The sequence below is a fragment of the Aquarana catesbeiana genome, linkage group LG06 (genome assembly GCF_042186555.1).
Source record: "Aquarana catesbeiana isolate 2022-GZ linkage group LG06, ASM4218655v1, whole genome shotgun sequence".
Taxonomy (NCBI): Eukaryota; Metazoa; Chordata; class Amphibia; order Anura; family Ranidae; genus Aquarana; species Aquarana catesbeiana.
Window position 1 is genome coordinate 393,151,520 of NC_133329.1, and position 236,016 is coordinate 393,387,535.

Genomic DNA, 236,016 nt, shown 5'->3' on the forward strand with positions numbered 1-236,016 from the left:
CTGTAAATATCTCGTAAACCTGGCATCATCGGCGCACGCGCACTGAAGAAACGGCCTGAGCGTGCCTTTTCTTCGGGGCCTGTGCCGTGACTGGTGGCTCCCACGCGTATGCGTCATCGCGGCTCCGGCCAATCACAGCGAACCCGGAAATAACTCTGGGAGACATGTCGCCGGTCACAGTGGTGTACGGGGACCACTGCAACAGCTTTGATCTAAGGTAATTATTTCATAATGAGCTAGTGTGCGATGCATACTAGCTCATTATGTCTTTGTCTTACAGGTTTTTTTTTTTTTTTTAGGGTTTACAACCACTTTAAAGTGATTGTAAAGTCTGGAAAATGGGACGCACAAGGGCTCACTGTACAAACTTTATCATTCTCATGTTTTTTATCTCTTTTTGAACACTATGTTTATACGATGTACCTTTTTCAATAAATGTTATGAATATTATTTTTGTCACTTCTCCATTGTTTCCATGCCTAAAAATTCCGACTTTTGGTTACTCTAGTAGTACCCCTCCCTGTGATTGTAAAGTCTCATTTTTTTTTTAAACATAACAAACATGTTATACTTACCTGCTCTGTGCAGTTGGTTTTGCACAGAGCAGCCCTGATCCTCCTCTTCTTGGGTCCCTCTTTGCTACTCTTTGCCCCTCCCTCCTGTCTCTCTTTGCTACTCTTAGCCCCTCCCTCCCTCAAGCAGCTTGCTATGGGGGCACCCAAGCCGAGCTGCAGCTCCGTGTGTACATTCAGACATGGAGCTGTCGTTCGGCCCCATTCCATCTCTCCTCTGATTGGCAAACTGACTTTGATTGACAGCAGCGGGAGCCAATGGCTGCTGTTTTAGCCAATCAGGAGGAGAGTCCCGGACGGACTCGTGGACATCTCTGGACAGAGATGGGGCTCGGTAAGTATTGGAGGTGCTGGGGAGGCTGCTACACACAGAAGGTCTTTTATCTTAATGCATAGAATGCATTAAGATAAAAAAAAATTTTTTTGCCTTGATAAATCCTTTAACAAGCAGTAAAGATCTTTAAAACAATCTATCACTGACCTCTCTAGTTGAACATTCTGTGGAGTAATTGATCTTCAAAAATCACAACTGAGTTGGTTTCAGTGGATTTCCAACAGCTTACAGCACCCACTAATTGTTTACATTAGAAGTCTGGCAGGCTGGCAAGTTTCTGCTTGCATAGAAAATAAGGTGAGAGAAGCTGTGATTTCAGTTCAATAACGTTGAAGATGAAGTTTTCCACAGTGCCGTAGTTGTAGAGGTGAATAAGAGCTTTAATTGCTTGTTCAGAATATGTAACTACTTTAATAAGCATAGTTATAAGGACAAATCAATGATACTAAGTTCACAGTCCAAACCATCATAATATTTATCCCTGATGACGTCCTAACCATTGAAACGTGTTGGAAAGAGCCACATTCACTACATAATTTCTGGCTTTGGATACATATACCAAAAAAACGACCTTATATGGACTCTACTGGTACCAGAGAGGGATAACCACACCAAACTATAAAAAGTTACATTTTATTACAATTTTTATTACATTACATTTTATTACAAATCATTAAAAAACATCTAAAATATAGAAAACAATCCCTATTATGCGATGTATGCCAATATGGTTAGGCCTTTGCGATAACATCCAAGAAGTCAATGCATTTCACATCTACAAGCATCCTCAGGACCTTTTCATCTTGGCAGCAAAGAGAGAAATAACCTAACTAAAGAAAGACATAGAAAAATCAGTATATGACAACATCACTACATATGTATCAAAGAGTGTTGTCTGTGTCAACTCATACATTGCTTAAGGAGGCGTTCCTCAACCACCAGGCCACGAGTGTCTCTCTGCAGCCAGGCTACGAGTATAGAGGGCCGGCGGGCAGGCAGGCGAGTGAGCCCATTCCGTATCACCACAGGTCCGTCCTCACTGTGCACTGCAGCCATGGGCAGCAGAGAGATTACATTATCTCTCCCTGCCGGTCCTCACTCTGGGACCCAGCCTATGCACATGTGCTGAGAAGCTGGGGGAAGACTGCCAGAAGCCTCTTTTTCTGCTGTCACTGTTGCCTGCCACCAAATTGCCTTTACATTTAAAAAGTCACAAGCTGCATCTGGTATTTTTTGGTGGCAGGCAACAGTGGGAAGCTTCAGCTGGTGGCAGGATAGTGACAATCGGCATCTAGTGGCAGGCGATGTGGCAAGGGATAATCTGCATCTGGTGGCAGGCAACATGGCAACTGACAATCCGCATCTGGTGACAGGCGGCTTGGCAAGTGACAAGCTGCATCTGGTGGCAGGTGATATGGCAAGTGACAATCTGCATCTGGCGGCAAGTAAAAAGCTGCATCTGGTGGCAGGTCACATGACAAGTGACAAGCTGCATCTGAAGGCAGGTGACGTGGCAAGTGACAAGCTGCATCTTGAGGCAGGTGATGGTGACAAGTGACAAGCTGCATCTGGTGGCAGGCGACGTGGCAAGTGACAAGCTGCATCTGTTGGCAGGTGATGTAGCAAGTGACAAGCTGCATCTGAAGGCAGGTGACGTGGCAAGTGAAAAGCTGCATCTTGAGGCTGGTGATGGTGGCAAGTGACAAGCTACATCTGGTGGCAGGCGATATGGCAAATAAGCTGCATCTGGTGGCAGGTGACTAGGCAAGTGACACGTTCCCGGTTCCCACTGATTCTGCATTATGGTGACTTGAACTATTTCATTTTATATTAGACTGTAATAATAGAAAAAAAAAGGGGGATAAAAAAAACTGACACCATATCAACCATGGTGCCATGATGATGCGCCAACACCAGCCATTACCCCAACAAATTGCCAGTGAAAAACCGCATCCCCCCCCCCCCCGCCCCAAACCCCCGGGCCTTGGCATGATTTCCTTCCATGCAGCCGGTTCCCGGTGCCAAAAAGATTGGTGAGCACTGGCTTAAGGGATATAACCTGAGGATGGTGGAGAAATGTTTAGTACAACTTACGTAGCCACGCAGGTCAGTAGCAGGGAGTCTCCCTGCTACGCGTTGACCTCTTGGATACTACAGCAAAGTCCTAACCGTATTGGCATACATTGCATATTAGCACAATAATAGAATTGCTTTTCTATGTTTTTTAATGATTTGTAATAAAATGTAACTTTTTATAATTTGGTGTGGTTTTTTGGTATATAGTAGTTAACATGGACATGGGTGTGGTATCTCCCCAATAGCCAAGTATTTCTATTTTGGTTTTGGATACAGTAAGGCAGGAATATCAGCAGTGGGTTGCTTTTCAGAGAGGATTTGGCAGGCAGTGAGAAAGTGTTACGCTGTCTCCTCGCTGCCTGTTTTAACCCCTAAAAACCTGCACCACCACATCACAACCAGCTGCAGGGATATTGTGGTGTGGCCCCATGCAATTGAACCAGTCACGTTACAGGGGTCGGATAATTTTTGCCACATTGCAAAGCACTGCCACCACAGCATGCATATACTCATGACTCCTGCCTTTACAGCTTAAGAGGAAGTGGTTGGAGGGTAATAAAAACATGACTCAGCTGCTAATTTAACCCCCCCCCCCTCCCTTCGCAAGTATAAAAATAGTCAAGGAGTAATTTTCCACCCTTGCTAACTTGCTGACAATGGTTCTACAAGAGAGAAAATATGAACAAACACAACTCAACTCAAACAGAACCCCTGGGTACTTTCCTTCCAATACTACCTGCGAGGTAGGCCTGTTTGTTTTTGATCTGAGGGGCTGGGGTGTGGTTTAGTGTAGCAGCAGGGGACTGACATGTACTTTATCTTTCTGGCGCCTCCTCTGTTTCCTGAGGGTTCTGGAAAAGAGGCAGGGCAGAGGATGAGAGTGACATGTTGTGTATTTGGTGTATTTGGCAGCCCTGACCAATCCCCAACTAGGATTGGCAGGGGGCAGGCCTCCTATATATACTTGTAGCACCCTGGGTATTAGTCAGGGAGCTCCTTACAAATTGAATTGCCAGGAGTAGTTATCTTGGTCGATTGATAGAAATCTATTGATTTCTCCCTAAGTTTGGCATTGTTGCACTTTTCCCTTCTACCACTAGGTGGCTGGGTACTTGGTGGTATTAGATACGAGAGTGGCAGCCCAAGGTGAGGTTATGGGTATATGGGGTATCTCAGCCAATGGGCAGGGATTTTCTTGAATCCCTTGGCCTGCTAGGAGGACCTATATATTTGGGTGGAGTCAGGTGATCTAGGTTCGGTGCCGTCCGGGCAGCTGTCTGGGTGGACGTGTGTTGGCTGCTAGGCCAGAGATTGGGCTTATCCTGGGCACATCTGGCTGCTAGGCTGTCTGAGGGGCTATCCAGAAGCAAGAGAAGCAGCGCAGGATTGGGATTGCGGCTTGCAGTCCAACCAAAAGTGACAGTTCTGTCGGCCGGAGAACCTGTTAGTGGTCAGAGGTAGAAGGGAAGCTGTCGCCACAAAGGGATCAACCACCTTTACCAGGGACCACAGTGAGTAACTGAAGCAAGTACTGGAACCACATTCTCACCGATGGAGAATCGGGAAACTTCAGGCGGTGATCAAGTCAGGGAACCAACCAGCGGAGGTGACGCTTGCAGAGCAGCCTTGTGTGTCAGGCCAGGGACCGAGCCGATTAGCAGGGGTGAAGCTTGAGAAGTATCTGGAGTGACACGCTAGGGACCCAGCAGGAAAGCGTGGGTGATGTTTGAGGGGATACCACCGCAAACCTTGGAGGAGCCCAAGGGATTCAGAGTCAGTGGATCTAGTGAGAGACCGGGAGCTCAGTGTTGAAGAACTACAAGAGGCTGACCGAGCAATACTGTACTCTCTCCCAACGTTATTTTACAAAGGTTCTGATTAATAACTTTAAGATATACTCAGTTTTATAAGAATTGTACACCGGCGCTCTGCGCTGGGGTGGCACTAAGGATCCCAGTTGGGGTGCCACACCAGGGTAGGGGGCTACTAATGGTAATAACGTAAAAAATTTTCTTAGGATAATTGAAACTTGTTCATAAATTGTTACATATGTATACCGCGAACAAACTATTCACATCTTGTTAAAGCATGTTTACATCTTGTTAAAACACTTTGACGTAGTTGCACGACGTACAGTTCTAATTGTACAATGTATTTCCTTGCAAAAATCTAATAAAAATATGCAAATAAAAAAAAGAACTACAAGAGGCAGTTGTAGTGAAGCTGAAAGGCAGTGTTACGTTTGAGTTAGGAACTGTTAAAGACTGTTGCCATAAGAGACAGCATTCCTGCAAGTGCAGATGTGGCTTCTTGCTAGGGCCTTTCCCTGCACGGCTGTTCACTTATTGAAGTCTCAGAGTCTGTCAACTGAATTTGCAACTATCTAAGGGTGTCCTGGCCCTAACCCTCTTTCCCCCCAAAAAAGGACCATTAACCACTTCACTATCCGCCCATAGTCAAATGACGGCCTCAGGTGGGATCTCCCATCCTGGGTGGCCGTCATATGACGTCCTAGGCTTCCCGGCCGTCTAGGGGGCGCGCGCCCGCGGCATTGCTCGGGACCCGGTGCGTGTGCCCGGCGGCCGCGATTGCCCGTTAACCGAGCAGGACCGTGGATCTGTGTGTGCAAACACACAGATCAACGTCCTGTCAGTTGAGAGGAGACTGATCTGTGTTCCCAGTACAGAGGAACACTGATCGGTCTCATCCCCTCCCCCTACAGTTAGAATCACTCCCCTAGGAAACACATTTAACCCCTCGTCTCTCCCTAGGGGTTAACCCCTTCCCTGCCTCTCACATTTATACAGTAATCAATGCAATTTTATAGCATTGATCGCTGTATAAATGTGAATGGTCCCAAAAATGTGTCAAAAGTGCACGATGTGTCCGCCATTATGTCGCAGTCACGAAAAAAAAATCGCAGATCGCCGCTATTACTAGTAAAAAAAATAAATAAATTTTTTTTAAAAATGGCATAAATCTATCCCGTATTTTGTAGACGCTATAACTTTTGCGCAAACCAATCAATATACGCTTATTGCGATTTTTTTTACCAAAAATATGTAGAAGAATACGTATCGGCCTAAACTGAGAAAAAAATTAGTTTTTTTAAAAAAAAATTGGGATATTTATTATAGCAAAAAGTAAAAAATATTGTGTTTTTTTTCAAAATTGTCGCTCTTCTTTTGTTTATAGCGCAAAAGATAAAAACCGCAGAGGTGATCATATACCACCAAAAGAAAGCCCTATTTGTGGGGAAAAAAAAGGCATCAATTTTGTTTGGCACGACCACGCAATTTTCATTTAAAGTGCGACAGCGCTGAAAACTAAAAATTGGTCTGGGAAGGAAGGGGGTGAAAATGCCCTGTATTGAAGTGGTTAAAAGAAGTCCAAGAAGTGTCTGGCGCCAAATAACTTTGTCCACCTTGCACCCACTATGCCTCACAACCCACCACATACAGGGGGATGTCAGCTATCTTTGGCTTGGAAAGTTCTCATTAGACTGGACAAGGCCAGAGACCTTGCTACATACTCATGGTCAGCCTGCTGGGGGAGGAGTTGTTGGGTGGAAGAACTGAATGATGGAGTGTTAGACTGTCATGGCCCTTGAGGGAACCCCCCTTCGGGGGGGGGGTGAACTCGGGTCTGGAGCTCGGGAGCTGGGAGGGAGCCTCTCTCTACACGGTCATTGAGAGGTGTCCTGGAACAGGAGCAGGAGGGGGACAGTGGGGAGCACTGCCGGGCAATTCATTCCGGAGGGATCCATTCTGGGTTCGGTGAGTGACTGCCCATCATTTAAAAATCCGCCCCCAACATGTACAAATCCGCCTCTCACCGACATGAACACGCCTCGCCAGCGCCATGCACAATCGGACAGAAAAATTTCTTCTGTCGGCTATTGTGCGCAGGCGCCGTCTCGCCGCCACAACAGCTGATCGTAAAATCAGCTGTTGTGCTGTTCCGTACGCATGCGCAGTACATGCTGGGCACTTCTCGATAGCGGGCACTATCCGGTAAAATACCGGCTACACAAAACCCACACAGGCTGATGGCTGCTGCAGCCATCAGCTTATGATTAAAGGTTCACTCTTTGGACGTACATAGTACACCCAAAGAGCTACATTGGTTAATAGGGGCTCTAACACTTTAATTAATGTACTTATAAAGGACAAATCAATTATAAACAAACCAGAGTCCAAACAAATGCACCACTATATGGTTTCTGCATGAAACATTATCTGCACCCTTAAAGATCTCTCATTAGGTTCTGCTTTTCACTGTGGAATTTGGATGGGGCAAGGAGAGGAAAAAGGGGGGGGGGGGGGATAAGCATAGATGCCAGCTTTGTGAAACATCTGTATTCCCATAAAGGTTTGCGGTGCTCCTAGGGGAAACAATGGGGTGGCATTTCAAAAAGACAGATGCGGGCAAGCACCTGGTATTCTGAGACTCCCGGCTTGCATTGGCCACATGCAGCCCAAAAACAGCCACAAGAAATGTTTCTGAACTTGAGAGAGGAGGCATGATGACCATTTACACTACAGGAACAATGGTCATGATTTTTTTTTATGTACATACAGTTGTGTTCAAAATAATAGCAGTCCAATATCACTAACCAAGACCAATCACTGTTTTTGGTATAAATTATAATTCTACATGGCAAATAGTTTACAAGTAGGTGCAGTAGAGTAATAGAAAACCAACAGACCCAACCGATATGACATGCATGCTGCTGATTCTGTCTAATTGATTCATTAATTGAAAGGGGCGTGTTCCAAATAATAGCAGTGTGGAGTTCAATTGGTGATGTCAATCAGTCTGTGAATTTACAGGTGGCCCTTATTTAAAGTGATTGTAAAGGCAGAAGTTTTTTTTTTTATCTTAATGTATTCTATGAATTAAGATAAAAAGCCTTCTGTGTGCAGCAGCCCCCCTCGGCCCCCCTAATACTTACCTGAGCCCCCTCTCTACACATTGATGGCCATAGGAACTTATCACAAATCTCCCCAATGAGGAAACAGACAACAGTAAAAACCCAAAAGAAGAACTTCTAAATTTTCCCCTTTGAAATATATTTGAATTTTAATTGTTAATGAATCTATATTCCTCATTTCCCCTATGGCAGCCCAATTTGTAAAATACTTATCCTTCTGCCATCTTTATTGTGAGACTTTGCTTGGAAAATGTCCTCACCTGGTCCTCTTCCTATTGTGCACACCCCCCCAACCATTACACCCCCTACTGTGGTTTATGCTCTGTGGGAGGCCTCCATGAGTATGCAACACCAACCCCCTCCCCTCCTCTGCTGTGGTTTATACTCTGCTGGAAGGCGGGAGTCCCCCATGAGTATTAAACCCCCCCTCCCCCCCACTGTGGCTTATACTCTGCTGGAAGGTGGGAGGCCCCAATGAGTATTAAACACACCCCCCCCCCCCCCGTGGTTTATATTCTGCTGGAAGCCAGGAGGCCCCCATGAGTATTAAACCCCCCCTCCCCCCACTGTGGCTTATACTCTGCTGGAAGGCGGGAGGCCTCCATGAGTATTAAACCCCCCCGTGGTTTATACTCTGCTGGAAGCCAGGAGGCCCCCATGAGTATGCAACCCCCCTCCCACTGTGGTTTATACTCTGCTGGAAGGCAGGAGGCCCCCATGAGTATTCAAGCACCCCCCCCTCCCCACTGTGATTTATACTCTGCCGGAAGGCGGGTGGCCTCCATGAGTATGTTGAACGGGGGGGCGCAATTTGGCATCTTTGCCCTGAGTGCTGGATGACCTTGTCCCGGCACCGCCACCCCCCCACCTCTGGTTTATATTCTGCTGGAAGGCAGGAGGCCCCCATGAGTATTAAACCCCCCCCCATGGCTTATACTCTGCTGAAAGGCAGGAGGCCCCCATGAGTATGCAACACCCCCCCCTGTGGTTTATACTCTGCTGGAAGTGCAGAACAAAGGAGTGCAGAACAAAGTGCACTCCTGTGACCTACAAGAGAAGTAGGGCCAAAACAGCTTTGTCCCCAGTTCTCCTTTAACGGTCCAGATGTAGATTTCATGGATAACTGCCATCATCCTGAAATAAGATGCTTCTACTCATGTGAGAAAGATCCCATCACGATTGGTGGAGTGTTCTTGGTAATCTTTCCAGTATGGAGACTGAAAAGACACCCCTTCACCTAATCAACAGCCCATCAACCTACAGGAAGGACAACACTGGAAGAGGGGCTCCGGGATACAGTCGGTGATGGCGTGAAAATGTGAACCCTACAGGGCAGGCTACCCCTGTCAATAAATTGGAAAAACATTGAGGCCGGGTCCTGTGTGTCTTCTGGTTCGATTCCGGTGCAAGTTCAGGCAAAAATTTGCACCCGATGCGCACCTGAATCGGTGAACAGGGACACACCGGGCCCAATGCTGTGAGCCACGGACGTATATGTGTGAAGGGAGCCTGCGGGATTGATTAATACCTACAAGACCAGAGGTTAATGAAGCCTAGCAGCTTATGCCAAATTTTTACAGCATCCCTAGTTGCTAATGATAATTTTATTAATAATTTGTGGACAAACTACTCCAGCCTGCCTGTGATCACCACAACTTAGGCAGTCCATAGACAAGGAAAGACATTTTGCATGATTCCCCCATTAATACAGACAGTGCTGACAGGGGAATCCCTCCCCCCGAAACATTGTATTCTCCCTGATGGGGGGGGGGGGCGACAGTGATTATTGCTAGTGGCTATAGAAGCAAGTAAATCTGGCAGACTGGTTGTACCCAAGTTGATCGATTAACTTGGTACATTCAGCCTGACCATACAGTGCCTTGCAAAAGTATTCACCCCCTTGGCTTTTTACCTATTTTGTTACATTACAGCCTTTAGTTCAATGTATTTTTAATCTGAATTATATGTGATGGATCAGAACACAATAGTCTAAGTTGGTGAAGTAAAATTAGAAAAATATATACATAAAACTATTTTTTAGAAATAAAAAACTGATAATTGGCATGTGCGTATGTATTCACCTCCTTTGTTAGGAAGCCCATAAAAAGCTCTGGTGCAACCAATTACCTTCAGAAGTCACATAATTAGTGAAATGATGTCCACCTGTGTGCAAGCTAAGTGTCACATGATCTGTCATTACATATACACACCTTTTTGAAAGGCCCCAGAGGCTGCAACACCTAAGCAAGAGGCACCACTAACCAAACACTGCCATGAAGACCAAGGAACTCTCCAAACAAGTAAGGGACAATGTTGTTGAGAAGTACAAGTCAGGGTTAGGTTATAAAAAAAATATGCAAATCTTTGATGATCCCTAGGAGCACCATCAAATCTATCATAACCAAATGGAAAGAACATGGCACAACAGCAAACCTGCCAAGAGACGGCCGCACACCAAAACTACGGACCGGGCAAGGAGGGCATTAATCAGAGAGGCAGCACAGAGACCTAAGGTAACCCTGGAGGATCTGCAGAGTTCCACAGCAGAGACTGGAGTATCTGTACATAGGACCACAATAAGCCGTACGCTCCATAGAGTTGGGCTTTATGGCAGAGTGGCCAGAAGAAAGCCATTACTTTCAGCAAAAGACAAAATGACACGTTTTGAGTTTGCGAAAAGGCATGTGGGAGACTCCCAAAATGTATGGAGGAAGGTGCTCTGGTCTAATAAGACTAAAATTGAACTTTTTGGCCATCAAAGAAAACGTTATGTCTGGTGCAAACCCAACACATCACCCAAAGAACACCATCCCCACTGTGAAACATGGTGGTGGCAGCATCATGCTGTGGGGATGTTTTTCAGCAGTCAGGACTGGGAAACTGGTCAGAGTTGAGGGAAAGACGGATGGTGATAAATACAGGAATATTCTTGAGCAAAACCTGTAGCACTCTGTGTGTGATTTGAGGCTAGGACGGAGGTTCACCTTCCAGCAGGACAATGACCCCAAACACACTGCTAAAGCAACACTTGAGTGGTTTAAAGGGGTTGTAAAGGTAAAAGTTTTTTCACCTTAATGCATTCCATGCATTAAGTTGAAAAAACATCTGACAATACCGGCCCCCCCAGCCCCTCCGTTTTACTTACCTGACCCCTCGAAAGTCCCGCGATCACTCCCGACATCCTCTTCGCCGCTCAGCCCGGCCGTTGATTGGCTAGAGTGGATGGATTGAAAGCAGGGCAGCCATTGGCTCACGCTGCTGTCAATCACATCCAATGACGCGGCACGCCAGGGGGCGGGGCCGAGTGATACAGTGAGCGGCTATGGCCGCCAGCTGTATCATGGGAGTGCGCCCGCAAGCACTCAACACCATGCGAGGGAGCTCGCATGAAAGTATTGAGTCCTTACGGGGGGGGAACCGAGACAGCCGCTGAGGGACCCCAGAAGACCAGGTTCGGGGGGCACACTGTGCAAAACGAGCTGCACAGTGGAGGTAAGTATAACATGTTTGTTATTTAAAAAAATAAATATATAACTTTAGTGATCCTTTAAGGGGAAACATGTAAATGTGTTAGAAAGGCCTAGTCAAAGCCCAGACCTCAATCCAATAGAAAATCTGTGGTTAGACTTAAAGATTGCTGTTCACAAGCACAAACCATCCAACTTGAAGGAGCTGGAGCAGTTTTGCGAGGAGGAATGGGCAAAAATCCCAGTGGTGAGATGTGGCTCATAGAGACTTATCCAAAGCGACTTGGAGCTGTGATAGCCGCAAAAGGTGGCTCTACAAAGTATTGACTATGGGCGGTGAATAATGATGCACATTGACTTTTTCTGTTATTTTGTCCTATTTGTTGTTTGCTTCACAATTAAAAAAAAAAAAAACATCTTCAAAGTTGTGGGCATGTTCTGTAAATTAAATTATGCAAATCCTCAAACAACCCATGTTAATTCCAGATTGTGAAGCAACAAAATACGAAAAATGCCAAGGGGGGTGAATACTTTTGCAAGGCACTGTACATGGTTCAAATTAATGATAATGAAGCACACTGATGAATTCCTGATTGATAGTCCAAGACCAGCAGCTGTGAGTGACAGTGTGGCTTCAGAACTAGGGGCGCACATAGGTGTGCATGCTCCTAGTTTTGGCCTACCGTGTAGATTGCAGGCTGCCCCAAGAATTTTAATGTACAAATTGTAGTCATCCAGTATTTTGGCTAAAGTTGAAATAAACTGCTTTTTTTTTTTTTTGCGTGGGGAAGAAAGTGATGTCATAGTGGTGCAGTTATATTTCCTATTCTAACGCTGTTCATGACAATCTCTTCCTGCAGTGCAGAGGGCTGCCTGTGTTGTATACATACAGGGTTGTAAATCTATATCAGTCAATCAGAGATCAGTCTACCTGGTTACTGTATTAACACATTTTAGTCTTTGCCTTCCTGAATAAGCTTGATGGTGATCATTCTAAATATTAACTGTAACTGACACTACCTCAGCCTGGGACTAATTATTCTAGTAGACATTGAATGTAACAAATTATATTTTTACCTCATTTCCTCAAACCTGCAATAAAATATTTTCATTACAAACATGTCTTGTTTTAAGATCTTATTGCATACAGAAACTATAACAATGTTATGTGGAGTGGTGTAGAGACTTCCTAGTGAATCAATGTCATGGGTAAGACCAATGGTTGAAAAGCGATTGAATACCCTACTGAACTTGAGGGTGGGCATTAGACGGGAATATGCTCTGAATTCACCGGTTGACAAATGTTAGGAAGAAATCATCATGGATTTGTAAGATGTTAAAATCTGAAAATGGATATCTCAGACTGACACTGTAACTACGAAAATACTTGAATGTCGACTGTTGAATATATTGTAATGCTGATTTGTTAATAAATAAAAAACTTTTTCTGTTAAAAAAAGACCAATGGTTGAGAGTCCAAATATTTTTATTTCATCATAACATATCCTATGAAAACCGGCCTATACGTTTTGGAGATACTCTTCTCAAAAAAACTCATAGCAATCTTCTTCTTGTGTGTGTGCCGCCTATGGCGCATGTGCAGTGAAGTGTACACTCCTGGCTTATTCCCATCATAGGTCAGATGTCAAGAATGGGGCCGGATGCCAGGACAATGTAAATCTAGCACTCATGTGCAAAAGTTACATCATCAGTAGCCACCCAATGGCTGAACACAGAAGATGCCAGACCCTGAAGAAGCCCACAGTGATGGCAAACCTTGGCACCCCAGATGTTTTGGAACTACATTTCCCGTGATGCTCAACTACACTGCAGAGTGCATGAGCAGCATGGGAAATGTAGTTCCAAAACATGTGGGGTGCCAAGGTTTGCCATCCTGGAGCTAGGAGAAGATAGGAGTGGTGGGGGACAGAGTAGCAACAAGGATCATGGAGCTGTCCTCAATGGTGGAGGACAAACACAGAGAAAATTCTGCTGTCATGTGCACATATGCTGTGCATATTATGGCAAGCACTGCATTCCCTTGACCATGCTACAATTCAGCTTTTAGCCTCGGTTCAGACATTGCATTCCTGTGCAATTCACATGCGATTCAGTGTGGTGAGTTTTAAGCTTTTGATGGCTCAAATTGCACTGAATCCACATCAAAAAGGGCCAAGAAACATCCCTGGGAATTACAGACCAGTTAGCCTAACATCAATAGTATGCAAGCTCTTGGAGGGGATGATAAGGGACTGTATACAAGATTTTAGTAATGAGAACGATATCATTAGCAGTAATCAGCATAGATTCATGAAGAATTGTTCTTGCCAAACGAATCTATTAACCTTCTATGAGGAGGTGAGTTGCCATCTAGATAAAGGAAGGCCCGTAGACGTGGTGTATCTGGATTTTGAAAAAGCATTTGATACAGTTCCCCATTAACGTTTACTGTACAAAATAAGGTCCGTTGGCATGGACCATAGGGTGAGTACATGGATTGAAAACTGGCTACAAGGGCAAGTTCAGAGGGTGGTGATAAATGGGGAGTACTCGGAATGGTCAGGGGTGGGTAGTGGGGTTCCCCAGGGTTCTGTGCTGGGACCAATCCTATTTAATTTATTCATAAACGACCTGGAGGATGGGATAAACAGTTCAATCTCTGTATTTGCAGACGATACTAAGCTAAGCAGGGCAATAACTTCTCCGCAAGATATGGAAACTTTGCAAGAAGATCTGAACAAATTAAAGTGATTGTAAACCTTTGTTCATTTTTTGTTTTTGTTTTTTAAAAAACAAACATGTCATACTTACCTCCACTGTGCAGTTTTTGTAGAGTGTGGCCCCGAACCTCATCTTCTGGGGTCCCCTGGCGGCGCTCGTGGCTCCTCCTCACATTGCTAAACCCCCTGGGAGAAGCGCTCTCCCTGGGGGTTACCTTGTGGGCGCGCTCCCAAGTCTAGCATTTGCGTGCATTAACACAGAATGCCGGACTCGGCCCGCGACCTTGGATTTGATTGACAGCAGCGGGAGCCAATGGCTGAGCTGCTATCAATCTATCCAATCAAGAGCCGAGAACCCTGGGCAGAGAAGGTGGGCGTGTCTCCGCCGAGGAAATGAACGGGCTCAGGTGAGTAAAACGGGGGGGGGGGGGCGCAGTCAGTGTCAGAAGTTTTTTCACCAGTGGCAGGCCAAGCATTGTGGACACACAGGCGCCGCCCCCCCCGACACCTCCGCCACCCTCCCTATTCATGTGCCCGGCCCCTTTCAGGACATCGGACACATGAAATACTATGGCAGGGATAGGCGGAGGATGTGTATTTTGAAGCACGTGATTAGAGCCAGAGGCTCTAATAGGTTTCAAAATAGGTTGGGCTTGGGGCGCAGAGCAATGCGTCCCAATCCCATCCTGTTGTGGCATAGCAAATTAATTTTCGCTATTTTCACACTAACGTTCCTCCCTGCCAATCAGCAGGCAGATCAGTGAGACCTGTCTCCCGATTGGCCAAAGCATTAGGCGATCTGATTGGATGCCTAACGCTTTGGCAGAAGAGGAGACACGTTAGAGGAAGCCTGAGGAGCCGAGCGGACCGTTAGGTCCGCCCAAACTCGCTCATCCAGGTCCATAAAGACGTGGATGAGCAACTTTGGGGTGGAGGAACTTGACTGTCCTGCACAGAGTCCTGACCTCAACCCGATAGAAAACCTTTGGGATGAATTAGAGTGGAGACTGTGAGCCAGGCCTTCTCATCCAACATCAGTGCCTGACCTCACAAATGCGCTTCTGGAAGAATGGTCAAACATTCCCATAGACACACTCCTAGACCTTGTGGACGGCCTTCCCAGAAGAGTTGAAGCTGTTATAGCTGCAAAGGGTGGGCCAACTCAATATTGAACCCTACGGACTAAGACTGGGATGCCATTAAAGTTCATGTGCGTGTAAAGGCAGGTGTCCCAATACTTTTGACAATATAGTGTACATGCAAATTGGTTGCGTTTTGAACCTCATCCAATTCGCACGACATTTGAACCGGCTGCCTTCTCTATGGTGCCAGTTCATGTATCTACGGGCCAATCACGGTGTATTTTTAAAAAGAGCCCTGTTTGTTTTTTAGTCCCGTTCAGGTGCGATTTCAAGTAAAAATTTGCACCTGAACTGGTGAACAAAATCTCACCTGACTCCTTTGAAAAAAATGCAGGGAAACCGGCCCTGCACATACAATATGTGAACCGTCCCTTACTGAAGGTCACTGAAAATATTTACTCAATAGATACAGTCAATCCCTGAAATCTTCCCAAAAACAAGCACTTTAAGGAGCAGGCATAGGAAGGAAAAAAGGAAAAAATTACAGTGCGATTTTGTTTGCAATAGGTTTTTATTCAAAAGTTCAACAAAATACAGAAGTAAAATCATTATTTGAACAATGTCCATAGATGGATGTACCTAGGGTTGCCACCTGTCCGGAATTCACCTGGACAGTCCGAGTTTTGAATCATGTGTCCGGGTATCAGTCCGCCTGAAACCCGGACACATTATTAAGAAAGGAATGTTGCTCGGAGCAGGGCTTGACAGGAGGGTGAGGGGGGCACTATGCGCACCACATTACTATTCTCTTTGGAGTGCCCAAAGGTGTCCCAGGTCTGTAATCCTATAGTGTATACTAAAGCAAAAAAAAAAATGTTGCTGTGGCCCACTAAAATGTTGGGGTTTGGCTAGAAGAAAAAGTGGCAACCCTAGATGCACCCTCCAATACAATCAAGAGCCAATCAAGTATTGTAGGCAAAACCCCAATAAACAAGCCTAACAGGCGGGCCACCAAATGGAGCGACTGCTTGCCAAGGGCATAATCACGGTGAATGCAATCACTCCATTACAAAAACAGAATAAGGCTCCGTGCACACTAAAAGTTAAAAAAAAAAATGCCAGAGAAACGCTAAATGAAAAATGGTGATAATAGCATGTTTGTGCCAGATTCTAGTATCTTTTAGAAGCTTTTGGAGCATTAGCATTTTATTGGCGTTTTTGCAGTACATGAAGAAAAAAAAAAAAAAGAAAACGCAAAAAAAAAAAAAAAAAAAAGCGGTTATCATTTTAGTAATGTTTAGAAGCAGTTAGGAGCATTCAGCATATTTTTCTGCTGGAAAAACGCTCCAGGAAACTCTACAAAAACAATTTTTTTTTTTTTTTTTGCTCCTAGAAGCTGAAGCTCACAAAATGCTAATAGCCTAAAGTAGTGTGTATGGACACATAGGATAACGCTAGGAGCAGAAAAAAATGCTAATAACAGTTTCTAGGAGCTTAAAAGCATAGAGCCTTAAGGCATATCTATAGAAGAACATTACAAGGATGTTTAAGCAAATGGTAACACAATTACATCAACCACTTACTGCCCGCCCGCCATCAAATGACCGCTGGGGGGTGCGACTCTCGTTCTGTGTGGACGTCATATGACGGCCTCCCAGAACGACCGCTCTCGCGCGCCCCCCGCCGTGTTGCTAGGACGCGGCGCGACCCCGATCTGTGTAAAGAGCCGCAGCTCTTTAACCATGTGATCAGCTGTGTCCAATCACAGCCGGTCACATATAAACGCGGAGATGCCGGTAATCGGCGCTCCTCGCCTCACATTGACAGAGTGTGAGGAGAGGAGAGCCGATCAGCGGCATCTCCTCACAGAGGACATCTAAGGATGTAATCAGGGTTCTGATCATCAGTGCCCTGATTACAATGAAGTGCCCACCAGTGCCAGCAATGTATGCCCACCACTGCCAGCAACCAGTGCCCACAATTGCCACCAATCTGTGCCCACAAGTGCCAGCAATCAGTGGCCATTTGTGATGCCAGTCAGTGCTGGCTATCAGTGCCGCCTATCACTGCTGCCCATCAATGCTCATTACTGCTGCCCATCAATGCTGCCCATCAGTGCTGCCTATCTGTGCCCACCAGTGCCACTTATCTGTGCCCAGTGCCACCCATCAGTGCGGCATATTCGTGCCTCCTCATCAGTGCCACCTAATCAGTGCCCATCAGTGCAGCCTATCAGTGCCTATTAGTGCTGCCTCATAAGCGCCCATCAGTGAAGGAGAAAAATTACTTATTTACAAAAATTTACTGGCAGAAACTAAGAAAAAAATGTTTGTTTTTTTTCACATTTTTTGGTCTTTTTTTTTTTTAAGAAAAAAAAAAAAAAAAAAAAACTCAGGAGTGATTAAATACTACCAAAAGAAAGCTCTATTTGTGTGAAGAAAATGATAACAATTTCACATGGTTACAGTGTTGTATGACCTCGCAATAGTCATTCAAAGTGTAGAAATAGGGGGTTTTTGGATGGGATGTCCTAATAGATACGGCACCTCATCCCTGAACTAGATAGTTAGGGGAAAGCAGCAAAAATGGAATTATTGCGGTGCCAAGAACAGGTTTAGAACACATTCATTATAAAAATATATCCTTATTAATATACAATTTTAAAAATATATACATGAATTCATACAAATATATCAGGACCATTTAATTTAAACAAAGAATAGGCTTGAACCATATTAATCGATACCTAAGATGTTGAATGATGATTGATAAAACCGTTGATCCCTACTAGTTTCGCCAAAACATTGGCTTCATCAGGGGAATAACCAATTCATACAAAAAGAATAAAAACACGTGCCAAACTGCCGGAACATCAAGCGAGCACCACCAGGAAAAAGGGGATGTCAATCAAACCCAACCCTGTATTTGGCTACAGAGGACTCAAATGGGTGCCTAGGAAAGCATGGTTGGACAATTGAAGGGCGTTATAAAGGGCGCTGGGTCGATTGGAATAAATGCCTGATTGTATTTAGACCAGAGGCGCGCTAATAAAACCGAAGGAGCATAAAAAATGCAAACGCCTAAATTCGCAATGTGATGCACATATTTGGGGGTTCCGCCGTCAAAGAAACTAAGCACGGAATCAGAAGGAAGAGGGGCGAAGATGGATGCGGCCACCAGTGGGGATAGCGCGAGCTTCATTTGCAAGTAAGTGCCACATAATAGGCTAGTATGCGATGTATAGTAGCCCATTATACTTTTAATTTGCAGGGGAACAAAGAAAAAGTAAAACCCATCAGGGTTTATTCCCCTTTAAAAGAAATATGGGAGGAATTGTGCACAGAGGCTCTAATAGGCTTCAAAATAGGGTGGGCTCGGGGGAGCAGAGAATGCGCTCACAATATTCGCTATTGTAACACTGATCCTCCTCCCGGGCCAATCAGGAAGCGGGTTTTGAGACCCGTCACCCGATTGTCTGAAAGGACAGGCGATCCTATTGGAACGCCTAGGAGGAGGGGAGGAGCTGCACGCTGGAAGCCGCTGATGGAAAAGAGGACACGGGGCCGCTGCACGCTGCCCGCCACCCACCTAGATGGGTTAGGTGCCGGACCCACTGGCAAACAGCGGTGGGAAGGAGTGGTTGTTTGCCCCCCCCCCCAAAAAAAAACAAAAAAAAACAGCTGTCACTGGTTTTAATCCACTATTTAAAATAATCACGTTGCTGTATCAACTAGATAAAACTAAAAGTACCTACACAAGAAGAAAAGGAACAATCAGTTTTCTGCCAGGCAGTGTGTTGAAACTTTACAGTACAGTGGAAGCTTGGATTACGAGCATAATCCATTCCAGCAGAATGCTTGTAATCCAAAGCACTCACATATCAAAGCGAGTTTCCCCATAGAAAATGGAAACGAAGATAATGCGTTCCGCATTAACTTCTATTGCATGCAATACCACATGTGGCCAGAAGTGGGGGGGGCGCCGGAGAGCCTCGGAAATACTCGAGGACAGCTCGGCTGAACTCGGAAAGCCTCGGAAAGGCTCAGAAACACTCGGGAACGGAGTGTTCCAGAGTATTTCCGCGTGATTCCGAGTATTTCCGAACTACGCCGAACTGTTCCGAGGTCACCGGCGCCCCCCCGCACCTCTGGCCGAATGCGTTACTGCACCGCCCATTAGCTTGAATTCGGCTCGTTTTGGGAGACAACACTTGCAAACCGAGTCAGATTTTTAAAAAAGTTGCTCGTCTTTCAAAACGCTGTCAAAATACTCGTAAACCAAGGTTCCACTGTATATGTGAACCCTCACCTTGTAAAACAACCCATTCAGTTTAATTTAGAAATAAAAGGCAAAACATTTTTTTTTATCTATACACAAAAGGGAAAATAAAGTATCTATAATATTTTTTATAAGTGATCACATTCCCTCTGTTCTCAGCTGCATAAGGAGCTCAGAGACTTCCTTTAGTTACTTTTTTAGTTGAGCAGTTAAGTGTAGCCGAGGTTCACAAAAAAAAAAAACGTTCTTTCTTGTAGGTGTTTATGAGTTTCAGGCGTCCGCGTCCTATTTTGCCCAGTCCTTGACATGTTCACTTTCCACTTGGAAGTGCGATCGATGAAGCTTCCAGAAAAGCGCCCACCTGGGGCTGGGTTGTGATGCTGTTGATTTTAACCAAGAAATCTTCCATAATAGATAACAGGCTGTGAAAAGACATTCATGTAGGGAAACGAGAGTTAAAATATGAGATTTAAAGCATACTTTTACATAATGTGGTGAGAAACATTTACTTGCTTGGAGGGAGCCGATCGTCATGTATAATAGTGACATTACTACCGCTATTATGCATCACCGCTTCCTACTGTCGATGTTTGTTAGCAAAGTGATGTCACCAGCCCGTGGCACTTAGGCAGGCCATAGACCAAATTTCTTTCCTGTAACCACGGGATGCAGGAAAGAAATTTGCACGGTTTCCGCACCAAGACATTGTTGGCGGGAATCCCTCCGGCCGCGCAATTGTCTTCTCCTGGCGGGGGGAAGCTGCCCCCACCGGGAGAAGACAGTGATTATCGCTAGCGGCTATAGCAGCCGCTTGTGATCATTGCAAGCGAATCCAGCAGGCTGGATTGATCGATCAACTTGGTACATTCAGCCTGCCTGTTAATGGTTCGAATCTTACCTGATTCCTGCTGAACCGGCCGAGATTCGAACCGTCTATGGCCGGCCTTACATGAAAGGGAATCCCCCCCCACCACCATGTTGAAAGCATGTGCATACCTCCCAATATTTTGAGATGGGAATGAGGGACACCTACTGGAAAAACGTATGTAGGCATAGGACACGCCCCCTGCCACACCCCTTTAAAGGAGAATTAACAAAAAACAAAAGGTTATTTAAATCCATAAGGACTTTTTTTTTACCACTACTATTCCTTTATATTGGCTTTTAAAATTGACAAATGCAGCAATTTAGAATTTGGATGAAAGGTTTAGCGCTGGGAAACTCTTTTTGAAAGATAAAAAGTGCATTTAATATACAACTATATAGATCAGACCAAAAAGAGGGACAAATGAGGAAGAAAGAGGGACAGAGGGACATTGCTCCAAATCAGGGACAGTCCCTCGAAATCAGGGACAGTTGGGAGCTATGTATGTGGCCTGCAAGGCTGTGCGCTCAGATTAAGGGACTGGTATGGATTTGACGGGAACCCCCTTAAAATCTGTAGGAAATCCGATGGATCTGGTAATAATTTTAGGGGAGACCTCATGTTTATTTTTATTTTTTTATGCGCAGGGTTTCCCTCTTTAAAATCCATACCACAATCCGGAGGCTCTGGTATTGATTGTGCGAGGAAACAATGTTGTTTTTACTTGTACAGCAAAAGTGACATATAGAAAAATGTTGTTATTTCACTTTTACCCCTGCAAGCTTACTTTATTTATTTTTTTATCCAAAGAAAACTTTATTAAAGACAGTCCGGTACACCATAGCCAAGCAGTGCACTTCAATTATTGTACAAAATCAGTCAAAAGCCAGTAAAATCATGTACCACAGAACAAATGCCAGCAAAACCATAGCTGATACGTTCAAAGTTTAACCAATTAAGGACGGAGCCTCTTTTTGAGATTTGTTGTTTACAAGTTAAAAGTTTTTGTGCTAGAAAATTACTTAGAAACCCCAAACATTATACACCATATACACCCTAGAGAATAAAATAGCGGTCGTTCCAATACTTTCTGTCACACCGTATTTGCGCAGCGCTCTTACAAGCGCACTTTTTTTGGAAAAAATACACTTTTTTGATCTAAAAAATAAGACAACAGTAAAGTTAGCCCAATTTTTTATTTATATTATGAAAGATAATGTTACGCCAAGTAAATTGATACCCAACATGTCACGCTTCAAAATTGCGACCGCTCGTGGAATGGCGACAAACTTTTACCCTTAAAAATCTCCATAGGCGACGTTTAAAAAGTGCTAGAATTATTGTTCTCGCTCTAATGATCGTGGTGATACCTCACATGTGTGGTTTGAACATACGTTTTTATATGCGGGAGCTACTCACATATGCGTTCGCTTCTGCACGCGAGCTCGGCGGGACTGGTGCGTTTAAAAAAAAAAAAAAAAATTTCTTATTTATTTTACCTTTTATTTTTTTATTTTTACACTGTTCTTTTAAAAAAATAATTGCGTCACTTTTATTCCTATTACAAGGAATGTAAACATCCCTTGTAATAGAAAAAAAGACAGGACCTCTTAAATATGAGATCTGGAGTCAAAAAGACATCAGATCTCATATTTACACTAAAATGCAATAAAAAAAAAAAATTGTCATTTAAAAAAGAAATAAATAAATAAATGGCCCTTTAACAGCTATGGGCCCTGCAATGGTATGGAGATTGTTGGGGGCCATCTTCCTTTCACTCGGCCCCATGCCACTGACGTGAGAGGATCCGATCGCCTCCGCCACTGCCGGCGGCTCCGGTAAGCAGCGGAGGGCTCCGGAGCGCGGCGATAAAAGGGCCATCTCCCGCCGCCAATAAAAGTGGTCTCGCAGCGAATCCGCCGCAGAGACCACTATTATCGGAAACCAGACTGCTGGCTGAAAAAGAGGATACCAGGGTTATGGCAGCTAGCTGCTGCCATAACAACGATATTCCTCTTCAAAGTTAGGACGTATGTCAGCGCGTTGCGGTCCGGAAGTGGTTAACCTGAACAAAGGCATTTAACAGTGTTATCAATGTACCAAAATGAACCATCCAACAAACATAAAAGTATCATCCAACGAAGATAAAAAGCCTTCTGTGTGCAGAAGCCCCCCTCAGCACCCCCTAATACTTAGCTGATCCCCATCTAGATCCAGCGATGTTGCACGAGAGACTCGGCTGCCCGGGACTCTCCCTCCTCATTGGCTGAGACAGCAGCATGGCACCATTGGCTCCCGCTGCTGTTAATCAAAGGCAGTTAGCCAATGAGGAGAGAAAGAGGCGGGGCTGTGCCGTGGCTCTGTGTCTGAATGGACACAGGGAGCTGTGGCTTGGCTCGAGTGCCCCCCATAGCAAGCTGCTTGGCTCGGGTGAGTACTTGGCTGGATCCTGCGACAGGTGGGTGTGTGTTTATCAAAAGTCAGAAACGGCTACAGTTTTTGTAGCTGCTGACTTTTTAACCACTTTCCAACCGTGCTATAGCCGAATGACAGCTACAGTGTGGTCGGCTAGTTCTGGGAGGGCCCCATATGACGTCCTCCTGTGATCGCAGGCGGCGAGCTCTGTGATCGCCATGTCCTTCAGGCACAGCTGATCACAGATCGGGGTAAAGGGCAGGGGCGGACTGATAACTCATGGGGCCCCCGGGCAATAGGAGATTATGGGGCCCCCAGGCAATCAGAGATTATGGGGCCACACAGTATACAATCACACAGTATACACATACATGTACACACAGTATACACAGACAGATGTAAAAAAAACACAGATTTATACATACTGTCCCTGGTTTTACTGAGGCTGACAACACTGATGGGGCCCCCTAGTGGCCCAGGGCCCTCGGACAGTGCCCGAGTGGCTCAATGGTCAGTCCGCCCCTGGTAAAGGGTCAATCACAGCTGATCACGATGTAAACACAAGCTGTTTATATGCATTTCTTTCCTCACACTGACAGTGAGAGGAGAACCGGTAACCAGCTTGTGTGAGGGGGACATCTACACTGATAATCGGCCCTGATTATCAGTATCCTGATTATCAGTGCAGCCCCAACAGTGCTGCTAATCAGTGCCCATCAGTGATGCCAACCAGTGCCTCCTCATCAGTGCTACCTATCAGTGTCCATCAGTCTCCATTAGTGCCGCCTATTAGTGCCGCCTCATCAGTGCCACCTTATCAGCGCACATTAGTGAAGGAGAAAAATTACCTGTTTGCAAAATTTTATAACAAACTATGAAAAACGTGTTGTTTGTTTTTTCTAAATGTTTAGTCTTTTTTCGCTTATTTAGCAAAAAAAAAAAAAAAAAACAGTAGGTGATTAAATACCACCAAAAGAAAGCTCTATTTGTGTGAAAAAAATGATAAACATTTCATATGAGTACAGTGTAGCATGACTGCGCAATTGTCATTCAAAGTGTGACAGCATTGAAAGTTAGGCAGGAAAGGGGAAAAATGGCCAGTAGGCAAGTGGTTAATAAACACAAAAAACGACTTAAGCTCTTTAAGTACTGTATTTATCGGCATATAACACGCACTTTTTTCCCCTTAAAAGCAGGGGAAAATCGTGGGTGCGTGTTATACGCCGATCCCCGCCGATCTCCGCTGTCTGTGGAGCGCCGCCGACATTGACTGAGCCGAGCCGAGTGTACTGTGTACTCGGCTCCGCTCGCAGTCACGCCAGTCCCGCCTCCTAGCCTTTATGTCCCGCCATTGGACCGGTGTTGTGTCCATCATAAGAGCCGGGCCAAGGGGCGGGACGAGGGCGTTACTGCGAGCGGAGCCGAGTAGCCGAGTACACGAGTACACTCGGCTCATTCTATGTCTGCGGCGAGAGGAGCCGAAGATCTCAGCGGCGCTAAATTTAAAACCAAAACATGCTGCAGATGGACACTGGGGAAGGCTGCATTGATGGGCATTTAAAATGTTTTTTTCCTTAAACTTCCCTCCTAAAAGTTTTTTTCCTTAAACTTCCCTCCTAAACTTGGGTGCGTGTTATACGCCAATAAATGCGGTATTTCCCAATTGCAGCAGAGGAAGATCAGGTCTTACCCTGGCAGACAGGGTTGTGCTGTATGACAAAGTGTAAATATTAGGACTGCATGGGCAGAAATTTAAAAAAAACCAAAATACAGAGTACAAGCAGCCATGCCGACACACATTGCAAGGCATGTTTTACCATATCTCCCAACATTTTGAGATGGGAATGAGGGACACCTACTAACAAATGTATGTAGGCATAGGACACACCCCCTGCCACACCCCCTTAAAGGAAAATTAACCCAAAAAAAGGTTAATTAAATCCACAAGTGCTTTTTTTTACCACTACTATTCCTTTATATTGTCTTTTAAAATGTACAAATGCAGCAATTTAGAAATTGGATGAAAGGTTTAGCTCTGGGAAACACTTTTTGAAAGATAAAAAGTGCATTTTATTTACAACTATCCCTGGAAGACGTCATCTGTGACGAAACGGCGTAGGGAGGAGCGGCGTGCTGACGTCATCACATACTGCGCTGGACCCGGAAGTTACAGGCAGCTTACGAGAGCCGGCCGGCTCGTGTTTTTGATTCTATTTATCTATCGCTGAAAACCATCTGCATAACTGTAAGTACAATATTTTTTAATCTAATAAACTTTTTAAAACGTAATACACTATGGAAGCTTTATATCTTTTTACGGCATATGAACGATTGTTTGCCACACGAGATGACATCTCATCCTGAGACCGTGGGGAATCCTCTTAGTGCTGACAGCCACCACAATACCCGAGGCTGGGTTAGAAGCCTAAGGCACGTTAGATCTCCGTAAAAAGAGATCTAAGGAGCTGGTAAGCGGCAGCATTTCTCGTGGTGGAGGCACTTTTTATACTGCACCCCTACACTTATCACCTCCAGTGTTGGAATTGCCAACCACAGCGTGATGTGCTGTGAGAGCTATCATTGGTCAAAGGTAGGGTGCTTCTATGATCGCATGCCGATCATAGAAGAACATTAAGTCCCCCCCCGGAAGACTATCTATAATAGTGGACTTTTCATTTTGTCTATTTGAGTGGACTTTACCATTTACAATAATTTTCATTTCATTTATATAAACTTTTTTCTTTTAATTTTTGGTATATATTTTTCACTGTTTGTTTTTGGGCACTCATCACTGGTGTTAGTGAATGTCTATGTGATATTATATATATGCACAACTGTATATCCACATAACTTGCAAAAGTTTTGGTAGAGGATTTCAAATTAGTTTATAGCGCAGCTTAATATTCGGTATGTAAACTATATAGATCAGACCAAAATGAGGGACAAATGAGGTGGAATGAGGGACAGAGGGACATTGCTCCAAATCAGGGACAGTTGGGAGCTATGTGTTTTACTGTTGTCACCATTAGGTAACAAGCCCTGAGAAATGCGATGCAGCCATCGCTGGAGCACATGTAGGCAGGAAGTGGCTGCAAAGGTTGAAAAAAAGGTGAAAACAAGTATTTTATTTACAAAGAAACTCTAAGCACTCTTCATTTTCAGTGAGAGATCTGATGATCTATGGCTAGCCTAACTTAGAATAACATACAAAAATGACCATCTACATATGGACTCACCTTATCTCTTCAAGCAAGAACATCATCCCTAAGCAACTCAGTCTGTTGAAGTCACTCATTTCATTTAGGTTTCTGAAAGAGAAAATATCATAAATATAACACACCATGATGTCCACAAAAACAATGAATGTGGCAGCCTCCATTGTTGACTTTTGGACAGCCTCTTCTGTTTGACAGGTTGAAACGTAAGTGTCCCATATGAGTATAGCAGCACAGGATGTTAAAGCGGAGTTCCACTCAAAAGTAGAACTTCTGCTTATCCGTCTCCCCCCCCCCCCCCCTCCAGTGCCACATTTGGCACCTTTCAGGGGGGAGGGGGGAACAGGTACCTGTTTTTGACAAGTAAACGTTCCCCATTTCCTGGAGTTAGGGCCGCAGCGCCGTCTCTCAGAAGTTCGGTTCCCTCCTCCTCCTCCCCCGCCGGACCAATTAGAAAGCACAGCGCGCTTCGTGCATGCACAGTAGGGAACCGGCTGTGAAGCTGAAAGGCTTCACTCCCAGCTTCCTTTAACAGGAATGGTGGCGGCAGCACCCGACAGCCAATCCAAAGATCGGCTGGGGTGCCGACATGACAGGCTCCCTGGACAGGTAAGTGTGCATATATTATAAAAGTCAGCAGCTGCAGTATTTGTAGCTGCTGACTTTTAATTTTTCGTGGGGAGACTGGGCCGCCTCTTTAACCTCCTTATGCACCTCCTGGCCCTTTAAGAGGTTTGGGATGCCGGGAGGTGGGGCGGGGTTTAAGATCACGTGACTGCTGTGATTGGCAGTCACGTGATCCAAAAACTCCTGATTGCAAGCAGCGATCTGGAGCTTTCGGGTAGACGCCGGTAACTGTGCCGGGAGCATGCAGGGCGCACACTCTCGGCACAGCTGTATTGACCTCACTTCACATAAATATGCGGCCTTTCGGGGCCCAGGAGCTTAAAGGCCGCATATTTGCATGTGGCTAGTGTCAAGGGGTTAAACCTTCCTACCAGCCAGCTACACATTGAAGTCCACAATCCCATTTTGAAGAAGCGTCTTAGCAGACGTAAGGAGGATGGGGGACTAGGTCTGCCTGATATTTCTTTGTATTATAAGGCAATGGCGCTAGTCTGTATTCTTAAATGGATTGGCATTATAACCCGAGAGACAAGATCTGGGTCACCCTAGAGAAATCCATTGCAGGCCACAACCTAGCGGTAAGGTTGCCACTTTTTCTTCATTTCTTCAAACCACACCCGAACACTTTAGCGGCACACATTCGGGTGGCGTGATTGAAGATGGATGGACATCGCGGGACACTTTTTTTTTTTAATAAAGGAATTGTCAAAAACTGTCTGTTGTGGTTTTTACTTTTTGACACTTTTTTTGGTGAATGGGTAGGGGGGATCTGGGGGGCCCCCTTGCTAGAGGGGGCTTCCAGATTCTGATAAGCGCTCGCTGGTCCCCTCCCTTTCCTGCCTGCCAGGCTGCACGCTCAGATAAGGGTCTGGTAAGGATTTTTTTCCCCCTTAAAATCTATGTCAGACCCACAGGGCCTAGTATGGATTGGGGGGGGGGCACGCTGTTTTTTTTTTTCTATTTTGGCGTGGAGTTCCCCTTAAAATCTATACCAGACCCAAAGGGCCTGGATTTTGGGCGGGACCCCATGTCGTTTTTTTTTCTTAATTCTGTCATAGGGTTCCCCTTACCACTTCAGTACACTGTATTATATACTCTGCAATATATATATCCTGCACTGTATTATATATACTACACTGACTGCACTATATATTCTCCACTGAATTACATATACTACACGGACTGCACTATCTACTCTGAACTGTATTATATATACTGCACTGACTGCACTATATACTCTGTAATGTATTATATATACTACACGGACTGCACTATAGACTCTGCAATGTATTATTTATACTACACTGACTGCACTATATACTCTGGAATGTATTATATATACTACACGGACTACACTATATACTCTGCAATGTATTATATATACTACACGGACTACACTATATACTCTGCAATGTATTATATATACTACACAGACTGCACTATACACTCTGCAATGTATTATATATACTACATTGACTGCACTATATACTCTGTAATGTATTATATATACTACACGGACTGCACTATATACTCTGCAATGTATTATATATACTACACGGACTGCACTATATACTCTGAACTGTATTATATATACTACACTATATACTCTGGAATGTATTATATATACTACACTGACTGCACTATATACTCTGCAATGCATTATATATACTACACGGACTGCACTATATAGTCTTCAATGTATTATATATACTACACGGACTGCACTATATAGTCTTCAATGTATTATATATACTACACGGACTGCACTATATACTCTGTAATGTATTATATATACTACACTGACTGCACTATATACTCTGAACTGTATTATATATACTACACTGACTGATTGCACACTACACTACCTGCCTAATCTCCATTCATTCACTATATATGGCCGCCATGTAAGCAACGGCCTTATATTGTGTGGGGCATGGACTTAGCCCCTGAGCCATGATTGGCCAAAGGCATTTTACCTTTGGCCAATCATAGCTCTCACAGCATATCGCACTGTGGTTGGCCAAAGCATGCAGGTAAGGTGCATGCTTTGGCCAATCAGCATCCGTCAATGCACTGCAATCTCACAGTGCATTATGGGGCGCTCCGCGGAGGTCAAATTTGCCGCAAACGCCCCATATGTTCGTTTGTTCTATAAACAAACAAACAGGTGATGTTCAAGTCGAACTTACGTTCGTCTAGCCCCTGAGCCATTTACGTTCGACTAGCCCCTGAGCCATGATTGGCTGAAAGCACCCTACCTTTGACCAATGATAGCTCTCACAGCACATCACGCTGTGGTTGGCCAAAGCATGCAGGTCAGGTGCTTGCTTTGGCCAATCAGCAGCCGTCAATGCACTGCAATCTCACAGTGCATTATGGGGCGGTCGAATTTGCCACAAACGCCCCATATGTTCGTTTGTTCTATGAACAAATGAACAGGTGATGTTCAAGTCGAACTTACGTTCGACTTGAACATCTAGCCCATCCCTAGAGAAATATGGCATTTTTAAAAAAACAAACCTACGTGGGTGCAGCATCGATCCAATGCTGCTTCTGTCCCCCGTCGCCTCCTCAGTGAGAACTGAGCGATCAAACACCACTGATCACCCTTATATGTATTTCATCTATGTGTTTGGCTGATTACCTGAAGTTCAGCTTTAAAGTGGTTATAAAGGCATAAGTTTTTTTTACTTTAATAATTAATATTTTCTGTGTTTATATTTTTTACTTTAATGCATTCTCTGCAAGAAGGTAAAAAAACCTTCAATTATCGTCTCCCCTCCTAGTTACCCCTAAACACTTACCTGAGCCCAATCTCAATCCAGCACTGCTCTCTCCTCACAGGACTCAGAGGCAGCAGCAGGAGCTATTGGCTCCTGCTGCTGTCAATCAAATCCTTGGATGAGGGAGTGGGGGGGGGGTGGGGCTGAACTGTGCTGGGTGTTTCTATAGACGCACACAGTCCAGCTCAGGATTCAGCCTGCAGAAGTGCCCCCAAAGTAAGCAGCTTGCTATGGGGGCATTCGGTTAGGAGGAATAGCAGAGAATCGGAGGGGGACCTCAGAGGAGGAGAAAGGGGACCACTCTGTGCAATACCATTGCATAGAGCAGGTGAGTATAACATGTTTATTATTTTAGTAAAAAAAAGAAAAAGAAGAAACTTTACAATCACTTTAATGTTGAAATTCATGGAAAAAACAAAACAAAACAAATGTAAAATATCAGCACTCATCCTGACTTTTCATGAAAGAAAACCTGTTATAGATCTCTGCATTCACAAATAAACTCACTGCGGTACTTCGGGAAGATCCAGTGGCCCTCCAGTAGGGTGCAATATATCTCTCTTCTTCCTGGCAGTTCTGATAAAAAAAAACAACATATACATAACATCTTGAATAGGGTTGGTGCACTTATTTCAGGTAACGTCATTGTCATTTAGTGATGGGAGTCAAAAGCATACAGGTCTGCGGGTGACGGTTCATTGACGTGGATCACCTTGCCTGACCCTGTGATTGATGCTGGATTTTGAGGGAAATTCATAAACTTTATTTTCCTAATCATACATTACACAGGACACAGGAGCGCCTTATACCTCGTACACACGTTCCGATTATCACATTTTTTTGCATAGAACTAATATCGAATACAACAGTGCAAAATGTGTTCTACGAAAAGTAAGATTTTTGGCGTACAATTCTGGAAAAACCTTCCGCTGTGCGTAGCTACGTATTTGAAATGATGTCAAATACGTGTGACCCCCCCTGTGTCCTTCTTGTTTATTTTCGTGTTTCCGAACATGCTTGGTGTTCGTCTATCGATTTTTAGCGGACGCATACTGTACTGATTAAACGATTGTCGTGCGATGGGCTGTCGTCCGAGCAAAGTTTTCGTGTTTGCCCCTTCGGATTTTGTTGGACGGACTGTCGTGATCGGCTGTCGAAAGCTGTGTACTAACGGTCAGATTATCGAACGATCGATCCGAAAGCGATTTTTATCATCCGATAATCGGAGCATGTGTACAAGGCATCTTCTCTCCACACTCTGAAAGAAGCAGGACTACTTTTTTTCCTTTTCCTTTTCACAAAACTTCTAACAAGTTTTACAACTGCTACCGCTGCAGCCCCCTTTTTGCAACTTTCTGGAATGCTTAGGAGGACCTGTCATGCTTTTTTCTTTTACAAGGGATGTTTACATTCCTTGTAATAGGAATAAAAGTGATCCAAATTTTTTTTTTTTTTTAAACAGTGAAAAAATAAATAAAATAAAGTAAAATAAATAATAAAAAAAAAAAAAATGTTTTTAAAGCGCCCTGTCCCGACGAGCTCGCGCGCAGAAGCGAACGCATACGTTAGTAGCGCCCGCATATGAAAACGGTGGTCAAACCACACATGTGAGGTGTCGCCGCGACCGGTAGAGCGAGAACAATAATTCTAGCCCTAGACCTCCTCTGTAACGGAAAACATGCAACCTGTAGAATTTTTTTAAAAGTCGCCTATGGAGATTTTTAAGGGTAAAAGTTTGACGCCATTCAACGAGCGGACGCAATTTTGAAGCGTGACATGTTGGGTATCAATTTACTTGGCGTAACATTATATTTCACAATATAAAAAAAAAAATTGGGCTAACTTTACTGTTGTCATATTTTTTTATTCAAAAAAGTGAATTTTTTCCAAAAAAAGTGCGCTTATAAGACCGCTGCGCAAATACAGTGCAAAAAAAAGTATTGCAATGACCGCTATTTTATTCTCTAGGGTGTTAGAAAAAAAACAATATATAATGTTTGGGGGTTCTAAGTAATTTTCTAGCAAAAAAAACTGTTTTAAACATGTAAACACCTAGAATCCAAAACGAGGCTGGTCTTTAAAGCGGAGTTCCACACAAAAATGGAACTTCAGCTTTTCAGAACCCTCCCCCCCTCCGGTGTCACATTTGGCACCTTTCAGGAGGGAGGGGGGTGCAGATACCTGTCTAAGACAGGTATTTGCACCCACTTCCGGCATAGACTCCCATGGGAGTCTATGCCTCTTCCTGTCCCCACCGCGCTGTCTGCTGGGAACACACAGCTCCCAGGAGAGAGCAGGGACCACTTGGGACGCGCAGCGCGACTCGCACATGCGCAGTAGGGAACCGGGAAGTGAAGCCGCAACGCTTCACTTCCTGATTCCCTCACCTAGGATGGCGGCGGCAGCTGCCGAGAACCGAGCGGGTTCTCGGCGTCCCCTGCCGACATGGCTGGACCCAGGGACAGGTAAGTGGCCATGTATTAAAAGTCAGCAGCTGCAGTATTTGTAGCTGCTGGCTTTTAATATTTTTTTTTTTTTGGCGGTGTGGGTGAACCCCCGCTTTAAGTGGTTAGAGTTCGTTTTGGTGTGAATGTAAATTCGAATGAATTTTTGTTATTCAGAGATTCAGATGTATCCGAATCTCCAAATTAAATAGTAATGAATTTTGTTGAAATTTTTGGAACGATTCAAATTCGGATCGGTTGAAAAATTATCGACCGATTCAAATTCTTTTTTTTTTTTTTTTTTTTTTTTTTTATATTTTTTATTGAAAGTTTTTCATTTAACAATCCACAACATAACCAAAAAAAGTCAAAGGACAAAAAGAAAAACCCAAAAGGGGATTTACAGGGGACACAGACTATGCACTCTCATACATAACTGATATGATCTACCATTGCTAAATGATAAACACCATAGAAGCCAACAGGGAGAAAAGGCCTCCAGCCGATTCCAGAGATATATATACTGTAGGTCAAGGATAGCTCGACTCTGAGTATGCTTTGCTACTGTCAGCCTTCCCGTGAGTTGAGAAATACCCAATCTATCCCTCCAAATACATAAGGAAAATACACATACAAAAAAAACAAAAACAAAACCTACATCTATGAACCATCCTTCTACACATTATTTAGAACCTGCTACATTGCTTAACACATGTGTCATTGCTCCCATAATCCAAAACCTCACAGAACTGTGCATTAGCATTGAAGTAACCGAAGGGACTCTAACGCCATCGGAGCCAGACCAGGTGCCTGTAACCATGGTTCCCATAATTTCTCAAATTTTAATGGACTGCCCCGAGCCTTGAGTATATGTTTCTCTTTAAGGAGAGATGAGTTTACTTGTGTACGCCAGTCTTCAAATTTAGGGGGCAATCCATTTCAGCAAGACACACTTATGAGCCAGAAACAGTAATCTAGTTAGAGCCGTTCTAACCCCAGGCGTGAACAGTTCTTCATCTAGATAGCCTAAAATACACATCAAAGGGTCATTATTCAGATGCACTTGAAATGTCAGATTAATGGTGTTAATCATCTTACTCCAGTACCGTACTAGCTTTGGACGATTCCAGAACATATGTATATGGTCAGCTTCCAGATTTCCACATCTAGGACACTCCGAGCTGTTTCTACGAGACCATTTATGTAAAGTTTGAGGTGTGCCTTGAACTCTGTGGACAATGAAGAGTTGTGATAAGCATTGGGAGGGGAAGAGGACACCAGAGGAACCTGTTCCAGCAGCGGCTGCCAAATTTCCCCCTCTAAGTTCGGGATATCCCTAGACCAACCTCTCCTTCCTGGTAGCTGCATTTCCTTATAGACGGTACATTAATGACCCATATAGGGAAATTATAAGGCCTTTCTTATCCGGGGTAGTGGCCAATTTGTCTAAGAGGGGAGCATCTATCTGCCTGAATGATGTATTCCTAGCCTGTATTGTCAGGGCATGTCGAAGTTGAAGATATTGGTAGAATCTGGGGGACTGAATACTGAACTCAGAGCGTAGATTCTCAAAGGATTCCAAGTGTCCATCACTGTATAGTTGATGTAAATAGTGAATACCTTGGGTGTACCACTCTGAGAAACCCTGTAGTTTACCCAGTTCTGTGAGGTGACCTCACACCCATATGGGGTGGTACCTGGTGATACCAACATACCCCATGGAGGAGGACACAGGAGCAGAGAGGAGAGCAGATAGCAGGCTGCTGATGACGGAGGCACGTAAACTGACCACGGTCTCAGGGCTCAGCAGCCATGATACACCGTGGTCAGTTTACAGAGGGGTAGGGAGAAACTGGCAGGATCAGCCAAGTTTTTAGGTGTTACAGAGGGCCAAATGACACAGGACAAGCACTGTGCTGTATAACATGCTTTATTTTTTGGGTTAACAAACGCTTTAACCCTCTTGTATTTTATTGTATTGCAACTGTACTGTCTCCCTTTAGATTGTAAAGTGGTGTGTGAAAACTGTTGGCGCTATATATGTAAATCCTAAATAAAAATAATCGTCTTCACCTCCTCTACTTAGTAGGTGAGCATTGCTTGACAGGAAGAGATGGCATCAAGCACCCATGCTGTGACGGCAGTCGGCTGCTCCAGATCAGGGGGAAGACAGTTTACCATCTCCTCCATGTGGCTCCTTGTCTTGCTGCCTGAATTTGTTGGGCTTAGAGCCGGCATTTGGGACCTTCTAAGGTAGGGACATAATGGACAGGTGGGGGTGGTACCCCCAGGGGATGGCAGGCTAAGCAAAAAAGGGCACAAACACCCAGAGGATGGCAAAACCAGGATCGATTATGAGCAGAGCTTTGTTCACAATCGCCATACTCCATGACACCCCAGGCCACACATTCCCTGCCTTCATTTAATTTTCAAAAAAAACGTTCTCATGTTTTGCAAATATTGCTTCATTATCTGATGCACTGGAAAATAAATAGCTAAATCAAAGGGCCATAGTGAGAATGTAAAATTAGCTTTGGTCCAAAAGGGGTGTAGAGGCATGAGAGTTGAACTAAATTCCAGAAAGATATAATAACAGAAGATTGGTAAATAAACAAATTATCTCAATAGACACATACCTTAATTCTTGTGTCATGATTGAATTCTCACAGACAGTGTCTCGGGATGTCTCCCCACAGCAGGAATATGAGCCATCGGTGTAAGTCCCCCTATGATTCATGAGAATTGAAAGTGCTGTTTCAATGCCGTGAACTGAAACGGGGCATAGTTTATGCTGTTGAGATGTTTTCAATTTTCCTTCATTTTCCTTAATGGTGTGTCCGTAACCCAAAAAGTGGGAGACCTCATGGATGAGGGTCTCTGGTCGGGAATTGTTCTGTAGAAATTCACACTGCCCAAAAAATAATTGAGACAGATACACAGTTCTATCTCCATCAGTTGGGCGCACATAGGCAATTAATTTTATTTCTCCTTCTGGATCTTTGTTTCTCTTAAATGTCACTTTTTGGAGTTCACCGATCAAATCTTTCACCAGATCTGTGCTGATTAATGGAAACAAGCTGAACTTCTTTTCTTTACCAAATTCATCTGGATCATCTACCAGAAGGCTGTCCTTCTTCTTCAGAGCGTCATTGAGGATATTCAGGGCTCGTTGTTTAGCCTCATTTGCCAATTTACATTCTTCTTTACTTAACATAGAGGCTTTCTTACTATATAAAAGCCTTAATACTAAACTCATTTTGGATTTATTGCACACAGTATCCCTGGATGTCTCCCCACAACAGGAATAAGAGCCATTAGTGTAAGAACCTTCATGAACCATACAAACTGAAAATGCTAACTGAATGCTGTGTGCTGAAATAGGGCACAGCTTGTGTTGTTGGGACCCTTTTACCTTTTCTGTGTTCTTCTCAATGGTATATTTATACCCAAGTAACATTGAGGTTACATTGATGAGGATATCTGGGCGAGAGCCGAGTTGCAGGAATTCAGGTCGTTTCCAAAACTGTGGACACAAATATACAGTTCCATCATTTGTTGAATGTAGATAAGCAATTAGCTCTTGGGATCTCCCTCTACCGAATGTCACTTTCTGGAGTTGGCTGATCAGGTTTTTCACCAGCTCTGTGCTGATTAATGGGAAGTTACTGAGCTTCTCCTGATCACTGAACTCAGCTGGATTATCCACCAGGAGTGAGACCTTCTTTTTCAGAGCATCATTGAGGATATTCAGGGTTCGCTGTTTACATTCATTGGCCTTTTTCTTTTCCTCTTCACTCAGCGTAAAGAAAACCAAATTCAACAGCCAGTCTAGCATTGTTCCAAGATATCTTCTTCCAGCTCATATCAGTCCCGTCTACAGTGCAGCTTATTTATATGTCTTATAGAGCTTGTCATGGAAATTTCCATCATAATATTTTTCATGGTTAATGTTTAGCAAATAAAGTAAGACGCAACCTTTCACTTTCACTTTCCGAGAAAAATAGTGTTTGCTTCACACACCCTCCAGTAAAGGGTGAGTAAAGTAATCCCGGCTGCCATTGTCCACCCCTCTGCAAATGCTATCCGGCTGCATTTGGCTTCAATACTTTTAAAGTGTATGTCAGGCCAAACATTTTTTTTTCTAGTTTTGGATACAATAAGGCAGTAATAGAACTCCTGTTTTTTTCTGCATACATGCCTTAGCCCTCTGCAGAGCGAATTGCTTTGCAGAGGGCAATTGAAAAGCGCTAAGGAAACATTATGTTGCCTGTTTTAACCCCTAAAAACCTGCACCACTTTGTCGCAGAACCATTGCAGTGTGGCACCATGCATTTGAATAAGTCTTGTTATAGGAACGGCATCATTTTTGCCACGCCGTAGCATTGGTATACTCCCGTCTGCTGCCTTTTTAGCTTAAAAAGATGCTAAATAGAGAAGTGTTCATTGTCATAATCCATTCACATACAGTTGTGCTCATAAGTTTACATACCCTGGCAGAATTTATGATTTCTTGGCCATTTTTTCAGAGAATATGAATGATAACACAAAAACTTTTCTTTCACTCATAGTTAGTGTTTGACTGAAGCCATTTATTATCAATCAACTGTGTTTACTCTTTTTAAATCATAATAACAACAGAAACTACCCAAATGACCCTGATAAAAAAAAGTTTACATACCCTGGTGATTTTGGCCTGATAACATGCACACAAGTTAACACAAAGGGGTTTGAATGGCTATTAAAGGTAACCATCCTCACCTATTGCTTGTACATAGTGTGTGAGTATAAAAGGTCAATGAGTTTCTGGACTCCTGACAGACCCTTGCATCCTTCATTCAGTGCTGCACTGACGTTTCTGGATTCTGAGTCATGGGGAAAGGAAAAGAATTGTCAAAGGATCTGTGGGAAAAGGTAGTTGAACTGTATAAAACTGTGAAAAAGATATAAAAAGATATCCAAGGAATTGAGAATGCCAATCAGCAGTGTTCGAACACTCATCAAGAAGTGGAAAATGAGGGGTTCTGTTGAAACCAAACCACGGTCAGGTAGACCAACTAAAATTTCAGCCACAACTGCCAGGAAAATTGTTTGGGGTGCAAAGAAAAACCCACAAAGAACTTCAGTTGAAATACAGGACACTCTGAAAACATGTGGTGTGGCTGTTTCAAGATGCACAATAAGGAGACACTTGAAGAAAGAGGGGATGCATGGTTGAGTCGCCAGAAGAAAGCCATTACTACGCAAATGCCACAAAGTTTCCTGCTTACAATACGCCAAACAGCACAGAGACAAGCCTTAAAGCTTCTGGCACAAAGTCATTTGGAGTAATGAGAGCAAAATTTTGCTTTTTGGCCACAACCATAAACGCTACATTTTGAAATTAGTCAACAAGGCCTATGATGAAAGGTACACCATTCCTACTGTGAAACACGGAGGTGGATCGCTGATGTTTTGAGGATGTGTGTGCTACAAAGGCACAGGAAATTTGGTCAAAAAAGATGAATCATCAGCCAGGAAGCTACGCATGGGACGTACTTGGACATTCCAACATGACAATAATCCAAAACACAAGGCCAAGTTGACCTGTCATTGGCTACAGAAGAATAAAGTGAAGGTTCTGGAGTGGCCATTTCAGTCTCCTGACCTCAATATCATTGAGCCACTCTGGGGAGATCTCAAACGTGCAGTTCATGCAAGACAGCCCAAGAATTTACAGGAACTGGAGGCTTTTTGCCAAGAGGAATGGGCAGCTTTACCATCTGAGAAGATAAAGAGCCTCATCCACAAATACCACAAAAGACTTCAAGCTGTCATTGATGTTAAAGGGGGCAATACACGGTATTAAGAACTGGGGTATGTAAAATTTTGATCAGGATCATTTGGGTAGTTTCTGTTTCCATTATGATTTAAAAAGAGTAATCACAGTTGATTGATAATAAATGGCTTCAGCCAAACACTAACCATGAGTGAAAGAAAAGTTTTTGTGTTATCATTCATATTCTCTGAAAAATGGCCAAGAAATCATAATTTCTGCCAGGGTATGTAAACTTATGAGCACAACTGTAAATTATATATGAAGGCCAGTATGGTGGCCTGAATTTATGGGAGTAGTCTGGGGGGTATATAAGCAGCCCACTCACCTGCATTCCTTGTTGGTTTCGGTGCGCAATACGTCACGTCACTAGGCCAGCTCTTCCCAGCTTGCTTCGTTGTTTGTGAGTCTGTGTGTTCGATTACCAGTGTGTTGCGGCGTCTTCATTCGTGGTCTTCATCGGCGGTTCTCACTTGCTGTTCCAGTTATGATTCAAACCTTTTCGTATCATACGCAATGTTACGATTTGTTATGTTTCCTATCCGGCATCCCTTTCGTAGTTAGCTGCCCCCGAGCCTTGTCGGTCGTGTCATTGTCGGTCGCGTTCCGACATTATTCTGCTCAGGTGTAGTACCTTTGTAGGTTCCCTCTGCCTTGCTTATCATCCCATCTACAAACATACGATTCGTTCGTAGATCCAAGCCACTGTCGGTCATTTTCCGACATCGCGTTCACAGTCTATGGCGTTGCCGCCTTGTCCCTTTGAAGCTGAGCATATATTGATTACACAGGTTCCGTGGCTGATTGAGGTGGTAATTAAACTCACCCGGTGTCTTGTCTGCATTTGATTAGCCTCGGGGGCTGGGTGGTCGGTATGTGTTTTTGGTTTTGGAAGGGTGAGGCGGCAACCCTAACATTCTACCCCAGCCCGATTCTAAGCCCGATTACGAAGGCGACATATCGATTCGAATTCTCGGCACAACATAACACAATTTTATCTTTCACACGCACCACAGCTTCCTGCAGCTCGGTCTCCCCCTCGAGGCACCTGCCACAAACACCCAGGCGTTACTCATACCATTCATATGTTCATTTACAACTTATACGATACTCCAGGTTCTCAACAAGTCGGCACGATTCTTTTCATTGTCACGAACACACAATCATGACATATGTTTAAAACATGACCATGGTTTATCCCCACACACGCTCCAATTTCTCTGCTGCCCTTGTTTTCGCCTCCCTCATGGGGCTACTTTCTTGCAACACACTAGTGCAAGCACGTCTCCAGTGGCACGCAATCCGGCCACTCATCGTCTCTAGTGGCACATATCCCGGCCGCTCACGTTTTCTTGTCCGTCTTCTCTCCCTTAGGTCAGTTGAGTTCAGTTGGTTCCATCCTGCACAAGGTTGGATGTTTTTTCTACAGGTAAAAAAAAAAAAGGTAAACACAACAGGCCCGCACAAGTTCACCCAAAGGGGGGGATCAGTCACATTTAAGGGGCGGGACGGGGTTAGGGGTCAATTCACGCCAGGTAAAAAAACCTGGACACTCATGTCACCTTTTCCACAGGTTCCCAGTTGACTGAGTATTCTCGGCATCAACCAGGACTTTTGCAACCGGGGCAACAAGTCAGGTGTGTAGTACACGGGTTCCACCCTTACATCACCCTGCAGCACCCGTTTCACTCCGTTGACTTCACATGCACAATTTGAGCTGATCATCAGGTGTTGGCTACTGTCACATTTCCTTTTCTCAACTTACTATTTTCAAAGGACATCGCCTTCACATACGCAGACATGGTTGCAACCAGGGGCGGACTGACAACTCATGGGGCCCCCGGGCAATAGGAGATTATGGGGCCCCTGGGCAATAGGAGAAGATTACGGGGCCCCCGGGCAATAGGAGTATACACACACACATACAGTATACACACACAGACACACAATATACACACACAGTATACACACACACATACAGTATACACACACAGACACACAATATACACACACAGTATACACACACACATACAGTATACACACACAGACACACAATATACACACACAGTATACACACACACACACACTGAAAAGGTACTGGAGAAGCGGGGCAGCTATAATCTTGGGATTTTTAAAAAACACAGACTTTTACATACTGTCCCTGGTTTTATTGAGGCTGGCAACCCTAATGGGGCCCCTTAGTGGCATGGGGCCCTCCGGCAGTGCCCGAGTGCCCGAATGGTCAGTCCGCCCCTGGTTGCAACAGTGGATTTGTGCAAGCGTTAGTATTCCGAACATACTTTACGTACAGCAGAACGCAACATTTTTACTTAGCCCATACCAGACATCAGTTTCTTGCTCCAGTACGCCCTGGGGCTCTGGTTTCATAGGTTTGTGTTTGACACAGACCGGGCACCCTACTGGCTCATCTCGGTTGCCCCACATTCTTTGGAGTTTTCTAAATTTCCACTCAGCAGCGTTCGTCGCCCGGAACGCAATCAGCTTCTTCACTGCGTCTGTCGTTCTTTGTTCTGTCCTTCACATTTCCTTTCTTACCTGATCTTGTGTATGCAACTCTTCTCTTCCGTTCTAATCTTTACGACTCTTCTTAACACATACCCCCTTCCCACCCCCATCTTTGTTTTAGACTACTTTCATACTGAGTTTTTCAGGCGCTAAAGTGCTAAAAATAGCGCCTGTAAAGCGCCTAAAAAAAATGCCTCCCCTGCCACCCCAGTGAGAAAGTGCCCTTATCGTCACCATTTGACACCTGGAGAGTCAACCCCGTTGGGCTTGTCAAGGGAAAGTTCTCTAATAAATTCTGCTTGGTTTACGATTTGTCCACGCCTCATTCTTCCCACATCCCTAGTTTAAATTCCCTAATTCCGTCTGGAGAGTTCTCCCTCAAGTACGCGTTTGTCGACCTAGCCAAACAGGTCATCAGTAGCATAGGCTCAGGCACATGGCTGTCCAGGCCGGGCACTTTCAAACTGCTACCCATCGAACTGTCTCTGTGGCAGTGGCAGTGCATCAAATGGAAAGGCTCGTTCTACTGGGACATACTAAAACATTTAATGTGAAAATGGCTAAATGTAGCCTAATGTGTAATAAAGTGCCTAAACCTCAATCAATTGCCCTGAAACTTTGCACAGCCTAAGTTTTTAACTTTCCAAACCTATCCTAGCAGTTTCATGCATTTCGGTCTCCACAAGGCAAACTAGAGACATTAAGCTTATTTTTTGGGGAGCTTAATGTGACTTAACGTATAACAAAAAGCTTAGATGTTAACCAATTTCCCCCAAACGCCACACAATAGAAGACCCTTTCTATGTCAACGTATTCAGAAAATTTTAGATAATTTGGTAAATCACATCAAAAGTTATTAAGCTATATTTTACAATGCTAAAACATTTCATGTGAACAGCTTAATGTAAAAAGAGCTTAATGTACCATAATGTGCCTAAACCTCAACCAATTGTCTTAAAACTTTGCAAAGCCTAAGTTCTTAAGGCCTGGTTCACACCTATGTATTTTTTAGTGCGTTTTCAGTTTTGCAGAAACACACTACAGTCCATTTAACATGGTTTCCTATGGGTGTAGTTCACATCTGTGCATTTTATGGAAAGGGCCAGGGACTTTTTTCTGTTTTTTGGTTCCATAGACTTCAACGGTTCAAAAATGTGTATTGAAAAATGCAAAATGAACCTGGAATATGCAAACTGCAACCTGCACAGGTGTGAACCAGGCCTAACTTCACAAACCTATCCTAGAAGTTTCATGCATTTTGGTGTTCCACAAGGCAAACTAGGGAAATTAAGCTTGTTTTTTGAGAAGCTTAATATGGCTTAACGTACAAAAAAGACCTTAAGGCTCGATTCACACCTATGCATGTTGCTTTTGAGCGTTTTTGGAGGTTTTTTTTTCATGCTTGCCGCGTTTTTGAGCCGCGTTTTTGCCGCGTTTTAGCGGCGTTTTTGCCGCGTTTTTGCCGCGATTTGCGTTTTGCGTTTTTTTTTTTTTTTCATTTTTTTTTACAGTCTTACAAAAAAATTACAAAAAAAAAAAAAACGGCAAAAACGCACCAAAAACGCATCAAAAACGCTGCAAAAAAGGTGCACTTGCGTTTTTGATGCTTGTCTATTGAAAACCATTACATGCAAAACGCTGCATTTTGCATGAGAAAAAGTCCCCGACCCTTTCCAAAAACGCGGAGATACAAAAAAGCATTGATGTGAACATGTTCCATAGGAACCCATGTTAAAAAATTCCCGTGCATTTCTGCAAAATGCAAAATGCATCAAAAAACGCGCTAGTGTGAATGGGGCCTAAGTTTGGATTCACACCTATGCATTTTTAGTGCTTTTTGCATTCTGCAGATTTACACTACAGTCCATTTAACATGGTTTCCTATGAAACACGTTCTGTAGAGCAAATCTGCAAAATGCAAAAAGCACTAAAAATGCGTAGGTGTGAATCAGGCCTTAGGCTCGATTCACACCTATGCATGTTGCTTTTGAGCGTTTTTGGAGGTTTTTTTTTCATGCTTGCCGCGTTTTTGAGCCGCGTTTTTGCCGCGTTTTTGCCGCGATTTTGCCGCGATTTTGCCGCGATTTGCGTTTTGCGTTTTTTTTTTTTTTTTTTTTTTTTCATTTTTTTTTACAGTCTTACAAAAAAATTACAAAAAAAAAAAAAAAAAAAAAAAAAACGGCAAAAACGCACCAAAAACGCATCAAAAACGCATCAAAAACGCTGCAAAAAAGGTGCACTTGCGTTTTTGATGCTTGTCCATTGAAAACCATTACATGCAAAACGCTGCATTTTGCATGAGAAAAAGTCCCCGACCCTTTCCAAAAACGCGGAGATACAAAAAAGCATTGATGTGAACATGTTCCATAGGAACCCATGTTAAAAAATTCCCGTGCATTTCTGCAAAATGCAAAATGCATCAAAAAACGCGCTAGTGTGAATGGGGCCTAAATGTTAACCAATTTCCTGCAAACTTCACACAATAGAAGACTCTGTCTATGTCAACATATTCTGAAAATTTCAGATCATTTGATAAATTACACCAAAAGTTATTAACATTAAGCTATATTTTACAATGCTAAATAACATAAATCATGCATACCGTGAATACAGAAATATATCACCTTATATAAGTGGTATGTGTGCTCATCAAAAAAAGTGTAATAATAATTTCAAAAACACAATAGAACTTTTGCAGAAAAATCTTTGACAAGGACCCTATATTACAAGGAAAAAGATATCATATGTTCGGTGCATATAGGAATGTATCACCTTTCATAAGTGAGAAGTGTCACTTTTTCATAAAAAATGTGTGTGTGGGTTCACCAAACAAGTAATATATGAAAACAAAACAAACTCATAAAACTAACAAATAGTCCACAAGTGAAACAAATCAGTGACGGCAACACTATAAGGTAAATGGCAAAGAGGGAATCCAGTATGCGTTGCTACATCTGGTGTCTAATCCTCATGCATTCAGGTTTTTATATGGGAGTGGAGGGGTAGGTGCGCTTACCAGAAGGGGTGGACACTCTCACCGTACGGCGGGGTGTCATACGAGCTTACAGATCCAACTGATCCTAGGGGTGTTCACTGTAGACCTGCTGGAACATGCCAATAGAAGGTACCGGTAAGTGCGTCCAAAACGACCTCAGGAGCAGGATGGACCATGAAATATCGGATGGATGGATGGATGGATTCCCCTCTCACAGCATACAGATAGCCAAGGAGATGTAATTCTCACCACGTCATATGATATCCACATAAGGAAAAAAAGGGAATCTCCACATGGTGCATGAACCAATAAAATCAGGTTTTATTGCACCATGTGGAGATTCCCTTTTTTTTCCTTATGTGGATATCATATGACGTGGTGAGAACTACATCTCCTTGGCTATCTGTATGCTGTGAGAGGGGAATCCATCCATCCATCCATCCATCCGATATTTCATGGTCCATCCTGCTCCTGAGGTCGTTTTGGACGCACTTACCGGTACCTTCTATTGGCATGTTCCAGCAGGAAAGGTGATACATTCCTATATGCACCGAACATATGATATCTTTTTCCTTGTAATATAGGGTCCTTGTCAAAGATTTTTCTGCAAAAGTTCTATTGTGTTTTTGAAATTATTATTACACTTTTTTTGATGAGCACACATACCACTTATATAAGGTGATATATTTCTGTATTCACTGTATGCATGATTTATGTTATTTAACGCTGCATTTATATATTTCTCACATTCACTATACAGTTACTATACTGGTGATGCTGGCTGCTGATTCATCTTAATTAATAGAACATTTCCTAGTAGCACAACAATACTCCCCCCTTTTTTTCTGTTCTGTCTATATTTTACAATGCTAAAACATGTAATGTGAACAGCTTAATGTTAAAAGAGGTTACTGTACCACAATGTGCCTAAACCTCAGTCAATTGTCTTAAAACTTTGCACAGCCTACGTTTTTAACTTCTGAAACCTATCCTAGAAGTTTCATGCAGTTTGGTGTTCCACATGGCAAACTGGGGACATTAAGCTTGTTTTTTGGAGAGCTTAATGTGGCTTAACGTACTAAAAAGCCCTTAAATGTTAACCAATTTCCCCCAAACGTCACACAATAGAAGACTCTATCTGTGCCAACATATTCTGAAAATTTTAGCTTATTTGGTAAATCACACCAAAAAGTTATTCACATTAACTGCTTGCCGACCGCCTCACGCAGATATACTGCAGCAGAAGGGCTCGTACAGGCAAAACCACGTACCTGTACGTTGCCCTTTAAGAGGCGGCCAGCGGGCGCGCGCCCTCGGCAATCCGTGAGTTGGGTTGCGGGTCCTGCGGACTCGATCGCCGCGGGGATACCTGCGATCGCCTCACAGGGCGGAAGAACGGGGAGATGCTGTTTACATCTGCCTAGTGACAGTGTCACTCGATCTCTGCTCCCTGTCATCTGAGCAGAGATCATTGACGTCTAACATGTAGCCACTCCCCCCTGCCACCTAGTGGTTAACCCCTTCACTGCCAGTGTCATTTACACAGGAAACAGTGCAGTTTTATAGCACTGATTGCTGTATAAATGACAATGGTCCCAAAAATGTGTCAAAAATGTCCAAAGTGTCTGCCATAATGTTGCAGTCACGATAAAAATCGCTGATGGCCGCCATTTAAAAAAAAAAAATTATTAATAAAAATGTCATAAAACTATCCCCTATTTTGTAAACACTATAACTTTTGCGCAAACCGATCAATAATCGCTTATTGCGATTTTTTTTAACAAAAATATGTAGAAGAATACGTATCGGCCTAAACTGAGGAAAAAAATTGTTTTTTTTATATATTTTTGGGGGATATTTATTATAGCAAAAAATAAAAAATAATGCGTTTTCTTCAAAATTGTCGCTCTATTTTTGTTTATTGCGCAAAAAATAAAAACTGCAAAGCGATCAAATACCACCAAAAGAAAGCTCTATTTGTTTTCAACGACCGCGCAATTGTCAGTTAAAACGACGCAGTGCCGAATCGCAAAAAGTGCTCTGGTCAGGAAGGGGGTAAATTCTTCCGGGGTTGAAGTGGTTAAACTATTTTTTTACAATCCTAAAACATTTTTTTTTTTTTTTTTTTTTTAACAGAAAATTTTATTGAACAAATCAGCAGTACAATACAAGAGTATGATACAGACATTGTAGTGAGAATAAAAAAATAAAATAAAATAAGGAAAAAAAAACAGTAAAATTGTAAATTTGACTCTTAAACAATAGCCATTATTTATCAGAAACTCCAGGTGTGCAAACATCAGAGGTTTCACTCAACCAGACTTCTCAAAGCTCAAATCTTCATACATTTTTGATGGTATAAAATGAGTGGCCCAATATTCAACTAAACCTGGAAGGGACAGCGGGGGGGGGGACGAAGGGGGAGAAGGAGGGAAGGGGAGAGGAAGAGAGGGGGGGGAAGGAGGGAGGGGGAGAGGAAGAAAGGAAGAGAGGGGGGGGGGGGGACGAGAAGGAGTGGGATGAAAGAGGACAGGCATGAAGAAAAGAGACGTGAGGTATAGGATAGCTTCCATTACTTTTCCCGTCCTGCTCATGGGGTAGGGGGGTCAGGGTCTCTGGAGGCGTCAACCCAGGACGACCAGATTTTATAAAATTTCCCCGGGCACTGTCTACTTTCATACGTTAATTTATACAGAGGGAGTACCTTATTCACAGACCTTATCCACGAGGCCAGGGTAGGAGGCTCCACCGTTTTCCACCGCAGTAGAATTTCCCGCCTAGCATAGTACAATGCGAAGGTTAGACACAATTTGCTGTACCTATCACCCACAACATCCTCCAAATGACTGAGCAGTAGTATCTGGGGATCCGCCTGCAAGTCTGACCCTATGACACCGCTCAGTGTGGACGCCACCACTGACCAAAAGAGTCGGAGACTGGGACACGACCAGACCATATGCCAGAAAGTGCCCACTTCCTGTCTGCATCTCTGACAATTGGGGTCTCTCTGAGGGTTAATGCGCGCCAACCTCTGTGGAGTAAAATACGCCCTGTGTAGGAACTTGAATTGTATGAACCTATTATTATTATTATTATTATTCAGGATTTATATAGCGCCAACAGTTTACGCAGCGCTTTACAATATAAAAGGGAGACAATACAGTTATAATACAATACAATACAATAGGATTAAGAGGGCCCTGCTCAAAAGAGCTTACAATCTAATAGGGTGGGGCAGGTGGTACAAAAGGTTGTAACTGTGGGGAATGAGCTGGTGGAAGTGGTAGGAGATTAGTTGGAGACGTGATAGGCTTTCCTGAAGAGATGAGTTTTCAGGGATTGCCTGAAGGTAGCAAGAGTAGGGGATAGCCGGATAGATGGAGGTAGCGAGTTCCAGAGGATGGGAGAGGCTCTGGAGAAATCCTGGAGACGAGCATGGGAGGAGGAGATGAGAGAGCTTGAAAGCAGGAGGTCTTGAGAAGAGCGGAGAGGTTGATTTGGGTGATATTTGGAGACAAGATTAGTGATGTAGCTTGGGGCAGAGTTGTGAATGGCTTTGTATGTTGTGGTTAGAATTTTGAATTTAATTCGCTGGGTGATTGGGAGCCAGTGTAGGGATTGAAGTAGAGGGTTGGCAGACACTGAGCGGTTGGTAAGGTGGATAAGTCTGGCAGCAGCATTCATGATAGACTGAAGAGGGGAGGAGCCTATGGAGCGGTAGGCCAATGAGAAGGGAGTTGCAATAGTCAAGGCGAGAGATAACAAGGGAGTGAATGAGGAGCTTGGTGGTTTCATTTGTTAAAAAAAGGGCGAATTTTAGAGATGTTACGGAGGTGAATTCTATAAACTTTTGACAGCGATTGGATTTGAGTCTGAAATGACAAGTCAGAGTCTAGGATTACACCTAGTACCCTGGCGTGAGGGGAGGGACTGATGGTTGCATTGTTGATTTTGATGGAAAAGTCATGGAGGGGGGCACGGGCGGGGGGGAATATTAATAGCTCAGTTTTAGAGAGATTTAGTTTAAGGAAGTGGTGCGACATCCATGCTGATATGTCAGTTAGTAAGTTAGTAATGGGAGAGGAGACTGAAGGAGTTAGGAGAGGAGTAGACAGATAGATTTGGGTGTCATCAGCGTATAAGTGGTATTGGAAGCCGTGGGCAGTTATTAGGTGACCAAGGGAGGAGGTGTAGATAGAGAAGAGAAGGGGTCCAAGAACCGAGCCTTGGGGGACCCCCACAGAAAGGGGCAATGGAGAGGAGGAGACAGAGTTGTAGGTGACACTGAAGGAGCGCTGTGATAAATAGCCAGAGAACCAGGATAGAGCAGAATCTCGGAGGCCAAGGGAATGTAGTTTATTGAGAAGGAGCGGGTGGTCAACAGTATCAAAGGCCGCAGAGAGGTCAAGTAGTAGGAGTATGGAGTACTGGCTGTTGGTTTTAGCAGTTAGTAAATCGTTAGTGAGTTTTAGTAAGGTAGTTTCCGTGGAGTGCTGCGAGCGAAAGCCAGACTGTAAGGGGTCAGGAAGGTTATTTTCATTGAGGTAGGAGCTAAGACGGTTGTAGACTAAGCGTTCTAGAAGTTTAGAGATGAATGGGAGTAATGAGATGGTTCTTAAGTTGTTCAGGTCGGTAGGGTCCAGTGAGGGCTTTTTAAGAATGGGAGTGATCTGCGCATGTTTTAGAGGGGAGGGGAAAATGCCACTAGAAAGGGAGAGATTGAAGATGTGGGTGAGGGAGCATAGGATAGAAGAAGAGGGTGACCGTAGTAGTTGTGAGGGAACAGGATCCAAGGGACAATTGGTTAGGTGGGCATCCGAGAAAGTTTTTGTAACCTCTTCCGTAGTAGCCAATTCAAAAGAGGAGAGTGTTGAATGTGCTGCTGGGCAAGGTATGATGGGTGGGGAAGACGTACGCACAGTGGAGATGTCCTCACGAATTGCATCGATCTTGTCTTTGAAGTGATTGGCAATCTCTTGGGCAGTGAGTGAGTTAGTGGGTAGAGGGGGTGGTGGACGAAGCAGAGAGTTAAAACCTATCTTTTGCAGCGATCATGGAAGGAATGTAGGATATTAAACACTCCTTCCACTCCACCTCATCCAACGAGGGGATATCAGCCCTCCACTTTTCCCAGGTTTTAGTTAGTTTGGCATCATACTCCACTGTCAGGTATAGGTATAGTGTGGAGAGGGGCTTCCCCATCACGCTGGAAGTCAAGAGCCTTTCATTAGAGTCCGGTTCCAGAATGAGGGGGGTGGGGAACTGAGCCTCAAAGGCGTGCTTCAGCTGCCAGTATCTAAACTGGAAGGAGGCAGGAATAGCAAAGGATTGTCTAAGGGCTTGAAAAGTCATAAGCCTGCCATCTTTGACTATATGCTTTAGTGTAAGAATTCCCTTTTTTGCCCAGAGAGAGGGGTCCGGTAAAGTATAAAAATGGGGTAGCATAGGATTGCCCCACAGGGGCATGTGAGGTGAAATGCAATTTGGTTTCCCATATATTTTCCTAGCCTCCTGCCAAACCTTTACAGTGGTACGCATCGGGGTCGTCATGGACAAACTGGCCCTGAGACCCTGAAACGGGAGATTACTCAAGGCTGCAAAGGAACCAAGAATGGCTGCCTCCAGAGTGACCGCGGGATTTTGCGTGGGCTGGGAGAACCACCACCAAATCGTGACCAGAACTGCAGCCCAGTAGTAAATTTGGAAATTCGGTAGCGCCAATCCCCCTCCACAGAGAGGGAGATATAAGATCTGCTTGGCCACCCTGGGTGGCCTCCCAGCCCAGACAAAGTGTATTAACAGGCTCTCCAGCCTCCGGAAAAAGGTCCTAGGGATAAGTATGGGTGTATTGCGAAAGAAATATAGGTATTTGGGAAGATAAATCATTTTTAGCAAGTTGACTCTGCCAACAGGAGTCAATGGAAGGGAACGCCAAGCAGAGCATTTAGCCGTAAGCTGTGTCATGAGTGGACGCAAATTGTTGTCAATGTAATCTTGAACTTTACCGCTAATTTTTATCCCCAGATATTTGAAATCATCTACCCATTTAAGCTGTGGGTGTGGTACCCTTGGGGGTCGAGGGATGGAGCGGAAATAGAATCGACTTGTCCCAATTGATGCGAATCCCCGAATACCCGCCGAATCGATCAATCAGATTAAGTGCAGTCTGCAAAGAGGACGATGCATCCGCTAAATAAAGCAGAGCATCGTCCGCGTAAAGTGATAACTTCTCCTCAATGGGTCCTACCTGAAGACCCCTTACCCCTGGGTCGGCCCTCAACAATATAGCCAGGGGCTCCATTGCCAGAGCAAATAGACCCGGGGAAAGGGGACACCCCTGTCGCGTGCCTCGAGACAATTGGAACTTTCCTGTGAGGCATCCATTGGTACGTACTCTAGCTGAGGGGCCGTGGTATAGCATGCGGAGCCATTTCGTGAAACCCGGACCAAACCCGAATCGCGAGAGAACTTCCCATAAGTAGCCCCACTCGACGGAGTCAAAAGCCTTCTCCGCGTCGAGTGAGGCCACCGTCCCATTGGTCACCCCGTCCGCCCTGTCTATGTGAGTATGGAGGCGTCTGATATTAATGTCAGTTCCTCTGCCGGGCATGAAGCCAGTTTGATCTCTGTGGATTAAAGCAGTAATTACCAAGTTAAGCCTATTGGCCAATACTTTCGCCAGTACTTTTGCATCCACGTTCAGAAGAGATATAGGGCGGTACGAGGAGCACAACGTGGGGTCCTTCCCTGGCTTGGGGATCACTACAATGATTGCTTCACTCATCGTGTCTGGAAGTTTCCCAAGACGCGATGACTCAGAGAAGAGGACCTGTAATTTGTCAACTAATTCTGTGGCGTATTGTTTATAAAACTCTACAGGGTTGCCATCAGGTCCCGGAGTTTTCCCTGCCTGCATTGATTTAAGTGCCCTTAGTATCTCCAAGGACGTAATTGGGGCGTCAAGCTTGTCGCGATACGTTACTGTAAGGGTTGGGATATCTATGTCGTTTAAATATGCCCCCAGATCCTCCCCTTCATAGTATCCTAAAACATTTAATGTGAAGAGCTTAATGTAAAAAGCTTAATGTACCATAATGTGCCTAAACCTCAATTAATTGCCTTGAAACTTTGCACAACCTAAGTTCCCAACTTCCCAAACTCGTCCTAGAAGTTTCATGGATTTTTGTCCATGGATTTTTGCTTTTTTTTTTTAAATCGTCGCTCTATTTTTGTTTATAGCGCAAAAAATAAAAACCACAGAGGTGATCAAATACCACCAAAAGAAAGCTCTATTTGTGGGAAAAAAAGGACGTCAGTTTTGTTTGGGAGCCAAGTTGCACGACCGCGCAATTGTCAGTTAAAGCGACGCAGTGCTGAATCGAAAAAAGTGGCCTGGTCATTTGGCAGTCAAATGGTCCGGAGCTCAAGTGGTTAAGCTCTTTTTACATTAACCGCTTGCTGACCGACTCACGCCGATATGCGTCGGCAGAATGGCACGGCTGGGCAAAACAACGCATTGGGTACGTTGTACCCTTTAAGAGCCGCTGGAGGAGCGCGTGCGTGCAGCATGGCGGAGCACCCGATGCGCATGGCACGAGAGCCAGCACGGGGATTTATGTGTGTAAACACACAAATCCCTGTTCTGTCAGGGGAGAGTAGACATATCGTTTGTTCATACTAAGTAGGAACAATGATATGTCTCCTCCCCCAGTCAGTCCTCTCCCCATACAGTTAGAACTCACTGAGGGAACACACATTTAACCCCTTGATCACCCCCCTAGTGTTAACCCCTTCCCTACCAGTGACATTTACACAGTAATCAGTGCATTTTTATGGCTCTGATCGCTGTAAAAAATGTCAATAGTCCCAAAAAAGTGTCAAAAGTGTCTGATCTGTCCGCTACAATGGCACAGTACCACTAAAAATCGCAGATCACTGCCATTACTAGTAAACAAAATAAAAAAATAAAAATGCCATAAAAATGCCAAAAAAACGTTCCCATAGTTTGTAGACGCTATAACTTTTGTGCAAACCAATCAATATACGCTTATTGCGTTTTTCTTTTACCAAAAATATGTAGAAGAATATATATTGGCCTAAACTGATGAAGAAATTAAAAAAAAAAAATAAACATTTTTGGGGATATTTATTATAGCAAAAAGTAAAAAAATATTGTTTTTTTTTTTCAAAATTGTGGGTTTTTTGTTTATAGCGCAAAAAATAAAAAAGGTGATCAAATACCACCAAAAGAAAGCTCTTTTGGGAACATGTTACACCATAGGTACAGGTGTAACATGTTCCTAAAATTGAACCTATCCTTTAAGATTTGTTAAAGGAGTTGTAAAGTCAGAAGGTTTGCATGACCGCGCAATTGTTAGTTAAAGGGACGCAGTGCCAATTGTAAAAAGTGCTCTGGTCAGGAAGGAGATTAAAATCTTTCAGGGCTGAAGTGGTTAACCACTTACGGACCGCCTGCCATTGTTATACGTCGCTACTTTGAAGAGGGGTACCTTTGTTATGGTAGCAGCTAGCTACCATAACCCCGGTACCCTCTTCAAGAGCGGGCGGTCCACTTTCAGATAAAAGTGGTCTCTGCGGCAGATAAGATCACTTTTATTGGCAGCGGTAAAGGCCCCCCCCCCCCGCCACTCTCTGGTGCCCTCCCCTGCTTACCGGAGCCGTTGACAGCGACGGAGGTGATCAAATCCTCTCCCACTCCCTGCCTGGGTATGGAGACGAGTAAGGGGAAGATGGTCCCCACCCGTCTCCATATCATTGCAGGGCGGAAGTGACGTCAAAACGTCACTTCCGCCCAATGCTCTTAAAGGGACGTTTTTTTTTTATTATTGCATTTTAGTCTAAATTTGAGATGTGAGGTCTTTTTGACCCCAGATCTCATATTTAAGAGGACCTGTCATGCTTTTTTCTATTACAAGGGATGTTTACATTCCTTGTAATAGGAATAAAAGTGACCCAATTTTTTTTCTTTAAAAAACAGTGTCAAAACAAAAAAAATAAAGTAAAAGAAATAAGAAAAAAACATTTTTTTTAAAGCACCCCGTCCCGACGAGCTGGCGCGCAGAAGCAAACGCATACGTGAGTAGCACTCACATATGAAAACAGTGTTCAAACCACACATGTGAGGTATCGCCGCGATCATTAGAGCGAGAGCAATAATTCTAGCCCTAGACCTCCTCTGAAACTCAAAACATGCAACCTGTAGAATTTTTTAAACGTCGCCTATGGAGATTTTTAAGGGTAAAAGTTTGTCGCCATTCCACGAGCGAGCGCAACTTTGAAGCGTGACATGTTGGGTATCAGTTTACTCGGCGTAACAATATCTTTCACAATATAAAAAAAAAAGGGCTAACTTTACTGTTGTCTTATATTTTAATTCAAAAAAGTGATTTTTTTCCAAATAAAGTGCGCTTGTAAGACCGCTGCACAAATACGGTGTGATAAAAAGTATTGCAACAACCACCATTTTATTCTCTAGAGTGTTAGAAAAAAAAAAATGTCTGGGGGGGTTATAAGTAATTTTCTAGCAAAAAACATGTTTTTAACCACTTGAGGACCGAGCCTTTTTCTGAGATTTGGTGTTTACAAGTTAAAAAAATTTTTTTGAAAAGAATTAAAAAAAAATGTAAAATAAAAAAAAAAAATTCTTATTTATTTTACTTTATTTTATTTATTTTGACACAGTTTTTAAAAATAAATAAATTTTGGGTGACTTTTATTCCTATTACAAGAAATAGAATAAAAGCATGACAGGTCCTCTTAAATATGAGATCTGGGGTCAAAAAGACCTCAGATCTCATATTTGGACTAAAATGCAATAATAAAAAAAAAATTATGTCAATCAAAAAAATAAATAAATAAAAATGTCCCTTTAAGAGCATTGGGTGGAAGTGACGTTATGACGCCGCTTCCGCCCTGCAGTGTGGGGCCATCTTCCCCTCACTCGTCTCCATACACAGCAAGAAAGCAGACCCAATCTTCTCTGCCGCTGCCGACGGGTGGCAGAGGGCATCGGAGAGCAGCGGGAGGGGGCCCCTCTCCTGCCTCCAATAAAAGTGATCTTGCGGCGTATCCGCCACAGAGACCACTTTTATCTGAAAGAGGACCGCCCACTGAAGAAGAGAATAGTGTGTTTTGGTAGCTAGCTGTTACCATAACCCCGGTATTCCTCTTTAAACAGCTGATGTATTCCTGCGGCGGGCGGTCCATAAGTGGTTAACTTGTAAACACCAAATCTCAGAAAGAGGCTTGGTCCTTAAGTGGTTAAGCTGCTTATATTAAATGTTTTAGCATTGTAAAATATAGATCAATGTGAATAACTTTTGGTGTGATTTACCAAATGATCTGAATTTTTCAGAATATGTTAACATAAACAGAGTCTTCTAGTGTGTGAAGCTTGGGGGAAATTGGTTAACATCTAAGCTCTTTTTTGTACGTTAAGCTACATTAAGCTCCCCAAAAAACAAGCTTAATGTCCCTAGTTTGCCTTGTGGAAGACAGAAATGCATGAAACTTCTAGGATAGGTTTGGAAAATTAGGCTGTGCAAAATTTGAGGCCAGTTGATTGAGCTTTAGGCACTTTATTACACGTTAAGCTACATTAACTACTACTTTGCCACTAAACCGACCTTCGGTTCAAAGAGCAGTCCGTGGCTGTCCGACACTTTTGCTCAATCCCTTACCTGGATCCTGGCTCACCAAGCGCAGTGTCAGAAAGTCATCCCCTACCTTGATGACTTCCTGCTGATCGAGCGGCCCAATGAGCCCCCCTCCTCAGACTTGGAAAAGATAAGAGTGGTATTTGGCAATCTCAATGTACCCATAGCAGAGCATAAAGTGGAAGGCCCCAACGCAGTCCATCACCTTCCTATGAATCACTCTTGACACCTGCTCCATGCAGGCCAGCCTGCCTCCCGACAAACTGTCCCGGATCAGGTCAGTCATTCACTCCTTCACCCTTTCACGAGGGTGTACCAAGAGACAGCTACAATCCCTGTTAGGGATGCTGAATTTTGCCTTGAGGATTGTCTCTCAGGGGCGATCCTTCATTTCATGTTTCGCTGCAATTTTTGGCCCTCATTGGTTCACCGGTCCATGGCCACAAGAGATTCTCCTGATCCCGGGGTTTAGCTAATCGTCCTCCCTATTTGAACTCTACCCTATCGTGGCAGCAGCTCAGGTCTGGAGCCACACCTGGACAGGGAAAATCATGGTCTTCTCCACACACAACCTGGCCACGGCCGAAATTGTCAACAAAGGCAGGTCCAAGTCCGTAGCCTCCCTGACGGTTTTCCCGAGTGTGGCTCAGGGTTAAATTTTAGTCCCATTAGCGGTAACCCCGAGCCACACTCGGGATTACATTGCAGGATCCTGTTGCGGCTCTACTTACCTTGTCCCCAGGATCCTGCGATGTCCCCCGCTGTGTCTGGCTCTGTCTCTTCCGAAGCCTCTCTGTGCCAGGCTCCGTTCCCTACGAGCGTCGCGACGCACGGGGGCGGAGCCTGGCGGCAAATTCAAAAAAATTTAAAAACCATAACACATACAGTACTGTAATCTTACAGATTACAGTATTATATGAAATTTTTTCACATCCCTTTTGTCCCCAGTGCTTTGTCCAGTGCCCTGCATGCAGTTTTATGTTATATATACTGTTCTTTCTGCCTGGCAACTGGAGATTGTCCATAGCAACCAAAAAGTGTCCCTTTACGTCAAAAGTGGCTTTAGACCAGATAGAAAACAGCGATAGTAAATTAGAACACTTGCAGAATTGAGCAATAGTGAATCGTGGGGAAATTTATTACTGTATATTATTATTATATTATTATTTTTTTAATTATTTATATTTATTTATTATATTATAATTTATGGTTTTATGTTTCAAACTTCATCATACCCGGGATATCTACTAGATTCTTGTTTGGACAGACTTAAGTGTGTTATTGTTAAGAATTACAGGCCTACAATATAAAACGCCAAATTTCCATGCAAAATAATTGTACCACTTTCAGCACCTAAAATCCGAAATAATCATACCGCTAGGGAGGTTAACTGTCATGTCCTTTCTATACAGGCTGGTGCAGATATCCCTTCAGCATAAATTCAATGTGCACTGTACCTACATACTTGGCAAATGCAATATCGCAGAGGACGCACTGTCCTGCCCTAATGTCACATTGTATTTCCTGGCAGAAACCCGGAGCCGACCCGACCACTTCCCCTGTCCCACCTTGGTCGCAGCTGACGACAGGCCTAAGGAACACCTTAGCAACGCAATCCATCTTATAAACCAGTCATTGTCTCGCAACACACTGAAGGCATGTCACACCGCCTGGAACACCTACTGCGGGTTTCTAGCCTTGTTCCCCAGGTTGGGGACAGGAAACATCAAGCACGTCCTGGTCTTTGTGTCGTTTTGTTACACGCAGCTGACATTGTCTCATAACACCATCAGGATGTACTTGGCCGGCATCCAACATTTCCTGTCCTTACAGGACCCTGGAAAGCCTGCCTTGTTCGTGGTCCAGGCAGTCAAAGCCATCCTACGTGGCATCCAGAAGCATCAGCCAATAGCCAGTAGCAAGCGCTTACCCATCTCAAGTGCCACATTCCGGGACATGTCAGCCATCCTATCACAGTCCCCTTTCGGGTTGCTGCCCAGCCTGGTCATACAAGCGGCTATTTAGCCTTCTACGGTTTCCTACGCCAGGTGAGTTTGCCTAGGTCCTGCGCAGGTGTCACCCGTCTCCCAGACTACTTTGTACTACACCTAGCAGTGTCCAAGACCCAACAGTCCGGTCCTGGGGTCGACATCAAGCTCTCCCAAACCCACAAAGACTAGTGCCCAGTAGTGGTACCTCGACCAGTTGTTGACACACCTGCCTAGCCAGTCTGGCTCCAGCCCATTGTTGCCTTTTCCTACTAGCCCCCTGAGTGCCAGCCAGTTCACTAGACACATTCATATCCTGCTGGCTTACCTAGACCCCTGACCCCGGCTGGTTTTCTGGGCACACCTTTCGGATCGGAGTCGCTTAAGCCACATCTCAGCATGGGGGGCCAGACCATGTCATCAGGAGATTGGGCAGGTGGAAATCCGCTTGCTTTGCCCGGTAAATTCTGAACTCTTAGGTGGAAATGTCGCAAGCCTTCACTAAACTTGCTCGGTAAATGTCACAGGATCAATAAAATACTACTTCCCTATCCTGGTATTTTTGCCCCCTTTTTTGGCATACCGACCAGCTGACCAGGGCACACTTCAGGTCTGTGTTATGTTGTGAGTCTTGTGGCGTCTTTATGTGGTTCCATATCTGTCTCGGTTGAAGGACTCTGTCCATAAATATATATACAGTAGGGGTGGAAAGTATTCAGACCCCCTTAAATTTTTCACTCTTTGTTATATTGCAGCCATTTGCTGAAATGATTGAAGTTCATTTTTTTCCTCATTAATGTACACACAGCATCCCATATTGACAGAAAAACACAGAATTGTTGACATTTTTGCAGATTTATTAAAAAAGAAAAACTGAAATATCACATGGTCCTAAGTATTCAGACCCTTTGCTGTGACACTCATATATTTAACTCAGGTGCTGTCCATTTCTCCTGATTATCCTTGAGATGGTTCTACACCTTCATTTGAGTCCAGCTGTGTTTGATTATACTGATTGGACTTGATTAGGAAAGCCACACACCTGTCTGTATAAGACCTTACAGCTCGCAGTGCATGTCAGAGCAAATGAGAATCATGAGGTCAAAGGAACTGCCTGAAGAGCTCAGAGACAGAATTGTGGCAAGGCACAGATCTGGCCATGGTTACAAAAAAAATTCTGCTGCACTTAAGGTTCCTAAGAGCACAGTGGCCTCAAAAATCCTTAAATGGAAGACGTTTGGGACGACCAGAACCCTTCCTAGAGCTGACCGTCTGGCCAAACTGAGCTATCGGGGGAGAATAGCCTTGGTGAGAAAGGTAAAGAAGAACCCAAAGATCACTGTGGCTGAGCTCTAGAGATGCAGTTGGGAGATAGGAGAAAGTTGTAGAAAGTCAACCATCACTGCAGCCCTCCACCAGTCGGGGCTTTATAGCACAGTGGCCCAACGGAAGCCTCTCCTCAGTGCAAGACACATGAAAGCCCGCATGGAGTTTGCTAAAAAACACCTGAAGGACTCCAAGATGGTGAGAAATAAGATTCTTTGGTCTGATGAGACCAAGATAGAACTTTTTGGCCTTAATTCTAAGCGGTATATGTGGAGAAAACCAGGCACTGCCCATCAACTGTCCAATACAGTCCCAACAGTGAAGCATGGTGGTGGCAGCATCATGCTGTGGGGGTGTTTTTCAGCTGCAGGGACAGGACGACTGGTTGCAATCGAGGGAAAGATGAATGCGGCCAAGTACAGGGATATCCTGGACGAAAACCTTCTCCAGAGTGCTCAGGACCTCAGACTGGGCCGAAGGTTTACCTTCCAACAAGACAATGACCCTAAGCACACAGCTAAAATAACGAAGGAGTGGCTTCACAACAACTCAGTGACTGTTCTTAAATGGCCCAGCCAGAGCCGTGACTTAAACCCAATTGAGCATCTCTGGAGAGGCCTAAAAATGGCTGTCCACCAACGTTTACCATCCAACCTGACAGAACTAGAGAGGATCTGCAAGGAGAATGGCAGAGGATCCCCAAATCCAGGTGTGAAAAACTTGTTGCATCTTTCCCAAAAAGTCTCATGGCTGTATTTGATCAAAAGGGGCTTCTACTAAATACTGAGCAAAGGATCTGAATACTTAGGACCATGTGATATTTCAGTTTTTCTTTTTTAATAAATCTGCAAAAATTTTAACAATTCTGTGTTTTTCTGTCAATATGGGGTGCTGTGTGTACATTAATGAGGAAAAAAATGAACTTAAATGATTTTACCAAATGGCTGCAATATAACAAAGAGTGAAAAATTTAAGGGGGTCTCGGGAGCGCATGCGCGGAGGCTAGCAGGACTGACATGTCTGGCTAGAGCTCTGCTCCGTGAGGGGGAGAAAGCCGAGATAACGAACTAATCCGGCGGCACAAAAACGAATAAAGCATTATTCATCTGTTTCTGGAAGGTGAGAGGAGCATTTTGACACTAAAATGGTGTTGGGGGGTGCCAGAAACAAAACTAAACAGACCCCTAACAACGGCACACAAGCACAGAACACCACAAAAAAAGCACCAGTCTCCTCAGCTACATTTACCTCACAGAAAAGAAATAAGCCTAAGATGTTACAGCATATCTCCCCTGGGAACTCAGATTCAGAAAGTGAATTAACTTTACCACATACATCATTTCAAGAACATGTAGTTCCCTCAAATATATTAAAACAATTTGAAAAAATGCTTCATAAAGCGTTAAGGCAAACTTCAGAACAAATCACTAATAACCTGACTAAGGAAATTAGAGAATTGGGACAACGCACAGCCTCTCTGGAACTTAAAGTAGAGGATATTGAAAGCACAACCCAAGATTGTGTGTCTGAATTGGAAATATTAAAGGAAGAAAATATCACTTTGCAAAATAGGTTGGAAGATTATGAAAACCGAACCAGAAGGTCCAATATACGTTTAAGAGGAATTCCTGAAACTGTAATAGATTTGCAAGCAACTGTTACAGCACTGTGCCAAGAACTATTACCAGGCATACCACAGGAAAGGCTGGAAATGGATAGAGTGCATAGGGCTCTTAAGCCCAAGAAAGTGGATGGCCCCCCGAGAGACATTATAGCAAAATTTCACTTCTATAAAACAAAGGAACAGCTTTTAAACGCAGCCAGAGAAATGAACAATCTTGTATTTCAAGGTTATAACTATCAACTCTTTGCTGATATCTCTCAATTAACAATCTCAAAAAGGAGGTCCATGAAACCCCAATTGATAGTATTACAACAGCACAATATAAAATATCAATGGGGCTTCCCATTTTCTTTACGCTTCACCCACCAAGGTAATAGAATTTTCTGCAGAACAACTGAAGAATTGCAACAAACCCTCCAAGATCTCAATCTAGTAGAAGGGAACCTCACAACTACTGTATCAAGAAGAAGATCAGCTTCAACCTCTTCCCTCCAAAACGCACATCAACCTGAGGTAAAAAATGGAACTCAGCATCTGAATAAAAGAGGTCGATTTGCATCATCACCCCAAAGTCAAGAAGATTCCATGGACTGATGAAATTTTTCTTTAATATCCAATTTAATACATGTTACTAATACTGAATCCTTTGGGGATAAGAATAATATTTAGATATTGCTCTAATTGGTCCCCTTTTTTGTTTTTCTTTGCTTAAATTACCCCTTATTGCTCCCTGATTTACGGGTTATAATATGGGATGTAATTAAATACATATACTACATATTATACATTTATGTAATTTTACTAATTATTCCCAAGCTTCAAAGGAAAATTTATTATTTTATGTGATCCCCTTTTTTTTTTTTTTTTTTTTTTCTAATGTTCAGTATAAAATAATATTGAATTTTATATTATGAACATTTATTTTTTATAATCCTTTACTGGACTTTTTATTGTATTTTTTGAATTCATAGTAAATTATTTTTTTATTTATTTTTTCTCAGAAAGGGGGATCTATTATTATCAACAGCTAATAGGCTCAGATTAATTTACAGGTTAATGTTATTTAGCTAAAACGTAGTGAATTACTCTATAACAATGTATCCCTTTTTTTTTTTTTTTTTTTTTTTTAACTTTGAAACATATTAGCATAGTATGTGGGTAAATTGTATCCACTGTTATTAGTTCATTCTGGCTATTTCATTATAGAAGTTAGTTTTATTTATATAAGCCTAAACTCAATTTATTTTACTTATACAGATATTTTTTTTGAAATTTCTCATTCCATATTCACTTTCTTTATTTTGCCACATTAGACTCTAACATATGTATGACACCATAATACATATTTAGGGCTATTATCACCACATTTTTGTGCTGTACAATATTTATTTTTCATGCGGCTCCCCAGTGCACGGAAGCTTCATGCGCCTCCACCTGCTTTCCTCAGATCCCCACAGCGTTATGTGGAGATTCGACGAAGGCCCCTCGTCCCCTGATGGTGAACTCTACTCCCCATCACGGGTATTTTTTGAATACAGATATTTCTTTACTGTATTATTATGCTATATACTTCATTATTTTTCCTTTTTCGTTACTATGATTGACTGTGCTAAATTTTCTTTTCTTTTCTCCTTTCTTGTGTCCGCGAAGGTGAGTCTAAAAAATAATTGTGAGAAATATATTCTAAAGAAAATAGCAAGACTGTGGATTACTTTGACATGGCTCCTTTAAACATATTATCACTCAATGTACAGGGTTTTAATGTACCTCAGAAACGTACAAAAGCATTTAGGTCATTTCAAACTAAGAAGGCACACATTGTCTGCCTGCAAGAAACGCATTTTACGCAGACTAATACTCCCAAATTTTTTAGTAACTCCTACCCTCAAGTGAATACAGCATCAGCTAATGTTAAAAAACGTGGCACTCTTATAGCTTTCCATCGCTCCACACCATTTATATTACAATCTGAAATTAAAGATCCAGAAGGAAGATACCTATTACTAACAGGATTTGTGATGGATACAGCTATAACAGTGGTCTCTTATTATGCCCCTAATCGTCATCCATTACCATTCTTATCGCATCTCTTTCAAGTTATAAATACTCACAGAATTGGTTCAATCTTTGTGTGTGGTGACTCTAACCAGGTACTCCTACCATTTTTAGACAAAACACCTTATACCTCACCAAGATACAAATCCAAATGGTCTCTTTCTCAGCTCCTTTCCAGGCACAATTTGGTTGATGCCTGGAGAGAAGCGAATCCAACCAAAAGAAACTATACATATTTTTCAAACCCTCATCAAACATTTAGCCGTATAGATCACACATTCCTAACAATAGGTATGGTACCAGAAATAATTACGTCAATTATTATTCCTATTCCTTGGTCTGATCACAACGCAGTATATACCTCCGTTGCCTCTATTATACCTAAAGCGCACGACCCTACCTGGTACCTCCCTGACATAATAATCAAACATCCATCCCACCGTTTAATCATTGAGCAAGCATTAAAAGACTATTTGAAAAATAACACCAGTACTGACATCTCTTCACTCACATTGTGGGAAGCGCACAAGCCGGTCCTTAGAGGCATAATACAACAACAAACGGGTATTCTAAAACGTGAAAGTAGAACCCTAGCAAAACAATTAGAGACGGAATTTAATTCAGCATTTCAGTCATTCCAATCTAATCCTAATTCATCTGCAAAAACTCGTTTAGACAAGGCACGTATGGAATATGACCTTTTTCTCACCAAATCAGCAGATAAAGCAATACATAGAACTAAACATAACTTCTATGTAAAATCTAATAAACATGGTACATTATTGGCCAAAGCATTAAAATCCATTAATAAATCTTTTAAACCTATTAAACTTAAATTGGCCAATAATGTATATACCAGTAATCCCCAAAAAATAGTACAAAAATTTAAATCTCATTTAAAAGATCTATACACTGAAACAAATATATTTGATACTAAAGAAGCAGATTCCTTTTTCTCACAAATAAATATTCCACAAATGACTGAAGAACAAAAATCGCACCTAGAAAATCACATTACAGTAAATGATGTAGCAGAAGCTATTAAAGATTTAAAATTAAATAAGAGACCGGGTCCAGACGGTTATTCAACTTTGTATTATCGAACATATAGTGATATCATTTCTCCTATGCTCGCAGAAGCATTTAATGACATACTAAAAAACAGATCATTCAGACAAGAATCATTAATAGCCATTGTCTGCATGATCCCAAAATCACAATCAGATGATACGCTCAGCACAAATTATCGCCCAATATCCATGATAAACACAGATATCAAGATATTGGCGAAGATTTTGGCTGCCCGATTAAAATTGATCATTGGTACTCTTGTTCATTCGGATCAAGTCGGCTTTATGCCTTCAAGACAGGCAGGTGACAATGTGCGTAGAGCAGTACTGTTAGCACACATTGCTAAAACACGGAATATCCCTGCTTGTTTTCTCTCTCTTGATATCAAAAAAGCTTTTGATTCCATATCCAGGCAATACTTACATTATACATTACAGAAATGGGGATTTGGTCCAAATTTCACAAATTGGATCTTTGCACTATATAATAAACCAAAAGCGTATGTTAAGTATGCTGGATATAAGTCGGATTCTTTTAACATAGAAAGAGGCACTAGACAAGGATGTCCACTCTCCCCATTATTTTTTGCCCTTCTTATTGAGCCCCTTGCACAGAAAATTAGAAATGATCCTACCATAACTGGAATTGAAATAGGGGGATATCAACACAAGCTTTGTCTATTCGCAGACGACATCCTCCTATTTCTCTCATCACCACAAGTGACAGGCCCTAATCTCACTCCAATTCTTAATAATTTTGCTGCAATCTCAGGCCTATACATTAACCCTAAAAAATGCCTAGCACTAAATATATCTCTTTCAAATCTAGAATTATCATCTGCAAAAATTGGACTCCCTTTTCAATGGACTGACAAATCAATTCCATTTCTTGGGATACAATTTACATCCTCTTTATCAGAACTATTTACTGCCAATTACCCACAGATATTGAAAAATCTTTCCAATATGATGAATTCATGGTCTCACCTCCCAATCTCATGGCTCGGAAGAATAAATGCCATTAAAATGACATTATTGCCTAAACTTTTATATTTGTTCAGAGTATTACCAATTCCTATCCCAGCATACTACCTAAGAATTATACAAAGGAAAGTAATGTCATTTATATGGGGCTCTTCCAAACCAAGAATACAGCAAAATACTCTTTATCTTCCTAAAACAAATGGAGGTTTGGGTTGTCCTAATTTTGCGTTCTACTATAGAGCAGCCCATATAGCAAGCATAACTAAGTACCATGCACAACATGAAGTCCCACTTTGGGTATCTATTGAAGCGGCTGAATGTGACCCTATCTCAATTTCAAACTTACTTTGGATGTCCTCAAAGGACCGTAGAGGGTTACGTAACCCAATTACCAAGCACTACATCTCCCTATGGGATAGATTTAAAACTAAAAATAAATTGAAATCCTTACATAGCCCTCTACTCTCCTTCTACAAGAATCCTACATTTTATCCTGCATGGGTGTATCCTAAAACCTTCAAGGATTGGATATCTCGTGATGTATTATATATGTACAATTTTGTAGATTCTTCATCATTTATCCCTTTTCAGACTTTAAGTGAAAAGTATAATATACCTTCATCGGAGCTGTTTAGATACCTCCAGATTAAAAACTTTTTCGCACCATTATTAAAGACTACAACCCCACTAACCCAACTAACTCCTTTTGAAACATTATGTAGGAACAACCCACATTCTAGAGGCATAATCTCCATTTTATATTCACATTTATTGGTTCAAACCAATAACAATGAACCACAATATACCCAGAAATGGGAAAAAGATTTAAATCGAAAATTAGATAATTCTGAATGGAATCAAATATGGAATACTACAAAAGCAGCATCCTCTAATATATTAGCGATTGAGACGAGTTATAAGGTGTTAATGAGATGGTACCTTGTACCAGCAAGGATAGCAAAATATGTACCAAATTATTCTGCACAATGTTTTAGGGACTGCTCTGAACCGGGAACGTTGTTTCATATTTGGTGGTCGTGTCCAAAAGCACAAACATTTTGGAAGGAAATTTTTGAAATTGCCTCTAACCTATTTGATAGAATAATTCCCTTTGATCCTGCAATAGCGTTAATAAATTTAAAACCTGTAAATCTAACGTATGTACAGTTCAATTTGCTAGTGCAATTATTCACAGCAGCTAAACAAACACTAGCAAGAGCTTGGAAAACATCTAATTTGATCATAAGTGAAGTGCTAATTAAAATGAATAACACCATGTCCCACGCTAAAATGATAGCTATTGAAAAGGACACGATCCAAAAATTTGAAATAACGTGGCAACCCTGGATTGATTATACTATACCACAAACCTTTGACAATCAAGTACTATTACCGTGGTAGTTTGAATGTTGAATTGTACAATATATATTTCATCATAGTAGTAAAGGTATATGGCCTCACTTCGCGGACTTTTCCTTTCTTCCTCCTTTCTTCTCTCTTTCTCCTTTCCTGTATTTTTCTTATGATTTAAACTATGATTTCGAAGCTCTCAGTTTTTCTTACTCAATAGTTTTTATGTATAATCTACATTTTGATAACTCATGTTGCTGCTTGACATTGTTTTATTATTTTTTAAGGAAAAGCCATTAGATTCTATATAAAAAAACAATTGAGCTTCCTTTTTGACTGTATTACTATTGCAACATGTAATTTGTGCATTGTTACTACTCTACTGAATTATAAAATAAAATATTTTGACAAGGAAAAATTTAAGGGGGTCTCAATACTTTCCGTCCCCACTGTATACCTCATTATTTTAACCCCTTATCGCCGACCATACTCACATTTGCGTTCATGGCTTTAACAGGGTATACCGGGATGATGCCTGCAGCTGCATGCATCACCCCGATACCGTTTTGTTAGAGCGGGCGGTCGGCTCTTTAGTGATAACAACCGGGGATGAACTGGCCATCGGGACTACTGGGAGTTTCCCGGTGGGCCGATGGCTCAGTGGGCCGGTGTACGTGGTGATCTACCCGTCAATCGCCGGCAGCTGGCGCCTGACGGGTAGATCGACATTTAGCCAGCATGCAGAGTAGCGCAGGAAGCGTCTGTAGTAAGTTCTCTCTCGTGTCACGCTGCTCCCCAGCGGCCCCTCCTCTCTTCTCCTCTATCCCAGGTGATGTCACAAGCCAATGGGGATAGACGAGAAGAGAGGAGGGGCCGCCAAGGAGCACTACTACAGACAGACGCTTCCTGCGCTACTCTGCATGCTGGCCAGGCTAGTAAAGGATCCCATGATGTGTCATGTGCCCATAATGTGCCATGTGCCCTGATGATGTGCCGCCTGATGTGCCCTGATGTGCCCCATAATGTGCCCTATCATGTGCCCCATCATGTGCCCTGATGTGCCATGTGCCCTGATGTGCTCCGAGCCCCGATGTGCCATGTGCCCTGCTGTGCCCCGTGCCCCGATGTGCTATGTGCTCCATGCCCTGATGTGCCCCTAGCCCCGATGTGCCATGTGTCCTTATGTGCCCCAATGTGCCCCGTGCCCTGATGTGCCCTGTGCCCTGATGAGCCCTGTGCCCTGATGTGCCATGTGCCCCAAGCCCTGATGTGCCCCGTGCCCTGTGCTCTGATGTGCCCCGTGCCCTGATGTGCCATGTGGCCTGATGTGCCCTGATGTGCTATGTGCCCCATAATGTGCCCTGATGTGCCCCATAATGTGCCATGTGCGCCATCATGTGCCCTGATGTGCCATGTGCCATAATGTGCCCTGATGTGCCCCAAGCCCTGATGTGCCCTGTGCCCCATGTCCTGATGTGCCCCGATGTGCCCCATGCCCTGATGTGCCATGTGCCCTGATGTGCCATGTGGCCTGATGTGCCCCGTGCCCTGATGTGCCCCATGCCCTGATGTGCCCTGATGTGCTATGTGCCCTGATGTGCTATGTGCCCTGATGTGCTATGTTCTCTGATGTGCCCCGTGCCCTGATGTGCTCCGTGTCATGATGTGCTATGTGCCCTGATGTGCCCCGATGTGCCCCGATGTGCCCTGATGTGCTATGTGCCCCGATGTGCCCCGTGCCCTGATGTGCTATGTGCCCTGATGTGCTATGTGCCCTGATGTGCCCCGTGCCCTGATGTGCTATGTGCCCTGATGTGCCCCGTGCCCTGTGGTGCCCCCGTGCCCTGATGTGCCATGTGCTCTGATGTGTCCCGATGTGCCCTGATGTGCTATGTGCCCTGATGTACTACATGCCCTGATGTTCCCCGATGTGCCCTGATGTGCTATGTGCCCTGATGTGCCCCGTGCCCTGTTGTGCTATGTGCCCTGATGTGCTATATGCCCTGATGTGCCCTGATGTGCTATGTGCCCTGATGTGCTATGTGCCCTGATGTGCTCCGTGCCCTGATGTGCCCGTGCCCTGATGTGCTATGTGCCCTAATGTGCCCTGATGTGCTATGTGCCCTGATGTGCCCCGTGCCCTGATGTGCCCCGTACCCTGATGTGCTGCCCCGATGTTTTGTGTCTCGATGTCCTATGCCCTGATGTGCCCTGATGTGCCTTGTGCCCGATGTGCCCTGTGCCCTGATGTGCCTCGATGTGCTGTGCCCTGATGTCCTGTGCCATGATGTCCTGTGCCCCGGTGTGCTGTGCCTCAATGTTGTGTGCCCTGCCCCGATGTGCTGTGTCCCGATGTCCTATGCCCTGATGTGCCCTGATGTGCCTTGTGCCCTGTGCCCTGATGTGCCTCGATGTGCTGTGCCCTGATGTCCTGTGCCATGATGTCCTGTGCCCCGGTGTGCTGTGCCTCAATGTTGTGTGCCCTGATATGCTGTGCCCTGATGTACTGTGACCTGTGCCCTGATGTCCTGTACCCTGATGTGCTGTGTCCTGATGTGCTATACCCTGATGTGCTGTGGCCTGTACCCTGATGTGATGTGCTGTGTCCTGTACCCTGATGTACTGTGCCCTGACGTGCCCTGATATGCTGTGCCCTGTACCATTATGTGTTGTGCCCTGATGTGCCCTGTACGCTGATGTGCTGGGCTCTGTACCCTGATGTGCTGTGCCCTGATGTCCTGTACCCTGATGTGCTATACCCTGATGTCCTGTACCCTGATGCGCTGTGTCCTGATGTGCTTTACCCTGATGTGCTGTACCTTGTGCCCTGATGTGCCCTGTACGCTGATGTGCTGGGCTCTGTACCCTGATGTGCTGTGCTCTAAAGTGTTGTGCCCTGATGTGCCTTGTGCCCTGATGTGCTGAGCTCTGTGCCCTGATGTGCTGTGCCCTGTACCCTGATGTGGCCTGATGTGCTGTACCCTGATATGTTGTGCCCTGATGTGCCTTGTGCCCAGATGTGCTGGGCTCTGTGCCCTGATGTGGCCTGATGTGCTGTGCCCTTATGTGCCTTGTGCCCTGATGTGCTGTGCCCTGTACCCTGACGTGGCCTGATGTGCTGTGCCCTGATGTGCTGGGCTCTGTACCGTGCCCTGATGTGCACTGTACCCTGATGTGTTGTGCCCTGGGCCGGTCTGGATGAAGTCCAGGGCCACATTTTTGTCCCAGTCCAGCCCTGATAACAACCGATGTGGCTAAGAGCCGCCCAGCTGTCATTCTAAAGCAATGGAGGGGATGCCCCCCCCCTCCCCCCCGCCTTTCATGAGAGTGTATTTTTTTCCCAAAAAAATGTGTTTAAAATACCACTGCGCAAATACCATGTGACATAAAATATTGCAACGATTGCCATTTTATTCAATAGGGTCTCTGCTAAAAAATGATATGTAATGTTTGGGGGTTCTAAGTAATTTTCTGTATTTTCTAAAATACTGATTTTAACTTCAGAAATAGGCTTAGGCATGAAAGGGTTAAGCATTGAAAATGTAGTTGCCAAATCAAAGGCCCATAGTGGGAATATAAAAATGGGTTTGGTCCATAAGGGATGTAGAGGTGTGAGAGTTGAGCTGGTTAAATTACAGGAAGATACAACCATAGAAGATTGGTAAATAAACTAATTAGCTCAGTAGACACATACCTTAATTCTTGTGTCCCGGGATGTCTCCCTACAGCAGGAATATGAGCCATCGGTGTAAATCCCCCTATGATTCATAAGAATTGAAAGTGCTGTTTTCAATTTTTCTGCATTTTCCCTAATGATGTGTCCATAACCCAAAAAGTGTGAGACCTCATGGATGAGGGTCTCTGGTCGGGAATTGATCTGTAGGAATTCACACTGCCCAAAAAAGTTTTTAGACAGATAAACAGTTCTATCTCCAACAATTGTATTCGCATAGGCAACTGTTTTTGTTTCTCTTTCTCGATCTTTGTCCCTCTTAAATGTTACTTTTTGGAGTTCACCGATCAAATTTTTCACCAGATCTGTGCTGATTAATGGAAACAACCCCAACCTTTTCTTTACCAAACTCTTCTGGATCATCCACCAGAAGGCTGTCCACCTTCTTCAGAGTGTCATTGAGGATATTCAGGGCTCGTTGTTTAGCCACATTAGCCATTTTACCTTCATCTTTGCTTAAAAGAGAGACTTTGCTGATATATAAAATCCTTAATACAGAACTCATTATGAATTTCTCACACACTGTATCCCTAGATGTCTCCCCACAGCAGGAATAGAAGCCATAAGTGTAAGACCCCCTATGATTCATGAAAATTGAAAATGCTATCTGAATGAGAAGTGCTGAAATAGGGCACAGCTTGTGTTGTTGAGACTATTTAACTTTTTCTGTGATTTCCTAAATCTAATGTTCTGGAGTTGGCCGATCAGGTCTTTCACCAGCTCTGTGCTGATTATAGGGAGGCCATCAAGCTTTTCCTGATCACTGAAATTAGCTGGATTATCCAACAGGAGTGCGTCCTTCTTCTTTAGAGCAACATTGAAGATATTCAGTAGGGATGAGCCGAACACCCCCCCGATTCGGTTAACACCAGAACACGTGAACAGACAAAAAAATTTGTGCGAACACCGTTAATGTCTGTAGGACGTGAACGTGAAAAATCAAAAGTATTCATTTTAAAGGCTTATATGCAAGTTATTGCCATAAAAAGTGTTTTTTCAGGAGCAGTGATTTTAAGAATTCTTAAAGTGAAACAATAAAAATGAAATATTCCTCTAAATATCGGGCCTTGGGGGTCCCCTTAGTCTGCCTGTAAAGTCGCGCATTTTTCCCATGTTTATAACAGCACCGCAGAAAAAAATGACATTTCTTTTTTTTTTTTTTACAAATTCCGTTCTTTATTGAAAATATCATTCACATGTACAGGAAAATACATTCGTGGTACAGGTATCAGGGATACATCGTATTAATTGAATATCAAGTATACTGAGGCCTAACAATTTTTCTAAAACGTAATGTTGGATATACAATAGATATGCTTATACACAAAAAAGCACGTTTAAATCTTTTCAGTGAACTTATTTATTGCAGTCTACTAATATTTTTGGTTCTTTGTCCTCTTTTTATTATTGGTCTGGTGGTGTGGTATTCAGTTCGTCACAGGTGGAAGCTTCGTTTAACCAGGTGTCCCATATCTTATTATACTTTGTGGGACATCCTCTATGGGCATAGATTTCTTTTTTATATGGCAAGACGTTGTTAACTAATGCAACCCATTCCTGGATTTTGGGCGGTGTTGCTCTAAGCCATTTCCTTGCAATAAGCATTCTGGCAATAAACAGTGTTTCCTGTAGGAATATGTGATGGAATTTATCCGATTCCGGGTTCGGGAACACCCCCAATATACATTGTTTCGGGCATAGAGTTAATGGCGAGCCCATCTTGTCATGAATGAATTTAACTATTTGGGCCCAATAATCCTGTATCATTGGACATGTCCACAGGAGGTGAAAAAATGTCCCCTGGGGGCTTGCGCATCTAGGACAAAGTGGGCTATGTTCATCTCTAAATTTGGCCAGACGTATGGGGGTCAAATAAGATCTGTGTAGAATAAATAATTGTGTGAGACGGTCTGAGGGTTTATGGGATACCTTTTTACAGGCGTCTAGAACCTCTTCCCACTCCTCCTCCTCCATCTCACCCACGTCTCCGACCCAACGCTCTTTTAATTTATAGGCGATATTTACCGCCTTGGGGCGAAGTAAGCTTGAGTAGAATATAGCAATTAGCTTTTGGTGATCTGGACCATTTATCACAGCCAGAATATCCAATTGCTCTAGATTTGGTGGGGAATCTCCAAATTGGGTCTGGAGAGCGTGGCGAAGCTGGAGGTATCGGAAGTGCATAGAGTTGGGGAGACCATACTGGTCTTTCAGTTGTTGAAATGATTTGAGAATGTCTCCAATGTACATATCTGCTAGATAAACCACTCCATGATAAATCCACGGATCAGTACCTGGTAACTGTGATAATTCGGTGAGACCTGGGTTGTTCCATAAGGGTGTCTGGCTGTGTGTATGTGGGATTTGAAGTTTACGACCAACTATCTCCCATATCTTACAATAGTTGTATAGCAGGCCTTTGCCTTTGTGACCGTCCAAGTTAGCTCTTTCTTTATTATCCCTGAGGATAAGCTGGAAGGGGTGGGAGTGTATTCGTGCGGCTTGAGAGCTTACTAGTGCCATGAACCGTACCTTATCTTCTTTATCTATATGAAAAAAATGGGACAGCTGTGCTGCCAGGTAATATAAATTGTAGTCCGGCAGTGCTGTACCCCCTAAATCAGTGGGGTTTTTCAGCACCTGCCAGGATAACTTGTGCCGTGTTTTACCCCACAAAAAGGTGTTTAATATCGTTTCTATAACTTTAAAATATCTCAGGGGTATGTATGTAAACAGGTGCATGCCAGAAGACATATAGGAATTTGGGCAACAAAATCATTTTTGTCAAATTTACTAGACCCATCACTCCCAGTGGAAGTCTAGACCACAGTTGTGTTTTCGTTTTCAGTATTTGGAACAACGGCTCTAGGTTTAGTCTAATGTATTCATCTGGAGATCGTGTAATTTTTATACCTAAGTATTTGATTTCACTAACCCGTATTAAGGGGGATGAGGTCTGCACCTCTGATGGGGCTGCAAGATCCACAGGGAGTATCTGGGATTTCTCCCAGTTGATCTTTAAACCTGAGTAATTCCCAAATTGTTTAATAATTTCAAGGGCCTTTAGTAATGAGTGACCAGAGTCTTCTAGATATAAGAGCATATCGTCCGCATATAGGCTGATTTTCTCGGTCAGCTGGCCCCGGCTTAAACCCTTAACCTCTGGATGTTTTCTTAGTGATGACGCCAGGGGTTCTACTGCCAGAGCATATAGTAAAGGGGAAAGGGGACAGCCCTGACGTGTGCCCCTGGCTAGTGGGAATGCCTGTGACGTTTTGCCGTTGACCAAGATCCTGGCACTCGGAGTCCGGTACAAAAGCTGAATCCAGCGGATATATTTGGGTCCGAAACCGAACCTGGCCAGACACTCCCAAAGATAGTCCCATTCGACAGAATCGAAAGCTTTAGCAGCGTCAAGGGACATCACCACTCTGGAGCCCGTCTGGTCGTGTCTGGCCTGTAAGTTCATATACAGTCTTCGTAAATTGTACGCTGTATTTTTTGCTGGCATGAACCCGGTTTGATCGGGGTGTATAAGACTCAGAATAACCTTATTCAAGCGCAGTGCCAGGACCTTGGCCAATATTTTTATGTCTATCTGTAGTAGGGAAATGGGACGATATGATTCGGGGAGTGTGGGGTCTTTACCTGGCTTAAGGATGAGTACAATAAATGCCTCACTCATTGATTTGGGAAGGGAACCTGATTTAAATATGTAGGTAAATATTGCATGGAGCTTGGGGGTGAGAATCTCACTGTATGTGTCGTAAAATTCCATTGGGAGACCGTCAGACCCCGGAGCCTTGGAGGAGGTGAGATGTGACATGGCTTCAGCGACATCATCTTTGGTGATTGGCTCCTCCAGCATTTCTATTTGGGAGTGTGTTAGATGTGTGAAGGCAACATTGGATAGAAAATCGGCTATTTCTTGTCTAGATTTGTTAGTTGTGGACGAGTATAGAGAGGCATAGAAGGAGCGAAACATATCAGCCACTTTATCGGGGTCCTGTATCAGAGCTCCTGTATTATCTTGTAGGGCAACAACTGTGGGTGGTTTATGTTCCATATGGGCCAAATAGGCCAGCAATCGTCCCGCGCGCTCCCCACACTCGTACACTTTTTGTTTGATGTAAAATATTTTTCTTTCTGCTCTTTCAAAGTGAAGCCCATTCACTATACGCGTTTGTAGTTTTATCTGATTAGCTGTTTCAGTGGAGGGGTGTTCTGAGAAGGTTCTGTCTGCCTCTGCCATAGCTAATTCTGCTTGGTGGATAATGTCGTTAGAAGTGCGTTTATATCTGGCTATTCTTTGTGCTAGAATCATGCGGGCATGGTTTTTAAACATATCCCAGACTATATCAAAAGGGGCTGTGTCATTGTTTGTGCTGAAGAAAAACTCCCACTCCTCTCCCAGACCACCCAGATCCGGAACAACTGTGAGCCAGAAAGGGTTAAGTTTCCATGCATATGTAGAGGGGGAGAGGTCCACCTCAAGTTCTATCCAACAAGGGGCGTGGTCCGAGAGAATACGAGGAGATAGACCTGCCCCTTTGAGGTTCGGTGCCAGCGATTGGGATAGCAGGATCAAGTCAATTCTTGACATGGTGTTGTGTGTCGCAGAGAAACATGTAAATGCGTTTACCGTGGGGTGGCAAGCTCTCCAGGCATCTATCAGACCCATTTCACCCATTAGCTTCCCGAATCGTGTGGGGGAGGGCGTACTGTCACTCAGGGCCGTCAGAGAGGTTCTGTCTAAATGATTATCCATTACATTATTAAAATCTCCCATCCACATAGTTGGAGTTGTGGGAAATTGTGACATAAACTCCAGTCCTTCATTTATAACACTGAATTGAAATGGGGGGGGGGGTACATATATTGCCAGGAGAAGTATTTCTAGGCCATTCAGTCGGCAGTGTATAAATAGGAACTTGCCCTGGGGGTCAGATTTCAATGTAAGCATGACGAATTGTGTTGTTTTAGCTACTAAAATCGCCACACCTCTAGAGTATGCTGTGTATGGGGCCTGGTAAACCCACCCCAGCCATGTTTTTTTAAGCGATAGCATTAATTGACCAGTTAAGTGGGTTTACACCAAGACCATAACCTGTGCTTGTTATGCCTTAAGATATTTCAGAACTGCATTCCTCTTAGGTTTAGCTCTAAGGCCACGGACATTCCATGTTATACATTTTATGGACGACATATCATTATAGGTAATATATATGTAAGTATCCCAGTCTGTAACAACTTGTCTCGATATTGGAGCAAGTTTGAACTGCAAAGCTGGGAGAGTATATCATCATAATCCATTACCCAATGGGCATATTTGGCCCTCGTGTCAGTACATTCACTTGCGTAATTGATATACCACTTCAGAATTTCATACAGTGTGAATAAAATAATAAGAGCGATTAACTTAAAACTAAACAAAACATTACCATGAACAAACGCACTGGTCTGGCTGGGCACGTCACATCCCCCGCATACAATCCTCCAGGGAGCGTGCTCCCAGACAGGCCAGGGAAAGCTTGTGAAATAACAGTGCAATACTGTATTGAAGTAGCGGGGCCCATTAAGGCTCCCGCGGCTAAGGGGACGAACTTCCGCTGCAAAGCCAGTGATAGTGCAAGGGGAGCAACCTTTAGGAGCGGGCGTGGCGGATAATAACATAGGATATAAAAACATAAAAAATAGAATATGCATGCCCGATCATTAGACATCCTGGTAGGAAGTAACCCGAGGGTAACTTTAGTATTCGACAGTTACAATATTGTTTTGTAGGATAAAACAGTATCAGGGGAGGTGAAAACGGAGTGCACAGTGGGAGCAACAGAAAAATAAGAAAAAAAGGGGGGGGGGGGAGATGAGAGGCCATAGATCTTATATTGGAGACTGCCATCTTGATCTTGATCGGGAGACAAAGAAAAATAAAAAAAGGGGGGGGGGTCCTGCGTCTTCAGCACTGCCGTGTTAAGGGGGACAGAACAAACTGCTATTCTCCCAACGCTGAGCTGCAGGGGAGAGTGCGATGGTCTAGTCAGGCAAGTAACGGCTCCAGTGTAGCAGAGAATGTAATGTCATCGTCCCCTACCACCCGGGGCTTGAGGGGGAGTAACATAAAATGCTTAGGGGTGCCGTGAGCTGAAAAAGTACCTTATCCTGTAGTCCTTCGGGAAGATCAGATGCAGGGGAAATACTTATGGCTTCATCACGTCTATGGCTAGGGGGTCAAACTGCGGTATTAGTCTCCCGGAGGTGGACGATTAGGAGCAGCCCGGTTGTCCAACCATGCAAACACCGCCTCCGGTGTGTCGAAAAAGTGGGTTCGATCATCTCCCACCACGCTGGGAATAACATGGCGTATGTGTAATGTCGAATCCGGAGTTGGCGCTTCGCTTCCGTGAAGAGCGCTCGTTTCTTCTGGACCTCTGCTGAGAAATCCGGGAACTTTAATTTCCACATTTCTGAAGGGGATGTTGCCTTTCAGCCTTGTAAGACGAAGGATAGCGTCCCAGTCTCTGAAATTCAAGAATTTCGCTATGAATGTCCGGGGGGGTGCACCTTGCGGTGGGGGTTTTGCCGCCAAACGGTGCGCTCGTTCAACCACAAATGATGTTGAGAATTCCGGTCTTCCAAAAGTAGAAATGAGGAGGTTTTCCAAAAATGCCGGAGGATCAGTGCCCTCCGCACCCTCCGGCAATCCTACAAATCGGAGATTACAGCGCCTCAGGCGGTTCTCCATGTCGTCTTGTTTTGAAAGGATAGTGTGGAGTTGCTGTTGGATATGGTCAGTGGCATGCTGTAATGGCGGCATTTCGTAATGGCAGCATTTCGTCTTCCACTCTGCTGATACGGGTCTCCGTTTCGGTGACACGGTCCCTTAACTTTTGCAGGTCCTGTCTTATAAGGGACACATCGATCTTCACTTCCTCAATCTTACAGGTCAGAGAGCTTTTGCAGTCAGATATTGCCTCAAGCACACGGGCCGTATCATCTGCCGCTGATTCAGAGGAGGAAGGTGCATCGGCGCCATTTTCACCTGTAGTCCCCTTCTCTTTAAGCCGGTATTTGTTGAGCTTAGCAATTGAATCTGCCGTTTTTTTTGGAGGCGACATGGTGGCGATATGTGTGGAGGTGGATATCCAGTCTAGTAGGGTTAGAAAAGCCACCTAAATTTGTAGGATTTTGAAGTGACGGATCTTTCCTCGAGCGGAGCTCCCTTGTTGCACTCCTCACACCATGCCGGTCCAGGCCACGCCCCCAAAAAATGACATTTCTAAAGGAAAAAATGGCATTTACAATTGCTCGTGGCTGTAATGTATTGTCAGGTCCCGGCAATATACATAAAAAATCATTGAAAAAAAAAATTGAGAAAAACGGCGTGGGTTCCCCCCAAGTCCATTACATTACCAGGCCATACCGGGTCTGGTATGAATATTAAGGGGAACGCCACGCCAAAATTTTAAATCATGGTACTGTCAGCGTCGTGACTGACAATGGATTTACATCGTGGGACACTTTTTTTTTTTTTTTTTGCTGTCATTTTAACTTTTTGCCACTTTTTTGGTGAATGGGTAGGGGTACAATGTACCCCTACCCATTCACATAGGGGGGCGGGATCATAAAAGGGGGCTTCCAGATTCCAATAAGCCCCCCGCCCGCAGACCCCCACAACCCCTGGGCAAGGGTTGTGGGGATGAGGCCCTTGGGACCCCAAAGCACCCTCCCCATGTTGAGGGCTTGTGGCCTGGTACAGTTCAGGAGCGAGGGGGGCTCTTTCACCCCCCCCATTTTCTTGTGGCCTGCTAGGTTGTATGCTCGGATAAGGGTCTGGTATGGATTCCCACACCATTTTGTTTCTATAATTTGGCATGGGGTTCCCCTTAAAATCCATACCAGACCTGAAGGGCCTAGTATGGATTTTGGGGGGGACCCCCATGCCATTTTTTAAATTTTGGTGCAAGGGTTCCCCTTAAAATCAATACCAGACCCGTAGGCCTGAAGGGCCTGGCATGGATTTTGGGGGGACCCCCACGACATTTATTTTTTGGCGCAGGGTTCTCCTTAACCACTGCAATCCACTGTGTTATATAAACTACACTGTTTGCATTGACTGAATATAGAGTCTACACTGAATATCTAGTCTACACTAAATGCAGAATATATATACTAGGCTGCATATATACAGTATCTCACAAAAGTGAGTACACCCTCACATTTTTGTAAATATTTTATTATATCTTTTCATGTGACAACACTGAAGAAATTACACTTTGCTACAATGTAAAGTAGTAAGTGTACAGCTTGTATAACAAGGGGGTGAATACTTTTGCAAGGCACTGTATATATATCAAATACACTGCCACTAACTAACCTGCCTGCCTAATCTAGCTTAATCTATCTCCATCCAAACACTGTACATGGCTGCTATGTAAACAGCCTTATATTGTATGGGGCGTGGACTTTGTCCACCTGAGCTATGATTGGCCAAAGGCACCCTGCCTTTGGCCAATTATGGCGCTCTCAGCAGAGCACGCCGGTATTGGCCAAAGCATGCAGGTCAGGTGCATGCTTTGGCCAATCATCATACAGCAATGTACTGCGATCTCGCAGTACATTATAGGGCATTCCACGGCGCTCAAATTCCCTGCGAACGCCCCATAATATTCGCTGTTCGGCGAACGGGCAAACACCCGATGTTCGAGTCGAACTTACGTTCGATTCGAACATCAAGCTCATTCCTAATATTCAGGGTTCGCTGTTTGCATTCATTGGCCTTTTTTAATTTCCTCAATCACTCATTGGACCAGCAAAGAAATTCAACAGCCTGTTCAGCATTGTTCCAAGATATCTTCTTCCAGCTCATATCAGTCCCGTCTGCAGTGCAGCTTATTTATATGTCTAATAAAACTTATCTTGGAAATTCCCATCATATTTATCATGGGTAATGTTAGTGTAATAAACTTAAACGCAATCTTTCAGTTTCGCTTTCCGAGAAAAACAGTGTATGCTTCATACACGCTCAGTATAGGGCAGGTTCAAAGTAATACAGGCTGCCAAAATTCGAACCGTGTGTTTGGGCAGGCTGAATGTACCAATTTGATTGATCAATTAACTTGAGTACAACCACCCTGCCAGATTTACTAGCAATTATTATTAGTGGCTGCTAAAGTCGCTAGCAATAATAATTTTCTTCTCCCAGTGATTGGCCTCCACCGCCCCAGCACCCCCACCCCCCCACCCCGCCGTGCCGGGGAGAAAACAATGTCCCCTATGAGCACTGTTTGTACTGATGGGGGTAAACGTACAAATATGTGTTGATGTAGGAAATTCATGGTCTATGGCCTGCGTTACATACAGTATTTTGGCAATAAATATAAAATGTAAGAAAAAGTCTGCACCTTTTTTTGAGAGTTGGCATGTATATTATATAATTATGGGTAGCCCTGTTAGCCCCATTCAGATGTCCTATTCCCATTTTCTGCTAATTCAGATGCCTAAAGTCCCCCCTTTTCTGCCAATATGGCTGCTTAAAGTGCATCGGTGCACAGATTATGGATATTAAGGTTTTTACCTATTCTTAAAGTGGTTGTAAACCTAGTTACAACATTTTTACCTACAGGTAAGCCTATAATAAGGCTTACCTGTAGGTACTGTAAATATCTCCTAAACCTGCACGGCTTAGGAGATATTTACCATATACGCTTGCGCCGACATCACCGGCGCATGCGCACTGAAGAAACGGCACGAGCGGGAGTGATGGCATTGCGGCTCCGGCCAATCACAGCGAACCCAGAAATAATTCTGGGAGCCATGTCGCCAGTCACAGCGAGGACTGCTGCAACAGCTTCGATCTAAGGTAAGTATTTCATAATGAGCTAGTATAGTATCTAGTATCTATCACTGACCTCTCTAGTTGCACGTTCTGTGGAGTAATTGATCTTCAAAAGTCACAACTGAGTTGGTTTACAGCACCCGCTAATTATTTACATTAGAAGTCTGGCAGGCTGCCAAGTTTCTGTTGCCATTGAAAAAAAGGTGAGAGAAGCTGTGATTTCAGTTCAATAACGTTGAAGATGAAGTTTTCCACAGTGCCCGTAGTTGTAGAGGTGAATAAGGACTTTATTTGCTTGTTCAGAATATGTGAAAAATACTTTAATAAGCATAGTTATAAGGACAAATCAATGATACTAAGTCCAGAGTCCAAACCATCATAATATTTATCCCTGATGACGTCATAACCATTGAAACGCTTTGGACGGGGCCTCATTCACTACATAATTTCTGGCTTTGGATACATATACCAAAAAACTACCTTATATGGACTTTACTGGTACCAGAGAGGGACAACCACACCAAATTATAAAAAGTTACATTTTATTACAATTTTTATTACAAATCATTAAAAAAACATCTAAAACATCGAAAACAATCCCTATTATGCGATGTATGCCAATATGGTAAGGCCTTTGCTATAACATCGAAGAGGTCAATGCGTTTCACATCTACATGCATCCTCAGGACCTTTTTATCTTGGTAGCAAAGAGAGAAATAACCTAACTAAAGAAAGACATAGAAAAATCAGTATATGACAACATCACTACATATATAACAGAGAGTGTTATCTGTGTCAACTTACACATTGCTTAAGGAGGGGTTCCTCAACCACCGGGCCGCGAGTGCCTCTCTGCAGCTGGTCCCCAAAAGCGAAGGGCCGGTGAGCAAGCAGGCGAGTGAGCCTGGCCTGCATCACCGCAGGTCCGTCCTCACTGTGCATTGCAGCCGTGGGCAGCAGAAAGATTAGAAGAGCAAAAGGGTACACACTGCTCCAAGCTAATGGAAGGTCTTAGACGCTGCTTTAGAAGGTCGGGTGCCTGGGTCCGGGACCAAAGAATCCATACAATAAAGAGAAAAATGGTGGCACATTCGAGAAGAAAAATTGAAGTTTATTTAGAAGTCCATAAGTATACAAAGCATGACACACAAACCAACAGAGTACTCAGCAGATGCGTTTCACACTAAACATGCTTACTCATTGCTATTTGGCTCCAAGTGTGTATGTTCATTTATACCCAAAAAGCATATGGGTGGAACCAATCAACACTGGATAGGTGAAAAACACCTCCCATGAAAGGAACAAACCCACACGCACAGAGGGAACAATTGAGCCACAATGGAAGTAAAAACATAAACACACAAAAATATACATACATATGAAATCCAATAAATAAATAACAATACAAAAAAGTTTTACATATAGTTATATACTGTATGTACATAAGGAAAAAGATGATACATGATGATGAAGTAAAATATGACAAAAAACATACGCAACGTTAAACATCCCTTGTTTAATGAAAAAAGGGGAAACGAAAAATAAATAAATTCCCTGTCCTAATTCCTATTGTTGGACGCCACAAAAAATACCATTAACCTCACTGACCTATATTTTCCCAGTCAATCCCAAATAAATGAGATGAACGGAAACAAGAAAAATAGAAAAACAAAAAGAAAACACATATAAACAGAAATACGTATATATATACATATACAGTATCGCCCTGAGGCGTTTTAGTTCGCATATGTAGCGCTATACAAGTCAGTATCCTGTAACCATTATTAATAAAGATAACAGTCTGTAACAGACACTTCCACCTTTCCTGTTGTGTCCAGAATAAAGTTGAAAATACATGAGACTGGGCATGTTTTAAGACAGGAAAGGGGGGTGTCCAGGGCTTATAAAAAAGACCACAGTATTTTCTTCAGAAATGACGATGACTGCATGAACATGTAATGCAATTCATTCTTGCATATGCAATAAATATTATCTTGCTTCCCGAGGACGGTCTGAGACGGTGATTTATGTCCGTAACAGCTAGATGATTGCCTCAAACTTCCTTCGAGTTCAGTTTGTCGTGTGCTTCTACTTTCAGAATAGCCACTTGGGTGGGGAGAAGCTGAAAGCATATTTTGAGTCCGTATGAATGTTGGCTTTTTCTGCAGGGGTATTTATTTCACTCACGGTGGTGAGATGCGTGGTTTCCAGTCACATTCGTTCGAAGCAGTCATGGGGTGACAAGTCAGGACTCGACTCCTCCTCCTCTTACTCCTCCTCCTCTTATTCCCCCCTCGGGAAGTGGAAGAAGGGTGGAAGGGTTCAGTGTTTGACAACATAATAGCGTAATGCTGTCCGGTAGAAGGAGGGAACATAGGAGTCTCAAGTGTCTGGCAGTGGACAGATGTTTCGGCTGGATCGAGTATGGCAGCAAAGTCATGGGGAGCAAGCAGAACAAGGCAGTGTCTGAGGACCAAGTCCGAAGTTTTGTCAAGCAAGGCTTATGCAGCAAAGACAGCTCGCAGACACGATGGGCCTCCTCTTGCTACCGCATCCAGTTGACAGGAATAATATCCTATGGGGCGTAGGCGGATGCCGTGTGATTGGGTGAGTACACATGCAGCATTTCTCAGACGTTCGGATACAAAGAGCTTGAACGTTTTGTTGTAGTCTGGGAGCCCTAGCGCCGGGGATAGTGCACTTGAGGGCCTCAAAGTTGGATATTGCTTCAGGAGACATCTGGAAGGGGTCTGATTTCAGATTATCAGTAGAGAGGCTTCTGGAATCCATGCTCTGCAATAGGAATTTAGTCCAAGGAAAGCATGAAGGGGCTCCTGGCCTTGTGGCAGTGGGATGTCAGAGATTACTTTCACCCTTTCTTCAGTGAGGTGTATTGTCCTATGGGACAAACAGTGTCCAAGCAAAATGATAGATGTTGAGCACCACTGCAATTTGGGTTTTGAGGCTTTGCAACCCTAATTGGCAATATAGCACAACAGGCTTTCTGAGGCGACTTCAACAGGGGGTAAGTCATCTGCACAGGGGAGAAGGTCATCAACATATTGGAGAAGGATCACTTCCGGGTGATCCTCTTGTCGTGTGTCAAGGATGATAGCCATAGCTTTTGCAAACTGGCTTGAAGAGTTCTGTGCCCCTTGTGGCATAACTGTCTAGGTATGTTGCATGGAGATGTACAGGGTATCAGGGCTCCATTTGTACCGAGGGCCTTGACGTGCTTCGAAATAGCTGCAGATTGGGCTAACTTTAGAGGGTATTGTGGTTTCTGGGGCAATGATGCTCCCTCTTTGAGCTTGACTGAAACTGATGACACTTTTAGGTGACCAATGTCTTCCAGTCCTGTGGACCATAGGCACACCGGGATTCTGTCAAGTACTTCCTGTGGTATTGAACTTGGAGTTAACGGTTCATGAAGTGTCATCAGGAGAGGCAGAGAACACAAGGCAGATGAGTCTTCTAAGGATAGGGGAGTATGTAACTTCACCCCCCCCCCTTCAGGCGTGAAAATGATTGAAGCCTGTAGTCTGCACAACACATCAGCTCCTAGCAGATTCAAGGGACATGTAGAGGACACCACAAATCTGGCAAGCAAATCAGGAAATGTCCCCACTTGGAGTGGCTCAGTAAGTAGACTGGAGCGGGGCACCCCATCCACTCCCACGCAGGAAACGTGTGTGTGTGTGTGCCTTTTCATAGTGGGAGAAGCTCAGATCATCAAAGGCCTGTATGAGTCTAGCATGATACTTCTTCACAGACTCCCCTTTATCTTGGATTGTGGTATTCTGGTCCGCCAATTTCTCCTTTGCCCAGTCGTGGAGTTGGGCACAGAACTCCACGCCTGAGGTATAGGAAGTGGCACTTGTCAGGCAGGCATCATTGAAGGCCACTTGCATGACTGGCCAAAAGACATGTCCTGCTTTAATTTGGCATAGGCTGATCAAGTCTCTCCAGGCAGCTGAGTAAGTTTCTCGTATCTGCACTATACTGTGGTAGAAGGGCATTGGCTGTTTCTCTGGGTCAAGCAGACTTGTCACTAAGGCTGCTGCTTGCGATGGGGTAAAAGCGACATACATCACCGGTGCCCCTTCTGGTAACCGAGACCGGTGTTGGGGCGGGGGCTGGGAAGGGGCACTGTTCCTTACAGTTGCCAGCATACATTTGAGATCCTCTCAGAACTGTGAGTCCGGAGCCGGATTGGGGGTTAAATCAGCGGGTGGCCTTGCTGCCTGTTGTTGGTCTTCCCACTCGTACGCTTCTTCATCATTAACATATCCGGCCTGTGAAGGTAGGGCTTCCGTATTGGGGAAGACAGGTGTGTGGTGGGAACCATCCTGGTTTAGAACAGGGAGAACTGGGTATAGGCCATGGTTGGGCCTTCTGGGTGTACCAAGATGGCCGCCGGCAGGAAGTGCACTGGGCTGGGCAGGAAGTGAAGGCCTGGGTGCACTAAGATGGCTGCCACAGAAAGTTGTCACAGTGGGTTGTGCTTGGGCTGGAGTGGTGAGAAGGGAGTGGACGTTAGACGGAGGGCAGAGTTGCCCCTCCCCTCCTTTGTTCCAGATTCTTGCATAGGGCGGTGTTTCCAGCATATCATCAACTCTGTGATACACATACATAATACAATTGCCAGCTTTCTTAATTTCCTCTATGCAACCTTCTTTGTGCAATGCTTTTGCAACATCCAATAAGCCGTTATCACACAGACTTCCCCTTTGTTCTCTTATCAGTACACGCCATTCTTCTGCTTATAGTCTAGCAACACAGTCTTTCAAATCACAAACCTTCGCTATTTTGGACACCCTTTTAACTGCTTCACAATATCACATTCTTCACAGTATCACATTAGCATTCCTCTCTCTTCTGTTTCTCTGCAGCAATTTCAGCTGACGGCTTCAGAGGAGAATACGGACAACCAATGCGTTAATATTCCTCCTCCTTTCCAAGGGTGGGGGCTGGTCTATGTTTTATTTCTTCGAGGTTCCGCCAAAACCCCCATTCTACACAGGAATTCCAAAGGGAACCAAAACAATTAATTCACATACACATTTAGGACATGACATAAACCCCTGTCACCCTTTGCACCACAAAGTCTCAGTAGCTGAGATAAACTCTCAGGGGCCAACAGCTCACCTGAGTAACCCGTCCATAGACATTTATTACATTCCTCCACAATAGGTCAGTGCAGCAGGCAGAGGCAGAGGTCCATCCATCTCCCTGTGACAGTGACACAGGCTCGGCACCCAGCAGTGCACACAGAGGGATCACATAGAAATCTCTTAGGGGGGAGGGGCAAAAGGGGCACCTGCTATGCTAGCTAATATCAATGTGGCCTGACTCTACAGCAGCACCTTTCACCTCCAACTTTACTTTCCCTCTCTCTGTGCAATGCAAGTCTGTACACCTTCCCTATCACACTGATCCTCCCCCTCCTTCACTTGTCCTGTTTGCTCTTCCCTCACATATATCTTTATTGCTCACATCCTGCAGCCTCTAGTCTCAGATCTGACAATTCCAATCACCACCTGACACTTTCCACCCCAGATTGCTTTTTATCTCTTCCAAACTGTTCAGCAGCTCAGTACATTCTCTGCCCTCATTTAAGGTGGCCGTAGTAGGAATGAAATGAAAAAGGAATCATCTATTCTATGGCCACCTTAAATGAGGGCAGAGAATGTACTGAGCTGCTGAACAGTTTGGAAGAGATAAAAAATAATCTGGGATGGAAATAGGGTTGCCACCTCATCCCTTTAAACAAGAACACATCTTAATTACACAGGTTCTGAGGCTGATTAAGGTGGTAATTAAACTCACTTGTTGCCTTATCTGCATTAAATTAGCCTTTAGAACCTGTGTAATTCATATGTGTTCGGGTTTAAAGGGATGAGGTGGCAACTCTAGATGGAAAGAGTGTCAGGCAGACAGTCGGTGATTGGACCCTTAAAGAGGAATGCCCAGATCTGAGACCACACTTGTAAAGAAGAACTTGGCACAGGAATGGTGAGAACCCATCATAATGGGCACAGCAGGTGTGCAGACCCAGGAACTCAGCACAGGGATGGTGAGAACCCATCATAATGGGCACAGCAGGTGTGCAGACCTAGGAACTCAGCACAGGGATGGTGGGAACCCCTCATGATGGGCACAGAAGGTGAACAGACCCGGGAACTCAGCACAGGGATGGTGGGAAACTGCCATTCCGCTCCTTGACAGCGAGGTGTGAGGTTGCTGGTTCCTTTGCTCCTGTGCTTCCAGAGACCAGGGGCTAGAGTTGCTCCTCTGCCCCAGGAGTGATGCTGGATCCTGGGGAGGACCCTGGTGGAGGCCCCCTGGATAGGCCTCAGCCTGTGGACGACAATGGGCCTGGCCCAAGGAAAGATGAGTCCCTGTCTGCCTTTAGACGGAGGGTTGTTGAAACGCTGAAGCGGATTGAGAAGGAAGAGGAGAAGTTGGTAGCTTTGAAAAATGAATTTAGTAAGAAAAGACAAATTTGTGCCAAAGTGTTCAGCAAGAAAAGACTGGCTCTGAGGCCTGAGTTGAAAGACCTGGAACAAGCTCTGCGGAAACAGAAAGAACTGGTGAGTTCTCTGAAGGAGAATAGTGGAGCATTTAAAGAAAAATATAAGAATGAAGAAAGATTCAGCCAAATGAGAAGAGGAGCCGCTTCCTGCATTGAGGGTGAGGAGACCAGTGAGGAGATGCAGGTACAGACAGCAGAGAGTGAGAAAGTGGGCCCGGAGGATGAGCCCAGCTCTTCAACACCTCAGACATCTGCTGAACCCTCAATGGTGGAGGCCTCTGTCCCCTTCACTCCCCAGCAATGTGGAACATCTGAGCAGGGGGTTGAAGGTTCTTGCATGCTGGATTTTATCAATAAACTTGAATCCCCTCCAGGTGTGGCTTCCCAGGATGATGAGGAAAAGATGGACGCCGTTCCTAGCCCTCTAGAAGAAAGACCTGTGGAGAGACAAGGTGCAGGTACAGTGTGTGTGCAGGATGGTGTGAACTTTAATGACAATGTGCTTGCTGAGGCTTGTAGTGCTGCAGGCAGTCAGCCCAGACCCATAGACAATGTACAGCATGCAATAACATCTGCTAATAACTGTCAGCTTCAGTCTGCAGAGAGGTCCATGAACAATACAGAGACTTTGCCTGGACCAGGCACAGCGGCTGTTCCTGTGAATGGTGGAGGAGATGCTGGGTGCAGTAGTGCTACAACTCTCCAGGAGTCTGCAGCAGCCATGACTGTAATTGATCCCAGAAAAGAAACTGTGTGTTCAGAGGAAGGGGAGGGGGAGGGTCCTGCCTCTGCTAATCAGAAGACTGCTATCCCAGCTGATTCAGACTCTCTGCCAGCAGGTTTGAATGTGTCTAAGGACAAGACTGCAAATGCTGCTGGTGTAAGAAAAACTTATGCTGGTGTTGCTGCTACAGGATCTGGGAAGGGACAGCAAGCAGGGAGGGAGCATGAAAATGGTTTATCTTCCTCCCTGTTTAAAAGGAGGAATGTTGTGCAGTTAAAATGGGAAGGCGGTGAAATCCCCCCACATAGGAGGACAGTGGTGGAAAAAATCCTGCAGATGGGGTTTACACCCACAGATATATTCGCTCTGATCAGTCTGGCAGGTTCCTATGAGTATGATTTGTCCTTTATCCATCCGGAGTCTTTGGACATATTTTGGGAGAAGTATGAACACGTGTGTAGGGGCCTGCGGGACTGGAAAGGGCTCATCCCAAAGCTTATATCACGCCAGCTCCTCATTAAAATGGTCACAATTTTGGTCCGCAATGAGTCCATACTGGAAGGGGATTTATCTGTATGGTTGAGGAGGTATGGAGACTTCCTGAGCCCCCTAAAAAAGATTGTGGACGATCGGGGAATATGGACAGGGGGATGGTCTGTGCAGCTAAAAATAAAGGTTGTTGATAATGTCGTCCAGCATCTGCCATCCTCAGCTTTCCTGGGGTGGGACAGGCTGACCATCTTTTATCCAGGCCAGCCAAAGCTCTGCAATAGGTGTGGAGATAAAGGGCATCTTGCATCCTCCTGTCCAGTGATGAAGTGCTCTCTGTGTCAGGGTATAGGACATTTGGCGAAGGACTGTAATATCATCAGGTGCAATCTGTGCAATGCGGTGGGACATCCTTACAGTCAGTGCCCTGAGGCAATGCACAACAATCCTGAGCTCATGAGAGAGTTCTTCCGTCTGGACATGGAGGATGCTCAGAGCTCAGCAGCTGGGGTGCCTGTGAGTCCATATGAGTCTGTGCCAATACCTAATGTGTCTCCCCAGTCTGTGGTGCCCCAGTCTGTGCCAATACCTAATGTGTCTGTGTCTCCCCAGTCTGTGCATTTACCTAGTGTGCCCATGTCTTCTGTAGTTAAGGTATCAGTTGCCGAAAATGTGTCCAATCCTTCTGTGTCTGTGTCTTCTAAAATTGCAGAGGCAGCAAGAGGTGCTGAGGCAGGTGCATCAGGTGTGGTGCCAATCCCCCGACGCTGCAGGGTTTCTATTGAGGATCGTGGGGTGATGAGGAGTGGGGAAAATGGTGGAGAGGCTGGGCTTGTGGTAGATAATGGAAGGGGGAGTGGGGGGAGGGGAGTGAAGGGGAGGATAGGTGTGGGGAGGCTGTTGAGTCTGGTTTGTCTAAGGATGATATGGAGTGGTTGGAGGATAGGAGGAGGAGGGGCAAAAGAAGGAAAAAAAGGGGTTCAGTTACCTTAAATCCTAAAGTTTTGCCTTTGGAAAATAAGTTTAAGGTCCTGTCTGATGATGATGATGAGTGGGACTCGTTCAGTTTGGCATCCTCTATGGATGATGAGTGCCAGGGTGCAACGAAGCGCGCTGGTTCTCCAGTAAGAGGGAGTAGTCAGGCTAAGAAACGGCTGCCTCAACTACCCTAATGGCAGTTCCCACTCTGTTAAAAGTGGCAACCATTAATGTTGCCAGCTTAAGATCAGTAAGTGCTCGTCATATGGCCTTATTTTTGCTCAGCGAGTTTGATGCTGACATTTTGTTTTTGCAAGAAACCCATCTGAGTAGTCTGGCCGATATACATCTGGCAAAGAAGGAGTGGAGACGTGGTCCCTCATTTTGGTCTCTTGCGCCCGAGCCTTACAACGGAGTTGCAGTCCTTTTTTCTGGTATGGTAACGTGCCGGCGGGTAATTGAGGTAGAGATAGGGAGATGCATGGTCTTAGACGTCTCTGTGAAGGGGCAGGACTTGCGTCTGATTAACATCTATGGTCCCCAGACGAAGTGGGACAGGAAATGCCTCTTTACAAAGATTAAGCCTTTTCTTTTTACAGCCCAGCAGGTTATCTTTGGAGGTGATTTCAACACCATTACTAGGTCTAAAGACAGGAGAGGTTTCAGAGATAAGCTGGGCTATGACACCCTTTTTCTTAATGCGATAGTTAGGGAAGCAGGTCTGGTAGATGCGCACATTAAGCGCTGCCCAGACAGCACAGGGTTCACTTTTCAGCGAGGTAGTAGTCAGAGTAGGATAGATAGGTTTTTTTTTTTAAAGGGAGACTCCGCTTTTTCGGCACCTGTGTGTCGGGCAGTAGAGTTTTCTGATCACTGTATTCTATCTGTGACTCTGAATGCCCCAGACATGCCACCTAGGGGGAGGGGTATCTGGAGATTGAATTCGGCCCTCCTGGAAGAAGAGAGAGTAAGACAATCCTTTGAGGATTTTTTTCAAGCACAGGTAACGATCCTAGACTTTTGCAACAGAAAGTCAGAATGGTGGGAGCTTGTTAAACAGCGGACTATTGGGCTTTTCAAGGCCATAGGAAGAAAGAAGCAGCAAGATAAATATATCACCTACCAGCGTTTGCGGAGGAAACTTGACCGCCTTGTTTTGAATAGAGGAGATTCTGGGGCAATCTCTGAGGTGAAGCTCCTCCTTAGTAAACATCAATATGACCGGCACGCCTCTTTGGTTCAGGAGAGGGATTACGGGAAATACCATTCGCCTGACCCTTACCAGAACTGTAAACAGAGTGTAGCAGTTAAGACGGTCAATGGCCTGAGGGACAGTACGGGCTCTCTAACGAAGTCTAGCTCAGGGATCCTGGAGGTTGTCAGGTCATACTATGCCGATCTCCTGGGAGGAAGGAACCTTGATCGGACAAGGATGTTGGGTTTTTTGGACTCTACACCAGGACTGGAAAGTAATGTTCCTTTGATGAATTTGACAGATGAAATCACTGCAGATGAGGTAATCCAGGCTATTGATAAACTAGCCATCAAGAAAATGCCAGGGCCAGATGGTTTGACAGCCGAGTTCTATAAATGTTTTAAGATGATCCTGGCTCCCTACCTTGCGGAGGTTTTTAATGGCTGAATGAGGGTTCTCTCCCTCCCTCCATGAGGCAATCTGCAGTGATCCTTCTGTCAAAGGGTAAAGATCCTTCGATGATTGAGAATTGGCGCCCCATTAGCCTTCTTAATGTGGATAGAAAGATACTGGCAAAGATTTTCTTCTGGCGATTATCACCAGTTGCAGGCAGTTTGTTATCCTGCCACCAGCACTGTTCGGTCCAAGGTAGAAGCACTTTCTCAGCGGTGTTAGCTGAGGCCTTGGAACGTTGTAGGGCTGCTGGTTGGGGTAAATTTTTGCTGACATTGGATCAGGCTAAGGCCTTTGATCGGGTTAATCATGAGTACTTGTGGCTCCTTCTTGACAAATATGGCCTGGAGGGGGGTTTCATTGATTGGCTCAAGATTTTGTACAAAGGGGCTGAAAGCTTTCCTCTGGTTAATGGTTGGGTCGGGCAGCCCTTTGCGGTCGGCTCGGGTGTGCGTCAGGGGTGTCCATTGAGTCCTCTGCTATATGTGTTTGCAATCGACCCCTTCATTAGAAGGCTAGAGAGTGGACCTTTGTGTGGGGTACCTTTGGGTATCGCTGGTGAGCCTCCTTTGAAGGTTGTGGCCTATGCTGATGATGTTTCTGTTTTTGTCTCTGGGACTGGGGAGGCGCAGGAGGTGGTCTCAGTGATAGGGCAGTATGCAGAGGCATCAGGTTCAAAGGTGAACCAGGACAAGTGTGAAGCTTTCTGGATGGGTGTGGAAGGTGAGAGCTTTGTTCTCCCGGATGACTTCCCGGAGCACCAACAAAAAATTTGAGTTCTAGGCATTGAATTCGGCCCAGGTGACTATGGTCATGCAAATTGGGTGAACAGGCTGGAGAATGCCAATGCCAAGGTGGCAAGCTGGAAAGGTTGGCAGCTTTCCTTAAGGGAGAAGGTTGATCTGATCAAGACTTACCTGATTCCGATTTTTCTGTATGTCAGTTTTGTTTGCATTTTGCCAGTTTCTCTCTATACCAGGATCTATAGTTGTTTCTTCCAGCTGTTATGGGGGAACAGAATAAACCTTGTCAAAAGGAATGTGACTTACCTTCCTAGGCGGGAGGGTGGTCTAGGGATGATCAACCCTGTAGTCTTTTTCTCTCTGATGTTTGTGAAGTACAATCTTGGTAACATGTTGGCAGAGAGACCGCCTGGGTGGGTTGGTATTTTCCAGTCCTGGTTTAGGCCATTTCTGCGAGACTGGGAAAATGGTGGGCCAGTGAAAAGCCTGAGGGTCAAGCATGAACAGCTCCCGGCTTATGTTGCCCCATGTTTGAAAATGCTTCGGCAGTGGCAAGTAACAGCAGGAGAAGTCAGATCTCTTCCAAGGAAACTTCTTAAAGTCTATGGGACATGAACGTGAAAAATCAAAAGTGCTAATTTTAAGGGTTAATATGCAAGTTATTGTCATAAAAAGTGTTTGGGGACCCGGGTCCTGCCCCAGGGGGCATTTATCAATGCAAAAAAAAGTTTTAAAAACGGATGTTTTTTCGGGAGAAGTGATTTTAATAATGCTTAAAGTGAAACAATAAAAGTGAAACATTCCTTTAAATTTCGTGCCTGGGGGGTGTCTATAGTATGCCTGTACAGTGGCGCATGTTTCCCGTGTTTACAACAGTCCGAGAGCAAAACGACATTTCTAAAGGAAAAAAGTCATTTAAAAGCACTAGCGGTCGCGCCGGCAGCTATAATGAATTGTCGGGTCTCTGCAATACTCATGAAAGTCATTGAAAAAAATTGCCTGGGGCTCCCCCACAGTGCCTTACCAGGCCCTTTGGGTCTGGTATGAATATTAAGGGGAACCCCGAACCAAAGTTAAAAAAAAAAAAGCGTGGGGATCCCCCCAATTCCATACCAGGCCCTTCAGGTCTGGTTTGGATATTAAGCGGAACCCCGCGCCAAAATGTAAAAAAAAATGGAGTAGGGTCCCTCTCAAAATCCATACCAAACCCTTCAGGGAAACATGGGAAACATGTGCCACTTTAGAGGCATACTATAGACAACCCCCAGGTACGAAATTAGGGCGGCACAGTGGTCTAGTGGGTAGCACTCTAGCCTAGCAGTAAGAAGGGTCGCTGGTTCGAATCCCAACCACGGCACTACCTGCCTGGAGTTTGCATGTTCTCCCCTGTGCCTGCGTGGGTTTCCTCCAGGCACTCTGGTTTCCTCCCACACTCCAAAGACATGCTGGTAGGTTAATTGGATCCTGTCTAAATTGTCCCTAGTATGTATGAATGTGAGTTAGGGACCTTAGATTGTAAGCTCCTTGAGGGTAGGGACTGATGTGAATGTACAATGAATATGTAAAGCGCTGCGTAAATTGACAGAGCTATATAAGTACCTGAAATAAAATAAATAAATAAGGAAAATTTCACTATTATTGTTTCACTTTAAGCATTATTAAAATCACTGCTCCCGAAAAAACGGCCGTTTTTTAAAACTTTTTTTTTGCATTGATACATGTCCCCTGGGGCAGGACCCAGGTCCCCAAACACTTTTTATGACAATAACTTGCATATAAGCCTTTAAAATTAGCACTTTTAATTTTTTATGTTAATGTCCCAAAGACTTAAACAGTGTTCCGGGGGCTTTCGAATTTGCCCCGAACACCGCACATTGTTCGGTGTTCTGCAGAACATCCGAACAACCAAAGTTCGGCCCGAACTTATGCTCGGGCCGAACCGTTCACCCATCCCTATTTACAGCCCTGCATTACTAACAGTTAAAATTTTCAGTTTGTTTGTGCCCCCCAAAAATTTTGAGCACCAGCCACCACTGGGTTGGATGGTAGTAAAAACATGACTCATGACTCAGTTTAAACCCCCCGCCCCTTCGCAAGTATAAACCTAGTCAAGGAGTGATTTTCTTCCCCGACAATGGTTTTACAAGAGAGGAAATACCAGCAAACACAACTCAAAATCTGGGATCTTTCCTTCCAATACAGGGTTGAGAGGTGCGCTATGTACCGAGTGTAGGGTTGAGAGGTGCGCTACGTACTGAATGAAGTGTTGAGAGCTGCGCTACGTACCGAGTCCAGGGTTGAGGTGCGCTACATACAGAGAGCAGGGTTGAGAGGTGCACTACGTACAGAGTGGGGGGGGGGGGTGGGCGGCAAACCAACACCACACCCCTCCCTCGGCGGGAGACGAGGCTGCCTTACCTTAGGAAGCAGATGACCTGCCCGGGATGACTGATCTACCCTCCTCCTTCCTCCCCCGTCTGAGCTGGGGAGTGCTGGATTTTGGATGACTGAGCCGCTGTGGGTAAGCCATCCCTGGAGTCACAGTGGCGACTGATGGGTAGGTCGGTTGTGCTTCCCCTGCCCTGCGTTTCCTCCGGCTGTGAGTCTCCTCCCTCCTCCTCCTCCACGAGGTGAGATCTTTGAACTTCTTCCATTTTCTAATAATTAAACCAACAGATGTTGCCTTCTCATCAAGCTGCTTGCCTATTGTCCTGTAGCCCATCCCAGCCTTGCAGGTCTACAAATTTATCCCTGATGTCCTTACACAGCTCTCTGGTCTTGGCCATTGTGGAGAAGTTGGAGTCCTGTTTGATTGAGTGCGTGGACAGGTGGCTTTTATACAGGTAACAAGTTCAAACAGGTGCAGTTAATACAGGTAATGAGTGGAGAACAGGAGGGCTTCTTAACCCCTTCCCGACCGGTGCACGCCGATGTACGTCGGCAGAATGGCACGGCTGGGCAAATGGACTTACAGGTACGTCCATTTGAATTCCCTGCTGCGCCATTGCGTGCGCACGCCGGGAGCTCCGTGAGTCGGGTCGCGGGTCCCGCGGACTCGATCGCTGCAGGGATACCCACGATCGCCTCACGGAGAGGACGAACAGGGAGATGCTAATGTAAGCAGCATCTCCCCGTTCTGCCTAGTGACAAGTGTCACTGATCACTGCTCCCTGTCATCGGGAGCAGTGATCAGAGTAATAACATTGCTAGCCCATCCCCCTACAGTTAGTAATCACTCCCCAGGACATACTTAACCCCTCCCCGTCCCCTAGTGGTTAACCCCTTCACTGCCAGTGTCATTTACACAGTAATCAGTGCATTTTTTTAATCACACTGATCGCTGTATAAATGACAATGGTCTCAAAAATGTGTCAAAAATGTCCGACATGTCCGCCATAACGTCGCAGTCACAATAAAAATCGCTGATCGCCGCCATTACTAATAAAAAAAAAATTAATAAAAATGCCATAAAACTATCCCCTATTTTGTAAACGCTATAACTTTTGCGCAAACCAATCAATAAACGCTTATTGCGATTTTTTTTTTACCAAAAATATGTAGAAGAATACGATCGGCCTAAACTGAGGAAAAAAAATGTTTTTTTTATATATTTTTGGGGGATATTTATTATAGCAAAATGTAAATAATAATGCGTTTTTTTTTTTTCAAAATTGTCGTCCTTATTTTGTTTATAGCGCAAAAAATAAATAAAAAATTGCAGAGGCGATCAAATACCACCAAAAGGAAGCTCTATTTGTGGGGAAAAAAGGACGTCAATTTTGTTTGGGAGCCACGTCGCACGACTGCGCAATAGTCAGTTAACGCGACGCAGTGCCGAATCGCAAAAAAAAACCGCTCTGGTCAGGAAGGGGGTAAATCCTTCCGGGGCTGAAGCGGTTAAAGAAAAAACAACAGGTCTGTGAGAGCCGGAATTCTTACTGGTTGGTAGGTGATCAAATACTTATGTCATGCAATAAAATGCAAATTAATTATTTAAAAATCATACAATGTGACTTTCTGGATTTTGATCCATTGTTTTAGATTCCGTCTCTCGCAGTTAAAGAGTACCTATGAAAAAATTACAGACCTCTACATGCTTTGTAAGTAGGAAAATCTGCAAAATCGGCAGTGTATCAAATACTTGTTCTCCCCACTTAATAAGTTAAGTTAATAAAAAAGTTATGCCCACTTTTGAACGACTTTTGGTACAGTCCTGGTATAGAAATAGGACTGTACCAAATGTTTGTCCCCTAGTTACAAACATCTGACTTACAAATGGAGAGAGACAACAGGAAGTGAGAGGAAATCTACCCCTAGGAAGGGAAATTCCCTCATATGAGTTATTATGGGAAAAAGGTACCTCCACTGATGCTTTATCACCAATCCTTGTTTCCACAACAACCCAAAATTTTCAAAATACAATTGTTATTGGGACAGAAAGTGAGGTGAAATCTTCTGAAGAGGAGCACAGACAGCAAAACAAATGTTACAGGGGTGATAACCCTTCCCTAGGCTATCCAAAAAGCTTACATTTTTTTTTGGCTGGAGCTACACTTAAAGTGGTGTTCCGGCCAAAATTATACTTTTTAAATAAAATACACAAGCTTAATGTATTCTAGTAAAGTTAGTCTGTAAACTAAGGTCTGTTTTGTTCGTTTATAGCAGTAGTTTGTTATTTTATAAACTTACAGCAGGCCGTGGCCATCTGAAGCCAGACTGTATTTCTTCCTGGATCTCATCCTTGCAGATCTCGCACATGCTCAGTGCAGCACAAGCAGTGTAATAGGTTTCAGGTCAGGTTTCCATAGCAAGGGCAGTATCAGAGGAAGTTGCCACCCCTTCCCAGAAGGCATTGCAAACAGGAAATGATGCGATGAGCCACGACCAGGGAGGAGGAAGTGAAAAATGAATACAGTAGATATACAGTAGGTGCTGAGAAAAAAAATGTAAAAATATCCAATTCGTTTACAGTGCACAGTTTAGTGAGGGATGCTGAAGAGTTGTAAAAGTGGGTGGAACTCCACTTTAAAAAACATACCTGTTCCGACTTACAAACAGATTTAACTTAAGAACAAACCTACAGACCCTAACTTGTTTGCAACCCGGGGACCGCCTGTAATAGAATTACAAGTAGCCCTGTTAGTCCCCTACTCCAGTTTTCTGCCAATGCGGATGCCTAAAGGTCTCTGTTTCTGCCAATATGGCTGCTTGAAGTGCACCTGTGCCCAAATTATGGATATTATATGTAAAGTAATTGATCTTCAAAATTGATCTTCAAAAATCACAACTGCCAAGTCAAATCAGAAATGCCAAGTTTCTGCTGCCATAGAAAATAAGGTGCGAGGAGCTGCAATTTCAGTTCCTCTGTTGATAATTTTGAAGATGACATTTTCCACAGTGCCTGTAGTTGTAGAGTTTAACCAGTTTGGCTCCAAAGCAATTTATTTTATTTTCTGCATACATTTAAACATCTTAATTTTTGGCAAAAAAAATTAACCACTTGCCGACCGGCTCCTGTACATATACGTCAGCACTTTAAAGATGGATATCTCGGTAACGGCAGCAGCTGCTGCCACAACCGAGGTATCCATCTTTACAGGAGCCGTTCGTGTTTACAATAATGGTGGTCTCTGCAGTGGAATCTGCCGCGAGATCACCGTTATCGGAGGCGGGAGAGGTGCCACGTGAGTAGCGCCCGCATATAAAAACGGTGGTCAAACCACGTGAGGTATCGCTGCAAACGGTAAAGCTAGAGCAATAATTCTAGCCCTAGACCTCCTCTGTAACTCAAAACATGCAACTTGTAGATTTTTTAAACATCGCCTATGGAAATTTTTAAGGGTAAAAGTTTGACACCATTCCACGAGCAGGCGCAATTTTGAAGCGTGACATGTTGGGTATCAAATTACTTGGCGTAACATTATCGTTCACAATATAAAAAAAATTAGGCTAACTTTACTGTTGTCTTATTATTTTATTTAAAAAAGTTTTTTTCCAAAAAAAGTGCGCTTGTAAGACTGCTGCGCAAATACGGTGCAAAAAGAAGTATTGCAATGACCGCCATTTTATTCTCTAGGGTGTTAGAAAAAGACAATATATAATGTTTGGGGGTTCTAAGTAATTTTCTAGCAGAAAAACCTGTTTTAAACTTGTAAACACCAAAATCTCAAAACAGGGCTAGTCCTTAAGTGGTTAATTAAACTACCAGAACATTATATATTTTATGAAAGCACAGAAGCTCTGTAGAATAAAAAGGTGATAGTTGCAAATGTTTGCTTCACATGATATTTGTGCAACTGTTTAATAAACCAAATTTCCAGGAAAAAAAATATAATAAAATACATTTTAGTGCAAAACCACACCATATAATACCCATTTTTGGTTAAAATATAAAAGGTGAGGTTGCATCGAGTAAATAGATACCAAACATTCCATGCATAAAATTGCGTGCGCCCAGAATGATAAATGATGGTGCCCAAAAAATCCCCATAGGTGGCGCTTTTAAAGCTCATCAGTTTAAAGTTAATTAGTAGCTCTTGTGCTAGAATTATTGTTCTCACTCTGACGTTTGCGCCGATATGTCACACGTATGCTGCGACCGCAGTTTACATACGCGTGCACACCCTGGGCTTGCGTTTTATTATAATTTTTTTTTTTTTTACTTTTTTATTTTTATATTTATTTTTACTTGATTGCTATCACAAGGGGTTAATAACCCCCCCTATGTGATAGCATTGGGCAAGTGAGAGGTGCTCTTTATGGAGACAATAGACCCCAATGTCTCCCCTGCCCTTCACACCATCTAACCGAGCACAGATCGGCTTGGTCAGATGTGTCCCCTGGCTGTGCTGGCCAGGAAAGGGTGCATCTGAAACCGGAAGTGACATCACTTCCAGTTTCACGGTTTGCATGTGAGATCAAGGCATGGATTTGCCATCGGTCTCAGTGCAATCTATGTTCCGGGCACCGGTGAGCACAGGACAGCCCGGAATCAAATGGGGAGGGGGCCGCCGGCGTGAGGGGAGGCACCACGCTGCTGGCAGTGTGAGAGTGATCGTCAGCTATGGAGCTGCCGCATCACTTTCACTTTGAAGCCGAGAGCCGGTGTCTTGCTGAGAAAGTTCTCTCGGCGGGTAAGGACCCCCCCCTGTACTGCGCAGGCGCAGTGCCTGCGCAGTACCAAATACTATGAGCCGCCGGAGATAGCCGAAGCTCAAAATCTTCAATCAGCTGTACACGGCGCCTGCGCCCTAGGTCCAGGTTCCTTCCCCACCATCTAAGTGGACCTAGAGGGGGAATAAAAAAGAGCCGAGCGAAGCGAGGCCCTACCCGAAGCGTGGCGAGCGAAGCGAGGCCCTACCCGAAGCGTGGCGAGCAAAGCGAGCCCGCAAAGGGGCCCTCTTACAGGCGCGGTGTACAGCTGATTTTTACCTATTCATCTTCGGCTATTTCCGCTGGATCCTACTTCGCAGGCGCTGCGCCTGTGCAGTAGAGGGGGGGTCCTTATCCGCCGAGCGGAACTTTCTCGGCAGCACACCGGCTACACAAAACCCACACAGACTGATGGCTGCTGCAGCCATCAGCTTGTGATTAAAAGGTTCACTCTTTGGACGTACATAGTACGCACAAAGAGCTACATTGGTTAATAGGGGCTCTAACACTTTAATGAATGTACTTATAAGGACAAATTAATTATAAACAAATCAGAGTCCAAACAAATGGTTCAATGGTTCAGAGTCCAAACCACTATATGGTTTTTGCATGAAACATTATCTGCAGCCTTAAAGATCTCTCATTAGGTTCTGCTTTTCACTGAGGAATTTGAATGGGGCATGGAGATGGGAGGAAAAAGAGGGGGGGGGATAAGCATAGATGCCAGCTTTGTGAAACATCTGTATTCCCATAAAGGTTTGCGGTGCTCCTAGGGGAAACAGTGGCATTTCAAAAAGACAGATGCGGGCAAGCACCTGCTATTCTGAGACTCCCGGCTTGGATTGGCCACATGCAGCCCAAAAACAGCCACAAGAAATGTTTCTGAACTTGAGTCATAATTGTGGGTAACGTGACCCAAAATGATTTTCTCAGTTGAATCGAAGTGAATGTATTTTATTTTATTAACAACAATTTTTGAAAACCAATTGGAGAGATTTTCTTCTCTTGCTTCTAGAGAGGAGGTATGATGACCATTTACACTACGGGAACAATGGTCATGATTTTTTTTATGTACATACAGTTGTGTTCAAAATAATAGCAGTTCAACATCACTAACCAAGACCAATCACTGTTTTTGGTATAACTTATAATTCTACATGGCAAATCATTTACTAGTAGGTGCAGTAGAGTAATAGAAAACCAACAGATCCAGCAGTCATGACATGCATGCTGTTGATTCTGTCTAATTGAAAGGGGCGTGTTCACAATAATAGCAGTGTGGAGTTCAATTGGTGATGTCATTCAGTCTGTAAATTTACAGGTGGCCCTTATTTAAAGTGATTGTAAAGGCAGAAGGTTTTTTCATCTTAATGCATTCTATGAATTAAGATAAAAAGCCTTCTGTGTGCAGCAGCCCCCCTCGGCCACCCCAATACTTACCTGAGCCCCCTCTCTACACATCGATGGCCACGAGCGTCTAGGCCGTCCGGGACTCTCCCTCCTGATTGGCTGAGACACAGCAGTGGTGCCATTGGTCCCCTCTGCTGTCAAAGACAGTTAGCCAAACAGAAGAGAGAGGGGGCGAGGCCGAACCGCAGCTCCATGTTTGAATGGACACACAGAGCTGCAGCTCAGCTTGGGTGCCCCCCATCAACGGGAGGGACCAGGAGCACAGAAGAGGGACCCAAGAAGAGGAGGAGCCGGGCTGCTCTGTGCAAAACCACTGAACAGAGCAGGTAAATTTAACATGTTTGTTATTTTCATGGAAAAAAAAAAAACACACATAATGAGACAGTACAATCACTTTAACAACTTTGCCCCCTTAATGACCAGGCCATTTTTTGCGATACGGCACTGTGTCGCTTTAACTGACAATTGCGCGGTCGTGCAACGATGTACCCAAACAAAATTGACGTCCTTTTTTTTCCCCACAAACAGAGCTTTGTTTTGGTGGTATTTGATCACCTCTGCGTTTTTTTTTTGTGCGCTATAAACAAAGAGCAACAATTTTGAAAAAAATAAAACATTTCTTTTTTACTTTTTGCTATAATACATATCAAAAAAAAAAAAATAATAATAAAAAAAAATTATATATAATAAATAATATATATATATATAAAAAAATGTATTCATCAGTTTAGGCCGACATATTTTCTACATATTTTTGGTAAAAAAATATATCGCAATAGGCGTATATTGATTGGTTTGCGCAACAGTTATCGCGTCTACAAACTATGGGATAGATTAAGGGACTTTTATTTTTTTTTTTAATTGTTTTTAGTAATGGCGACAATCTGCGATTTTTAGCAGGGCTGCGACATTGCAGTGGACAAATTTGACCACAAATGACACTTTTTGGAGACCAGCGACATTATTACACTGATCAGTGCTATAAAAATGCACTGATCAATGTAAAAATTACACTGGCAGGGAAGGGGTTAACTGTGTTCCCTGGGTGTGTTCTAACTGTAGGGGGGATGGGCTGCCAGGGACATGACAGAGATCACTGTTCCCGATGACTGGGAACAGTAGATCTCTGTCATGTCCCCCGTCAGAATGGGGAATCGCCTTGTTTACATAGGCAGATCCCCGTTCTGCCTCTGTACTAGGCAATTGTGGGCCGCCGGCGGACATCTAGTCCGCCCTGCCCGCGGGCTCTCTCCTGCAGCGTGTGCACGCCGCCGGCGCCGCGCACCCAACCGTAACTAACAGGAAGCCAGATCACAGCAGCAAAATAAAAAGAGGGATTTAGAGAATGATGAGAGCAAAAGATGGTTCTTTGAGTTAAGAATACATACTTGAAGAACAGATTTTATCTTTTATTTTCCCCCCCATTTAAACCAGAGTTTAGCGTCACTTTAGGGTGAGAAGTTAGACACCCAGATTATGCTGCTGGTGGCAGACATGTTTCCTTTTATATACAGTAGCTCTGCTAGGTCCACTTTAAATTAATTAAATTCTGGATATAAGCTTTTAATCTTGTGCACCTTTTATACTTTTATTTATTAGCAATATATAAAATTGTATAATAATAAATCACACTTTGTTTATTGTATTTTATTCAGAAACATTTCTATTATGATACAAAATACCACCGCCCCCCCCCCCCCCCCCCCCCAAAAAAAAAAGGCAGACACAAAATGTTGGATAAAATGTACATTCATAATTTATTTGGTTGTTTATAAAATTAAAATAACACGAGAAGGTGTTCTGTGTGTCAGTGAAGCTTTCCTCCATCCACTGTCAATAGTCACAGTATGAAATGAGAGGGTCATCATTAAACGCCTGGCCAATCACACAGCCTGGCAAAAAAGAGCGTCATCAGGATTCCATCATGAAACTTCAAGGGAATTTTTTATTTTTTTTTTTGGAAATAGACCGGTCCTTCAAAACTACTCTTTAAAAAGCAGAATTATATATAATTTTCAGTTAAAACACCAAATATGTTTTATATATAACAATCATTTCTTACTTTACTTGAAGTTTCAGGGTAGACTCCCTGAATAAAAACTCTTGTATATATTATGTCGCCTGTACACAGCTTTTATCAGATATTGGAGACATCCCACTGGCATGGTGGGAAATTAGGATAAACCTCCACACATACACCATCATTATCAGATATATATATATATTTGAACAAAATAATTGTATATAGTTACATGGTCATTGAGTTTTGCAGCAGAAGAATCAAGTTAGTGAGCAAACTGGTTTTCTACAAGTAGTGTTAATGGAGACAGAGATCAGCTTATGTACTGTATATGAACAGAATAGAAAATTGATGCATGTGGTCTAAAGGAGACTTTGAAGAAGAAAGCGTACGGCTTAATAAATTATTTGGACCCAAGGAGAAACACACTGGGGTCATCAGCTTTCGCAGGAGACACGTCTTGGGATATTATTTCATCACTGAGCAGAATGAAGCCCATACAAGCTGAAATAATAGCACTACATGCCACAGTAAATAAATAAGTAGCCTGCAATACTATATTTTGTCAGCTGGTGGCAGTGCAGGAAAAGTCCTCTACGAACAGTGTTTACTAAATCCAAGGTTCTTAAAATGTATGTCTGGACCAAAAAAAACAAAAAACAAACAAACTAAAAAAAACATATACACAGCACATCTCTGCAAAACTTGCACATTTCACCCAAAAAAAAAAAAAAAAAAAAAATCACTAAAATTTGTTTTGGTTCCTCCACCCCAAACTCGCTCATCCATGTCTTTATGGACCTTGCTTTGTGGACTGGTCCAAATCATTTGATGGAGGGGGGATTATGATGTGGGGTTGTTTTTCAGGGGTTGGACTTGGCCCCTTAGTTCCAGTGAAGGGAACTCTTAAGGCGTCAGCATACCAAGACATATTAGACAATTTCATGCTCCCAACTTTGTGGGAACACTTTGGGGATGGCCCCTTCCTGTTCCAACATAACTGCACACCAGTGCACAAAGCAAGGTCCATAAAGACAAGAATGAGCAAGTTTGGGGTGGAGGAACTTGACTGGCCTGACCTCTACCCGATAGAACACCTTTGGGATGAATTAGAGCGCAGACTGTGAGCCAGGCCTTCTCATCCAACATCAGTGCCTGACCTCACAAATGCTCTTCTGGAAGAATGGTCAAACATTCCCATAGACACACTCCTAAACCTTGTGGACGGCCTTCCCAGAAGAGTTGAAGCTGTTATAGCTGCAAAGGGCGGGCCAACTCAATATTGAACCTTACGGCCTAAGACTGGGAATGCCATTAAAGTTCATGTGTGTGTAGAGGCAGGCGTCCCAATACTTTTGGTAATATAGTGTATATACATACGGTGGTCAGCAAGTTGTTAAAACCACCGCATTTCTACCAGAAATCCAGTGAGTGCCTAATTTCCTGCTGCTGTAATGAATTCCCAAACAGTGTTGTCAGCTCCACCTCAGGAGGATAGTTCTCCTCTCTTCAACCCCCTGACATAAGAATGGGAGGGTGGATTCTGTAGTCCAGCAGGGGAGAGCTCTGGCAGGGTCGTCAGCCAACAACAGGAAGTCAGGAGCCTGTTCAATTTTTCCCGGAATTAATGGGCATTACATCTGTACTTGCAGCATTGTTTAAAGGACAAAACACTGGAAAATGTGCATGTATTGCAGAAATATACTGGATATATTTTTCTCTATTATTCCCAAATGATTTTAAATCACTGAGCTAGGTGTGAAAACTGTGTGCTTCTCATAAGATCACTCATTAAAAGGCCTGAAGGGCGTTATAATTATTCCTTACTCTATCCAAATGGAAAGATTTGGCTTTAGTTCTACTTTAAGAGTAGGGCACTTATATTGGTTTACAATCCATAAATTATATATATATATATATATATATATATATATATATATATATATATATATATATAGTGTGTGTAATAAATATATATATATATATAATTTTCTGTTCTTCACTATATTTCCATATAGCTTTAGGAGAACTTATAATGTGAATAACAGTCTTTTAAAAAAAAAAAAAAAAAAGGAGAATCTTTTGTCATAGTTGGGCTGATATGGTGAAGAAATATAAAAAGGGCAAATTGAAGAGCCAACAAAAGCTTTCAGTTTAGTCGGGTCAGATCAGTGGAAATTAATTCTGATTGGCCACAATGGGTTACCGCACTTTCCATATTACTACAGCCCACCTCATCGAAAAAGCATACCTGGATATGCAGGCATAGACATTTTTTTTATTTTTGATTAATAAAAAAATTATTTGGAGCATAAATAAATCTGGTCAAAAATCTTGTTTTAGACGACGCATATAAAGATAATTTTTCCATTTAAATCTGAACTCCTGGCAGATATAAAAGAGAGAAATGAATGCAGATCTGTACAGCAGAGCTCACAGAAGTGAAGGTTTGCAACTCCTTTAGCAAGTCATCATCTGTGTGTATAGTCATGGAGCTGACATGGAGTCAGATTAAAGTGGTTGTAAAGGCTGAAGGTTTTTTTTACCTTCATGCATTCTATGCATAAAAGGTAAAAAACCTTCTGTGTGCTGCTGCTCCCCCCCACCACAGCCCCCCCCCCCCCTCAATACTCACCTGAGCCCCCTCTAGATCCAGCGACGTTCACGAGAGCCACAGCTGTCCCAGGACTCTGTCTCCTTATTGGCTAAGACACCATTGGCTCACACTGTTGTCAATCACAGCCAATGGGGAGGGGGGGGGGGCTGAGCTGTGGCTCTGTGTGTCTAATGGATGAATAGAGCAGGGCTCAGGAGAGAGCATGCACCAGTGCCCTCATAGCAGGCAGCTTGCTATTGAGGGTAACTGGTCAAGGGGGAGGAGCCAGGATCGCTGGGCGGGGGACCAGAGAAGAAGGGGACTGGTCTGTGCAAAACCATTACACAGAGCAGGCGAGTATAACAACATGTTTGTTTGTTTTTTTAAAGCTGAACCTTTAATACCACTTTAAGTGAAGCTGAACAAAGCAGAAGATTCAGAAGAAGCATCTACAATTATAATAATTGAAAGAGACACTGTCACTCTGATCATTCAGGGCCAAGTGACAGTGTCCTACTGATAGCTCACCCCACAGCAAGGTATACTCACCAATACACATTCCCTTGCCTGCTACAGAAGTCCTGGAAAATCCCAGTGACAGATCTTACCTGGCGGGATGACGTCATTGCCTCTCCCCATATGACAGCATTTGGAGCCAATTAGAATAGAGTGCTGTGACATGGGGAAGGTCACATGTTCCCCTCATACCTGGAATCCCAGCTCCATAGCAGAGACCGATCACAGAGGCAGCAAAGCAGTGTGAATTGGTGAGTATAACTTTAAAGTGTGTGTTACCACAACACTTCAAATTTCTGATATGTGCCTGCTGTACCATGTACTTCTATGAGAAAATCTCCTGTTCTCTTTGTATTGCTTCCTTTGTGTGACATCCCCGGTGTTCCTACCAGTCCCTCTGCTCTCCGATGAAAAACTGACCACACTAAAAAGGAGAACAAACCGTGGTCAGTTCTCAAGCAATGCCGAGAACTCAGAGAGCTCTCCGCCAATGATCAGACTTGTCCTGACACACCCCCCCTTGCACAGCCTTTCACAGGGAAGACCAGTGTACTGTTGCTTCGCCTCCCCCCAGCTCTTATGCAGCTGAGAACAGAGGGAATGTGATCACTTAAAAAAAAAAAAAAAAAAAAAAGGGAAGAAAATTTATTTATAGTGTTTTACAAAAATGTTTTGCCTTTCATTTCTATTTTAAACAGAATAAGCTGTTTTACAAGGGGATCGCTTACAATCACCAAGACTAAAATATAGTTTCTTGTAGTTATCCAGTCATAAATGATTCTCATTAAGCACAATTGGAAGTTATTTCTAATTTACTTCCGTTTTTATAAACCAGTCATACTGCGTGTTACATAACTTTCTAGCACCAAGTCAATTTCGTATAGCAGAAGCAGATAACTTTTGGCTTGCACGCTGCTGCTGAACTACAAATCCCAGCAGACTGGAGGCAGTGGTATAACAGCAGCAGACATACCAGAGTTTTATATATTTAGATACTTCTATAAAAAAAGGCTCTTATTATTTTTCAAGCAGCAGGAATGAAACATGAATGTTCATAGCATGTTTGCATGGCAGACAGGACTGAAAGGCTTTCTTACGGGTGATACCTGATAAAATATATACAGTTTCTTTGGAAATGTTTAAAATGATCATTAATAAAGAGCACCTGTTGCCTACACACTGTAAAGAAAGCCATTTTGTGGGATCAATCACTGTTAAAGAGAATGCGGCTTTAGATCTAAGATGGATAAAAGGAAGAACGGGGCCATAGACAAGGTAACAGCTCTGCTTTCTCTGCTCCAGCCCTTTGATTGACACTCTGAGGTTGGGTTCACACTGATGTGAATTGGATGTGGGTTTCCCTGCATCCAATTTGCATGACAGGAGAGTGTGACCGGCTCTCAATTGAGCCGGTTCACACATCTCTGGGGCGTCTTTGGCTCCGTTTCACGCGCAAATTCAGGCAAAAAATTTGGACCCGATTCATAGCTGAAATCGGTGTACAGGGGACGCATCGGACCCCATGCTGGGGCATGTGGCCGCATCAGTGTAAACCCAGCCTTAGAGACATTGGGGTTGATTTACTAAAACTGGAGAGTAAAAAATCTGGTGCAGCTCTGCATTGAAAACCAATCAGCTTGCAGGTTTGTTTGATAAAGCTTAAAGTGATTGTAGGGGTAATTTTTTTTGTTAAATAACATACATATCATACTTTTCTCCAGTGTACAGCTTGTTTTGCACAGAGTGGCCCCGAACCTCCTCTTCTGGGGTCCCCCGGCAGCTCTCGTGGCTCCTCCCCACATCAGATAACCCCCTAGGAGAAGCGCTCTCCTGGGGGGGATCACCTTGCGGGCACGCTCCCGAGTCCAGCATTTAGAGGACGAATGCAGGACTCGGCTCCGCCCCCCTGGCACGCCCATCATTGGATTTGATTGACAGCAGGGAGCCAATGCTGTGAAAAAACACGAACCTTTACAACCCCTTTAATTAAACAAGCTGAAGCTAGGAGCTGATTGGGTACTATGCACAGCCGCACCAGATTTTGCACTCTCCAGCTTTAGTAAATCAACCCCACTCTCACCTTGACCATACCCTCATCTTACCTGCACTTCCGCTCAGCTCTAACCTACACTGTAGCCTGCTTTGAAATCCAAGATGTCGGCTGGTGTCAGATGCTAAAGCAAGCATTGACATCACTCCTCTGGTCATGTGACAGTGCTTGTGCCTAGAATTTGGCTACTAGACCCCAAGCACTGTCAATTGGGATTAGGTCCCACACTCCCCTATATTCTAGAGTACTGGGAATTGTTGAGAGCTGTGATGGAGGCGGTAGCTGTGAAGAAGCGCTGGAAAGGTGATTAGAACTGGTGAAGGGTCTTTACAAAAGTAGTGATACTTTGTCTTGAATAGGTCAAATTAAAAAACAAAAAACACGCACCATCTTTTGCAGTGGGGGCTGTGCCCACAATGCAACGGTTACCTGCTTGTTTATATCTAGAAGAACAACAAAAGGAAATAAATGTTCCCGATCCTCCTTACAGCTAAACTGGTCTCTGCAGCTTTTGAACGCCTCCATCTATGGACCTGACGTCATCGAGAACAGAGCTGGGTCCATCATCCTGTTCTGGATGTGAGGACGCAGAGGGACAGTCCACTGTCCGCTGCCTCGGTGGAGGGACAGTCCACTGCCTCGGTGGAGGGACAGTCCACTGCCTCGGTGGAGGGACAGTCCACTGCCTCGGTGGAGGGACAGTCCACTGCCTCGGTGGAGGGACAGTCCACTGTTCGCTGCCTCGGTGGAGGGACAGTTCGCTGCCTCGGTGGAGGGACAGTCCACTGCCTCGGTGGAGGGACAGTCCACTGCCTCGGTGGAGGGACAGTCCACTGTTCGCTGCCTCGGTGGAGGGACAGTTCGCTGCCTCGGTGGAGGGACAGTCCGCTGCCTCGGTGGAGGGACAGTCCACTGCCTCGGTGGAGGGACAGTCCACTGCCTCGGTGGAGGGACAGTCCACTGCCTCGGTGGAGGGACAGTCCACTGCCTCGGTGGAGGGACAGTCCACTGCCTCGGTGGAGGGACAGTCCACTGCCTCGGTGGAGGGACAGTCCACTGTTCGCTGCCTCGGTGGAGGGACAGTCCACTGAGGCAGCATGAAGGAATGCCTTCTGCCAGGGGAGAGGCAAGTAAGTAAAATGTTTTTCCTCCCCTGGACAAAACAAGATCTTAACCCCTTGCAGGGTGGGCACAGCCCCACTGAAAGGGTTAATTTCTTTCTGCCCAGAGTTGAACTATAATGGACTGCAACAGAAGTCTACCTATTTGCATTGAAAACAAAAATCTCCTGCACACAAGTGTAATAGCCTGGTACAGGTAATGGTGCAAGCTCCACATCACAAGGAGGCCACTTCAAGCCTTGTTGCCCTCTTGGGTTGGGGGGGGGGGGTCCTGAAACCACAACAACAGACAAAAGAGGGTGCACCAGCCTAGTGCAAAGTCCCACAGCATTTATTAATTAAGAAAAAGCAGCATGAAATATACTCACAAACATGTGACTTAAAACCACTTATCGAGCTACTCATCTCTAGCCCAGTAATCCTAGACTGGGCAAGTTCCACAGTGTAGGGGGGGGGGGGCTCACCGGGATCCTGACTGGCTTAACTATTTCGAAGGATACACTTTGTTCATCAGAGCACTTCTGATGAAGGTGCATCCTTTGAAACGCGTCAGTCAGGATCCCGGTAGCTCAAATGAGTGGATGAGCGGGTTTAATTCACGTTTGTGAGCATATTTTTTACATTATCCCACAGCATTTTTTAATTTTTATTAACAAATGCTGTGGGATAATGCACCAGGCTGGTGCGCCCTCTCTTTTGTTAACCCATTTGTATATGGCCCCATCAATCACCAACTGCCTACAACTCCCTTTTAGAAGTGAAGGGCAGGTACACAGCTCAGAGCAGTGGTCTCCAAATTGCAGCCCAGGAGATAGATGCGGCCCTTTGCTTGCTTTTATCAGGCCCTTGGGGCATCCCAACCTCCCCCACTGTCAGCAACAGTGGGGCATAGTTCCTCCCACTGACAATGATGGGGCACTATTTCTTCCACTGACACCAAATGATGGGGCACTCTTCCTCCCACTGACATCAATGATGGGGCACTCTTCCTCCCACTGACATCAATGATGGGGCACTCTTCCTCCCACTGACATCAATGATGGGGCACTCTTCCTCCCACTGACATCAATGATGGGGCACTCTTCCTCCCACTGACATCAATGATGGGGCACTCTTCCTCCCACTGACATCAATGATGGGGCACTCTTCCTCCCACTGACATCAATGATGGGGCACTCTTCCTCCCACTGACATCAATGATGGGGCACTATTCCTCCCACTGACATCAATGATGGGGCACTTTCCTTCCACTGACACCAATGATGGGGCACTATTCCTCCCACTGACACCAATGATGGGGCACTATTCCTCCCACTGACATCAATGATGGGGCACTGTTTCTCCTACTGATGTCAATGATGAGGCATTGTTTACTCACACTGACACCGGGGCATCTTCTACTCCCACTGGCCATAGTTTAGCCCCCTGTAAAGTTTGAAGGACAATAAACTGGCCCTTTGTTTAGAAAGTTTGGAGCCCTCTGTCTTAGAGCAACTTCCCTATTCCCCTAATTTACTGCTGGAGCATGAAGGCTGTAGCAGGGCCCATTACACATCTATCAGGCCCTACACCCCCGTCTAGGTAACCCTGTGCATTAATTGGCTCTGCCCTGGATATATGACCAGGACTTGTTGACACGAGTGGCTGCATTCTCAAGATCTGACAAAATGGCTTCTGCAGTGTCAAAGTAACAACAGTTTATACCTTCCTTACTTCCAGCTAATGAGACCAGACAAGTGGCCTATACAGCCTACAGGAAAAGAAGCGATAGAAACTCAGGCATGCAAAACATCATCCAAATATTGTGTCCGTTCTGAAGAGTAAAAACCCAGAGTTGTGGCTGAAACTCAGAAACGTATTGCAGTTCCTGCTTCTGTGCTTGGAGATGGGTGCTGGTCCTGGTGACGTGCTAGCACATATTACACATGCTCTGTTTGGCATCACGACTCGGTCCCTAAACATAGACAATACAGCTATATTTAATGCATGTAAACAGCCATTATAATAAAACAGGAGAAAGGACAGTGTACACACAAGTGAATGAATGTTACATACAAGGTACGAGTAGGCCAAAAAATAAAAAATAAAAATTTGGAAATGTTTTTAACACTTACCTGTTGAATTAGGTGCAAAATCCTATGTGTATCGATCAGAGCACTGGAGGGAAAAATATTTAAAGATTTCTTTTTAAACTGGGGTTTTATTTGGAGTGGTTGGAGCTGGTCTATTGGTACCTTGTATATAGTCAAACCACAGGTTGAGCAACAATATTGGTATTACATTAGAAAAAAAATTTGAATAAAATGTAGAAGCAAAAAAAATTTAGAAAAACAACCAGAAGAGGGCGCCTCCATCTAAATATAGACCATGGATGCTCAACCTGTCGCCCCATCATGCCTCTGCCTTTGGGAGTGATGCTTGTAACGGTCAGCCTTGCAATGCCTCATGGGACTTGTTGTTCCGCAACAGCTGGAGGGCCACAGGTTGAGCACCCCTGATATAAGACTGTATAAAAAGTGACATTAGAAAATAAAAATCTCTCTCTCTTTCCATATATATATATCCTTGGCGAGTGCAGTCATCAGGAGAGCTGTAGCGATGGCAGAGCGGTACTAGGAAGTGGCTGGACGTTAGGTAGTCTGCAGCCGAATTGAAGAATGTGAAGGCCGCTGGGAGCTGGAACACAAGCTAGTCCGGCTTTGTGGCTGCTTTCGGATCCTTGCAGCCAGATTGGCATGGATCGGCAGGACTCGTTTTACCAAGAGGATGAGGTCAATCTGTAAAAGGGGGCGTGGTTACACATTTTGGGGGCTCTACCCTTTGGAAAACCAATAGGGAAAGGTTTTATAGAAAAGCTTCCCTATTGGTTTGACAAAGGGGTGGAGCCCAGAAACGAGTATGCCATGCTATCTTTTGCGTAGTGATCCGGAAGCCGTCACACAGCCGGACTAGTGTGCCTTCCAGCTCCCAGCACACAGAGGTCTTCACATTCATCAATTCAGGTACAGACTGCCCAATGTCCTGCCGCTTCCTTGCACCACTCTGCCTATAATCGCCGCTCTAGGTGCACATCTTTTGAATGTAGAATTAGAATGTCAGAGCGGAGGGGTAAGTAATGTTTTCAGGAATATGACTGCACATGTTGATTTTCATTTGTAGTAGGTGTAATTGAGCAGAGGTTTTTAAATATAAATGGTAAACTAACCTTTTAAAAAAACTAGCCCATCACCTAAACTAACCCATAGCCTAAAAAAAGGTGATGAGTGAGTATATCTTCTATGCCTTCACTATATTTTAACAATGATTCAAATATAACATGAATTGTACTGACCGCTTGTTGCCGTCTGTATTCTTCTTCACTAGCTGACAAAGCTCGGGCTAGAGCCAAGTCTTCTTCTTCCTGAGTGCTGAGAGATAAAAGCACATGTGAAAAGGATCAGAGAAACACACAAGAACATCATTTGCTTTAAGTACTCAATGAAAGCCCATTTATTCAAGGAAATATATTAGCGTCTCTAGTTAATGTCTCCTCTAAAACACTTCTCAGAATTTAACCCCTTCCCGCTCACGTTATAGCCGAAACATGGCTACAGAACGGGCTAACTTTGCCGGGAGGGCGTCCATGGATGTCCTCCTGTGCTCGGGCCAGGCACTCTGTAATCGCGGAGTCCTTTGGACTCGGCTGATCACAGATCGGGGTAAAGGGCCAATCAAAGCGCCTTTTTACCACGTCATTAGCTTTTAGTCAATGACAGCTGATCATGGAAGTAAACAGAAGCCGGTTATCTGCTTTTTTTTTTTTTCTCACACTGTGCGTGAGGAGAAAAGAACAAAGCTGTTAACCGGCTTCTGTTACAGGGACATAAGTCCCCACGTTACCAACCAGTGTTGCCAATCAGTGCCCATCATCAGTGTTGCCCATCAGTGCCCATCATCAGTGTTGCCCATCAGTGCCCATCATCAGTGTTGCCCATCAGTGCCCATCATCAGTGTTGCCCATCAGTGCCCATCATCAGTGTTGCCCATCAGTGCCCATCATCAGTGTTGCCAATCAGTGCCCATCATCAGTGTTGCCAATCAGTGCCCATCATCAGTGTTGCCAATCAGTGCCCATCATCAGTGTTGCCAATCAGTGCCCATCATCAGTGTTGCCAATCAGTGCCCATCAGTGTTGCCAATCAGTGCCCATCATCAGTGTTGCCAATCAGTGCCCATCATCAGTGTTGCCAATCAGTGCCCATCATCAGTGTTGCCAATCAGTGCCCATCATCAGTGTTGCCAATCAGTGCCCATCATCAGTGTTGCCAATCAGTGCCCATCATCAGTGTTGCCAATCAGTGCCCATCAGTGTTGCCAATCAGTGTCCATCAGTGTTGCCAATCAGTGTCCATCAGTGTTGCCAATCAGTGCCCATCAGTGTTGCCAATCAGTGCCCATCAGTGTTGCCAGTGTTGCCAATCAGTGCCCATCAGTGTTGCCAATCAGTGCCCATCAGTGTTGCCAGTGCCCATAAATGCCTCATTAGTGTCACTTATCAGTGCCCTTCAGTGCAGCCTCATCAGTACCTCCTGATCAGTGCCCACCAGTGCCACCTATCAGTGCCACCTATCAGTGCAGCCCCATCAGCGGAGATCAGTGAAGGAGAAAAACTACCTGTTTGCAAAATTTTTTAATAATTTTTTTTAATTTTTGTTTTTTCTTCAACATTTTCGGTCTCTTTTTTTGTTTAGCAAAAAAATTAAAACCCAATGGTGATTAAATACCACCAAAAGAAAGCTCTATTTGGGTGTTAGAAACTATAAAAATTTCAAATGGATACAGTGTTGCATGACCACACAATTGTCATTCAAAGTGTGACAGTGCTGAAAGCTGAAAATTGACCTGGGCAGGAAGGGGGTAAAAGTGCCCAGTAGACAAGTGGTTAGAAGAGGATGCACTCATACTCGGGCCAGTTGTAACGGAACCCCACCGGAGTTTGATCTTCCCCCCTCCCCTGCTGGTCTGCATTCACACTGGATTGTAAGAAAATGTTCCATACTCCCCTGCTAACCATACCAGTGATCACTACACAGTCCACTATAGAGAGAACTGTGCTCCGGCAGCACTTCAGCAAACAGTACCAGATTAGAAAAGAACAACACCCGGGGACCACCTTTTTCAAGTGGTCCTGGACATGGTACACTTAACCAGTCCCAGGCACAGTTGGAAGCACTCACACTACAGAAACGAATGGGCGCAAGGGGCTAAACTGCACCCAGTTCAAAGTGCTGGTGTGAGTGCATCCTTAAGCAGCCCATAGTTGGCGGAAGGAACAAAAATCACTTGATTCCCACATTAACACAGTCAGTATTGATTGGAAGAATCCCTCCCGCAGCACTATTGTGTTCTGCTGGTAGGGATTCTTCCCATCTTCCACAATCAGAACACTAAGGGCCTGTGTTAATGGGCTTCTGTTTGCGTCAATTGGGTTTTGTATTCCCATACAAGCCTATGGAAATGCAAAGCCCTTTCGAAGCAGGTCAGAAGGCGGTCAGCCACAGGTCAAATGCACCTGTAAATGAATTCCAGATGATCTCCAAAGCATGGGTCAATGGAACCTTTCCTTCCTCAGGTATTTAAAGTGGTTGTAAACCCCATTCATGATATTTGACTTAAGCACACATATATAAATATATATAGTGTTGTGTTTACTTATCTGACTCCAAAGCTCTAAGTGCCATTTCTCTCTGGTGCTCCATTCCTCTGTTATCAGCAGAGTCACTTTTGTCAAGTTCTCTGACACATGAGAGAACGGTAGCTGAAAATTTGTGGATCCTGTCTAAATTGGCCCTAGTATGGGTGTGTATGAATGTGAGTTCGGGACCTTAGACTGTAAGCTCCTTGAGGGCAGGGACTGAAGTGGATGTACAATGTATGAATGTATATGTATTGCATACTGTAGTGTAGTGCTGCGTAAATTGGCAGCGCTATACAAGTACCTGAAATAATACTTATGTAGGGAGATTTGTTTCATCCCTGAATATCATCTGAGGCTGTTCACTTCTGTGTATATGTGAGGGTTTACAACCACTTTACAGAATGACCTCACTTTTTCACCAGCACAACCTTTTACTATACCTGTGCTGCTGAGGCGTGTTCTGTGCTGATTCTGCTAGCGACATTTCCAGAGCCCTCTGTAAGGCTTCCTCCTCCGTCTGCAAAAAAAAAAAAAAAAAAAAAAGTGTGTTCAATGCATAAAATATACTGCTTGTTGTTAAAACAAATTCAGAATTATAAAATGCATGCATTATACTTACCATTATTGCCTTAGTTGAATAGAATCTTTACTCTTTTCTGGGGTCACAGGCATCTTTGGGATATCACCATCCGATGCCTGCATCTCCCCACTGCGGCTCCCGTCACTATGTCACTAGTGTGATCCTACAGGTCTGCAGGGACCTGTTAGTGAGTTAGCTGCCAGGGTGGGGGGGGCCATAGCAGGCAGACGCAGGCATCGGACACATCTGGAATGGTCAGATGCTGAACATACTAAAGATACCTGTAGCAGTAGATGAGAATGAAGATTCTATTTAACAGGCAACTGTGACAGGTATATAATTAATAATGTATTTTAAAATAGGATTTTTAATATGTGCAACCTAACAACAACGTCTCTTTAAAGCAGATTCAAAACCTGTACTATGCTGCCTGAAAAAAAAAAAAAACAACAAAGTTCACTATGTAAATAAACACATTTCTAAATACTCTTACGGTGTTTTTTTAAATTTATTTCCTATCAGTCGTTTTTCATCACTCGGTCTTTGAAAAATACTTTTGTGCTTCTGCCCTTTACTGACATGAGCCACAATCTCACCAACGCACAGACTGGAATATCATTTTAATAACAGTCAGCAGCCCCTGTGATGCCTCTAGTCACATGGGGGATTCAGGAAGTAAGACCCCATACACACTATACAACTTTCGTTGTCTGATTTCCTTTAGATTTGCCAAAACCATGTAGTGCAAGGGCCTGCCTGATTGCATACAAATTGAAACTCTTAAGGTTTGACCTCATATTATACAGTTTTGGCAAATCTGAAGGAAAAAAAAATAAAACAGAAAATTGGATAGTGTATATCCGGTTTAAGGGTTCAGGAGGCTTGCGAGACTGAGCACCTATGCTGAAGACGTCTCTTCGGCAAGGCACTCAGAAGATTTCAATACAGATAGCATGCTGTGATTGTAGGATAAAGTACCCATGTACATAAGTAGTGCCACCGACCAAAGCAATAAACAATATCTGTGACTGAACAAGTTGGAGAGGCTGGGTGGTGACATCACAGTCTCCACCTTGTCCAATCAGAGAGCGCTTTGCATTCATTAAGAAAATGCAAAGCATTCTCTGAATGGTGTTTGGCCGAGCGGCTGACCTTCTGTGTTGAGAATGAAGCAGGGCAGCCACCCAAGAGAAAATGGAGGTCACTGGAGTAGCAGTGTATATTCAGTGATTTCCAGCTTCCAGGGGCATCTGCCAGGTATGGTATATACGGTACATAGTTACACTGGTCCAAGCTGGACCAATATAAATATGTATAAAACATCCATAACTAGAATTCATATTTAAAATAAACTCCAGCCTCTCTATCTTCGAAAGAAACATGGCTGCTGACAAAACACCATATAGTAAAAGTTGGTTGTGTTTTATGGCTAGTCTGGTTCTGATAACCAATCACAAAACAGTCAGTAAGATGAGGACACAGAAAGTCGGAGAAGAAGAGTGCTGTAAGGGTAATGACAACACAAATCTTCAGAAAATGAGCAGAGACACTTACTAATCCGTTCTGTAGCACAACTGAGGCGGGCGGCTGTACACTAGGGACACTCGTCCTAAAAGAGACGGGTATTATGTCATTGTACAGAAAGGACAGGTGAAATACTGCTTATTGTTTAAATAAAAAATTAATCTGCGCAATTGCAACTCAAACTACAGCTAAAAAATAGCAATAAATTGAGCTTGTGTTAAAATAGTAAAAAAACATTTTTGATTCAGAAATCGTGTTTATTAAACCAAAGCAAGTATACATAACAGATACAACCAAAGAAAATATTACCGGCAATAGGCAGGTTTAAAAATAGTACACTTTGAATATCTGTTTTTTTTTTTGTTTTTAAAGCTTCCTTTTGACCAGCTGAAAAGTTTCTGCCCATCTAAGAGGTTGCTGCTAGATCGGTGCCCCTTGTTTAGCAGTCCAACATGCCCCGCTAAATGCAAAGCTGTAGGGGCAACTCAGAAGAGGGCATCAGACAGCACTGCAATCAGAGGGCAGCAGACTTTAGCTGCAGCTTTCAGAAAGGCAGGGACATTTTAGCTAGGGAAGCTATGAAAAGCAAAAAAAAAAAAACAAAAAACAAAAAACAGTACCCTATTGAAAATAATAACAGGTCACAAAGAATACACTTTTACGCAAGCATTCAAGAAACCTCAAAAAACCGAGGCCATTTCATAAAAAGGCTGATGACGCATAGGAGATAAATCACAAAAAACTCAAATAAGGAGTTCCAGCAGTGCATAGCCTGCAATACTCACAGGTTTGTGTTCCTTAGCCCAATAATCAAGGGTATATTCTTTTGACAGTTAAAAGTGGAACTAAAGTTCTTCTGTTGTTCATAGCGAGCAGGCATGCAATGTCTCTTCTACAATAAAATACACTTATCTGCCTATTGGCAGCGTCCCCCATCAAGTAAACTGAACTGCGCATGCACAGCTCAGCTTACAGCGGCCAGCCCAATCTGTGTCAGATTGACATCATCCCGTGCATGTGCAGTAGTGACATCATCCCGTGCATGTGCAGTAGTGACATCATCCCGTGCATGTGCAGTAGTGACATCATCCCGTGCATGTGCAGTAGTGACATCATCCCGTGCCTGTGCAGTAGTGACATCATCCCGTGCCTGTGCAGTAGTGACATCATCTCGTGCCTGTGCAGTAGTGACATCATCTCGTGCCTGTGCAGTAGTGACATCATCTCGTGCCTGTGCAGTAGTGACATCATCTCGTGCCTGTGCAGTAGTGACATCATCTCGTGCCTGTGCAGTAGTGACATCATCTCGTGCCTGTGCAGTAGTGACATCATCTCGTGCCTGTGCAGTAGTGACATCATCTCGTGCGTGTGCAGTAGTGACATCATCTCGTGCGTGTGCAGTAGTGACATCATCTCGTGCGTGTGCAGTAGTGACATCATCTCGTGCATGTGCAGTAGTGACATTATCTCGTGCATGTATAGGAGTGACATCATCCTGTATCAGCCAATGAAGATGGCCGAAAACCATCACACAGAAAATGCCAGCACTAGCAAGGGACAGAGACCCTTTAGAGCAGGGGTGTCAAACTCAATTTCATCGTGGGCCGCATCAGCATTATGATTGTCCTCAAAAGGGCCGGTTGTATCGGTAAGATTAGATGTCCAACACATCCCCTCCCCTTACAATAGAGGTCATCAGAAGTTGAGTTCCCCACTCTCCCTTACATCACAGTGCACCCCCTTTCCTTATGCTGCTGCTGGGAAGAAGCTGGATGCATTGTTTGAAAGCAGAAAGTAGGGGTCTGGAGGAGGACCGGAGGAGGGCTGGAGGAGAGGTGCGAGGGCCTTGTGTTTGACACCTGTGCTTTAGAGGAAAGGTGAGTATAGATCCCTTTAGTTGTGCTTTAATTGAGGAGTTCTATAGTCTAATGGAGAGATTACAGTACCTGTTCCGCTGAGGCTGTGCTGTCGGTTTTGGTGCTGTCAGTTTTGGTGCTGAACGGCTGGAAGAAGCTGAGGCTTTGGAGGAAGCTGAGGCTTTGGAGGAAGAAGCCTGAGCTCTAAGCAATGCTGCATGCCTGTAAATATTAACAGCAACTTAAGAAAATAAAGATGTTTTTCTTACACATCTGTTTATTTCATAGGAAGAGTGATTATAAGAATGGATTATAAGTGGAGATCATTTATAAGACCTGTGCTTGTAGAAGTTTAGAACAATGCTTAACCCGCAGTCCATCAGAGCTACCATGGATACCCTCCTAACCAGACCATAGAAAGGACAAGTAAACTTTAAAGGATAAATTCACCTTTTGGAACATGTAACATATTGCAGCAGCTGCAGGCTCTCCCCTTCTCCCTGTGACAGTGAGCAGGGAATCTGCACCCCACGCTCGCTATCACTACTTGAAAATAACGGTGCCATGCAGGGCTCCATCCACACAGCTGCGTCGTTCAGTTTCCTGTTAATACATGAACTACAACTACCATCAACCATTGTGGCTGACAGCTTGTAGTTCTGAATGGACAGGGAGTGGCTGATGAGTGGCCTCGTAGTTCATTCACAAGCCCTGCAGCTTGTTAACAGCCATATGGAGGTATGGGCTGACAGCTGCAGGGCTTGTCTGCAGGATACTGGCATTGCACCATGATCCACTGATCAATCATGGGTGCAATGCTTTCCAGGCTCCTTAAGGAAAAAATAAGTGCACATTTTTTTCCCTCTAGAAATGTTTGCATTTTTTTCCCCCTAAAAGGTAAACTAATCCTTTAAAGCAGCGGCCCCCAAATTCCCAGGACTAAGGACCAGCCTCCCCAACTACAACCCGTCCAGGAACCGGGGGGGGGGCAGGGGTTAGGTGATCACGGGGGTCATAGCTTACACGTGCAGTTCTATATATAAAAAAACAAAAGGAATATATGCAATGCATAATTAACATCACCATCAATTGTCATATAGTGAAAAAACAAGATAGGAATTAATAAAAATGAATATAAATAAATAAAAATAGGAAGTGTCCGTATGCACAAAGAAAAAAAAAAAAAATCTTCCGCTCCTAGTGAAAATAATGTCCAAGCAAATGTCCAACCTTACCTCTGTGCACACAAAAGGCTCTTACCAGAATGATGTGACCATCATAAATGGTTAAATGTGCATGGAAGGGTTAACAATCCAGATCGTTGTTACATCTGCTTACCATGGAAAAGTGCATCGCTTGTCACCCCAGAGAGAGGGGGAGGGGGGAGGGGAGGGGGGAGCTGGGGTGCGTGCAGCCTGTCAGCCAGTGCTCTATGACCATGACCTGGCTCCCCTCCCTCCGCTTCTCCTTCATCTCCCCCATCCAGGGAAGGGAGTAGTGGTGCTCAGAGAAGAGGAACGGGCGCCCACTGGTGGTGGAAGGATGGTGGTGCATGTTCTTCTAGCTCGCTCTGACGCCGCCCACCACCTATTGTGCGGCCCAGCCTCCAACAGGCCATGCAACGGTACTGGTCCGCGGCATGGTGGTTGGGGACCCCTACTTTTAAGAACATTATCAAAATGACAGTAGACACTTACCCTGCTTGGGAGATGGAGGCGCTCTTGCATGTACAGTCATGGTCCAGTGGGTGTCGGTGTTTGAGGCAGAAGTTCCCATGGCAGTCTCCACATGTAACCTTCATCAGTTCTTTCTGTTTACAGCCTGGCTTTTGACACTTATTGGTGAATATCTGAATATTTAAAAAAGTTATTAGCTACAAAGAGCACACTGAAATGTATTACTGATATATAAAAAAAAAAAAAAAAAAAAAAAAAAAGGAAGGATGGCGAAAACTATGACACCGTTTTGTTAAGTCCTCACCTTACGCTTCTGCTGGGCTGGATCAGACTTGCAGTCCCGATCAATGTGTTCCCCGACTACGATGTCCGGAGTCTGTCCTCGAGTCACTGGGATTGGGATGTTACAGAGCGGACAAACTGGGACCTGAACATCCTGACATACACACACAAAGCACAGTCATTAGAGAAAAGGACACCATGTTAGAGAACAGATCTACACACTACTAGGAGTGTCAGGAGTACCTTCTTATAGGCTGAGCTGCACTTATGAAGGATGTATGTGATGTGGTCTTTGCAGAAGATCTGCTCACAAGCGTCACATTTTAGAGGTAGGAAATCTACAGATTAAAAGAAAAAAAATCCTATGAAGCTGTAGGCACACAAAAGAACTCTCCTGCTTCCTGTCTGGCAGTAATAAAACAATAGGTATACTTTACTATTCCTGACCCACTGAAAGCAAGGTACAACCCAAGAAGCTGACCTAAGGGTATGTCCGCCCAAAACCTTCATTTCTAGTTTTGGACAGAGTGGGGATGGATCAGAACTCCTGTTGTGGTTTTAGCTATCCCCTTCTAGAAATTTTTTATTTCTGTCCGTGTTGCTTTTGGAAATTTCCCCTCATTTCCTGTCTGGTAAACATGATCAGCAGGACAGGAAGTGTAGGCAAGTCTCTCTAGGAAAATCTTGTTTAGCAGGATTTATTTATATGTTCTTATATAGCTCTGTCAAGTTACGCAGCACTTTACACATATATATTGTACATTCACATCAGTCCCTGCCCTCAAGGAGCTTACAATCTAAGGTCCCTAACTCACATTCATACATACACATACTAGGGACAATTTAGACAGGAGCCAATTAACCTACCAACATGTCTCTAGAGTGTGGGAGGAAACCTGAGTACCCGGAGGAAACCCACGCAGGCACAGGGAGAACATGCAAACTACAGGCAGGTAGTGTTGTGATTGGGATTCAAACAACCCTAGTGCTGCTAGGCGGAAGTGCTAACAACTTAGCCACTGTGCTGCCCAGCAATAAAAATAAAAAACATCAGAAGTTCTAATCCAGGGGTGACCAACACTTGCCCCGCATGCAGCCCCAGAGAGTTTACCATGTGGCTCGGGCCTGTCTGGAATGCTGTGCATAAAAGCCACGGCGGACGACACAGACAAGCCCGGACCATGCACATACTTAGGGACACCGGCAATACCGTGCAAGCACAGTGGCCACAGCAGCCTACAATGACAAGCTTGGCAAATGCACGTCTGGAGGGATGTTGAGGCTACCATGTTTGTAATAGCACTGGCAGCAGGGAATGCAGGAGCGCCAGGTAAGTAAATGCTGCATAGCCGGATGTAGGGGGGGTGCTGGGGGGGTTGACGGCCGCACCTACTGAGAGCCACAGAAGAAACTGCTGATCAGCTCTCCTTCTTATTAGTGTATTTTATGTGCAGCCCAAGACAATTCCTCTTCTTCCAATGTGGCCCAGGAATGTCAAAAGGTTGGATACCCCTGCTCTAATTCTTCCCCACTCTATCCAAAACGAAGGAAATGTTTTGGCTGGACGTACACCTAAAACCAAACACCAGGCCTGAGACAAAAATTCCCCTTGCATTGGGATCCTCTCCACACTGCAAGGGTTACCTACTCATTCTTTCCAGGGGATGATGAATATGTAAAATAACCTACCCTATTTTTTCACCCCCTCCCAGCAGCTGGTGTTCTCTTTGGGATGTGGGTTGTCAACCTGGCACACAATGCAGTACCACTGGTCAGGCTGCGAGGAGAAGAAGGCTTTGGTGGACTTAGCATATGAGGAGGAGGAAGCCTGCAGGAGTGAAGAATAAGGTGTGTGTACACCTTATTCTATCCCCCCCTATAAAAATGAGCGGTAAACTCAGGTAGTCCAGAAGGGAGCCCACTATAAGGGTAACATTTTCTCCAGCCAAGCTTTAAGGCAACAAGATGGGGTTATATACAGTACAGAGTCGTTTTTCTCCAAATTGCTATATTTAATCTGGAGTTTCACCCAAAAGTGGAACTTTTGCTCATTTGTCGCTCCCCCCTCCAGTGCCACGTTTGGCACCTTTCGGGGGAGGGGAGGGGGGAGCGAATACCTGTCCCCACATCTGGGAAATATTGCCGTTGCAAACTACGCCAGCAGCTCGGCTCCCTCCTTCGCCACCGGGCCAGTAGCAGAGAGGAGCGGAGCCTCGCGCATGCGCAGTAGGGCTCCTGGCATGAAGCCGTAAGGCTACACTTCCAGGTTCCCACACCCGCAATGGCGGCGGGAGCACCCGACAGCTGATAGAAACATCAGCTGCGGTGCCGACATCGCTGGACTCCAGGACAAGTAAGTGTCCTATTATAAAAAAAGTCAGCAGCTGCAGTATGTGTAGCTGCTGGCTTTTAATTTGTGCAGGGATGGGCGGACCTCCGCTTTAAAACAATAAAAAAATATAAAAGAGCAAGCACTTAAATGAGAAAGTCAAATCAAAAATGTTGTTAAGAAAGTAAACAAAGTAATATTAATTAATAATATATGCTCACAAGAAATTCACTATGCTTCCTATTCTAGCAGGACATCCTCTCCATTAGTTGGACACGAAGAGCAGACTCTTGGGAATTAGCAACAGATGTCTAATGCAAAAAGGCGTCCATCCACACAATTCTTACCTAGCTGTTTACAGGTTGGTTCTGAACAATGCTTCCCCAGGTCCGGAAACTCCATAATGATACCTTTCAAGAGAAGAAAAAAAATAGAAATCATAAGTATCAAAATATCCATCTATATTGTACTGACAACACACTCAATATTCAATTAAAGTGGAGGGCCACCCTAAAAAAAAAAAAAAAATTTACACCAAAAATCCTAAAAAAAAAAATTTAAAAAAAATATTTGAAAAAAAAAAAATTTTTTTTAAACTTACCTAAACCCTTGTTGCTAGGCAGTCTTCCTAATCTGCCTCTTCCTTTTCCGTGGCATCTTCTGCTCCTCGGTGAGCGGCCCCGTTGTCTTCTGGGAACTGTGTGCCATTCACAGAGCGCCGCACCGCTCGCGCGTGCGCAGTAGGAAACTGGCAGTGAAGCCGCAAGGCTCCACTGCCGGTTTCCCTTACCTAGGATGGCGGTGCCGGGACCCGAGAGCTGAGGGACGGGTCGGCCTCGGGCGGCCGACATTGCGGGCACCCAGGACAGGTAAGTACTCATTTAAAGTCAGCAGCTACAGTGTTTGTAGCTGCTGACTTTTAATTTTTTTTTTTTTTTTTTACGGCTGGAATCCCACTTTAACAAAAACAATTTTGTATGGGTAGCTTTCATTTCCACTGTAAATACAGCAGGGAAAATAAGTATTTGATCCTTTGCATATTTTGTATGTTTGTCCACTTACAAAGATATGAAGGGTCTATAATTTTTTATCATAGGTGTATTTTAAATGATACAGACAGAATATCAACCAAAAATCCAGAAAAAACACATGATACAAAAGTTATAAATTGAGTTCAGTGAGTAAAATAAGTATTTGATCCCCTACCAACCAACAATAATTCTGGCTCCCACAGACTGGCTACAGTAGGTGTTCATGTGGTACACAGATTAGCCCTGTCAATTTAAGAAGGTGCTCCTAATGACAACTCGTTATTTGTATAAAAGACACCTGTCCACAGAATCTCTTTCTTCCATTCAAACCTCACCATCATGGGCAAGACCAAAGAGCTGTCAATGGACATCAGGGAGAAGATTGTAGACCTGCACAAGGCTGGAATGGGCTACAAGACCATCAGCAAGAAGCTTGGCGAGAAGAAGACAACTGGGATTATTCGCAAACGGAAGAATTACAAAATAACCATCAATTGTCCTCTGTCTGGAGTTCCATGCAAGATTTGCCTCATGGGGTGAGGATAATCATAAAAAAAAGTGAGAGATCAGCCCAGAACTACACGGGAGGATCTTGTGAATGATCTCAAGGCAGTTGGGACCACAGTCACCAAACAAACCATTGGTAACACAATACACCACCATGGATTGATATCCTGCAGCGCCCGCAAGGTCCCCCTCCTCAAGAAGGCACATGTACAGGCCCGGCTGAAGTTTGCCAATAAACATCTAATTGATTCAGAGAAGGATTGGGAGAAAGTGCTGTGGTCATATGAGACCAAAATTGAGCTCTTTGGCATTAACTTGACTCGCCGTGTTTGGAGGAAGAAAAATGCTGACTATGACCCCAAGAACACCATCCCTACAGTCAAGCACAGAGGTGGAAACATTATGCTTTGGGGCTGTTTCTCTGCTAAAGGTACAGACCGACTTTGCTGCATTAAGGGGCCAATGGACGGGGCCATTTATTCTAAAATCTTGGATGAGAACCTTCTTCCCTCAGCCAGAACACTGAAGATGGGTCATGGATGGGTCTTCCAGCATAACAATGGCCCAAAACATACCGCCAAGGCAACAAAGGAGTGCATCAAGAAGAAGCACATTAAGGTCATGGAGTGGCCTAGCCAGTCTCCAGACCTTAATCCTATAAAAAAAATGTATGGCGGGAGCTGAAAGTTTGAGTTGCCAAGCGACAGCCAAGAAACCTTAAGGATTTAGAGAAGATCTGTAAAGAAGAGTGGACCAAAATCCCTCCTGAGATGTGTGCAAACCTGGTCACCAACTACAAGAAATGTCTTACCTCTGTGCTTGCCAATAAAGGTTTCTCCAAGTACTAAGCCATGTTTTGCTTGGGAATCATATACTTATTTTACTCACTTAAAGCGGAGTTCCACACACAAATGGAACTTCCGCTTTTCGGAACCCTCCGCCCCTCCGGTGTCACATTTGGCACCTTTCAGGGGGGAGGGGGGTGCAGATACCTGTATAACTCCTTCCCGCCGACCGTACGCAGATATGCGTACTCGGCTTTCCGGGGTTATACCGGGATGATGCCGCAGCTGCAGGCATCATCCCGGTACCGTTGTTTCCAGCGGGCGATCGGCTACCCGAGTATAACAACCGATGCGGCTAAAAGCCCCCCCTCCCGCCGCCTCCCGCCGCTGTTACCGGGCCTCCCGTGCGATCGGGAGGCCCGGTGTCCGATCGGGTACCTTCGGCGGCTGGGGGCGGGCTGAAACGAAGCTGTGGGCGGCTTCGTTCCAGCCTTCTCGTTGTAAACGCGGAAGCGACGTCATGACGTCACTTCCCATTTACTCGGCTGCCAATGGCGCCGAATTTAAAAAAGTACACAGTATTCAGAATCGCCGTTTTCGGCGATCTGAATACTTTGAAGTGTAAAGGTGGGATGGGGGGTCTTTTAGACCCCCCATCCCTCCCTAAAGAGTACCTGTCACCACCTATTACTGTCACAAGGGATGTTTACATTCCTTGTGACAGCAATAAAAGTAAAAAAAAAAAAAAAAAATTTTTTAAAACACAATTTATAAAGTAAAAAAAAAAAAATAATTTTTTTAAAGTGCCCCTGTCCCCGCGAGCTCGCGCAGCGAAGAAAACGCATACGGAAGTCGCGCACGCATATGTAAACGGTGTTCAAATCACACATGTGAGGTATCGCCGCGATCGTCAGAGCAATAGCAATAATTCTAGCACTAGACCTCCTCTGTAACTCAAACCTGGTAACCGTAAAAAATTTTTTAAAGCGTCGCCTATGGAAATTCATAGGTACTGTAGTTCGTCGCCATTCCACGAGTGCGTGCAATTATAAAGGGTGACATGTTTGGTATCTATTTACTCGGCGTAACATCATCTTTCACATTATACAAAAAAATTGGGGTAACTTTACTGTTTGGATTTTTTAAAATTCATGAAAGTGTCCCTTTTCCAAAAATTTGCGTTTAAAACACTGCTGCGCAAATACAGTGTGATAAAAAATATTGCAACAATCGCCATTTTATTCTCTAGATTCTCTGCTAAAAAAATATATATAATGTTTGGGTACTCTAATTAATTTTCTAGCAAAAAATATGGATTTTAACTTGTAAACACCAAATTTCAAAAATAGGCTTAGTCATGAAAGGGATAAGAAAGGTATTTGCACCCACTTCCGGGCATAGAGCCCTGCGGGGGTCTACGCCACTCCCCCCCCCCCCCCCCCCCCCCCCGTCTCTGAGGAATGTTTCTAACACCTTATTGAATCTCTGCCATGAAGAATGAAGGCAGGTTTGAAGGCTAAAGGGGGTACTAGCAAGGTGTACCTAATAAAGTGGCCAGTGAGGGTACTTTTTCACAGCACTGTAAAAATCTGCAACATCCCCCATTTTATTTTCTATGACCTCTGCTTAAAAAAAAAAAAAAAAAATTATATATATATATATAATTTTTTTTTTTTTTTAAGCAAAGGTCATAGAAAATAATATATATATATATATATATATATATATATATATATATATATATATATATATGTTTTGGAGTTCCGAGTAATTTTCTAGCAAAAAAATTATATTTTTTTCACATATAAGAGATGAATGTCAGAATTAGCCCAAACTGGAAGTAGGGTTGCCGCCTTTCCGGGATTCACCCTGACAGTCTGGGTTTTGAATCATGTGTCCGGGTTTAAGTCCACCTGATACCCGGACACAATATTCAAACAGGAATGTTGCTCAGGACAGAGCTTGACAGGAGGGTGAGGGGGCTCTATGTGCGCCACATTACTATTCTCTTTGGTGTGCCCAAATGTGTCCCAGGTCTGTTACAATCCTATAGAGCAGTGAGGGCAAACCTTGGCACCCCAGATGTTTTGAAACTACATTTCTCATGATGCTCAACTACACTGCAGAGTGCACGAGCATCATGGGAAATGTAGTTCAAAAACATCTGGGGTGCCAAGGTTCACCATCACTGCTATAGTGTGTTCTAAAAAAAAAATTACTGTGCGCCGCTAAAGTGTTCGGGTTTGGCTTGAGGTAAAAGTGGCAACCCCAGCTGGAAGTGGTTCAACTGTGAACTTAGCCCAACTGTTTCCCTTTATATGACAGCAAATAAGAAAACACAAACATTTGCAGGGAAAATCCTCACCAAGGAAGAGTAATACAAACAATTGGGGGAAAGCGGACAGCATACAATTTATAGGGATCTGAACTTCAGACCATAAATGAGGACAGTTGTGGAGGAATAGAGGACAGAGGGACTGAGATCTAATAAAGGGAGCTGCACACAATGCTGAGGTGTAGTACAAAGAGACGGGTATATAACATAAAATAAAAACACTGAGACTAACAGAATTTCATAACAAAAGTGTACAGTGAAGAACACGGCAAAGTTCTAGAATGTGCGTTGTAAACCAGAGACATGAAATATGAACAAAGCATATCCCTCTATACAGGCAGTCCCCGAGTTACGAATACAATAAGGACTGTAGGTTTGTTTGTAAGTCGGAACACTGCTTCTAAGTGTAACTTCAGCCTGTGCAGCGATGTGGGATGTTCCGGCTTCCGCCTGTGCAGGGATGTGGGATGTTCCGGCTTCCGCCTGTGCAGAGATGTGGGATGTTCCGGCTTCCGCCTGTGCAGAGATGTGGGATGTTCCGGCTTCCGCCTGTGCAGGGATGTGGGATGTTCCGGCTTCCGCCTGTGCAGAGATGTGGGATGTTCCGGCTTCCGCCTGTGCAGCGATGTGGGATGATCCGGCTTCCGCCTGTGCAGCGATGTGGGATGTTCCGGCTTCCGCCTGTGCAGAGATGTGGGATGTTCCGGCTTCCGCCTGTGCAGAGATGTGGGATGTTCCGGCTTCCACCTGTGCAGCGATGTGGGATGATCCGGCTTCCGCCTGTGCAGCGATGTGGGATGATCCGGCTTCCGCCTGTGCAGCGATGTGGGATGTTCCGGCTTCCGCCTGTGCAGAGATGTGGGATGTTCCGGCTTCCGCCTGTGCAGAGATGTGGGATGTTCCGGCTTCCACCTGTGCAGCGATGTGGGATGATCCGGCTTCCGCCTGTGCAGCGATGTGGGATGATCCGGCTTCCGCCTGTGCAGCGATGTGGGATGATCCGGCTTCCGCCTGTGCAGGGATGTGGGATGTTCCGGCTTCCGCCTGTGCAGCAATGTGGGATGTTCTGGGCACTTCTGGGGCTCTTCTGGCCATGCAGTACATATAGTGTGGGATGTGGCAAGATAGCTGCTCGGGGGTATCCAGGACCAGCGTGGAGCACAAGCAGCCGGCATGGAGGCCGTTCATAAGTAGGAGTCGTTCGTAACTCGGGGACTGCTTGTAGTGTGTACTTGTCTCTATTAAGACCACCAAGTGTCATTTCTGTCTGCATTAACCAGTTGTGAACCAGGCGCCACAGTTTTACTGCGGCAGGTTGGCTCCGCTGCGCAAAATCACGTTATATTATGTGATCTCGCGGGGCTTGGATAGCAGCGGCGCGAGCACGTGCCTGCCACAAGCTCTCCACGGAGAGGAAGAATGGGGAAATGCTGATGTAAAAACAATCATTTCCCCGTTCTGCCTAGTGACACGGTCACTGATCACAGCTACCTGTAATCGGGAGCGGTGATCAGTGTCGTGTCACACACAGCCCATCCCCCCCCCCCCACAGTTAGAATCACTCCCTAGGACACACTTAACCCCTGCAGCGCCCCCTCCTGGTTAACCCCTTCACTGCCAGTCACATTTACACAGTAATCAATGCATTTTTAATCGCACTGATCGCTGTATAAATGACACTGGTCCCAAAATAGCACCAAAAGTGTCCGATGTGTCCGCCATAATGTCGCAGTCATGATAAAAATCGCTGTTTGCCGCCATTACTAGTAAAAAAAAAAAATTATTCATAAAAATGCCATAAATTTACCCCCTATTTTGTAGATGCTATAATTTTTGCATAAACCAATCAAACGCTTATTGCAATTTTTTTTTTTACCAAAAAATATGTAGAAGAATACATATCGGCCTAAACCGAGGAAAAAAAATGTTTATCTATATATTTTTTGGGGATATTTATTATAGCAAAAAGTAAAAAAATTGTTTTCTTTATCAAAATTGTCGCTCTTTTTTTGCTTATAGCGCAAAAAATAAAAACCGCAGGAGGTGATCAAACACCACCAAAAGAAAGCTCTATTTGTGGGAAAAAAAAGGACATCAATTTTGTTTGAGAGCCACGTCGCACGACTGCGCAATTGTCAGTTAAAGCGATGCAGTGCCGAATTGCAAGAAGTGCTCTGGTCTTTAGCCAGCCAAATCCTCTGGGGCTGAAGTGGTTAATCACTTCCTGAGACCAGGAGGTAAAAGGGTGACAGGGGAGGGAGCTTCAGCACACAGCCTGTGACTGACAGCCTTAGCTCTGTCCCTCTGTGCTGTGTGGAGGAGGGTGTTTCCCTTCCCTCCAATGAGCTCCCAGTGCTCTCCTCACTGAGCTCTACAGAGTGTAACTTCAGCTCTCTGCCCCCTCTTTTCTGACAGCTCAGACAATCTTTATAAATTCTGCAATGTGAACAGATGTAGAGTAGAGAAGACTGCATATAAATAGGCACAACTTATGTAGGAGGATTTGTTTAATTTCCTTGTATCACCTGAGGCCAGTCACTTTACTGGGTATATGGAAACAGAAACTGGGGACCTGTATGTTTCAGTGACTGATGAAGCAAGAGGCAAACACAACCGTCAGGCAGCTACCATGTGAGATGGTGGTTTTCAAAAATGTTTACAAATAAATATGTGAAAAGTGTGGGGTACATTTGTATGGCGCCCCCCGGAGTCAATACTTTGTAGAACCTCCTTTCACTGCAATTACAGCTGCAAGTCTTTTTGGGGATGTCTCTACCAGCTTTGCACATCTAGAGAGTGAAATTTTTTCCCATTCTTCTTTGCAGAATATCTCAAGTTCTGTCAGATTGGATGATGAGCGTCTGTGATCAGCAATTTTCAAGTTTTGCCACAGATTCTCAATTGAATTTAGGTCTGGACTTTGACTGGGCCATTCTAACGTATGAATATGCTTTGATCTAAACCATTCCATTGTAGCTCTGGCTGTATGTTTAGGGTCGCTGTCCTGCTGGAAGGTGAACCTCCGCCCCAGTCTCATGTCTTTTGCAGACTCTAACAGGTTTTCCTCTAAGATTGCCCTGTATTTGGCTCCATCCATCTTCCCATCAACTCTGACCAGCTTCCCTGTCCCTGCTGAAGAAAAGCATCCCCACAACATGATGCTGCCGCCACCACCATGTTTCACGGTGGGGATGGTGTGTTCAGGGTGATGTGCAGTGTTAGTTTTCCTCCACACATAGCGTTTTGCTTTTAGGCCAAAAAGTAAATTTTGGTCTCATCTGACCAGAGCACCTTCTTCTACATGTTTGCTGTGTCCCCCACATGGCTTCTCGCAAACTGCAAACAGGACTTCTTATGGCTTTCTTTTGACAATGTCTTTCTTCTTGTCACTCTTCCATAAAGCCAGATTTGTGGAGAGCACAACTAATAGTTGTCCTGTGGACAGATTCTCCCACCTGAGCTGTGGATCTCTGCAGCTCCTCCAGAGTTACCATGGACCTCTTGGCTCTTCTCTGATGAATGTTCTCCTTGCCCGGCCGGTCAGTTTAGGTGGACGGTCATGTCTTGGTAGGTTTGCAGTTGTGCCATACTCTTTCCATTTTCGGATGATGGATTGAACAGAGCTCCGTGAGATGTTCAAAGCTGGGATATTTTTTTTTTTTTTTATAACCCAACCTGCTTTAAACTTCTCCACAACTTTATCCCTGACCTGTCTGGTGTGTTCCCTGCCCTTCATGATGCCGTTTGTTCACTAAGGTTCTCTAACCAACCTCTGAGGGCTTCACAGAACAGCTGTATTTATACTGAGATGAAATTACACACAGGTGGACTCTATTTACTAATTAGGTGACTTCTGAAGGCAATTGGTTCCACTAGAATATAGTTAGGGGTATCAGAGTACAGGGGGCTGAATACAAATGCACACCACACTTGAGATATTTATTTATAAGAAAAATGTTGAAAACCATTTATCATTTTCCTTCCACTTCACAATTATGTGACACTTTGTGTTGGTCTATCACATAAAATCCCAATAAAATACATTTACCTTTTTGGTTGTAACATGACAAGCTGTGGAAAATGTCAAGGGGTATGAATACTTTTTCAAGGCAATGTATAATGTCGCTTCAATGAGAGCTCGCCCCCTAAATAGTGTCCTTTCTTTAGGACCTAACCCTCTACATAATGCTCCCACTATATAATGTCCCTTCTATGAGGATACACCCTCTGTATAATGTCCCTTCTATTAGACCTAACCCTCTATATCAGTGATGGTGAACCTTGGCACCCCAGATTGTTTTGGAACTACATTTCCCATGATGCTCAGCTACACTGCAGAGTGCAGGAGCATCATAGGAAATGTAGTTCTCAAACATCTGGGGTGCCAAGGTTCGCCATCACTGCTCTATATAATGCTCCCACTATATCACACTCAACACAATGTACCCTTCTATAAAGGACTCAACCTCTATACACTGTACCTCTCTATATAGCCTTCCCCTTTATATAATTCCCCTTCTAAAAAAGACCTAACCCTCTATATCAGGGGTGCGCAACCTTTTGAAGAACGAGGGCCACTTAAGTGACTTGGAAACTGGTTGCAGGCCACAATGAACTATGGGGGTTTTACCCCCCCCCCCCCCAAAACTTCAAATGCAAATGAGCCTTTACTGTCCTGAGCCCCCTATAAGGCTGCGGTTTACCTGCACCTTCTATTATATCTTGCAGGTGTGGTGCACTTTCAGAAACCATTTATTATTATTAGGTTCTAATAAGCCCATTACAAGAGTGCAATGTATGTGATGTTTAACCACTTGCTTACCGGGCACTTATACCCCCTTCCTGCCCAGGCCAATTTCCAGCTTTCAGCGCTCTCACGCTTTGAATGACAATTGCGCGGTCATGCTACAATGTACCCATATGAAATTTTTATCATTTTTTTGTAACGTAAATAGAGCTTTCTTTTGGTGGTATTTAATCAGCACTGGGTTTTTTTTTTTTTTTTTTGCTAAACAAAAAAAAGACCGAAAATTTTGAAAATAAAACCCAAAAATATTTTGTTATAAAATTTTGCAAACAGGTAATTTTTCTCCTTCACGGATGAGGCTGCACTGATAGGTGGCACTGATTAGCAGCACTGGTTGGCATTTAGGGGACCGAAGTCCCTCTAACAGAAGCCATTTACCGGCTTTATTCTTTTCTTCACACTGACAGCTGATCATGTGGTAAAGGGCCGGCTGCGATTGGCCCTTTACCCTGCTCTGTGATCAGCCGAGTCCGCAGAGACTCGGCGATCACAGAGCACGCCGCACGAGAACGGGGGGGACATACACAGACGCCCTCCCGGCATTGGAGGTTCGCGCTATAGCCCGTCTTTCGGCTACAGCGCGGACTCAAGTGACCCCCCACCCCCACCCCCGGGCCTTTACTGGCACTTTTTATTTACATGTAACAATCAATATTTTTTGATAGAAAATATCTTAGAACCCCCCAAACATTATATATATATTTTTTAAAGCAGAGGCCCTAGAGAATAAAAATTTTCAAACGCAATTTGTTTTTGAAAAAATAGTTACATAACCCAATTTTTTGTAAAATATAAAAGTAAATGTTACGCCAAAACATGATACCAAAATACCATGGCGTTATTAATTGCACACGCCCATGCAACGGTGACAAATGACATACATATTACTATCCATAGGGGGCGCTTTAAAAGCCTTTACATGTTACCACTTTAGATGTACAGATGAGGTCTGGCGCTAGAATTACTGCCCATGATTTGATGTTCGTGGCGATACCTCATGTGTGGGATGATTACTGTTTGCATGCATGCGGGACTGACGTGTGCACTCACTTTTGCGCGCAAGTGTGGGGGGGACAGGTGCAGAAAAAAAAAATGTTTCATTTTTTTACATGGTCGCTTTAAATCTTTTTTTTTTTTTTTTTTTTTTATTTTTTTTTATTACTTCTATTGCTGTTACAAGGAATGTAAACATCCCTTGTGACAGCAATAGGTATGTGACAGGTACTGTTTATGGAGAGATCTGGGGTCTAAAAGACCTCAGATCCCTCTTCTGCACCTAAAAGCATTTGATCATACCAAGATCGTGTGAGCAAATGCTTTTCATTTCTGAAAATGACGCCGTTTATATCCGGGTAAACCGGAAGTGATGTAAGGTCATTGCTTCCAGGTTCCTCTATCACAGAGGCGATCAAAGCTGTTTTGGTCTTTGTTCGGCTCTGTGATCAGCCGGCAGAAGCGCCGGCTGGTTGATCGGGACTACCGGTGGGACAGGAGATTCTGGTAAGGCCTGAGGAAGGCCGGCGTGGATGTCCCCTCTTGCTACTTGTAAAAGCAATCCAACAGCTAGTCAGCCGCTAGGACTGCTTTTACAAGGGAGCCGACTGTCAGCTTTAAAAAAAAACAGTAGCGGGGGTATAATTGCTTGAAGTCTAGCAACGTACAGGTACATTGCTTGGCGGCAAGTGGTTAACACACTGACCTTTTCCTCTTCCAGCTTCTGCTGGCATCGCTCTCCAGGCTGCTGGAAAGGTCCCAGGTGAAGTGCACTTAGCTGGTGCTACAGAGGAAACATCCTCCTCCCTCTGCTGCTACCGCTGGTTCCATGTGCTCTGATGCTCTGGGATGGCGGGTCAGCAACCCAGATCATTATCTGTGCTTGCTGACCGGCCATCCCAGAGCATAGGCATGCGCTTCCCTAGTTTGAGGTCTCGGGCCACTCGAACCCCTGCTCTATTTAACGCCCTTTTCTATAAGGCAAGGGATATACAATTAGCGGACCTCCAGCTGTTGCAGAATTACAAATCCCATGAGGCATAGCAAGACTCTGACAGCCACAAGCATGACACCCAGAGGCAGAGGCATGATGGGACTTGTAGTTTTGCAACAGCTGAAGGGCCGCTAATTGCATATCCCTGATATAAGGACCCTATATTACGTCCATCTCTATATAACCTCACCGTCTATATAATGTATATCTCTATATGTCCCCCGCTATATAACCTCACCCTCTATATAATGTCCATCTCTGTATAATCTCACCCTCTATATCAGTCTCTCTCAAACTTTGTAACATGGAGGAACTCTTTAGGTAACATTCAGATCCCCAGCCGGTAATGACTGAACCTCCATCCCTCTGTACTGTGATGGTGAGAGGGAAGAATGTCCCACACATTGCTGGTGAGTGGAGAGAATCCCTCCCCGTGTATTCACCGGAGAGGCAGACATTGCTCCTGGCTCAGGGACCTCCAGACACCTCTGAGGAAAGACAGCGCTATATAATGTGCAATATATATGACCTCACCCCTATATAATAATATGCCCTATATATGGCCTCACCCCCTATATAATGTGCCATATATATGACCTCACCCCTATATAATATGCCCTATATATGGCCTCACCCCCTATATAATGTGCCCTATAAATGACCTCACCCCTATATACTGTCCCCTATATATGGCCTCACCCCCTATATACTGTTCCTTATATATGACCTCACCCCCTATATATGTCCTCTCCCCCTGTACAATGTGCCCTATATATGACCTCACCCCCTGTATAATGTGCCCTATATATGGTCTCACCCCCTATATATTGTCCCCTGTATATGGCCTCACCCCCTTTATAATGTGCCCTACATATGGCCTCACCCCCTATATAATGTGCCCTATATATGGCCTCACCCCCTATATAATGTCCCCTATATATGGCCTCACCCCCTTTATAATGTGCCCTACATATGGCCTCACCCCCTATATAATGTGCCCTATATAAGGCCTCACCCCCTATATAATGTGCCCTATATAAGGCCTCACCCCCTATATAATGTGCCCTATATAAGGCCTCACCCATACCTTCCAACATTTTGAGATGGGAATGAGGGACACTTACTACCAAATGTATGCAGGCATAGGACACGCCCCCTTAAAGGAGAATTAACCTCCCCCCCCCCCCCAAAAAAAAAAAAGATTAATTAAATCCACAAGGACTTTTTTTTTTACCACTACTATTCCTTTATATTGGCTTTTAAAATTTACAAATGCAGCAATTTAGAAATTGGATGAAAGGTTTAGCTCTGGGAAACACTTTTTGAAGGATAAAAAGTGCATTTTATATACATCTATATAGATCAGACCAAAATGAGGGACAAATGAGGAGGAATGAGGGACAGAGGGACATTGCTCCAAATTAGGGACAGTTGGGAGCTATGCCTCACCCTCTATATACAGAACACACCATACATATATTGTATATAGAACTCCCTCCTGGCACCTCCCCCTTTCGTACTGCATTTGCGATATCACCCCAATTCCCCCCCTGATCTCAGCCCGCTACAACCGCTTACACTCACCAGACCACAGGCAACAGCCTCGCACACCCGGAAATGGCGTCACTTCCGCCCTGTTGCCCCTGGAGACCGTGAGCAAGCTCTTGACAACCAGCCCGTCCATAGGCTGGGAGGAGCTGTCACTCCAGGGTGGGCGGGACTTGTCGGCCATGTTGGTACACCCGACGCTGCAGGGTGTAGTGTTAAGCAATGTGTTGTGACAGCTGAGTCATGTGTTTGCGCACGTTACTTCCTCTGGGGATCGGTGTGTTCTGTTCGGAGGAATTATTTTTAGTCATCTTGGAGTCAGATATCTCCTGCAGAGTCTATATAATGCCAGCCCGTTTATGCCGTTATTTATCATAATTATTATTATTCTCTACTTATAGTAATTTTTTTTTTTTACTATAATAATTCTATGTACAACACGACAAATCAACTGTTAGAAGATTTCTTTGATTTATATATATTTATCATTTTCATTTATATTATTTATACTGACACACACATAATCTCTATATTTATATAATATGTTTGTACAATATGAAGATTTATATTTTTCTAGCTTTATATCAGATATATTTATTATATATTTATATTGATTTATTTTTATCTATATTGGCAAATATCTGAAAATGTCCTGCGCATGTTAAAAATACCATATACAGCGGGTATAGAAAAGAATGACCCCCTTTAACCACTTAAAGTCCAGGCCTTTTTCTGACATTTGTTGCCTACAATTTAAAATCAGAGTTTTTTGGTTTTTTGCTAGAAAATTACTTCTTATAACCCCGAAACATTTTTCATATATATATATATATATATATATATATATATATATATATATATAGCAGAGGCCCTAGAAAATAAAATGGTGGTAATTGCAATATTTTATGTCACACTGTATTTGTGCAGCGGTCTTTCAAATGCATTTTTTTTTTTTTAAAAACCACTTTGCTGAATTAAAAAAAAAAAAAAAAAAAAACAGTTAAGGTAGCCCAATTTTTTGTACAATATGAAAGATGATGTTATGGCAAGTGAATAGATACCTAACATGTCACGCTTTAAAACTGCGCACACTCGTGGAATGGTGACAAACTACGATACTTATAAATCTCCATAGGCGATGCTTTAAAAAACTTTTAACGGTTACCAGTTTAGAACCACAGAGGAGGTCTTGTACAAGAATTATTGCTCTCGCTCTAACGATCGCAGCGATACCTCACATGTGTGATTTGAACACTGTTTACATTTGCGGGCGTGACTTACGTATGTGTTTGCTTTGGCGAGCGTGCGCTATAAAAAATTATTTTTTATCTTATTTATTTATTTTTTACACTGTCCCTTTTAAAAAAAAAAAAAATTCTGATCACTTTTATTGCTGTCACAAGGAATGGAAACATCCCTTGTGACAGTAATAGGCAGTGACAGGTACTCCTTATGGAGAGATTGGGGGTCTATAAGATCCCAAACCCCTCCTTTGCACTTAAAAGTATTCAAAACGGGGGGGGGGTATTGGGGGGGCGTGTCCAGGATGACGCTGGGAGCAGACGGGTAGTGTCTGAGCTCCCGGGGATCGGCTTTGAATTCAGCTTTTATCGGGTGCAGACCCACCTACAATGACAGGCCTGTGTCCCCCCTGCCTCAGTGTCACCTCCGGGGTATGCGTCGGCGAAGATCGCAGGCAAAATCCAGTCGCACAGCCACAACATCTAGCACCGCGGGTAAGGCCGCAGCCGCGTCCTCGCCTAAAACCTCTGACCGCAAAGAGACCCAGGCTGAGGAGCCCAAACGGCTGCCTGCTACAGCGGCAGACTTTAAAGCGGTCATGCAGGCGATCACTACCCTGACCGATAAGGTGGACCACATAGAGGCGAATGTGGAATTCATTCGTAAGGATTTTGATTCCTACCGTGGCCTTGGTGACTGAGGTGGAACAGAGAGGTCTCTCAGACCGAAGACACGGTACGCGACCATTGGGCTGATCTACACACCATAAAAAACATTGGTTAAGGCATTGGAGGCTCAGGCTGAAGATGCCAAAAACCGTGAATAAGAAATAATCTGCGCATTTTGGGCCTTTCTGAGGGGGTCGAGGGTGCTGACCCCACCACCTTTGCTGAATGTCTACTGCAACAATTGCTTCCTTCTGCTCACTTTTCCCCATTTTTTTACTGCGGAGCAAGCTCACCGTATACCCTCCACTAGGGGGCCCCAGGGAGCACAGCCTCGCACTTTCATCTTTAAACTGCTCCATTTCCGTGATCGTGACCTGGTGATAAGGGAGGCCAGATCCCAAAGTGAACTGCGTTTTGAAAATGCAGAACTCCTGATTTTTTCCTGATTACTCGCTGGAAACACAAAGGCAACGAAAATCCTTTGGCGCGGTGAGAGCCAGACTCAGCTCCAAGAATGTAAAATACAGCATGTTGTTTCCGGCCAGACTGCGGATGGAAGACGGTGAGTCTGTCTGTTTTTTTACATCCCCTGAGGAGGCCTCAGCCTGGATTGACACCCTACCTCGATGCTGATCATTGCTGATGGCCGATCTTCTACATAGGCTACGGATATCAAGTGCTTCCTGGGCCTACGCATCTACTACAGTGGCTACTGACTGGCTCCTTAATTAAGATACTTCCTGTCGCCAGTCCACGACAGGTCCCATGGTTCTCCATAGGGCGGGAGATGTTGTTTTGCCACCCCTTGACACACCCTTTGTTACTCCTGCCTGGATATCAGACTATCCACTCTCCCCCCTTCTCCTATGGCTTGTGTTATTACGCCTACTGCCCTATGCAGCTATGCTGGTCAAGTTTGTACCCCCAACGACTGCTGGGAGACTGCACCCACATTTCTGATCCGGTCCCGAACTGTGTGCTAAATGTGTGCTAGTTGACTGCCGGACTGTGGATGCCGTTTTGCACGCGTTCTCCCCTTGAAGGCATTTTTGCCCATTTTGGGTTGGGTTATTAAGCCTCCCCAGAGTTGGAGTTGTGGTGGGGGGTTGGTTGGGACTGTTTTGTTGTACTTTTCTTTTTTATTTTAACTTTACAAATGATGTGCCCCTTCCTATCTCAAGTTGCCATGTTTTGCATACACCGTTTTATGCAGTGGTCCAGGTTCTGCTCCTAGGCCTTTTTGGATATCCTTGCCAAGTTCTGTAATGCCTAGTGCATATGGTTGAATGTAATATAGTGTCTTGGAACACCAGGGGTCTGAACTCCTCCGTGAAGAGGTCCCTGTTTTTTCCATTTTTGAATTCCTACCGTCCCCAGATTTGTATTTTACAAGAGACCCATTTAGTGGGCAGTAAACTCTTGGGTCTTAAGAGGCCCTGGGTAGGACACCATTACCATTCCTCATATACCAATTATTCCCAGGGGGTCAGCATTTTAATTCACAAGTCTCTTGCATTTAGGCTACTGGCACTGGAGCTGGACCCGGACGGCCGATATGTCATATTACATGCCATGGTGGATAGATTGGAACTGTTGGTGGTGGGGCTGTACTTACCTCCCCCTGCCTCCATGAGACTGCTTAACCAATTGATTACCAAAATTGTTGCCTACTGTACAGATAATGTGATTCTTGGAGATCTGAATATGGTCCTGGATCCTGGGATGGACAGACTTTGCACAGGGGCGTTTACTCCCTTGGAGCTGTCCGCTTGGGCGGAAGCCTCCAATCTGACAGATGTGTGGAGATGGCATCATCCTCATCAACATACCTACACTTGTCATTCCTCCTCGCATAAAACCTTTTCTCGTATAGACCTGGTCTATGTTGGGGGGGGGGGGGTCTGTCCTTTCTAGAATTCGGGAAATCTCCATCCTACCTCAAGGCATTTCAGACCATGCTCCTCTTGCCTTGAAATTGACTGTGTCTACTGCCGCACGGGATAGTCTGTGTTGTTTATCCAGGTTCTGGTTGTCCGATTCAAGGGTTCATTTCTGAGCATATAGATCTGATATGATACACTACTGAAGGGATGAGGACCGTTCTATATCTCTGTTCACTTCTTGGGATGCTTTTAAAGCATTCTCCATAGGCAGCCTGCAGTCACACGTCCGTCGGGTTCGCAGGGGCTTGAGGGAGCACTTGCTGAGGGCTGAAGAGAGGGTGGCTGCCCTTGAAGTGGAATACTCCCTGTCAAGAGCCCCCCCGACTCTGATTTTCAGCCGGCACTGAGAGATGTTCTTCTGCTCTGAACACCTGCTACTAAAACCCAGTTTTAACATCAATCCCAATGCATATTCGAACATGGGGAAAAAACTGAGAGTATGCTGGCATGGTTGGCTAGGGAAAGTTCCTCACCTGTGTCTATCTCCGGCATTTGTGACTCTGACGGGTCGCTGCTGACTGATCCTGCCTCTATTAATGCATGTTTCGCATTGTTTTATCAAGAGCTGTATAGCTCCCGGATGGTGGGCACAGATGAGGAACTATACAAATATCTGGAGGAAATTGAGCTGCCATGCTTGCCATCTTGACATCTAGAGATGCATTGGATGTCCCCATTACGCTGGAAGAGCTTCAATGGGCGGTGGCTTCCCTGCAAAATGGTAAAACACCAGGCCCTGATGGCCTCCCCGCTGAATTCTTTAAGACATATGCGGAGGAGCTGCTCCCTACATTCAGGCTTATGCTCCAAAAAGCCATGGAGGAGGGATCTCATCTCCTTTCCATGGCTAAAGCAGTTGTTGTGGTCCTTCTCAAACCTGGTAAGGCTCCAAAGCAGTGTTCCTCATCCCGGCCAATATCCCTCCTTAATGTGGATGCAAAAATTTTGGCTAAGGTCCTGGCCGGTCAATTGAACACTGTGATCGCTGCTTTGGAACATGCGGATCAATCCGGATCTATGCCGGGTAGGGGAACCGATATTAATATCCGACGCCTCCTTACAAATCTCTCTAGGGTGGATGGAGACGGTTTAGGAGTGGTGGCCTCCGTAGATGCCAAAAAGGCTTTTGGTTCAGTGGAGTGGCGTCCCCTCTGGGCCGGCTACGTAAATTTGGATTCGGCCCTCGGTTTAAGTGGGTCCAATTGCTTTACCACAACCCTACAGCCCGAATACGCACTAATAACTCGTTGTCCTCTCCTTTTCCCCTAACTCACAGCACTAGACAGGGCTGCCCGCTCTTAGCGGGCCTGTTTGCTCTGGCAATGGAACCCCTGGCAGTGCGCATTAGGTCTGCTCCCTCGGTTGAGGGCATACAGGTGGGGGTGATTGAAGACAAAGTATCCCTATATGTAGACGACACTCTCCTGTTCCTGAAAGACATCTCCTCTCTCCCTCCGGCCCTTCAAATCATCGATGTGTTCGGATCCTTTTCAGGCATCAGGGTTAATTGGGAAAAGTCACTCCTATTCCCGTTACACACCTTGGACCCCCCACACCCAGATCAGTACTCCATTGACGTGGACTGCTGAATTTAAATATTTAGGGGTAGTGATAAGGGCCCCTTTGTCCTCATATTTTGAGCTGAACCTCTTGCCGTTGCTTAGGACCTTCTCTCAGAAATATATGGCCTGGAGGTCTCTCCCTCTTAAGCCAGTGGGTCAAGTGAACCTTGTTAAGATGGTATATTTACCTAAGTTCCTTTATCTCTTCAGTCATTCCCATCTGGTGCCTCCAGCCTCCTTCTTTGACAAAATACGAGGAATTATATCATCCTTTGTGTGGAATGGGAGGCCTCCACGTCTGGCCATCTCTACTTTACAGCTCCCTCTCACTCAGGGGGGCCTGTCCCTACCTAACTTTCAGGCTTACTTCTGGGCGGCGGTCCTGGTAATGGTGAGATGGTGGTTCTCCCAACCTAAAGATAACCCAGCGGTTACTCTGGAGGCGGCCATCGTGGGGTTGTACTCCATCCTTAGCAACTTGGTGTTCAGGGGACCAAAATCCCACCCCGGAATTACAGATCTGATGTGTACCACTATTTCAGTATGGCACAGGGAGAGGGCCCGTTATAGCTCTCCAGAGATGTTCTCCTCACATACCCCCCTTTGGGGTAATCCAAATCTCCCACATCTGAATAAAGTTCCTGACCCGCAGGTTTGCACAACAAGAGGTATGGTGAATATTAAACATGTTGTTTCAGGCGGCAAATTGTGATCTTTCCTCGACCTTAAAGATGCATATACATTACCGAGGTGGATGTTGTTCCGCTACTACCAACTTCGTTATGCATTTCAGAAGCAGTTCCCACCCTCTCTCACCCTAGAATTGGACCCTGTTGAAGAATTGCTTATTGCAAAGGTAATAGACAAACCTTTATCTTTCCTCTACTTCCGCCTATCCATAACCCCTACTAATAAATTAGAAAAGATCTTTGACAAGTGGAGAGTAGACATCCCTGGCTCGACGGAGGAGGATTGGGAAGGTTGTTTGTCCTCTTTTGTGACTAATATGATTTCAGCCAGAGACTGTTCCCTAAAAGTTAAGTTCTTGCACAGGGCCTACTTCACCGCAAAAAGATTGACAATTATGAACCTGGGGGCCCCCGATGCCCTGTCCCAGATGTGGTATGCAGGCTGCTTCCTTTCTCCATATGGTCTGGTCCTGTCCACGCCTTACTGCCTTTTGGTTAGAGATTCTCAATGATCTCAATCGGATAACCTCTTTAGCCCTCGAGTCGGATCCCAGGTTCATGTTGCTCAATGTTTTTGGCACTAACGTTAAGGGCCAATATCCTAAGTCAGTGTTTCTCAACTCCAGTCCTCAAGGCGCCCCAACAGGTCATGTTTTCAGGATTTCCCTCAGATGAATCGGCTGTGGTAATTACTAAGGAAGTGAAACTGATCAAATCACCTGTGCAAGATAATGGAAATCCTGAAAACATGACCTGTTGGGGCGCCTTGAGGACTGGAGTTGAGAAACACTGTCCTAAGTTATGCCACCTTTTATGCACGTAGGGAGATATTTCTCCATTGGAAGGATGTTGCACCGCCCACAGTATCTACTTGGCGCTCTGTTTTAAATTCTGTTTTGCCACTGTATAGAATGAATCACCTTAACCGGAATTGCCCTGGCAAATTCAATAAAATCTGGTCGGGATGGATAGACGCTTGGGGCTAGGAGATTGCAGACGATGATCTAGGTCATGAAACTGTACCTTGATAACTGTTTACTAAATTTACCACTTGGGGTCCCTCCTCTCCCCCCTCCTGCCTCTATGGTTTCCTCCTGCAGCCATATAGTACAATACACCTATCAGAAGACCATCCTACTGTATTTTAGGGGTTTCACACCCCTCTCTCCTCTGGATATCAGGAAATTGCTCTATGTGGTAATCCCTACTGTAATGTAAATGTTACCGACTGTGCCTGTCCATGGATTGTAATGTAAAGATTTGAAAAAAACCTTTTCTTTCTCGTAAAAAAAAAAAAAAAAGAAAGTATTCAAAACACCAAGATCTGCATTTTTGAATACTTTGGATTTTTGAAAAATGGGGCCGTTGGCTGCCGAGTAAAGTTGTGACATTGCTTCCGGGTTACTGCATCAGAGACCCGATGAAAGCGGATTCCAGAATTGTTCGGATCTCCGGCCAGTCAGCGGACATGCCAGCTGGTGGCTCGGGTCTCCAGATGGGACGGGAGAGCCCGGGCGAGCGGTGGGACATCCCGCTGCTTGTAATAACAGCTGAGTGGCTGCTTTTGACGCACTGGTTGTAATTACAGGAAAGCCGACCGTCGGCTCTAAAAAACAGTACCGGGGTGACTTGAAGACAACGTCGTACAGGTATGTGATTTGGCGGGAACTGGTTAAAGTGATTGTAAAGTCTTGTCTTTTTTCTTTTCAATAAAAATAACAAACCTGTTTTACGTACCTCCTCTGTTGCAGTTGGTTTTGCACAGAACAGCCCTGATCCTCCTCTTCTCAGTCCCTCTTCTGTGCTCCTGGCCCCTCCCTCCTGTTCAGTGCCCCCACAGCAAGCAGCTTGCTATGGGGGCACCCGAGCCGAGTCACAGCACCGTGTGTCCATTCAGACACGGAGCTGCGGCCTGGCCCTTCTCTCTTCTGATTGGCTGACTGACTTTGATTGAGAGCAGCGGTAGCCAATGGCACCGCTGCTGTGTCTCAGCCAATCAGGAGGGAGAGTCTCGGATGGCGGAGACACTCGTGGACTGAGATGCGGCTCAGGTAAGTTTTAGGGGATGCTGGGGCGGCTGCTGCACACAGAAGGCTCTTTATCTTAATGCATTAAGTATAAAAAAAAACCTAACTTTGCCCCCCCCTTTAAAATAATCACATTTTGTTGCTTTGCAGCCAGAAATGAAGACAGACACCGTTTTTGTTTTTTCCAGCTGTATTTACTCAGTGCAACTTATAACATCCAAGTGAAAGATATAACACCAACATGTCAGAGTAAAAAAAAAAAAAAAGAATCAAACATAGAATCACTGAGTTAGAAAAAGGATCACCCCCTTATGTCAGTGTTTTGTTGGACCACTTTTTGCTTTAATTCCAGCCTTTAGTCTGTTGGGATTTGTCTCTACTAACTTTGCACATCTAGACTTTGTGATATTTGCCCGCTATTCGTTGCAGAACTGCTCAAGTTCAGTAACATTTGATGACAATTTGTAGACTGCAGTATTCAAGTCAGTCCACAGATTTTTAATGGGGTTTAAGTCTGGGCTCTGTCTAAGTCATGCAAGGACATTCACCTTTTTCTCCTGCAACCACTGTGTAGTCATTGTTGCTGTGTACTTTGGGTCATTGTCATGTTGGAAGGTAAAACTTCTTCCCATTGACAACTTTCTGGTAGAGGGCAGCAGATTTTTCTCAAGAATTTGGTATTTTGCCCCATCCATTTTTCTTCTATCCTGACAAGTGCTCCAGTCCCTGCACAGAGAAACACCCCCATACCAGGATATTATCACCCCCCCCATAACAGGATATTAACACAATTCCTACACTAAAGCATGGAGGTGGTATTTGGATGGTGAGCTGTACTGGATTTCTGCAAGACATACTGTTTGGTGTTGAGACCAAATAATTCAACTTTAGTCTTAATTCCAGAAAACTAAAAAGCCCTTCCTTGCAGTAAGGTTGTACCTGGCTTAATGTCTAGGGAGTCCATGAGAAGCAGATTTACTTACCTAGTTCTCCATTCCTCTGTGTTGCTAGATAGCCTCTTCTCCCCTGCACCATGGCAGTCTAAGGTCCTCTGACGTCATCAGGACTGATGCAGGGACCACAGCCATGCACTGGATCTGAGGACGCAATGGCAAAGTACACTGCTAGAGCATGGGGGAATGTCATCTGCCATGGGACTGGAGGATCAGGCAACGATGACATCAAGAAGACAAAATGCGCTGGGCGGAGCTTTCTTACAGCACTTCGGGTACGTGGAATGCAGGAGCGTCCTGGACACACTGTAATGCGCTCTTAGCTTGTGCATGGCAAGCATAATTTATGTATGTTTCTAGCAGTTTTAATGTTTAATAAATAAGCAATAATACACTATTTTGAGTATACCCTTGTTCCATGTACCTGTGTGGTAGTCTCTGGAGGAGGAAGTGTAATAATGGGACACAGCTCATAAGGGGGCGAGAGGAGCTTTGGAGAGATCCTTAAGCGCAAATAGACCCACTTATTATACGAAGGGGTCATGGATGGCTGGCGACTGTGGTGTTCAAAGGGGGAGCATGTGAACATTGGGACTGGAGTGAAATGCATGTTGCATGATATTTTGAATTGAACAAGATAATGAGCACAAGAGACACTTTGGAGCACTTAATGAAGCACTTTATTGGACTTTTCAAATGTTATATATGCATTTGGCACTTTGAATTATTGATTATACTACTACATACCATTCACACTACAGGGTACGTGTGAATGGTATTACCTTTGTTCCATATAGTCTTAAAGTGGACCTAAAAGAAAAAAAAAAAAAAGGATCCCTTTGCCTTAAAGCATGAATTACTACACAGTGTTTGTGCTGTGTAATTTGGCCCCGTTTAACCCAAAATACCTGGCTGACCCTGCCCTCCCCCCTATAAACTGAGCACTGTTTATCATGGCTGCTGAGCCCTGACACCATAGTCAGTTTACGTGTCTTTGTCATCTGCACCTATCCTGTCTCTCCTCTGTCCTCCTCTCCCCCTCCCCTCCCTGTGGGTCAGCTTGTGACAGTGCTGCTCTGCCCCTCCTCCTGCAGTAACAGCAATAGTATATTCATGCCATCCCCTCTGTTAAATAACAATATGTGTCCCTGAACTGTATAAAAAAGATGCCGATTTCTACCTTATATCAGAGCGTCTCCCAGGCGCTCACCTGACCGCTCGGTTCTCTCTCCTCCCCTCCTCGTGGCTGAGGTCAGCAGGAGTTCTTGGCCCCTCCCGCTGTAGCTGTCAGCCTGGGAGAGGAGAGAGGTGAGGAGTCACGTGAGTGCCGGGCAACGCTCTGATGTAAGGTAGAAATCAGCATCTTTTTTATATAGCACAGACACTGGGACACATATTGTTATTTAACAGAGGGGATGGCATGAATATACTATAGTGGCTAAACAACCACTTTAAATTCCTCATGATAAATTACAGTGCACTTTCTCTGCTTACAGTCTCATAGTAGATGGTTTCGCTACTCAGGTAATGGGATGGGTTCCTGGCTATATAGGCTCAGTACTGTACAGTGACACCCTCTATAATAGATGGTTGAGGCACATAGGTAATATAATGAATGGGATCTCCGAATAAACTGTAATAAACTTTACGGTCACCCCCTATAATAGATAGCTGAGGTGCAGTGGTAGTAATGCATACCTCTCAACCATCCCACATTCTGTTGGAATGTCCTGTGATTTCAACTAGTTCCCAGCATTCCACAGACCTGGGAAAAGAAGTGATAAAAGCATTAAACCAATCATTTTTTGCGCATTAGTCCTCATGGTCCGTGTTACTGAAGGCATGGAAGAGTAGCTTCATTGCCTATAAAGCAGGTAGACTAAGTATTGAACACGTCACCATTTTTCTAGGTAAATATTTTTCTAAAAGGTGCGATTGACATGAAATTTTCACCACATGTTGGTAACAACCTATTAAAAGAAAAGATTACCCAGCACATAACAATGAGAAAGCCTGCATAGCAATTCAAATTTATATATGTGGGTGGTATTGTCCTTAATATGGTTAGAATCAGTCCATATATACTTAAGAAAATTCAGGTGCCAACCATCCCCAGAGCGTATCCGGAGTACTCCGTGAGAAATACAAAAGAGGAAAGGAGGGAGGCGCACCTAAGTGTAGTATTATAAGATAGTTTATTAGCAAAAATGTAATGCACTTACAAGAAAGAAGACATCATGAGCATATCTACGGTATGGAAGGTCCTCCTCGAGGGGTGCCAGCTATCCAGTTTTCCAATGTTTGGCAGGTGCATGAGCCTGTGCAGGACACTGAATCCAAGACAAGGAGATTAGGAGAAACCAGGCAGCCTGACGTGGACCGTACAAAGGCAAATAATGTCACCCGGTGGGTGGACCTCAGTGTAGGACGGACAGGAAACTAGGCTACGCGCTCAGAGCATACAGCTCCTTCTACTGGCCCGTCAGTTTCTGTGTGCGAGCAGCTTAAAGGCAGTCTGGCCGCACCGTGGAACTAGAAGGGCCAGCGGACCAAAGACATGTGGAAAGTCATTATGAGGACTTAGGTTGTCCCAACATTGCCCCACCTCCCCACCTGTACAGTATACCAACCTTAGGCCCAAGTCAAATTTCAATCCTGTACATAAAAAAAAGGACCTTAAATACAGACTTTGTACCAAGTTGTCTTGGATTGTCGGAGATGATCTCCTTGTCTTGGATTCAGCGTCCTGCACAGGCTTATACAGCTGCCAAACATTGGGAAACCGGATAGCTGGCACCCCTTGAGGAGGACCTTCCATACCGTAGATATGCTCATGATGTCTTCTTTCTTGTAAGTGCATTACATTTGCGCTATTAAACTATCTTATATTACTACCCTTAGGTGCGCCTCCCTCCTTTCCTCTTTTGGCAACAACCCATGTAACCCATACATACAAAGACACCAAAATAAATATGTTCAGAAATGAAGTGATGTGTAATAAAATGGAATGACACAGGGAAAAAGTATTGAACACGCAAATTGAAATATATTTAATACTTGGTACAAAAAGCCTTTGTTGGTAATGACAGCTTCAAGACGCCTCCTGTATGGAGAAACTAGTCGCATGCGTTGCTTAAGTGTGATTTTGGCCCATTCTTCCGCACAGTCTTCAAAACTTGAAGGTTCTATGGGCTTCTTCTATGAACTCTGATCTTTAGTTCTTTCCATAGATTTTCTATTGGATCCAAGTCAGGTGATTGGCTGGGCTATTCTATCAGCTTTATTTTCTTTCTTTGAAACCAATTGAGAGTTTCCTTGGCTTTGTGTTTGGGATCATTGTCTTGCTGAAATGTCCTCCCTCGTTTCATCTTCATCTTCATCATCCTGGTAGATGGCAGCAGATTTTTATCAAGAATGTCTTGGTACATTCATCCTTCCTTCAATGATATGAAGTTTGCCAGTACCGTATGCTGAGAAACAGCCCCACCCACACCAGGATATTTCCACCTCCAAACTGTTGGTATGGTGTTTTTGGGGTGACGTGTTTCACCCCTCCCACAGGGTGGTATAGACCAGAGGCAAAACACATCGACGGAAGTTCCGGTTTCTTAGAGACGTCACTTCTGGCAATGGTGAAACGTACGTGGAATCACAGCGAACCAGGAGAAATCCAAACCTTGCTGGCAGTTTATTTGTATACGATTACAAAGTGGTTTACCTTTTGGATTATTGTAAGTGTGATTTTATACTTTTTATTAAACAACTGGAACATACCACACTATATAAGCTCTCTCCCTTTATTTAATCTCAATGCAGTATGAGTAATGGAATGCTGACAACTAGACATCATACCATACCATTCATATAGGAAGAGTTTGAAGAGTCATTCTCTTTATTACCCGCCTCACGAGCAATAATCACATAAGACCCTCATGCACATCAGCTGGGGGTCCACACATTCTGGTGAGTAAGAGCACAGTGTGTAGAACACTATTCACAGCATATGACTGTTTGGAGCACTTTATTGTTATTATATATGCACAGAGCACTTTGGATGAAGAATGCCAATGAAGGATTGAATTTTTCTTGGGACTAACTTTACATGAACTTTTTTGATTTTATATGAAATATATCTCTATCCATCTATCTATCTATATTATCTATATATATCTTTTTTTTTTGCACAAGGAAGCAAAAAATTTCGACGGATGAAGTTTGATAACCATTGTTTTGCACTGTGGTTGATTGCACTATGATTTTTAAGATTAATATATTTTAAGCAGCGGCAACAGTAGTACTAGTAGAATTAGGTTTATTTTAAATATTCTTTCATAGCACAAGTTCTTTTCTTGATTCACACCTATGCATCTTTAGTGCTTTTTTGCAGATTTGCACTACAGAACATGTTCCATGGGAAACCATGTTAAATGGACTGTAGTGCAAATCTGCAAAATGCACTAAAAATGCATAGGTGTGAATCCAGCCCTATAGAGGAATCCTGTCACCTGCTCCACTTAGCCCAGAGGCACTTACCAGTCCAAGCTGCATCCATCACAGTGGACACACCCCACAGGGCCTTTTGGAACTCAACTCTTCCCTCCCCCCAGGTGGATCACTGCCCTGGACCTGTACAGCACCCTTTCAGTGAGATCTCCTGGTACACTGTACCCTATAGATTGCTGCTCCCAGGATCCAGCAACATTACAGGCCGTCCCCACACCTACACATGGAGTCTGGGTACAGTTTCTTTTGGCCTTCTGGCTGTATCATCTAATCTGAATAAAGCCCTTTCAGGGGTGTTAGAAATAAGCTAGAAAGCCTGGGACTAAGGTCCACAAAAGGAGATCTTCTGAGAAACAGTAGAGACATCTATCACCTAAGTAAACTAGCTAAAAACTGAGGCTTAGCTGAGTTAAAAGAGATGTTATTTTTTTTTGCGGAATTATATCTACCCAGGTGGATGCAGCACCAATTACCCGTCGGCTCTAAGACTGAGAACCAAGTGATCAAACACTGCAGATCGCTTGGTTCTCAGGGCTCCCTGAGCAGAGAGCTGGCGACTGTAAGTCACCACTGTCTGTTATGCCCCCCCCCCCCCTTTGCTCACTGAGAGGCTGAGCCAGGTGCCGATGGGGAAGGTGAGCGCATCTCGACTTCATTGTCGCGATCTTGCCCGAGCCTGGACTAGCTCTGTGACGTCAGCTGACAGCTGGCTTCAGCCTGCTGTCTGCTGAAAACGAGTCACAGGAGAGCTTTGACTATACTTCTCCTTTAAGAGGGATGATGACTGGATCAGGATGCCTGATTTTTTTGGCTATTGTCTAGTCACCTGAACATGGCAGCACAGCCGCAGTAGTCATGAATATGAAGTACTCTGTGTCCTGTAATATACAATTGAGAAAATATATTTTCTAGGTAATAAATGTAACACTTCTGGTGTCGGCTTCTAGGCAGCACTCTTGCCAGGGTGAAGGGCAGGTTTGCCTTGAAACGTAAAGCAGTGCAGACAGGATTTTCTTAGCCTTTTCTATTGGTCCTACCTAACCATCTGCAGTGTTTTATAAGCCTTTCCATAATGAACAAGCAGTAGAAAAAAAAAAAAACACAGACAGATGACATTGAACATAATTATTCTTTAATTAGAATTATACAATAGTACAAAATCTGCCATATACATTTCTATACAAAACAGAGAGGAGCGGTGTCCCTTGATAGACAAGTTAGCGGTACACTTAGTAAAGGACAGCTCACAATGACAAGACAGATCCTAAAGAAACACAGGTACCGCCACTGTAATACAAAGAACGCCGCTCATTTACACATCACTCCAGACTTCATTCATAAAAAGGGTCTTAAAGCTGAATTCCAGGATAAGCAAATGTTACCTTAAATCATGAGTCCTGTGTAGTTTTACTTCAATCTTGGTGTGCTTTATGTATTTCTCCCACATCTGTGCAGTGATCCAGTGTGAGACTTTCCCTCTGTGCAGGAGCTTCCTGTAAGAAAGACTGCTCACTGCTGCTCCTTCCTTGTGCAGGGTGGCTGGTCTGGTCTCCGCCCCCTCCTGTCATTGTGTGTCTCCACTCTGGTGTGTGTGTGTGTATATACTGTGTTGATGTCACTGTTACTTTTACAGGAAAATATCAGGGTTTGTAGCCGCAAACAGAAATGGTACAAACAAAATGGATTTATATATTTTGTGGTAGTTAAAGAATGTTCTTAAAAAATTGTTTTTTTCCCCAGAATTCAGCTTTAATCTGAACAGATTTGTTACAATCTCTGTACAAATCTCCTTTAGTTTTACCTACAGCAAATTAGTATCAAACCCTACCTGAAAAACCAGGTAGCCGGGTACAAAAAAAAAAGGCAGGCAGCTTCTAACTGGTGGCTAAAGGGAAACACGTACAGGTCTTCATTCACACACAAAGAAGCTCCGTTTTCTTACAATTATAATTTACGGGAATATTTTTCAGTGCATTATTTCATTCTCGCTCCTTAATATGCAAATAGCACAGCCAGCGGCACCCCAAGAGCTATGCCACACAGGCGATCCTGTTTTGGCCAACCGCTGCATTGCTTTTGGAGGACACAGCAGGTTTAAAAAAAAAAAACTCACCAGCTTTCTTGTGTTGCTCCCTGAATTGCCAGCAAGTCTCACTCTATCCAGAGATTTAGGTTTTGCATCCTTTTAGGCAAAGAAAGAGCAATGCCTCACTGCCAAAAATGGTCGGTGAGTGACACATACAAAGCAGGCCTAAGTCCTCCCTGTCTTTCCTAGAAATCCTATAGCTGGCGAAGTCTCGCTAGTAACAGTGGGGTTGATTTACGAAGACTTGAGAGTGCAAAATCTGGTGCAGCTGTGCATGGTAGCCAATCAGCTTCTAACTTCAGCTTGTTCAATCAAGCATTGACCATACAACCTGGAAGTGGATTGGTTTCTATGCACAGCTGCACTCTCCAGTTTTAGGAAATCAACCCTAGAATCACATGACCCTAAGGTTCCCGAGCCTAAAAAGAAGAGCTCCAGGTAAACTTTGATAATATTCCCTTTAGTCTACTGTACAGACATATTCCTTCAAAGGTTATGAAATTAAATATGTCTGCCTACTGAGCGTGGAATCCGGCTTGCAGCATGAGCATCTGCTCTTTAACTGGTTGGCTGGAAGAGTACTCAGGTGAACTGTGGAGGAGGCAGAGGGCTTAGAAGGGCATCACCGGCATGGTCCTGTGCACCAGCAGTGCAAAGAGACAAGTGGCAGGGCGGTGTCCCAGAGTCTTCAGAACTGCAGGCTCTGAGAAGTGTTATCACCCATCTTGCGTTATAGTGCAATGGGGAGTTTGCTAAAAGATGTACATTACTTTACCAATGTTTTGGTTTGTAAAAAAAAAAAAAAGTGCCCAGATATATGTGTTGCGACTGTGTATTTAGCTGCTGTAGTCCTAGTATTCCTCCGATGGCTTGGGTGGCACAGGCTGCTAAAATAGCGCATATGAAATCCTAACGCCGTACACAGAAAGAATGTGGACACAGAAGAAACAGCGGAGATAGCAGTATAACCTATTCCTGTACACACAGCTCACACACCCTCTGACAGCCTGCTGTAAATCTAGATCAGTCCAGTATCATAGCATACAAATGCAACACAACTGGATTGCTAGCTAAATAAATTATATATATATATATATATATATATATATATATATATATATATAAAAAAAAATATGTACATCTACTGAGGGGGTCACACTGCCAGACACACATGCACACAGTTTACAACAGAACTTGTCTCCTGGTGTTTCCTGGTCAACAAGAAACCCATTGTGCCGGGATGGCTTTGGACAGGCTGCATCTCCAGAGACTGCTCGAGATATCACACCTGCCGAGGAAGAAAATTGCAACAAAAAGGATAAAAAAAAAGGGTGAAAAAACATGGCAACTGTTTACAACATACAATACTTTAGCAAACTAAATGTAATTCAGTTAGGATTCACTTCTACTTAAAGCGGACCTTCAGTAATTTTTTCAACTTTCCATCTATTAAAACTTTGTTGTTTTAACTTTGGATAGTAAAACATGTTTTTTTCTGTCAGTAAATCCCTTATACAGCCCACTTCCTGTTTCTTGTCTGGTTCCACTGGCTGCGCTGCTATCAATCTATCCGATGAAGAGCCGAGAAGCCCGGGCAACGATGGAGTGCGGGACTTTCAAGGGCTCAGGTAAGTAAACCGGGGGGCTGGGGGGCCGGTAATCATCAGATGTTTTTTTACCTTAATGCATAGGATGCATTAAGGTGAAAAAACATGAACCTTTACAACCCCTTTAAGCCAGCCATACATGGATCAAAATTCGACTAGTTCAGCAGAAACTGGCCGAACCTCGATCTATCTACTGTATTGGGCAGGCTCTGAGTGTACCAAAGTCGACCCAACGATCGACTTGGGTATAGCCAGCCTTTCGGATTTTTAGCATGTGATTACTGCCCGCAGCTATAGCCGACAGCAGTAATCATTGTATTCTGCCAGCTGGAAAGGCTCCCTGTGGCCCCCCTCTGGCAGAGTACAATAGCGCTGCAGCAGGCCTTCCCCCATCAACACCGAATGTGTTGATGGGGCAATCAAGCAAATTTCTTTCCTTCCGCCCTTCATTTTTGTCTCACACACCCTCCTTCCCAGACACTGCAGCTCACAATGGGAGGTTTTCAGGAGCAGAAATGTCAATCCAGAAATCAGTGCGCAGGACTATGTGTGGCCAGTTGCCAATTCAAAATTTAAAGGCTTGTAAATTTGCAGTTACAATACCGATAGCCATGCCCCCTTCCTATGCCGATTCTAAAAGGCTGAAAGATCGCACCACTGGGTTCAGAGATAAGGCTCCTTCCATTTAAAGTGGTTGTAAACCCTTTACAACCACTTTATGCTACAGGTAAGTCTATAATAAGGCTTACCTGCAGCTTCCCCCGGATATCTCCTAAACCTGCACGGCATCGGCACATGCGCACTAAAGCAAACTGAACGTATGTGCCGTTGCTTCAGTCAGTATGCCGTAACCGGGGGCTCCTGCACACATGTGCGGGAGTGACGTCATCACGGCTCCGGCCAATCACAGCGCCGGAGCCCACGATACCCGGAAGAAATCCCTGGGAGAGATGTCGCCGGGCGGAGGGGGGTAAGAGGACCGCTGTGGGGGCTTCGATGTGAACCAATTCATATTAAGCTAGTATGCTATGCATTTTTTTTTTTTTTGATAGGGTTTACAACCACTTTAAATCTAATTTACAGAGATGACATCACCGCTTTCTAGACATAAAGAATGACTTTGCTATTCCTCAGAACAATGTACATATAGTTCTATCATGTGGCATTAGAATGTCACATATATAAATCTGCACTTGGACAATACCTTATGAGTCTGTGGTGGCAACTCATCCTCTGAGCTTTCCTCCGGAACGGGATCTGGGTGCTTCGCTGTCTGTCCCTCCTCACTCCACCCTCCCATTGGCTGCCTTGCTAAGTTGGAGGAGGCTCTCTGCATGGATCCAAAATCTGCAGATTTAGAAGAACTCCAGTTCATACCACATTTTTCTCAAACAACGCCATTATTACAACTTTGTAACATCTACGTGGGACTAAGTCTGAAGGCCGATGTATGATCGGAATCCTGCATTGAGGAGAGAACTAGAAGCACATAAAACATTTCAAACAAACAGTACATGAATTCTGCGCTATGGAAATATTGCCAGATTCAGCACATCGATTGACAGGTTAACTTCAAAGAAGTCATGCATTTGCTGACTTGCATTTCCAGGCTTCAGAGCCGTCATCTTTTTTTTCCCCTTCAATATCTGGTGTGTTATTAAAATGGAGCAAGAACATAATGGATATCCTGACACTTCATTGGCCGCTTCCTATGGGGGCACATATGCGTGCTCGCTCCTGGGCCTTGCTGTCTACATCTGTAGACAAAGACAGCGGGACTTGGCCACCCTCCCACTCACTCATCACTGGCTCAGATTGATAGCCAATGGCTCCCGCTACCTCTGCAAAGCCTGTGAGACCAGGAAGTGAGGGGAGAGAAGAGCTGCAGACAGGCACAGCGCTGGATCGAATGAGGGCTCAGGTAAGTAAAAGGGGGGTGAGGGGGGATACTGATGCCTAAAGATTGTATACCTTAATGCAAGGAATGCATTAAAGTAAAAAAATGTTTAGGCTTTATAACCACTTTAAAGTGGTTGTATACCCAGTTTAGTCATTTTTACTTACAGTTAAGCCTATAATAAGGCTTACCTGTAGGTAAAATAAATATCTCTAAACCTGCCCCGTTTAGGAGATATTGATATTCACCCTGCATGCAGCCGCTGACATCAGCAGTGCATGCGCTCTGAAGGTCTGGTGGATTGTGCCAGAACAGAGGACGTCATCGCGGCTCCGGTTACTCACAGCACCAAAGCCTGCAAACCTGGAAGAAATACAGAGGGAACATGTCAGCCCCCTCAGCGGTGACCGGGTGCGCTGCAGAAGCTTCGTTCTAAGGTAAATATTTCATAATGTGCTAGTATGCAATGCATACTAGCACATTATGCTATTGTCTTGCAGGTTCTTTTTTTTTGGGTTTTCTACCGCTTTAAGAAGTATTTAAAAAGGAGATTCTGTGCAAAGTAAAGGGAAATGCTTTTACCCCTGCCGCGTTGGTGATTTCCGCTATCTTCAGGTGCTACAGTGGCTGAAAAGGTTTTAGCATCTAGAACAGGGGTCTTCACACTACAGCCCTCCAGTTGTTCAGGAACTACAATTCCCATCATACCGAGTCATGTCTGTGAATGTCAGAGTTTTACAATGCCTCATGGGATGTGTAGTTCTGCAACAGCTGGAGGGCCGTAGTTTGAGGATCCCTGATCTAGAACCAAGTGTTTTGGATGCCTCTTTGCACTGTTTTTTTCTGCTGACCCCTTAGGAAAAGGGACAGCAGTGCACAAAAAAAGGAACCAGGCACCCAACACACCTGAAAGTGTCAGATGCTAAAAGCTCCTCTCCAGGTTGCCCCCACAGACACACATCGCATTTCCACACCCACCCTTTACCCAAATACTCTTTTTACTCACCCAAATGAACATGACATTCCAGTCCATAGTCTTTCTATTCTCCTGCATACAGTCCTTCTTCGGATCTCCATGTCACTGCCTGTGTGAAGTGGACATTTTCTATTGGCTGTCCACAGAGGCTGGGTCCTCTCAGGATCCAGAGGTGGATGACATCAGAAAAAAGGGGATTGGCTGGGCACATCTGCATTCCAGGATTGCCAGTCCCCTGCACCCGAAAACAACGATAAAGGGGTACCTACACAGTGGACTAAAGTGAATATACAGTATCCCCGCTGCACGAGGGATTGAAAAAAAAAAAAAAAAAAAATCAGAAAAAGTAAGAGGGGTGGGGAGGTAGATGTTACATTTTTTTTCCCAAGAGAGGTTTTTCAGCTAGAGTAGTCCTAGATAGGGGAGATTGCAAGGGGCAAATATAAACTTGTTACTTTGCAAAGAAGCCCTTTTTAAATACTCCTTACTGCCAACAAGCAATAAAGGAAGGATACAGATGACAGCCTAATAATTTGTACCTACAAAGTCAAGTCAGTGGTCATATTATATTTTGTATACCAAAAAAATTTTTTAAAGCGGAGTTCCGCCAAAAAAAAAAGAAGAAAAAAAATTAAAAGTCAGCAGCTACAAATACTGTAGCTGCTGACTTTTAAAATAAGGACACTTACCTGTCCAGGGAGCCCACAATGTCCTCACCCGAAGCCGACCCGTCCCTTGGCTCCCAGGTGGAGGCGCCGGCATCTTCAGTAAGGGAATCAGGAAGTGAAGCCTTGCGGCTTCACAGCCTGGTCCCCTACTGTGCATCCTGACTGGTCCCTGCTGTCTTCTGGGACCTGTGTGTCTACCAGAGGACAGCAGGGGGACAGAGGAGGGGTCAGACATGGCATAGATCCTCTGTCCCCGCCCTCCCCCCCCAGCTGCGGTGATCTATCGCCGGACGTGGGAGCAAATACCTGTATTAGACAGTTATCTGCCCTCCCCCTGAAAGGTGCCAAATGTGACACCGGAGGGGGGGGGGGGGGTGGGGGAGGAACCAGATAAGCGGAAGTTCCATTTTTGCATTTTTGGGAGGGACTGCGCTTTAAAAATGAGAATGCAGTCCTCTACTTCTCCCGCTGTTTTTTACAAATATAATTGTTACCATATGTGGCAAATGCAAAACCCCAAAAAGTCCAAAAAACAAGTCCAAATAAAGTGCAGAAACGAATCAAATGTCCTCTGAAATTAAATTCTGTGATCACCACATGTGACTGTCCCCAGGCACTCATCATCACAATGCCTCTCATTGCCATGATTGGCATAATGCAGGGATATGCAATTAGCGGACCTCCAGCTGTTGCAGAACTACAAGTCCCATGAGGCATAGCAAGACTCTGACCGCCACAAGCATGACACCCAGAGGCAGAGGCATGATGGGACTTGTAGTTTTGCAACAGCTGGAGGTCCACTAATTGCATATCGCTGGCATAATGTAAACCCACATCTCCATCCACAATGTGGCACCCAACACACCTAGAAGTGTCAGATGCTAAAAGCTACTCTCCATCCACAATGTAAATCAATAACTCCATGGGGGGGGGGGTTACCAATAAATCATTCCTTCAAAGCTTAGAACGACTTATTATGCATGTAAAGAAAAAGAGCAGCCCCCAAATTTACTGCTTTCGCAGTCACATGTGGTGATCACGGGATTTATTTCAGAGGACAGAACATTAATTTCTGCACTTTATTTGGACTTCTTTTTAAAACTTTTGTGGGGTTCACATTTGCCACACATGGTAATAATTATTTTTGTAAAGCACAGCATTGTTTGAAAAAGTGGGAGAAGCAGAGGACTGCACTTTCATTTTTATTTTGGTATGGGATTTATTATTTAAAGCAGCTGCAGCAACACTTTGGATTTGAAGTTTTTTGTTTAGTCATTTGAGGAGTTTTTTTCCTAAGCTCAGGGTAAACATATTCTATTTTGACAGATTCCCTTTAATAAAGAAGAATCCTTCAAGAATATGCAGAGAGACGCTCTTACCTGTGCTGGTACTAAACCTGTGAGCGCTGATTGGTGGCATCCTGTCCTGCAGTGCGCCAGGAGAGGGGCAGCTGGCAGAGGATGGAATGTTGCATGTAGTGTTGAGAAGTCCATCAGCCGGCCCGCTATCCCCGCTGTCATCGCTCTCCTGTCTGTGCCATATGTGCCGCCCTGCTGCCATACGGGTCTGCTGTTGATGTAACTGCCAGAAGGAAGCAGACGGAACAGGCTCAAAGACCACTTTATACAAGCAATGCACGAAAAACAATTCATCCTGATCTGTATTGCCAAATTCACTGCAGGCTGAATTCACAATGAAATCAAAAAAACAATTCAGTCAATCCGAATACTGATGGTTAAGAGTTTAAAGTGGTTGTAAAGGCACAAGGTTTTTTTTACCTTCATACATTCTATGGAAGGAAAGGTAAAAAACCTTCTGTGTGCAGCTCCCTCCAAGCCCCCCCCCACAATACTTACCTGAGCCCCCTCTCGATCCATTGATGTCCAGGAGAGCCTTGCCTCTCTGGGAACTGAATGGCTTTTGTCAATCCCAGTCAGTGAGCCAGAGACCGAGGGGCAGGGCCATGTGTGTGAATGGACATACAGAGCAGCGGCTCAGCTCGGGAGCCCCCATACCAAGCCGCTTGCTGCGGGGGCACCCGGCAGGAGGGAGGGGCCTTGAACGCCGGTGGGGGGCCCGAGAAGACGAGGATCTGGGCTGCTCTGCGCAAAACCATTACACAGAGCAGGTAAGATTACCGTGTTTGTTATTTTTGGTAAATAAAAAACAAGACTTTAAAGTGAAAGTCCACCTTTACAGATAAATCTGTAAGGTGAACTTACACAAGTCCCCCTCCTCGCCCCCCCACCCCCCCGTCCCGCTCACCTGGACTGCCGCAATCTCCGGTTCTAAGCCCCGATATATCCGCTCCAGGAGTTCGGAGCTTAGAAATCCTCTCTGCAGCCGTCTTCTCCAGAGTTGACAGGACGGGCTATGCGGCTGTTGATTAGTCGGCGCCACCCATGTGACAGCGCTGACCAATTAGAATGCTCCAAAACGTCCCTCCTGACGAGGGATGTTTTGGACGTTCAGTTGAGGGGATTTCTAAGCCACGGACACCTGGCGCGAATATATCGGGGCTTAGAACCGGAGATTGTCTCGGACCAGGTCAGCGGGAGGGGGGGGTTTGGGCGGGCGGGGAGCGAGGAGGAGCACCTGTAAGAGTGGAATTTCTGTAAAGGTGAACGTACCCTTTAAAGCGGAGTTCCCATTATAAAAAAAAAAAAAATTCAAAGTCAGCAGCTACAAATACTGCAGCTGCTGACTTTTAATAAATCGGACACTTACCTGACCCAGGGTCCAGCAGAGGATCAAAGCCCCGCTCATCTCCCCCTCCACTCGGCGGCGCCGGCATTTTAACTGTGGGCACCCAGCTGTAGCTTCACAGCCGGGCACCCACTGCGCATGCCACGCCGCGACTGGCCGCACAATCATCTGGGGCCTGTCACGTGTCCCAGATGATTGCCTAGGGGGGGGGGAGGTGATCTCCCTTCCTGCGCCAAGGGAAGTGACGTCAGGAGCTTAGGCGCCGAAGGAGGCAGACTACGAGGGACCCCCTAGCAACAGGCATTTAGAGGTGAGTAAAAAAAAATTTTTTCTCCAAATGTTTTTTTATTTTTTTTTTTTTAAGCACATTAATTTTTTATTTGGGGTGGAACTCCACTTTAATATCGCTTTAATATTGAGACATGAAGTGTAGGGGGTTAGGTAGGTTAGGTATGAGAACATACTCACTTCATGCATGTACAAGGCGTGCAGGCTCATCTCCATTGAGGCGTATTCAGATAACGGTCCGCTATTCATGGGGCCCTCCCATAAGCTGCTGCCAAAACTGAAACAAGAATCAATTTAGGAACATCCCAGTAAGTCAACAGAATATACACAGTGACCAGTGTAGGTTTAGAAGGAGCATCAAAGTAGGACACCTTGACTTTTTCCCAGGCCAAGTAGACAAATCAGGCATTTTTTCCAATGGGCATTCAATCGGCCCTATCAAAAGGTGTCATAGGACTGCTCTGAAGACTACGACTCCAGTGACTGCCGCCATTGTAATGAGGAAGTGATCCTAACTAGCTACCGATGTTACAGGGACCTCGAACAGTGTGATGTGACTTTCACAGGTCCTAGTATAACAGATCAGACTGATAAATTGCAGTGAATAAAATCAGTCAGAGGCCATTTCAGTTGCACAGTGACACAATCAGAAAATCACTAGGGTGGTGATACCCTTAAAATGGATATTTGTTTTTGTATATAAGGTAGAGCTGCATGATTCTGGCCAAAAAAATGGTCACAGAGTTACTAAAACATAAGCATCTGTTCTATATATGTAGATGATCTCTAAGTCGTGTATTCCAACCCTTATGCGTGGCTTTCCATCCGAAAATGATAAGACACACGCGCACAATACTGCTAATAGCACAGGACAAGCGCCTCCAATTATAATACATCACTGCGCTTTCCTCACCCGCTCTGGTTTGGCGCTGTGTGGCAGGACTGCTGCGGAGACAAGGAACGGAGAGCAGAGGCCACCTCGGACACGGCAGAGATGTGCGGAGAGCAGAGGACATCTGTGTGTGGAGGGAAGGCTCCCGGAGACATTCCAGTGAAGACATTTGCCATAAGGCTGTGAGGCTGAAACAGAACAGGGGAGACAGAAATAAAAACATTAAAAAACGGTACACCTTTTATCGGCTACTGAGAACTAATGTGGTTCTATCTGGTCTGCTAGAGTATTGTCACTAAATGTGTCATTCCCACACAACTATACTGAGTGCAGTTTTGTTGCCCGTGCTTATTTACAATGATGCATTTTTAGTGGTGCTTTACTGTCGTTTTAGCAGCAGTATTCGGCCGCTAGCGGGGTGGTTTTACCCCCCACTAGCGACCGAGAAAGGGTTAAAAACCACCGCAAAGCGCCTCTGCAGAGGCGCTTTGCCGGCGGTATAGCCGCAGTGCCCCATTGATTTCAATGGGCAGGAGCGGTGAAGGAGCGGTATACACACCGCTCCAAAGATGCTGCTAGCAGGACTTTTTTTCCCGTCCTGCCAGCGCACCGCTCCAGTGTGCATCAGTGCACAAAGCAAGGTCCATAAAGACGTGGATGAGCGAGTTTGGGATGGAGGAACTGGACTGGCCTGCACAGAGTCCTGACCTCAACCTGATAGAACACCTTTGGGTTAAATTAGAGCGAAGGCTGCAAGCCAGGCCTTCTCATCCAACATCAGTGCCTGACCTCACAAATGCGCTTCTGGAAGAATGGTGAAACATTCCCATAGACACACTCCTAAACCTTGTGGACAACCTTCCCAGAAGAGTTGAAGCTGTTATAGCTGCAAAGGGTGGGCCAACTCAATATTGAACCCTACGGACTAAAACGGCATTAAAGTTCATGTGCGTCCCAATTCTTTTGGTAATATAGTGTATGTAAATCCTGACTCTTTGTGTAAAATTTGTAAAAAAAAAAAAAAAATGAAGAATTCCCCTATTTTATATAAACAATGTTTAAATAAAGCCCAGAAAACCAGCCAAAAGTTACACGACACAAACTTACCTTTGAATGTTCTTCAGCTGCTTCAAACTATCACTTGATAGTGAGTGTAAAAAATTTACACCAGGCCATATTCTAAAGGCATTGCTCATTTCATTTTAGGACGTATGCCTAAATGGAAATGAAGGATGAATAAAAAGGAGACATACACTTACTTCAGAATCGGACTGCAGTGACAACCCAGAGTAGTGCAGCAGCTGCGCCAGACCGGCAGAATTTTTCGGCGTTGTTCCACCGCTGTCCTTCTGCACGCGCTCCCGCAGGTGACTCAGGAAGGCCGAGCACTCCCGAGGGGGCTGCCAGCGCGGGTTAGTTATGGCAAAATGCATGAGAGACAGTTCTGTCTTCCCGTCTTCCGCCTGCTGGTACACCGAGGCCTCCGTTTTTCCTGCAGACATCCACTGTAACAGGAGGAAAGACACACACTGTTTACTGGCACATCCTCACACCTTCACTATGACAGCGGAGAGGACATTGCCAACAATTCCTCCCAACTTACAGTTTCGATTTATGGAGGTGATCACTCCCATTAAAACCTGACCAAAGTTGCAAAAGTGGATCTAAAGGCTGAAGGTTTGTGAGCCCTAAACCTGATATCGATCCAGCGCTGTGCATGAGAGCAGCGGTTCTCTCCCTCCTCATAGGCTCACAGAGAGCAGCGGGAGCCAACGGCTCCTGCTCCTGTCATCAAAGCCAACGAGGAGGTGGCTTGGGAGTAAGCGCCCACATGAGTGCCAACATAGCAAGCGGCTTGCCATGACGGGCACTCGGTAGAAGGGGGAGGAACCATGATCACTGGTACGGGACCCGAGAAGAGGAGGAGGATCGGGGCTCCTCTGTGTAAAACTATTGTCCAGAGCAGGTAAGTATACCATGTTTGTTCTTAAAAAAAAAAAAATATAGGTTTACAATCACTTTGAGATTCTTGTTAATTAGATCTTTGACACCGGTTCACAAAGGGTGAACTGCAACTGGAGCCAAGCAACAAAAGGAATGAGGGGCAGGGAGGATAATTGGAAAAAAATCCTACCTTTTGCCAACCGCCACACACACATATACGTCGGCAGAATGGCACAGGCAGGCAAATGGGCGTACAGGTTTTCCCCTTTAAATTTACCGCCTTGCTGGCGCGCGCATACCCACTGCGGGAGCACGCCCACGGGTCCCGGGAACTCGATGTTCGCTGGTGGCCCGCGACTGCGGTGTGGAGAGGTAGAATGGGGAGATGCCTATGTAAACAAGGCATTTCCCCGTTCTGCCTAGTGACATGACTCCATCACTCCCAGCAACACCAACAATGGGGCACCATCCCTCTCAGTGACACCAACAATGGGGCACCATCACTCCTAGTGACACCAACAATGGGGCACCATCACTCCCAGTGACACCAACAATGGGGCACTATCCCTCCATGACACCAACAATGGGGCACTATTCCTCCCAGTGACACCAACAATAGGGGAACGATCCCTCCCAGTGACACCAACAATGGGGCACTATCCCTCCCACTGACACCAACAATGGGGCACTAAACCTCCCACTGACACCAACAATGCAGCACTAAACCTCCCACTGACACCAACAATGGGGCACTACTTCCCCCACTGACACCAACAATGGAGCACTAAACCTCCCACTGACACCAACAATGGGGCACTACTCCCTCCACTGACACCAACAATGGGGCACTACTCCCTCCACTGACACCAACAATGGGGCACTATCCCTCCCACTGACACCAACAATGGGGCACTAAACCTCCCACTGACACCAACAATGCAGCACTAAACCTCCCACTGACACCAACAATGGGGCACTACTTCCCCCACTGACACCAACAATGGAGCACTAAACCTCCCACTGACACCAACAATGGGGCACTACTCCCTCCACTGACACCAACAATGGGGCACTACTCCTGTCTCCCTCCACTGACACCAACAATGGGGCAATATTTCTCCCACTGACACCAACAATGGGGCACTATTTCTCCCCCTAATGCCACAGATGCATGGTTTACTCCCAATGCTGCCATGACAATTTCTGCTTCCAATGGCCAGTCCACCCCTCCTTAAGTCTGAAGGACAGTAAACTGGCCCTTTTTTTTGTATAGTTTGGAGATCCCTGTTCTAGGAGAGGAGTTCAAGGGATGCCCATCTAATACCTATGTCATTTCAGGACTGCATACTTACGGTAGGATTGCCATGCTGGCGGACATCCATTTGTGCAAATGAACAGGTGTCCCCGACACCCACCACCTCAACTGTGAAATTCCTGAAGAAGTCAATGATCTCTAAGGACTTCGGGCGCAGTTTGAATATCAGAACAAGGGGAGTGAGCAGCGGACTGAGCAGTTCCTCCAGAATGAAGACCTGAAAATGAGAACAATAAAAGGTCAATCAGTGACCCGCCAATACTATGCAGTAAATTGCTGTGTTGAAGTGAACCTGCTGCTTTGCACAACATGCAGAGTTCACTTCAATCCCCAAATACTTCCAATCACCTGCTGCTCTGTTGCTGCCAAGAGCAGGAGAAGTCACCTTGTGTAAACTAAAAGGCATTCCAGTCAAAGCTTTCACAGATCTATGGACTCTTCCCATGTGACTGAGCTGATGTTTTGTCTCGAGCTTTCACATGGACTGAGTCACATGCTTCTAAATTCCTAGCAGTACTGGATATTTTCCTCACTTCTGGTAGAATGGAGGGGAAAGATATCTACCGCTGGTGAGGGGAACATTAATGCAAACTTATTGCTTTTCCCTGCATAGGCAAAGCATCAGTTTACGTTAAATTTGAAAAGCAACTTCAAGAGGAGGGCCACTAAAAAAAAAAAAAAAAATTAAAAAAAAAATTTAAAAAGTCAGCAGCTACAAATACTGCAGCTGTTGACTTTTAATTGGACACTTACCTGTCCCCCGCTCATCTCCCCCTCTGTTCGGCGGCGCCGGCATTGCAACTGTGGGCGCCGGGCTGTGGCTTCACAGCCTGGCACCCACTGCGCATGCGCGAGCGGCGCCGAGCGCCGTGATTGGCCGCTCAGTCACCTGGGACCTGTAATGGGTCCCAGATGATTGACAGGAGGGAGGGTGCAGAGCGGAGCCCTTCCTGTGCCGAGACGGAAGTGATGTCACCAGCCCAGGCACTGAAAGAGACAGACTACAAGGGACCACCTAGCAACAGCCATTTAGGGGTGAGTAAAAAAAAAATTATATATATATATATATATATATATATATATATATATATATATATATATATATATATATATATATATATATATATATATATATATATATATATATATATATATATATATATATATATATATATATATATATATATATATATATATATCCAATTTTTTTTTGTATTTTTTTTAGGATTTTTCATGTAGTTTTTTTTTTTTTTGGGTGGAACACCACTTTCTTTTACATTTAATTTGAGATGACAAAATATTGACTACAATCCCTTACAGCCACACCTCTCAGAGTTTTTAGCTTTCAACTCTTGAAATGTTCCAAGTGGCTTTAGTGAAACGCTTTACAACTGCCATAGAATAAAAAAAGAACGAAACAAAAAATAAAGAGGCGGGTATCAATGCTACAGCTTTACTACTGAGCTTTACATTTTAAGTGTCCCTGTATCTGCATGCTTGTTGCAGTAAATATCAGGTGATCCTGCTGGATTCTCAACTTCTAATCTAGAGAAGAAGGCTCCGTTCTCACTGGTTTGACTGTAAAGTCACGTCATTTTGAGCGCGACTTTCATGCGACTTTACACTCTTTGGCACTCAAGTTGCAAGAAAGTCACAACAAAGTAGTGGCTTTCCAAGTCGTTGTGACTTTAAAAAAGGAGCTCCAGTCACCCTAATCAGTTTTTTTTTTCTTAAGGGAGCCCCATGATTGGCACAGATTGTAATTACTATTTAGACACTGTCCCAACTATAGTTATGTGTGTTTTTTTTTTCCCATCTGTAAAAAAATTGCATGATCTCAGAAGCAGGCAGGGCCCATCATAGTTCTGGGCATCTGAAGCCCACGTGTGCCTTATTCTGGGATTGGGTGCAATGACACTGCGCGGCACAGTTTGTTGATTGCAGGATGCCATAACACGGGCAGCGGGCGACCTTTCAATTAAAAAGAGAATCAGGTGATTCCCTTGGACTCCTGGGATATCAGTGTCATCTATCCCAGGAGTCCAAGGGCATCGCCTGATTCTCTTTTGATTGACAGGTTGCCATAACCTTGCCGGATGACGACATTGCCTAGGTGTCCAGGACCGGAAGTGCGGCCAACAAAATTTAAAATGAAGGTATTCAGACATAATAATAATAAAAAAAAAAAAGTATTATATATATATAAGGGCTGGGAGATTTTCTTAAAAAAAAAAAAAATCTTCGATTCTCTTAAAAAAAAAAAAAAACATCGATTCACGATTCGAATTGATTTTTTTCCTTTTTTTGGAAACCGCGCCGGTCCCGAGGCGCTGCGGGCATGAGCTTTTAGGCGAGGCCACGGCTTCAGCCTAGTCCGCGGTGTCCGGCCTCGCGGACTAGGCCAAAGCCGCGCCGGTCCGGAGGTGCTGCGAGCATGAGTTTTTAGGCGAGGCCGCGGCTTCGGCCTAGTCCGCAAGGCCGGACGCCGCGGACTAGGCTGAAGCCGCGGCCTCGCCTAAAAACTCATGCCCGCAGCGCCTCGGGACCGGCGCAGTGAAAAAAAAAAAAATCTAAAAAAATCAATTTGCTTAAATTTTGAATCGATTAGACCTCTCAACACGATTCAAGATTTAAATCAATTATTTTCCCAGCCCTAATATATATATATATATATATATTTTTTATAAAATAAATAGATAATAAAAATTTATAATAATAAAAAAAATATAATAATAATAATAATATCCATTTAGCACTGCACTGCGGGTGGGCATGTGGATGAAAGAAACTTGCAAAAACAAAAAAAAAAAATGGGTGCAACTCCACTTTAGAAGGAGTTGTAAAGGCAGAAGGTTTTTTATCTTTATGCATTAAGATAAAAAACCTTCTGTGTGTAGCACCCCCCTAATTATCTACCTGAGCCCCCATCTCTCTCCAGCGATGTCCACAATCCCCTTAGCCATCCAGGACACTCCTCCTGATTGGCTGAGACAGAGCAGCTGCGCCATTGGCTGTCAATCAAAGTCAGTCAGCCAATCAGGGGAGAGAGGGGACGGGGCCAGGTCGGGGCACCATGTTCGAATGGATACATGGAGCTCTGACTCGGCTTGGGTGCCCCCTGTAGCAAGCTGCTGGCTGAGAAGCACATAACCACTTGCCGACCGCCGCACGACTATATACGTCGGCAGAATGGCACGGGCAGGCAAAAGGACTTACATGTACGTCCTTGCCTGCCCGCGGGTGGGGGGTCCGATCGGACCCCCCCCCGGTGCCTGCGGCGGTCGGCAAATGTCCCCCGGCGATCGGTGGTGAGGGGGAGGCCATCCATTCGTGGCCCCCCCCTCGCGATCGCTCCCAGCCAATGGGATCATTTCCCTGCCTCTGTATTGTACACAGAGGCAGAGGAAATGATGTCATCTCTCCTCGGCTCGGTATTTTCCGTTCCGGGCCGAGGAGAGAAGACTGCAATGTAAGTGCACAACACACACACACACAGTAGAACATGCCAGGCACACATTACACACCGATCCCCCCCCCGATCGCCCCCCGATCCCCCCCCAATCACCCCCCCCCCCTGTCACAAACTGACACCAGCAGGTTTTTTTTTTTTTTTTTTTTTTCCTGATTACTGTATTGGTGTCAGTTTGTGACAGTTACAGTGTCAGGGCAGTGAGTGTTAGGCCCCCTGTAGGTCTAGGGTACCCCCCTAACCCCCCCTAATAAAGTTTTAACCCCTTGATCACCCCCCGTCACCAGTGTCGCTAAGCGATCATTTTTCTGATCGCTGTATTAGTGTCGCTGGTGATGCTAGTTAGTGAGGTAAATATTTAGGTTCGCCGTCAGCGTTTTATAGCGACAGGGACCCCCATATACTACCTAATAAATGTTTTAACCCCTTGATTGCCCCCTAGTTAACCCTTTCACCACTGATCACCGTATAACCGTTACGGGTGACGCTGGTTAGTTTGTTTATTTTTTATAGTGTCAGGGCACCCGCCGTTTATTACCGAATAAAGATTTAGCCCCCTGATCGCCCGGCGGTGATATGCGTCGCCCCAGGCAGCGTCAGATTAGCGCCAGTACCGCTAACACCCACGCACGCAGCATACGCCTCCCTTAGTGGTATAGTATCTGTACGGATCAATATCTGATCCGATCAGATCTATACTAGCGTCCCCAGCAGTTTAGGGTTCCCAAAAACACAGTGTTAGCGGGATCAGCCCAGATACCTGCTAGCACCTGCGTTTTGCCCCTCCGCCCGGCTCGGCCCAGCCCACCCAAGTGCAGTATCGATCGATCACGGTCACTTACAAAACACTAAACGCATAACTGCAGCGTTCGCAGAGTCAGGCCTGATCCCTGCGATCGCTAACAGTTTTTTTGGTAGCGTTTTGGTGAAATGGCAAGCACCAGCCCCAGGCAGCGTCAGGTTAGTGCCAGTAGCGCTAACACCCACGCACCGTACACCTCCCTTAGTGGTATAGTATCTGAACGCATCAATATCTGATCCGATCAGATCTATACTAGCGTCCCCAGCAGTTTAGGATTCCCAAAAACGCAGTGTTAGCGGGATCAGCCCAGATACCTGCTAGCACCTGCGTTTTGCCCCTCCGCCTGGCCCAGCCCAGCCCACCCAAGTGCAGTATCGATCGATCACTGTCACTTACAAAACACTAAACGCATAACTGCAGCGTTCGCAGAGTCAGGCCTGATCCCTGCGATCGCTAACAGTTTTTTTGGTAGCGTTTTGGTGAACTGGCAAGCACCAGCCCCAGGCAGCGTCAGGTTAGTGCCAGTAGCGCTAACACCCACGCACGCACCGTACACCTCCCTTAGTGGTATAGTATCTGAACTGATCAATATCTGATCCGATCAGATCTATACTGGCATCCCCAGCAGTTTAGGGTTCCCAAAAACGCAGTGTTAGTGGGATCAGCCCAGATACCTGCTAGCACCTGCGTTTTGCCCCTCCGCCCGGCCCAGCCCAGCCCACCCAAGTGCAGTATCGATCGATCACTGTCACTTACAAAACACTAAACGCATAACTGCAGCGTTCGCAGAGTCAGGCCTGATCCCTGCGATCGCTAACAGTTTTTTTGGTAGCGTTTTGGTGAACTGGCAAGCGCCAGCGGCCTAGTACACCCCGGTCGTAGTCAAACCAGCACTGCAGTAACACTTGGTGACGTGGCGAGTCCCATAAGTGCAGTTCAAGCTGGTGAGGTGGCAAGCACAAGTAGTGTCCCGCTGCCACCAAGAAGACAAACACAGGCCCGTCGTGCCCATAGTGCCCTTCCTGCTGCATTCGCCAATCCTAATTGGGAACCCACCACTTCTGCAGCGCCCGTACTTCCCCCATTCACATCCCCAATCAAATGCAGTCGGCTGCATGAGAGGCATTTTTATGTCCTCCCGAGTACCCCTACCCAGCGAACCCCCCAAAAAAGATGTCGTGTCTGCAGTAAGCGCGGATATAGGCGTGACATCCGCTATTATTGTCCTGACAATCCTGGTCTTTGCATTGGTGAATGTTTTGAACGCTACCATTCACTAGCTGAGTATTAGCGTAGGGTACAGCATTGCACAGACTAGGACACACTTTCACAGGGTCTCCCAAGATGCCATCGCATTTTGAGAGACCCGAACCTGGAACCGGTTACAGTTACAAAAAAAGTGTAAAAAAAAAAAAAAAAACACAAACAAAAATATAAAATAAAAAATAATAGTTGTCGTTTTATTGTTCTCTCTCTATTCTCTCTATTGTTCTGCTCTTTTTTACTGTATTCTATTCTGCAATGTTTTATTGTTATTATGTTTTATCATGTTTGCTTTTCAGGTATGCAGTTTTTTATACTTTACCGTTTACTGTGCTTTATTGTTAGCCATATTTTTGTCTTCAGGTACAGCATTCACGACTTTGAGTGGTTATACCAGAATGATGCTTGCAGGTTTAGGTATCATCTTGGTATCATTCTTTTCAGCCAGCGGTCGGCTTTCATGTAAAAGCAATCCTAGCGGCTAATTAGCCTCTAGACTGCTTTTACAAGCAGAGAGAATGCCCCCCCCCCCCCATCGTCTTCCGTGTTTTTCTCTGGCTCTCCTGTCTCAACAGGGAACCTGAGAATGCAGCCGGTGATTCAGCCAGCTGACCATAGAGCTGATCAGAGACGAGAGTGGCTCCAAACATCTCTATGGCCTAAGAAACCGGAAGCTACGAGCATTTTATGACTTAGATTTCACCGGATGTAAATAGCGCCATTGGGAAATTGGGGAAGCATTTTATCACACCGATCTTGGTGTGGTCAGATGCTTTGAGGGCAGAGGAGAAATCTAGGGTCTAATAGACCCCAATTTTTTCAAAAAAGAGTACCTGTCACTACCTATTGCTATCATAGGGGATATTTACATTCCCTGAGATAACAGTAAAAATGATTAAAAAAAAAAAAAAATGAAAGGAACAGTTTTAAAATAAGATAAAAAAGCAAAAAAATAATAAAGAAAAAAAAAAAAAAAAAAAAAAAAGCACCCCTGTCCCCCCTGCTCTCGCGCTAAGGCGAACGCAAGCGTCGGTCTGGCGTCAAATGTAAACAGCAATTGCACCATGCATGTGAGGTATCACCGCGACGGTCAGATCGAGGGCAGTAATTTTAGCAGTAGACCTCCTCTGTAAATCTAAAGTGGTAACCTGTAAAGGCTTTTAAAGGCTTTTAAAAATGTATTTATTTTGTTGCCACTGCACGTTTGTGCGCAATTGTAAAGCATGTCATGTTTGGTATCCATGTACTCGGCCTAAGATCATCTTTTTTATTTCATCAAACATTTGGGCAATATAGTGTGTTTTAGTGCATTAAAATGTAAAAAAGTGTGTTTTTTCCCCAAAAAATGCGTTTGAAAAATCGCTGCGCAAATACTGTGTGAAAAAAAAAAATTAAACACCCACCATTTTAATCTGTAGGGCATTTGCTTTAAAAAAAATATATAATGTGTGGGGGTTCAAAGTAATTTTCTTGCAAAAAAAAATAATTTTTTCATGTAATCAAAAAGTGTCAGAAAGGGCTTTGTCTTCAAGTGGTTAGAAGAGTGGGTGATGTGTGACATAAGCTTCTAAATGTTGTGCATAAAATGCCAGGACAGTTCAACCCCCCCCCAAATGACCCCATTTTGGAAAGTAGACACCCCAAGCTATTTGCTGAGAGGCATGTCGAGTCCATGGAATATTTTATATTGTGACACAAGTTGCGGGAAAGAGACAAATTTTTTTTTTTTTTTTTGCACAAAGTTGTCACTAAATGATATATTGCTCAAACATGCCATGGGAATATGTGAAATTACACCCCAAAATACATTCTGTTGCTTCTCCTGAGTACGGGGATACCACATGTGTGAGACTTTTTGGGAGCCTAGCCGCGTATGGGACCCCGAAAACCAAGCACCGCCTTCAGGCTTTCTAAGGGCGTAAATTTTTGATTTCACTCTTCACTGCCTATCACAGTCTCGGAGGCCATGGAATGCCCAGGTGGCACAAACCCCCCCCAAATGACCCCATTTTGGAAAGTAGACACCCAAAGCTATTTGCTGAGAGGTATAGTGAGTATTTTGCAGACCTCACTTTTTGTCACAAAGTTTTGAAAATTAAAAAAAGAAAAAAAAAATTTTTTTTTTTGTCTTTCTTCATTTTCAAAAACAAATGAGAGCTGCAAAATACTCACCATGCCTCTCAGCAAATAGCTTGGGGTGTCTACTTTCCAAAATGGGGTCATTTGGGGGGGGTTTGTGCCACCTGGGCATTCCATGACCTCCGAAACTGTGATAGGCAGTGAAGAGTGAAATCAAAAATGTACACCCTTAGAAATCCTGAAGGCGGTGATTGGTTTTCGGGGTCCCGTACGCGGCTAGGCTCCTAAAAAGTCCCACACATGTGGTATCCCCATACTCAGGAGAAGCAGAATGTATTTTGGGGTGCAATTCCACATATGCCCATGACCTGTGTGAGCAATATATCATTTAGTGACAACTTTGTGCAAAAAAAAAAAATAAATTGTCACATTCCCGCAACTTGTGTCAAAATATAAAATATTCCATGGACTCAACATGCCTCTCAGCAAATAGCTTGGGGTGTCTACTTTCCAAAATGGGGTCATTTGGGGGGGGTTTGTGCCATCTGGGCATTTTATGGCCTTCAAAACTGTGATAGGTAGTGAGGAGTAAAATCAAAAATGTACGCCCTTAGAAATCCTGAAGGCAGTGATTGGTTTTCGGGGCCCCGTATGCGGCTAGGCTCCCAAAAAGTCCCACACATGTGGTATCCCCATACTCAGGAGAAGCAGCTAAATGTATTTTGGGGTGCAATTCCACATATGCCCATGGCCTGTGTGAGCAATATATCATTTAGTGACAACTTTTTGTAATTTTTTTTTTTTTTTTTTTGTCATTATTCAATCACTTGGGACAAAAAAAATGAATATTCAATGGGCTCAACATGCCTCTCAGCAATTTCCTTGGGGTGTCTACTTTCCAAAATGGGGTCATTTGTGGGGGTTTTGTACTGCCCTGCCATTTTAGCACCTCAAGAAACGACATAGGCAGTCATAAATTAAAGGCTGTGTAAATTCCAGAAAATGTACCCTAGATTGTAGGCGCTATAACTTTTGCGCAAACCAATAAATATACACTTATTGACATTTTTTTTACCAAAGACATGTGGCCAAATACATTTTGGCCTAAATGTATGACTAAAATTGAGTTTATTGGATTTTTTTTAGAACAAAAAGTAGAAAATATCATTTTTTTTCAAAATTTTCGGTCTTTTTCCGTGTATAGCGCAAAAAATAAAAACGGCAGAGGTGATCAAATACCATCAAAAGAAAGCTCTATTTGTGGGAAGAAAAGGACGCAAATTTCGTTTGGTTACAGCATTGCATGACCGCGCAATTAGCAGTTAAAGCGACGCAGTGCCAATTTGTAAAAAGTGCTCTGGTCAGGAAGGGGGTAAATCCTTCCGGGGCTGAAGTGGTTAAAGGAGGGAGGGGCTAGGAGCAGCAAAGAGGAACACGAGAAGAGGAGGATCTGGGCTGCTCTGCAAAACCAACTGCACAGAGGAGGCAAGTGTAACATGTTTGCGATTAAAAAAAAAAAACGAAAACACAAGCCTTTACAAATCACTTTAGGTCGCATAGATAGGAACGAGTTCTATTGAAATCAAATCTGTGTCCAAAGTCTCACGACAAGTCGCACTAGTAGGAACGAAGCCTAAATCAGAAGTAGCAGGAACTCCCACTTCATTTCAGGAGTAAGACTTTAAAGTGATACTAAAGCTTCACATTTAAAAAAAAAACAAAAACAAACATGTTATACTTACCTCCACTGTGCAGCTCGTTTTGCACAGAGTGGCCTGGAACCTGGTCTTCTGGGGTCCCTCGGCGGCTGTCTCGGCTCCTCCCCGCTTCTGATAACCCCCTCTGGGAAATGCTCTCCCAGGGGGTTACCTTGGGGGCGTGCTCCTGAGTCCTGTATTCAGCGTCCATAGCCGCTAACTACAGGACTCGGCCCCGCCTCCCGGCGCGCCGCGTCATTGGAGTTGATTGACAGCAGCGCGAGCCAATGGCTCGTGCTGCCATCAATCTATCCAATGAAGAGCCGAGAAGCCCGGACCAAGAAGCCAGCATGTTTACGACGCGGGACTTTCGAGGGCTCAGGTAAGTAAACGGGGGGGGGCTGGGGGGCCTGTAAGCATCGGATGTTTTTTCACTTTAATGCATAGGATGCATTAAGATGAAAAAACGGGAAGCTTTACAACCCCTTTAAGGTTAGAAGCAATAGATCTAAAATATGGTAGGAAGCTCTAACCACTGACATCCTCAAAGTTGACCACACATGTTTCAGTCTGTAAAACATCTTCTTTAGATATACCAGTTAGCATGTAGGGTGAGATTCTACCTAAAGCCCCGTACACATGATCTGAAAATCGGACAGATCGCCCGACTTTTTCCGCAAGTAAAGATGAAATAGGTTACTAAAGTTATGAAAATTCTTGTAGGACAGAATAAAAAAAAAATTGCATGTAATGCGTTGTAGTGTATCTGTATTGTATTTTTGGATGACAACTGTACTGATTAAATGAAAATCGGACGATCTGGTATCATACGAGGAAAATATTCATGCTTGTCCCATCAGGAATTATTGGATGAACTGTCGTGATCAGCTATCGAAAGCTGTGCTAGTGATCAGATTATCGTACGATCGTTTCAAAGGCTGTATTTTTCGTACGATTTTTGGATCGTTTGTACGGGCCATACAAAAAAAACATTCTATTTCTATCCAATAAAGTAGGCTTTCACGCTACATAAAAAAATTGTAGGCAAACCATCAATGAGATTGTACAAAGACAGTACAATCAGACAGTGATATGTGTAACCGGTTAAAAAACTAAGCCAGTGGGGCTCATGATCCCACCTAAAGCATTTCTGGGTGGTCTGACTTTTTAACCACTTCCGGACCACCGCATGCCGATATACGTCCCAAATTTGAAGAGGGATATCTTTGTTATGGCAGCAGCTAGCTGCCATAACCCTGGTATTCTCTTCTTCGAGTGGCGGTCTGGTTTCCGATAATAGAGGTCTCTGCGGCAGATTTTCCGCAAGATCACTTTTATCGGCAGTGGCCCCCCTCCCCGGTGCCCTCCGCAGCTTACCGGAGCAGTCGGCAGTGGCGATCGGGTCCTTCTGCTGGCTGGGTATGGAGACGAGTGAGGGGAAGATGGCCCCCACCTGTCTCCATAACAATGCAGGGTGGAAGCGATGTCAAAACCTCACTTCCGCCCATAGCTCTTAAAGGGCCATTTTTTTTTTAATTTTTTCAAATGACATTTTTTTTTTTATTTTTTTTATTTTTTTATTGCATTGTAGTGCAAATATGAGATCTGAGGTCTTTTTGACCCCAGATCCCATATTTAAGAGGACCTGTCATGCTTTTTTGCTATTACAAGGGATGTTTACATTCCTTGTAATAGGAATAAAAGTGACACCATTTTTTTTAAAGAACAGTGTAAAAATAAAAACTAAAAAGGTAACATAAATAAGAAAAAAAAAAAAATTTTTTTAAATGCGCCCCATCCCGCCATATGTGAGTAGCGGCTGCATATGAAAACGGTGTTCAAACCTCACATGTGAGGTATCGCTGCGATTGGTAGAGAGAGAGAAATAATTCTAGCACTAGATCTCCTCTGTAACTCAAAACATGCAACCGGTAGAATTTTTTAAACGTCGCCTATGGAGTTTTTAAGGGTAAAAGTTTGTCGCCATTCTACAAGCGGGCGCAATTTTGCAGCGTGATATGTTGGGTTATCAATTTACTCGGCGTAACATCATCTTTTACAGTATAAAAAAACGAACTGGGCTAACTTTACTGTTGTCTTATTTTCAAAAAAAGTGTATTTTTTCCAAAAAAAAAAAGTGCGCTTGCAAGACCGCTGCGCAAATACGGTGTGATAGAAAATATTGCAACGACCGCCATTTTATTCTCTAGGGTGATAGAAAAAAAAAAATGTATAATGTTTGGGGGTTCCAAGTAATTTTCTAGCAAAAAACCCTGTTTTTAACTTGTAAACAACAAATCTCAGAAAGAGGCTCGGTCCTTAAGTGGTTAATCTGCAACTGCTAACGAGTTCAGTGCAGGAGGAGGTCAGGACAACACTCACCGCCTTGTACTGGAAAAGCTGTGAAAACTCGCAGCGGGTCTCGGCCCGGTGAGCGCTGCGCTGCCAGTGGTCGGGCATGTAGTGGATATGAGCCAGGATCACCTTTAGGAGCTGCTCTGGACAGAAGACCATGTGCTCTTCTGGGATAAATGATCTGAAAGATAAAAAAAGGTTTGTGTAGACAAACTGAATCTTTTATTTGTATTATTGGAATGCAGTCAGGCTGCATAACAGTAAAGGACATGTCATTTTTTTTTTTTTTGCTGTAGATGTCAGTGTTTATTTGTTTGCCTCACCTTTGTTTAACCACTTCCAGCCCAAGGATTACATATGACGTCTTTGACCCCACGTTCACACCTATGCGTTTTTTGTGCGTTTTGCAGAAACGCACTACAGTCCATTTAACATGGTTTCCTATTGTACTAGTTCACGTCTATGCGTTTTGCGGCCACTGCGTTTTTGAAATGAGTCGGGGACTTTTTTTCCCTGCGATTTGAGGCTAATAGACTTCAATGGAGCTGCACCAGAAACGCAAGTGGTGCATTTTTTATGTGATTTTTGATGCGTTTTGCTGATTTTACCACTGTATTTAGCTGGTTGCCATCCGATGACATCACCCGGAGAGCCCGCCCCTTGCTCTCTGAGTGATGTCATCGGATGGCTACGCCCCATTGCTATTGACATGGACATTCATTGTACTGTTCATTTAAGCACAAGAGAATCCATTTTGTTCTCACTGTTGAAATGTGTTCTGTAACCTTCACCTAACACACAGACACTTCTCCTACTAAACGCTCTCTACTCCCCCCTCCCTTTTCAAGGTTTTACTTTTGCAATTGTTCTATTCGCTAGTTTTTAATAATATATTTCTATTTGTTAGTTTTTAATAACATCTCACACCACCCCTTTCTTATCTATGTATAAAATAACATGTAATAATAAATTTTGCTCTGAACGGACATTTTAAACACAGTGATTGAGTCCTGTGAATCTGTTCCTGCAGCTGCAGTATTAACTTTGTTTTAGAGTCCCAATCAGAAATCAGTCATATCAGTCTTGGCGAGCCAGCCAGGAGTTTGGCAGAGTCTCCAGAAGGAACCGCGCTTCGATCGGGATCATCGGGAAACGCAGACCTCAAATGCCGGCTAGGTAAGCTGCCCTTAAGCTTGCTATATTTCTGCCTTTTCCTATGTATCCTATCTGTCGGTTCTCAAGGAAACCAGACCACTCTCGGACCTTTCTGGTTGGGTAACGTGTGTGTGTGACTGTGTTTGTGTCCCCCTTCACGGGTTGGACTGTGTGTGGATAGGGAAAATCCTCTGCAGTTCCCTGCGTTGACTCCTTGTGGGCGACCTGGGTCAGAGGCGCATGGTAGGGTCAGATAAAACTCAGAGAAGAGAAGAGACGAGGAGGGTCTCTTAATGAGTGTTTTGTCTATTGTCATAAACCCCTTCTATCCACGTAGATAAGTGGAGACTATTCTTGTAAATCTGCAGATTTGCTGTACTATTTGTTTTAGAGGCAAGAGGGTATAGGCACAAGTAGAGAAGAGAGAAGACTGGCCAGTCATTATGGGCATTAAATTAATTAATGGAATGAAGGCAGAGAGGCCTTCAGAAAATGCCCAGCGCAAGATGAGCGCTAGAGAATATATGAATCGAAGGTACGGTTCTGCCTATACTGAGCCCCTAGATAAATGGGTAGAATGGACAAAGGGAACAGCTAAACCTTTAAAATCTGAAGGGACTTTTGATTTAAAAGTATGGCAAACTTTTCTGCATGATTATGGCCCACTACTGTGCAGTGAAGGAACGTGGAGAAAAGCTTGCACATGGGAGACAGAAGCTAAAGTAGCAAATCAAACTGGCTTGACGGAGATATTTAATAAAAGTACTGCCCAAATTTACTACGTTTGGCCAGAAGACTCTGTAGAGGAGGACCCCCCACCTTATGTGGCTGCCAGTTTGGCTTTAAGGGGTCCAGGCACAAAAGCAAAAGAATTAGATTACATGGAACACACAAAAGATGAGCTATGCAATATAGTAGAGAGCAGAGGTTTAACAGCCCCATATCAACCTACAAAGGAGGGATTTGGCTCGTATCCTAGAAACAGATGATTGGCATAAATCAAAAGGCACATATGCAAACCTGGATCTCTCTGAACTTAAGGCTTTGGCCAGAGAAAGAGAGATAGAGTCTGAGCTTCCAGAGCAAACCATAATTTCCAAATTGTGGCAGCAAGATGAAGAGAGAAGGAAGGTAGATGCCAGCCCTTCTGCCCCTGGCATAGAGAAATCTGTTGCAGTTTATCCTGTCAGAACCCAATTAGTTTTTGAAGGTGATGCTGTTGACAGTAAGTCTCAAATTAAATGGCATGTACCTTATAGTCCCCGAGATATGAGAGCCATATTAGAGGGATTGGGAGATCCTAGAAAGAATCCAATTGGGTTTGCAAACAAACTTAGTGCTGCACAGGAAGCATATGAGGCTTCTGCTACTGACATTCATCAGCTTCTTATTAAAGCAGTGGGAAGCATCATGTCTGGCTATATACTTAAAGAATGTGGTGTAGACGTCAAAAATCTAGGTAAGATGGTTAGTGGACGGGAGGTTTGTGAGAAATTGAAGGAAAAATTGCCCCAAATATATGGACAAACCAGACATGCTGAATTTATGAATGCTAAGCAAAGGAAAGAGGAAGCAGCAGGGGCTTATTGGAGGCGGTTAAGTGATATGGCTGAGGAAGCAGGCATTAAAATAGAGGAAGAGAAGGCGGGAGAAACTGCAAGTCCATCTACACAACTGGTGAAACAAAGGTTTCTTGATGGTTTAATACCCCAGTTGAAAGAAAAGTTGTTCACAGCAAGGCCTGAGGCAGGCAATATGTCTATTCGAGACGTCCTGCCTATCCTGTTGTCTATAGAAAACAGGATTAACCAAAAAGACAGCAAACCCAAGGTAATGTACATGGGGAAGCAGAGAGGAAAAGGAAGAGGCAAAGGCAATTTCAGAAATCATGGCAATCGGGGACCAATTATATGCTACAATTGTGATGGGGAAGGACACATAGCCAAATTCTGCCATCTTCCTGACCGTAGACTAGGAAAGAGCTTAGAGACCCCTCATGCTGATCCCAGTTCTCTGCCAAAAGCAGTGGATCAGGCATAGGAAAATGGCATGCCAGTATCAATCATGTTAAATAGGGGGGACAATGGTCCCGAGGCCAGAGTAAAAGTATTTTTACAAGAACTCCCCTATCCTGGAGGAGAAACAGAATTAACCTGTTTAATTGATACTGGTGCAAGCCGAAGTGTTTTTAATATAGAGGACTTACCTCCAGGATTATTATCTACAAATGTTATCTCTGGTGTTGGCCTAACCGGGACCTCTACTGATTTGGTTGAGTCCAAGCCACTTAAACTCAGGCTAGGACAGCAAACAGAAATTGTCACTAAAGTGTTAGTTTCAGACACAGTTCCTACCAATCTTTTGGGAGCTGACATTTTGAACCAAATTTTAGCAAACATAGACTACACTCCTACAGGAGTCCAAATGGTCAGTAGTCTATCAGGAGAAGTTTTAAATTCTGCCTGTGGAGTATTTTTAATCCAAGACTCCACTCTGCCATTTCCACCAGAATTGAAAGTGATTCCCACTGAATTATGGGCCACCAGCAAATATGATGTAGGTCTACTGGATTGCACCCCAGTCATGATAAAAATTAAACCAGGAGCCCATCTCCCACAGATTAAACAGTACCCACTGAGTATTGCTCAGACTGAGGGGATAAAGGATCGAATCACTCAACTGAAAGCAGCAGGGGTTGTTGTACCAATTAAGTCCCAGGTCAATACACCCCTGTTCCCAATTGCAAAGAAGCCAGACAAGAAGGGTGGGCAGGTGACATATCGCATGGTGCATGATTTGAGAGCCATTAACAATATAATAGAGGCAGATACCCCGATCGTGCCCAACCCCCGCACTTTACTAAGTGGAATACCTGCCTCCAGCACCTGCTTTACAGTGATTGATCTTGCAAATGCTTTCTTTTCGGTGCCCCTGCACCCAGATTGCTGGCACCTTTTTTCATTTACCCATGATGCCCAAAAGTTAGCATGGACAAGATTGCCCCAAGGCTGTGTGAGTAGCCCCTCTGAATATAATACTGCGTTAAAGCAAGTATTGGACCAATGGTCTCCCTCACCAAACACTGTTTTGCTTCAGTACATAGACGATTTGCTTATTTGTTCTGATACAAAGGACATTTGTAGCAGAGAAACAGTAAGCCTTCTCCTGTTTCTCTATAACAGTAACAACAAAGTTAGCAAAGATAAGCTACAATACTGCCAAGAGAAAGTGATCTTCCTGGGTCACTGCATTTCACATGGAATCCGTCACCTAACCCCAGATCGAGTTAAAACTCTACAAAACTTTGAAAAGCCAAGAAATGTCCGGCAACTACGTGCCTTCCTGGGGTTAGTGGGATATTGTAGGGACTGGATTCCAAATGCATCAGAACTTATGGCTCCTCTATATGAGGCTACCACTAGAAACCCTTTCAAACTCACATGGGACAATGAATTGCAGATGAAGGAGCTTATTAAAATTTTGTCTGAAGCTCCCGCCATTGGACTTCCTGACTATACTAAGACTTTCTCGTTGTTCTGTCATGAAGTCAATGGATTTGCTGCAGGTGTACTCACACAGCTACATGGAGACAGAGGCCTGTGATGTATGTATCAGCCTCATTAGACCCTGTCATCAAAGGCTCCCCCAGTTGTATGCGAGCCATAGCAGCCTGCATTTTGCTGCTAGACAAAGTAACGGAGCTTGTACTAGATTCTGCTCTGATCCTTTATGTGCCACATGCAGTACAGGAAATCATGAATCAAGTAAATACTAGACATGTGTCTGCCAGTAGATTTGACAAGTACCAGTCTGCTCTTTTTGCTCCATCGAATTTAACAATCAAACGATGTGTTACTTTAAATCCGGCTACTCTTCTTCCTATAATTGATGAGGAAGATGCAACAAATGGTACTGATGTAGAACCTGAGAGTTTTTCTCATGATTGTATGGCTCTTATGGAGGTAGAAAGGGCCTCTGTCACACCAGCAAAAGATGAGCCCTTATCAGATTGTGACACACACTTATTTGTAGATGGTTCCAGGTTTTACACTGATGATGGTCAGCCACACACAGGGTTTGCTGTAACCACTACAGACACCATTTTACATCAGGAAGCATTGAAACCCCAGATGTCAGCACAGGAAGCGGAGTTGTATGCTGTAGTCAAAGCACGTCATCTCCTAGAGAATCAAAGGGGAAACATCTACACCGACAGTAGATATGCATTTGGAATAGCCCACGATTTTGGGCCTATCTGGAAAGCACGGCACTTTCTGACTAGTACAGGGAAGCCAGTGAGACGTGCAAAACTCATAGAGCGGCTATTTGAGGCCTTTCAGAAACCAGCAGAAGTTGCCATCTTGAAGGTAAAAGGGCATGCAAGGGGAAGTGACATGACAGCCAGAGGAAATGCTTTAGCGGACCAAGCGGCAAAGGATGCTGCCCTTATGGCATTTGGAGTCACATCCACTGTAGGGGTCGCCCAGGTAGCGGGGACAGTTTCCCCTCATCAAGAGCAGTGGGATGTAGAAACTCTAATTCAGTTGCAGAACCAGGCCCCTGATGAAGAGAAGGATAAGTGGATCAAATGTAATGCTACCCAAAATCAGCAGGGCCTGTGGTGCGCTGACAACAGGTGGTGGCTACCCAGGAGTTTGTACCCAGTTTTAGCACAGCTGGCACATGGCGTCAGTCATCTTGCTAAGGGCGCGATGGTGGCACTTACTGACTGCTATTGGATAGCACCTGGATTTAGTGCATTTGCAGCCAGGTTTTGTGCTTCGTGTCTCACTTGTGCTCTGTACAATGCAGGGAGGCCTGTTCATGTTCCCCAAAGGCATTCTCCAAAGCCAGATTTCCCTTTCCAAAGAATTCAAATAGACTACATTCAAATGCCCAGAATAGGCACCTATGAGTTTGCTTTAGTGTGTGTTGACATGTTTTCAGGTTGGCCCGAGAGCTGGCCAGTAGCCAAAGCAAATGCAAAAACAACAGCAAAGAAAATTTTGAATGAAATAGTTTGTAGATATGGAGTTCCTGAAACTATTGAGAGTGACAGAGGAACCCATTTTACTGGGGAAGTAATGAAAGAGGTAATGGAAGCACTTCACATACAGCAAGCTTTCCATACACCTTATCATCCACAAAGTAGTGGTAAAGTTGAGAGACTTAATGGAATTTTGAAAAACAGATGTGCAAAAATTAAAGCAGATACAGGAAAAGGATGGGTGGAAGCTTTGCCATTAGCCCTATATTCTGTATGAACTACCCCTAAACAACCACATGGGCTGTCCCCCTATGAGATTTTATTTGGAGGGCCACCCAAAACAGGGCTATATTTTCCCCAACAGTTGCAGGCTTCTCACTCTAATCTGTTAGAATATGTTTAGATTTTGCAAAGAACATTGAATAAAATACATGAAGGTGTTTATAAATCTATCCCCGACCCAGATTCTGTTTCAGGTATTCACAGAATCCAACCAGGTGACTGGGTGGTGGTCAAGCGACACGTCAGAAAGCCACTAGAACCAAAATTTGACGGACCACATTTGGTGCTTTTGACAACCGGTTCTGCTGTCAAGTTGGAAGGAAAGCCCACCTGGATTCACACCAGTCACTGCAAGAAAATCCTGAAGTGATAATATCCTTTGAAAAAAAGATGATAATGTTTCTTTTCTTTTTGTTGTTTGTGAGAACTGAGACATGGAAAAATAACCCTTTCATCCAAATGTTAAAATTGTATGCAACCCATAGCAACGCTAGTAACTGCTGGGTGTGTTCTCATTTACATCCCCAAACAGGAACAATACCCATGATAGCAATGCCTCTCAATTTCACTGATCTAAACAGGACCAGAATAAATGGCTCATACATAGTCTCCACAGCTAATGAGCACAGATCAGTAACTTTGATGGTTTTGAAACAGATAAACACTCCACTGATTTGTTTAAACATCACATGCCCGTTTAACACTAAATGTAGGCGGTTGGGCAATTCAGATTGCAGCGGAGCAAAAATTACAGTTTATGGAGGAAACTATGGTCAATATTATTATATCCCAGATCCAGAACTAAATAGAACCCTTTATAGTACAAATTGCTCACAGTTTCCAATATGTGAAAATATCGGTTACCTGAGATTCCATGTTATTGCTTCCAGTTTTTTAGGAGCAGGCATACCGTCCATACGTAGAGGGTTATATTATATATGTGGAAATAAAGCTTACGCCTGGCTTCCTACTAATGTTACAGGTACATGTTATATTGGGAAGTTAGTACCTGCTTTGGCTGTTCGCAAAGATACAGTGCGACCAGATCAAAGTCCAGAATACCCTTTAGTGTTCAAAAGAGAGCTGTTCACTGAAGGTGACATGGCATGGTCATGGTTCCCTTCCTGGACAGGATGGGGAATTGAAGCAATGAAAAGACTAAATAATTACACTAGAATTGTAGATGAGATTATTAACCTTACTACCACTGATATAAGTTTATTAAATGAAGAAATGGCTCAGCTTAAAAAAGTAGTATTAGAGCACAGATTAACGCTAAATTATCTCACTGCAGCTCAAGGTGGGATAAGAGTCGGCAGAGAGCGGGCAACAACAAAACAGATGAAGACATCAACAGAACAAGGGCGGCTTTTAAATTTTTTTTTAGCGGGTAACCAACGGCGAGGAAGAAGACAGCAGCGGGAAGAGACGGCGGCGACGGGAATAGACAGCTTGAGGAGAAGATGGCAGAGAAGACAGAGCTATTAATAAAGGAATTGTCAAAAACTCTCTTGTTTTTATTACATTTCACTGCTTTTTTGGTGAATGGGTAAGGATACGATGCCCATTCACATGGGGGACGACGACACACACCACCGGCTAGGGTTGTCGGGAAGAGGCACTTGTCCTCATCAACATGAGGGCAAGGTGTTTTGGGGTGGGGGGCCCCCACCCCCCCATGTTGAGGGCATGTGGCCTGGTAAGGTTCAGGAGGCGCGGGGGGGGGGGGGTGTTGTTGCTCGTCCCCTCCCTTTCCTGACCTGCCGGGCAGCATGCTCAGATAAGGATCTGGTGTGGATTTTGGGGGGGACCCCACGCCATTTTTTTTATTTTGGCGTGGGCGACCCCTCCGAATCCATACTAGACCTGAAGGGCCTGGTATGGACCTGGGGGGGGGATGAGGGGGACCCTACGCTGATTTTTTTTTACATTCAGCTTTCAGCAGGGACCATGCTAGAATGCACCGGCTTCGCTGGGCAGAGATGTTGTCACGACAGGAGGGAAGCAAGGCACAGCTAAGCATTTCGAAGCATGTACACTCCATCAGGCCATGCTCCAAAATGCGTAGCCACGCCCTGCTTTCCTCCTATTGTGATGTCATCTCCGCCCAGTGGGGCCAGTGCGTTCCAGCGTGGTTCCGGATGTGATAACATCTGTCAGCACATTGAGCGGACGCCGCTCACAGAGAGACGGGCACAGGACCGGGATGTCAGCGTTTATTTAATTGTGAAGAGTGACTTTTTTTTAGCTTGTGGGTGCGAGTTGCCAACTGTGACTTTCACTAATAAACTTGACCTAATACTACACTTTTGAAGGTGCTCTCCCTTCCCCTCTTTTTTCTTTCTTTCTTAGGTTTACAAAGATTCATTCTACTCTTGGGTCAGCAGCCACAAGTGTGATGGACTATTAATAATATTCCTTGGAATTGCCTGTTGTACCTTTTGTGCACCATTCACCTCTCATATTATTTAGTTAGAAGTAGTAAGTGACATTTAACTGAACTTGTTCTGCAAAGTTGGAGACATTTTGCAACTTACCCAAGCCACTTCTTCAATTCAGTTCCTCACTCAGGCACGCAAGGCAAACATCATCAACGTTACAAAACAAGTCCAGTTGAATAAAAGTAATTACTAATAGATGTACCATGATCAGGATAAATGAAAAGTTTCGAAGAGACAGTCCTTTACTATTTATGCAGACTGACTGCATTACAGTGATAAAATTAGAGAGTTAATCCGGGCTTTAAAATCACCCACTTTAAAGCGACTGTTGCTTTAATTCTATGCTGGAATTTAGCAGCATACAGCTGTTATACAGTTGGCGTTAAAGGAAACAGCAGAGGGCGCCAATAAGTGAGGTAGACTGAAAAAAAGACTTGAAAAGAGGGTTTGAAAATGGAGCAGTTACACTCCGAAACATGTAGCCAAGCTCCCCACGTTGCGGCCCTCCCAGGTGTGACGACACTTCCAGTCTTGTGCAGTCCATGCACTCCAGGATTTACAGTTTTGTTTCTGGTGTCCTACACAGCGCCTGACAGCGGCATCTGTGTACTGGAAGCTGAAGACACTCTGAAACTCAACAGCTTTCATGCACTGGGTGGAGGACACGCTCTCATCCTTTTGCACCTTGTGAGTTGCCACTTGTTATTTTTATATAACTATAATATATTTCTCTCTCTCTATATATATATATATATATATATATATATATATATATATATATATATATATATATATATATATATATATACACATATATATATATATACATATATATATATATATACACACACACACACACACACACACACACACACACACACATACATATACATATACACAGTGGAACCTCGGATTACGAGCATACTCCGTTCCAGGACTATGCTCGTAATCCAAAGTACTCGCATATCAAAGCGAGTTTTCCCATTGAAGTCAATGGAAACAAAAATAATTTGTTCCGCATTGACTTCAATGGGATGCAATACAGCATGCAGCCAGAGGCGGGGGGGGCGCCGGAGAGCCTTGGAAACGGCTGAAAAGGCCAGAGGACACTTCGGTGGACCTCGGCAAACCTTCGGAAAGATTTCCTACCCGAGATTTGCCGAGGTCAGACGTGCTGTACTCGGGCGTTTCCGTGCATTTCCGAATGTGACGTTCGGCTCTGCTTGGCTCCGGCGCCCCCCCCCCCCCCACCTCAGGCCAAAAGCGGTACTGCACACCGCTTTGGCCTGAATCGTGCTAGTTTTGCGAGACAACACTCGCAAACCGAGTTGCGATTTTTAAAAATACAGTGCTCGTTTTGTGAAACGCTCGTTAACCGCGTTACTCGCAATCCGAGGTTCCACTGTATATTATATATTTATTTATTATGTGTTACTAAACCCTGGAGCCTGCACTCACTATATCTGGTCTCCCACAGTACACAGAACATGGAAATGCAATTATTTTAATAAATATAAACTGCCAAATACCTTTTCTCATCAGTAGTATATAGCAGTCTTGTGATTTCTATCAGTGTCTGGTTAAAGCTTGTAGGAGGAGTTTCCATTGTCCTCTGACTGTCCCATGAGGCTGCGGGGCCCCTAACCCTCTGTCTGGACAGTGCTGATTGACCCTGTGCTGATCACATACACCCTCCCAAGAAAAAAACTAAAAAAAAAAAAAAAAAAACGCTTCAGCAATACACACCAAAATGAGCATGTGCAAAGTGACTCCTAAGACTCTGTTCTATCAGGAGATGGATTGGGGACAATGGAAAAAGAGGAGGATCAGAGAAGACGGGATCAAACAGCCTTTTTAGACAATGCTAGAGGATTAACCCCTTAGGCTCCACAGTGAGTATAACAAGCATGCTTTACTGCATATACAGACTGATTTTACTCCTGTGGGTTTAGTAACACTCTAAAAAGGAGAAGTACAGCTAAAGCTCATTTGGCTGTACCTTTCCTGTGGATCACAGGAGTGCAGTTTGTTCTGCAATCCTGTAACCAGACAGCGGGCTGACGCCACAGAGCCGGTCCAGGCTCCGGCAAGTCTCAACAATGGAGCCGGGATCTGCCCACATGCCTGGACCTGCACCCAGCTCTCAGCGAGCCGCCTGAGCCGGCCGCTCCCACCCTATCAACAGCCCAGCGCTCCAGTGAGGGCTGTAATGAGTGTAAGGGGGGGGGGGGGGGGAGAGAGCAGAAAGCTGTTAAAACCGAGCGATCGGCAGTGCTAGATCACTTGGTTCTCAGTGTTAGAGGCGCTGGGGGTCTGATGCTGCATCCACCTTGGTAAGAATGATTCTGAAAAAAAAACAAACAATAAAAACAAAAACATACATCTCTTTTAAAGAGGAAGTAAAGTCTCATCCTACAGGTGAGTAAGGCTTACCTGTAGGTGCTCTAAATATCTCCTAAACTTGCACCGTTCAGGAGATATTTACTATACACGCCGCAGTCGACATGATCGGTGCATACGCACTGAAGGAACGGCCCCAGGACCCGTGCCATGACCGGCGGCACCCACGCAAGATGTTGGCCGGGGGAGAGGAGTGCGGTTAGCACTGCAGGACATAGTTCTAAGGTTTCATAATGAGCCTTTTTTAATATCTTTTCCTATATACTGCAATTATTTGGCGCCCTCTGTCTTCTTTATATATTGCAGAGATCACTTCAGTCTCACTGAGGAGCTGCCACGGATATTTTTGGACCCATAGGACTTTTTAGTATAATTTTACACACCCAGAGCACATTCACATGCAAGGTTACGTTACAGCTCAGCTGTATCCCTACCTGCACCATTCTCGAGAATTCCTTGTGTATACAGTTGGGGTTTACTAACCTGCAGATGGTCACAACGACTCCAAGTAGTGTCACCATGCTCAGTACATGTTCCACAGCCAGCACGTCTTCATCATATACTGTGAGCGCAATCAGCACGGCCAGAACAGAGCCCGCCAGGAATCCCAGGTGTTTGGCAGCCACAGCCAGAAGCGGTGACAGGAAGCAGTTCATGTACTTGCTGGCGGGCTTGTACGCTCGGCTCAGCCTTGCCTGCAGCTGGTGGTCCAACTCATTAAAGTGGCGCAGGTAGCAGCGGCCATACAGAGACCAGCATCGGGCCCCGAGACTGCCAGGTTCCCGGCGAAGCACCTCTGTATAGCTGAAGAAGGCATAGAGGATCTGCCAGACCAATACAAGAGGGCAAAGCAACAGGTTGGCAAGCCCTATCCAAAGAATACGTTGGGACAGTTTCTCTGCCAGCTCCAGGCGTGATCCTGCACGCTTGTACTCAGGTTTTAGGCTCCACTCATTCTGGAACATGCAGCCGGGGCCCCAGAAGAAGATAAGCTGGAAGTTGTACTTGAGGCCCCGGGTATAGAAGATGGAGTCGCCCAGCAGGGGGACTCTATGCTGCAGAGGTAGCAGATTCTTATTAACCATGGCCACCATGTAGTTCTTGAAGCGTAGGATTCGATGGGAGACGTCCAACTCTGAAAGTTCCTTTTTATGAATGCAGATCTGATGCTCCTTCTGGATCTGAACAATCCTGCTCTGGACTTCCTCCCAAGTGTAATAGGGAAGGTCGGCCTGTGGAGAACAGGATTTTACGGTGAGATGGAGAATAAATTTAACGGTAGATGCATAGTGATTGTTCATTCAGCACATTTTTTGTATTATTACTACAGTGGTTTTCACTTTTTTACATGTTTGATTTCCCAGATTTATGGATCAACCACCAGCAATGAAAAAGTGGACCTGACCTCAAAAAATGAAGAAATGCATCTTATATGAAACATCTAAAAGTGGTAATTGTGCATAAGCGGCACCCTATCTACCCTATTGTCCTAAATACTTCCTGAAAAACAACAGTGCACTTTCTGTGCCTACAGCCTCATAGCTGTATATCTCAGATGCATAGCTAGAACCTTCAGGGCCCCAGATCAAGAAACCATTAAGGGCTCCCATGACCCCTGGCCAGGCCCCCACCCCCACAGTGGAAGAACACCAAATCCTGGTCGCAAGAGTAGAAATCATTAGCAAGACCTCATCTGGAATATGCAGTTCAGTTTTGGGCTTCAGTTCTCAAAAAGGATATCAGGGAACTGGAGAAAGTGCAGGGAAGGGCAACCAAACTGATAAGAGGCATGGAGGAGCTCAGATATGAGAAAGGATTAGAGGAACTCAATTTATTCACTCTTGAGAAGAGGAGATGAAGGGGGGATATGATCACCATGTATAAATTTATAAGTGGTCCATATAGTGAACTTGGTGTTGAGTTATTCACTTTACGGTCAACATAGAGGACATGGGGGCACGCTTTACGTCTAGAGGAAAAGAGACTTCATCTCCAAATACAGAAAGGTTTCTTCACAGTAAGAGCTGTGAAAATGTGGAATAGCATCCAGAGGTGGTTCTGGCCAGCTCAGTAGATTGCTTGAAGAAGGGTCTGGATTAATTCCTAAATGTACATAATATAACTGGGTACTTGACATTTATAGGTAAAGTTGATCCAGGGAAAATCCGACTGGCTCTCTGGGATCAGGAAGGAATTTTTCCCCTGCTGTAGCAATTTGGATCATGCTTTTCTGGGTTTTTTCGCCTTCCTGTGGATCAACTGTGGGTATAGGATTGGGTATATGAAATTGTATGATATTTTTTATTTTATTTATTTATTTTTTTATGGTTGAACTAGATGGACTTGTGTCTTTTTTCAACCTGACTAACTATGTAACTATGCAAGTGTGACCTTTGTGACCCTGGTAGTTCCACCACTGGTGTCAGTAATTTTTTTATTATTTTTTACAATATTATTTTCTTAATTTTTAGGGGCCCCGTAGGGGGTGGGCGGACGTTGGTGAGATATCAGGAGTCTAAACAGACATCTGATGTTTCACCCTTGATGCAGAGAAAGTAGATAAAGGACACAGCCCTCAATCTGCTTCTCTGCAGCCTCAGCTGCACAGGATGAATGGACAAGAATAGCATACGAATGAAGCATACAAAACAGTTTACTATGCCCCTGTTACGAATGAACATTGGTACAGATCACTGACTCTATTCATTAAGATAAGGAAGAGGCTGGTAAATTACACATTTACCGGCCTCTTCTCCACTCTCAATCCTGACAGATCCCCGCAGCAGCCGGAGGGAGAGGGGTGGGGGGAACCCAGCAGCGCTGCAGGGGATGAGGGGGGGCCGGGGGAGTTCACCAGAGCCTGATCACAGCAGGAGGTGGATAGGTGGGGCGGCAGGTATAGGAACCGACCCCCTCTATTTTCCTCCTGCAGTTGCTGAAAGGCCGAAGGAGAAAAATAGAGAGGATTGGTTCTATATGCTGCCTTTATTATCTGGTTTACTGGGGCCACGGGGGCCTCCTGGAGCATAGGGCCTGGTTGCAGTTGTGACCCCTGTAGGTACGCCCCTGGTATATCTGCAGCATGATATCATTTAGGCCACTGTTGCCTCTGGCTGCTAATCTGAGGCAATGTGGAGTGAGATTTAGTGATATCATTACTGTGCTGCTCATTGTTTTCTTGCTGGAGAGCAGGTTGTACCCAATGGCCTGCAGTGCAAGGATCTCCCTGCTTCTGCTTAATCCTTTGTGTGGGACTATGCTTCTTGCAGCTCTTCTGCTTCCTGATTATTCCCCCACCAGTCATCAGATCACCAGTCATCAGGGGGCAGCTCTGATACAAGGAAGCAAAGCCTTTCTCCAAGCATGGCACTGTAAGTCAGTAATGGGGAAGAGAATAGCTGCAGGGAGGCTACAGACAGTATTGGTGACTTGTTCTTTGCCCTGGGCCTTTTTGGGCACTATTTGCACAGTTCAGGTTCTCTTTAAAAGCTGCTGATATAAAATATCAGCCTCAAAGAAGTAATTTGTCAGCAAACTCTTAGATATGCATGTGAGGAGGAAAGTAAAGCATAACCATTGTGTAGCCCTAACTACCAAACCCACAGCTTGAGACTCAAGTCTCAAGCTGTGAGTGTGATGTTTTTTGTAATGGATTGCAGGAGAGACTCCAGAACCCTTCCACATTTATATGATCGCACTTGGTCCTTGCAGTCAAGGGTTTGGGTACATTTGAAGTTGTGAAGCAATGTAAAAGCACTTTGCAAGAAAAACTGTTTCAGAGATTGGAAAAGGAAATGTATATTGCAATATATGTAAAAAGAATATTGGCTGAAACGCACCATAGGAATGCGCAGAGCCTGCATGTAGAAGTTATAGATCTCCCAATAGCAGCAGATATTGTATATAAATTTAACAAGTCTGTGAATCCAGAAGACACCAGCAATCACCAGGAGACAAGTGAGGAACCAATTCTCTTGTATTCTGTGGAGATGATGAAGACAAAACAATGGTTAATCACTGGGAGTGAAAAGACAAATATGCTGACAATTTATTTTTATATACAGTATGTGAAATCTTTTCATAATTTTTGCATTCAGATAAGGCATTTGAGATTGCAACATATGTTTAGAAAGTGACCTATTCATTCAATACACTAGAATTTATTGTGTTATCTGTCATTTATATATTTTATGGAAGTAATTATAATCTATCTATCTCTATAGAGATAGATATATATCTATCGAGAGAGAGAGAGATAGATATATATCTATCGAGAGAGAGAGAGAGAGAGATAGATATATATCTATCGAGAGAGAGAGAGAGAGATAGATATATATCTATCTATCGAGAGAGAGAGAGATAGATATCGAGAGAGAGATAGATATATATCGAGATAGAGATCGAGAGAGAGAGAGAGAGAGAGAGAGAGAGAGAGAGAGAGAGAGAGAGAGAGAGAGAGAGAGAGAGAGAGAGAGAGAGAGAGAGAGAATTTCTATTTATTTTATCCAATATGATCATTACAAATCAAATTTATATATATATATATATATTTATATATATATATATATATATATATATATATATATATATATATATATATATATATATATATATATATATATATATATATATATATATATATATATATATATATATATATATATATATATATATATATATATATATATATATATATATATATATATTATATTTATTACAGGTACTTGTACTGCACACCATCAATTTACGCAGCACTTCACATTCATACATACACTATATTGCAGTATTGGGACTCCTGCCTTCACACGCACATGAACTTTAATGGCATCCCAGTCTTAGTCCGTAGGGTTCAATATTGAGGTGGCCCACCCTTTGCAGCTATAACAGCTTCACCTCTTCTGGGAAGGCCGTCCACAAGGTTTAGGAGTGTGTCTATGGGAATGTTTGACCATTCTTCCAGAAGTGCATTTGTGAGGTCAGGCACTGATGTTGGACGAGAAGGCCTGGCTCGCAGTCTCCACCTCTAATTCATGCCAAAGGTGTTCTATCAGGTTGGACCTTGCTTTGTGCACTGGTGCGCAGTCATGTTGGAACAGGAAGGGGCCATCCCCAAACTCTTCCCACAAAGTTGGGAGCATGAAATTGTCCAAAATGTCTTGGTATGCTGATGCCATAAGAGTTCCCTTCACTGGAACTAAGGGGCCAAGCCCAACCCCTGAAAAACAACCCCCACACCATAATCCCCCCTCCACCAAATGATTTGGACCAGTGCACAAAGCAAGGTCCATAAAGACATGGATGAGCGAGTTTGGGGTGGAGGAACTTGACTGGCCTGCACAGAATCCTGACCTCAACCTGATAGAACACCTTTGGGATGAATTAGAGTGGGAGAAAACCGGAGTACCCGAAGGAACCCACACAGGCACAGAGAGAACATGCAAATTCCAGGCAGGTAGTGCTGTGGCTCGATATATATATATATATATATATATATATATATATATATATATATATATATATATACACACATACATACACACACACACATATACATACATATATATACACATACATACATATATACACACACACACATACATACACACACATTTTTTTAATGTAATAAGTTACACATTCACCAGACTATTACTTGCAAGATGTTTTATATATTTAGGTAAGCGATTTTTTTTTTTTAAAGGCCTCCAATACTCTATATACCTAAATATCAATCACTATTACCAAATATAATTCTCAGAAAGAATTTACAATTTCGTACCTGATGTACTTTTATTAACTTTGTCAATCAAAATTGTGTATTTGTCTTTAAAGTATTTAAAAAAAAAAAAAAAAAAAGGGTATTCAGACATCTGTATTACAAAATAACTGTAATGTACAGTAAAACTTGTCTCTATTGTATTATAGCCCTGATGAAGGGGGATTTGTGAATGATTTATTTTACTATTATTATCTGTTCTCTGGCTTGCTTTTTTGACACATTTTACCCCTCTCATTTTGTTTTATTGTTTTCACCTATATAACAACTAACAAATGAATTGAATTGAAATGTCCTGTGATCAATAGGAGGAGGGGGCGAAGCTTTTATATTACATATTATGTGCTGTTTTTGTACATAAATGTTGTGTACAAGGCTGCCATGCCTGAAACGCGTTAACATCTGCTGTACGGATCTATTTTTTTATGGAGTATCAATACATTTGGAAAGATTCAAGACCACGTATGGAGTTGCGGATCATCTTCTATTAATTATCGTGTTGGCCACTGCTTATCCTGCACCCGATAGCTCAGGACTGGAAATGCGTTGGCTATCAACTTTTTCACAGACTCTTTTATCATAAAAATAATAAAACAAAAAAAATAAAAAAAAATTATCTGGACCATTCCTTATGGCTTGGCAATCTAATCATTTCTCTCCATACAAGAGGACAAATATGTAAAAACAACCCTTGGTTCATTAAAGCATTCCTTCAGAGATCCTGAAATTATTCTCCAGTTCATCCAGAGATTAACAGGTAATGTAAATTGCCTTTTACTATGCAGCCGCATATTACAGCAGTGATGGAGGATCACAAAAGGATTTGTATGATCTTACATGCTTTTTGGTCAGCTTTTTAGATGTTTGGTTGGGATTACCCTTTAAATGTCATTCATTTAAAAAGATTGTTGTTAAAGGACAGTTTACAAAACCGGTTTATACTTGCCCGCTCAGTCCAATGGAGTGGAGCAGCCCAATCCTCCTCTTCGGGGGTCCCCCCTCAGCATGCCTGACTCCTCCTTTTCTCAGTGTGCCACCATAGGAAGCCACTTTCTATGGTGGCACACTTGCGGGGGCTCGATCCTGAGCCGAGCTGCCTGCATCCATAGACACAGACAGAGCGGCTCATCCCGCCTTCCACTCCCTCGTCACTGGATTTGACTGACGGCAGTGGGAGCCAATGGCTCCTGCTGCCTCAGGAAAGCCTGTGAGAATGGGAAGAGAAGAGAAAGCCACTACAGTATAATGGGGGGGGGGGGGAGGAGGAGTGAGGGGCCATACTGCACCCTAATATTTTTTTTATCGTAACGCAAGGACTGCAATAAGTTAAAAAATGTTTAAGCTTTAGAACCACATTTGACCACTTAAGGACCGAGCCTCTTTTTGAGATTTGTTGTTTACAAGTTAAAAACAGTTTTTTTTTACTAGAAAATTACTTAGAATCCCCAAACATTATACATTTTTTTTCTAACACCCTAGAGAATAAAATGGCGGTCGTAATGCTTTCTGTCACATCGTATTTGCGCAGCGGTCTTACAAGCGCACTTTTTTTTGGAAAAAATACACTTTTTTGAATTAAAAATAATACAACAGTAAAGTTAGCCCAATTTTTTTTTATATTGTGAGAGATAATGTTACGCCGAGTAAACTGATACCCAACATGACACGCTTCAAAATTGCGCCCGCTCGTGGAATGGCGACAAACTTTTACCCTTAAAAATATCCATAGGCGACTGTTAAAAAAATTCTACAGGTTGCATGTTTCGAGTTACAGAGGAAGTCTAGGGCTAGAATTATTGCTCTCGCTCTAACGATCGCAGTGATTCCTCGCATGTGTGGTTTGAACACCGTTTTCATATGCGGGCGCTACTCATGTATGCATTTGCTTCTGCTTGCGAGCTCGGCGGGACGGGGCGCATTTAACATTTTTTTTTTCCTATTTATTTTACATTTTATTTTTACACTGTTTTTAAAAAAAAAAAAAAAATTAAAAAATTCTGTCACTTTTATTCCTATTACTAGAAAAAAAGCATGAGATGGCCCTTTAAGAGCTACAGGCAGAAGTGACGTTTTGAAGTCGCTTCCGCTATGCAATGTTATGGAGACGGGTGGAGGCCATCTTCCCCTCACTCGTCTCCATGCCCAGCAAGGGTGAAGATCAGACGGCTTCGGTAAGAGACCACTCTCATCAGAAACCGGATCGCTGGCCGAAGAAGAGGATACTGGGGTTTTGGCAGCTAGCTGCTGCCATACCAAGGATATTCTGCTTAACCACTTCAATACCGGGCACTTAGACACCTTCCCGCCCAGACCAATTTTCAGCTTTCAGCGCTGTCGCAATTTGAATGACAATTGCGCGGTCATACTACACTGTACCCAAACAAATTTTTTATCATTTTGTTCCCACAAATAGAGCTTTCTTTTGGTGGTATTTGATCACCTCTGCGGTTTTTATTTTTTGCGCAACAAATAAAAAAAGACCGAAAATTTTGAAAAAAAACAAGTTTTTCTTTGTTTCTATTAACATTTTTTTGTAAATAAGTACGTTTTCTTCTTCAATGACGGGCACTGATATGGCTGCACTGACGGGCACTGACTGGCACTGATACAGCGGCACTGATGGGCACCGATGAGGTGGCACCAATGAGGTGGCACTGATGAGGTGGCACTGACGGGCACTGATGATGGGCACTGATAGGCGGCACTGATGGGCACTGATAGGCGGCACTGATAGGTGGCACTGGTAAGCGGCACTGATGGGCACTCATAGGTGGCACAGATGGGCACTTATAGGCGGCACTGATGGGCACTCATAGGTGGCATTGATGGGCACTCATAGGTGGCATTGATGGTTACTTATGGGTGGCACTGATAGTTGGCACAGATGGGCATGGATGGGCACTGATAGATGGGCACTGATGGGCACGGATGGGCACTGACAGGTGGCATGAATGGACACTGATGGGTGGCACTGACGGCACTGGTTGTTTGCAGTGATGCCCCTAAGGGTGGCATTGTTGGGCATCACTGCAACATAATGGTGCCAATCAGTGCCCATTTGTGGGCACTGACTGGGCACACTGGGCACATGTGGATGGCCATGGGGTACATACCTGGCCATCCACACGTTGCCCCTTCCCTGGTGGTCCTAGTGGCGATCCCTGGTGGTCCAGTGTGGTGATCTGAGGGGGGGCTGCGCTGATAAACAATCAGCACAGACCCCCCCTGCCAGGAGAGCCGCCGATCGGCTCTCCTCTAATCGCGTCTGTCAGACGCGAGTGAGGAAGAGCTGATCAACGGCTCTTCCTATTGACAGCGTGATCAGCCGTGATTGGACACGGCTGATCACGTGGTAAAGAGCCTCCGCCGGAGGCTTTTTACCAAGATCAGTGTAGCGGTGTGTCAGACTGACACACCGCTCCACCGATCGCCGCGATGCGCGCCCCCGGGGGCGCGCTGCGGCATGTTATCCTGCTGGACGTCATATGACGTCCAGTCAGGATAACACAACCACTTCCCGGACGTCAATCCGCTATAGGGCGGGCGGGAAGTGGTTAAGGACGTATATATATCGGCGTGCGGCGGTCCGGAAGTGGTTAAACAATATTCAATGCTGCACTGAAACGATCTGTGAACTCCTATAACAGATAAACATATTAGGTGCAAGAGGACTTGCAAGCTAGGCAGGTTTTCTGAACTAATCTTCTCTATAAATGTGCTGAACATACTTTTTATATAAAAACCCAGCAATCAGGCCATAGCGTTGCAATAAAGTGTTCCCATAAACCAGAGATATGCAATTAGCGGACCTCCAGCTGTTGCAGAACTACAAGTCCCATGAGGCATAGCAAGACTCTGACAGCCACAAGCATGACACCCAGAGGCAGAGGCATGATGGGACTTGTAGTTTTGCAACAGCTGGAGGACCACTAATTGCATATCCCGGCCATAAACCATGATGGATGGTCAGTCCAAAGATTAGAGCGCATGTGTCTGGGATTGTCCGCATTCTCAATAGATCAGCCTGGCTTATCAGCATCTACTTTACAGGAGAGAAGGTCAGGGTTGCAAGACTCCATATGCCAGGAATTAGTTTCATCTGTATTTAAGATTTATATTGAGAAGGGCAGGGGGAGGCCCAATATCACCCTATATACCAGCAGTACATTTATTCTTTATATTTGCATAGCAAAAAGATACCGGTCTCTGCAGACTCCAGGTGGTAGGACGGCGTCAGGCAACGTCACTTTGTTGTTTTCGCTCTGGCTGTGGTTTACCATCTTGTTTGCGAAGAGAATATCGTAATCAACACAGCTCACCAGGAAGGTTGTGAAACTAACCACAAAGATGAACTGCCTGCATGAGTCAAGAAGAGAATGTAAATAGATTAGGAACACGAGGATGGGTACAGCTCATCAATGAAAAGCATGCTACCACTAAAGTTCCCAAAAGTAGTAAGAAAACAAAAAGTGACATTTCTCTCGCACAGGGGAAGGGCAGAGATCCTAATGGCCACAATACAGGACAAAATGATGTCCATGTCAAAACAAAAAAGAAGTAAAAAGAACTAAAACATACAGTATTTCTATTAGGATGAACTGAGAACCAAGACGGCAGAGGTGACAGGGGGATTGATCTACTAAACCTGGAGAATGCAAAATCTGGTGCAGCCCTACATAGGAACCAATTAGCTTCCAGTTTTTTTTTTTTGTTTGTCAAAGCTTAATAGTAGAACAAGCTGAAATTTAGAAGCCGATTGGCTACCAGGCACATCTGCACCAGATTTTGCACTCTCCAGCTTAAGCCTAGGTTCACATGAGAGATCAAATCGCATGACAAGACGCCGCCTATTGGAGGCAATGGCACTGTTCCAATTGGTGCGACAACAATTTTGCGGCTCCACTGATTTGCAAAAGTAGTTCCTGCACTACTTTTGCAGATTTCAAGTGCGACTTCAATAGACATCTGTGCATGAAGCCACACAGATGTCTATCAAGTAGCACCTGAAATTGCGCTGACCTTGCTACTTTGAAATCGTGCTTTTTCACTTGACTTCAAAGTAGCATCAATGTGAACCAGGGCTAAGGCTGGGTTCACACTGGTACGACAAACGCTCCGACTTTGGGAGCACACGTCGAATGACATGTATAAATCAATGGTTCCCTACGAGAGCCGTCTTAATTGGTCCGACACAAGTCGATCCGACTTTGAAAAAGGTTCATGCACGACTTTGGTGGTCTTACTTCAGCCTATTCAACATAACTGAAGTCGGATGAAAAGTCGGATCATCATCTTAACTGATCCGACTTTGGCATGCAACTTATGCTCTGGGGATCTTCAAGGGGAACTCCACGCCAAAATTAAAAAAACACAGTGTAGAGTTCCCCCCCCAATTCCATACCAGGCCCTTTGGGTCCGATATGGATCTTGAGGGGAAACCCCAAGCCAAAATGTAAAAAAAAAAAAAAATTCGAAGGAATTGATTCTAAGGGGAACCCCCCCCCCCCCTCCCATGCCAAAAAAAAAAAAAAAGGGCGTGGGGTTTCCCCCAAAATCCATACCAGTCCCTTAACCGAGCATGCAGCCTGGCAGGTCAGGAAAGGGAAGGACGTGGACCATACCAGGACACATGGCCTCAACATGGGGGGGGGTGCAATTAAAAGTATTATACCGCTCCAGGTAGCAGTCCAGAAACGTCACCTTCCCTGCACTAGACGGGTGCTGTCTCTGTAAGCAAGATACCAGCAAACAAAGAAATCCGGATAGCCGCACACGCTGTCAATCAGAACAAAGGATGAGCTCCAGCGTTTTCGCACACCCCACGTGCAGAGCCCGCCAGGAAGTTCGCACCGTGCTGCGCTAATCACAGGCAGTGAGACATTTCCCAATCTCTGCAGCCGCGCATTGGGACAATGTCTCACTGCCTGTGATTAGCGCAGCGCAGTGCCGACTTCCTGGCGGGCTCTGCACGTGGGCTGTGCGAACACGCCGGAGCTCATCCTTAATCAGAACCTGTAACGCGGGACCTTCTGCGCTGCAGCTGCCCCCAGGGCCCCCCCTTTTTCTTACCTGAGCCTGTTCGTTCCAGCGATGTGCACAAGCTCAGTGACTCCAGTCGCTGTCTCCTTCCTCATTGGATAGATTGATGGCAGCAGGAGCCATTGGCTCCCGCTGCTGTCAATCAAATCCAGTGACATGGGAGCAAGGGGGCAGGGCCAAGTCCCGCTGTCTATGTCAATAGACACAGCAGCAGGACTCGCAAGCCAGCACGGGTGTCCCCAGGGAAAAGAGCTTTCCGTGGGGGCACCCGATGAAAAGGAGGGGCCTGGAGCGCCGGTGGGGGAACCCAGAAGAGGAGGCTCGGGGCTGCTCTGTGCAAAACTATTGCACAGAGCAGGTAAATATAACATGTTTGTTATTTTTATAAAAAAAGAAAGAAGGAAGGCTGGCTTACAACCACTTTAAGGGTGGGCAGCTAGAATGAAAAAAAAAAACACCTGACTGATTTGTATCGATAACACCTATGCTTTCCGTGCTCTTTGTTTTTTAATACACAAAATAAAACAGGAATGGCATGGGAAGTACAACAGAACACAAATAAAAAGATGGAAAGAGAGACAAACTTACAGTAACTCAAAGATCTCTCCAATCAGCATGCAGGTAAATCCATTCTTCTGGTGCAGGTTGTACACCTGGAAGGCCTGGGTTAAGGATCATATTATGTGTAATATACAGTATAGGGGGCTTGCGGTGAGTAATGTTCTCCCAGCATCTCTGTAGGCCTTAGTACATAAGAGAATGCTGTTGCTCATTCTAAGAACACCAAATGCCAGCCAGTAAAGGATTCCCTGAAACAATGAAAGCAACAGGTGTGCACTGCTAAAGGTTTTGCATTATTTCCAACACTGGATATTTGGGAGCTGCAATCTCATTATATGTGTCTATTTCTTGCAGAGTGTGTAAAATGGACTATACAGCATATTTACCTCTACCCCACCTGACACAGTTCCACGAAACATTTAATAAAGCATATTAATAAGTATACAGTATAATAAAATATCCCAAAAATTGGGTCCATGTAGCTCTTTGCTCAACTGCAGGATTACTGTACACTTTGGATGCACGGGTAACATATTAAGCCTAAAAGTCCACGCCAAATTTTGCCTATTTCTAAGGACTCATTAAAGTGATACTAAACACACACTGCTTCAGTTACATTATCTCTTCTCTTTCTGTATGTTGATGATATCATAATTTTAAGTAAAAAAAAAAAAGAAAAAAAGAAAAATCCTTTAATTAAAAAGTATCTTTTTTTACTAAAATGGATATACAGCGGTCACATATGCCAGAGGTTTCCCAGGGAAACATAAGCAAGAGAAGCTTCTAGTCCTCTGCTGCTGGTCATGTGTTCAAAATGAAAAAAAAAAAACAGCCTTTGGGATGCCGAGTAAAAAAAACAAAAATGATCATCAATAATCTGTTTTAAATCATCATACAAATACATATATGAAATGAATCTTAATTATTTTTGGCAATACCATGGTGTGGGTGGATTTACGCCAGTCACAGGTTGCATCACGCCCATCTAGCCTGAGTCTTAGAATAACAGGGAGGTGAAGCCTTCATCGATCTACATGTTATATCCTGCCCCCCATTGTGTCTAGCTGGTTAGTGGGCATGGAGAAGGAGGGAGGGGGTGGGCTGTCATTTACCACAGTGTGTACACCCACATGTGTGTCTCTATAGTCAAATGGGCTGCAAAGATGTGCTAAGGTTAGGGAAGAAAATACACTGAAAAGTGAGCATGTGTAAAGCTGCCAACACTGCACTGCAAAATCCCCTACTGCACTGGGGACATGGACAGGAGGATCAACCAGGTTTTTTGCAGAAGAAAGAAAATGAAGCCCATAGTGACTCAGTGAGTATGAACAGTGTGTAATACACCATTTACTGATAGTTCATGATGTGGTTTTAAAGTGGTTCTAAAGCCTTAAGGTTTTTCACCTTACTGCATTCCATGCAGTAAGGTGAAAAACCTTCTTTGCTGCAGCTCCTCCCCAGCCTCCTCCTCCCTCCCCATCTTTCCTACCTGAGCCTGATCTGATCCAGAGATGTGCACAAGAGCAGCTGCTCTCATTGGGCAGATTGATAGCAGCGGGAGTCAATCAAATGCTGTGACACGGGAGCAGGGGGCGGGGCTGATCCGCTCGCTCTGTGTCAATAGACGCAGATGGGGCAGCTTGGGAGCGAGCGTGCACAGTGGCATCTACCAAAGAGGAGGGGCCTGGAGCGCCACAGAAGAAGAGGATTGGGGCTGCTCTGTGCAAAAGCATTGTACAAAGCAGGTAAGTATAGACATGTTTGTTATGTTAATAAAAAAAAAAAAAAAAAAAATATGAAGGTTTTTTTTAACACTTTAATGACACTTTAAAGGATACTCGAGAGAAGAAGAGATCCAGGTTCTCAATATGGTTCCATGGTGCTGGAAAGGAGAAATCAGATTAGACAAAGACCTTATATTACATTCATCCATAATGAACAACAGATAAAGAACACTCACATTTACTGCCCTCGGGAACATGCACCAGCAGGTCATCCTCCCCCATCGGCGAGTCTGTGTACGAGGCCTCCAGCCTCTGGTATGGCGTGTCAAACACCGCCATGACTTTTCCTCTTTACATTCAGGTCTCAGCATTCAGAAATGTGGCAGTACAAGAAATCTGGGAGAAGAAGAAAAGGTCACATTAGTTTGTGAACTTTGCCAACCTGAGACTTTTAGCATGGAATAGTACCATTGTTGCTTGAGTAGACCATGCCAACCTGTGCCACCTAAAGCCCTCTCTTTGCTGGAAACATGATGTTCAGGGAACACCTAATCTTCAGCTACTGATTCTGCTGGCCTGAGATTCTCAGCTCCATCTATGAAAATCTCTAAGCAGTTTCAATATTCAACTCCCGTATGAAGTCTAATTTTGCACAATTAAAATAAAATGATTCAGGCATCTGCCAAACACACAACATCTACAGCAATGGTCTCCAATCTGCAGCCCTTTGCTTTCTTTTATCCGGCCCTTGGGGCACCATTTCATCCACCGAATCCAACAATGGGGCACAATTCCCCCTCCCCCACTGAAGGCCACAATTACTCCCAATGACACCAACGATGGGGCATAATTCCTCTCAATGACACCTACAACTGGGCCTACAGATCCCAATGAAGGGTCAAAATTCCTCCTCCCAATGACACACAATTCCTCTCAATGACACCTACAATTGGGCCTACTGATCCCAATGAAGGGGCCCAATTCCTCCTCCCAATGACACCAACAATGGGGCATAATTCCTCTCAATGACACCTACAACTGGGCCTACTGATCCCAATAAAGGGGCCCAATTCCTCCTCCCAATGACACCAACAATGGGGCACAATTCCTCTCAATGACACCTACAATTGGGCCCAATGACACTAATAATAGGGCACAATTCCTCCCACTGACACCAAAGATGAGGCATTATTTTTTCCCCACTGACATTGAGACATTTTCTACTCCCTATGGCCACAGTCTGGCGGCCCCCCTAAAGTCTGAAGGACAGTAAACTGTCCCCTTGTTTAGAAAGTTTGGAGACCCCTGATCCACAGAATACATTACATGTAGAGGGACAGAGAATTTGCCAGCAGTGAATGAGAGATTTCCCTCACTTCCTGCCACAGTGACAACAATTTCACCAGGCAGGTGGTCAGGGAAAACAGAAACCCTTATATGCTTTTTTATTGTTGCCGGTGTCCCTGTTGCCCGTTCCAAATTTTCCCTTCACTTTCTGCTGAAGCTGCTGTCACTGTTATGCCCCGTATACACGGTCGGACTTTGTTCGGACATTCCGACAACAAAATCCTAGGATTTCTTCCGACGGATGTTGGCTCAAACTTGTCTTGCATACACACGGTCACACAAAGTTGTCGGAAAATCCGATCATTCTGAACGCGGTGACGTAAAACACGTACGTCGGGACTATAAACGGGGCAGTGGCCAATAGCTTTGAGCTCTTTATTTATTCTGAGCATGCGTGGCACTTTGTCCGTCGGATTTGTGTACACACGATCGGAATTTCCGACAACGGATTTTGTTGTCGGAAAACTTTATAGCCTGCTCTCAAACTTTGTGTGTCGGAAAATCCGATGGAAAATGTGTGATGGAGCCTACACACGATCGGAATTTCGGACAACAAGGTCCTATCACACATTTTCCATCGGAAAATCCGACCGTGTGTACAGGGCATAACAGTCAGTAAAAGGGTAATCTCTCTAATAGGTCCCAATTGGGGCTTCCACACTTCATCCACAGCAGTAATAAAGGCCGGAACTGCACTGTTGCATTTGACATTTGCAATTAGTCTTGTTAAACCTCATCAGTGTATGATTTCACATTTTGCCCAGAGATGACCTTTTGTTCATTATACAATACAATATACCAGTGGTCTCCAAACTGCAGCCCCTGGGGCCAGATGTGGCCCTTGGGACACTATTCCTCCCACTGATACAATGCATAATTCCTACTGCGGACCTCAACAATAGGGTACGATTCCTACCACTGACCCCAACAATGGGTCACTATTCTTCCTACTGACACCAATGATGGGGCTCTATTCCTCCCACTGACACCAACTGCAGGGCTCTATTCTTCCCACTGACATTTATGATGGGGGACTTCTTATCACAAAAACTGACAACACTAGGCAGGAGAGCACAGTGGTCAGCTTTTTTTGGTTGTGCTGGGAATCTAACCTGCTCTCATCCAATGATCAGACTTGTGCTGACACCTCTCCCCCCCCTGCACAGACAGACATTCACTAGGAAGACTAGTGTGCTGCTGTTTCTCCCCTCCAGCTCTTATGCAACTGAGAACAGAGGGAATGCGATCATTTATAAAAATTAAAAAAAAAGAGGAAATAAGGTATTTATTATGTTGTTTTTTTTTATATCTATACCCAAATGTTTTGTCTTTAAACATTTGGGTATATAACAGTTTACATAAACGTTATGGTTACTAGAGCACTGTGTATCAAAAACAATTGCAATTTAAAGAGGAGTTCCACCCAGGGGGTCCATTAAAAAAAAAAAAAAAAAATTTAAAAGTCAGCAGCTACAAATACTGCAGCTGCTGACTTTTAATTGGACACTTACCTGTCCCAGGGTCCCCCCCCTCCGCTCATCGGCGCCGGCATTTCAACTGTGGGCGCCGGGCTGTGGCTTCACAGCCTGGCACCCACTGCGCATGCGTGAGCGGCACCGCGCACCGTGATTGGCCGCTCAATCACCTGGGACCTGTAATGGGTCCCAGATGATTGACAGGAGGGAGGGAGCAGAGCTGAGCCCTTCCTGTGCCGAGGGGGAAGTGATGTCACCAGTCCAGGCAAAGGAAGAGGCAGACTACGAGGGACCACCTAGCAACAGGCATTTAGAGGTAAGTAAAAAAATAAATAAATAAATAATATCCAAATTTTTTTTGTTTTTAGAATTTTTCAGGTATTTTTGTTTTTTGGGTGGAACCCCACTTTAAAAAAAAAAAAAAAAGTTTATTTTTGCATTTTGTTATCCTTTGTTGCATCTCAGGGCTGATGATCTCCTGCAGCCTCTTTGCAAAAACTTCCTGCCTACATGCACTAAAGTGATGGCTGCATGGCATTTCTCAGGATGGGTTTCCTGGTGGTGACAACAGTGGACTGCGCCTGTATAATATAATGTGCTGAAGTGGCTACTTGTAGTCTCTTACTGAAAGCCCGTCCGACAGGGTGACAATGCAGGAGAATAATTCAGAGACATGGCAGAGCGTTGTCACCCTAAAACAGAAAGTGCCTGAACAAAGACTTTCATGGCAGGATCACCAGGTGCTACTTTAACCCGTTAGCGACTGCCCACCGTAGATATACTGCGCCAGGGCGTCCGTTCTGTGCCAGATCACGGATCATTTTATTTCATTTTTCCACCCACATCTGTTTGAGCGCTACATATATTTTTTCACATGTTGCTTTGAACTATGTTTGAGTGTCAGCTGCTTTTTATTTGTATAATTTTTGTACCTTGGTTTAGCGCAGTATTTTCCCCCCCACCCCTTTCCTCAGAATACATATTGGGCCAAAACGATGAAGAAATTAGATTTCTTTACATTTTTTTTATTGGGAATGTTTTATAGCAGAAAGTCAAAAATATTGGTTTTTTTTTATTTTCAAAATTGTCGGTCTTTCTTTGCATACAGCACAAAGAATAAAAAAGGTGATCAAATACCACCAAAAGAAAGTTCTATTTGTGGGTAAAAAAAAGGACATACATTTTATTTGGGTACAGCGTCGCACGACCGCGCAATTGTCAGTTAAAGAACCGCAGTGCCATATGGCAAAAAATGGCCTGGTCATGAAGGGGGTTAAACCTTCCGGAGCTGAAATGGTTAAAGAAAGCTGTAGTTTAAATAAATTATTTTAGTATTGTAGTTTTTATTAAAGATTCAGCAAAATACAAAGTACAAAACAACAGTAAAAGTACACGGTAGTAAATAAAATGACACATGCACACAAAAAGCAGACAAAAAAAAAAAAAAAAAGTACACACAAAAAAGGATCAATAGATGAAATCACAGCCAGAGGTGTCCTAAGCTACATAAACAACAAACAGTGCAACTAATCAATGAAATGGCCCAAGAAGAGTCAAAGTAATTTCCCAATATTAGAACCCATAAGCAAGAATAACAGGTTTAATAAATATTAACCTCTTGGCGCTGGCCGCATGCAAATATGCGGCTTCTCGGTGGGTGGGCCTTGGCGCCGAGCGGCCACATATTTGCGTGCATTAGTGCAAATACAGCTGTGCCGAGACCCCACGCCGTGCACGCTCCCAGCACAGTTACTGGCAGCTAGTGGGAAGCTCCCATTTGCTGCTTGTGATCAGGAGCTTTCTGACCATGTGACAGCCAATAAACGGCGGTCACATGATCATAAACCCTTCCCCCCGCCAACCCCTTAGAGGTGCCAGATCCAAGGGGTTAAATAAAAACGTTTGAAATGATATTAAGGCCCAAGCATAGCCAATATATAAAAACAGAAAAATCAGCACAAGGGATTCAACTTACAATCCGTAGGATGTGTCCCTTGTGCCGATTCCTCACCCGTTAGTAGAAATGCTCCTCTGTCCATGCCTCCAAACCCCCCCATCCCCCCCCCCCCCCCCCCCGTTGCACTGAAAGAATAAAGGAACAATAACCCTCTAGGATTGGGACTAAGTAGGCACTTAACAGCCCATTCACACAGGGACGACTTGTCAGGCGACCTAGTCGCCTGACAAGTCGCCTCCCGTTCTGTGCTATGGAACCGTTCTAAGGGGAGCGACGCAAGTCGCTCCGACTTAGAAAAAGGTTCCTGTACGACTTCGGGGGCGACTTGGGGCGACTTGCATAGACTTCTATACAGAAGTCGTTTTGCAAGTCGCCCGGGCAGTCGTTTGCAGGTCGCCTCGCTGAAGCGACCTGCAAGTCGTGTTGCCCCTGTGTGAATGGGGTCTAATAGTAGTCAAAGTTAGGTAAAAAGTAACATTTATTTACAGAGGGTTATTGTTCTTTAACGTCTAAAATCAGGGATGATGGCATCCTACAGCTCAAGGCCGGATTGTCATAGGTCAGTGATGGTGAACCTTGGCACCCCAGATGTTTTGGAACTACATTTTCCATGTTGCTCAGGCACTCTGCAGTGCAGTTGAGCATCATGGGAAATGTAGTTCCAAAACATCTGGGGTGCCAAGGTTCGCCATCACTGTCATAGGTCATCAAGAGTGCCCGATTATGCCCGCTTTTTTCGCTCCATTCATGTAAGCCGTACTATAGCTTGTGTGAATGAAAATCGATCTATAAGCGCAGGAGGAGCAAAGTTCTTCCCCCCTCCATTCATAGAAGCTGCAGTACGACTTCTATGAATGGAGCAGCCGGGAGGAAAAGGCAGGAATAGTTGGGCTCTCCTGATGAGCGCCTGTCACAGCCCCTTAGTTGTATTAATTCGCCATACTCATCCAGTGAGGCAAAGGTGGGGGAGATGCATGGAAGGAGAAGGATTTCTAATAACAGAAGAGAAATCAGCACAAGGGACACCTACTGACTGAAAGTTAAGTCCCTTGTGTTGATTTTTCAGTTTTTTTTATTTAACCTACACTAAGGCAGGCCATAGATTATACAATTTATTTCCTTCCACCATGGTCAAAAGTTGAAGAATATTGCTTGATCTGACCGTGTTGATGGGGGAATCCCTCCTGTAGCGCTATTGTGTTCTACCAGCAGGGGGTGCAGTGAGCCTGTAGCCTGCAGCACTAATCATTTGGGGGAAAAACGCGACAGGCTGTACAACCAGGGTGCTCATATATGGATCGAAATTTAGCCAAGTTATTGGGTTTACATGTACTTTAACCACTGGCCGACCGCTGCACGCCGCTATACGTCGGAACAATGTTAGCGGTGGGCAAATGGGCGTACCTGTACGTCCCCTTTAATTGGCAAGCATGCGCGCAGGCTCGCCACGTACAGCGTAACCGTGCCCGCCAGACCCACGGACTCTGTGTCAGCTGGTTTCCCGGCGATCATGTCACGGAGCCGCAGAACGGGGAAGTGCCTATGTAAACAAAGCATTTCCCCGTTCTGCCTTGTGATATGACAGAGATCATTGCTCCTTCTCATCGGGAGCAGTGATCGCTGTCACGTGAGTTGTAAGCCCCCCCCCCCCCACAGTTAGAATCACTCCATAGGACACACTTAACCCCTTGATCGCCCCCTAGTGTTTAACCCCTTCCCTGCCAGTGTCATTTACATTTGCATTTTTATAGCACTGATCGCTGTATAAATGACAATGGTCCCAAAATAGTGTCAAAATTGTCCGATGTGTCCGCCATAATGTCGCAGTCACGATAAAAATCACAGATCGCCGCCATTACTAATAAAAAAAAAAAAAAAAACTAATAATAAAAATGCCATAAATCCCCTATTTTGTAGGTGCTATAACTTTTGCGCAAACCAATCCATATACACTTATTGCGATTTTTTTTTACCAAAAATATGTAGAAGTATACATATCAGCCTAAACTGAGGAAAAAAAAATTGTTTATATTTTTGGGGGATATTTATTATAGCAAAAAAGTAAAAAATACTGTGTTTTTTTCAAAATTGTTTTTTTTTTTTTTTTTATAGCGCAGAAAAAAAAAAATTGCAGAGGCAATCAAATACCACCAAAAGAGTGCTCTTCTCAGGAAGAGGGTAAAATCTTCTGGGGCTGAAGCGGTTAAAATGGTTCATTGAAAATTCAAACTTCCTGTGAACATGCATATGAAAATAAACCAATATTAATATTGCGGAGACTTTTTCTGCTGAATTTATAAAAAAAAAAAAAGAAGGCCACATTATCCTCGTCCTCCAGGTGTGGATCCATCAAGTCTCCGTTTTACTTTTTATCTAAAGATTGCTGGCATCCATTATTCTCATTGCTAAATATAGTAAGAAATAATGAGCTTTGTGGCTGAATAAAGAGACTGGCTCTGCGCACCTTCACAATAAAGCACAGCTACCTTGCCCGAGGCCATGTGCTCCATTCTGCCCCAACGTCTTCCTTTCTTCAATTAAAAAAAAAAAAAAAAATACAAAAACTGTCATTCAACATTTCCCCAGAATGCTAGTTGCGTCATTTGTAATTAGGCTGATAAAACAGGATTTCTCGTGAATAAAACTGGATGTCACATTTTAACCACTTAATGACCGGAAGGATTTGCCCCCTTAATGACCAGGTCATTTTTTTTGCGATATGGCACTGCGTCGCTGTAACTGACAATTGCGCGGTCGTGCGGCGCTGTACACAAACAACATTTTTGTCCCTTTTTTCCCCCCATAAATAGAGCTTTCATTTGATGGTATTTGATAACCTCTGCGGTTTTTACTTTTTGCGCTATGAAACAAAAAAAAGGAGCGACAATTTTGAAAAAAAAAAAAAAGCAATATTTTTTACTTTTTGCTATAATAAATATCCCCCCAAAAAAATATATATATATAAAAAAAAAAAAAAAAAAAGTCTTCCTCAGTTTAGGCTGATATATATTATTTTACATTTTTTTTTTCCAAAAAATATCGCAATAAGCGTATATATTGATTGGTTTGCGCAAAAAAGAGGCACTTCCATGGTGTTTTTAATCGATTTCAGAGTGGATAAAAATCAATTTAAAAAAAAAAAAAAAAATTTGATTTTTGGGATTTTTATCAAATTTATTTTAACCACTTAAAAGGACCGAGCCTCTTTATGAGATTTGTTGTTTATAAGTTACAAACAGTTTTTTTTTTTGCTAGAAAATTACTTAGAACCCCCAAACATTATACATTTTTTTTCCTAACACCCTAGAGAATAAAATGGCGGTCGTTGCAATACTTTTTGTCACACCATATTTGCGCAGCGGTCTTACAAAGCGCACTTTTTTTTGGAAAAACATTTTTTAAAATTAAAAAATGAGACAACAGTAAAGTTTTTTATAATGTGAAAGATAATGTTACGCCGAGTAAATTGAAACCCAACATGTCACGCTTCAAAATTGTGCCCGCTCGTGGAATGGCGACAAACTTTTACCCTTAAAAATCTCCATAGACGACGTTTAAAAAAACTCTACAGGTTGCACGTTTTGAGTTACAGAGGAGGTCTAAGAGTAGAATTATTGCTCTCGCTCTACCGATCGCGGTGATACCTCACATGTGTGGTTTCAACACTGTTCTCATATGCGGGCGCTACTCACGTATGCGTTCACTTCTGCACGCGAGCTCGGCGAGACGGGGCGCATTTTTTTTTCTTATTTATTTTACCTTTTATGGTGTCACTTTTATTCCTACTACAAGGAATGTAAACATCCCTTGTAATAGAAAAAAGCATGACAGGTCCTCTTAAATATGAGATCTGGGGTCAAAAAGACATCAGATCTTATATTTACACTAAAATGCAATTAAAAAAAAAAAAAAAAAAAATGGCCCTTTAAGAGCTATGGGCCGAAGTGAGGTTTTGAGGTCGCTTCCGCCCTGCAATGTTATGGAGATGGGTGGGGGCCATCTTCCCTTCACTCGTCTCTATACCAAGCAAGGAGCAACATCCGATTGCTTCCGCCACTGCTGACCGCTCCAGTAAGTGATGGAGAGCACCGGAGCGCTGCAGGAGGGGGCTTCTCCCGCTGTCAATAAAAGTCATCTCGCGGCGAATCCACCTCAGAGACCACTCTTATCGGAAAGCGGGCTGCCGGCCGAAGAAGAGGATACCGGGGTTATGGCAGCTAGCTGCTGCCATAGCAATGATATTCCTCTTCAAACTTAGGACGTATACCAGCGTGCCACTGTCCGTAAGTGGTTATTAAAATGCTTTTGGAGTAAAAAAATCTATCTAAAGATAGTTTTCTATTTAAGATACATCAATAATTTAGTTTATTCAGCATGAAATGGAGCTTATGTAGCATGAGGCTGCTGTCTATTCTGCATTATTTACATTTTTGGTAAACTCATTCAGTGAATCCAAGTTGGGATAACATGCACTGCATTGATGCATTCACACAATTTCACAGTAACCATGAGATAAAACAAAGTTCAGGAATATTCCTTTATCCCATTGTTTTGCAAATCTATGTACACTACAAACTGTATGATTGAATCGGTTCTGATATCGCTGTTTTACTAACCTGACAGCTTATTATTCTAAATAGGAAACCTTCATTTTGTTTGCAAATATTAAAGATTCTAACTACCAGCCAGAGTAAGTCCTTACATTTAAAGAGCACCTGTCATTTCAGAACCATCATGGCAGTGCCTGTTAGCGGGCATCCATTCACTCGCTGTCGCCACGTCCCTCACCTTGTTGTGTCACTGCCGCATCACCAGCCGTCCCATTAAAGTGAATGAGACTGTCGGCGAGTCAACAGCTGGTCAGAGGAGGAGCCAACAGCGGGTCAGAGGAGGAGCCAACAGCGGGTCAGAGGAGGAGCCAACAGCCGGCCAGAGGGGGAGCCAACAGCCGGCCAGAGGGGGAGCCAACAGCCGGCCAGAGGGGGAGCCAACAGCCGGCCAGAGGGGGAGCCAACAGCCGGCCAGAGGGGGAGCCAACAGCCGGCCAGAGGGGGAGCCAACAGCCGGCCAGAGGGGGAGCCAACAGCCGGCCAGAGGGGGAGCCAACAGCCGGCCAGAGGGGGAGCCAACAGCCGGCCAGAGGGGGAGCCAACAGCCGGCCAGAGGGGGAGCCAACAGCCGGCCAGAGGGGGAGCCAACAGCCGGCCAGAGGGGGAGCCAACAGCCGGCCAGAGGGGGAGCCAACAGCCGGCCAGAGGGGGAGCCAACAGCCGGCCAGAGGGGGAGCCAACAGCCGGCCAGAGGGGGAGCCAACAGCCGGCCAGAGGGGGAGCCAACAGCCGGCCAGAGGAGGAGCCAACAGCCGGCCAGAGGAGGAGCCAACAGCCGGCCAGAGGAGGAGCCAACAGCCGGCCAGAGGAGCCAACAGCCGGCCAGAGATGACAGTTGCTCTTTAAAAATTATGATTTAAATCGAGTTGATTTAAGTCAAGCCTTTTTACTAGTGATTTAAATCAAATCCACCCTGATCGATTTTACTAAAATTGCTACACTTAGACGATAGCGCTTATTTGTTTATATATTGCAGGGGCTGCGTCATCCTGCGCCGGTTAATCGAGGTGAGCGAAGACCCAGTACATGTTAGAACCTGGGAAGAATTTGCAAAGTTTAGTTCCGCTTTGTGTGTGAATAGGTCCCTGGTAGAATCCAGGTCATGCTGCCAGTGAAAACGTACCCAATGTAAACAAGGCAACATAAAACCCGAGCCGCCAAATACAAATAATGACTCTCTAATGAACAAATGAGAGCAAATAAGAGAAGTTCATTGTCAGTTTACATACCATTTAACTCTGTAAACACAATTGACTGGCAACCAACATGTATACAGCCAGTATAAAATAAAACTGTATTCATTACAGAAAGTAATATATATGCTGTCTCACTCCAATATACTCCAAATATTACCAATACATGAATCAGGTACTTACTGGTATACAGGAACCTTCATCTAGCTAAACAGCAAATGACAAGAATAGCTGGAAAAAAGATCACGGTCAGGATAGGAGAGAAGCAAGAGAGAGAATGCAGCAAATTCTACAAATCGAAATTAAAATCTCACAGGAAATGATGTAGTGATCTGGAAAGTGAAAAGTATGAGGAGGAGGAGGAGGAGGAGGAGGAGGAGGAGGAGGAGATTTAACTGTAACCAGTTTTAGGACAATAATAAACTGAAACCAACTGGTGGCAACAGCTTCTCTTTGCTTTGTTCTAGTTACAAATGTATCAATAACCTATCAAAATATGTACACACAGTATCTCACAAAAGCGAGTACACCCCCCCCCCCTTTTTAACCACTTGCCGACCCGGCCATAGTCGAAAGACGTCTACAGCGCGGTCGGCTAGTTCTGGGTGGACGTCCCTGGGACGTCCTCCCAGAATACTGCTCTCGCGCGCCCCCTGGGGCGCGCACCCGAGAACTTCCGTGACCGCCGGGTCCTTCACGGATCACGGTAAACGGCCGCTAATCGCGGCCGTTTACCATGTGATCGCTCCGTCAAATGACGGAGCGATCACATGTCAACAGACCGGCGTCATGTCATGACGCCGGTTCCTCCCTCCCCTCTCTGTACCGATCGGTACAATGTGAGGGGAGAGGGGGAGGGATCGGATGGCAGCACCGCTGTGGGCTGTATGTGTAGTGCTCACAGCGGTGCTCAGTGACAATTGCAGTCACATCCATCCACCCCTCCATGCTCAGCCATCCCCGCAATACTCTGCGTAATACCCCGCAATACTCTGCGTAATACCCCGCAATACTCTGCGTAATACCCCGCAATACTCTGCGTAATACCCCGCAATACTCTGCGTAATACCCCGCAATACTCTGCGTAATACCCCGCAATACTCTGCGTAATACCCCGCAATACTCTGCATTATACCCCGCAATACTCTGCATTATACCCCGCAATACTCTGCATTATACCCCGCAATACTCTGCATTATACCCCGCAATACTCTGCATTATACCCCGCAATACTCTGCATAAATACCCCGCAATACTCTGCATTATACCCCGCAATACTCTGCATAAATACCCCGCAATACTCTGCATAAATACCCCGCAATACTCTGCATTATACCCCGCAATACTCTGCATTATACCCCGCAATACTCTGCATTATACCCCGCAATACTCTGCATTATACCCCGCAATACTCTGCATAAATACCCCGCAATACTCTGCATAAATACCCCGCAATACTCTGCATAAATACCCCGCAATACTCTGCATAAATACCCCGCAATACTCTGCATAAATACCCCGCAATACTCTGCATAAATACCCCGCAATACTCTGCATAAATACCCCGCAATACTCTGCATAAATACCCCGCAATACTCTGCATAAATACCCCGCAATACTCTGCATTATACCCCGCAATACTCTGCATTATACCCCGCAATACTCTGCATTATACCCCGCAATACTCTGCATTATACCCCGCAATACTCTGCATTATACCCCGCAATACTCTGCAATATACCCAGCAATATACCCTGCACTACTCCGCAATACTCTGCAATACCCCGCAATTTTTAACCAGTTCCCGCCCACAGTCATACAACGTCCTTGACTTTGAGCGGGGATATCTGAATGATGGGTGCAGCTACAGGCATCATTCAGATATCAGCTTTTTCAGCCGGCGATTCCCTACACCATAAGAATGATCATAGTGGCTGTTACACTGCTTGATCGTTCTTACGGGAGGCGAGAGGGGATGCCCCCCCCTTCCCGCCACCCTCCGGTGCTTCTACCGACTCACCGCTACAATCGAAGCCAAGATCGTTTTTTTTTTTTTTTTTAATTTCAGGCTTCCCAGCCTAGAGGTGAGATGTGGGGTCTTATTGACCCCATATGTCACTGTAAAGAGGACCTGTCATGCCATATTCCTATTACAAGGATGTTTACATTCCTTGTAATAGAAATAAAAGTGATCAAAAATTTTTTTGGGGGGGAAAAAGTGTCAAACTAAAATAAATAAAGTAAAATAAACAATAAAAAAAAAAAAAAAAAAATGTTTAAAGCGCCCACATTCGTGTGCTCACATGCAGAAGCGAACACATACGTAAGTCCCGCCCACATATGAAAACGGTGATCAAACCACACATGTGAGGTATCACTGCGAACGTTAGAGCGAGAGCAATAATTTTGGCCCTAGACCTCCTCTGTAACTCAAAACATGTAACCAGTAAAAAATTTTAAAGCGTCACCTATGGAGATTTTTAAGTAGCGACGTTTGGCACCATTCCACAAGAGTGTGCAATTTTGAAGGGTGACATGTTAGGTATCTATTTACTCGGCGTAACTTCATCTTTCACATTATGCAAAAACATTGGGCTAACTTTACTGTTTTATTTTTTTTTAAAGCACAAAACTGTTTTTTTTCCAAAAAAAAGCGTTCGAAAAATTGCTGCGCAAATACGGTGCGAGATAAAAAGTTGCAACAACTGCCATTGTATTCTCTAGGGTCTTTGCTAAAAAAAATATATATAATGTTTTGGGGTTCTATGTAATTTTCTAGCAAATAAATTATTATTTTTACATGTAGGAGAGAAATATAAGAATTGGCCTGGGTGCTCCAGAACGCCTGGAGGTGCTCCGTGCATGTTGGGCCTCTGTATGTGGCCACGCTGTGTAAAAGTCTCACACATGTGGTATCGCCATACTCGGGAGTAATAGCAGAATGTGTTTTGGGGTGTAATTTGTGGTATGCATATGCTGTGTGTGAGAAATAACCTGCTAATATGACAATTTTGTGAAAAAAAAAAAAGAAAAAAAAAAATCTTGATTTTGCAAAGAATTGTGGGAAAAGATGACAATTTCAAAAAAACTCACCATGCATCTTTCTAAATACCTTGGAATGTCTTCTTTCCAAATAGGGGTCATTTGGGGGGTATTTGTACTTTTCTGGCATGTTAGGGTCTCAAGAAATTAGATAGGCCGTCAGTACTTCAGGTGTGATCAATTTTCAGATATTGGCACCATAGCATTTGGACTCTCTAACATTCACAAAGACCAAATAATATACACCAAGTTGTACTTATTTTTACCAAAGATATGTAGCAGTATAAATTTTGACCAAAATTTACAAAGAAAAATTACTAATTTGCTAAATTTTATAACAGACACAAAGAAAAATTCATTTTTTTACCAAATTTTCAGTCTTTTTTCTTTTATAGCGCAAAAAATAAAAAACCCAACGGTGATTAAATACCACCAAAAGAAAGCTCTATTTGTGTGAAAAAAAGGACAAAAATTTCATATGGGTACAGTATTGTATGACTGAGTAATTGTCATTCAAAGTGTGAGAGCACCGAAAGCTGAAAATTGGTCTGGTTAGGAAGGGGGTTTAAGTGCCCAGTGGTCAAGTGGTTAAAAAAAAAAAAAAAAAAAATTATATATATATATATATATATATATATATATATATATATATATATATATATATATATATATATATATATATATATATATATATCTTCATGTGACAACACTGAAGAAATGACACTTGTCTACAATGTAAAGTAGTGAGTGTACAGCTTGTATAACAGTGTAAATTTGCTGTCCCTTCAAAATAACTCAACACACAGCCATTAATGTCTAAACCACTGGCAACAAAAGTGAGTACACCTCTAAGTGAAAAATGTCTGAATTGGGCCCAAAGTGTCAATATTTTGTGTGGCCACCATTATTTTCCAGCACTGCCTTAACCCTCTTGGGCATGGAGATCACCAGACCTTCACAGGTTGTCACTGGAGTCCTCTTCCACTCCTCCGTGACGACATCACAGAGCTGGTGAATGTTGGAGACCTTGCGCTCCTCCACCTTCCGTTTGAGGATGCTCAATAGGGTTTAGGTCTGGAGACATGCCTGGCCAGTCCATCACCTTTACCCTCAGCTTCTTTAGCAATGCAGCGGTCATCTTGGAGGTGTGTTTGGGGTCGTTATCATGTTGGAATACTGCCCTGCGGCCCAGTCTCTGAAGGGAGGGGATCATGCTCTGCTTCAGTATGTCACAGTGCTTGTTGGCATTCATGGTTCCCTCAATGAACTGTATCTCCCCAGTAACGGCAGCACTCATGCAACCTGTCAGGGCTGGGCTCAGCCCTTCCTTCTCTGAGCTGGCCGCTCAGCTGTCAGCTATTTGCCAGCTCCCATCTCTCTCCACAGTTACTCAGCTGTTGATGATCCTGCTCGTCAGTCCTGCCTACTTAAGCCGTTCAGTCCAGAGGAGCTCTGCCTTCGTCTTGGTCACATCACAAGAAACTATCGCCTGCGGTCCTGTTTAAAGACTGGCTTTGCTGACATCCCTTCTGGCTCCAGATCCTGCTTGCTGTTCCACTACTTTGATCCCTGACTTCTGGCTTGGCTGACTATCCGTCCTGGTTACTGAACTTTGGCTATGTTTTGACTAGGTTTGTTCTTTTTACTTTTATTATTAAACAAGTGTGATTTAACTGTACTTCTGTCTCGGTCTGATTTCATGGTTTCTGACACAGCCCCAGACCATGACACTCCCACCAACATGCTTGACTTTAGGCAAGACACACTTGTCTTTGTACTCCTCACTTGGTTGCTGCCACACACGCTTGTCACCATCTGAACCAGTTTATCTTGGTCTCATCAGACCACAGGACACGATTCTAGTAATTGATGTCATTAGTCTGCTTATATTCAGCAAACTGTTTGCAGGGTTTCTTGTGCATCATCCTTAGAAGAGGTTTCCTTCTGGGATGACAGCCATGCAGACCAGTTTGATGCAGTGTGTGGCATATGGTCTGAGCACTGACAGGCTGACCCCCCCACCCCTTCAACCTCTGCAGCAATGCATTCTGGCAGCACTCATACTTTTATTTTCCAAAGACAAACTCTGGATATGACACTGAGCACATGCACGCAACTTCTTTGGTCGACCATGGCGAGGCCTGTTCTGAGTGGAACTTGTCCTGTTAAATCGCTGAATGGTCTTGGCCACCGTGCTGCAGCTCAGTTTCAGGGTCTTGGCAATCTTCTTATAGCCTAGGCCATCTTTGTGGAGAGCAACAATTCTTTTTTTCAGATCCTCAGAAAATTCTTTGCCATGAGGTGTCATGTTGAACTTCCAGTGACCAGTATGAGAGAGTGAGAGCGATAACACCAAATTTAACACACCTGCTCCCCATTCACACCTGAGACCTTGTAAAACTAACTAGGCACGTGACACCGGGGAGGGAAAATGGCTAATTGGGCCCAATTTGGCCATTTTCACTTAGGGGTGTACTCACTTTTGTTGCCAGCGGTTTAGACATTAATGGCTGTGTGTTGAGTTATTTTGAGGGGACAGCAAATTTACACTGTTATACAAGCTGTACACTCACTACTTTACATTGTAGCAAAGTGTCATTTCCTCAGTGTTGTCACATGAAAAGATAGAATAAAATATTTACAAAAATGTGAGGGGTGTACTCACTTTTGTGACATACTGTGAGAGAGTTAACAGTGCATGTCAGAGCACAAACCAAGCCATGAAGTCCAAGGAACTGTCTGTAGACCTCCGAGACAGGATTGTATGGAGGCACAGATCTGGGGAAGGGTACAGAAAAACTTCTGCCGCATTGAAGGTTCCAATGAGCACAGTGGCCTCCATCATCCGTAAATGGAAAAAGTTTGGAACCACCAGGATTCTTCCTAGAGGGGTTGGGGGAGAAGAGCTTTAGTCAGGGAGGTGACCAAGAACCCGATGGTCACTCTGACAGAGCTCCAGTGTTTCTCTGCGGAGAGAGGAGAAGCTTCCAGAAGAACAATCATCTCTGCAGCACTCCACCAATCAGGCCTGTATTGTAGAGTGGTCAGACGGAAGCCACTAATCAGTAGAAGGCACATGACACCCCGCATGGAGCTTGCACCTGAAGAACTCTCAGACCACAAGAAACAAAATTCTCTGGTCTAATGAAACAAAAGTTAATAAAGAAAAGTAAAGCAGCGCTGATCCAAAAAACCCTATAACTAACCCCTCTAAGTACATGTCTATCCCTACAGTGAAGAAGACGACCATAAAGACCTAAAGCAAATCCTAAATATAGTGCAATAATGCAATACAGTGCAAAAATAAAGTGCAAACAGTGCTCAAAATAAATAACAATCTGTGACACATACAGTAAGACTCCTTTCACACTGGGGCGGTTTGCAGGCGTTATTGCGCTAAAAATAGCGCCTGCAAACCGACCCAAAACAGCCGCTGCTGTTTGTTCAGTGTGAAAGCCCGAGGGCTTTCACACTGAAGCGGTGCGCTGGCAGAAGAAGAAAAAATCTCCTGCAAGCCGCATCTTTGGAGCAGTGAAGGAGCGGTGTATTCACGGCTCCTAAACTGCTCCTGCCCATTGAAATCAATGGGACAGTGCGGCTATACCGCGGCTATAGCCGCGCTATACGAGCAGTTTTAACCCTTTTTCAGCCACCAGCGGGGGGTTAAAACCGCACCGCTAGCGGCCGAATACCACGGTAAAGCAGCGCTATAAATAGCGCTGTTTTACCGCCGACACCCCCTACCGCCCCAGTGTGAAAGCAGCCTAAATTTCATAGTATAAATATATAATGAAAGTCCATTATCATAGTGATCTGATGGAACAAAGATTGAACTCTTTGGCCTGAATGGCAAGCGTCATGTCTGGAGGAAACCAGGCACCGCTCATCACCTGGCCAATACCATCCCTACAGTGAAGCATGGTGGTGGCAGCATCATGCTGTGGGGATGTTTTTCAGCGGCAGGAACTGGGAGACTAGTCAGGATCGGGGGAAAGATGAATGCAGCAATGTACAGAGATATCCTTGATGAAAACCTTCTCCAGAGCGCTCTGAACCTGAGACTGGGGCGAAGGTTCAACTTCCAACAAGACAACAACCCTAAGCACACAGCCAAGATAACAAAGGAATGGCTACGGGACAACTCTGTGAATGTCCTTGAGTGGCCCAGCCAGAGCCCAAAGTTTTGAGCAAAGGCTGTGACTACTAATGTACATGGGTTTTTTTTCGTTTTTTTATTTTACTAAACTTGCTAAGATTTCAAAACAAACTTCTTTCACGTTGTCATTATGGGGTATTGATTGTAGAATTTTGAGGAAAATAATGCGTTAATCCATTTTGGAATAAGTCTGTAACATAACAAAATGTGGAAAAAGTGAGTTGCGGTGAATACTTTCCAGATGTATTGTATATGCCGCCCACCAAGCTTAATAGGCAGAGGGTAGGGGTGTTTACATGCTGTCATTGCGGTGCTTCATGCCCCGACATAGTCTACCCAACAGGTAGTGATGTCATTCAGGCAAACATAGAAGTGCGGCAAAGGCCCCACAACCACATGCAATGCACAAGGCTGTGGTGTGTTTGTTGGAAAAAAATGGGGTTAAAACAGGCGGTGAGGAGGCGCAGAGGAAAGATAGATTTAGGGCCCATTCACACTAGAAATCAGCGTTCCTGTGTGGCTTCCCACACGCATACCAAACGCACTGCACTTGCGATCTGCTGCAGTGGTCAGTGCAGAGATGACGACACCACAAACGCAGGTCGCAAACCTGCACTGTACAGAACTGCATGTAAATTGCACAGCGTTCCTAGGGGCCCGGAGGGCCCATTCACATCAGATGCAGTTGAATGCATTTTTTTTTTTACTGCATTTCAATTGCATATACAGTCCAAAATCCAGGTGATCCTATAGGCATAGTTCACACCATTGCAATGCAGTGAAAAGTACAGCAGGCTGCATTTTTCCACACAGAAAACGCGTGTAAATGTGCACAAATGCACCGCAACGCACTGCAGGTCACAGAAGGCCACATGCGGTGTGATTGCGTGATGGCAGCTATTCCTGGTCTTCCTATCTGCCCGGTTCACACCACTGAGTTGCGGTAGTGTGCAGGCACGGTGCGCTGAAAAAAAAAGAAAAACACAGAAAAAAGAAAAAAAAAAAAAAAAGTACTACATGCATAACTTTTTTTTCACAGCAGCGCAGTGCAAGGCAATTAAACTTTATGAGATGTCCATTTGACATCTCAATAAAGTTTGTTTAAAAAAAAAAAAAAGGAAGAAGAGCTCATCACTGCGCTGACCTCGACTCCAACGCACACCTCTCAGGGGTTTCCCTCTCACACAGACACAGAGTGTGCCTCGGCCCCCCGACCTCCCCTCCTCACTGGAGATGATAGACAGCAGCAGGAGGAGCCAATGGCTCCTGCTTCTGTCTCTGAGCCAATGAGGAGGGAGAGAGTCTCTGCTCTTGTGCAGATTGCTGGATCGAAGAGGAGCTGGGAGGGAGGGGGGGGGGGGGGGTTTGCTGCATTCTGATTCTCTGCATTAAGGTAAAAAAAAAAACCTTCAGCATTTGGAACCACTTTAACTCCCAAAAGGAAGTTTGTTCCTTTTGAGCATCTCCCCTCCCTCTAAGCAGAATTGTAAATTTTTTTTTAATTGTTATTTTTAAATGTATTTTTGGCCCCGCCTCCCACTGCCTAGGGCCATTGGCTCCTGCTGCTGTCAATCAAATCCTGTGGGGAGGGAGCATGGAAGCAGGACCAAGCTCCGCTGTGTGTGTCTACAGACACACACACACACAGCCTGGCTTGGGAGCGAGCCCACAGGTGTGCAACCATAAGAAGTGGCTTCCTATGGTTGCGCGCTGAAAAGAGGAGGAGCCTAATGGTCTGGTGGGGGACCAAAGAATTGGAGGTTCGGGGCCACTCTGTGCATTACTATTGCACAGAGCAGGTAAGCATAACAGGTTTATTATTTAAACCAAAAAGTAAATAAAAAATAAAAACACACCTTAAAAACTTTACAATGACTGTAACCACTTCAACACAGGGCACTTTTATCCCCCTTCCTGCCCAGGCCAATCTTCAGCTTTCAGCACTGTCTCACTTTGAATGACAATTGCGCGGTCATGCGACACTGTACCTATGTGAAATTTGTATCTTTTTTTCCCCCCACAAATAGAGATTTATTTTGGTGGTATTTAATCACCTCTGGCTTTTTTATATTTTTGTGCTAAACGAAAAAAAAAAAAAGACAGAAAATTTAGAAAAAAGAAAATAAAAATTTTCTTTGTTTCAGTTATAAAATGTGGTAAATAAGTAGGTTTTCTCCTTCACTGATGAGGAGGCACCAATATGCAGCACTGATATAGAAAAGGAAAAATGTTAGCACACCACAGTGAAGTCAAGGGCCAGTTCATACCACATGCGGTCCACTGCGTTTTTTTCTGCATCAAAAATGCATAGAAAGTAGGTTATTTGGTTTTCAATGGCATAGTTCACACCAGTGCTTGAAGTTCCAGAAAAAAAAGTAGAACATGCTGCTTTTTCCTGCACTGGACTGTACTAGAACGCTGTAAAAAGCATCAAAAATGCACGGGAACAAACCAGAACACACCTAAAACGCACCAAAAATGCACTGGAACACCCACGTTCTTATTTAAGGTTAAGCAAAAAAAAAAAAAAAGGGGGGGGGGGATGCACTGGACCGCATCAAAAACGCATGCAAAAAAGCATCTGGAGTGCATCCGGACTGCGTTTCTGTGGTGTGAATTGGCCCTGAAAATTTTATTGTTGCCAAGCCAGACAGATGTACAGGGACATAGTTGACACAAATCGCTCGCGTGAAACGCGTCAACCACATCCCTGTGCATCTGACTGGCTTGGCAACAATAAAAAAAACTTTCAAGATTTTGACTTCACTGCGGTGTGCTACCATTTTCCTTTTCTATATGGCTTTGGTGGCGAGCCGGGGTGAGCACCTGCAGCAGTCAATTACTTACTGATTGCCTGAGCAGTGTATACTTTGTGGTTGGATAGATGGTTCTGATGAGGAGACACTGGCAGGCCTTACTGGCATTACTAATGGACACTGATAGCATCTTTTATGGGCACTGATTGGCATCACATGTGGGTACAGGTGGGCACAGATTGCCATTACTGGTGGGGCACCGATGGGCATTGCTGATGGGTCTGCACTGATAATCAATGCGCCGATTATCAGCGCAGACCCCCCCCGCCTGGAAAGCCGATGATCGGCTCTCCTATACCCGCTCCCTGTCAGCGCAAATGGAGGAAGGCCGATAAACCGCACTTCCTGGTTACCATGTAATCAGCTGTGATTGGACACAGCCCATCACGTGGTAAATAGCCTACGCCATAGGCTCTTTACCTAGATTGGAGATGCGGTGTATCAGAGCGACACACCACACCACCGATCGCAACGCGCCCCCCGCGAGCGGCTTCTCCTGCTGGACGTCATACGACACACCCAGTCAGGATAACTGATCCCGGCTGCGGCCGTCATTCTGCTATTGGCTGGGCGGCATGTGGTTTAAGGTATCATTTGGTAAGTGTCATCTCTGTCCATTCAGTGAACATCCATCAGTCTTAAAAAAATAAAAAATGATCTGTTGGCCTCTACCAAACTAAGTTAAATTTTTAGTCATCTTATGGCTCGTACACACTATAAGAAAATCGAGCGAATATTTTTGTGTACGCAACTTTCTACAGTCGATTCCGACCTTCTGAAAGAAAATTTCGGAAGGAATAAAGCTCCAAATTTTTTCTCGTACAGGAACAGAACAAAAAGGATTTTAGTTTAATGTGCACCATTTCGTACAATTTTCATACAAGAAAAAATTGCTCATTGCTCTAAGAACACACTGGGGTTGATTTACTAAAACTGGAGAGTGCAAAATCTGGTGCAGCTGTGCATGGCAGCCAATCGGCTTCCAGGTTTTTTGGCAAGTTAGAAGCCGATTGGCTACCATGCACAGCTGCACCAGATTCAGAGTGCTGCAGTTTTACGGCCAGTTCACACCATAGAAACACAGTCTGGATGTGCTCCAGATGCTTTTTTGCATGCGCGTTTTTGATGCTTTCCAGTGCGTTTTTGGTGCATTTTTGATGCAGTCCAGTGCATTTCCCCCCCCCTTTTTTTCCCCCTTAACTTTAAGAACATGGGTGTTCCAGTGCGTTTTTGATGCAGTCCAGTGCACCCCCCCCCCTTTTTCCCCTTAACCTTAAAGAACATGGGTGTTCCAGTGCATTTTTGATGCAGTCCAGTGCATCCCCCCCCCCTTTTTTTCCCCCCTTAACCTTAAATAAGAACATGGGTGTTCCAGTCCATTTTTGGCGCGTTCCTGTGAGTTTTTGATGCTTTTTACAGCGTTCCAGTACAGTCCAGAGCAGGAAAAATGCAGCATGTTCTACTTTTTTTTTTTCTGGAACTGGAAAGCACTGGTGTGAACTATGCCATTAAAAACCATATAACCTGCTTTCTATGTGTTTTTGATGCAGAAAAAAAAAAACAAAAAACGCACTGGACTGCATGTGGTGTGAACTGGCCTGAAGTAAATAACCCCATGATGACGCTTTAGGGCCAGTTCACACCACATGCAGCCTAGTGCGTTTTTTTTTTTTTTTTTTTTTTTTTTATGCATCAAAAACACATGGAAAGAAGGTTATATCGTTTCCAATGCCATAATTTACACCAGGTGCGGTCACAGTTCCAGGGCTTTCCAGTTCCAGAAATTTTTTTAAAAAAAAGTAGAACATGCTGCATTTTTCCTGCACTGGACTGTACTGGAACGCATAGTAAACGCATCAAAAATGCAACGGAATGCACTGGAACACATCGAAAACGCATAGTACAGTGCAAAATAAACAAAAAACAATAAAAGAAAAAGAACAAAAATTGCACCTGGAGTGTATCTGGAAACGCATAAAAAAATGCACCGCAACACGCCAACTTGTTAAAAACAAGCATGCAGAGACACATTCGGAATGGAATTGGAGTGCGTTTTTTGTGGTGTGAACCAGCCCTTAGTATTCTTCAGAACTGAAGGAATGAATGACATGCACACTTACATGTAGTGGCTGATCCCAGAATCCAGGCCGATTACTTTCCTGTACCATGACTCTGGAGGTTTATTAAACCTTTACCATCCATTAGCTTCTTAATGAGATCACCGGCTTTAAAGGCTGTTCCTGCAGAAATGAAAAATGGAAAGACTTTTAGCAAACAGGATGCATCAAATGGTTCTGCTGCTTGTGTGCCGTCAGGGAGATTTCCCTTCACTTCTTATCTCAGAGACACAATACAATAGTAAGAGGAAATCTCTGAAAAGCAAAGGAATATCCCCTTATAGACGGATGTCACCAGGTGTCCCCACCATGGGAAGATGGCAGCCCAGAAGCTGAGAGGCCAGATGGGAGCATTGATGGAGTGAAGTTCCTCTTAAAGTGGAAGTAAACCCCCCTCCCCCCCCTATCGTTTTCAGCCAAGGAAGCTGCCATCTTTGCCTCTGTTTAACCATTTCCATACCGGGCCTATTCTGGCACTCCTCTACTACATGTAAAAAAAAAAAATTTTTTTTGCTAGAAAATTACTCAGAACCCCCAAACATTATATATGTTTTTTTTTAGCAGACACCCTAGGCCAGTGATGGCGAACCTTGGCACCCCAGATGTTTTGGAACTACATTTTACATGATGCTCAACTACACTGCAGAGCGCATGAGCATCATGGGAAATGTAGTTCCAAAACTTCTGGGGTGCCAAGGTTTGCCATCACTGCCCTGGAGAATAAAATGCATTGCAACTTTTTATCTCGCACGGTATTTGCGCAATAATTTTTCAAAAGCCTTTTTTTGGGGGAAAAAAAAAACAGTTTTATGAATTAAAAAATAACAAAAACAGTAAAGTTAGCCCATTTTTTTTTTTGTATAATGTGAACGATAATGTTACGCCGAGTAAATAGATATGCAACATGTCACGCTTTAAAATTGCGCACACTCATGGAATGGAGCCAAACTTCGGTACTTAAAAATCTCCATAGGCGACGCTTTAAAACTTTTTACAGGTTACCAGTTTAGAGTTACAGAGGAGGTCTAGTACTAGAATGGTTGCTCTCGCTCTAACGCACGCGGCGATACCTCACATGTGTGGTTTGAACACCGTTTATATACGTGGGTGGGACTTACGTCCCGCGCAGATCGCCGTTCTGGTTCTCTGGTGAGCGATCGTGGGTGGCCGACGGACATGGGGTCTGCCGGACCCACTGATTCGCATCCCCTGTGTCCAATCAGCGTGTGCCACCCATTGGCTATTGCATGAAATGACGTACGGGTAAATAATTTTGCGCAATAGTAAATAGGCGGTCGGCAATTGGATAAATGTAAGAAAATTCTCATACGAGAAAACATGAAGTGATGTCATGTACTGTGTTGTATTTTTGGACGACATCTGTACTGATTAAATAAATAAAAAAAAAAAATCGCACTATCATGTTTGTCCCTTCGGACAAAAGCTGCGTAGGAATGATCAGATTATTGTACGATCGCTTTGAAAACCATATTTTTTTTTTGTACGATTTTCTGATCGTGTGTACGGGGGCTTAACGTTTCCACATTTTATATAGAGTTCAAAAAGTTTTGGATCAGAGACATACTTTCAGATGGATTTATAAAGCAGCAATTTTGACTTTCGCATTCACTGCTGGTGAATTGCTATAGTTTAGGCTTCTATCAGACGTGCACCAAGGACTGCTGCTCCTCTGAAAAGTATTCCACGCAGGGATCTTATTTCAGAGGCATTTGCCAGGCAATGAGGAGCAAAATACAAAAATTTGTTGCCCGTTTTAGCCCCCCCCCCCCCTAAATGCAGCACTACCACGCAGCAAACGTGTGCATCGCATGCGTTTTTGTGGGGTGGTTGCAGCGCAGTTTCATTCACTTGAATGGGTCGTGTTCAACAGAGGATGGTGCCCACCAAACACGAACGGAGGTTCAATTCCTGACGCTTATTGTGACTTATTGCCTCTGCAGCTAAAAGGTGTGGTTTTACAGCCACCCCACCAAACCCAACCGCATGTGTGAATGAACCCTTGATGAATGTCAGACTCGCCGCCTTTAAGTCCCAGAAAGCATGAACAAAACTGAAAAGTAACCCGCACAAAAGACACAGCTTTCATTATACACGGGTTCAGTGCTGAAATGCAGGGACAAAATGTCAAATCCGGAGACGGGCCCTGCAAACCAGAGAGATCAGGTAACCATATTAAAGACCCCCAACAGTGACACTCACCCCTTTATAGATTGTTCTCCTCTGGTCACTTCTCTTCCTACATGACAGCGATACTCCGGAGGCTGGAGCTGGGGAAAGTGAAACTAACATGTAACACACAGTGAGTCATAGTAAACATCACATCTGATAACAACGGAGCCACCCACACATAGGGTTGTCCCCAAACCACTTTAAGACTGAGTACAAGTACTGATACTCTTTTTCCAAGTACTCGCCGATACCGATTACCGATACTTTTTTTAATGTCATGTGACAGTTAGACTGATTATTATTATATAAGATTTATATATATAGCGCCAACAGTTTACGCAGCGCTTTACAATATAAAAGGGAGACAATACAGTTATAATACAATAAGATACAAGAGGATTGAGAGGGCCCTGCTCAGAAGAGCTTACAATCTAATAGGGTGGGGCAGGTGGTACAAAAGATTGTAACTGTGGTGAGAGGAGCTGGTGGAAGTGGTAGGAGATTAGTTGGAGACGTGATAGGCTTTCCTGAAGAGATGAGTTTTCAGGGATCGCCTGAAGGTAGCAAGAGTAGGGGATAGCCGGACAGGTGGAGGTAGCGAGTTCCAGAGGATGGGAGAGGCTCTGGAGAAATCCTGGAGACGAGCATGGGAGGAGGAGACGAGAGAGCTTGAGAGTAGGAGGTCTTGAGAAGAGCGGAGAGGACGATTTGGGTGATATTTGGAGACAAGATTGGTGATGTAGCTCGGGGCAGAGTTGTGAATGGCTTGTGATGGGCACTGATAGGTGCAGTGCTGGGACAAGGCCATTTGGTGCCCAGGGCGAAGATGGCAAACTGCGCCCCCCCCCCACCCATTTTTAAGAAAGAATCAATGTAGTTTCAAAACAAGAATATACTTAAAACAATACAAATTCAATTAGGTTTAATGCGATAGAAACAGAGTTCACTCACACATTTTAATTATATGTGAACATACTAAGGTTTTCAGTTTTGTCCTGTGTCCATCAATGCTGCTTCACCTCTGCCCAACAACGCAGCCAGCCCGTGTCCAACAACGCAGCCAGCCCGTGTCCAACAACGCAGCCAGCCCGTGTCCAACAACGCAGCCTCCCTGTGCAGGGCAAGAGAGGAGAGGAAGAGGATTGCTGGCCGGATCATCAGAGCGATGAGGAACATCACTGTAACAGCTTTCATTTCAATTGCCGTGTGTTCCCGCCACTCGCCATCACATACAGACCCGGCTCCCGGGATCGTACTTGTGACCTGTCTATCAAGGTCCCTGGACAAGGCGGGGGGGGGGGGTTTGGGGCTGTATGTGACGGCGAGTGGTGGAAACACTCGGCAATTGAAATGAAAGCTGCTACAGCTATGTTCCTCGCTCTGATGATCCGGCCGGCTCTTCCTTCCTCTGGTGCGTTCGCTGGGAGAAGAGCTCCCATTCAACCCCGCCTGCGCTGTGCTCGCCCCCCCCCTCCGCTCCCAGGCAGCCCACACTCGCCAGCCCTCATTTTCCACTCGCAAAACGCAAGTAGGCGAGTGGAAAATTTGGGGGCTGATTTAAGGTCCAAAAAAGCATTGTCACTTCACCATACTGTATATGTAAATTAAGTTTGCACCTGTTCTCCTTCCGGTTCTCCCGCGCTGCCTTGGTGGTCGCTGCAGCGCACTCGGCACACTTACAGTTAGTTTTTCTGGGAAAAGGCAGCGGTGCTGGATAAAGTGTACAGTGACACCTGCGAGTGTGCCCCCCCCCCCTTCCTCCAGAAAATTGTACCGCCCAGGGCATCTGCCCCTTCAGCCCCTGCCTTGTACCGGCTCTGGTAGGTGGCACTGACTGATGGGCACTAATAGGTGGCACTTAAGGGCACTGATAGGTGGCACTGACAGGTGGCACTTATGGGCAGGCCCTGAAATGCAGCAATAAATGACATGAGAGGAAAGGATATATTTTGCAATGCTATGCTGCGACGCCCATCTTGGTTCACCTTGCACTCGGCCGCAGTAAGCAGCAGCGGACATCTTGTTACACCCAGCCCGAACTATATGGGCTGGGTGTAACAAGATGTCCGCTGCTGGCTTACTGCGGCCCGAGTGCAGGGTGTACCAAGATGGGCGTCGATATGTTCAACCTCTGAAGGCGACCGAATGTGACGCTTTCCAGTCACCGATCCTGTCAGCTTACCTAGTTCCACTGCTGAGGACTCGCTCTCTGCACCGCCCTCTGACTCCGCCATTTCCACCCGCTGACTTCCGGTTGCGCTCAGCCTCTGACTCTGCCCGCCTCTCCCAGGTATCGGATCAAGCATCAGGAGCAATTGTGCGAGTACTCACGCAAATGCTCGGTATCGGTCCTGATGCCAGTATCGGGACAACCCTAACACATACCTTCCTAGAATTGCTCCTTCACACAAGAAAAAGACTGCTGTTTTACCACCCCCCCCCTGGCTTCCCATCTGAGCGGCTGCATGTCCTCCTTTAAGTGGGCAGCCAGGGGGGCGGTAAAACAGCAGCTCAGCCGCCTGATTTTTCTCGTGCGAAAGAGCACTTCTAGGAAGGTATGTGTGGGTGGCTCCATTTTTTTTTTTCACCCATTCCCTTCCTGTGGACTGCAGTAAGCCAAGCTCTCTGGGATTGTAAGACTCCCCCTCTAATTGGCCCCACTTTACAAATTTTCCACACAGCATGTCAGAAGCATGGTCTTTCTTCCCCCCCGGGTCTCCTAGCCCCCATTAGACATAACCCGGATTCCCCCCCCCAACCTTTTAGATACTTTTCTTGTTGACATATGGCCCCCACGTCCACATCTGGGTGGAACACTTCTTTGCCAAAGGAGCTTTCCAGACCCACGCTTTGCTTGCCTCCCAAATGCTGGACAACTTATTTCCTTTCTGGTCCTATTTGGAAATCAGTGACTTTTTAAATGGCTCTACTCCCACGTGGTGAAGGCCACATACGCCCTTCGAAGCCTTGTGTACTCAAAAAGAACCTCAAGGCACCTAAATTTCAGATATTATGTTGTTTTCTGAATACCAATCTAGGACTAGCAGGGCCTGCCGATGGTGGCAAAGGGACCTTAACCACAATACCGGGCCTATTCTGGCACTCCTCTCCTAAATGTAAAAATCATTTTTTTGCTAGAAAATTACTCAGAACCCCCAAACATTATATATGTTTGTTTAGCAGACACCCTATGGAATAAAACGGCGGTCATTGCAACTTTTTATCTCGCACGGTACTTGCGCAATAATTTTTCAAACGCCTTTTTTTGGTAAAAAAAAAAAAAAAAAACAGTTTCATTAATTAATAACAAAACAGTAAAGTTAGCCCAATTTTTTTGTATAATGTGAAAGATAATGTTATGCCGAGTAAATAGATACCTAACATGTCATGCTTTAAAATTGCGCACACTCATGGAATAGCTCCGAACTTCAGTACTTAAAAATCTCCATAGGCGGCGCTTTAAACATTTTTACAGGTTACCAGTTACAGAGGAGGTCTAGTGCTAGAATTGTTGCTCTCGCTCTAACACATGCGGCGATACCTCACATGTGTGGTTTGAACAGCGTTTACATATGTGGGCGGGACTTACGTGTGTGTTCGCTTCTGAGCACAAGCTACCGGGGACAGAAGAGTTTTAAATTTTTTGTTTTTTTTTCACTTTTTTTTTTTTTTTTTTTTTTATTGTTACACTTTTTTTTACATTTAATTTTTTCTGATCACTTTTATTCCTATGACAAGGAATGTAAACACCCCTTTTACTATTGTAACAGGTCCTCTTTATGGAGAGATGCGGGGTCAATAAGACCCCACATCTCTCCTCCAGGCTGGAAAGCATGAGATCGGAAAAAAAAAAAAAAAATTCACCGATCTCATGCTGACAGCCTCGATCGCAGCTTTGTTTACATGCGGGGTTATGACATCACGCCTGGGCTTCCGACGGTCATAGAGATGACTGGTGACTTCACCGGAAATCTCTATGGTCGTCATCCGGCGGCGTCTGCTTCTTTCCCTGCCCCCTCCCCCCGATGGCACCGGAGAGCCCAGGGAAGCGGCGGGAGGGACGTCCCCTCCCGTCGCCTACAAGAACGATCAAGCGGCGGAACTGCCGCTATGATCATTCTTATTGTGCACAGAATCGCCGCCTGCAAATAATAATTGAATGATGCCTGTAGCTGCAGGCATCATTCAGATATCCCCGCACAAAGTCAAGGACGTCACATGACGGCGTGCGGTATTGAAGTGGTTAAATTAACGCTCTCAACAGAAGATTGGGATCGTATAGATTTCTCCACATCCACAAGGATATGGTCAATGTCTCAGCACAAGAAAATGGTTTAAAAATCCATTCATGTTGGTAGAACCCCTTCACCACTGTATAAGGTCTCGCCCGCCATACCACCTACATGTTGGAGATAGAACAACAATATAGGTTCTCTCATACATGTTTGGTGGTCATGTCCGACACTCTAAATCTGAAGGCGGTACACGCCCCATTGCTCATATCACAACATAAACCTTAGACATCAAAGTGAGTATATGAGGAGTTTTGGGACTTTAAATGAGGGCCATGACATACTACGTCTCCATCCCCGAATCAGAAATTTAAAAAGGAAAAGGTTTGGGACTTTAAAGGGGTTTTAAACCCTCAAGGTTTTTTTTTACCTCAATGCATTCTATGCGTTAAAGGTGAAAACCCTTCTGTAGTGCAGCAGCCCCCCCTCCTTTTTTTTACCTGAACCTGATCGTTCCAGCAGCGGGGACCAGCACCGCAGCTCCAGCCGGTGTCTTGGGTCCTCATTGGATAGATTGATAGCAGCGGGAGTCATTTGCTCCTGTTGCTGTCAATCAAATCCAGTGACACGGAAGCCAGGGGGGCGGGGCCGAGTCCTGCTGTCTGTGTCAAAGGGCGCAGCAGCAGGACTCAGGAGCGCGCCTGCATGAGTGCCCCCATTTCGTCAGATTAGGCGACCCGCCAGAATTTGTAACGGAAGTGACGTCCCAACACCGCCATCTTGCTACACCCCGCACTCAGTCACAGTAAGGATACAGTGAAAAGGCGGCAAGCGGACATCTGGTTACACCCACCGGATTCTTGCATGTCACACTTATTTTTATCAGTAAACTGAGCTTATATAGGGAAATTCGATATATTGAAATCCCTCAGAACGTTTTGGTGTTGATTTTTCAGAGTAGCGGTGTGCTGTCAGATTAGCAAACCTGTGAGATCAGCAGGCTTGCCGCTGCTTTTAAAATTCAACATCTAAACAGTCAAAAGGATTTTTAAATCCTGTATTTCACTATAAAAGCCGAGTTTGCTGTTAAAAATAAGTGTGAAATGCGAGACTCCGGTGGGTGTAACAAGACGAAGCAGGAAGGTTCTCACCGCATAGGTATGGATCCAAACTCAGTTGTCTTTTAAACCAAAAAGTTCAATTTTGGTCTCATCTGACCAGAGCACCTTCTTCCACATGTTTGCTGTGTCCCCCACATGGCTTCTCACAAACTGCAAACAGGACTTCTTATGTCTTTCTTCTTGTCACTCTTCCATAAAGGTCAGATTTGTGGAGAACACGACTAATAGTTGTCCTGTGGACAGATTCTCCCACCTGAGCTGTGGATCTCTGCAGCTCCTCCAGAGTTACCATGGACCTCTTGGCTCTTCTCTGATGAATGTTCTCCTTGCCCGGCCGGTCAGTTTAGGTGGACGGCCATGTCTTGGTAGGTTTGCAGTTGTGCCATACTCTTTCCATTTTCGGATGATGAATTGAACAGAGCTCCGTGAGATGTTCAAAGCTTCGGTTTCAATTTTTTTTTTTTTTTTTATAACCTAACCCTGCTTTAAACTTCTCCCCAACTTTATCCCTGACCTGTCTGGTGTGTTCCTTGGCCTTCATGATGCTGTTTATTCACAAAGGTTCTCTAACAATCCTCAGAGGGCTTCACAGAACAGCTGTATTTATACTGAGATTAAATTACACACAGGTGAACTCTATTTACTACAGTAATTAGGTGACTTCTGAAGGCAATTGGTTCCACTAGATTTTAGTTGGGGGGCATCAGAGTTAAGGGGGCTGAATACAAATGCACCCCACACTTTTCACATATTTGTTAAAATTTTTAAAACCATTAATAATTCTCCTTCCACTTCACAATTATGTGCCACTTTGTGTTGGTCTATCACATAAAATCCCAATAAAATACATTTACGTCTTTGGTTGTAACATGACAAAATGTGGAAAATTTCAAGGGGTGTGAATACTTTTTCAAGGCACTGCAAAAAGTGGTATCGGTGCAACCCTACTTGGAACACAAACTGCGGGCAGTGCGGCAATTTTACATGCTTTTTTTAACAAGAATGTTCAATGTGAGTATAAACCTTTATACCTAAATGAAAGATTTTTTAATCCATACAGTAGCACACTATGAATATCCAATTGTTCTTCTATGGTAACGTGTAATTGGTGGAAAACGAAAGGAGCGAATAAACTATCCACAGAGCCATACAGGATCCCTAACCTTTCACTACAGGCCATACTTTCATGGAAAGTTGGTGAGTGAGGGCACAGGAGAAAGGGGAGCACAGCAGCTTCATCACCTTGTTATTTCATTGCACTTTAGACTATTATGGGACAGAATATTCACAGCACTAAGAGACTGCGGACATGATACAAGAGATGGTCAGAGACTGCGGACACGATACAAGAGATGGTCAGAGACTGCAGACATGATAATAGAGATGGTCAGAGACTGCAGACATGATAATAGAGATGGTCAGAGACTGCAGACATGATAATAGAGATGGTCAGAGACTGCAGACATGATAATAGAGATGGTCAGAGACTGCAGACATGATAATAGCGATGGTCAGAGACTGCAGACATGATAATAGAGATGGTCAGAGACTGCAGACATGATAATAGAGATGGTCAGAGACTGCAGACATGATAATAGAGATGGTCAGAGACTGCAGACATGATAATAGAGATGGTCAGAGACTGCAGACATGATAATAGAGATGGTCAGAGACTGCAGACATGATAATAGAGATGGTCAGAGACTACAGACATGATACAAGAGATGGTCAGAGACTGCGGACACGATACAAGAGATGGTCAGAGACTGCGGACACGATACAAGAGATGGTCAGAGACTGCGGACACGATACAAGAGATGGTCAGAGACTGCGGACACGATACAAGAGATGATCAGAGACTGCAGACATGATACAAGGGATGATCAGAGACTGCAGACATGATACAAGAGATGATCAGAGACTGCAGACACGATACAGGAGATGATCAGAGACTGCAGACATGATACAAGGGATGAGAGATGATCAGAGACTGCAGACATGATACAAGGGATGATCAGAGACTGCAGACATGATACAAGAGATGATCAGAGACTGCGGACATGATACAAGGGATGGTCAGAGACTGCAGACATGATACAAGAGATGATCAGAGACTGCGGACATGATACAAGGGATGGTCAGAGACTGCAGACATGATACAAGGGATGATCAGAGACTGCAGACATGATACAAGGGATGATCAGAGACTGCAGACATGATACAAGGGATGATCAGAGACTGCAGACATGATACAAGAGATGATCAGAGACTGCGGACATGATACAAGGGATGGTCAGAGACTGCAGACATGACACCATAGACTCAGCTGACAGCAGTGGCTTCTCATATAGGCCATTAATGTGTAGAATGTTGTGTGTATGGGGAGGGGGTAGGGAGGTCTGTGCAGGTTGATCCCTACATACATAGAGATAAGGATTGTGTGTATGGCTGCTGTGAATTTCCCGGGAAATCTATGAGTGTTGGTAACTATGCCGATGTCAGTGTACGGACACCCGGGGTGAGGAAGTATCCGTGTGTCAGCACATTCCTCCTCACCTTCTCCCCCGGGCTCAGTCTCTTCACACGGCCGCTCCTCGCCTCTCCCCTCGGCTCGGACTGACAGTCAGGAGCGACGGCCTGACTAACCAATCCGCAGGCGACCTGAGGGCAGGGGGCGTCCTCTCCACCAACCACCGAAGGGGCTGCCATGGGATGGACCAATGATGTTCCGCCGGGCGGGGCTTATGGTTTGTTTTGGGTCAGAGTTGAAGTAGACAGGCTGGGCGGGGCGGAAGTGAGGTCATTCACGCGGGTGTAAAGTGAAAGCTGAGACGCATGTGAGCAGCACGGAGGGGGAGGGCGTGCCTGTGATGTATACATGGAGCAATGTCCCTCTGTCCCTCATTCCTCCTCTATTGTCCCTCATTTTGGTCTGATCTATATAGTTGTATATAAAATGCACTTTTTATCTTTCAAAAGTGTTTCCCTGTGCTAAACCTTTCATCTAGTTTCTAAATTGCTGCATTTGTAAATTTAAAAGCCAATATAAAGGAATAGGATTGGTAAAAAAAAGTTCTGGATGTGGATTGAATTCACTTTTTTTGCTTAATTCTCCTTTAACCACTTCAGCCCCGGACCATTTGGCTGGCCAAAGACCAAAGCACTTTTTTGTGATTCGGCACTGCGGCGCTTTAACTGACAATTGCGCGGTCGTGAGATGTGGCTCCCAAACAAAATTGAGGTCCTTTTTTTCCCCCAAAAATAGAGCTTTCTTTTGGTGGTATTTGATCGCCACTGTGGTTTTTTATTTTTTGCGCTATTAAAAAAAAAAAAGCGACAATTTTGAAAAAAACGCATTATTTTTTACTTTTTGCTATAATAAATATCCCCCAAAAATATTTAAAACATTTTTTATCCTCAGTTTAGGCGGTTATGTATTCTTCTACATATTTTTGGTAAACAAAATCGCAATAAGTGTATATTAATTGGTTTGGGCAAAAGTTATAGCGTCTACAAAATACGGGATAGATCTATGGCATTTTTATTAACAATTTTTTTTTACTAGTAATGGCGGCGATCAGCGATTTTTTTTTTTTTCCTGCAACATCATGGCGGACAGATCGGACACTTTTGGCGCTATTTTGGGACCATTCACATTTATACAGCGATCAGTGCGATTAAAAATGCTTTGATTGCTGTGTAAATGTGACTGGCAGTGAAGGGGTTAACCACTAGGTGGCGCTGTATGGGTTAAGTGTGTCCTAGGGAGTAATTCTAATGGTGGGGAGGAGGGGCTGTGTGTGACACGACACTGATCACTGCTCCCGAATACAGGGAGCTGTGATCAGTGTCCTGTCACTAGGCAGAACGGGGAAATTGTTTACATTAGCTTGTTTATGTTAGCATTTCCCTGTTCTTCCTCTCCATGAGACGATCGCGGGTATCCCCGCGGACATCGAGCCCGCGGGACCTGTGATCACACTCACGGAGCTCACGCCGCGCGTGCCCACAAGCTGCGTCTTAAAGGGTAACGTACAGGTACGTTAATATGCCTGTACATGCCCTTCTGCTGATGTGTATCGGTATGAGCCGGTCGGCAAGCGGTTAAGGGGGCGTGTCCTATGCCTACATATGTTTGCAAGTAGGTGTCCCTCATTCCCATCTCAAAATGTTGGGAGGTATGGGAGAATGTTCATTGTTTTCTATTGAAGTGTAGCTGACATGACACCATGGGCGTCTGCAAGAGGGGGCTAGTGCCGCCCTCCCCCCCCCTGATGAGCCGGCACTACCTATAGGCAAGTGCACACATCAGCCGCATGTCTCAGGGCCAGGAGTCACATACACCACATGGAATGTCACATAGTGATAGTGTTTGCGGTGTTCTGTCGAGAAGTGCCCCCCATCGGATAGTGCCCGGCATGTACTGCGCATGCGCAGCACAACAGCCGATTTGCCGATCATCTGGCCTGACTTAACGACGGCACAAGCGAACATCATAGGAGGTATCTCTCGATGGGAGATACCATTTCACACACACAATTTAAACCTATACAAAGAGCGGGGGAGAGCGTAAATCTCAGATTGTGCATCGCTGCTGCTGGAGGGCGGCTAGTGGCTGATGTTGAAGAGCTGGATTTGTCTGTGTTGCAAGCCGACCTCCCACACAGGCAAAACCGCCTGTTGAACACAGCAAACCCGCCCCGCAACACAGAGAACACCGGACCATCAACACACTGTAAAGCCGCCCAGCAACAGCGAGGCACAATGTGAGAACTACGGTCCCCCCCCCCGCTGTTTCTATAAGTTTCAATTGTAGACGTCAAATGGTATCTCCCATCGAGAGATGCCTTCTACGATGCGCGCTTGCGCCCTGCTCACGTCACTCCAACAAATCGTCAAATCAGCTGAAGTGCGGCTCCATCCTGCGCATGCGCAGTACTTCCCCGGCACTATTCGATGGGGGGGGCACTTCTTGACAGAACAGCGGCCCCTGAGCTGGAGGGGACGCAGGAAATAAAAAGCTCTCCCGCAGCTTGCTTGTTACCTTTTCACCTGGAGCGGACAGCGTCTGCTATGCTCAGCCCGACTAGAGCACTGATGATTTATCTCTCCTCCCCTTTTGGCTCGGAATGCTGGTGTTCTATCAAAAAGTGCCCACTCATGCGCCGTATGGAAGGGCACTCCAGCTGATTTCCCGATCAACTGGCGTGACGTCCCCCGTGGCGCATGCGCACATCGTAGGAGTTATCTCTCTCAAAGGGAGACACCATTTCACAACCACAATTGAAACCCATGCAAACAGCTGTGTGTGTGTGTTGGGGGAGGGGGTAATCTGTGTGTGTATGGGGAGGAGAGTTCTCCATACTAAAGATTATAGGTGTAATGTATGGGGTGTTGCTAATCTGTGTGTATGGGGGGGGGGGGGGGGGGGGGGGGGTCTTGTTAATCTGTGTGTACTGGGGGGGGGGGGGGGTGTTGTTAATCTGTGTGTATGGGGGGGGGGTGTTGTTAATCTGTGTGTATGGGGGGGGGGTGTTGTTAATCTGTGTGTATGGGGGGGGGTGTTGTTAATCTGTGTGTATGGGGGGGGGGGTGTTGTTAATCTGTGTGTATGGGGGGGGTGTTGTTAATCTGTGTGTATGGGGGGGGGGGGGGTTTGTTAATCTGTGTGTACTGGGGGGGGTGTTGTTAATCTGTGTGTATGGGGGGGGGTGTTGTTAATCTGTGTGTATGGGGGGGGGTGTTGTTAATCTGTGTGTATGGGGGGGGGGGGTTGTTAATCTGTGTGTATGGGGGGGGGGGTGTTGTTAATCTGTGTGTATGGGGGGGGGTGTTGTTAATCTGTGTGTATGGGGGGGGGGGGTTGTTAATCTGTGTGTATGGGGGGGGGGTGTTGTTAATCTGTGTGTATGGGGGGGGTGTTGTTAATCTGTGTGTACTGGGGGGGGGGGTGTTGTTAATCTGTGTGTATGGGGGGGTTGTTAATCTGTGTGTATGGGGGGGGGGTGTTGTTAATCTGTGTGTATTGGAGGGGTTAATCTGTGTGTATGGGGGGGTGTAATCTGTGTGTATGGGGGGGGTTGTTAATCTGTGTGTATTGCGGGCGGGTTAATCTGTGTGTATGGGGGGGGGTGTAATCTGTGTGTATGGGGGGGGGTGTAATGTCATTGGCTGACAGCTGATCACGTTATAGGGGGCCGGGATCGGCCCCTTACGCCACTCTGTGATCAGCCAAGTCTCATGGACTCAATGAGCACAGAGCACGCCGCTCGGACCCCGTAGGGAGCACATGCACGGGATGATGTACATGGATGCCCTCCCGGCAATTTAGGCCCACGTGACGTCACATTGCAGGCCATCTCGAGACTAGGTTGTCTGAATGCTGTTACAGCTCATTGTGTCATGCTTGTACCTACCTTTATTTGCATAAAAAAAAAAAAAAAAAACCTCAGACGGAGACCACTAGCTTTTGCCTTCTTTTTTGTATACCCAGTTTGGTAAGACAATCGGGGTTCTGTGGAACCCAAAGAGGGTGACTGGGATAAAGGAATTCAAGTGTCTATATACCATGCCAGTAATCTTCATTATCCCTAGAGGGGAACACTGCTGATTTTGATTCCTATGTGAGTTGAGCAGCCTGTGATACTGGTGGAGACGAGCACAAGTACTTCTTTGAACATTTGCACCTTGGGTGAATTGATAGTTTTGGATCCACTTCAGTCACCAGTTTATTTTTATGAACTTTGATTCACGTATATTATTTCAGTGGATTTATTGATTTATGTTTGCACTTATGAATTTATCTTGTTTTTATATTTAACCACTTCAGCCCCGGAAGATTTGGCTACTCAATGACCGGACCATTTTTTGCGATTCGGCACTGCGTCGCTTTAATTGACAATTGCGCGGTCGTGGGACGTGGCTCCCAAACAAAATTGTCGTCCTTTTTTTCTCACAAATAGAGCTTTCTTTTGGTGGTATTTGATCACCTCTGCCGTTTTTATTTTTTGCGCTATAAACAAAAATAGAGCGACAATTTTGAAAAAACAGCTTTTTTTTTTAACTATAATAAATTTCCCCAGAAAATATATAAAAAAACTAATTTTTTCCTCAGTTTAGGCCGATATGTATTCTTCTACATATTTTTGGTAAAAAAAATTGCAATAAGCATTTATTGATTGGTTTGCTCAAAAGCTATAGCGTCTACAAAATAGGGGATAGTTTTATGGCATTTTTATTAATCCTTTTTTTTTTTTTTTTTTTTTTACTAGTAACGGCGGCGATCGGCAATTTTTTTTTTTTTCATGACTGAGACATTATGGCGGACACATCGGACACTTTTGACGCTATTTTGCGACCATTGTCATTTATACAGCGATCAGTGCTATAAAAATGCACTGATTACTGTGTAAATGACACTGGCAGTGAAGGGGTTAACCAGTAGGGGGCGCTGAAGGGGTTAAGTGTGTCCTAGGGATGTGTTCTAACTGTGTGGGGACTGGGCTTACTGTGACACGACACTGAACGCTGCTCCCGATGAGAGGGAGCAGACCATCAGTGTCCTGTCACTAGGCAGAATGGGGAGATGCTGTGTTTACACTGGCATCTCCCCCTTCTTCAGCTCCATGACACGATCGCAGGCACCCGGGGACAGCAAGCCCGCGGGTCCCGCGGTCACGGTCCTCGCGGGAGGGGCGCGTGCGCCCACATGGCGGCAAATTTAAAGGGACGTATATACAGTCAGGTCCATAAATATTGGGACATCGACACAATTCAAAATCTATTTGGCTCTATACATCACCACAATGGATTTGAAATGAAAGGAACAGGATGTGCTTTAACTGCAGACTAGTAGTAGTCCACCGCCAGGCTCCACCTCTACTAGTTTCACCACCTCCCATATGGCTTCATCTGGTCCTCCAGGGTCATTTACAGGAGGTGAGCGAGCATTGCATGAGGTGGTGGGAGCACTCCGTTCATGGAGGTTGTCTGAAGATATCACACAAGCTTGTTTTTGTTTTTTTGTTTTCGTTTTTTTTGCACAACGTGGATTCATTCATTTTATGTTTTTGG

The 236,016-nt window shown here is 44.5% G+C and overlaps 3 protein-coding genes across 4 annotated transcripts; all 3 read right to left on the minus strand.

The window, feature by feature from the left end:
- Positions 1 to 17,560: 17,560 nt before the first annotated feature.
- Positions 17,561 to 35,754, minus strand: LOC141147201 (uncharacterized). Its single transcript, XM_073634357.1, has 4 exons — positions 34,448 to 35,754; positions 29,875 to 29,943; positions 25,979 to 26,050; positions 17,561 to 19,884 (listed from the first exon to the last, which is right to left on the minus strand). The coding sequence occupies exons 1-4, from the start codon at positions 35,644 to 35,646 to the stop codon at positions 19,773 to 19,775; spliced, it is 1,452 nt and encodes a 483-aa protein (XP_073490458.1). The 5' UTR covers positions 35,647 to 35,754; the 3' UTR covers positions 17,561 to 19,772.
- A 63,446-nt stretch (positions 35,755 to 99,200) lies between these two features.
- Positions 99,201 to 132,811, minus strand: ZFAND2B (zinc finger AN1-type containing 2B). Of its 2 annotated transcripts, XM_073634360.1 has the most exons (11): positions 132,731 to 132,811; positions 120,042 to 120,104; positions 117,609 to 117,703; positions 117,388 to 117,519; positions 117,105 to 117,256; positions 115,498 to 115,629; positions 113,582 to 113,636; positions 111,888 to 111,964; positions 109,102 to 109,177; positions 107,885 to 107,927; positions 99,201 to 107,724 (listed from the first exon to the last, which is right to left on the minus strand). In XM_073634360.1, exons 2-10 carry the CDS (start codon positions 120,094 to 120,096, stop codon positions 107,907 to 107,909), a joined length of 795 nt encoding a protein of 264 aa, XP_073490461.1. In that variant the 5' UTR covers positions 120,097 to 120,104; positions 132,731 to 132,811; the 3' UTR covers positions 99,201 to 107,724; positions 107,885 to 107,906. The 2 variants fall into 2 exon arrangements, with proteins under 2 accessions (XP_073490461.1, XP_073490460.1); XM_073634359.1 differs by lacking the exon at positions 107,885 to 107,927.
- Positions 132,812 to 147,391: 14,580 nt separating this feature from the next.
- On the minus strand, positions 147,392 to 230,652 carry ATG9A (autophagy related 9A). The gene is made up of 17 exons (XM_073634361.1): positions 230,500 to 230,652; positions 222,621 to 222,688; positions 220,404 to 220,523; positions 197,924 to 198,083; positions 197,802 to 197,845; positions 195,991 to 196,055; positions 193,564 to 193,719; positions 187,430 to 187,571; positions 184,074 to 184,822; positions 172,353 to 172,506; positions 160,698 to 160,877; positions 158,661 to 158,906; positions 157,423 to 157,589; positions 156,690 to 156,786; positions 154,895 to 155,096; positions 151,179 to 151,321; positions 147,392 to 149,655 (listed from the first exon to the last, which is right to left on the minus strand). Exons 4-17 carry the CDS (start codon positions 198,024 to 198,026, stop codon positions 149,650 to 149,652), a joined length of 2,454 nt encoding a protein of 817 aa, XP_073490462.1. The 5' UTR covers positions 198,027 to 198,083; positions 220,404 to 220,523; positions 222,621 to 222,688; positions 230,500 to 230,652; the 3' UTR covers positions 147,392 to 149,649.
- Positions 230,653 to 236,016: the final 5,364 nt, after the last annotated feature.

Excerpts from the sequence above, each read along its gene's own strand:
- LOC141147201 (XM_073634357.1), bottom strand. The coding sequence starts at position 35,646 with ATGCTAGACTGGCTGTTGAATTTGGTTTTCTTTACGCTGAGTGAAGAG. Across the intron at positions 29,944-34,447 it reads ATCATGACACAAGAATTAAG|AACTGCCAGGAAGAAGAGAG; the intron begins GTATGTGTCTAT and ends TTTTTTTATCAG. Across the intron at positions 19,885-25,978 it reads TTCTTGCTTGAAGAGATAAG|CCTGTTATCTATTATGGAAG; the intron begins GTGAGTCCATAT and ends GTCTTTTCACAG.
- ZFAND2B (XM_073634359.1), bottom strand. The coding sequence starts at position 120,096 with ATGGAGTTTCCGGACCTGGGGAAGCATTGTTCAGAACCAACCTGTAAA. Across the intron at positions 117,257-117,387 it reads CAGCCCAGCAGAAGCGTAAG|ATATTCACCAATAAGTGTCA; the intron begins GTGAGGACTTAA and ends TTAAATATTCAG. Across the intron at positions 111,965-113,581 it reads TTGTGCTACAGAACGGATTA|ACGGAGGAGGAAGCCTTACA; the intron begins GTAAGTGTCTCT and ends TTTTTTTTGCAG.
- ATG9A (XM_073634361.1), bottom strand. The coding sequence starts at position 198,026 with ATGGCGGTGTTTGACACGCCATACCAGAGGCTGGAGGCCTCGTACACA. Across the intron at positions 160,878-172,352 it reads AGCTTTTCCAGTACAAGGCG|GTCTTCATTCTGGAGGAACT; the intron begins GTGAGTGTTGTC and ends TCTCATTTTCAG. Across the intron at positions 151,322-154,894 it reads CAGGTTTAGTACCAGCACAG|ATTTTGGATCCATGCAGAGA; the intron begins GTAAGAGCGTCT and ends CTAAATCTGCAG.